The 288,358-nt window shown below is 43.0% G+C and overlaps 1 protein-coding gene and 1 non-coding gene across 2 annotated transcripts; one reads left to right on the top strand and one right to left on the bottom strand.

Moving 5' to 3' along the window:
* Positions 1-1,101: 1,101 nt before the first annotated feature.
* On the top strand, positions 1,102-128,391 carry TMEM245 (transmembrane protein 245). The gene is made up of 18 exons (XM_065399749.1): positions 1,102-1,764; positions 14,538-14,655; positions 15,941-16,042; positions 21,589-21,699; positions 26,387-26,602; positions 38,185-38,354; positions 44,110-44,133; positions 56,294-56,398; positions 57,329-57,411; positions 62,177-62,267; positions 63,154-63,252; positions 73,312-73,443; positions 85,371-85,493; positions 104,322-104,467; positions 121,227-121,327; positions 123,418-123,592; positions 127,657-127,851; positions 128,333-128,391. Exons 1-18 carry the CDS (start codon positions 1,102-1,104, stop codon positions 128,376-128,378), a joined length of 2,700 nt encoding a protein of 899 aa, XP_065255821.1. The 3' UTR covers positions 128,379-128,391.
* Positions 128,392-271,288: 142,897 nt separating this feature from the next.
* On the bottom strand, positions 271,289-271,392 carry LOC135875328 (U6 spliceosomal RNA). Its single transcript, XR_010561207.1, has one exon. It is a non-coding gene; the product is annotated as a U6 spliceosomal RNA (small nuclear RNA).
* Positions 271,393-288,358: the final 16,966 nt, after the last annotated feature.

A 288,358-nucleotide genomic window follows, 5' to 3' on the forward strand; every position in this document is an offset into this window, starting at 1 on the left:
CCATCCCCTACTGTCTCCCAGTGTTTGAGTGGCTATATGAAATTCCCCAAAAGGGACAGCTTCTGGAAACGTACCCAGGAATTGTGGGAATGCAATCAATATGTGTTAGGACTGTGCTACTAGGGTAGATGTGGAACAAAACTTAAATCACATCAGTTAGTGTGGATACACTGAACTGTTTCTGCTTCAACCAATTTAATTACAGATGATTCAGGACCTAAAAATTCTAGTTGAGTCTTCCTGAATAAACAGGACCTGTACCTTTTACAGGGCTGCCCTGGGAGGGGGGGGGTGGTGGCAAGTGGGGCAATTTGCCCCAGGCCCCGGGCCCCACAGGGGCCCCCACGAGAATATAGTATTCTATAGTATCACAACTTTTTTTATGGAAGGGGCCCCCGAAATTGCTTTGCCCCAGAACCCCTGAATCCTCTGGGCAGCTGGGATTCAGGGGGCCTGGGGCAAAGCAATTTTGGGGGCCCTTCCATAAAAAAAAGTTGCAATACTATAGAATACTATATTCTCGTGGGGGCCCCTGCGGGGCAAATTGCCCCACTTGCCCCCCCTGGGCGGCCCTGCTGAATCCTCTGGGCGGCCCTGACCTTTTATATGTGTATACAGAAATAAAAGACTCTTAACGCCTCACCCCACTTTTCCAGCCGCATTTAATAATAAAGGAGCAAAAATTTCACCCATGCCCAGTTGCTCACCTTTAAATCCATGTGAGAGAACCTATGCGCTGGGTTGTAAACGCACAAGAAACTACATGTCCCACCATCCCCTGCTTCACCAATCACCGCCGCTAGGAAAGCACTACCGTCAGGCTCCCCCCGAGCGCGTGCATTTCCCAGCTTCCTCTGCACTCCCTCGTCTAACGAACTTACGCTCCCAGCATCACAATCGCCTGGGGAAGGGGGAGAAAGAGAGACTACATTTCCCAGAATCCTCTTCGAGCCAGTCTTCTGTGGGGTGGAAAGGACAGATAGACTACATTTCCCAGCATCCCCGGCGGCTCATATAGCGTGCAGCGGCGGCTGTGCCTATGCCGCTCTCCTCTGGTGGTAGCGGCGGTTAACGGCGTGTAGGGGGCGTGAGGCGGGAGCTATGGCTGACAGCGGAGGCTCCGCGGCGAGTCCCCGCGTCCCGTCTCCTCCCGGCTCCCCGCTGCAGGGACGAAGGCGGACGGGCTCCTCCTCGGCTCCCGGTGCGGGCAGCAGCAGCCAGTCTCCGGCGCGGAGCGCTGCGGGTCCCCCCGGGGCGGCGGGGGGTGCGGCGCCGCGGCTGCTGCTGTTGCCGCCGGCGGCGGTGTCGTCTCTGCCGCGGCTGGACAAGCCCATCAAACAGGCCTTCTACAACACCGGGGCGCTGCTCTTCGCCGGGCTGTGCTGCGGCGCCGCCGTGCTGGTCTACTTCATCCTGGAGGCCTTCCTGCGGCCGCTGCTCTGGGCCGTGCTCTGCGGCACCTTCCTGCACCCCTTCAAGAGCTCGCTCACCGCGCTGGGCCGCCGCTGGCTCGGCCGCCTGCACCGCTCCCGCACCCCGGTGCTGCTGGCCGCCCTGCTGCTGCCCATCTGCTTCGCCAACTACGGCGCCGAGGCGCTGGGCGAGCAGGTGCTGCGCAGGCGGCGCCTCCTGCTGCTGCTGGGCGCTGGCGGCCCCCTGCTCTACGGACTCTATTGCCTCGGCAGCTCCCTGGGAGTCCAGGTGCTGCTGGCCCAGACCGGACTCTTCATCTGCCGGGGGCTCGACTTCTTCAGCAGCCTGTGGGTGAGTCTGGGGGCTAGGGTGGGCTCGGCCTCGCCTCTGTCACCATGGGGATCGCGGAGAGGCGCGGTCTGCGCCGAGCATCACCCAGGTGGCTCAACATCTCTCCCCTGCCCAGCCCCGGCGCTCCCATGTATGGGTTTTAGAGGGCTTGGTGCCAGTCTCCTCCTCCTCCTCAGCAACCCTGTCGCAGGGAGAGGCTGTAACACCTTTCAGTGGGCTTGATAAGCAGGGTGGGATCCACAACAGTGAAATCCGTGGGAGTTAAGCATGGAAGTCTCTTGGTAGGATTCACAGTAGGAGTCAGGTGCCTAAATAAATACTATTGATTTTTATCGGGGAGTTAGGAGTCTAAACACTTATGGATTCCCAGATGTAAAGCTCAAACCTGGAATGATTGAAAGGGGACCAGAACCAGCCTCAATATGAAATCACTGTTGGTATTGCTTGGAAAGGCATGGGGAAGGCTAGCATCACTTCCACTTCACCTGTCTCTGCACTAGAAACTTTTTCTGATCAATATACTCTAGTGGTGTGGTTTTGTTTTTGCAATATTTTTGTATTGGCAAAAGCCCTAGTCTAGATACAATAATAACAAAAATGTGCTTTTGCCAGTTTATTTTGCTCACTGAATTGATGGTATAAGCTATAGCTAGGGTCCTACTAAATTCACAGTCCATTTTGGTCAATTTCATAGTCATAGGACTTTAAAAATTGTAAATTTCATGATTTCAGCTATTTAAATCTGAAATTTCACTGTGTTGTAATTGTAGGGTTGCTGACATAAAAAGGAGTTGTGGGGAGGTGTCACAAAGTTATTGTAGGGGGGCTTGTAGTACTACGACCCTTATCTCTGTGCCGCTGCTGGCGGCGGTGCTGCCTTCAGAGCTGGACAGCTCGAGAGTGGCGGCTGCTGGCTGGGAGCCCAGCTCGGAAGGCAGAGCCGCCGCCAGTAGCAACGCAGAAGTAAAGATGGCAAGGTATGGTATTGTCACCCTTACTTCTGCGCTGCTGCTGGCAGGGTGATGCCTTCAGAGCTGGGTACCCAGCCACCAGCTGCCGCTCTCTGGCCACCCAGCTCTGAAGGCAGAGCAGAAGTAAGGGTGGCAATACTGTGACCTCCTAAAATAACTGTGACCTCCCTACATCTCCCTTTTGTGTCAGGACCCCCAATTTGAGAAACGCTTGTCTCACCCATGAAATCTGTATAGTATAGGGTAAAAACACACAAGACAAGATTTCACGGTCCATGACACATTTTTCATGGCCATGAATTTGGTATGGCCCTAGCTAAGTGGCATCTACATTAGGATGGTTTGTTGATAGAGACCTACCTTAAACATCACAGGAATACCATGTTGCGCAGCCACTGTTAACCACACTTCTAGCTACCTGGATGCTAGATGGGAATTGTGGTAGGGGGTAGTGGGATACTTAAGGGACAGCATGGTGCTTTTAATAAAAATCATATTGCCCTACAAAGAATATGCCTTATTGACAGAAATCTTTAATTTATGTGGTGGTTTCCATCTTAGAGAATCTGCAGGCCCTTCCCAAAAGCTCTTCCCAATATGTGTGCACAGCTTTTACTCTAGGATGTTGCAGAGTATGCTGCACAACACTGGCAGGAAAAGGCAATTTTAGGGACACTGAAGTAAACTTTACTGCTACACAGAATGCCATGGAATCTCTTGTGCTCATCTAGAGCGGATATGACTTTTGAAAGTCTCAGTCAGAGCAAATGCATTAAATGTCTCTAAATGTTATACTTGAGGTTCAAGAGTGTGCTATTTAACAGTTTATATAAGATTGAACCTCAGCATTTGTTGCATAGGTGCTGGAACTGGGGGTGTGGGCTTGAAGTGGTTTCCATCATATACATGGTTTACAGTTTGGTTCAATGGCTCTCAGTACCCCCACTATACAAATTGTCCAGCACCCCTGATTTGTTGCAATAGCACATGTGCTATGTCCCAGTATTTTAGCCATATACCAATTTCAATTATTACTTTCTGCTTAGTTATTCTTCCAATTCTAAACTGTTGCACAAAGATGCTCTGTAATCTTAAATAGCTGCTCTGTTCTACTCCAGTCTATTTTTACCACCGAGACAAGTTAGGTGAGGTAATATCTTTTACTGGTGAAAGAGACAAAACTTTTGCGCTACAGAGAGCTTTTTTTTTTTTTTAAGGTTTGGTATTTTTACTAGCCTTGATTGGAAGAGGTGATCCCACTGTCTCTGTTTTTTTGTAATTTATATCAAAGGTGCTTAGAATATTAATAGGCACCCTTTTTTACTATTTTAAATATAAATTTATATAGGTGTCCCAATCCTGCAAACACTTAAGCATGTATGTAACTTTACTCACATGAATGAAGTTACATGCATCTTTATGATCTGTCAGTCTGTAAAGTGCCTTGGGGTGAAAGGCACTGTAAATATAAGGTGGTATTAGTTATTACAAAATATTTTGTACTGTCAATCCAAAGAGTTAGGAAGTAGGCCATTTCTTTTGTGCATTCATGTTTTGAGGGAAATCTAGACCCTGGTCCTTAATCTGTGTGGGTGTTGTCCCCTTAGATTCAATGGAGTTCTGAGAAGGGATTATTGCAAACCAGGCCCATACAGCTGAATTTTGTTTTAGGGAGTTGAAGGTATTCATACACTCATTTTTTCCCCTTTTTGTGGGGAATGTTGTGTTTAGATATAGAAAACATATAGAGTAATGATCTCTTCTCTTGCCTTTAACTTTTTTGTTAGTAAATATAATCCATGAGTTTGTTACAAATCTATAGGCCTCTGTAATAGGAACCTAGAATTTGCCATACTAGGAAAAAAGTGATTCATCAGTCCAGTATTCTGCCTCTTTCATTGACTGAAACTGGAAGCTTCAGAGGAATGACACCCATAGTTCTCTTCTCCTCCACCTGCCTTTCTCCATTCACACCTACCCAATTATTTATTGTTTCATATAGATAGTTATTCTTCCTAACCTCAGGCTGATCAGGGCATGAACTTAAGTAGCACTTGTAACCATGTTTGCTAAACTGTTTTAACAAGTATTAGTGGGAGGGGGAAGATCAGAAATCTTAAGAAGCTTTTCCCTGAAATTTTCTAGGTTTGGCCTCTGGTTGTGGGTGAATTGCTTTGTTTGAGCAAAAATAGTTCATTATTGAATGAAAGGAGTTAAAATACTTTTTGCTGTAATTAAAGACTTGTTTTAAACAGCTGAAGCATCTTAGAAACATGAGGTAGAAAGTTGAAATTTGGGACAGTCTCTCTAAGTTCAGTATTTTACTGTCAGAGTCCTAGTGAAAATAGGTTGTGATTTGGCTAAATTACAGTTAGGGCACTCGTGTATAATTACATTATACAACCATGAAAATGACTATGCACTTCAGAAACTAATCTTTCATTTTAAAGCTGAAATTTGGATGAAAAATGCTTCACACTGTCCCCATGTTTGAATGAAATTATTTTACCTACATTTGAAACTAAATACACTTTAGGCACTTCTTTGAGCTTTCATGCACATTAACTTCTGTGTTTTAAATGTAAAATGAGCATTTGCAGTAAACCAAGGGAAAGACCCTGCTTAATTCAATGAGGAATCTGAAGGTGCATGCAAGCCCCATTTCATTTTTGATCAACTTAAGTTGCTCAAGATAAGAACATTGAGGTTGTAAATATGGTGCTGTGAAAACTCAGGAAAAAGCAAAGTTAAGTTGGTAAACTTCTCAACTTGCCAACTCCATTTCTTTTTAGCCAGTCTTCTTTTTCCCTTTTACCCCAGCTCAAGGAACTGAGATCTGTTTATAATGTCTTGATTTCCTTTCCTTCAGTCTGGCCTCCATCCTCTTCATTCCATTGAAATTTCTCTTGTACAAATCACTTATCTTTAAGTCTAAATATTAATCATGATATTAAGTCTACTTTTTCAGTCTGCTGATTTGTACAGCATATTTTCCATATCTTGAGACCGAGGTTTAAACTTCTATCACGTTTTACTTTGTACTTCCGTTTTGCAGCCCTTCTCCTATTCAGCTCTGGCTCAGTGCTGTCATGCCACTAGCTCCTGAGCCTGCAACCCAGTCTGTCTCCCCCCACTAGCCCTTCTGAACCCCAGCCTCTGACCCCCCCCCCCAGCAGCCCTGTGTGCCCCACTCTGTCTTAATCTAGCTCTGCGGGCATAGTGCTGTGATGAATGCTGCTGACTGTTCTGATGCTAGCACGGCCTCTGGTGGGTGACAAGCAGAATTGCAGCACTTCTTGGGCAAAATGTATTTTCTGCAGGGGGGAAATAATTCTGCGATGGACATGAACTCTGCGTATGCGCAGTGGTGTTAGAATTCCCCCAGGAGTAAATATAAAAACAACTGAAAGCAAGGACTTGAACTTGAAGTCACAGCTTTTTGCTGACATTGCCTTCAGTCAGCAATTTGCAGAGATAATTGGAGCACCTTGTGCTGAATACACTTCCTCCGACAGATTTAAACTCTGTTTCATTACTAGATGGTGCAACTAACAGAATTTGCACTAACATAAATGCAAAACAATTGGTGAAACAGGAGATGTGACCCCCATAATGGGTACTTAAAGTATCAGTGTAGGGCAGGTGGAAATGGATTTTTCCATTTCTTCCAAGAAAACTACAGAACGTTGTGATCAAGTTGCTGAAGGTGTTATCAAAGAACGCAGAGAGAAGTATGGCAAAAGAGGTCTTTGTCATTTGTTCAGACAATGAAGATAAATGGGGTGTTATGGGTTGGGCCCCCTTTTGGGGTGCCACCGGATGTGCTGGGGTCCCACTGAGCCGGCTGTCCTACCAGCCTGGGTTTCCCTTACTACTCCATGCTGTGACAGGCTCTCAAGCCTCTTTCCAGCGCACACACAGGCAGGGACACGCTCCGCTCCAGAATCTGAGTCTACGATTAGCTCTCTGTGGGACGGCTCAGCTAGGGGAATGCCCAGCTCTTCTGTACACACACCCTCTGGAGTGGAAACCCAAAATAATATTGTCTTACGCTGTATAGAGATCTAGATAGCGTAAGGTCATAAAAATCGCCCCTTCCCTCTATGTGGAAGGAGATATGCACAGCTCTTCTCTTCTTCCCCCCCCCCCCCCAGTTATGAATTGCACAAACTGGGTTTTGGTATAAACAAGAAATAAGTTTAACTACAAAAGGTAAATTTTAAGCGATTATAAGGTATAGCAGAGAGAACAAAGCAGATTTCTGAGCAAAACACACAAACTAAGCTTAATACACTAAAGAAACAGATTACCAATAGTAATTTCTCACCTTAAGTGTTGTTTTAGGCAGGCTGCAGAGTTTCTGAAGCTCAGAGTTCCAGTTATTTCTCTTTACCGGCTAGACCCCTGTCTCAGCCTGGACTCAGCCCTTGCTTTTCCCTAGCTTAGTTCCTTTGTCTCTTCAGGTGCTTTCAGTAGTCTTCCTTCTGGGGGAGGCCATGGAGAAGAGCCCTGATTGACTCACTTCCCAGCCTTAAATAGTATTTACATAAGGCGGGAATCCTTTGTTTCCAGTGGAAAAATACCAGCAGTGTCCAAGGTGGTACTTCATACTAGGTGACATTATCATATGACCTTGCAGTGTTAAAGCCACTATGAGACCAGGCTTATTTGTAATGTCCACAGGAAGTCTAGGAAGATGAGAGATCAGCATCTTCAAAGACTTATTCTATTGTCTATCGTAATGGCCCATTCAAGCTGATTGCCTACTCTCTGGTGAACGTTCCCTAGGTACATACACAATTGTAATTGTTACATAGTCAATATTCCTAACTTCAGATACAGAATTGACACATGCATACAAATTTGATAATCACATTCAGCAAATCATAGCCTTTCCAATGATGCCTCATATGACCCATCTCCCATAAAACTTCTTAGTTATGTCATATTCATATTACAACAATATTTTTATGAAGAATATGGGATGCAGTGTCACATGGGGAAGAAAGAAAACTCGTCTGTTGGAACCATCCTAAAATTCTGAAACACAAGCATTCAGCTCACTATTTAAACCTCACTGAGAAAGAAGTAACACATGACATCCTAAAGTAGGATGGAAGTTTAGTCTTCTGCAATTACCATCAAGTTGGTTGATAGAAAAAAAGAGGCTTGAGGATTCATCTTCCCAATGAAACTGAGTGGAAAAACTCAAGAAAATTCTGTTACATGCAACTACCACAATAATTTATAGTGAGTATGAGTAGATCAAAATATAGCATGGATTTCACACAAAGGTCTCTACATAACACACCAAACTTTTTTTTTTTTTAAATTAAATAGGATGTCAGAGGGACTGCTGTTGCAGTCTAAATGAAAACTGGTTTGATATAATTAACAAAGGAACTACCAAAGAACAAAACCAAAAAACAATTTAGAGAAGCTATTAATTTTATCCATTATTTAACCAACTTGACTGATTCCAGATATGAAGGTGATAAATGGAGCTCAGGAGTAAAATATTTAAAAGTGCTTTAGTCTAATTTTCAGAAGAGATTTAGGCACTTAAGAGCCTGAAGTCTCATTGAAGGTCAGTGGGATTTGGGCTTCAAAGTCATTTAGATACTTTTTAATCCCAGAACAGGAAATAGAGACTGAAACTTGGCTGCTAGTATGTGACTGATACTTCTCTTCCAGTATTTAAAACTGAAGATCCAGATTTCCTCTCAAAATCTGTCTGAAGCAAATTGTCACAGTGAGTTGCATCAAAATGGTAGAAAGATAATTACGGAAGACAGGGCAGTTTAAATTTAAAAAACTGACAGTTCCTAAGACTTGCCCTCCTGTCCAGTTGTCACAATCAACTGATGCCGTGTTTTTAACAAACAGACTTGCTTGTCCAAAATTTCCTTGAGTAGGTATTCAAGTTTATTAAAGGAAAAAAAGCAAGCTCAAGTGATAAGCATATTGGTGTCAATGGTGATAGAGCTTAGTAGACTTTGCTAGCTGGTAGACTGGGGATTTGATTATTGTATTTTTGTGTCTTTTTTTTTTTTTTAATTTACAGAATTAAACTTTTCATTTTGAACAATAAATATACTTGGTTATGTCTGAACAATAAATGTGTTCATGAAGTGAGGCCCCTGGCATGTATTCCATTTAATAAAACCTGTTTTTAGGCCATGTTAGGGATGAGGACTTATTCTCCTTCCTTTGCCCAGGAAATTCTTTAGCTGTTTTCCCTCAACCTGGTACAGTCTTGTTAATTAGAGTATGCATGTGTGCCCCAGGATCTGAAATGTACATGTATATAGATTGACCCAGTTATATCTACATACCTTTGTCAATCAGGCCCCGACATTAATAGACATTATAATCTAGGATAATTTGTTTAAAGTAGACTTCAGAAGTCCACTTGAGGGATGTGAATAGTGAGGAATTTGTGTCCATGCTAGGATTGGAACAATAATCTTAGTTGGAAATAGAATTTTCACAAAAGCACGTATTGATGATCTTTCTCTTCTAAGTCTGTCCCTTATCACCCTCCCACCAAACTATAATCTCCAAACTGTTTAATGGAGATGATCATACAGATTACTGGTGTATAGTAACTAATGTGCAGCAGTCACTAATGTTCTCACTGAAATCCATGGAAAGCCATTCAACAATATAGCATGTATATTTTAGAAATGATGGACATTATTTTCAAGTTATGATTTGATTCTCATCATCCAGAACCAGCCCACATTAAGTTTCAAGTAATTTGTTTAGTCAGCAGAATTTTCAGCAATATTAACAACTTCTAAAGTGGGTCACTCAAATTTTTAAAAAAAAATTTCTGCATCATATTTCAAATGTTGCAAATAATGTACTGCTCATTAGCAAACACCATTACCTAAATTAGCATACATTCAGTTAATCCATAATGTCACTTGAATTGAATCCCTCACACCTCTGGAGTCAACTGACAGCTGGTTTCCATGGCCTTGTGGAATGGTATAGCTTTATTTGGTTTCTGAAACAAGATTGCTGGCACCTGTTAAAACAGGAATTTCAATCTGATTGGATAGCACACAAATATGAAATGCATTCAGTTAATGAAAAATGTATTATAACCAATTATAATCGTTAAACTTTTGGAAATGGTGATTGAACTATGCTAAATATTTAGATAACTGTCATTTTTGTTTTGTCTGAAATTATTTGAAAACTTGAAGTGTTATGATTTGGGAGCTGTATGTACTACTTGAACAGTGGAGCATATTTTACTTTAATGTTATCTCTGATATCCAAGACTATGCCTAAGGCTACGTTTTACTCACAGTGGGTATTTTTAGTAAAAGTCATGGACAGGTCATGGGCCATAAACAAAAATTCACGGGCCGTGACCTGTTCATGACTTTTAATAAAAATACCCACTATGACTAAAACTTGGGGGGGAGGGGGTGGGCGTGGGTGCTCGGGGGCAGGGGGAGTGTACAGGGGTGCTGCAGGTGCTGGGGCAGGTGACCTGGGACCCTCGCTGGGAGAGGGAGGGTTGGCAGGGCTCCCTACCTGGCTCCGTGTCTCTGCAGCTCCTAGGTGGTGGGGGCAGAGGCCGGCACCAGTTGCTGCAGAAGTCCTGGAATCCGTGACCTCCGTGACAGACTCGCAGCCTTACTTATGCCCTGCTAACAATTTGCTGCTGACAAAACAAGGGCAAGAAATATTTTAATGAGAAGTTAGACCTGTATTTGAAACACTCTGCTCTTATTAACAGGTGGATTTTTTTTTTAAATGAATACTAAAAATCTGAAGATCTCTCATCAGTTTTACAAGCTGAAGAGCAAAATTGACTAGATATTGTACTAGTCAGCATCTGATACGTGGTTAAAGTCAAGGGCTAGATTGATACCTTTACTCATGGTGAGCAGTACCTTACTTCACAAGCCACTCCACTGAACTTCATTGGGGCTGCCTGTAGTGTTAGGTAATATTTAACATTAATAAAGATAATCAGTTTGGCCCTACAGATGTTAAACTACCTGAAAGTGTATGTCCAAATTTGAAGTGTGTGTGTGTGTGTGGTGTTCTGTTTAAATATAGGAAACTTAATGTTAACAGAAATTTCTATGATTATTTTCTAATTAAAAATGTGTCTTGGACTTAAACATTCATTAATGCATGAGAATGAAAAAGCAAAGCTGATTACAAAGAAATTGACTGGCTAATTTTTTTGTTGTCAAATCTGAGTAAACTACAAAAAAAGCAAAAATAGTGAAATGCCAAATAGTTTTTTAGTTTTAATAATCTGATATGTATTAACATTGGTAAAGAAATGTATACCTCTACCTCGATAGAACGCTGTCCTCAGGAGACAAAAAAATCTTACCGCGTTATAGGTGAAACCGTGTTATATTGAACTTGCTTTGATCCACCGGAGTGCACAGCCCCGCCCCACCCTGGAGCACTGCTTTACCGCGTTATATCCAAATTTGTGTTATATTGGGTGGCGTTATATCGAGGTAGAGGTGTATTTTTAAATCCTGGTCCCTCAGAAGTTAATGGGAGTTTTGCTATTGACTTCAGTAGAGCTAGGATTTCAACCACCGTATTTAAACAGGTTTCAGAGTAGCAGCCGTGTTAGTCTGTATCCGCAAAAAGAACAGGAGTACTTGTGGCACCTTAGAGACTAACAAATTTATTTGAGCATAAGCTTTCGTGGGCTACAGCCCACTTCATCGGATGCATAGAATGGAACATAGTCAGGACACACACACACACACACACACACACACAACATGAAAAGGTGGGTAGTTCCCCTACCAACTCTAAGAGGCTAATTCCTCCCACCTTTTCATGTTCTCTGTATATCTCCTGACTATATGTTCCATTCTATGCATCCGATGAAGTGGGCTGTAGCCCACGAAAGCTTATGCTCAAATAAATTTGTTAGTCTCTAAGGTGCCACAAGTACTCCTGTTCTTTTTGCATATTTAAACAATCACTTTGTTTCCTCAGGACCCTGCTTTGTTCAGGGTTAGATCAGTAGCTCCCAAACTTTTTAGAAGGAAGACCAGCCATGGTTTTTCTTTCTGTGCGACCCACTGACCACCTGAAGCAGCACCGTCCACCCAGCACCACAATCCTAATCCCACCCAGTGCAGGGGGGAGAGGGGAAGAGGTTGTCAGAGAATGAGCCCACCCACCCTGACCGTGTTGCCATATCTCCTGCCCTGCGAGGCTGGGTCTGGCTCCCCATTCAAGGCATTGTGATCTTGCTAAACTTGAATGGCCCTGTGATCTCGTGCACCAGGCCACAACACCCGGAGCAGGAAGCTGGCCCCGGCCCCAGCCCCATGGGTCAGGATCCAAAGCTGTGGGGAGAATGCAAGGCAGGCTTGGTCTCCATCCCCCTCAGGCCTCCGCTCCAGGCCAGGCCTGCAATCCATTTGGGAAACACTGTATTAGATAATGGTAACAAATAGACAGCTGAGCTTTTATTATATTCCCTCCTCAGTGACTTGACCCCTGCCTTGCTCACAACATGCTGTCCATCTTGTCCTTTGAGACCCTGATTAAATATGAAGCTTTTAAGCAAATGCTTAAATCCTAATGTTTTCAGTGGAATTTAACAACACAATTAAAGTTAAGCACATGTTTAAGTGCTTTCATAAATAATGATGCTTTTCCAGAATCTGGGCCTGAGATCAAATCTCCTCTTAACATATACATTTGAAGTGGTTTTTTGTATCTTTTCCTTCAGATTTCTTCCTTTTCTGATCCAGGTAGCTTTTAATCTCCCTTTCTTGCTCCTGCTCATATCTTCTTCTTTCCTCCTGTCCAGTGGTTCATTTTAGAGCTTAAAAGTTTGTTATTTTCTGTTTCAGTTATCCGAGAAGTAGAGCTGCAAGAGACCAAATTAAGCAGACAAAAAGAAGCCCATGTGATAGTTCTGGCCTACTACAACCTGTTAGTACAATAGGATTGAAAGAGCTTGCAAAAAAGGCTCATATTTGCTCAATGCATTCCTATTGCATTTTAAATGGGTAACAAAGTGGTACATTGACTCATAGACTTTAAGGTCAGAAGGGACCATTATGATCGTCTAGTCTGACCTGCACAACACAGGCCACAGAATCTCACCCACCCACGCCTGTAATAAATCCCTAACCTATGTCTGAGCTATTGAAGTCCTCAAATCATGGTTTAAAGACTTCAAGGTGCAGAGAATCCTCCAGCAAGTGACCCGTGCCCCATGCTGCAGAGGAAGGCGAAAACCCCCCAGGGCCTCTGCCAGTCTGCCCTGGAGGAAAATTCCTTCTCGACCCCAAATATGGCGATCAGCTAAACCCTGAGCATGTGGGCAAGACTCACCAGCCAGACACCCAGGAAAGAATTCTTTGTAGTAACTCAGATCCCACCCCATCTAACATCCCATCACAGGCCATTGGGCATATTTACTGCTAATAGTCAAATGCATGAACCATTCTCTATTAAAGGCTTACATTTAAGTTTGAATTTTGGTAATAAAACATAACTTTTTACTTTCCCTGTCAATTTTGACCATCTCCATTTTGGTAAGAAACTTCATTGTGTGCATAAAGCAGAAATGGATGGGGCTACTAACTCTTTAACTATGCATCAACATTAAAGATGATTTTACCAGGAAAATATGCAAATCTTAGTTAACAGAAGATCACATTTTTGTCTTGCTACCCAGGTGGTAGCTACTTCTGATTATTTTGGCAAAGGGAGTGGAGAATATTAAGAATGATGGGAATAGTTATTTAGAACTAGAGAGTTTCCCCTTCAAAATAAAACAAATTTAAACCATATAAGAGTTTAGACCTAAACTTTAGAAAAACTTGAAATAGGTATATAGTGGGCAACCTAATATTTGTTGGTATAGAAAGAAGAAATTTAATAGTTGCAAATATTCTGATTTAAAGATTGATCCACTTTTTTTCCAAGTGCGGCTTAACACTGTAAACCAGTGGTTCTCAAACTTTTTTTTCCCCGCGGACCACTTGAAAATTGCTGAGGGTTTCGGAGGACTACTTAATGATCTTTCCAAATGTGGTTTGTACCGTTAGCTAACTATTGTAAAGTGGTTTGGATAAAAGCGCTATATTAAAAAAAACAACAACTTAATAATAATAAACCTTTTTTTGTTCTACAAATAAAAGCACACAACTCGTACTTTAAGATCAGTAGTCTTACCTTTTTAATGCAATGGATGTGCCCTCTCTCCCCTGCCACAGCAGCCCCCGAGCTGGGGCTGGAAAGCGGGGAGTCTCTCCCCTGCCACAGCAGCCACAGAGTTGAGGCTGGGAAAGAGGGTCATCTCTCCCCGGCAGCTGCCGCCCTGGAGCTGGGGAAAGTCACCTCTTTCTCTGGCTGCTGCAGCCCTGCACATCCCAAATCTCTCCCCACCCCCTCTTCTCAACCCACAGTCCCTTCCCACCTACCCCCTATTTTCCCCCAAGGCCACCACCTCACCTTACATGTGCATCTTCTCCAGGGTCCAGGCACCTAATTAGTGGAGCCACGGCTGCATAGCTCCACTAATTAGGTGGATGGCCCTTCATTCTCTTGTGTGCGGCCGCCCAGGCTTGCAACTTGGAGCTATCCGCAGACCACCTGAATGGAGCTCGCGGCCCATTGGTGGTCCATGGACCACAGTTTGAGAACCTCTGGGATAGACAACTCTCGAAGGTGCAGGAGTTTATATAAAAAACCCAAACTGTTGATTAATATGGATCTGTATATATTGATGTATGTGTAGTACATATGTATGCCAATAAGTATCTTCTTATTTTAAAGATATGGACCTTGGTTGTCGGTTATCTGTTGACCATTTCATTCAAGTGGAATGCAAGCACTGAGCGTTACTTAAGAGCAATCTCCATTCCTGTCTGGATAATACTGCTCTTCCACTTAGGTGGGTAACACATCATTGTGTTTATGTATAAAATGTAATTCGGAAGCTTAACAAAGAACAACCTTGGGCTAAATTCTCAACTGAGATCCAGCCCCTTTGCCCTCCTCAGGTGGCGCAAAGGATCCAGATTCTTACTGCAAATAGCCAGCAGAGAATTTCTCTTGGTGCAGGAGAACTCATCGCTGGTGTAAAGTTTGCAGGAGGTAGCTTTTGTGCTACTATCCCCCTGGAGTAATGAACAGGGAGGGGATATGGAGGAACTCTGTAGCACTGCCTGCCTTTTTTTCACTGGTGTAAGTTAGAGCAGCTGCTCTAAATGCTGGCGGGGGCCAGGTGCTGATTGGCCCTTAGAATCAAGGATCAGAACCAGCTCCTTGACAGAGCTGGCCACAGGAGAGAATTTGGTCCCCCATCTGTAACTTTTTACACTTTTTTTTTTTTTTGGTTGTTATTGAGAGAATCTTAGTAACAAAGATTAAAGATCTAAAAGGCAGAATTAACATGAAAATAAACTCTTCCTCCTACAGCCAGTCCGAGCATATTGATAATATCAAGGATGTTTAATTTTTTTTTTACTAAGATTGTGTTCTATTTCTGCCTTTCTAATAGCATAACTGTATGGGCTCACTAGCCATTACAGTAGCTAATTAATACATTAATAATAAGCTAATATCCTTAAAAGAGCTCATAGCTCACTCCTTCATGTCTTACTGAGGCAGCATCTCTTTTGCATTGTTGCACAAATTTGCCCATACGTACACTATTTTGTGGTTTAAGATCTCATGTAGTGGCTTTGTGGGTTAGTTTTCAGCCAAACAAATATTGGTCTTCAAATTCCTTCTCTCTCCCCCCCCCCCCCCCCCCAAAAAAAAAAAGCAAGCAAGAAAACTCCTTGGTCTCATTCTATTTAGAAGTTCTACTAAAAGGAAGTTGTTTCTTGAGTTATTCTGAAATGTAAGTATTTTAAAAAATAATTTTAAAATTATATATTCAATATAATGTAATACTAATTGAATAAAAAGAACACTGACTGATAGGTATTAGAATGAGTATTGAGAAATGTAAATGTCCCATAAGAATGGAAAGAAATGCATAAAATGTCTAAATATTTTTTTAGATGTAGAAAAATTTCTCACACTTCTGTGATATTAGACACTGATATCTATCTATTATTGCTAGGTTCCACTTGTGGCTGCCCTCTTCAGAATGGCTGCATTACACTAACATTTTTGATTAAATTCTGAAAAACTTTGCTGAAAAATCTTTTTTTTTTTTCCCCCCCCAGCTTCTGTGGCTGGCTCTTGGAGGATTCCAGTATTTCTGGTTATAGTATTTCTGATGACTGTGGGCATGTTGCATGAGCAACGGGGCGGAAAGGAGTCTTCTGGTAAGAAATAAGTCACTTTTCTTCTGCTGTCAACCAAGGTAAACTTATGGAAAATGTAGGACTTGAAATCTTAAAATTGCTTGGGTTACTCATGAGTTTATTTTAATATCATATGACTTGTGTATGTGTACTCTCTATTATAGCGAAAGTAGGAGTTTTTGCTAATTAAAAATATCATGGATTATGCTTCCTAAAACTGAAGTCTGATTGGTTCTATCTAATAAAATATTTTGCAGTATACTAATGTTAGGTTTCTGTAGTGATTCTATAGAATGCAGACTGTTGTTCTAAACTGCAATTTCTGTTCCACTTCTAGCTTCTCAGTAGTGTAACCAAAATGCTTGCAGACTGGGTTGCTTATACAAAGGCCTGAGAAGAATACTTTCTCAGAACCGGGGCAATACAGGATTAAAGATGTTTGTTTCTTACTAATTCATATACTCCAGTTTAATGTTTTCCCAGCACAAATGTTCATTTTCGGAGCTCCAGTCATGGGACAAAGGCATTTTGTCACTGGGTAGATTTAAATCCTAGGAGACTTTCTAGGGAAGTGTTATTTAGGAGTCTTAGGCCTGGTCTACACTAGGTGGTGGTGGTGGTGGGGAAATCGATCTAAGTTGTGCAGCTTCAGCTACGTGAATAATGTAGCTGAAGTCAACTTCCTTAGATCTACTTACCACGGTGTTTTCACTGCAGTAGGTCGACTGCTGATGCTCCTCCGTCGACTCCGCCTATGCGTCTCGCTCCAGTGGAGTACCGGAGTCGACGGAAGAGTGCTTGGCGGTTGATTTATCGCGTCTTCACTAGATGCGATAAATTGACCCCCACTGGATCAATCGCTCCAGAGGTAAGTGTAGACATGCCCTTAATCTTATACTGGGGCCAGAGAGTGTGGGATGGGATCAGGCTGAACAAACCAGTTTCATTACACTGGGCAGTGTCATACATGTTAGTATCTGTGCTCTGATTCCAGAGGACTAAAAATCTTCCAGGATCAAAGATAAAGGTAGGACACTGAAGATGAGAACTTAAGCTTGCAGAGGAAATGTGGAAAGGAGAGAGGAATTCCCTGAGTTGTGATGGGGAAGAGAACCTGAAGGAAAGAAGAAGAATCTTGAGAAATAAAGAAAACACTTCCCTTTTCCACTCATCTTAATGCACCCTGATCCACATGGAGGGAATCCCAGAAAACAAAGAATCCTTGCCCTCAAATTGATTGTCCCTGGGAAGTATGCAGTAGGTCCCAGGGAGTAAAGAACTCGTTCTGCACTCCCATCATGTCCTGTTGCTCTTCAGCAGGGTGCTCTAGGGCAGGGGTTCTCAGCCTTTTTCTTATTGAGGCCTCCCCCAACATGCTATAAGAACTCCATGGCCCACCTGTGGCACAACTGGTTTTCTGCATAGAAAAGCCAGGGTCTATGTTGGGCAGTAGCAAGCAGGGCAATTGCCTGGGGCCCAATGCCACAGGGGCCCCTGTGAAGCTAAATTGCTCAAGTTTTGGCTTCAGCCCTGGGTGGTGGGGCTCAAGGCCTCTGGCTTCAGCTCCATGCGGTGGGGCTTCAGCTTTCTGACCTGGGCCCCAGCGAGTCTAATGCTAGCCCTGCTTGGTGGACCCCCTGAAACCTCCTTGCAGCCCCCCAGGGGCTCAAACCTCTGTTTGAGAACCACTGCCCTAGAGAATAAAGAAAATCACAGCAGAGCATTCATAGTTCAAATAATTTGAAGAACCTAAGAAAATTCCAAAACTTTGTTAAACTGAAGTTAAGGTTGAGCTACATATTGGTAAATTAAGATTAAAACATTTCAATACTTGTGTAGTTAGTCTGGGGTATGCAAGAAGCATTGGAAACCCAGGAAATTCACAATTAAGATTAAATTTAAAAGAAACACACTTAAATGTATGGAATGCACGGTTAAAGTATGTCAACAACTTTAACTGCACCTGTAATCATGTCGGAGGTGGGCAGTGGGGAGACTAGGGCTTCTCTACTGAGGGTTTGAATCTATAGCACACCAGTTTGCTGTGAAGGTATGTGCTGTCTGGATGAAGCTACAGCACAATGGAAGTCCCTGTGTGGCTTTAAGTAGTAGCATGCCAAGCTGCACTGCAGAACTTCTTGTACTGTGCAATAGCAGTGCCCACACAGGATGTTGCTGTGTGTCAAACTGGTGTACTGTAGAGTCACACGCTGTGTTAGAATCATAGAATATTAGAGTTGGAAGAGACCTCAGGAGGTCATCTAGTCCAATCCCCTGCTCAAAGTAGGACCAACACCAACTAAATCATCCCAGCCAGGATTTGTCAAGCCGGGCCTTAAAAACCTCTAAGGATGGAGATTCCACCACCTCCCTAGGTAACCCATTCCAGTGCTTCACAACCCTCCTAGTGAAGTAAGTGTTGCTGTGCAGTAACTTATTGAGACCATTTTACCAATCCTTAAGTTTCTCATTAGTAACCACAAATGCTTAGAATTCTTCCACTCAACATTTTCCATTAAGATCCAAGTGTAGATGTCAGTTGAGATTAAACTGTTTTCTCCTACTATGAATTCCACTGGATGGAAGTCATCCCTCATGCATACTAGTTGTACCAAAATAGTTCCTAGTTTCTAGGAACTGAGAGCTCCTCATGTTGGCTGCAATGATTAATCATTGAGGATACAGTACATGGTCCAATTTACATTTGGCTGGTGGTCAGTACTCAAGCACTCCTAAAAACACTTAGAATATGGATTTATTGCACCCTCTGACACAGTTTTCCCTGAAACTGTTCTTCTTGGTCACTAAACTTTATTACTAACCATAGAGGTTTCAGGTTAATCAGATTGCTTGCCACTTGAAACAGTTTTGGTGAGCTGGATTTCACAGATGATATGGCTAACAAGAAGAGAGATCTCTTCCTAGGTAGTCCTGGGGGAATACTGTGCCAAAAAATTAAATTCTGCACACAATATTATAAAATTCTGCATATTTTATTTGTTAAAATAATGCTATATAATCAAATCAGTTTCAATTATTTTGGTCATTTATTTCAGAATACCTGTCAGCAAGTATGTCTGTAAGAATACAGACTACAAAAAAGATTCATGAAATGTTTTTTAGGCAATAGATTTCTTACTGGTAACTTTGAGTAAATTAATTTAAACTATTGTACAGAAATGTATTTCCTGCACCCCTCAGAAGCAGTGCAAAGGCAGGGAGCAGGGGGTGCAGATCAGGGTAATGGAGGAGCTGAAGGAAAGGGAAGTAATTGCTGGGAAGGAGGCAGGGAGTGAACCTGGAGGGTTGTTAGATGTGGGTGGGAGAAGTATGGTACAGGTTTTTTTAGGGGCAAGGGGATGGAGGAATCGTTGGCGCTCCTCCCCCATGCACACTTCAGTTAACCCCTATCCTCTGTCAGGCACATCTGTCCCTGTCTCCATGTGACCCTGCACCCTTCTCCCCATCCACATTTAGCCCTTCACCCTCACTCAGCCACCCTTGCACCCCCACTTCCATTCAGCCCCTGCCCCAGTCTGTCCCCCACACTAGCCCTTCTGAACCCTAGTCTGTGATCTCCCCAGCAGCCCTATGTGCCCCATGCTGTCTCTCCTCCCTCCCCCCCCATGTTCTGGCCTCATTATCTGGACATATGGGCAGGGCACTGTTAGGAATGCAGTGTCTTCTGCTCCCTCTCCCCTCGCTGTGGCTGGCTGCTCCAAAGTGGGAGCAGCTGCCCTCTGTTCTGGTGCCATAGCAGCCCCTAGCGGGTGAAAGGTGTAATTGCAGCACCTTTCAAGCAGACTGTAAAAAGCAACAGAGGGTCCTGTGGCACCTTTAAGGCTAACAGAAGTATTGGGAGCATAAGCTTTCGTGGGTAAGAACCTCACTTCTTCAGATGCAAGTGAGGTTCTTACCCACGAAAGCTTATGCTCCCAATACTTCTGTTAGCCTTAAAGGTGCCACAGGACCCTCTGTTGCTTTTTACAGATTCAGACTAACACGACTACCCCTCTGATACTTCAAGCAGACTGTATTTTATGTGGAGGGAAAAAAAATTCTGCAGGGAACATGAATTTTTCAGTGGCACAGAATTCCCCCATCAGTATTCTAGACCACAGCCATGGCATAAAATGCATACATTTTCTTGAGACTAAATTTTGAAAAGTTCTCCGTGATAGATGTGTGACGGGTTGGACCCCTTAAGGTGCCACCTGATGTGCTGGGATATCACTGAGCCCGCCTGTTTCGCCAACCAGGGCACCCTTTTTACCGGTCTTGCTGAGCCAGGCTATCAAGCCTCCGCCAGCGCGCACGCGCGCACACACACACACAGAGGCAGGGCCACACCCAACTGCAGAATGACACAGATACTGAGATCAACTTTGGGAAGCCTCAGCTTAAGGGACTTGCCCCAGCACTCAGGTCTCCACCTCCCTTGGAGTGCAGACCCAAAGGTATATTATGAAATCCACCTTTTCCCTCAATGTGGAGTAAGGTATGCACAGCCTCTTACCCCCCACCCATTATGCAATGCACAAATGGGGTTGTATTATAAACAAGAAATAAGTTTATTAACTACAAAAGGTGAATTTTAAGTGGTTAAAGAGATAGTAATCTGCTTTGTTCTGTTTGCTAAGCAAATAAACCAAAACACGCATACTAAGCTTGTTTCACTAAAGAAATGAGTTACAAATAGTAATTTCTCACCCTAAATATTGTCACAGGTAGATTACAGAAAGTCTTGAAATGCAGCTTCACTGGTCTCCAGCTTGAGACCTCAGGTATCATTACTCACAAGCTAGATGCCCTTCCAGCTTGGGCTCAACCCTTCTCCCCACCCAGTTCAGTTCTTGTTTCCAGGTGTTTTTCAGTGCGTTTTTGGGTGAGGAGGCGGAGAAGAACCACAATGATGTCACTCCCCTGCCTTATATAGCTCTTGTGTGTGGCAGGAACCTTTTGTCTCCCAGTGGAAGAACACTGGCATTCCAAGGGGTGAGTCCAGTACCAGATGACTCAGACCCATGTCTCTGCAGGGCTGTGGCAGCCATTATTCGTAAGCTGTCTGGAGCATCCACAGGAAGACTAAGCTCTTTCACAGTCCATTGTCTTTGCTAATGGGCCATTAGCCCTGTCTGGCTTTTCCATTGTTGTACCTGAAGGGCTAGTTGGGGGTGACACCCAAAGTAACCCATTTGAAATACAGATACATAGTTAATACTCCTAACTTCAGATACAGAAATGATACAGGCATAGAAATTGGATAATCACATTCAGTAAATCATAACCTTTCCAATGATATCTTACATGAGCCATCTTGCATAAAGTACATCTCTGTTATGTCATATTCATATCAGAAGCATATTTTCATAAAGAATATGGAGTGAAACATCACAAGATGATCATTCTGGGTCTACATAATATATGTAACTATTAAAGTGAATATTTATCCACTTCATTGAAATTGTACTTCAGTGAAACTGGATGTTGAGCAACAGAAATAAAAATAGTATTGTGATAAGAATCAACCTCTTCCCAACTCTTTACTTGTGTATTTATTTTTATAGGGACAGAACTTCCTGGTCAAATGATTTCCATTGCTGCTTCTACAATTGCCATGGCAATATCTGTCACAGGATATGAGTCAAGTAATGAGCAACATTCACCCCAACCCTCAGGTGACTGATCACTCAGTAAGAAAATATTTGAATTTCTTCTAAAAGCATGAACCAAGAGGAAACTAGAAACAATTTTTAAAACATTCTCTGACCCACAAATTACCACACTTTTCCCTGTGGAGTTGGTGTTCCTGGTTTAAAAGTTGTTCAAAAGACAGCAGTATTAACATGTAAATGACTATTTTACATACAATTTTTATGACCTAGTCATTTAAACTGTTACCTGCAGATACAGAAGTGGTGCCAGGGAGAAGTTTTCTTTCATAATTAGTGTTCTGTGAAAAGAGCTTTTTCTTAGTGTATTTCCTGCTGTACTTATTTCTTTCCCTTGATATCTTCATGGTAGCAAGAAAAAGTTAGGCTTTGTGTGTGAGTGGAGGCAGCCTTGAACATGCTTTGTAATGCAAGACTTTGTGGACAGTATTGTGGAGGCAAAAGGCTTCCTTTTGATCTGCTCAACCATGGCACAAGACTAAACGTTTCTTCTTGCAGTTTAATTCAGCATGCAGTTTCAAAGACCGTGTATCTAGTTTCTGTTGCAGGTAATCTGTAAGCAGCAACTTGAGAAGATGAAGGTTCAATAAGTATTATTTGGGGGTGGAAAGCCTCTTTGGTCATGGGCAAAAGATCACTATAATGACTAAATAGGCCTTTGATGGAATATTTTGTTGACAAAATAATAGTCCTCCAGAACTCTCTGGAAACTAAAATATTCCATCAACATCTGAGGATGAACTATCAAAATAGGCACAGCGACCTGACGGGACTAGAGTGCCCTAAACTCAAACTTGAACTTGAATATCCTAAATAAAAATAAATTTCAAGCTACTGCAAAAATAAGTGAGTTTAAAAGACATGATCTTGGTTTCAACACACAAATAATGCTTCATGTGATGGGACATAGAGATCAGTGTAAGGTTATTTCAAGCACATGGCATTAATAAAATTTCTTCTAGCTAAACATTGGCTTCATTGAAGTTAAAAAGCTACTTCCGCCACCAGGTAGTAACTGATGTGCAGCAGTCTAACTATATCTTCATCTCTCTCAGAGTGATACACAAGTGTATTCACATATACGTTTACTAATTTAAGTGTTCCAATGCAAATAGTACTCAAAGAAGATTTAGGTTTGAAACATTTAGCAACACACTCATTTTTAAAATAAAGGCAGTCTTTCTGCTCTCATAGTATTTCATGCTGTTCCAAGTGAAACTAACTTCTTCACTCAGACTAGCATGCTAAAATTTCAAAGATAAGCACTTCTTCACATGAATAAATTGGAAAAAATGTCCAAAGAGATCTCTTGAAATTTCAGGTTGGAGCAATATGGCTATAGCTGTCTTCTTTTCTTTTGCAGCTGTTTCCCTCGAGTGTGGGGTGTGGTGTCTTTTGCTTTGCTCACCCCCTCGTGACTCTCTTCTCCTCCCCCCCCCCCGCTTAAAAAAAAAAAAATGTATGAAGCCAGGAAGTATGAGAGAAGTGAGTTAGCTAGATTTTTGGATGGCCTGCTGGTCATGTGTCAAACAGTTGCCAATAAATGCAATACATTCCTCCACTCCAATCTGATATTTCTTCTTGGAAGCTGGATTGGAAATATGTTTTCTTTAAGGCAGATTATTTTTATTCTTAAAGCTTTAGCTATGCCTCTCACTGGAGATTATATATCTGTGAATAATATACATGCACGTGCTGCAGGTATACATTCTATAAATGTGCTTTGGGTAACTTTCTTGGGAATATAACCCCATTTTTCAGTGTAGATTTTTGTAGTCAACTTTCCTTTATAGTCAGAAAGGGAGAAAAAAATGGGACTCCCTGTCTTCTTTTGATGGAAGCAATTTTCCAGACTGATCTAGCAGTCTTCTTTGGGAACATTGTTCATTATTATTGATCAACTGAGTGTTTTCAAATTTCTACTTGGTTTTGTTCCGCCATGTTCACGGTGGTTGAGGCTCAGAATTCTGGAACTGCAAATCTTAAACACTTCTTAACTTTATTTTGTTGATCCAGAGTGACTTGGTATTTTCATCCTACTTTGGAACTCTGTTTTTCATGAGAGATTTAAGATTCTACAGAAGTTTTCAGTCATTCTTCAAGCTTAACCACCAGGTATACATCAGTTTTCAGAATGAAGACTCCTGTGTGCCTACTCTGCAAATACATTACTGGTGCTAAGTGGTGTTTATTAGTTGCAGAAAAATTGATTATTTCTGAATTTTGATACTGTTGCTTTTCATTAGTTGGTCAAAGAACAATGCTTCAAGCTTTCTGCTAGTGTTTGCACTTACCCACAAAGTTAATTTAAAAAAAATTGTTACCACACTATAAGGCACTTTGGTTATACAGACCTTTATTTGTGCTTCCCTTGTTTTGTGGCTGAATATTGTGGAAATTCTATTCCATCAATGATAGTACTAGGTCCTTCCCGATGGTATGAAGTGTTTCTAAAATTTCTGGTAAGTGAAAGCAAACGCTGACGTATTTTTTGGGGGGGAAATGGATAGGCTAAGTAGCCATGTGGCAGGACTTATAGGAGCTATCATCTCAAGTCTCTTGCCTTTGTTTTCCCTTTGCTTTAGCACTTTCTTCCCACTGACGTATGTTGGGAGTTTTGCCCCCTACTATAACATTGCTTAGATTTACCATATTGTGTTTGGGAATGAAAGTAAGAGGAAAGGAGTTGTGTACATGCAGTAATCTATAAAATAATATAGTTCCTAGAACTTTTTTTGGACGCTAAACTCCTGATGGTGATAAATATGACTTAACAGAATATCCAGCAGAGGAATTGCATTCTTTGCCTGAGTGATACATTACGTAACAAAGTCGTAAACTATCTTTTACTATTCAGCATGGTACAGCTTTTCAGATGAACTAGGGCCTGGTCTTCCTGCATGATCATAAGTGTTCTTCAAGTAATGTCAGTCCCAGTTAGTGATATTCTATGCAAAATCAGGTTTGAAGATAACCAAGAACCCTGCTGGTATTTTTTCCCCCCATCAACTAAAACCAGGCACTTCATGCTAGTAAAGCTTAATAAAATCAATTCCCAACACCTCTGAGGCTAGGTTCTGTTGAACACTGAGTTGGGGGTTGAAGACAACCATGTAATGGGTAGACTAGTGTAGGATGCAGTTTTGTTGTCTGGCTCTTATGCAGATGTCTACAACCAGAAGAGCCACCTGCAAATTTCACTGACAGTAGTATCTGCCTATATAAAGGAGGGATGCAGATTTGTCACAGCATTTTAATCAAAAAATCATGGAGAATTTTTATTTCTTAGTGAAAGTCTCAGATTTGGTGTGTGGTTTTTTATTTATTTATTTAAAAAAATAAACAGTGACACGAATGAGGAGGAGGGCTGCTGGAGAGCAAGCCCACCCCACGTTCCTCCTGAGGCTCGGCCCAGCTCCGCACTCTGGCCGTTGCGACCTGGTGCAGGGGGTTGCAGTGCCGTTCTGGTTTGGCCCAGCCACCCTTTCATTGACAGCACCTGGTCTCAACAACCAGAGTTGGGAGGTGGGCCCAGCCTTGTGGGACAGAAACCGCTACTGTGGAGTGAGGTTTTTAATAAAATTATGGACACAAGAAATCAGACAAATGGGAAAATCACAGTATCCATGACCTTTTTCCAACTATGACAAACCTGCAGTCCTAATACCAAGATTCCAGAATTGTCCCTCGGAAGATTAGAATGTCTTTTGTGTCAGTATGAAGTGATGGATACTGTTATCATGGTTGAGAGCTTTTTTGTTCAGAATATTGCCAGGTTCAATCAACACTGGGATTCACGGTCTGTTACCATCTGATTTTTAAGTTCTCTGCCATTTTGGGTTTACAGATCACACCTGTGCAAAAGCTACTAGTTTATCTCTAAAAGTCAAAACAAAAATGAGCCACACAAATGCTTTTGTAGAATATTAGTACATTGCTTTACAGTAAGTCTTTTTGGGGTGGGGGAATGGAATGCATTCTAATTTTCTGTAAACTGGGATTTTGATTAGAATGAAATATTATACACTGGTTAAGTAGTCAGCACTTCTTAAATTTAATTTTTAATGTGTTCATCTTTAACTTTTAAGCTAGTGAAGATGAAACTTAATTAAACATTTAGTGTCATCTGAGTCATACAATGACATATTGGTTATCTACTAATTTTTAAGGTTGTTTGTTTAATATCCTTGGAAACAATACCATAAAGAAAACAAAGTATGACATGCAAGGTAATATCATTGAGATCACAGCATGAATATTGTATAATTGTAGTGTGATCATATCTGAAAAGATCACCACACGTTATACTTAAATGATTTGTAAGATGGAAGTGTTCACTTCAAAGTATAGTGTGTGTGCTTTGAAGTGTAGGGCTTTGATTTAAAAATAGCCTGGAGCATGCATTTGGATTTTATTGAACTCCTAGACAAAATACATTATTCATCTTCGCCATAAGGATAATACAGTAAATTCTTCTCATTTTATAGCTAACAGTATAGTATGCGTCTTAGACTTTGTTTTCCTCTGGAAAACTTAACACATTCTCTATATTTTTGTTGGGTTATTTGGTGAAGTAGGATTGCACTGCTATGCATTTAGCTGTTAAGACCCTAGGGTAAATGTTGGTGATCTACTAGGTAACCTCTTTCAGTTCAGCAGTAGAAATTAATGCAATAACTTCTTCTTTCTCTAGAAACAGCAGAAAGTGGGCAACCCTCTCAAGCCTCATCCTCTTCGTTTTCCTCCTCTTCATCCACTTCCGGTGGCAGACACAGGCCTGAGATTGGAGCTTTTCTTAGAAAGAAGAAAACCAGTGATATCTACTTTGTTACACTTGTATGGGCCATTGTCGTAGTCCAAATCTGGCTGAATCTCTGGATTGTGCAGTTATTGCCAGTGCCTGTTGCAGGTCATTGTCTAGTTCTTAATAATGCCAGTTAAAATATTACTTACAACACTGTTGGATTTTTAGAACTTCTTACTTATCTTGCACTTAAATGTGGATGCTTTATTTGCTTATCTTCAGACTATTATGAAAATACTGTGTGGTTGTAGCACAGATTCACTTAATTTATAATTATAAGCAGTTACAGAACGTCTGTTGTAGTATCTAGCTGACTGATAAATCTTAAAATGAACTTAATAATTAGAAGAGAGAACATGCTTCTTTGCTGCCTTCATCTCTTAATCAGACAATTCAATTAAGAATTCAGTCAGTTGGCAAAGTATGAGCAAAGAGGTGCCTGTTCCAACTCTTTCTAAAAATGGTAGGTTTGTGTTTCAGCATATTTTTGTGGATAGCCACTTTCAGAAACGTGGCCTACCACCAAGAATGATCTTCCTTCAGCACTAAAATGTTTCACCCTTGATTGGAGAAGAAAAGTGGTTTATAGTTTCCTGTCTGAAAAATATCCAAAATCAGATATTTTCCAGAGCATTAAGCAACTCCATAGTGATCAGTTATGGAATAACTTGCCCATGAAGGAATTTTTTTTCCTAACCCTTGTAAGTTAAGACTAGCTTTTGAAGTATGGACATTATTCCTTTTAGAAATGGGTAGATCACATCCAGTGTAATTGTAAATGTTCTTATATTTTTGACCCTATGCTATTTAACATTTTTAACAATGACATGGATGAAAACAAAGTAAAGATGGGGGAATGATAAGTAATGAAACCGACACGTCACTGATACAGAGTATTGTTTTTGTTTTGTAACATTTGTATTTCCAATCAATATAAAGTTATTCTGTTTATTTTTTAAAAACCCCTCCTTTGACAGCCCAGTGGTTCTAGTTTACCGTATACAACTTAATGATTCACTGTTCTAGGTTTGGGGCAGTTTATAATTACGCCGCCCCTTTATGACTTAGTCAATAAATCTAATAGATAAGGCTAGAAGGGACCATTGTGAAAGGAAAAAATGTTCTTGCATTATAGGAAAAGATATTTGTATAGAGAGGGCTTGATTTTTCCCAGAATAGAGAGGGCTGTGACTAAATGCTACTCCATGTTTCCGAAATGTCTTGATACTGTAAACACTTCCCATTCAGTTCACTTACACTTCAGAAGAGTGATGTTCTCTTAGATTTACTTTGTTCAGGGTGGTGGGAATTTTTTTCGTAAAACATAGAGGGGCAAGAAGAATTTTAGTTTAAAATTTTAAACAGAAGACCAGTCGTGAAACATCTGAAACTTTTATTAAGTGCAGCATGCATGTGAAAATAGGCTGACTCCTCTATTAATTTGTTCCCTTGTTCTGTTTTTTTCCCTTTTTATTCTACCCCTTTTGCAGCTCATGTTCACTTCCTTTATACTACTTTAACTTTCTTGCTATACCTTGTGGGTAGCTATTTTTCCTCTTTTCCTAATTAGGATTCTTCTGCTTTCACTGGATTTACTTCTCTTTTCTGTATTAACAAGATATGACTACTATACCACAAATATGCATGGAGCCTTCTGATATGCTTTTGTCAATTGTTTTAGGAACTAATGCTTGGGAGTTTTGGGTAAAATTTAGCATTTTGGAATGTGTGCAATATATTCTTTATTTTTGGACATTTATTGGTACTTAAGTCTAGCAAGATACTTAATTGTTAATGCAGTACACAAGTTTGCCACATGGTGGAGCCAATAGTAAGTAAAAGCAAAGCTTGGAAAAATTGTAAAATAAATTACTCTATTTGTGAGCAAGAGCATACTTACAGAAAAGGTTTACAGGTAAGTCTTTTGTTGAACTTTGATAAACTCCCTGTAGACATTAAAATTTGACCTTTAGGGCGATGACATTTTGTGTATCTAGATATTTCCAAAAGAAGGCATGTTGAGGGTTTATTTTTTTGTAGTGTTCGTCAATAGATACTGCATCTAATTTGGAGGAGTTTTTGAATGAACATTATAAGAGTTTTATTAAATATTAACATGATTTGTTAGACTATTAAAATTTCTATACTGTTGCAGTGAATAAGTTTTTAATGTTGTTGCATAGGGGCCTGTGTTGCTTTAGGATACTGATTTCAACACAACCATTTACCTCAAAGGATTTTTGGTTTGGTGCATTAAGTGAACAAATTTAAATAAATCTTTGCATTCACTTTAATTGATCCATTTTATGACATTCAGCATTGCTGCCTTGTGGCAAAACTAATCTACAATAAGAAATAGTCCACAGGTGATGGTTCTGTTCATGACTTGATTTAAAAAAAAAATTTACTTCAATGTTTTTTAAATTAATGGTTTCTGAATATCCGTCACAGCAATGAGTTGGGTTTTTAAATAGGGTGTGTTAAATGCAAAAAACTGTTTAATGCAGTGTTGAGGCTGCAAAGTAAATTAATCAGGAAATGTAAAAGTTTTAAGATTCACATATCAATGTTAACTCACATGGTATAATTTTTAAAAGTATTTAATATAAGCAGAGATGAAGTACAAATCACTTTATCTACAATGTGAATTAACATTCTGTGGGAACATGAATTTTTGCACTATTTGATTTGCATTATTTTAATTGCCAAATTAAAATTGTACTTTTGCATGAATTTTTGATTCTTCTTTGAGTCATGTCCCTATATGTGCTCCACTGTAGGTGCGGCCTCGGATTGGAGATCATCATCAGTGCCTCTCGGAGCGCACATGTGCACCTCCCTCATCTTGTGCCATGAGCTCTGTGTGTGTAGATAGATATATAAAGTATAAAAAAATATAACACTGTTGTCCCCAGTTCCTTCTCTACGTCCCTTGGTCTGGGACGGAATCCACAGCAGAGCTCGCTTCTCCTTTTGTCCAGTTAGATGTTTAGTTTAGTTTAGTAGTTATTTCCTCCCTTTTCATCCTCTTTTTTTTTTTAATCGCTTTTATGCTTCCTACCCTCCCTGTTAGTTTGTAGCTTAGCTTTTTGTTTCCCGCTTCCCGACCAGGAAGTTTTTTTCCCTCACCCTTACGCATGTATCTCCCAGGTTTAAGAGGTGCCTTTCCTCCTGCTTTGCCTTCCTGGTAATGGACCGTCATCCACAGGGCATTTGCTGCCTGAGAGATGGACATGTCCTGCAAAAGCGTGCTCACTGCCACAACCTCACTGCCAGGGTCAGAAAAGACGGGGACATTCAGTTGCGACTTCTCATGGAGAAATCTCTGCGTCCTGCATATGACGCTGACCTGGACGCTTTCCCTGCATGGCTCACACACTCCACTAGATTGTCCACCGATCCTCATTTGCCACGCCCTTCTAAAAGAAAATCTTCTCTTTTCCGCTCTGAAGAGAAATAAATGAGCTCCCTCATCACCCTCTGAGACACTGCCTGCCAGAACACCATTTCCTGCAGGGTTGGTTGCCTTGACATCGTTGGAGAGGGGACATAGCTCCAGGGCCCATCCGAGTACCTCAGGTACCAGAGCTAAGCAAAGACCCTAACTGGGCAGACCTGCAGCCCTCGGCACCATCTCTCGGTGCTGGGGAAAGTGACACAAGACCTTCAAGAACAGTGCCAACTGTCCTGACCAAACCAACTGTGGGTATTGCGGCGTCGACAGCCCTGCTGCTGTGATGTCCATTTCAGCACCGGGCAAGTCCTATTCACCAAGCAAGCCTTCCACACCATCTACTGGCTGCTCAGGAGAATGCACCTCTCCCTCACGGTGCTCCTCCCTCCTCCCTAAGAGCTCAGATATGCCAAGGACCTACCTATCTCTGATGTGCCTGAGTCACCACTGCTCAGGCACGACCTTCCTCCACTTCAGTCCCTCTCTCTGGACTCTCACCATTCTTCCCTTTCTCCTCCGAGGACGGCACCCCCCTTTCTGAGCAACGCAGAGGAGGATGAGGAGTACTCCATCCCACCCTCATACTTGAGATAGGCACAAAAGACTTCCTCTACACATCCTCACAATCCACAAGCAGACCAGGGCCCTGGTATTGTCCGTCATGGATGCAACCCCATGTGCCGCTCCCTCAATATTGGCCATACTGGGATCCTTGGGCCATGTACAGAGCATAGTTTGGGAAACCTCCCGTGGAGCAAAGCTACATTTTTGCCTTCTCTGTCGGTCTCTGGACCACCAGAGGTTGACCCTCTCTGTAGCAGCTAAGGAGAAAGTACAGGAGGAGGAAATTCCACCGCCATTCCACTTCTTCTTTCCCCTGATGAGGCTATCATGCCTCCATCTCCTACTGCTGCTGACTTCAAACATTTCCAGGAGTTTTGTAGGATTGCAGAATCCCTCCAGATTCCTTTGGAGGAAGTGAAAGATCAAAACATAAGCTGCTTGGCATCCTGCACACATCTTCCTCCTTCAAAATAGCCCTCCCTGTCACTGAGGCCCTTCTCGATCCTGCCAAAGTGCTCTGGCAGACCCCAGCGTCCATCCCACCAACCTGCAAGTGGGTGGACAAAAATATTATGTTCCCACAAAAGCCTTGGAATTTTTTCTCGACTCACCCCAAATTCCTTAGTTGTCAATGCCATACAAGAAAAAGGACGCCAATAACCTCGACTCACCTGTCATGGCAGAGACTGGAAGTGATTGGATCTATGTGGCCTTCAATTCTGAATATCCAATTCCGAGGCTCTCATGGCTAAGTACAATTACCTCAACTAATCTAAATTACAGGAACTCTGCCAAGACCTTCCTGATAACAAAAAAAAAAAAGAACTCCATGCGCTTGTATCCGAAGGACACCTCTTGGCCCATACAGCTGTACAAGCCTCTTTGTATTCTGCAGATACTGCTGCCTGTTCCATTGTAACTGCCGTAGTCATGAGGTTGGCATCATGGCTGCACCTCTCTGGCCTTCCTAAGGATGTACAAACCTCTGTTGAAGACCTAGGCTTTGAGGGCCCCAAATTATTTGTGGAGCATACAGATGAATCCCTACACTCCCTTAAGGACTCGTGGTGGGTAGGATTGCAGGGGAAGTTGATATTTCCTTGGGTGTCTCTTCGGCACTAGAGTGTAAATGCCGAGAGAGTGATGGGTTGCTCACAATACACTCCCGATTGGCACTACGATACTTGGTGCTGTCAGCAGAAGTCCCCTACCAAGCACAGACATAAGACTCCTCAAAGGACTACCTCTCACACACCTTCAACCAAACAACAATTTTGAAGGTGAGCTCGAGGCCCTGAGAAGCCTCCCCTGTTCCGGTGACATCAACCATCTCCAACATCCCACCAGTTTGGTGGCCACTTAGCCCCTTTCTTTCCATCATGGGGGCTAATTACCTCAGACAAGTAGATTCTAGAGATCAAGGAAGGATATTCCGTCCCTCTTCAGTGACCCTTCTCATGAACCCATTCTTAAAACGATTGGGGTTATTCACGAGCTCCATTCGTGTCTATTTGTCAGCCATCACGTCCTTTCACTACCAGATAGACAGACACTCAGTCTTCACCCACCTGCTCATGAAACATTTCCTAAAGGACTTGCAAAAGCTTTACCCTCACGTATAGGATCTAATCCAGGCTTGGGACCCCGGCCTTGTCCTATACTCTACTAGACCTCCATTTTGAACCAATGGCAACATGCTCCTATATTCGTTTATCTATGTAAACAGCATTTCTTGTTGCTAGCACCTTTACTCAACGGGTTGGAGAAATTGGAGCTCTTATGGCATACCCAGTGTTCAGTTTTTAATAAAGACATGATTACGATACATCCCAAATTTTTACTCAAGGTACCATCCTCTTTCCATCTAAATTTCTTTTCAAAGCTGCACAGCAACCAAGCGGAGGCAACATTGCTGCTTCATCATCATCGGTGATCTCTCGATTCAAGGATGATCTCTGCCACAAATTTACATATGGGTCCTGAGATGACTCAAGAGTCCGATCCTGGAACCACAGGTCTGCCTGCAGTACGTACAGACATTTCCTAGTGAGTCAGCTGCCTGCTGGGAGAGAGTTCTTTTTTCCCCTTCTCTCTCTCTCTCTCTCTCTCTCTCTGTCCAGCTTTGAGGGCAAGGCGCTTCTCCCTGAAGTGGACCATTGCCTGATGGAGGATGTGGCGCCATTGAGGTCGGTTGGTGGTTTGCTCGTCCCAGCTTGTGATGTCCACATCAGTTTTCTTGAGATACACTTTGTGTCTCTGTAGTGTTTCCTCTGACCATCACAGGATCTCTGACCATGGGTGAGCTGAGAGTAGAGCACTTGTTTTGAAGGTGAGAGTCTAGCATCCCCACCCAATGTCCAGCCCAGCAGAGTTGATGTATGAGGATCATTGCTTCAATGTTGGTGACATTGGTTTCAGTGAGGATGCTGGTGTTAGTGCAGTGATCTTACTACTTGATGCAAAGGATCTTCTGGAGGCATCAATGGTGGTACCTTTCCAGACTCTTGAGGTTCTGTTAAGTCAACCAGGTTTAGCATCCATAAAGGAGTGTAGGAATAACAGTTGTCTTATAGACCTGGATCTTGGTGTCCTGCTGTAGGTCACGGTTCGTGAAAACACGTCGGAGCAATTACTCAAAGGAAGCACTTGCACACTGGATCCTGTGCTGGAGCTCACTGTTTTTTTACATTTTGAGGAAGTTGGCTACCGAGGTAGAAGAAGACTCTTGTTTCCAAAGTCTGTCCCTCAATAGTGATTTGTGGTGGGTCATGTGCATGGCCTGAAGCAGGCTGATGGAAAACATCAGTCCTCTCAATATTGAGTGAGTCCTAGGCTTCAGTAAGCTTGTGCAAAAATATCCAGTTTGGACTGAAGGTCATTCTCAGTGTATGCGAGGGTGGCACAGTCATCAGCATACTGAAGGTCAGTAATGGACGCCCTGAGGGCTTTAGACTTAAAGCAGAGACGTCGAAGATTTAAAAACCCGCCAATCCATTTTGTATTGAATGTCAACTCCATTGGGGAGGAGGTCTTTAACGAGGACCAAAATGACTGCTAAATCGATGGAGAACAGGGTTGGGGCAATAACGCATCCTTGCTTAATCTCAGCTTTGATGATGAAAGGGTCTGTCTCCAGGCCATTACAGAGAACGGTGGCAGTCATCTGATCATGAAGAAGCCTTAGGACCTTAATAAATTTTGGAGGTCAGCCAAGTCTGGCCAGCACCTTCCACAAGGCTTCGAAATTGACTGAGTCAAAGGCCTTTGTCAAATCGATGAAGGCCATGTATAGGTCCTGATTTTACTCCCGAGACTTTTTCCTGGATTTGGTGGGAAACTAAGATCCTTTCAGTTGTCCCGTGGGATGGTATAAAACTGCAGAGATTCTGGCAGTATTTCCTCAGCAAAGCAGTCATTGGTTTAAGAGGATACAGGTGAGAATTTTCCCTGCTGCAGATAGCAAGGCAAGTCAGAATGTGGAAATTGACTCATTAGAAATGCCAACACTCACTATCTTTAAGAAAGATAGTGAGTGTTGGCATTTCTCAAGTCTTCTGGAATTTTCTCATTCTACCAGATATGAAGAAAAAGTTTCTGGAGCTTCCTCACCAGTTCTTCACCTCCAAACTTGTAGACTTCAGGTGTTATGCCATTTGGTGCTGCTGCCTTGTTTTTCTTGGTTTGTATAATAGCTTGTGTTACTTTTTCGAGGGCAGCGGGGTCAACAAGAGATTCTTTCATGTTGTTGAGGTATAGATTCAATAGTGGCGTCAGACAGTTGACTCACGGCTCAGGAATGACTCAAAATGCTCCTTCCACCTGGCTTTGATGGCTTCGCTGTCCTTAAAATACATCAACCCATCTTTGACTCAGAGTGGTGTGGGACCATGGGAGCCGGGACTGTAAATGGCCTTTATTGCCTGAAAAAAGATCCTCCTGTCATGTTTTTATCAGCTCAAGCTCCTTGGTCTTTTCTTACCACCACTTGTTTTTGATGCTGCAGCTTTTCCATTCGGCTTTAGCCTTCGTTGCTTGTATGACTCTTTCGTCTGCCTGTGTAATATGTCTTTTTGCCATAAGAGATGAGTTTTTCTTTTCCCGTCGAGCAAGCCCTGAATCTCAGCATCATTCTCATCAATGGTGATCGCAGGTGACATAGCTGATGGTCTCAGCACATGCTGAGAGAATGGCAGCCTTTAATCCCTTCCAGAAATTTTCATTATAGTCATCAGCTGTAGAAATAGTGGCAAACCTCTCTTTGGAGACACTGCTGAAGTTTGTCCTGACTCACTCTGTCGTGAAGGGATTTGACATTGAATTTCTTTCATACTGATTTTGCCTGCTTACGATACCTTGAAGCGATCTGGAAGTTCATGATAGATCTAACAAGGCCATGGTCTGTCCAACAGTCATTGGTTCCATGCATCTCCCTCGTGATGCGGACACCCTTCCGATCTCGAGCTCTGACAATAACCTAGTCAAGAAGGTGCCAATGCCTGGACCGAGAGTGTGTCCAGGTGGTCTTATACTTCTCACTTTTTGTCTAAAGGTGGTGTTTGTGATGACCAGGCGATGTTCTATGCATTTGCTCAGGAGGAGGATGCTGTTGGATTGGCCTTTCCTACGCTTCCTTTTCTGATAGTGCCATTCCAGAGATCTGACTCATACCCGACTCTAGCATTTAAAATCTTCGAGGAGAATGATCTTGTTCTCCTTGGGAATGTTGGTCAAGATCTGTATAGAATTGTTCCTTGATATACTTGTCAGCATTGAGTGTTGGAGCTTACGCGCTGATGACAGCAGCAGACTGGTTGTTGCTGAGCTTAAGATGAAGAGTCATAAGAGGTTCATTGAGTCCTACAGGAAGTTCTGTAAGCTGACTGACAAACTTATTCTTAATTGCAGAATTGACACCATGAGTGCCCCTGTCCTCTGCAGATTTCTCTTTCCTGAAAAAGGTGTAGCCTTCACCTCCTTCTCTCAGTTGACCTTCATCCGTGCACCTTGTCTTACTCAGGGTAGTGACGTCAGTGTTATATCTCACAAGTTCCCTGGCGACAATGGCAGTTCTTCTTCTTTCTGGTCATACATTATCTTTGTTATCTATCAGGGTGCGAACATTACATGTAGTGAAAGTCACTGTCTTTTATAGTTCCGACGGCAGGCAGAGTGATCCCATTGGATGTGGTAATCCAGCCAGGAGTGGGTCAGACAGCCTAGGTTTAGGGCACCCTTTGTAGTTCTCTCCCCATGTGGGTTTAGCAGAGGGGATCCTAAAGAGGACTGCTCGGTAGCAATAGCCACTGCCAAATTACACACGTCTCAGTCCAAGTGCCAGACGACCATCCAGCTACCACCACCTACATATAGATTAATGGTGAGGGACTGCCCAATTCACTAATGCTGTCCCCGCCACCGCTACTCTGTCGCCGCAGGGCTTGGAAGGTTGGAAAGATGTTTTTCCTGTGTTAGAAGCTTGCATGTGACTACTTTTAATGTGGGGAAGCTGGCACACCTATAGCGACCACACAATCATGACAAGCTGGAGGTCTGGGGCATAGTGGCAGGGAAAGTCCGAGTTGATTAGAGATCTCCAACTTCAGTCTTCATCTGCTTTCACAACCATTGAGATCCGAAGACCCTCTTCCACCTGATCAACTGTTGAGGACTTGGTGGATTAGAGAGTGCTTTGTCTGGGACCTCACTTCAGACCTGCTCCCCTTCGGAGACCCTACCAGGAACATGAAGCCCCCGACCAATATAGCTCTGAGGATTATTGGAACACTCAAGCCCCTTCACCACAACAAGGTGGCGGTCCCTGAACAGGCAACATTGCACACCCTGAATGTCAGATGAGCATTAGCTTTCTACGTAGACAGAACAAAATCTTTCCATAAATCGCCATGCTTATTCTTCTCAACAGCCGAAAGATAAAGGTGTGGCCATCTCTAAGCAACCCCTTTCCAAGTTGATCTCGCAGTATATACATCTGTCCTACCAACTACACAATTGACAACGTCCTCCTGGAACTAGAGCATATTGCAAAGTGGCCACATGGGCATCAGTGGATGCTTTTAGCTATCACCATGCCATTACTCAGGACATCACAGCAGATACTCTACTAGGACACACTGTCCTATCATCTGCAGTAAATGCCACTCTGAAGCTCCAGCGTTCCAGTTAGGGGCCCTGCTATCTAATCATCTACAATGGAGCCCCCTTCGGGACATCACTTGAAGAAGAGGAAGGTTACCCACCCTGTGCAGTAACTGAAGTTCTTTAAGGTATGTGTGCTCCACTACCTGTCCTCCTCCCCTCTGCTTTGGAGCTGAAACATAAGCTCTGCAGCAGAGAAGGAATTAGGCGGGTGGCCGGACACAGTTTTTTTTATTTATTTATTTATTTATATGCATATGCATATGCAGGAGGTATGCATGTGCGGTCCGACAGGCACTGCTGGTGAAGATCTCTGATCTGAGGTGCAGGGGATGTTGCTGCACTTACAGTGGAGCACCCATAGGGGAACACATCTTGAAAAACTTCAGTTACTGCTCAAGGTGAGTAACTTTCTTTTCTTTTTTTTTTTTTTTTTAATCTTCCTTTTATTTTAGAAGAGAAACACAGGGTGTTGCAGCTGATACACGATGTAATTGAGTAAAAGGAATATTGAAGAGTTATAAACTCTTTTTGGAGTTGTCGAATTGTATGTCTGGTTTTTCCTCACCACTCTTTTTTTAAAATGTATTTTGTAAAAGAAAAACATGGCACTAGCAATATGGAGTTACAGAACTCCTGTAGTACAAGTCATAATTAATTAAAATCCTAACCAAAATTTTTTTTATTGCACCTGAACTGAAGTGATCACTTTTTCGCTGAACTGTAACTTTACATTTTAATTTACCTAGCAGTCTTGAGACCTATTTGATGTTACAAATCAGCTGTGTGCACAATATGGTCTTACTGATTTAGTTTTTTTCCATAAAGGAAAAGTATTCCTTGTATTTGCCTAATTCAAGCTGTGTATGGATTTTACTGAAAGTTCCTATAATCATCTTTGAGTGGAGATGCAGTGTCAGTTCCAAAGGAGAACTTCTTTTTAGTGACTTAAGAGCAAATGAAATCAGGATCGTTCTAATGAGTTTGGTTGCAAGCTTACATATAGCAATTCCTATTGTGAACATTATATGTATAAATAGATGTACACTGTTATTTTGCCTAAGAGGAAAGAGAGATTTAACATAATAGAAGGCCTAAAGTTTTAGGAATTCTAAGGGAGAAAAGTTTGCCTCTTGTCTAAGATTTTGTTATATTTGTCAATGTTATGTGTAGCTACACAATTTAGTGCCATGCATACAATCTGTGGAATTGCACCTATTTCCATCAGGCCTTGATATGAACTGTAACCTCCATAATAATGGTGCTATATGGAGGTGCTGTCCATCTGGAATTAAAATTTCAGATGGCTGAACATGTTTTTCTGCAAGTAAATGGCCACCTGTTTTTAAAAAGTTGATGTTTAGTTTTAGTACTGTTTGTGGTGAGGAGTTTTCATTAAAACAATTTGAGTTTTCTAACAATCTCTCACAATGGAGTGAAAAACCCTGACGTGGTGCACTTCTTAAATCCCTAATCCGTTCTCCCTCTTTTTTTTTTTTTTTATTTATTACAGTTTGGGTTGTTAAAAAATTTGTGGTCCACTTTGGAGTTGTAAACTTCATGGCGAAACGTTGTAGTAGTTGGTGGCATGTTCTGGAAAACTTTGTGAAGGAGCGGCAGGAGGCTCTCGCTCCACGGCCAATCAGAGGGCTTGGAAGGGTCATGCTAAAACTTGACAGTAAGGTATTTCAATTTATTTTCTTAAGCCATAATTCTGAATAAAATTTTCTTTATTCTTTGTAAACTGTGCTCTAGGAAGCCATAATTCTAAAATAAGTGTCTGCCACTCATAAGCACATTGTTCTTTATGTAAAAGTATACCTTAGACCTTGACTATGGTCACTCTCTTAAAGGCTATAGCACGTTTTAAAACCGTGTTATAACAAGGTTTAGCTTCCTTGACACTAAGATGTCTACATACTAAAAAAAAAAAAAAAAAGTAGCTCTTTAAAGTTGTTAGCTTAACATGATTGTCTACTTGGATGTTAATGGGGATTTCCTATTTTACAATTCTTTTAACTGATGGTGAAGATGATAAACTTAGGTGTCTGGGGAGGGGAATCCTGATCATGTTAAGCTAACCGTTTTTTAAAAAGCAACTTTTTTCATTGTGTAGATAGGACCTAAGCTACTTCAGCTACATTTGTCTTTAACCATCACGCTTTTGCAGAGTCTAAACACAACTGTTTGATAGTGTAGAACAGACCAATGTATTTACTGGGAAAAAAACTAGGGTGAGGATGGGTTCTTTTGGGAAGCTACTGAATACGGCATTGCCTATTTTCTTTTGGTTTTCTAAATCAGTGGGTGCCACATTTCAGGAAAGATGTGCACAAATTGGAGAAAGTCCAGAGGTGAGCAAGAAAAATGATTAAAGGTCAAGGAAAGATTGAAAAAATTGGTTTGTTTAGTCTTGAGAAGAGAAGACTGGGGGGGGAGACATAACAGTTTTCAAGTACATAAAAGGTTGTTGCAAGGAGGAGGGAGAGAAATGTTTGTCCTTAAGCTCTGAGGATAGGACAAAAAGCAATAGGCTTAAATTGGCGGTTTAGGTTGGACATTAGGAAAAGCTTCCTAACTGTCAGGGTGGTTAAGCACTGAAATTGTTTAGAGAGGTTGTGGAATCTGTCATTTGAGGTGTGTTTTTTTTTTTTTTTTTTTTTTTTTTTTTTTTTCCTTAAGAGCAGGTTAGACAAACACCTGTCAGGTGATAATATTTACGCCTGCTATGAATGCAGGGGACTGGACTAGATGACCTCTTGACATCTGCATGCAGTCTTATGATTCTATTGAAACAGTTGATTCTATGGTGGTAGATAGGAATAAATGTTGCAAAAAATGAAAGCATGTGATGTAAGTTAAAGGTGTTAAGTCTATTTCTAACACTTTTGATAGTGTGGTACTGTAATAAGAACAAAAGAGTAGCAAATCCTCATTTTATTTAAAAGTAAAAGCAAATTGATTAACCATTTTTTAACTCTGTGTTTTAGCAGTATGTTTAATTTTAATCTTTAGAGTTTGGAGGTCATATGGGCCTGCTTTCCCTGGAAGCCATACTCACTACTTTCTGTTAGCAAGAGGAGGGGGCTGAGCTTCAGCACCAGGAAGCAGCAGAGACTCTATGTTTAAAAAAAAACAGCAGCAGCCCCCTGCTTTCTTCATTAAACAGCTGTCTAAAATGTATAGTGGTGATGCTTGCTTCTGACAGTCTGGCTCATGGTGGGGCCAAGAAGAAGTCCCAATACCAAGAGCAAGAGATGCATAGAGCAGAAAGGTGTCCCATTCCACCCAAGAGAATCTGTAAGCCTAGGCAGGGGCCTTGGAAAGTTTTATTCCCCTTCTTAAGTTAAACTAATAAACAACTGAGAGAGGGTGCAGGAGAGAGCTGCTAGTGAGCTCAGCATGTCTTCAGCACTGAGCTCCCTTTTGAAGCATTCCTTTGATCTACCAAGGGGGAGCTAAGAGAAAATAGTCTGTTCAGCTTTCCCCCTACTACAAGTCCTCTTTTCTCCTACAGGGAAGAGGGGGCATACCCCACCCTAAGAGAAGTCCTGTATGAGGAAAGGGAACACAAGCATTGCTGCTTATTCTCTCTCTTAACAGATCAAAGGGACACTCTGGGGCAGAGATTCTGTTGTTCTATACGGTGCGTAACACAAGAGGTCTTGATCCATTACTTGGGCTCCTAGGCACTATGATAATACAAATAATAAACCAGGGACAACTGGGAGGCTCCGGAGGCAGCAATGAAACCTACTTGTGCATTTCATATAGGTCCTAATTTGATTAGGAAAATGAGATGTTTTTAGCAAAGTTGGTTTTACTGTCCCGTAGTGCTACTCCTTCTGGCACTGTCCCTGCTGCTGCTAGCATCTCAAGAAGTTGGGAGCTTCCAGGGGAAAAAAAGATCCCAGGTGTTCTCCTCTCTCTGCCCCTACAATACTTATACAAATGTGTACATTTTACTCTCACATTTGTAATTAGTCCAAAATCAGTGGTTTGCTTCACCCTAACACACACTTTAAAAAAAATTCATTGGTTTCAGTTAATGTTTAAAATGGTGATTTGTATAGTTTTGTTTTATTTCTGTTGGGGTTAATAAGGATAGCTCTTTAATGGCTCCAGATGGTGTTTCCTGTCCACTGAATGATTCCACACATCATTCCAGACATCTATAAATCAGGATTGTACTGATGTTTCCCTTTCCTAGTGAGTATTTTTATTAACTGCAGCCAAGATTGTTTTTAGTGTATTCAAATACATATAGTCATTTAACTATTCTTGATAGAGTATAGGAGAACTTGATGTGAATGATACAAACTGGTTGGGCAGCCCTTTTACCATACAGAGTCAAGTGTTAGTGTACATCAGGCAACATACTAGTCTTAAAGTTCAAACACATCTTAGCAGAAATATTTACCAGATTATGGAAATACGTATAGCCATGATAAAGCTTCTTCAGAGAGATGTCAGCATGAATAAAAAGAGCTTCCTAAAAAAGTACTGAGAAAGTGAATGCAGTTTTATTAAATTTTACTTCCTCAAATATTTGGGTTAAACCAAAAAGGGCCATTTTTTTTTTTTTTTTAAACTAACTTGACTGCTTGGGTAGAAGCAACAACATTTTTGGGTACATTTGTCAGTATTACAGTGGGAAATAAGGCATGTGGTATATAATGTCTCCTACTCTGAGTTTTAGTGTAGAATATATACTTAACGCTATTGACATTTTCCTGCCTATCAGTGCTGAAAACAGATTGGAAGTCCCGTTTCCAGGCTATTCTATCATTTGTTGTATTACTTTTAGAATGGAGAAGATATAAAAGAGAGAATCTGAATGAGGGAGGTTATGCTAGTATCATGTTAATTTCCCAGACTAGAACTAGGACAATAATTTTCTTTCTGTCATATTATTATAACCATTAAGGGGGGAAAGTAGCTGATCAAACTATCCTATTTACACTGCTTGGTACTTAATGATGAAGGGGTTCTTATACTCGTATGGGAATTTTCTACCTAGTTTCCATGAAAGTAAGATAAGGCAAGATTTTTTTGTTAAATCTATAAAACCCCTTACCTTATTTTTCACTTATACAATATCCCATTTCCTGGGAAGAAAGAGTGGAAACAAATCAGAAGCTGGAGGCTGAGACTTTTGAAGCTCTTTTGCACGTTCCCATTTCCATGCCTTGTTTCCATAGGAACAGGTGTACCTAAGCCACACAAGTATATGGGATAACTGCATACCTTCTGTTGTGTATTGTTTGTTTGAAATCTTTGAATGCCTATGTTTAATTGTAAGCCTGTTGCTTGCTTAATCATGTTTTAATTTACGTTCTGAAATTTTGGTTTTATTTGAAACATTTTCTCTTAGGTCTTGTTTACATTAGGAATGTGTCCCAGTTCCATCTATGGGTGGACAGCCACTGGTGCAAACCCCAGCTGTAGACCAGGAAAAACCACAATTTGTTCTGATGGGGTGTTGGAATTATTAATATGGGAATCACTATTCTTTTATTAAATCCAAAGGCCAAATGGTACTTACACAGTTGCTCTAAACATGCCTCAAAAGCCTAACCAATAAGCAATATACTACATCCAAACAGTAACAAAACATTAATAAGCATTTGATCAGGATATTTATAAATGGATTAAACCCAGTGTTGCTTAGACTCCTATTGGTAGGCTCCAGCTTGGTCAGGCATGTATTAGCAATGGACCCTTTAAGAGCTTGTAAAAGTAAACAAGTGATGTCATTGCCAATTACTAGCTTCAGTTAAAAACCAAGTTGAGACAATTCACTCTTATTTCCAGTCTTAATCCAGATAAGAGTTACAACCACCTTTCTTCCAAAGGCATTTCCTCCCCTCCTTCTTGCTGTCCAACAGTTTTCCCATTGCACCTGGGTTCACGTGGGCTTTAACACTGGTGTGTGGGTTGGGGAAGGGCTGTGTTGGCTCATTTTAAGACCGACATCCTCCCTACTTTATTCCTTCTGGCCGTATTGCTTATTATTTTCAAGGTCTTCCTTCTTAAGAATCAGGGCCTTTCTTTACAACATGTATATATTTTCTTAACCAAATTTAAGGTAATTTTAATTCTTTTATTTTATACTTATCCTACATGGGGCTTATCCTGGTTTCAGGCTTCACTGGTGCAAGCTGCCGCTTTCATTGTCCACACTTGGGGTTTGCATTGATGTATTTGCGACTTGTCACCAATAGCTGGAATTGAAGTAAAATCTCATTGAAGAGTAGGCCTTAGAATGAGTCTCTCTGAGTAGTTTGGGTGAGAATTAGAGAGCGAGTAATATTTCTCTCAGTACGAAAGTAGATGGTTGCTTGTCAGAGAAGGGCTTAGCACCTGAACTTCTTATATGATCTGACTGCAGACAAGCATGTGTAAATAAGTGTTGGTTCCATGACCTCTTGGTCTGTACATCATGCATATAAATATATGCATGTATTTTATATTCCTTTTCATACTGATTCTCATTGGGTGTGAATGCAGTAATACTAATAGGATAATAAAATTCATGTGTATCACAATAGGTAACATAAAATACACTTTGCATATATTTGAAACTATATCTTTGGTCAAAGTTGGAACCTCATTGCAATAAACTAGTGGATGAGATGCTGATTCTGGATATCACAATAATATCACGCTTTTTAGAAAAGAACTTTCACAAGTGTTGCACTGATTTGTAAAATTTTGGCTTGCTACTGTTAATCTGTAACTATTCATTTATAGCTGGCTTATTGCTGTTAAGTTATGCTAGAAAAATGATGGTGAAGCTTATATTCATTCACTGTAAAATATTACGCATATTTAGGCTTGAAAGGATTAGATTATCGGAAAATGTCAGTAAATATTGATTTCACCATACATAAGCCAACAGAAAAATATTTCCATAGATAATAGTCAAAATTTCCTGTTAGGCAGGGTAAGAAAAATGTTGCTTGAACTTACTAGTTATTGATTTAAGGATATTTACTTTGTATATTGTGACATGTAATGTTGACAGTTTGCGTTTTAATGGTTATAAAGCTTTAGCTTTTTGAATCTCAATGTCTGCTGTCATTAAATATTTACTGTTTTACCTCCCCATAGTTTCCCACAACTATGAAATTGTAAAAATAGGAAAAAAGCTTTAAAATATTGATATCTGTTGAAATTTATATATAAAAAAAATTGAATTTTTGCCATGCCTATGCATTTTCCTGGTAAATCCTAGATTATTGTATTACAGATTTCACTATTTATTTCCTACTGTAGTTTACCTTTGGGTCTGGAATTATTTAATTTTCATTCTGTGGATGACTGTCTGCCTTCATTTCTATTCACACTATTACTGCATTCTTCAATAATTTTCCACTGTCGTCTTGTCTTTTTTTTCCCCTCTCCTCTGTCTCCCTTCCCTCTCCTCCCCCACAAGCTGTGGCACTGGCTTAATAAGAAGGTAAATAGATTGTGATTCCAACTAAAGGATTGTTTCCTTTTTGCAGCATGAACGCTTTTAATATGTCTTGCTCTTTAGTTCTCTCTCCCAATTGTCGTCTCTTCCCCCCCCCCCCCCCCCCCGTCTAAGCTACTGGAGGTCATATAACACCATCTGATCTATATATTTTTTAAATAAAATGAATGCATTTAGTTAAATGTCTTGTACAGCAGGATAGTGCATTAGCCTTTCTCCTTTGTGGACTTCGGTTCAAATAATTTTAAGATTTAAGAAAAATTTGATCTCTGACTAACAAAGCCAATACATAATTTGACTTGGTAGGAATTTTCTGTTCAGAGGAATTTAAGGGTGTTGAAGGTCAGGACTAGGGTAAGTTTACAAAGATGTGAGTGGAAACTTCCATAGCTCTTGCATTATGAGTGGCTCTAGTCAGTGCTATTAGGCTTTTGCCTTCAAAAGCACCAACTTAATCCACACTTTCTTTTTCTTAAGGGAAATATAAAACACCAAATTACTCCATATTGAATCATTACTAAAGGAGATGAGGAGCACCCAAAGCAGCAACAAGTGGAATGTCCAAAACTGCTACTGTAGTTTTAAAAGAAAATAATTTCCCCTCTATGAAGTTCATAGAAAAAAAAAAATAGTCATGTAATGCATATGACACACAATTTCATCCTTAACTCACCCTGTGTTGCTGAGGTACTTCAACTCATTTAGTTCAGTTCTAAACAGGATTAAGCTACTACACTCCTACAAATTGCAATGTTCATTGTCTATACTAGGAATTTACATTAGTGCATCCACAGTGGCTGGAATCTGGGCGAATCCCCATTTTAGACAAAGCCTTAGACTCTGGTAGAGCATACCAACTCCACAGGAGCAGTAAGAGAGCTGGAGAGGGCTGCCAGTGGAACTTGTATGAAAATCAAGGTGGGAGATCTTGCATCAAAAGTTTTAAAATACAAATCTCAAACATAAAATTCCCCAACAGAAAAGCATTAAGATAGACTAATGGTTGTAGATACATGTTGATTTAAATGATTAAATGTTCAAACACAGTGTATGAAGGGCAGTAAGTTAAAAGGTTGTACCTTTAAAAAAAACAAATAAAACCATAATAACTGGAAATCAGCTAAACTTCTAGCACGAACCTCTATCCTCATTTATCTCAGTACTGGTGAGAGTCCAACTAGCTGTCACTGCACAGAAACTCTGTTTACTGTTGCCTGTACAAAGTATAGTAGTATAGTCTCTTTGATCAGTCACATAACCTACAGCTGCCCTTGTAGACTGTAGTAGGTACCTGGAATATGATGGCTCTGGCCCATGATGGGGGGGGTGAAAGGGATAGAGTTGTATATCCAGTCCAAAGTGGAGCTGTGGATGGAGGAGGAGATATAAAGGTATTTTTTGAACAATTTGGGTAACAAACAGTAAAATTGAGATTATAGTTGGGGTCTTCTATGGAAAATATGTGGAGAATAATGCATGAGATGTTGTGGTCATTTTTAGCCTGAAACATGAGGACTGTAGAGTTTCATCTCCAGCACCCAATTAGTGAATGACTTCCCTATGCAATGGTTTCCTGGAGTGTGTGTGGGGTGAGCTGGAGGGGGGTGGGGGCAAGGAAGCTTTGTGTGGCTTGTTATTGAAAGATGGATGGGGGAGAGCAGTTAGAGTAAAAGGATAGTTTGACCATCTTCTGACCTTCTGACATTTAGACTGTGTTTTAACTTCATCCTCCATTTCCTGATGTTGAAAGGATTGTGTCTGTACTACAATGTGCAAGTGTTTTTAAATTATAAATATGTATGTGCAACCATAAGTTGTCTTGAAGAAGAATTTTTGTTTGGGAATGATGTTACATGTCTGCAATATACCCATACACTGCACTGAGCTAGTAAGGAATTTTGGTCTTCACTGTACATTTTCTTGATTCTGTGGTTTTAGACTCTTAATGTTTGAACATATGTTTTATGTGGGTAGGTTTACCCTACTTTTGCCACTAACACGGCTATTAAAATACTTTTTAAAAAAACAATAAAATATAATTAAAAAAAAAATGTAGACCCATCATGTGCAGACTATAACTTTTAAAAAGTTGAGGGTTTTTTATTTACTTGAAAAAAGTACTTGAAACTACTCACCTTTCATTTCTTGCACCTGCATAGATATTTTGAAAATGTATATCAAAATATTTTTGTTTTGTAATATGTTAAGACTCCTGTGTAATATGTTAAGACTCCTGTGCTGAGCAAATCATACATTTGTACAACTTAAATATAAAATCCAAAACCAGACTGTAAATTCTGACAGGCTCTTAACTTTATCAAATCTACAATTCATAAAATGCTAAGAAAGGGGGAAGATTGAAGCACAAAAGATTGGACTGCAGTTGTAAAGGCTGCTTTCCTTTTATAACTTTTACCTTTTTCTTCTTCCTCTCAAGGAAAGTACTTAAGAGAATACTAAAATAGGCTTCTCTCTGTGCAATGTGAAATTAAAAATATGACCCATGGAGGCAGGGCAGGGTTTGAAATGGTTATTGGTAACTCTGGTTATTAGGACAGGAGGATAAGAGCAAAGTTCTTTTACATAAGAGCTCTCTGTCAGGGACTGTTTTTAAACTGGGACTTTAGTGAGTAAGAATCACACAACTTAATATTACTTACTGAGCCCAAGGCATAGAAGAGATTCCAGTGGGTTAGCAAGACTTGCTCTGTATGGCATTGTTTACAGCGTGAATCTTAAAAAAATACCTTTCATTTTTGCTCAAACCAGTGTCTCTGCGCCAGTGATAGCAACCTTGGGAGCCTACCTAATGTAGACCACTCCCCAGCTTGTTTAACCTGGCTACTCATCTGCACTTTTTCACCGTGAACCTGACATATCTGAGTAACTGACTTCACTGGAGCTAAATGATCCCTTTTTAACAGTCCTAAAATAATTGAAGATGAAATCCTTACCAGAAAATATCAGAGTTGATTTATTACTTTATTTTAGGGGGGGGAATTAAAATAGACACTGAGACATCTGTGACTGCATAAAAGAAGTAAGACACTCATACTGTTTGTATTTTACCACAGACAAATATATATTCAGAGATTTGTCAATATATACACTTTGCATGTAGAATATATAGTTTAGTATGTAAAAATATATTGGAAAATGAGCACTCAGATACACGTAGGTATTCTTTTAAGATGAGTTGACTTGATTTAAATGTTTATTTGTGAATAATGTACAGTGCAGTATAAAATATAGAAGGCATAATCACTCTCCCAATTCCAATAAATCTAGATAGGAGTCAGTCTTTTCAAAGCTAGTTCCTAGTACAAACCGTAGATTTAAAAAGCCACATTCAATTAAAATGTTCATCCCAATTACTTCTTCCAAATAAATTTCACCCAGTGAACTCATGAATGTATGTACTTTGACCCTGCTTTAGTTTTGAGGCATAATTTCAATTGTTTGTAATTTGCTTTATTTTTGAAATGTAAAGATAAGTTTTTATACCCTTTCCTTCAAAACCCTGACATTTTAAGAGTTTTCATTGACTGCATATCAGAAATCCATATTTTTAATTTTTTTAAAATGAGTGAATGACCTTCTGTAGCTTAGGAGCCTGGTTTCTTTCTACTACTTGACTGCCTTAGATGTCATGGCAACATTTGCTTGTAGCTATTGACTAACAATTAAATTAGAAGCTAAAACTTTAAAATACCGGAATAGCTGCTGACTAATGTTCAGAAAGTGTGTGGGTTGGGTTGGGTTGGGTTTAGCGGTAGGGCATAGAAAGGAAAGTCTATAAGAATGACCGAGAGAAATATGGACCAGATTCAGTGGTAAGTTTCAACTGGTGTAATTTATACTTATTTTTCCCACTGCCTCAGCATGTAAATTGAACCAATAGTGAGACTGAGTTTTTTGTGTGTATTTTTTGTTTTTTAAATGGGAGATTAGAGTCCAGCATGTATAGGAGCTGCTGGATGCTCAGCATTTTTGAAAAACAGGCCACTTTTATTAGGTGACTAAATATGTATTTAGCAGCCATGTTTTCCACCCAGGTTTTGAAAGTCTTTGACTCTCTTAATCTCTCACTTATTTACAGTGAAGTAACCAACAGCCCCTTTTTCATTATTTGAATTTGGCCTACTGACAATAAACTAGTCTAAGCTAGTGTTGAGCAGCCAGATGAAGGGGGTACAGCAAGAGTTAAGAGGAGGCTGTAAGTGAATTAATAATATGGAGAGCATGCTTTCAATTATACCTTATTACACCCTTCTGTTCTTCCCTTTTCAGCTTTCCCTGATGGCCTAACTGCAAGTAGCATAATATTAGATGCTTAGAACTTGTCTACAGTAAGGACACTGATGGTACTATCAGTTCAAGGGCTCCAGTGGGAGACCTACCTTCTAAGACTCTAGAGGCTTCCAGATCAAACCAACAGTTTACACAGTTGTAAAACAACAAAAGCCTCTAGATTTGTCTATGCTGAGACACTTGTTGCTATCAGTGGTGCTGTTGGATCAGAGCTGGCATTGGTGGAAATCTCTCATACAGTTCCCTAATGTAGATTATGGCCATAAATTCAGTAGCCAGTGGGACAGATTCAAAGGTGATATGTAAGCTTATGTGTTAAGTGGATGTATATTTTTCACAAACTGAATCTAAGTTTAGCATACTAGTGGAGGATAATTGAAATAAGAGATAAATTAGCTTAGACTTTCTTAGATTCACTTAGACTTGTCTCTGAATTTGGACCTGTGAGTAGAAGCCACAGCTTTTTTTTTTAAACTGAGAAAGAAATAGCAAGGAAAGTTACATAAGTTAAAGTGAAGATTTAACTTATTTATAACACAGTATTTTTAAGGTACTGTATCCTTTTTATTCTTAGAGTGCTTCCTCGTGTCCATTCCATATTAGGTGTGTGTGCTTGCCACATGCACCGGTGCTGGAAGTTTTTCCCTCAGCAGTATCCGTAAGGGACCAGCTCTGGTGCCCCCTGGAGCAGCGTGCACATACCATGCTGTAAGGGGTGCCGCCAGCTCTCACCCTCAGTTCCTTCTTGCTGCCAGTGACGGTGCCTGAACATCTGCTGCTTCCGCTAGTGTTGTCTCGAACTCTGTAGAACTTGTAGTATAGTTGTTGACAGTTACCCTTAGTAGGAGTTTTTAAAGTTCTCGTAGTCCCGAACAGGACTCAGCTGGGGGATGGGGCATGCCCCGGTCCCCAGGCTTTAAGCCCTGCGATCGCTGCAAACGGCCTATGCCCATCAGCGATCCACCTACCAGCTGCCTTAGGCTCTTAGGCGAGGGGCACATAAGCGATAAGTGTCATATCTGCAAGTTCTTCAAACCTAGGACAAAGAAGGAGCATGATATCCATCTAAAAGTGCTCCTAATTGAGTCGGCACTCACTCCGGCACCAGAGCAGTGGCCTGACTCTGCACCGACTACCGTGGCCTCCGTGCGCAGTGCTCCGCCGGCGCCATCCACAAGCCAGCACCAGTCTCCCTCCACGGCTCCGGTCAAGAAGCCAAAAAACACTGAGGGGAAGATCTCCTACCTCTCGGAAGGGAAAGCAGAGGGCTGGGGGCGAGCCAAGACCTGTGCCGGGCAGCTCAATGCCCCCTTTGGGAAGTCAGGCCCCAGCTCAAGTTGAGCGGTGCAACTCATCCCATACTTGGCCTATGACCGCAGATAGCGGTGCAGGCCTTAGCCAGCTTCAGGTGCCATCTTTGAGCAGCTCAAGAGATCCTGATGCTCCCAGTGCTGCCCACACAGGCTCTCGTGGTACCCCCGACTTGGGGAAAACACACATTGGGACCTATGCATGTATCCCCACCTCAGCAGCACTGTTCCCCATCGAGAGGGGGGTCCCGCCGTCGCTTGCCCGCCTGAAGCTGTCACACCTTAGGACTAGAGAGGCAGGCTCAGCGGAGCCCTCTTCGGTCCTCACACCAGGGGCACTGATCAAGGGACTCGAGGCATACCTCGCTGGTAGATTGGCACAGCCTCTGAGGCACGCGCCACCTGGCAAGATTTCGGGGACCGGCCCTGACCGTCTGCAAGGGCCCAGTAGCGATCACGGGACCGATCGGGGATCCGAGACCACCAGGCCCTTATCGCCCATCTCCAAGAAGGAGATGGCTGTACTCAGGAAGAACTTCCCAGCAACTGGCCAGTAGTAGCTCCCGGTCCCATTTGTTGTACCAGTCGAGTAGTGTGAGGCATGGATCACCATGTGTCCAATGCAGATCCGCTGAACACCGTCGGTCCCTGAGACCCCAAACAAGATGGCCCGGCTTGCTCTGACATGTCAGCTTTGGGACGCAGCGACTGGCACCGGTCAGATAAGAGACACCGCTCTGTCCAATCCTGGTCGCCAGGTACCGACCGCTCTGCTTATAGCTCCGGCATGGAGCGAGGTTCCCTGACTGCAGGACAAGCCCCAGGACTTGCAGTGCCACCTACATCATCCGCACCAAAACCTGTCCCATGGCCCCAAGTGCAGTGACTGGCGCCATGGTACCCGTGGGAGTTCTCCCAACCTTCCCAGGCTGCTCAGTTGGTCTCGGAGAGGGCAGCGGCCTCAGAATCCCATCCCCCTCTGGTGCTCGAGGCTTCCGGGGGTCAGACCCCACAGTCCAGGAGGACCCAGGGGAGCAAGATGCTGGACCACCAATGAACATGGAGGTTCCCGCAGCACCAGCATCGTCCTCGTTGTCGCCAGACGAGGCTATCACGGGGCCCCCTCACCCAGTTCCTCAGGATAATGCCAAAGTGCACCAGGGATGTTTGAAGAGGGTCGCTTCCAGCCTGGGGTTTCAGGCAGAGGAATTGGAAGAGCCCTCGGATTCCGTTTGATGTCCTCTGCTGCTCGGCCCTTGCAAGGTGGCTCTTCCCCTTCATGAAGGGGTTTCCAAAATCACTAATGCCCTGTGACAGACCCCCTCTTCCCTGGCCCCTATCTCTGGGGGCTGAACGCAAGTACTTTGTGCCAATCAAAGGACATGAGTACTTATACTCCCACCCACCCCCCAATTCCCTTGTGGTCAAGGCGGTTAACCACAAGGAGAGGCAAGGACAACCTGGGGCCACCCCCAAAAATAAAGACTGGAGGAGGCTGTATCTCTTTGGATGTAATGTTTATTCGTCCTTCAGCTGAGAGTGGCCAACCACCAAGACCTCCTTGGCCGATATGACTTCAATATGTGGCAAGCCATGGCCAAGTTCAAAGGGTTGCTCCCTGAGGCCTCCAAGACAGAGTTCTGAGCATTCCTCGATGAGAGAATGACTGCGGCCAGGGTGGCCCTCCAGGCCACGTCAGATGCTGCTGATGTAGCTGCCCACACCATGGCTTCCGCTATCTCCATGCTTGGACAGCTATAATTTCGGACCCCTGGGTCCACACAGTGGAGCAGGGTTATATTCCCCCAGTTCCTTTCTACCCCCACTTCCCACCCTCCTTCCACGTCCCTCTTCAGGGACCCTTCTCACAAGAGTCTCCTTGCACAGGAGGTAAAGGGGTTACTACAGTTGGGTGTGGTGGAAGAAGTTCCTCAAGTACAGGAACAACGGATTCTGTTCCCGGTACTTTTTTAATCCCAAAGGCAGTCTATGGTTCATCCTGGACCTGCGACACCTCAACAAGTACATGAAGAAGCTAAAGTTCCGCATGGTCTCCCTGGCTTCTATCATCCCCTCCCTGGATCCGGGAGACTGGTATGCCGCTCTCGACTTGAAGGATGCATACTTCCACATAGCGCTCTTTCAAGGACACAGACACTTCCTCAGGTTTATGGTGGGGCCCCACCACTACCAGTTTGCAGTCCTCCCGTTTGGCCTGGCGACAGCACCGAGTGTGTTTACCAAGTGCATGTCAGTGGTAGCGGTTTACCTCAGGTGCTGGGGTATCCAGTTCTACCCATACCTCGACGACTGGCTGGTCAAGGGCAGCTTTAGGTCTCAAATCCAAAGGTGTTTTGCAGTGCTTCAAGCCACATGTCACTCCCTGGGCCTCCTGGTAAATGCCAAAGTCAACATTAGTGCCAGTGCAAAGGATAGAGTTAATCGGAGCAGTCCTTGACTCGACCTGCGCAAGAGCGATCCTGCCACTAGAAAGGTTTTGGGCCTTGACAGACCTCATCACGGAGGTGTCCCCGTTCCCTCTGACTACAGCCAGGGTCTGCCTGCGCCTGCTGGGCCACATGGCAGCCTGCACATACATTATCCGCCATGCCAGGCTCTGGGTGCGGTCCCTGCAGGAATGGCTGATGGCCTATTCCCAGTCCAGGGATCACCTGGAAAACATTGTGACTATCCCCCCAACAATACTCACCTCGTTGCGATGGTGAACCAATCGCGAGAAGGTCCTAGAGGGAGTTCCATTCGACATCACCCACCTCACTCCATCGAGTTGGTGTCGGACGCCTCGGCTGGGGTACACACCTTGGAGATCTCCAGACCCAGGATATGTGGTCCCCAGAGGAGATGATGCTCCACATAAATGTCAAAGAACTCAAAGTGGTACAATTGGTGTGCAGCGTCTTCCTACCTCACCTGTTGGGCAAAGTGGTGAGAGTCCTGACGGACGACACAGCTTCAATGTTCTACATCAACAGGCAAGGGGGAGCGCGCTTGTCGGCTCTCTGCCAAGAGGCATTCCATATCTGGAGCTTTTGCATTGACCACGATCCTCCTGGAAGCTTGTTGCCTCCCTGGCATCAAGAACACGCTAGCGGATCACCTCAGTAGGGCTTTCTCCTCTCACCACGAGTGGTTGCTCCACCGGGACATAGCCTACATGGTCTTCCAGAGGTGGGGAACTCCCCAAGTGGAACTGTTCGCCACCAAGCAAAACAGAAAATGTCATCGGTTTTGCTCTCGGCAAGGACTCCCTCTCCGATGCCTTCCTCCTGTCGTGGTCAGGGGGCCTGATGTACACGTTTCCCCCGATCCCACTCATCGCCAAGATCCTGGCAAAGATCGAGAGAGAGAGCATGGGTTATCATGATCGCTTCAGCATGGCCTTGCCAGCACTGGTTCGGTACGCTCATGAACCTGTCAGCGGCACTTCCCTGGCCCCTGCCCAACCAACCGGACCTGCTGTCACAGGATCACGGTTGGATCTTACACCCCAACCTTGCGTCCTTCTACTTTTCAGCGTGGATGCCGTGTGGCTGAACACGGAGGAGCAAACCTGTTTGGAGGAGGTCCAACAGCTTCTTCTGGGAAGTAGGAAGCCCTCAACTAGACTGACTTACCTGGCCAAGTGGACAAGGTTTTCCTGCTGGGCATCCGAGTGTGACATGTCTCCTCATAGTCTGGGACAGCCTGTATGGAAGAACATCTGCTTCATTTGAGGAACCAGGGCCTGTCACACTCTTCCATTAGAGTGCATCTCGTGGCCATCTCCACTTTTTACCTGCCGATCCAAGGACAGACGGTGTTTTTGCCATGACATGATAGTCAGATTATTGAGAAAGCTCGAGAGACTCTTCCCGCAGGTACAGACTCCAGTCCTGCAATGGGATGTTAACTTGGTCCTCTCTAGGCTTATGGGCCCCTTTTGAGCCGCTGTGTTCCTGCTCCCTTTTCCACCTGTCATGGAAGGTCGTGTTCCTGGTGGCAGTGACGTCGGTGAAACGAGTCTCTGAAATTAAAGCCTTCACCTCAGAACTGCTGTACACGGTCTTCTACCAAGACAAGCTTCAGCTACAGCCCTACCCGGCTGTCTACCTTCCATATAAGCCAGGACATCTTTCTCCCGGTGTTCTGTCCCAAACCGCACAAGACCAGTGAAGAGAGGCATCTTCACACGCTGGACATCCAAAGGGCTTTGGCTTTTTACTCCGCACATACAAAGCCTTTCCATAAATCAATTCAGCTCTTCATTGCTACAGTGGATAGGATGAAGGGCCTGCCAGTGTCCTCGCAAAGGATTTCCAATTGGATTACCTCCATGCATAAAGACCTGTTATGACCTGGCGGGGGTTCCGCAGCCGCCAGCTGTTAGAACCCACTCGACTAGGGCTCAGGTGTCTTCGGCCTTCCTGGTGCACAGCCCTATCCAGGACATCTGTAGAGCCGCAACAAGGTCCATATGTTCACTGCTCATTATGCCATCACTCAGCAGGCTAGGGACAACGCTGGGTTCAGCAGAGCTGTGTTGCAATCTACAGATCTTGAACCCCTACCCATCTCCAGGGGTACTGCTTTGGAGTCACCTAATATGGAATGGACATGAGCAAGCACTCGAAGATAAGATAGTTACCTTTTCTGTAACTGGTGTTTTTCGAGATGTGTTGCTCATGTCTGTTTCATGACCCGCCCTCCTTCCCCACAGTCGGAGTTTCCGTCAAGAAGGAACTGAGGGTGGGGGGAGCCGGCGGTGACCCTTATACCATGGTATGTGCGTGCCGCTCCAGGGGCAACAGAGCCAGTCCCCTATGGATACTGCTGAGGGAAAAACTTATGGCATTGGTGCACACCCCTAATATGGAATGGTCATGAGCAACACTTCTCAAAGAACACCAGTTGCGGAGAAGGTAACTATCTTTTTTTTTTTTTTTTCCTGTCGCTGTGTCATCAAAATCCCTAAATGTATGAGAACATTGAAAGGGCAAAATTGAAACAGGATTTTCTGTAGTTTCCTAGATAGTAAATAGTTGGACGTTCAAGCTAGTTGGAAGTTCAGATAACTGTCCTGCAGGCAGTTGACTTCACCACTATTACCGATGAGAGAACTTGAGTGATTGCTGAAGTGTTTCAGGGTATGGTGGCAAACACTGAACATTTCCATGTTCTCTCTGAGATTTTTGCTGGGTATTGCAGGTTCTTTGAGATTCTATTTGGCAGAACATAGTATAATGCAGGAACTTGCAGAACTCAACAATTACTTCTCTAAAGTGAGTGTCACACTGTATTCTGAATGGTTGCTTTGAAATGCTGACTATCTGCCTTGTGACAATGTGTGTTAAACAAGATGTTAACTGTAGCGGAGTCTGAGGGTAAAATCATTCATGTATATTAGGTGTTCAGATGCCCCAGTGATGTTCCAGATATTATTAGAGATTTAAAAACTATAACAAGTAATGGATCAATAAACCAACTTCATATGCAGGGATAGGGATCAGTAATAGAGAAAGAGCTTCTATTACTTTAACTTTTGACATTACATGACACCGAGGAAAAGAATAATATTAGTTACTATCAGCACAGCCACTAAACGTATAGCCATTTCTCATTAGGAAATATTGAACCTTCTGCATATTGCCTTTGAACTCAGTTCTGTTTTAAAGTAAAATTTTAGAGCACAGCTAGATTTCCCCTGCTAGCTTTTTTTACTCGAGGGCTTTTTCTGACTTTTGAGCTACAAAAGCTGGAAAAAATAGATTTGCCCACAATGAGGTTGTGAGATCTTTATTTAATCAGGCCCCTTTAATATTAGATTAAGTGCAGTTTACTCTTTTCTAGAGTGCTCTCCACACAGCCACGTAGTTAAGATTTTTCCCTCCTGAATGACACCAACAAAACTTCATGAACCTGAAGTGGTGTGATTACTGGTTAGTTGTGGCGTGTGTGTTCAGGCCATCTGCACTGAATTCAGGTAAGGCTTGAGGTCTGCTTAGCAGCATTAAAAATCAGGCCAGTTATGTAGATATCTCATTAGAGATTTAAGTGATTAACTTCAGCCATCCGAGTTTGCAAATTATGGTTGTATAATCCACACTGGTAACTTCCCAAGTTTTGTGCAGATGATAGTGACCATAAGACAAGAAATTAATCCAGAATGTAAGTTCAGAATTAAAATGAGTGCTAGCTTCTTTGGGTCTGATAACAAAATAATGTTAAATTACTGATTGCTTTGCTGAGAGCTTGCTATGTGATTCACATTATTGTTTAAATTTAATTTGCAAAATCACTTGCGTTGTAACATTTTCCTTAGTTGTCATGCTAAACATTGCTTGTTAATTGTTCATATCTAAGCTTAGGTGTAAATAGTACTTGCTTAGGGTCTGATCTTGCAGTCTTTGTGTAAAGAAAACTCCTGTTGAAATCCAGAATTGTCAGACTGGGCCAGTATCACTTGAATAAAAAACAGATATATTTTTTTTTTTATGTCATGATTTGTTTTTCTTTTTTCTGCACAGATGATCGTGTGGTTGGAGAAAATGCTTGATAAAATAATTAGCATTTTCATAATATTTTTGCTAGTGATAGGAACCCTTCTGCTAGCCCTTCTCCTTACGGCAAAGGTACAGTGCACCAAGAATTATAATCAAAGTTGTTCTTTTAATCCCTTCTTTAAATGAAAATGTTTCTGATGTTTGTGCTCCACTATAAAGCAGAAATGCTTTTTAAAAATATTTAGTAATCAAATGTTCTTCAATCTATCCTGTTAATACTATGCATAGATGAAGAAAAAATATTTGTATATGCAAAGTGTTACCCTAGTAAATTGTGAAGTAGAATTGTGAGACATATGATAATTTTACAGTAATAGTACTAGAATTATTTTGCAACCTATTATAGCTGCTCAGTTTCAGTGAGTAAGGGAGAACACCTCAGATTCCTTAGCATCAGTGTTATGCCGGTGTAAATTATTGCAGTAGAATATTAATATTGTGAAACTATTTACCAATTGTTTTATCGGAAGAATATTTGAATGCATTGAAGATAGTTTTCAGCATAAATCTGTGGAAGTAAGGGAGAAGCATACATTTCTATATAAGAATGTCTGCATCTCACACTTGTAAATATTTGTGAGGTGTGTAGGTACACATGCCCATATGTAACTGTCAGTTTTGATCTCATGACACCACATTCTCAAGATCAGATTTTCTCAAACTGATTTTCACTATGCAGCTACTTTTTCTTCCCAATAGAGGTCACTCATTTAATGTGAACTTTTTTTTAACTCCTGGGGAATTCGGAGCCACTGCTCATGTGCAGAATTCATGTGCCCCGCAGAATTTTTTTCAAGGGAACCCCACTTTGAAAAAGTGCTGACTAACTTTCTGCCTTGAAATATTTTAAGGGCCTGATTTTTCACAAGTTGAGCACCAGAAATCACCAATAACTCTTGAAAATTTAGATTTAAATATCTTGTTCTGTTAATTTAGGGTGGGTGCTAGTTTGTATTACATAACACTTCATATTCTTTCTTTTGTCTGTATTTAACTCAGGTACATCAGGAGAGCGTTCACTTGATTCAAGTCACAAGCAGCTTGATCAATGAGACTGTAGCCAATCACCCAGAGTGGGCAAAGTAAGAATGCTGAAATTAAGAGATTAGAGTAGATAAACAAGTTTCAAGGTGCTCTTTATCTACAGTTTTTATATTTTTAAAAAAGACTCCTGTGTGTTAAGAAATGAGGGTGACTATTTCAGGCACATGCATGAACGCTGCTGCTTCCCTTCCCACAAATCTGTGCTAAGCTGCCTTCCAGGCCATCCCTTGGAGTAGTGATCTCTCCTGGAGCTGAAAGGGCAGATGGGAGCTGAGCCTAGTGGTTTAATTGTGGACCAGTGATGGCAGAGAGCTGTGTAACTTCCTTCCTGGTAGCTGTTTTGAAGGAGCTTGTCTCCCCAGACTGTAGTGTAGGAGGGCAAAGGGGCAGTAGCCACATAGTCTGGACCAGAAAATTAACTGGAAAGCTCCTTTACAGGATTGAGGGAATGACGGTAGAGCTAGCCCCTTTAAGGATAGGGTGTTGGCTGGGAAACTCTCTTGAGGGAATAGTAAGATTGCTCTTTTGTAATGGATTAGGAAAATAATTGGTCTGGGAAACTCCTTTTTGGGGGGAATTATAAGTGAGAATAAGTGGAAGAGGGAGGAGCATGTATCTACATGTAAATGAAAAGTGTGCAAGTGTGAGAGAGGTAGTGGGAAGATTGGAGGGAATCGTATGCGTGATAAGGAGAACAAATAGGAAGGGAAATGGTGGAAGGGAAATGAAGGGAAAATCAGTGGAGAGAGAGAGATGAAAAGGGGTAGTTAAGGGGAGAGGGAGGGAATCAATCAATGTGTGAAGGGAGTGCTCACAGTGGATTGTGTGAATAGCAGAGGTAGAAAAGATCAATCTGAGGAGTGGTTTTCAGGTCATATAGTTAGGTATTTTTCACCCTTGCTTTTATGCTGATTTAAACAAGAGAATGTTGGTTAGACTTTTTTTAATCCCCAATTTGTATAGACCAGTGATATTCAAAAAAGTGGCTCTTTAAATGTGGCTCTTTGCAGCACATGATACTAAAACACTGTAATTTCAATTATTAACCAATCAGGATGCTTTTACTATGTTGTTAACCAGTTATAGTTGATAAAATAATCATTTTGCAGTCAGAATGTGTATAAAATTAAATATTTCCCCGTCAAACTGTTTAAATATGAATATATAGTACATGAAACTAATGTATTCACACTACCCAAAAGAGCCACAGTAATGTTGATCACTAATTTGGCTCCTGAACCACTGATGTCTAAGTATCACTGGTGTAGACCCTGCTGTCGTGCACTAAAGGTTCCCTAGTGCGCTTTAATGTAGTATTATTTAACATAGTATGTTAAAGTGCACCAGCAGGGTCTACATAGACCAGTTAATTTGCAACACAAAGCTGTATTTAGAAATCACACCCCCGTATAGCACATTACCCCATTTAGACAAACAAGCTCCTTGTTGGCAGCTATTGTGTGATTCAGCCCTTGCATTCTGCAAAGAAGGTAGAAATTAGGGCTCTCAACCGATTAAAAAAAATTAATTGCGATTAATCATGCGATTAAAAATAATAGAATACCATTTATTTAAATATTTTTGGATGTTTTCTACATTTTCAAATATATTGATTTCAATTACAACACAGAATACAAAGTGTACAGTGCTCACTTTATATTTATTTTTGATAAATGTTTGCACTGTAAAAACACAAAATAAATAGTATTTTTCAATTCACCTAATACAAGTACTGCAGTGCAATCTCTTTATCATGAACGTTGAACTTACAAATGTAGAATTATGTACAAAAAACCTGCATTCAAAAATAAAACAATGTAAAATTTTAGAGCCTGCAAGTCCACTCAGTCCTACTTCTTGTTCAGCCAATCGCTCAGACAGACAAAATTGTTTACATTTGCAGGAGATAATGCTATCCGCTTTTTGTTTACAATGTCACCTGAAAATGAGAACAGGGGTTCTCATGGCGCTGTTGTAGCCAGTGTCGCAAGATATTTACGTGCCAGATGCGCTAAAGATTCATATGTCCTTTCATGCTTCAACCACCATTCCAGAGGACATGCGTCCATGCTGATGACAGGTTCTGCTCGATAACCATCCAAAGCAGTGCAGACCGACACATGTTCATTTTCATCGTCTGAGTTAGATGCCACCAGCAGAAGGTTGATTTTCTTTTTTGGTGGTTCAGCTTCTGTAGTTACCACATCGGAGTGTTGCTCTTTTAAGACTTCTGAAAGCCTGCTCCACTCCTGGTCCCTCAGATTTTGGAAAGTACTTCACATTCTTAAATCTTGGGTCAAGTGCTGTAGCTATCTGTAGAAATCTCACATTGGTACCTTCTTTGTGTTTTGTCAGATCTGCAGGGAAAGTGTTCTTAAAAGGAACATGTGCTGGGTCATCATCCGAGACTGCTATAACATGAAATATATGGCCGAATGCAGGTAAAACAGAGCAGGGGACATACTATTCTCCCCCAAGGAGTTAATTAAATTTTTACTGAACACATTATTTTTTTTAACGAGCATCATCAGCATGGAAGCATTTCCTCCGGAATGGTGGCCAAAGCATGAAGGGGCATATGAACGTTTAGCATATCTGGCAAGTAAATACCTTGCAATGTCGGCTACAAAAGTGCCATGTGAATGCCTGTTCTCACTTTCTGGTGACATTGTAAATAAGAAGAGGGCAGCATTATGTCCTGTAAATGTAAACAAACTTGTTTCTCTTAGCAATTGGCTGAACAAGAAGTAAGGACTGAGTGGACTTGTAGGCTCTAAAGTTTTATATTGTTTTGTTTTTAAGTGCAGTTATGTAACAAAACAAATCTAATATTTGTAAGTTGCACTTTGACGACAAAGATTGCACTCCAGTACTTGTATGAGGTGAATTGTAAAATACTTTGCTTTTGTTTATCATTTTTACAGTGCAAATATTTATAATAAAAATAATACACACTTTGTATTGTATGCTGTATTGAAATTTATATATATGAAAATGTAGAAAAACATCCACAATATTTGCCAAATTAAATTTATTATTCTATTATTTAACAGTGCGATTAAAACTGCGTATTAATTTTTGAGTTAATCGTGTGAGTTAACTGCAATTAATCAACAGCCCTAGTAGAAATGTGACAAAAATAAGACTAATAAAAACTGGCAGTTGTTGTGACCAACTAGATTACTCAAGGAATAAAAATGTTTGAAAAATAGTAGAATCACTAGTTTCAATCGGAGTACTTGTTTATCAGGATTTTTTCTTGAGTAGAAGATTGCATTTTACGTGATTTCAAAGTTTAATACAAATAGATTGAAGCCTTGTCAAATTATCCAACAGGCTCTTACCAAAAGACTTATCATACTTGCTTTCAGAGCTTGAAGTGTACATAAGTTTCAAATTGGGCAAGAGAGAGACAGTTAAAATTTCTTGGAAGCTTCAGATATATGGGATTTTTGAGGGGTCAAACTCTGACTGACAGAAACATCAGTTAATAGCTCATTGAGATGAATGAAGGCAATTCACACCTCTTTTTGGCCCAAACACTTCTCCTCCCAGCATCTGTGGAGAACTGTGTGGTTCTGTTCTGCACTAATGGGGCAAGATTTGCGGAGCTGATGTAGGAGATACATATCCCTGGTGCACTGAGGCTTGAATACTGGCCACAGGGGGTATGTCTACACTGGAATAAAAGCCCTGCTGCATGGCCATGGCTGGCCCTGGTCAGCTGACTAGGGCTCGCAGGGCTAAAAATTGTGTGTAGATACTTTGGGCTCTGACTGGAGCCTGGGCTCCAGCCCGAGCCTCAATGTCTGCACAGCAATTTGACAGCAGACGGAGGCTAGCTGCGGGTGTTTAATTGCTGTATAGATGCCCATAGAGTGGCTCCATTCCTTCAGAGTGACCTGAGGGTGGGAAAGGGAAGATTCTTCCCCAGCACACATCTTGACTGGGAATAGGATTTGAGCATTGGGTGATTTACATCGCTCTGTATTTCTAGGCTGTCTGTAAGTTCAGGAAGACCACACTCTTTACAGTCAGTTTACAGTCCAGTTTACAGTTCAGTTTACAGTCCATTCATATTCAGAAGGTTATCTTTGCAACTATACAAACTTGAAAGATAAGGTTTCCAAATTATATTTCTAACAAAGCAGCAGCTCTAAGAACCCCACAAGTGGCTAACCAATTATAGCATACATACAGATGGACAAGATCTCTAAAGTTAAATTTAGTAAGGCCTGGTCTACACTACCCGCCTGAATCGGCGGGTAGAAATCGACCTCTCGGGGATCGATTTATCGCGTCCCGTCAGGACGCGACAATCGATCCCCGAATCGACGCTCTTACTCCACCAGCGAAGGTGGGAGTAAGAGCCGTCGACGGGAAGCCGCGGAGGTCGATTTTGCCGCCGTCCTCACAGCGGGGTAAGTCGGCTGCGATACGTCGAATTCAGCTACGCTATTCGCGTAGCTGAATTTGCGTATCTTAAATCGACCCCCCCCTGTAGTGTAGATGTAGCCTTAGTTTCAAGAACTTTTCCTAATCAGCCTTAGAGTGAAATGTAAATGTAGTAATCTGTATCCTACTTGCTGAGTTACGCTTTGTATGTTGAAAAGTCTTCATCCTGTCATTGAAAGAGGAAGTAGTCTAGTTTTAACAAAGGTGTTAGTTGGTACATATTTAAACTATAGGTGCTGTTAGTTGGTTGGAAACCTTTTGTTACTTTGAGTTTCAGGCACTGTAATGAAATGGTTCAGAAGTATTGGAGGTAATTTTATTTATACTTTCCTTCCTTAAAAATATCAGCTGGCTCCCTGAAGCTCAGGTCATTCAAAAAGCTCTCAATTCGGCTGCTAATAATGTGTATCAGTATGGCCGAGAATGGATTACACATAAGGTAAGAACACCTTCTTAATATTTTTTTATTAGTTTTAGTGTTTTGCTTTTTTTTTCTTTTCCAAAATAAGGGAATGATCTGTACTTTTTTTTTTTTTTTTTTTTTTTTTTTTTTTCTTCTTCTTGTAATGTCAAATGGTATCTCTTGGGTTGCTTTAGTTACCTTTAAATGTTGTTTTGCTGAAGATTTATTCATTCTAATCTGCTGTTTAGCAGAGTAAAGCCTATATTTGGGAATGATTTTAATAGTCTTGCTCCCCGTGGCTGCTGGAAAGTGCTTTTAAGAGCTTGAAAATAGAAGTATCTGTCCATCTCCCTTGTGACTATCCATGTGAATACTCTGTAGAAAATGTAATTTGTTTCAGAAACTGCCCTTAGTTAAGCATTTTTCAGATGGTAGAATGCATTGTCCTGAAAATGACCATTTTTAGCCAACCTATGATCTTCTGAAGTTCCACCCTCTAAAGTACAGAGTACATTGTAGATTGGGAGTTCAGTGTTCCTTGGGAGGATGGCAGGATCTTACATTGTCCTCCCATAAGCATTTTGACATCTAGCACACCTCTCAAATCTCTTTGGGTATATTTACTGTATACAAGGATCTGACAGATCTTTGTGCTTAGTGTTTCATTGGGGAGGAGTCTCATCTCTGTTTCCATTTAATGTGGCAAAATTGCTTGTTTCAGGTAAGATGTTATGTGCTGTCAGCCACAGTTTCTGAAATGCATATTGTATACCTGTAGACACTGTCGACTTTTTTTGATATTTTTTGGACCTGAGCCAAGCCTTCAGTGAAAAGCTAATGTAGATGTTCTGCCTTTGAGCTCAGCCAGAGCTGCTAGTTTCAAGTTGTTTTACATCATAAACACAATTTCTGTATATTCTAGCTCCATAAGATATTAGGGGAGAAAGTGAACAACACTGCTGTGATTGAAAAGCAAGTGCTAGAGCTCTGGGACAGACTTTATCACTCTTGGTTTGTGAAGGTGAGTAACTGATACCTATTATACGTATCCCTTTTTATTTTTTACTGATTCTAGATAAATTTTAAAAACATACTTTCTAAAAAAGAGGTTTTTAAAAGCTTGTAATGTTTAGTGAAAGACATTAATGAAGTGTTAGTTAAGACTTCAAATGCACAAGTCAGGTCACTCTAGAATTAGGTTTCCAGTTTTCATCCAGAATTCTACCCCTTTGCATATACATAGTTACATGCATCTTTATATGTGCTATTTAATGTATGCTTAGTATAGGTGTGTGTTTTAGTATGTCAGACCTTTGCACTGAATATTTATTCCTTGGAAGTAAAAGGAAAGCTATGTGTATGTAGGTCTGTGCAACTTCAGAATTAAATATTCATTTGAATTTGTGAAAATGCAATTTTAGCTTAGTGTATTTTCACTGTTTCTTAAACAATTCAGATTCAAAGTATGTGTTAGCATTCAAGTTATGGGAGGCTCTAGAGAGAGAACAAAATTAAGAGCAATTTTACTAAGTTAGGAATTTAATTTTTAAATGTGTGTAATTTAAACATACAAAAAATCATAACATTGTCTAATGGTTTTTCTTTACTTTCCTTATTTTGTTTTAAGTAAAAACAGTATTGATTGTACATGAAATTGAGTTCACTCTGTGTTCTATGAGACTCCATTGTCAAGAACCTTTTATTTATAACAAAACACCCTTAAAATGTTTGTAACTTACCAAGAAGCTCTCTGTATTTCTGGTAACATTATCATCTTAGTGTAACTGTCAAAATGAAAAAGAAAATCAAGGCTACTTTTCTTGACAAGGTGATGTAGTGAGAGGTAATATGGCTGTGTAAGTAAGGTACCAGCAAGTAAGATGCTCTAAACATGAGAGAGGGGAGACTTCAGTAAAATGAGAAGGCTTGTAAAAAATGTCCTAAAACCAAAAGTAAAGGAAGTGAGGTCCTTTAGAGGTGGAAACTGGTATGGATGCTTGTGACTGTGGTCGCTGGAGGGGCTATACTGAGAATGCTCAATTGGGGAAATTTGCAAAGAATAGGGCAGACAATCCCCCAAAACTGGTGGTTTATTCTATAATTAGATACTCTTGGGGGAATTCTACATCACTGCATGTGTGCAGAATTCATGTACCCTGCAGATTTCCTTGCTTCCATGCCAAAAAATGACTTTCTAACAGGGAAGCAAAGGGAAGCTGCAAGAGCAGTCACACACCACTCCCTAGCAGCTCAGGTACATCATTTCAGGCACCCAGAGCAGCCGGCGGAGAGGGGACACCTCAGCCAGTGGCTCCTACCCTGAGCTGGGATCAGCTGCTAGTCCTGGCTGGGCTGGAGGCAGGAGAGGATGGGACTTCCTCTTCCCCTGCTAGGAGTGGCTGTGGCTATGTCAGACCCACCCCCAGAAACCTCCCCCAGCTGCAGGAAGCTCAGCATCCTCCCCTGCTTCCTGCCCCCATCACTCCTCAGCTGTGTGGGGAGGGGTCACTGTACAGGGAGCTGCTCCCCCATCCACCCAACCACTGTGCATCTGGACCTCCCTGCCAAGCCTCACCCGGTACATCCAGAACCCCCCTAGCTCTTCATACCCTAACCCCACTGAACCTCAACCCCTGCGTCTGGAGCCCCCTGGCACCCAGATCCCATGCCTCCAGACCCCCACCCCCCACTGAACTCCCTGCACTCAAACCCCACTCTGATGCCCCACCTCCTGCACCACCCTGAGCCTCCACATCCAGACCCCCATGCCACTTGACCCCCCCCCACCTAGCTGCACCCAGACCCCCACTGCCCCAGTACCCAGATTTCCTCGCTGAGCCCCAACCACCTTCACCTGGAGCCCCTGCAGAGTCCCATTGCTCCTGCAATTGGGAACCCCCCCCCACAATGAGCCTCTGTGCATCCAGATCCCCCCCCACTGAGCTGTCAGCACCCAGACTATCCCACACAGAATCCTCTCACCCCACACTTGGATTCTCCCCCCCCCCCCCGCCCTCCCCCACTGAGACCCTCCACACTTGGATCTTGCCTGGTTGAGCCTACCTGCCCCACACCTGATACACCTGGCGCAGAGGGGCAGGGCCCCAGGGTGTTTCTGGGACAGGCCCAGGCCTTGTGCTGTGTCAGGGTCAGGTGCAGCCTGACCGCTGAGTCTGTGTCTCGGGAGTGGGGGGGGGTATAGGGTGATCTCCCACCTTCCTGCAGCCAGTGGCCTGTGCTCCCCACTGCCATGCTGCAGCCTCTGCATTTATTTATTGACAAACAAAACTTGCAGGATTTTTAATTTTTTGGCGTAGAATGCCCTCAGGAATAAATTAGATTTCACCAAGCTAGTAACCAAACCGCTTCCTTAATACCTTATTGGTTACCAAGAAGCCAAAATACAGTTCCCTTTAAGCAATCCAGCTTTTGGTTCCCATCCAGAGAGCCAAGCCTAAGAACCTTATTCATGATGTATAAAGTTCTACCAATCCCAAGAGATTGGACACATTACCCACCATGTAAGTGAATATTTCAGATCTCACCCAAATACGTACTTACAGCCAATTCTTATTAACTAAATCTAAGATTATTAATAAAAAAATAAAAGAAAGAGATAATTATACATACAGATGTGAATAAAGTTCTTAGGTCAGTTTCATGGCAGAGATGGTGAGGCTGCTGATTTGTAAAATACTTCTGGAATTAATTGAAAAGGTTACAGTCCAGGGGTGGGCCAACATTTTGGCCTGAGGGCCACATCTGGGTATGGCGGACTGTGAATGCTCACGATATTGGGGGGGTTGGAGTGCAGGAGGGGGTGAGGGCTCCGGCTGGGGGTGAGGGCTCTGGGGTGGGGCCAGAAATGAGGAGTTCAGGGTGTGGGAGGGTGCTCTGGGCTGGGACCCAGGGGTTCGGAGGGTGGGAGGGGGATTGCGGTAGGGGATTGGGGTGTGCGAGGGGGATGGGCTCTGGGCTGGGGGTATGGGTTCCAGGGTGTGGCCAGAAATGAGGAGTTCAGGTTGTGGGAGGGGGCTCCAGGCTGGGGCAGGGAGTTGGGGGGGTGAGGGCTCTGGTGTGGGGCTGGGGATGAGGGCTTTGGGGTGCAGGAGGGTGCTCTGGGCTGGGACCAAGGGGTTCAGAGGGTGGGAGGGGGATCAGGGCTGGGGCAGGGGGTTAGGGCACGGGAGGAGGTCAGGGATGCAGGCTCCGGGCGGCGTTTACCTCAAGCAGCCCCTGCTTCCAGGAGCTGCTTGAGGTAATGTTCCCCCTCCGGCTCCTACGTGGAAGTGCAGCGCCAACCACACGGCTCTGCACGCTGCCCCGTCCACAGGTGCCATCCCTGCAGCTCCCATTGGCCATGGTTCCCGGTCAATGGGAACTGCAGAGCCATCGCTTGGGGCAGGGGCAACGTACGGTGCCCCCTGGCTGCCTCTATGGGTAGGATCCGTAGGGGTGGACTTGCCACTGCTTCCGGGAGCTGCGCGGACCCAATGCACGTGCGGAGCAGGGCAAGCCTCTGTTCCTGCTCCCTGGCGGGAGCTCGAGGGCCAGATGTGGCTCGTGGGCCGTAGTTTGCCCACCCCTGTTATAGTCCAATAGGCAGTCTGTGCAGAGTTTGTTCAGACTACTATGAGAAATTGCAAGGCTAATCCAGAGTAGACCTGGAGACCTCAGTCTTACAGGCTTAGACTTTCCCTGTCAAAGTTTAAGCAGATCTGAGATAGCAAGGATCAGGCCCGAAACTTTATTTAAATTATAGCTTAAGTTCAGTGGATAAGCCTCTTGGTAGCAAGTGATCACCGCAGGCATTTCTTGGATGAAGAAAAGGTAACACACCCAACTGAGTTACATTAATGATGTCTCAGCCACTCATGAGCCAACAATAGAGAGGCTTCAGCCAGTCTCCCCCCAGCTCCAGCGCTACACTCCAGAACTGTGTCGTCTTACACTGCTCAAGGCTCCCTTGGGCAGTGCAAGTTCATTAAGTAGTTTGCTACTCCCTCAATGTGGAGTGGACACACACTAGCCTTTGTAAACTGAGATGAGATTTCTCAAGCACTTCAACCAAAACGCACTGTTTTAGGTAAAATATAAAACAGATTAACTAGAGAAATTTTAAGTGATAAGTGCTAGGCATAAAGGTCACAGATAGTTACCTTATGAAAATAAAAAGTAAACATGCATTCTAAATCCTAAACTGTAAGTCTAAGCAAGAGTTGAATCAAACCGTGTTTCTCACTCTGACAGATGGTACTAGGAGGTTACAGTTCCTCAATACACAGGCTGGCACTTCATTCCAGCCTGAGACCAAACTTCTCCAGTTCAAAATCTTTGTCTTTCACACATGCTTCCAGGTGTTGAGATGAGGGGGAAGAGAAGCTAAGTGATGATGCCAATGTCTCTTTTTTTTTTATATATATATATATACACACCTTCTTCCAGCTGCTAGAAAGATCCTTGCTGTGACATTGCGGGGGGGAGGGTCAGGCAGTCCCCATTGGTCAAGCAGTCTCTATTGTGTACATTGTCTCCTCCACCTCTGTGATAGTGGGTTGTGTGTTTGGGCTATTAACGACTGGCTATTGATGGCTACTCCTTTGTTGTAACTGAAAGGTGGGTGTTCCCAACCTCACAACATATTTCACTAACATATATATACCTCATAATTTTACATACAATCCAACAGGATATTGGTCAACAAATCAAGACTTACAAAATGATACCTCACAAGACGTACTTTGTACAAAACATATCAATTATGTGACAGTGGTGAATATGGGGGTTCCAGGGTGCTACTTTGAGGTGCAGTGTGACAATAGGTAAACACAAACAAATCTAATTAGTATCTATTCTTAATTCTCTAACAATACAGGCCTACATGTCCAGATTCTAGTACTTAACATGGCTTTGATAATTATCTACAAGGAATGGCCCTGTTTACCATTTCAATACTCTTCTAATATGTCCTTAAGGTTGCTTTCAGGTCAACCAGCTTGCTGATTGCTTAACCCTCACTGGCTCCACATCATAATGCTACTTTAAAAAAAAAAAAAAATCAGTACATGAGTTTCAGAAGATATGCATACTGCTCACGTAGAAAGGGAACCAACCAGGAAGGCAAGAAATAAACCAATTTGGATAAATAGCAAGATTCAAGAGACGATTTGAGCCAAACAGTAATCCAGTGAAGTCAATAAACAGGAGCATAAATTACAGCAAGTAATATATGAGAGGGCAGTAAGGGCCAAAGTGGATTTTGAAGAACCAAGAGCTAAAGGAGTAAAAATTAAACAAGATATTCTTTAATCAGATCAGAAATAGAAAGCCTGTGGGAGAATCAGTGGGTTGACTGGATCACCAGAGGTTAAAGGAAGCCGTTTTTAAGCAATGTCCTTCTACTCCTAAGTGATTTCTTTGCATCACTCTTCAATACAGGGGATGTTAGGGATACCTATTCTGTATCTGCTCATCTGGTAAAAAAGATAAAGCACTATTAGTAACTGAAGTGCCATAAGAAGAGATGCAGGAACAAATTATTGATTCAAAGAGCAGTAAGTCACCAGTCCCACATGGCGTACATCCAAGTATTCTGAAGGAGCTTAAGTATAAAATGGTATACAAAAATATGCAATCTTGCATTAAAAACAGCTAGTGCTTCAGAGGATTGGAGGGTAACAAATGTACATATATTTTTTAAGGGACTCTAGGGATGATCCAGATTGTTAAAGAGCAGTAAGGCTTGCATTTATGCCTGGCAGATTGGTTGGAATGAATTACAAACAGAGTACTAATATCTGGGATCACAATATTACTCGGGGGGCTACATATTTCGTAATGTATGTTGACTGAGCTTATTGCTTGCAGTAAGGCTCCTTGCATTCTTCTGTTGCACCCCACAAGCTTTCTGTGTGCCATCCTCCTCTGCTTCAGGGACTCCTTGCCAGTGCCCCAATCTCCCCATCAGGTTTCTGTGGCCCTCTGTTCTTCCCTTTTCTCTTACCAGGATCCCTCATTCTCTCCAGTGCCAAGGGCTCTGTATGCACCCTATTCCTATCCCAAATATCCCCCCACTAGTTGTTTTGTTCATCTCCATTCTCCCTCTGTGGCAGGGATACTGTGTGCTCCCCTATTTCTGTTCTCAATCTCTCTTCCCTCTCCCCCATTAATGGTACCTTGTATATCCCCATCGCAGGGGTTCTGTGTGTATCCCATTCCTCCAATCTCCCCCATGCCAGGAGTTCTGTGTGCCCTTTTACTCCCTCATTCCATGCCATAGTTTGTGTGCATGTCTCCATAACTCCCTCTTCACCTCCATTCCACACCCTTCCCCCCATTATTTCTCTTCTGTCTGGAAGATAAGTCATTCAGGGCATCAACATGTTATTTGCTACTGAGAGAATGGGCAGGGATATTGTTATGCTGGAAGGGGTTAAAGGGTGTCATCAACAGATGACAGTGGCTTCATGGAATCTGACTAAGCATGTCCATTTTAGAGGATTTAGAAAGCTTGACCTTTAAACAGATATTGTGATGCAACCTTAACTATAATGTTGCTACTGCATCGCTACACTTCGTGATTTGGAATGGTGGGTGAGCAGGGAGATAGCAAAATTTGATTAGTCAAGATCAGAGAGGACTCTCAGGAATTTCAGAGACCTAACCAAATTAGGTGAATGGGCAACAAGATGGCAAACTGATTTTTTTTTTAGTAAAAGTAAATTTTTAATGCACATTATTGAAAAAATTAAACTACTCATACATATTCCAGGGCTCTAAATTAACTGTATCAACTCAAGAAAGAGACCCGTGTGGAACTGAACAGTTCAAGGACATCTTCGTGTACATCTACAGTCAAAAAGCCAATAAGATATTCGAAAACTGAAGCTACTGGATTGAAAACATAACAGAAAATATTATACCATTATATGAATCAGTGCTGACGCTTCACTTGTAATACTTGTGGTCACTACATATCAAAAAAGGTTGGAGGGGGTTCAGAGAAGGTCAATATAAATGATTGAAAAGCTTGTATGAAAACAGATTGAGAAGATTGGGATTGTTCGCCTTAAAATGGAGATAAATAAGAGGTGACATGTTAAAAAATAAGTGGTATAGAGAAGGTAGGGGGCAGAGGCTCCCTGTCTGTCTCAAACAACAAGAAAACATTCAGTGAAAGATGGTAAATTCAAAACCAGTAAAAGGAAATACTACTTCACGCATGTAATTAGACTGAACTCATTGTCACAGAATGTCGTTGAGGCCAAGAACCTGGCAAGATTCAAAAAGGGATTGAACATTTAGATGAAGGTTTTAATGTGGCCTCTAATTGTTAGATTAAGATGACACGAAGTATAGCAGGCTGATTGTCCTATTCAGGGTGCTTGCATCTTCCTCTGAAAGTGCTGGCCACTGTCAGAGACAGGATACTAGATTAGATAGACCTCAGGTGTGACCCAGTAGGGCAATTCATAGGTTCCTAACATTACGCAGTTCCATAACTGGATTAAAATTTCTGTAAGGAGTTCATCTAGCTACTGCTTACAGAACCTGTTTCCTTTGGTCTTAATACCATAAATATTATGTATATCAAACTATATACCCTGGAATTGCTAAATTTGTGCACATAAGTATACAAATTGTATAAATAGCAGCATTTTCAAATATTTGTATTAGATTTGGGCGTGCAAAATGCAGTATGCTCTATTTGCAATGTGTACAGTTAATTTTTGTGAAGTGATGGTAATTGAAGATCCAGTTCAGTACCATCAAAAGGCTATGGGAAGCACTCAACTGATTTCAGCAGTCATTGGATCAGTCCCTACATGCCCTAGAACAGTGATTTTTCAAACTGTGGGTTGCGACCCAGTATTAGGTTGCGGAATGTAAGGGTCGTGGCGGCTCCGGTCAGCACCGCCGACCGGGGCATTAAAAGTCCCATCGGCGGTGCTGCCTGGCTAAGGCAGGCTAGTTCCGACACCGCACTGCACCCCAGAAGCAGCCAGCAGCAGGTCTGGCTCCTAGGCGGGGGAAGGGGGGCGCATGGGGCTCCATGCGTTGCCCGAGCACCGGCTCCGCACTCCCATTGGCCAGGAACTGGGCAATGGGAGCTGGGGAGGCGGTGCCTGCGGGCAAGAGCCACGCAGAGCCATTTGCATGCCTCTGCCTAGGAGATGGACCTGCTGCTGGCCACTTCCGGGGCGTGGCACGGTCTGCGGTGCCAGGACAGGTGTGAAGCCTGCCTCTGCACCCTGGCTGCGCCGCTGACCGGGACCCGCCGGAGGTAAGCCCACGCCTGAATCCTCTGAGCTCCCCTCAAACCCAGAGCCCCCTCCTACACCCCAAACTCCTCATTCCTGGCCCCACCCCGCAGCCCTCACCCCTGCACCCTAACCCTGTGCCTGAGCCCTCCCAAACCCCTCATCCCCAGCTCCATTGGGGCATGGGCATCAACAATTTTCTTCAGCTGGGTCGCCAGAAAAAGTTTGAAAACCATTGCCCTAGAATCTATTGCATAACCAAACTAAGGCATGCAAACTTATTGCATGCTCCAACTAAGGCGGGAGGAATGGTCAATTATTTAAGCTTGCACTTGCATTTTCCACCCAGGGTTATGTTGGAAAAAATAGTATGCTTCTTGCATTAAATTGTGTAGGTATTCATGTGCAACATAGCAAGCAAGAAAATAGCTAAAATGAATCCTACCTAGGCTTTAACAGATAACATCTGGTTGAGATAAGTGGGTGTAGTTCACACTTCTCAAATTATTTGAGGTTGTCCTCTGGAAAATATTACTGTTTTCAGTCAGTTACTTCACGTTTTGAATGTGGTTTCCTCATCTCAAAAAAGATATACACCTCTACCCCGATATAACGCTGTCCTCGGGAGCCAAAAAATCTTACCTCATTATAGGTGAAACCGCGTTCTGTTGAATGTGCTTTGATCTGCCGGAGTGCGCAGCCCCCCCCCCGGACCACTGCTTTACCACGTTGTATCTGAATTCATGTTATATCGGGTCGCGTTATATCGGGGTAGAGGTGTACTCGCATTAGAAAAAGTTCAGAGAAGGGCAACTAAAATGATTAGGGATTTGGAACAGGTCCCATCTGAGGAGATATTAAAGAGGCTAGGACTTTTCAGCTTGGAAAAGAGGAGACTAAGGGGGGATATGATAGAGGTGTATAAAATCATGAGTGGTGTGGAGAAAGTGAATAGGGAAGAGTTATTTACTTGTTCCCATAACATAAGAACTAGGGGCCACCAAATGGAAATTAATGGGCAGCAGGTTTAAAACGAATAAAAGGAAGTTCTTCTTCACACAGCGCACAGTCAACGCGTGGAACTCCTTGCCTGAGGAGGTTGTGAAGGCTAGGACTATAACCGGGTTTAAAAGAGAACTAGATAAATTCATGGAGGTTAAGTCCATTAATGGCTATTCGCCAGAATGGGTAAGGAATGGTGTTCCTAGCCTCTGTTTGTCAGAGAGTGGAGATGGATGGCAGGAGAGAGATCACTTGATCATTACCTGTTAGGTTCACTCTCTCTGGGACACCTGGCATTTGTCACTGTCGGTAGACAGGACACTGGGCTGGATGGACCTTTGGTCTGACCCAGTATGGCCATTCTTATGTTCTTATGAAGATTTTCTTCTCAACCACATGGGCTGGAGACTTGATACAGTTTTTAGATGAAAGCTTAGATTCTGGAGTACAAGAATTGCACTCCAGGGGAAGGGACGGTCTCGCCAAGCTGCTGAGAATCAGTCCAATTAAACCCATTTTCCACATAGGAGGAACTCTGTTCCTCCTAAACTTATGTAACAGATTATTTTAATTTTAATTATTAAAAAGCATTCTGGGTTAGATTTTCAAGGTACATGTTTAACAGCTAATAAGGGGAAACAAATATATAAAAACTTAAATATTTGTGAAAGTGCAGTTGGAAGTGTCTTGTGCAAATGAAAATAGATCTAAGCCACATAGTGGATATGCATTCTCTAAATCAAGTCCCAGTAGCTTACTTTTCTATGTAAATTGCTAAGATTTAATTTCTATCTTAAATCTGTTGCTTTATTTTTCAGAATGTAACGCATTCTGGAAGACACAAAGGACACAAGCTGCATATAAATCGTCAGAACAGCTGGCTGGGTGACATTCTGGACTGGCAGGATATTGCTTCATTTGTTCATGAGAACATTGAGACATTTCTTTCAGTATGTATCTTTTTTTATCAATTAAACTATTCATTAATACTCTTGTAAACTGATCTGAACATCTAATGTGATTTTCACCCTTCAAGATAACACAGTACTCAAGAATGCATGAAAAGTTAGAGGCAAAAGGAGCTATTTAAGTATTATCTGAGGATCTGTTGTCACACCAGTTGTGAATCTTCCACATCAGCAAAGTAGCAAACATAATGGATTATGATCAGTAAATACTCTCCTACTCTCAGTATCCATATTAATACAATCTCTTTGACCTTCAACCTGTCCCCTCCCAATAGATATCATTGTTGCAAGATTACTGTGTGGTCTGCAGGTTAGTTTTAAATGTTTTAGTTTCTGTAAACCTTAATCTTTTCACTCTTTCTTGGAGATAATTAATATGAATCTCTATTTGGCGAGAAGTGATTTTTTTTTCTGGTCAAAGGTTCATTTGTTTCACCCCCTTTCCAATAAATGTGTACTGCTCCATTTCTATGACAGTTCCTTTCTTATCTTTTTTTGATCACTACAATTTTGTTTGAAGTAAATTTTACCACTTGCCTATCACTGAGGAGAAAGCAAGGACGTTGAATTAAAATGGCCTGTATCTTTGTTTCAAGCTCCTAACAAGAAAATAAATCATGTGTATAGTTACAAAACTAAGTATTTTTCGCTTAGTTGAAAAATTCTAATGTGGCAAAAACAGAGTTAAAAGGTTTTTGATAAGACTAACAATTTAATGTTTGACCCAAAGCAAATATTTTTTTTTGTTTAAAAATTCAGTCTATTTAGGTCATAGTTGAAGGAAATATCGATCAAGAGGTTGAGAGGCAGGTTCCTTGGTCTCATTTTTCCAAATTATTATTCATTGTTTTGAAAGCAGCTTATTCTTTCTTTGTGAAAGTTCTGTGAAGAATGAAATCAATATTTTACACTGTGTGGTTCCCTGAATTAATGCACTGGTCCTCTCACCTCCTTGAAGGAAAAAAAAATATAGTATTGAAACCAGTCCATACTGAAGCAACTGACTTACACTCAAATGGTGCATTAGGTCAGGAATGGTTAACATACAGAATCGCTACTACAGTGCAGGCACTTTTTAAGTTCTTGACTTGATCACTATAAAACAAACAAAAAAATCTTTACATTATTGTTTATCTATCTCCGAAAATAACTTCTCTGCTAACCTTCAGCATTTCTTGTGGAGGTAATTTAAACTAACACTTCCCTTGAGGCACTTCTTGCCATGGACCGGTAGGTATGTATTTGTTCCTTATACCTTGTGCTTCTAAAGATGTTACAGTTTTGACTCCTGAATATGGAGCAGGATGAAGTAACTCAAGGGAAAGTTACTTCAGTGAACCTTTTTTTCACTTTACAGAAATGATTTGTTTAACCCTTTCCTTAAATTGACTTATGCATGCATGAGGCACATTTCTTTGACCTTGCCCTTCATAAATAAAAATGCATGGCACTTTTTTTTTTTTTTTTTTTTAATCCATGTGCAATTTCCCACCTAGCAAGACAAGTGGAGAAGGAAATACACTTGAAGGTATCAGAGGAGTAGCCGTGTTAGTCTGGATCTGTAAAAAGCAACAGAGTCCTGTGGCACCTTAAAGACCAACAGATGTATTGGAGCATAAGCTTTCGTGGGTGAATACCCACTTCGTCAGATGCATATTCACCCACAAAAGCTTATGCTCCAATACATCTGTTAGTCTTTAAGGTGCCACAGGAGACTCTGTTGCTTTACACTTGAAGGTGCTACTCATGTCACTTAATGCATTGCTGGAAAGTGCTTGGATACCACGGTGATGGGGGTGCTATAGTAACCTGAATAAAACAGAATGACAATGAATTTAATGAAGAAAAGGATAACTATTTTTAAGGGCTGAAACCTAAAAAAAAAAAAAAAAACCCACTTATTTTTAAGGAAACAGCCACACAGTTTCCAGCTACATCAATTTATTTTCTTTTCAGTTTTGGTTTTGCAGTAGGAAAAAGAGAGCCCCACAATTGACTTGATTTCCTGTTTGTAGCCATGGACTCACAATTTATCCTCAATTATAGGAAACACCTGTCCCTTCTCTCCACACTCATGTCCTTTATGATGTACATTAGACTGAGCATAGTGTGATGCTATAAATTCTAAATGTGTCCTTTCTGGGCAGCATTCCCTTGCTGGCTCCTGTGTACACGACCCCTTGCATAAATATTATTAAAATAGATGAAAATGTGATTGTGTGCCACTAGAGCATTGATACTTGGACATGATAAACATTTTTGTTTCTTAATGCCAGTATTGCTGAGGTAAGTATGTGGACTTAAGCTAGTATGCAGTAGTACTTCTGAGATATTAAAGTTATGAGGCAGGTAATGGAAGCCTTTTATTTAGCTGGTGATTAATTATTCAGTAGCAGAAGAGTTTTGCTAGGGAAGCTAGGAACTCACTAGCAGACTAAATGAATTGCCAAGGAGCAGCAGCCGTAGCTTAAACTTTTTCTTCTTTGAGATGGTCTCTGCATTTTCAAACTTTTAGGCTGCAGCCCAGCTTTGAAAACTTATGGTAAGCCAGCACTAACCTGGGACTCTTAAGTGTGCAGTAGGGCACTAATGCTAAAAGTAACAGTAAATTCCTAAACAACAAACCTATAATTCTTATTATAATTCAAACCATTTTAAGAAAAGGAGAAAAACAAAACAAAACTGGATTTCTATGGGTATGTCTACGCTGCAGTTAGAAGCCCACAGCTGGCCAGTTGACGCGGGCTCACAGAGCTGCGGTTGTGGGGCTGTTTAATTACAGTGTAGATGGACTCTCACAGGATACTAGAGCCCGAGCTCCAGCCCGAGCCCCAGTGTCTGCACCACAATTAATCAGCCCTGAGCCCAAGCCCCATAAGCCCAAGTCAGCTGGCATGGGCCAGCCACAGGTTTTTAATTGCAATGTAGACATACCCTAAAAGGTCCCAAAGCTCTGCAGATAAGACTGGGCACATCCGAAAGGTGTGAATGTGCAGATGCTATGTTGTCAAACTCTATTTAGTAGTAAGTAAACTTACTTTCTCACCCATTGGAGTCTAAGGGTATGTCTACACTACGGGATTAATCCGAATTTATATAATTCAAATTTAGGAAACCGATTTTATAAATTCGAATGTATTCGGCCACACTAGGCACATTAATTCGGTGGTGTGCGTCCAAGCTACCGTACTAGCATCGATTTCCAGAGCGTTGCATTGTGGGTAGCTTTCCCATAGCTATCCCATAGTTCCCGCAGTCTCCACCCCCCTTGGAATTCTGGGTTGAGACCCCAGTGCATGATGGGGCAAAAAACATTGTCGCAGGTGGTTCTGGGTACAGCCTCCCCCTCCCTCCCTGAAAGCAACGGCAGACAACCATTTCGCGCCTTTTTTCCTGAGTGAACTCTGCAGACTCCATACCGCAGCAAGCATGGATCCCGCTCAGCTCCAGAACGCAGTCATGAATATTGTAAACACCTCGCGCGTTCTCGTGGAGTTTATGCTTACCCAGGACCAGAAAAAAGAGGCGAGGAGGAGGAGGCGGCGACTGCAGCGCAGCGACAAGCGTGATGAGGACATGGACATGGACCGTGAATTCTCTCAGACCGCGGGCCCTGGTGCTTTGGAGATTATGATGTTAATGGGCCAGGTTATAGGCTTGGAACGCCGATTCTGGGCCCGGGAAACAAGCACAGACTGGTGGGACCGAATAGTGTTGCAGGTGTGGGACAATTCCCAGTGGCTGAGAAACTTTCGCATGCGTAAGGGCACTTTCATGGAACTTTGTGACTTGCTTTCCCCTGCCCTGAAGCACCAGAATACCAAGATGAGAGCAGCCCTCACAGTTGAGAAGCGAGTGGCGATAGCCCTGTGGAAGCTTGCAACGCCAGACAGCTACCGGTCAGTCGGTAATCAATTTGGAGTGGGCAAATCTACTGTGGGGGCTGCTGTGATGCAAGTAGCCAAAGCAATCACGGAGGTGCTGCTATGAAAGGTAGTGACTCTGGGAAATGTGCAGGTCATAGTGGATGGCTTTGCTGCAATGGGATTCCCTAACTGTGGTGGGGCGATAAATGGAACCCATATTCCTATCTTGGCACCGGAGCACCAGGGTACCCACTACATAAACCGCAAGGGGTACTTTTCAATGGTGCTGCAAGCACTTGTGGATCACAAGGGACGTTTCACCAACATCCATGTGGGCTGGCCGGGAAGGGTTCATGACGCTCGCGTCTTCAGGAACACCAATCTGTTTAAACGGCTGCAGCAAGGGACTTACTTTCCGGACCAGAAAATAACCGTTGGGGATGTTGAAATGCCAATTGTTGTTCTTGGGGACCCAGCCTACCCCTTAATGCCATGGCTCATGAAGCCATACACAGGCAGCCTGGACAGGAGTCAGGAGTTGTTCAACTACAGGCTGAGCAAGTGCAGAATGGTGGTAGAATGTGCATTTGGCCGTTTAAAAGGTCGCTGGTGATCCTTACTGACTCGCTCAGACCTCAGCCAAACCAATATCCCCATTGTTATTACTGCTTGCTGTGTGCTCCACAATCTCTGTGAGAGCAAGGGGGAGACCTTTATGGCAGGGTGGGAGGCTGAGACAAATCGCCTGGCTGCTGATTACGCGCAGCCAGACACCAGGGCGATTAGAAGAGCACACCAGGAAGCGCTGCGCATTAGGGAAGCTTTGAAAACCAGTTTCATGACTGGCCAGGCTACAGTGTGAAATTTCTGTTTGTTTATCCTTCATGAAAACCCGCCCCCTTTATTGACTCCTTCTCTGTAAGGAACCCACCCTCTCCCTTCCCCCAGCTTGCTTTCAAAGGAAATAAAGTCACTATTGTTTAAAATCATTTATTCTTTATTAATTGATTATAAAAAGAGGGAGAGAACCTGAGTGGGGTTTGGGAGGAGGATCAGCGGGAAGGAAAAGCCCACTAAAAAAAGGTTTAAAAAAAAATGGCAGCCTTTTGCTTGGGCTGTCCACTGGGGTGGAATGGGAGGGTGTACGGAGCCTCCCCCCCCCCCCCCCCCCCGTGTTCTTACACGTCTGGGTGAGGAGGCTATGGAACGTGGTGAGGAGGTAGGGGGGTTATACAGGGGCTGTAGCGGCACTCTGTTCTCCAGCAGCCGTTCCTGAAGCTCCACCAGACGCCGGAGCATGTCTGTTTGCTCACGCAGCAGCCCCGGCGTTGCATCCTGCCTCCTCTGATCTTCCTGACGCCACCTCTCATCTCGAGCATCTCTCCTCTCCTCACGTTGGTCCCTTCTGTCCTCATGTTGGTCCCTCCTGTCCTCACGTTCACTGGCTTCTTTCCTATACTTGCAAACCGTGTCCTTCCACTCATTCAGATGAGCTCTTTCACTCCTGGTGGATTGCATGATTTCTGCAAACATCTCGTCTCGCGTCTTCTTTTTCCGACGCCTTATCTGGGGTAGCCTTCGGGAAGGAGGAGGGAGGCTTGAAACATTTGCAGCTGCTGGAGGGAGTGAAAAAAGGAGAGAATTTTTTTAAGATACATTTTTCAGAACAATGCTTATACTCTTTCACGGTGACAAATACTATTCACATTACATAGCACATGTGATTTCTGTGCAAGGTCGCATTTTGCCTCTTAATATTGAGTGCCTGTGGCTTTGCTGCTAGAGATCACAGACGCAGGTCCGGGCAACAGAATTCAGCTTGCATGCTGCCATGATAAGCCACTGTCTTTAGGCTTCTGCGCCCTGCTTTCCCACATACCAAGCAAAGCCCGTTGTGCTGCAGTTTTCCTGTTAGCTTGTTTTCTGCTGCTGAAGGTTAACACCCCCCCACACCATCCAATTCTCTGGGATGGGTGCTTTATCCCTCCCCCCACCGCGTGGCTGGTATCAGGGAAGATCCCTGCTAGCAAAACGCAAAAAGCTCTGAGCCAATCCTCTCTTCCCCCCCCCCCCCCCCTTTGCACTTGGCTAAATGCAGGGAAGGATTTCTTTTCAGCCACAGGCAAACAGCCCAGTAGGAACGGCCACCTCTGTCCCCTTAATTAAATTCCCGTATTTCAACCAGGTTACCCTAAGCGATATCACTCTCCTGAGGATTACACAGCAAGATAAAGAACGGATGTTGCTTGAATGCCAGCAAACACCGGGACCATACGCTGCCAGGCTTTGTCATGCAATGATACCAGATTACTTGCTACTAGCATGGCGTGGTCAAGTGTCCTACCATGGAGGACGGAATAAGGCTGCACTGCCCAGAAACCTTGTGGCAAGGCTTTTGGAGTACCTCCAGGAGAGCTTCATGGAGATGTCCCTGGAGGATTTCCGCTCCATCCCCAGACATGTTAACAGACTTTTCCAGTAGCTGTACTGGCTGCGAATGCATCCCAAGTGCTCAGGGCAAATTAATCATTAAAAATGCTTGCTTTTAAACCATGTTTTATATTTTAAAAGGTAAACTCACCTGAGGTCCGTTCCATGGGGTCATGGTCTTGGGTACTGGCTTGGGAGGGTACTTCAGTCAGGGTGAGAAACAGATCCTGGCTGTTGGGGAGAACGGAGAGCTGGGTGCTCTCTGCCAGCTCGTCATCCTCCTCCTCCTCTTCCCCTTCCGCGGAATCATCAGGTGTACCTGATGAGATTATCCCTCGGAATCCACAGTCAGAGGTGGGGTAGTGGTGGCGGCCCCCCCTAGAAATGCATTTAGCTCGGCGTAGAAGCGGCATGTCCGCGGCTCTGACCCGGAGCGACCGTTTGCCTCCTTTGCTTTTTGATAGGCTTGTCTGAGCTCCTTGACTTTCACGCGGCACTGATCTGAGTCCCTATTGTGGCCTCTCTCCATCATGCCCTTGGAAATTTTTTCAAAAGTTTTGGCATTTCGTCTTTTCGAACAAAGTTCTGCTAGCACTGAATCCTCTCCCCATATAGCGATCAAATCCAGTACCTCCTGTACGGTCCATGCTGGTGCTCTTTTTCGATTATCAGCCTGCATGATTACCTGTGCTGATGAGCTCTCTGTGGTCACCTGTGCTCTCCACGCTGTGCAAACAGGAAATGAAATTCAAATGTTCCCGGGGCTTTTCCTGTCCACCTGGCCAGCGCATCCGAGTTCAGATTGCTGTCCAGAGCGGTCACAATGGTGCACTGTGGGATAGCTCCTGGAGGCCAATAACATCGAATTGCGGCCACACTAACCTTAATTCGGATTGACAATACTGATTTTGACGCTACTCCGCTCGTCGAGGAGGAGTACAGAAATCGAATTAAAGGGCTCTTTAATTCGAATTAAATGGCTTCGTTGTGTGGACGGGTCCAGTGTTAATTCGATTTAAAGCAGCTAAATCCGAATTAAAGTCGTAGTGTAGACCAGGCCTTAATGAGTATTCATCCTCTTTGGTAAGAGAAGGGACAATAGCCCTAAAAGCAGAAAAGACAGTTATAGGGTATGTAAATGTTTTAGGAGCATTAATTGTAGCTCATTCTGGTACTTGCTGAGAAAACTACCATAATAGACCCCAAAATGTACAATTCAGAGGAAGAGATATACTATAATTGGAAGTTCAGTATGCTTCTTTATTTATAATGCACGTTGGTATAACATCAACTTGTTAGCTAAATGGCAGTATAATACTAAATGTAGCTCAAAAGGACTAGTATACTTCTTGAAATTTCATATGCTTGGCTTAAAAATTTGACCTTTTATAGGCATTTATTACATTTTAATATAAAATGCTGTTAAATATTGAACAAAGAAGGTTCTTTTTTTTAAAGAGAGAACTTGCTACTTTAATCTATATTAACAAAATGTTTAAGATAAAAGATAAAATTTACAAAATGGCCAAAGTCTCATTTTTCAAAAGCAGCTTAAGTGCTTTAGAGCCTGAGTTTCCATTGTGTTTCAACCTTGAGCTGTACCCTGTATTCAGGAGTAGAAGTAGGAGCACAGACCCATTTTCCAGTGATCCGTTTGTTGTAAGGTAAGTAAAAATCGCTGTCTGTAGTCCTACCCCTTCCCACCATTGATATGGACAGGGAGAAGGGAGAGGTTCTGATTCCTGCTTCAGGATTTCTTTAAGACAGTTTGTCAGGCAAATGGTCCCTGCTTATGAAATATATAGCCAGATGGTTAAGATTCAACCTCTGAAAAAGGAAAATCCTCGCTTCTTTTTCTGAATTATTCAGAAAGAAGAGACACTCCTGGTCTGTTTCTTTTATTTTATTTTTTTAAAATTCATGCTGGGATCCTTGAGAGTAAAATGGCCCTTCCTAAACCTATGAATAAACACTTGCAGCTTTCCAGGTGATGTGTGAGACCTGGCTCATATCTCCTTAGAGTCGATCCTGTGGCTGCTTTCACAAAGTCATCCATCATTACACTAGCAGTTAGTATCTTCTTCAAAGATATTCTGGTCAGGAAGGTAGAGGGCACTCTCTATTAAAACTGTCAGTAAGCTTCACCTATTTTGGTTTCTTTAGCTATGTTTTTTGCAATTCACGGACCTGAGTGGTATATATGTTCCAACTTGAGTTGGGCTCTACAATCCAATTCTAATTGTCCAAAGGATACCTCAAGTTGTTAAATATCCTGATGTCTGTTGTGGCCCTGAAAACTGTTGCTAAGGAATTGTCCAGTTTTACAGTTCATATGAACTGTTCTTCAGTAATAATCCAAAGGGCCCTCTGGCTTTGTCCATGATAAAGTGACTTTTCTGTGAGTTAATGTTTCTCTCTTTAAGGGATGTCACCTTTTGAGGGGTAAGCTAGATACCAGCCCTTCCTCATTCTCAAACTTCAAAGTTATGCTGAAAACAATCCCTCTCCCAGCAAAGGACCTGATGCTGGAAGATTGTCTGTGCTTTTCTCAAAATTTAAACAGAGCAATTGAGATATGAAAGTAATCCAAGTCTCACTGTCAAAACCCTTGGGTTAGCAGTCCAGACCTTGCAGAATAGGGAAGTCTTAATTCTCCTGATGTCAGCTGGCTTTCCTGAAGGAAGAAGTCTTATTTAGTCCTGCAGAATTGAACTATAATCACCCAAGACACATGGTCACTATAGTAGCACAGGTTTATTTGGTAGATTTACTGTCCCCAACTTTCCCCAGGGCAGATTTATATTTTCCTTCTACATTTTTCTTTCATTTACAGCATAATATATCTATGCCCAATATTTTGCACAAAGTCCAATACCTGGTTTCTACTATAAACCTCCTTTTGCCATTATTTGTAAATTTAGCGTATGATGTAAAATAGCTTGGGGGAGAGGGTTGAATTCCTATTAAATAACTTGAATTAAATAACTAACTCTAATTTTGGGAGTTCATTAATTGAATATGAATATACACAGTGGGTTCTGACTTGGTGTACTAGTCCCTGCCTGGGGAAGAAATTATTCATGCATAGCAATTCTCTTTAAGTTAATGGCATGCATTGTTTAAGCTTCTATATAGGTTTTTATGCCATGGTCATCACTATAGTATATGATGGCCTTCCAGTAGTGCATAAAATGTGACTAATATCTACCACATTTTTGTACTCTCTCTCTTCCCAGGGAGAGAAGTGTGCAGTGGAGTAATTTTTGTTTTGGAATTTTTTATATAATATATTTAGCAACCTGTTGCAGTATGTTAGAGAAGGCAAGATCAAAGAAATGTGCTTTGCAGTTAGAGCAGAAGGTGGTGAGGTTTGTGATGGTTCATGTAGGAGTTAATGCCATGATCTTGGGCTGGCCTTAGAAAGCACTCTGTTCTTCACAGGCAAGTTTTATGCTTATTGTAGAAAGTTCCATTGTGACAGAGGAGTGAAGCTGTCAACCATGGTCATAATCTTGATACCCTGGGCCCAAGCCATTGAACACCTTGAAGATCAGAACTGAGACCTTGAACTTAATTTGATACTCTCTGGGAAATCAGTGTAGGAAGCAGAAGACAGGAGGTATTCGCAATAGCCAGTGTTGGTGAGGTGACATTCTGCAACAGTCTGTGTACCAGTTAGCTTGTTCTGAAGGCTTCATGCCCAGGTATATTAAAGTGTTGTAGACCAGTCGAGAGTTGACGAAGCTGTGAATAACTTCATGTACTGTATATAAGTATTGAGACTCAGACCAATTGCGTAGCTAAATTTTTCATTTTATGACTAATCAGTAGACTAGGTGAGTGAAAATTATTAATGCTGAAACCACTAAACACATTTTCTAGTAACTATTATGTTTTAAAATCTGTTTTTTCAACCCTATTAGTTCCTTTCCTCACCTGATTTGTAATTTCATCATGCACTGCAAAGAGTTTGATGCAATTTTGGATCAGAATGTGAATGTCTTCAGTAGTATTACAGCCACTACTCTGCACTTCTTGACCTTTTCATTTTACACCAGTGTCCTCCTTTGCTTACCTCCACTTCCTCTAATTTCCAGAATCTGACCTCATTGCAGGCATGGCAAAAGAAGCCATTGTCCAACAGCCAAAGACAACCAAAATTTTTCTATTTAATACAAGATATTTAATTTTCTGTTTTGCCAGACAAGCTGCTGGTGTCCACTTAAAAAAACAAAACAAAAAAAAAAAACACCCTGATTGCATTGATGGACTAATGCCTCTGACCTAAAAATGAAAATCGACCTCCCACCTAAATTTCCTATTACCAAATCCAGGTTAACTGGGTGCTTTTCTTGACTTAGCCTGCTACTTTGTTGAATGACTTCTGTGTCTTAACATTCTTTACCCTGACATTCTATTTACCTCTGAGTGTTGAAGTAATCCTTCAGTATAAACTCACTTGCACCTTTACAATGGTAAACTCAGTCTGCTTTCTTTAGCCTTTGTGGCATATCCTGCATCCGTCACTATCTCAGCACTGCTCATTCTTGCATTTGAAAGTTCTTACCTTGATTACTGCAATTCCTTTTTTAGGACCTCCCAAAAACTGTTATCTAAAATGTGAGTATTAGTGTTTCCACACCCTGTGCATGCGCACGCATGCACACTCTATACATCACTGTATCCTTACCAACTTCAGTGTCAACTGAAAAATTGCTGTCCTTATCTTCAAAATTCCTACCTTTGTCGTAGTTCTTACTACTACTTCAGTTTATTTCCGCTCAGTTTTACCTTCTGTACTTCCCTGCTCTGTGCTGTCCTTTTTTGGACTTCTCTGCCACTGAGCAAGTTAATTGGAACAACCTGTTTGTACTAAGTCTATCACTTTTTTTTTTTTAAACCATCTCAAAACCAATCTCTCCGATGCTACCTGCAACTAGTAAGCAGTCAGTCAGTTCTCCCAAAATAGCACTTACTGATTTTATGTTATGGACTGTAGTTTACTGTCCACACCTAATCAAACTTAGTAATGTACCTTTACACAAAATCATAACTTCTGTATTGAGTTAATTGAATGAACAAGTCAGAAAATTAAATAGCCCCAGTTAATATGGAACTTATTTTTAACTCTGTGTTGAAGAAAATTACAGTATTTGATTTGAATTTAGCTTTGTAATGTTACTGCAGCATGTTTTCTGACTTAACTGCCATACCTACTTTTGAGGAAAGGATGAAATGTTTTTCTTTCCACAAAGTTCACTGATTGTAATAAAACTAGCAGCAATAAACAGTAAATAACACTGCCTTCCTAGTAGAATTGATGTCTTCACACAGTCTTTTGTATCAAAATTATGTATTTTATTAGAATTGTCAAAAAAATCCATTACAACATTTTTGATGGAAAATAGCTTTTTGACAAAAGGGATGATTTTATGAAAAAATTGTTTTAAATGAAAAAAATCTTAGATTTTTGTCAAAACCAAAAACTGTCTTGTTTAAAACAGAATTATTCTTTGCAGGTTTGTTGCAGGGAGAAATCATTCTCTGACCACATCTATATTTTAGATAATTTTAAACAAAGTAGTGACTTTCTGTCTTTCTTTTCCTTTCCAGATTCTGGAGTCCTTGTGGATAGTGATGAGTCGTAATGTGAGCCTACTCTTCACCACAGTAACAACATTAGTGACAATCCTCTTCTATAGTGGGACAGCCCTTCTCAATTTTGTGCTCTCACTGGTAAGTAGCATGCACTGGACAGATAATACTATTCATTTTACTTCCCTCTAAGTTGATGTAAACAAGGAGCTTTCACCAAGGATTTTAGGGATATCAATTCATCTTCCACAGAATGAAGGATTTCATTAAATATTAGTGAATTCTTGTTCACAGATCAGACTGGATTTTTTAAAGTGCTTTTGTTTTGAATATGTGCATATGTGGATAGTTAATATGTGGTATGGTGTGATACAGCATAAAGGTTTTATCAACATGAGTTTTGGGGATAACCGTTTTGCCCATTCATAAATAATGCAGGTCATCCTATACTCACAATGATAAATGCCTACATCCTCCGCTGCAGCTAGAATACACTCAACCTGAGGAAGGATGGAGATAGTGGTGTACTTGCCTGATCCTGGGGCCAGTTCAGTCCTTGGCACTACTTAAAATAGCTTGGAAGCTACTGACAATTACACTGAAGGTGTTCAAAGCTCCTAGGGGCCATTATAGAAACTGGATAATGCTAGGGTGTAGTAGGGATGTCCTTGTCAAACTCTCTCATAGAAGTACCCCCTGCTAGGGAGTCAGAAGGAAAAAGTGTAATTTTACTTGTACAGGGGGTGTATCAGGGAGCTGATTAATACAGCTTTCCAGATGCTTTGTGCCAGCAGAGTGGTGCAAAGCAGTTAAAAGGATTTAAAATCTTTTATTTCAAATCATTATATATTCTGCATATGCCACATATATTTAAAATATTTTAGAGTTTTCAGAGTTTCAAAAACTTTCACTGGAATTATTTGTGTCCTGCTGCCTATAAAGCTGTGTATCTTCATTACCAAGAGTCCAACTACTGTACAGGGTTTATAGCAAAAGGAATATTAAAAGTCCTTTAAAAGCTATTTTAGATCATATTTAGCATTTTTATGAATTTTATGACTTCTAAATCTGTTACCTTGGGACCTTCTAGACCAGGGGCGGGCAAACTTTTTGGCCCGAGGGCCACATCTGGGTGGGGAAATTGCATGCAGGGCCATGAATGTAGGGCTGGGGCAGGGGGTTGGGGCACAGAAGGGGTGCAGAGTGTACGAGGGGGAATCAGGGCAGGGGGTTGGGGTGCGGAGTGCGGCAGGGGCTCAGGGCAAAGGGTTGGGCACAGGAGGAGTGTGAGGTGTACAAGGGGGCTCAGGGCAAGGGGGTTGGGATGCCGGAGGGGTGCAGTAGGGGATAGGGGTGTGGGGTGCAGCAGGGGGCTCAGGGGAGGTGGTTGGGGTGTGGAGTGCAGGAGGGGTTCGGGGTGCGGGCTCCGGCCTGGCACCACTTATCTGGAGCAGCTCTGGCGTGGCAGTGGTGCGCAGCAGGGCTAAGACAGGCTCCCTGCTTGCCCTGGCCCCGCACCACGCCGCTCCTGGAAGCAGCCGGCACCATGTCCCTGCGGCCCCTGGGGGAGGGGAGGGGCTAGAGGGCTCTGCATGCTGCCCTCCCCTGCAGGTACTTCCCCCAAAGCTCCCATTGGCCGCAGTTCCCCGTTCCTGGCCAATGGGAGCTGTGGGAGGTGGTGCCTGGAGGTGAGGGCAGCGCATGGAGCCCTCTGCCTCCCTCCTCCAGGGGCCACAGGGATGTGGTGCCGGCCGCTTCCAGCAGTGGTGCGGGGCCCGCAGTGCCACAGGGATAGCAATCCCATGGGCCAGATCCAAAGCCCTGATGGGCCGGATCTGGCCCGCGGGCTGTAGTTTGCCCACCCCTGTTCTAGGCTTAAGAACAAGAACTGTGTCTCTCTTCTCCCCTGCCCTCCCCACCCAAAGGGGAGACTGCCAATTTCCCAAATCTAATTTTATAAAGCTCCTATTTCTAGACCTGCAGAATCCTGAAAGATTAGACCTTAATCCTATCACTGGTTTATATTTTCATATTGCCTATCCTGAACTTGGAGCCAGAATAGATTGTGGGTAGTGGAGTGGGAATTCTACCATTTGGGGGGGAAAGGAAGGAACACTTATCTGACTCTTTCTTAAAAAAAAAAAAAAAAAAAAGGTGGGGGGGGGGCAATCTGTTAAAAGATGATTAGGGTGTTCGACTAAATCCCAGATTGGAATGGTGGACAGAGTATAGGTTTGGCAATTAAAAGTTAATGCTAGACATAATTTAACATTAATATCAAGACCTATGCAAAGTACTTCCTTAGAAAGAAAAAAAATCAAATGCTCAGCTGCAAAATGGGGAATAACTGGCAAGGTGGTAGTACTGCCTCACATGTAAGACACAGGAGATAGCTGTCCTGCTTTACCCAGCTCTGGTGAGGCCTACAGATTAAAAATTTTGAAAATCCAACCTATGAAGAAAGGTTAACAAAACTGGGTTCAGTCTTTTCTCAAGGGGACCTGATAAGTCTTCAGATAGGTTAAGGGCTGTTATCAAGAGCTCTGTGACCAATTGTTCTCTATGTCCACTGAAGATAGGACAAAATGTAATGAGCTTAATCTCTATAGTAAGGGAGATTTAGGTTATATATTAGGAAAAACTTTCTAACTTTAAGGGTAGTTATGTAATAGATTAGAATTCCAAGGGAGTTTGTGGAATCCCCATCACTGGAGATTAAGAAGAAATGGTTAGACAAATACCTGTCATGGATGGTCTAGATCAGTGGTCACCAACTAGTAAATGGTGATCGACTGGTCGATCGTGGAGCCTCTGACAGTTGATTGCCCTCTCAGTCTAGGGTTGCCAACCCTTCTGCAGCCATCCCTGCCTGTCCTGGCCCCACACGGCTCCCGGAAGCAGCTGGCACATTCCTGCAGCCCCTCGGGGGAGGGAGCAGGGGGTCTCTGTGTGCTTCCCTTGTCTGCAGGCACCGCCCCCGCAGCTCCCATTGGCCAGGAATGGGGAATCGCGGCCAATGGGAGCCGCAGGGGTGGTACCTGCAGATGGGGGCAGCGCACGGAGCCACCTGCCTCTCCCCTCCCGCCACCCCACCCCCAGGAGCCACTGCCGGACATGCTGGCCACTTCCAGGAGCGACGCGAAGCCAGGGCAGGCAGAGAGCCTGCCTTAGTCCTGCTTTGCCACTGCCTGGGAGCCGCTTGAGATAAGCGGTCCCTGGCTGGAGCCTGAACCCCTCCTGCACTCCAACTCCCTGCCCCAGCCCTGCACCCCCTCCTGCACCCCAGCCCGGAGCCCCCCCCGCACCCAAATCCCCTCCCAGAGCCCGCACCCCTGCCCCAGCCCCCTCCCAGAGCCTGCACTGCAACCCTCTGCCCGAGCCCTGAGTCCCTTCCCAGAGCCAGCACCCTGAACTCCCTCCTGCACCCCAACTCCCTTCCATAGCCCGCACCCTGAACCTTCTCCTGCACCCCCAACCTTCTGCCCCAGGCTCAGCCTGGAGCCCCTCCCACACTGTGAACCCCTTGGCCCTAGCCCAGAGCCCGCAAACCCTCCTGCACCCCAACCACCTGTCCAAGCCTGGGTGAGGGTTGGGGAAAGCGATAGAGTGGGCGGGGCCTCGAAGAAGGTCGGGGCAAGGGTGTTTGGGTTTGTGAGATTATTGTTATTTCTACATTTTCTTTGAGGTAGATCCTGGGTTGTACTTAAATTCAAAAAGTGATCTTGTGCTTAAAAAGGTTGGAGACCACTGGTTTAGATAAACTTGGTCCTGCCTCAGATTCCAGGGGCTAGACATGGTGACATCTGGAGATCCCTTCCAGCCATACAGTCTGATTCTATTATATTACCTCCACGTATGTGGATAGTGTGATGTGAAAAGGTTTTATTGGTATGAGTTTAGGAAGGCCAATTTACTTACTTACCCATTTAAAAATTACCTACATAAAACATGCTTATCTCTAACAACTTTTATATGCATAGATTGTAATCTTTTAGAATCCTTTTAACCTTGTTGAAAAACTTGGTCTGACTATGTGTCCACTTATTTTGCTTACAGTTCTTTCTAAAATCTAGTATTGTCAGTTTTTCCAAAGTACATCTCCAAACAAAGGCATTGTTCTAAGTAGGGTAAAGTTATTGTAGGGAATTGTAAGCAAAACTGCTGAATACACAATTCTGTTTTATATTTCATTCATTAAGGAAGTATTTTCAATAAATTAGTTTTATTTACCAAAATGTTTTCTTCATTACAATATGCTTTTTAGACTTGTGTATTTATTAATACTAGTGCATATATTAAAATAGTGGTCTGATACATACTTTAAAAAAAGCGCTCGTTTTTAGTGAAAGGTATTGTGTTGTTGTTGTTTTGGGGGGGGGGAGGCTTAGCTTTTTAAAGATTCTTTTGATTCTAAATCTGATAGCCACAGCTGTATGGAGTTACTAATGTTAGAGGTGATTTCTTTCTTTCCATTGCAGCTGTGTGTTGACAGCTGCTACTTTTAAATAACTTAATGGCTGGAACAGAGCCCGAGGCTTGTGATCACCTAGATCTCAGACACCGAGTGAGCTTGTGTCAAGGACTCTGGCCTGAGTGGGTTTTTTAATCTAAACAAATACTGACCTTGGAAGTGTGATTGAAATCCTGGTGGTGTTTTTGTTGTGTATTTTTCAAAATATCTGTTTTGAATAATTGGAAGAAAATAAAGGCCTACTGCCAGATTAATTTCAGCAGTTAATGGAGACAGTGAGAAGAGGAGAACAAGATCTTTTTCCATTTGTTTGGATAACTAAAATTGCATAACTTAAATCAAATGCTAATTCAGGGCAATTGTGTGGGTTCTCAATCACACTTGGGTAAAAAATAAGAGTGGGCTATAAGGATTTCTTAGCTGAATTACTACCTTAAGTTCCAGAGAAATGACTTTTATATCTATTTGTAGTTATGCTGTTTTGTAGTTGTCCCGTACTTCAACTGGGGGAGAAAAGCATAGAAAATAGATTTTGTGTATATAATTATTTATATTTCTTCCTGGGTCTAATATTTCACCCATGATGAAACAACTGAAATCAGTTTCTGTAGGCTAGTGAGATTATATTAGAAATAAAAATATTTAAAGATGAAAAGAGCCTGATGAATAGGTCTTCACAGTTCTTAAAGACCACATCTCCACCCTATCGCTGCATTGCCCCTCTCCACCCCCCCATCCCTCAGGGAGAGGGAGTTATTTCTGATAGTCCTCTACTATCTTCTTTGCTTTCATTTGTGTAAATCATTCACAAACATTCTTGCCCAAAAGGGGGAACATAATCATTTTGGTATAGTGGATCAAATGTTTAATTTAAACTCAAACTTTAAGTTCTACTAATGGTAAAGTACACAGTAAAAATCATCATCTTATAACCATAAATAATTTTAAAAAAGGAAAAAGGGCATCCTTAGCATAAGCAGTAAATCTGTCCACTGAGCCTGGTATACAGGGATCCAAACAGTCTGTTCACTGGGACAGTTATTAAAATGAACATGTTAGTTGTCATTCTGAGAACTCTGGAGAGCTGGTTTTGTTGGATTTAAATTCTTTCCTAGCAAAACATCAGCTGAACTACCATCCAGAGGATGATTTTTCTTTCAAAATAACATGGAATTTTGCTGGGAATAAGGTAACTTTCTACTTGTCTCTTCATATGCTCGTTTTCCAATGTAATATGTCTCAGATAACTCTTACAGCTTTTGCAGCTTTCAAGTTTCATTCCCTATCATGTATATCAGACAGGATATCAGTAGTCCTGCCTCAGTTCCTCTTCTTTGGGCTTGCATGAGGAGTCCTTACAACTTCTTTCCATGTATACTAGGTCATATGAATATCCTGTTTGTGAATATTAGGTGTGAGGTTTTTCTGTAACTTCTGAGGCTCAGAATCTATATTCTGAATTCTATGGATATGTTGAACCTTGACTTGGGTCTCTAAAGTTTCCAGTTTTCTCTTCAATAAAATTGTTTTTAGTAAGTAATTTTACAAGTTTGAATGTCTTTTTTGCAGTTTCCTTTATTTCATTAAGCTCAAATTCAGTATGCCCTATTCTCTACTCCTTTTTGTGGAAACACTTAAAATTCAAAGGTTGACAGCTTCACAGAAACTCACTATCCTAGAAAGGAAACAGATTTTTGTAGAGATTCCATTTTATGTGCAGCGACAAGATAATTTCTTTCTAAAATATTCAGAATACCTTTTCACTTCAGCCAGTGGTTCAGAGATGAAAATTTTTTCAAATGCACTGTGCTACTACCCCTGGTTTGAGATGTCTGAGCCATCTGTTTTCCACTTATTTCCTCCTATTTTCTGCTTACTCCTACTGTTAGCCATCGGAGGCAGATATTCCCCTCAGCGATGGTGTCAAGGCTGATTCCCCACTCTGGCACTTCAAATGCGGAAGGTGGGGGCCCACAAGGATTCTAAAACTTAATACTGGCCACTCCAGGCATGTATTAAACTCCCAAGGTTGCAGCTTTTCTCTGACCTCGGATGGGTAGATGCTGCCACCACCCAAGTGCAAACACTCCTTTGAAAACCCAGGAAGGCGCACTTGGGAATTCCTTCCTGTGGGGTACCCTCAAGCCCTTTCACACTTCAGTGCAGCATGGTCAGGCTGCAGGTGGAAACGCCGTCCCCAAATGTATGGGCGTAGTTTCTCCAGAGCATACACAATGGCGTAACATTCTTTTTCTGAGACTGACCAGTGGCTTTCCCTCTCAGTTTTTTTTTTGCTGAGAAACACAACAGGATGGAATTGTTGATCTGGTCGTTCCTGCATTAAAGCTGCTCCTACACCACGCTCGGAAGCATCTGTGGTTACGACGAACAGTTGGTTGAAGTCCGGGGCCCTTAGTACAGAGTCAGACGTAAGGGCTGCCTTAAGCTGGTTAAAGGCTTTTTGACACTTTTCAATCCACTGAACTGCATTTGGCTGTTTGTTTTTTTTGTTTTGTTTTCTGGTTAGGTCTGTTAGTGGGGTGGCAATTTGGCTCTAGTGTGGTACGAATCGTCAGTAATACCCGGCCAAGCCCAAGAAGGATTGGACCTGCTTCTTTGACTTAGGGACAGGCCAATTTTGGATAGCATTTACTTTCCTGGGTCCCGGTGCCAGGATGGAGGGATGCCCTTAACCCAGGCTGAGTTCTAACTGCAGAAGAAAGGAATTTCTTACTAGAGATGAAGCACTTGGAGGTGGAAGCACATGAGGAGAGAGGCGAAGCATTTGGAGATGAAGCGCTTGGAGGCGGAAGTGGAGCAGAGGAGAGAAGCGAAGCACTTGGAAGTGGAGCTGAAGCGCTTAGACCTGGAAAAGGCTAAGCTGGATCAATCAGGTAGTTCTAACAGTCCTTCTCCAGGTACTGCTCCCCATTCCAAGAAATTCCCCACATACAAGGTAGGTAATGATAGAGTCCTTCTTAGAAAATTTTGAAAGTGCCTACCTTGGGTACAACCTTCCTCCAGACCAGTATATGGTGGAGCTGAGGCCACAACTCGGTGGACCCTTAGCAAAGGTGGCAGCTGAAATGCCTAAACAACACATGAACAAGTACGAACTTTTTAAACAAAAGGCCAGAATTAGGATGGGGCTAACACCTGAGCATGCCCGTCGGCAGTTCAGAGCCCTAAGGTGGAAACCAGATGTGGCATTTTCCCGACACGCCTACCACATCGTAAAAAATTGGGATGCCTGGATATCAAGAGCAAATGTTAAGTCTCTGGAAGATGTGTTTCTCCTCATACAGATGGAGCAGCTCTTAGAGGGTATTTCTGAGGAAATAGAAAGGTACATCCTAGATGGGAAGCCCAAAACTGTGATCGAGGCGGGGTAGATGGGAGCCAAATGGGTGGAGGTGGCGGAGAAGAAGAAAGCCAGTAGCAGTTAGTGTGGATACCAGAAGGAGCAACCTGAGACGACACCCCACCGTTGGAGTCAGCCCCAGGCTCCAACTCTCAAGGAGGAGCCCTCCACACAGACAGGGAAACCCCAGATGCCCTCTCGTCCCAGCACTCTACTCTCCAACCAGCCACCTCGCCCCAGCCCACAATCAGTTGGGCGATTCTTCATATGTAATGAGCTGGGGCATGTGAAGGCCAACTGCCCCAAGAGCACCAGCCGACTGCAGCTCATCAGCCTGGGGTCCCAACAAGAGCCTTCAGGCCCAGATGCCTCGCAAATACCCCCAGAGCGAAGGGAAACTGTGAGTGTGGGCAGAAGGAAGATTACTGCGTGGAGAGACACTGGAGCACAGGTGTCAGCTATCCACCAATCCCTGGTGGACCCCAAATTCATCGATCCAGAGGCCCAAGTGACGGTGCAACCCTTTAAGGCCAACTCTTTTAACTTGCCTGCAGCCAAGTTGCCTGTCCAGTACAAGGGCTGGTCAGGTATATGGATTTTTGCAGTCTATGATGATTATCCCATTCGCATGCTGCTGGGAGAAGACTTAGCCAACCATGTAAGGCTAACAAAAAGGGTGGGGATGGTCACCCGCAGCCAGGCTAAACAGGCCTCCACACCTAACTGCATTCCTGAGTCTCCTACAGGAACCCAGCCAGAGGTGGTGAAACCAGATCCAAGACCAAAGTCTATGGCAGCTGTTGTAGATCCAGTTCTTGGGACCCAGCCAGAACCAGCCCAAGGATTGGGACTGGTGGAGCAGTCAGCACCAGAGCCCGTGCTTGCAACCCCACCAGAGTCAGGGGAGCCAGCATCAAAGGGCGCCACAGAGCCTGCATGTGCAGCAGCAGCTAAACCAGCACAAGAAGCTCAACCAGAGCCTGAAATACAACCTAGTGTAGCAGCGAAGAGCAGTTCACAGTCGATGAAACAAGCATCACCTGCATCGCTTCCGGTGGACCAAGCCCAAGTCCAAAACCCAGCAAGGAACTAATGTCTCCAGCATCAAGGGAGCAGTTCCAGGCAGAGCAGAAAGCGGATTAAAGCCTCAAAGGTGCTTGGACAGTGGCATGGAGTGACCCACCACCTCTCAGCTCTTCCAATAGGTCCAGGTTTGTTGTAGGAGGACTTTTATACCATGTCCCTCCCAGACCCTGGTGCCCTTGGCTTGGGTGCTGCCCCCCTGGCAGTACCCCACTCTCTCTCTGGGTCTCCCCACCCAGGGGAACCCCCACCTCCTATCCCCACGTCGCCTCAGTCGTGGCTACTGCCAGTCACCATCTAGCCCCCGCGCCGTGGGGCGGACTGCAGTCTATCAGCCAATCATCACAGGCAACAAGGGGTTTGGACTGGCTGCCTTTACCCACCCTCAGGCTGCCACTCTACAACCCCAATACCTATGTGGGCCTAGGACCAGGCCCTGCAGCCCAGGGAGTTGCTGGCCTAGGGCTTCTCAGCCCCCAAGGCCTTTCCCTAGCCCTGCCTCACTCTAGGTTCCCGGTGAGTTCCCCAGCAGCCAGGCCTGTCTCTCTCTCCAGTCAGAGTGAGACTCCTCAGCTTCTGGCTGCCCTGGCCTTCTTATAAGGCCTAGTTGCTCAGTTTGGGGCGTGGCCCCAGCTGCAGCCACTTCCGCCAATCAGCCAGGGTTTTGCTCCCTTCTCCAGCCCTCTGCAGGGCTTTTCCAACCCCTTCCGGGTTGGAGCGGGTGTTCACCCCGCTACAGGGACACAAAAATCCAATCCTGTTCTTAAAAAAGGTAAATTTAATTAAAAACTAAAAGAAAGACAATACATCTGGAATTTAGGCTTTTTGCTAGGTTTTAAAAAAAAATAATTGCAAGGATTAAGCATCAAGATAGCTTCTTGAGGTCCACTTTAAAGGTTACAAGCAAAACAAAAGCACTGGGGTTAGCACAGAGGAGTTCACAAGCCATAAAGAAATAAAAAGAAATAAACCTCACCATGTCTTTCTAGACGTTTTCTGATCTACTTGCGTATCTGGGGTTTTTAATTAGTAGTTTCGAGGTATGATCTGATGATTTTTCCATACCTGGCCCAAAGCTTCTTACAGCATTGCTGCTCTGTCCCCCTCTTCCAGGGAGAACAATAACAGACAGACAAAGGGGAAGTTTTTTCCCAATTTTAAAAGTTCTAGCCTGCCCATTGGCTCCTTTGGTCAGGTGCCCACTCCCTTCCTTTTACCTATGGACTTTTTAACCCTTTACAGGTAAAACAAGTAGAGAACAGCTATTAAGAGGGGTTTTATAGCTAGCTGGCTGGCTGGGTGTCCATAAAAGGGAGCTCTCCCCCCCCCCCCCCTTCATTTATGACAGATGGACACTGCGAGTTTATTTCCTGTCTGCGAGGGGCACATCACCCAGAAATTTATTTTGTTTTCAAAACAGATGTTAAAAGCAAGAGTTGTTCGGTTAAAGCTCTTTCTCCGAGATAAGTCTAAGGCCTGCCTAAGACCCTTTAAAGCAGGCTCCTTCTGGGTCCAAGCAGTCCTTTGCAAAAAGTGCCTCCACAGTAACTACTTGTGTCTCAGCTTCTAGGGCTCCTGCTTAATCAAAGCCTTCTACTGATCATTTTGTCATTCCCTCTTCCTATCCACAAAGGGGGAGATTTCAGCACCTCTCATCCAAGAAGCATAGACGCAGGTCTCCATCTAAATTGAAAGAGACATCTCCACTTTCAGCTTGAAAAGAGGACAGCTGAAGGCCTCAACAAGGGTCCCTCTGGTGTCCGCAAAGACACCGAAGTTGGACCTCTGATGTTGGCGAAGTCATTCTGTCTCTGTCTTGGATATAGAGTCTGAAGTATCACCTCATGGGTTTGCTCTCGTGCTGATAGGGCTGTTGGTTCTGGTACCGATCGCTTCGGCACCACTTTTTTTGGACCAACTTCTGTTGGTGAGACAGATGAGCCTTCACAGAGCTCTTCTTCACATCTGGGAAACTAACCCAAGTAAATTAGTTCCCAGGAAGTCAGCTTGGTGCTCCATTTTGAACTTAAGAGCTCTGAACACATTTGTCTGTCAGTGCATATTCAGAATGGTGACCCTGGCTATAATCTATACCTTGGACCTTTGAGAGCTGCAAACCAGTCTAGATCTGCAGGATGTATATTTCCATCCCCCCAGCACACAGGACATAATTGCAATTTGTAGTTGGGAAGGCACATTATCAGTCTGCAGACCCAAAAGTCTGGCTGACTTTGCGTTTGTTCATAAGAATGGTTGAAGTCCACTTACCGATCCGAACAGATATCATATAGACATGGAAATACAGATTCCACAAGAAATCCTTTTATCCTTAAACTGGTGGAAAAACCCATGTCAAGTATACAAGGGCATTCCCTTTTCTCTACCTCCCTCCAACAAAGATCCTAGTGACAGATGCTTCCGTTTTGTCTAGGTGTAGTCCCCCCCCATCCCAATTACAAGTTTAGGATTTATGGTCCCAAAAGGAGACTCGCTTTGCATATCAATATTCTAGAACTCAGAGTAGTTTCTTCCTTACATCCACCTCAAGAATCCAAGTAATAACAGACGATACCACAGTAATCTTTTACAGTAGAACCTCAGTTACGAACACCAGAGTTACGAACTGACCAGTCAACCACGCACCTCATTTGGAACTGGAACTACACAATCAGGCACCAGCAGACACACCAAAAAAGCAACTACAGTACAGTACTGTGTTAAACATAAACTACTAAAAAGAAAAAAAAAACTTTTTTTTTTTTTTTTTAAAGGAACCAGGTAACGAAATTGTTTCTGTGCTTGTTTCATTTAAATTAAGATGGTTAAAAGCATCAGTTTTCTTCTGCATAGTAAAGTTTCAAAGCTGTATTAAGCCAATGTTCAGTTGTAAACTTTTGAAAGAACAACTTTTTCAAGGTGGTGGTAACTCTGAAGTTCTACTGTATATAAACAAACTGGGAGGAGCCAAATCTACTCCCACTTTTCAAAGAAATTATTATCCGGTGGAACTGGAGCATACAACATCAAATTGACAATTTCAGTCCTTCATCTACCAGGGCTACAGAATATGCTAGCAGACCACTTGAGCAAACAGTTTTCACAGAACCACAAATGATCAATAAAAGACCCTGTCATCCAATCAGTATTCAACCAGTAGAGATTTCCAGATATTGGCTTATTTGCTACCCAAGAGAATGTGAAATGTAAAAACTTCCGTTCCACAGGGGGTTGGAGTCTGAGATCTTGAGTGGATGCATTCCACAAGCGTCGGTGTCTATGTACCTGCCAATTCCTCTTGTTCCAAGAGCACTGAAGAAAATCAAGCAAGAATCAGCACTGATAATCCTCTTAGGTCCAGCCTGGCCTAGGCAATACTGGTTTCTGGAACTGATAAAGCTTTCCATATGTTCTCCAATAACAATAACACTATCACTGCCTCTCGGGATAAAAGGAAGACTTTGCATCCAGATGCAGCATCCCTGCATCACACTGTCTGGATGCTGTCAGGTTGACTGTCATGAAAAGGACTTGTTCTAGAGTTGTGCAGAATATCTTAATACAAAGTTGAAAAGGTTCAACAAGATCTATTTATGTTAAGTGGAAAAGTTTCAGTCTGGTCATCTCAGGGCATTTTGTCTCCAACTCATACTGTTTCTTCATATGCTCCCATACAAATTATATTTAAGGATTCAGATCTCTCGATCAGTTCACTCCAGATTCACGTAGCAGCAATATCTGCATGTCATCCACATATTCAAGACCGTAACATTTTTTTTTTCTCATCCATCAGTGGTCAAGTGTCTCAAGGTTCTGACTCATGTATTTTCACCAGTGGGGGAACCACCCCCCTTCTCCCTGAAATATTGTCCTCAAGGGGTTAATGCAGTGGTGCCATTTTTCCTGTTGCGTCCTCTCTTACAAGTAATGGAATGTGTCCATGCCTCCTCCTTCCCCCCCACCCCCCATTACTGCACAATTGGCTTAGCAGAGGGGCTGGGACTGGAGCGGGGCTGCAGCTGGGGCTCCTTCCCCACACCCTGTGGGAGCTGGCCCAGGCCCTGTTGCCCCCTCCCTCCCCCCCCCCGTGTTCCTCTGTGCCCTCCGGGGCGGGGGCACCCCAGAGTTTGAGGGCCACTGGGTTAATGGGTCCTCCATTTGAACCCTTAGCTACCTGTTCTGTGTTGCATCTTTCTATGAAGATGCCTCTCTCAGTAACAATCACTTCAGAAATGAGTTGACCAGAACACTATATCAAAGGCAATTTATTAATAAATATTTACTCTTACAGATTTAGATGATGAAAATGATGTGAATCTTGTAACTCGCATGTAGCACACCACTTTCAGAAATCCAACAAAGCAGCTCTGCATTAAGGTCTCAAGACTGTAGTTCTTTGTGTCTCAAACACTTAAACTTTTTTGTTTTTGCAAGAGAACTCTCTGGAAGTCAGATAACACCTTCATTTTAAATAAAAGTCTCCAGTGTTTGTCCAAATAGACCAGTTGTCTTCATTTAACTTGATATTCCTCTGGGTGTCTCAGCAATTCAACCTAGCACACAGAGGAACAGCTCTTCTTTAGTTGTATTCTCTTAAACCTAGGGTTAATCTGGCCCTGTAATCAGTGACACAGGCTAGCTCTGTTCTGTTAGTGTTTTAAGTAGGATTGAATTTACCCATTTTCTACAGATGAACAGTGAATAAAGTTGGTTCAGCTCACATTTTTACTGCAGAACAGGAAGATAAAAGTGCCATTTGGCCGAAGGAGACCTGCAGTTCTGTTGGGGGAATATGGAAATTTTCAACACATTTTTTTTAATATGTCAGCAGTAAAGCCTCTGGACAGAAAATAACTAAGTGAACAGCAGGGGTAGACACGTTTCCCAATGTACAGACTTGTCTCGCACACAATTAAACTACATTAATATATAGTGCTAGGGTATATATTTTAGCACAGAATTTTCTCACCAGTCACTTTCCGTTTAGATGCAGTCCTTTGGTGCCTCCGTTATGACTTAGAAGTTTAATTTTTGCATATAGTTTAATTTTTAAATTAAGAAATCACTAAGTGCCTTGTAAAATGCAAAGAATGGCTTAACAGGTTACCTTCAGTGGCCTCCCTCTTCTTTTGTTGACCCACAATTGAACTTAATAGAGCCTTACATTGCTCCCTCACTAGTGACTAAGGTGATTCTGAAATTTTCCAAAACAAATACTCAAGCTTACTTAAGATCTACTCATGGACAAAGGGGAACGCATGTCTTGATGTTGCATGTAATGTTGGAACTATTCTGTTTGTGGGAGGAGGGGGCAAGTCAGTTATATTGAATATGGTATTTATCTTGTGATTCCTGGCATTACGTTGCACAATACATGTTCTTTTTTTCAAAATTTAATTGCACTTTCATATAAATGGAATTGTTGGAGTGTGATGTTCTAATTACATGCATTTGCACTTAATATTAATTAAATGATCAGCTCAAATAAATGAGCTGTATGTCTGTGTATCATTTAGTTCAACTAACTCCCTTCTGTCACTCCTGCTTCTCCAAGGTAGGATAGGGTCCTCAAATTCTGCTGCATTGTTGCTCCTTAGGAAAGGGAAGCCCCTGCTGCCATTCCAAATAGGGGAAGAGGCCATGGTGTGAGTTTGGTGCCATGCAGACTGGGCTAAAATTGTCCTGTGTGACAGTGCACCTAGGGCTTCAGACTGTAATCCAGTCCTGCACACTTGCATTCCAGGTGCGAAGGAATTCTGCCGGCAGCTCATCAGTTCAGCTCTGTGCTGCCTTATTATATCCCCATGGCTCGCTTTCAGAAATAAGCAAGGGCAGTCCTAATCATCCAGGAGAGCTCTTGTCCAGCTTTCTGACTCCCCCTTTTGTGAGTAGCAGTGTGGCTTATGTGGTGAAAGCAGCACAGAAAGAGGTGCCCTCCAGTATGATGCTCTGGCAAAACAAGGCTAATGCGATCCTTGGATGTATAAATGAAGGAGTAGTAAAGAGAAGTGGGGAGTTGATTTTATCTCTGAGTACAGTATTGGTGATATCAATGCTGGAATACTGCACCCAGTTCTGGTGTCCACATTTGAAAAAGGATGTTGAAAAACTGGAGAGGGTGTAAAAAAGAGCCACTCAAATTATTTGAGATCTGGAAAAAATGCCTTATAGTTATCGTAAAATCCCCAAATTTATCCATTCCTTCCACATGTGGTGCTGCCCTCATCTTCTCCATAACCAACTCCATAAGCCCTCGCCCTTAACTTGTAGTTTTTGCCACCTAATCTTTGGTGTTGCCCTCTTTCGTTTTCTCTTTGTTCTAAGACGCATATCTAAGGTGCGTGTTCTAGGTTGACTAGGAAGACTCTTTTTCCTGCGATCACCTTGCAGTCCTTTATATCTGTGGTTTTTTTCTAGGAAACGTGAAAAATAGTGAGTCTGGCTCCCACTCTTGTTGGTAATAAGCTGTTTATCTCTTTTTGTAAAGAATGTGTTGGATACTACTAAGTCATGAGCTTATATCAGGTGCAATATGCTTTCTCTTTTGTCATGTAAAGTTCTGTAGCCCTGGCCACTGTGTTGTCTGCTATATCCATGCCTGTCTCTTCCAGCATGTCCATTTAAATTGGTGCCAATAATTATTTCCTCATTTTCTGGAATTTGCTGAAGAGCATTGTCTAACATCTTCCAGAGAGTTGTCTTCTCATCCTCAGCACAGCCAGATTAGGAACCATTTAGCAATCCACCTTCAAAAGCCAGCTTGACCATCGTTAACCTGTCACGGATTCTATTTATTGTCACGACTCTTTCCTTTATTTTACTATTGAGATATGGCTACTCTGTTAATTGAGTTGGAGTCCCCACAGTAAATTATTTTGTATTCTTCCCCAATCTTTTTTTTTGCCTTTTCCATTTTCCATTTTGTTTCCCGGATACATGCTATCTGTACCTTCTACCTGATTGCCTTCTATGATGAGATAACAGGCTCTGTGGATATGGGGAAAGCGGTGGATGTGATATATCTTGACTTTAGCAAAGCTTTTGATACGGTCTCCCACAGTATTCTTGCCAGCAAGTTAAAAAAATATGGATTGGATGAATGGACTATAAGGTGGATAGAAAGCTGGCTAGATTGTCGGGCTCAACGGGTAGCAATCAACGTCTCAATGTCTAGTTGGTAGCCGGTATCAAGCAGAGTTCCCCAGGGGTCGGTCCTGAGGCCGGTTTTGTTCAACATCTTTATCAGTGATCTGGATGATGGGATTAATTGCATCCTCAGCAAGTTCGCAGATGACACTAAGCTCGGTGGAGAGGTAGATACGCTGGAGGGTAGGGATAGGGTCCAGAGTGTCCTAGACAAATTAGAGGATTGGGCCAAAAGAAATCTAATGAGGTTCAACAAGGACAAGTGCAGAGTCCTGCACTTAGGAAGGAAGAATCCCATGCACCGCTACAGACTGGGGACTGACTAAGCAGCAGTTCTGCAGAAAAGGCCCTGGGGATTACAGTGGACAAGAAGCTGGATATGAGTCAGCAGTGTGCCCTTGTTGCCAAGAAGGCCAACGACATACTGGGCTGTATTAGTAGGAGCATTGCCAGCAGTTCGAGGGAAGTGATTATTCCCCTCTATTCGGCATTGGTGAGGCCACACCTGGAGTATTTTATGTCCAGTTTTGGTCCCCCCACTACAGAAGGGATGTGGACAAGTTGGAGAGAGTCCAGCGGAGGGCAACGAAAATGATTAGGGTGCTGGTGCACATGACAACTTACGAGGAGAGGCTAAGGGAACTGGTGTTCTTTAGTATGCAGAAGAGAAGAGTGAGGTGGGATTTGATAGCAGCCTTCAATTACCTGAATGGGGGTTCCAAAGAGGATGGAGCTCGGCTGTTCTCAGTAGTGGCAGATGACAGAACAAGAAGCAACGGTCTCAAGTTGCAGTGGGGGAGGTCTAGGTTGGATATTAGGAAACACTATTTCACTAGGAGGGTGGTGAAGCACTGGAATGGGTTACCTAGGGAGGTGGTGGAATCTCCTTCCTTAGAGGTTTTTAAAGCCAAGCTTGACAAAGCCCTGGCTGGGATGATTTAGTTGGTGTTGGTCCAGCTTTGAGCAGGGGATTGGACTAGATGACCTCCTGAGGTCTCTTCCAACCCTAATCTTCTATGATTCTACCTTCTTTCTCCTCAGTGTGTCCTAGCTCCATGCTACAGCCAGTTACTGGACCAGCATTCCAATATGCCAGTCTGATCTTCGATTTCTGGGCTAGCTTCATTAACTGCATGCTTCTGTAGTTACACTGTAGCCCTCACCTACAACACTCAGCCGGGGCACCGTGCATCATTTCTAGAGAATACTCTCCCATTTTTGTCTTGATTTATTTGAGGACTCATAGTGTCAGTTTATGGCAAATTTTTACGTCCGGCTGCCAACCTGGCGCAAGCCCGCCTCCTTTTTCTTTCAGGCTTGGTACTTGCAATGATGACAGATATATTGGAGAGTGCTAAACTAGTTGTGGGTGAATCAAAAGAGAAAGCCTTTATTCAAAAAGCAACTTGGTGTTGGAGTAAAGTAGACATGAAGTGATAAAAGATGAGAGAAAAAAATTAAACTCTGGCAAAGTAGTAAGAGCAAACAAGGTGGAGGAATAGTAGTATGTAAAGAAATTGCCCAGGAATATAGTTACAAAAGCCAAAGCAAAGGTTTTGGACAAATTTTACATAGGACTTAGAACAAAGGCGGGGGGAAGGGGAATGTATAGACTGGTGAAAGGACAAGACAGAAGTACCAAAGATATAAAGGAAGTGAGGTTCATCAAAGATGAAGCTGGTATGGTGTTGATTGATGGAAAAGGCATTTTGAACAGCTTTTAAAAGAATAAAATCCAAGAGAGTAATACTATTTTATGCTCTACTACACCAAAGTTCTTCATTCTATCAGACCAGATGAAGTGGCAAATGCTCTAAAAGAAATGGAAAATAAGGCTGAGGCCCAAACGGAATCGCTATTCAGGCATGGGAAAAGCTTGGAATAGAAGATATCCCTCTTGTTCAGCTCCATCATGTGATGGGAAAAGATACTAAACATGTGGAGGAAAAGGACCTTGGTGCCAAGGTACAAGGAAAAAGGTGGTTGCTATTGATCTGGAAAAGACCTTTGACAGAGTTCCAAGACAAGTCATCTGGTGGTGTTCGAGGGAGAAGATGGTACCAGAACTTTGTGTGGATTGTTCAAGCCACATATGTCGGTGCTGTGTCAATATTCAGAACTTCTGGTGGTGAAACAGATAAACTCTTGGTAAAGGTAGGAGTGTGTCAGGGTTCAACACTGAGTTCTTCCTTGTTTATCCTTGTCCTGGATACCCTCTCAAGGAATATACAGAAGGAGGCATCTTGATGCATGCTGTTGCAGATATCATTCTGTGCAGTTAGGAGAAAGATAGGTAGTCTAGAAGAGGATTTCGATAACTGGAGAGAGATGTTGGAGAGACATGAGCTCAAAATAAGTAGAGGAAAAACAGATTACATGGTATGCAACTTCAATGATGTGAACACTGAAGACTTATTCTTAAAACTAGATGGGCAGACTGTTACAGAAAACACACAGTTCAAGTATCTGGGTTCCAGAATCCTGGAAAATGGGGAAACAGAGGACAAAATTAGAACTAAGATAATAAATGTCTCACTTAAATGGACAGAAATAAGTGGTGTAATATGTGACAGAAAGATGCCAGTAAGATTAAAAGGGAAAGTCTGACTGATTCTCTAGGAGCTCTTCCAAGCTTCAATGCAGTAAAGGACTGGTGCCTCTGTACTGGGGGGAAAAAATTAAAAATGATTGCTTGGAACTCTTTCAGGTAACCGTCAAATCCCTTTTTCAAAGGCAAGATTTACTTTCAGATCTGCCATCTGTATGACCTGAAGTGCATTTCTCTAAGTCTGTGTCCAATAGCATTTTGTGCGTTTCCCAGTTATGTTAAATTATCTGAAACATATTTGCATCCTATTATCTGCATAGTGTTTAATGCATTTTTTCTTTCAAATTGTGATTTGTTTTACAGGTGATTTTCCTGACCACGCTGTTTTATCTGTTAAGTTCCAGTGATGAGTACTACAAACCAGTAAAGTGGGTGATTAGCTTGACACCTTTGTCGCAACCAGGCCCATCCTCAAATATAGTTGGCCAGTCTGTGGAAGAGGCCATAAGGTATGTTGTTGTTGTTTTCTCACTAGCTGTGAAAAACAATTTTTTTGTGAGACTGGCATATTTTTGTGGTATGAATATTGAATAATTTTAGTTTAGTTTAATTTTAGCTGTTCACGTTAAGGATATGCAGTTGTGGCTGCTCATATTTCAAGGACTTAGAGTATGTTAATAACAGACCAGAGTCATTTTTTACTGAGACATTTTATAATACAACTGTTTTAAATTATACAGTTACTTATTTTGTGATAACTAAAGATGTTTCTAGGTATCCTCTTACAGTAGCAGCTTACCAACATTAGTATGGTTGACTATATCTGCTTTTCATCCCATGGCATGAGGGAACAGAGCAGCCACAATGGCAGAGACATCTTCTTTGCTTTTTTGATTTGGACTGTGTGCATGTCATTAGGTTACTCAGTAGAGCCGCACTAAGTAAACTCATCCTGTTTGCAATCCTGCTTCTATGCGTTAGTGCCTGGCCAGTTTCTCCCAAGTTGTCTTTCCATGACCCCATACATTTATATAGCATCTTTGATCGCACAGTGGCACAGACTAGCTTCTTTGCTTTGTTGATTAGGGCTGTGTGCATACTCCTAGCTGCAAAGTGCCATTCACCAAAGAATTTGTTTCACTTTGTAGGCCCATATCACAGATAATGCAATGGATTGGATCAGTATATAAGAAAACAACAAACTGGAGGGGATGGAAACTAAGGGAGGAGAGAAGTAAAGCCAGAGAAGCAAGGTGTAGGGAAGGAAAAAGACAACAGGGCATCAGCCGTAGATAAAGCAGAACGATTGGGAAGTATAAGGGGATGCTGGCCTGCCTTGCTGACAGAGACTTTATTTTGAAGATGCAAGAAGTCAAATTTGACTTTAAAAGAATGCAGATGTAAAGATATGCAGAAGTGTGTGCTATCGGGTCTCTTTAGTCTACCCTTGTTTCCCTAATCCCTGTATGCTTTTCTTTTACTACCCTCACTCTGTTAATCTAAATTCTACCCTGAATGTTAAGTTGCACACACATCTACAGAATTTGCCACAGCACTGAGTGTATATCGACACTACAATGGTCCAGTGATGGCATGCAGCTGTGCCAGTGTAGTGCTGTAGTGTAGCTGCTGCTTACATTGATGGAAGGGGTTTTTCTATCGATATTGTTAATCCACCTGTCCAAAAGGCAGTAGCTAGGTTGGCAGAAGAAGTCTTCCATTGACTTAGCTGCCTCTACACAAGGGGTTAGGTTGACCTAACTACGGTGCTCAGGGCATGACATTTTCCACGACCCTGAGCAACATAGCTATGTCAATCTAATTTTTCAGTATAGACTTGGCCTGATAGGGGATCTTCATGCCAAAGCATGTGCTTTAGGAACTTTGGGGCAGTTCTATGGACTGTTATACAGATCAGACTTGATGATCACAATGGTCCCTTTTGGCCTTGGAATCAATAGATGTGATACATTAGCTGCAGCCTTGAGGGTGGAATAAATACAGTGGGTTATGTAGAGCGGCAGAAAGGAGAATGAAAGGACTTACTATTTTTGTGATGATAATCCGGTTTCCATAAGGCAGTTTTTGCTGAACTTAATGACCGATTTCTTGAGGACTAATGGTCAGAATAGACTAATGGTGAGGACTTATCTTGAATTATTACTCCTAGTGTGGTTTGATGCTTATTGTTATATGTATATCTGATTGTTCACTGTTTGTCAGATCTCATGCCATTTGGAAAATAATTATGATTCTCTCAGTTAATCAGGCTGTCTGCAGGAAAATTGCTTGTTTGTCAGAGTGTAGCAAGTATCTTTTCTTTTTTAAAAGAAATCCATTCTTCCCAGATTCTGACCTTGAAGGAGAGTAATAAGCTAAAACTGCATGTGCATCTGGTATGGCTTATATATTAAATCTACAGATACGATTTTTGTCATGGTAAAACAGTTCGTAATTCACAGCAGTCTTGGTAAGAAATAGATAATTTCACACTATAATAATGGGAACCTTGTGGACCCTGCTGCTGCTGCATGTTAACAGTTTGTTAGTTTGCTTTGATCTAGTCCTCTTTGAAATGTGATTAGATCAGAGCAAACTAGCGAATTGTTAATGCGTGGCAGCTGATCAAAGTAGACTAACAAACTGTTAAAGCAGGGCAGCACATAAATGGCAAAATTTCACAGGTTCCATGACACTGGTGACCTCCGTGACCTAATTGTAGCCTTAGTTAAATCACATGCTGATGAATAATAGTCTGGGATGTACAGTTATAGGATCAAGATACTCTGCTGGTATGAATTATAACATAATAATGGCACTCCTCTAGTTCCTTTCATCTTAGACTCTCATAGCATTTTACAACCATTAATTCAGCCTCAAAACATCTCTGTGCACCCACCTCTGCCAAATGACTTAGAGATATTAGTGTAATGGGAGCTACCAGAGATGAAGTTTATAATCTTCTCTAAAGGTATGAGTGCATAATTCTCACTCTTGGTGCTCATGCCTCTAAACCAGTGATTCTCAACCTATTTACCATTGTGGGCTGCATATGCAGCTCTCTGTGTAGTATGTGGGCTGCAGCCACATCATATATATACTAACTATGGCCCTGAGCATGTTACATGGGGCCACAGCTGTGTGTTGATTGGGCCTCGGGTTGAGAACCGCTGCTCTAAACACTACCCGATGGGGCATGTTCCAGGCACCTGAGTTGAGGCCCCAGAACATTTCAGTCAGTCCTTTTCTGATAGTGTTCAGTGAAGAAGCTGCCTCATAAATGTTACCCAGTGATTCTCAACTTCAGCTATGGCTCCTATTGCTCATAGTTCTTTAAACAAGATTCAGAGTATCCTTTGTCTGATTTCCAATCAATAGCAACAATTTTAGTTGGTACATTGGTGGTTTTTCAACAGGGCATAACTATGCAGCTGGTTTACTTACTATTTATTATTTAAAATGAGTTGGTGCCCAGAAGTGTGAAATACTTCCAAATGCTAGGTAAGATGCACTCATAGGAACAGGGAAAGTACAATCAAAAAAGATTCATGCTTCAAGGGTTCTGCCTCAATTCTTTGGGTCAGTGAGAGACTTCAGTAGTCCAGTCTGTGTGTTGGCTTTCAGCAGTCATTCAGCAAAGGTTCCAGTGGTGGAAGAGGGGCAATAGGGGCTGTTTATCTCCCATGAAATAGCATGTTTGACAGACTTACCAAGTGCAGTTTGGTCTCCCATGGACAATCTGTAGTGGTTTTTATTCTTCTATGTTCCATTGATGCCAGGTCCGCAGAGTTGATAACACCTTCTCCCTGAACCGATTGAGCTATGAGCCTTTGTGTGGACAAGCCCATCTCAGGTTGGCCCTCTGCTGTGCGCCATGTGTTCCACTCCTGATTGTTCATTTCTCATTAATTCAGATTGTGGAGGTGCACTTGAGAATGGGAGCGGGGAGCTAGACCCACAATTGGGCAGTGCAACGACCCACAGAATAGTCTCCAAAGTACTTGGAGCATACATTCACGTGGATCCTGCTTTGAATCATGCCTCTGAGGGTATGCCTTCACTGCAATGTAAACCTAGGGTTAGTAGAATTTGAGTTAGCAAACCCTGCCATTACTTGTTGAACCATGGGTCCCAACCTGGGGCTCCAGCATCTATACTTCATTATGCACATTTGAGTCCAACCACCCGTCTCCCAGACTTCCTAGCACCCTCCGCAAAATTTGGTTGCTCTAGCCCTTCGTTTGTGGTGCACTGTGGGAAAACTTGAATGTCCACCAAACTTGACTCCAGAGGACAGAGAGAGTCCGCCTATGGGACTGTGGAATACTGTTGGCAAACTCCCAGAGCCCGAGTCCACTGGGACAGCATCTATACTACAAAGCAATAAGGCTTGAACCCTGGGTCCAAGTTGGGTCAGGCTCGGGCCCTCCAACCCCGCAAGGTCCTGGGATCCTGGATCTGAGCCCTGGGTTAACGCAGTTTTTGTGTAGATGGAAGGGGGGTTAGAGTTGAGCCTTAGTTTGAACCCTGGGCTTACGTTGTAGTGTAAACTGCCCTAAGTCCTAGGGTTGAACTTGGAATGAACTTAAGACATTAGAAAATTCATCCAGTGTTTTCTTTGTTTTTGTTAATACCAGTTCCCTAGGTAATACCGTAACTTAAAGAATTGTGTTGAAATGACTGATTTTATTTCTCACAGCTATGATCTGGCAGTCCTGCGGTTAGTCAGGTGAAGATTTATTGTATCCAACACTGAACAGCTTCCTTTGTCAGTCACAGGAATGTTCAAATCATTGCTCTATGCAAAGCAACCTATTAGTTTTGCTCAATACTTTTACACAGTTTGCACAAATTCAGTCTCTAAGGACGAATACTGCTTATATGGTCCCCTTATCTTATAGTACCTGTTTCTGAAATACATCTATATAAGACCAGCTCCTCCCACCTGTTTGAGTTATTGAGTTTCAGAATGTTCTTTAATGGAAACCAGTGACATTGATGCAAAGTTTTGGTTTTTGTTGACGTGTTCTGAAATTTTTTTTATTGTTTCATGCCTTGTGAGGTATCTTACCACCTTTTATTTAAAATAAATAAATAAATCATACCTGTGGATAGTAACCCTTATTTCATTTGTAATTATACTCTTTAATTAGCGACATCCCTCAAGATTCTCTCTAAGTTTGAGAATCTGGCACAAAGATGGTATATTTACTTACCTTATGATTTTCATTCTTTACCAAGATCACTTGCAAGATTCCTTCAGAGTTGGAAGGCAGCTCTTTTATCTGTTGTCCTTTCGTATCTGGTATTATTCCTTCCTTTAATTCTTTTTTAAATGTAATTAGAAATTAGGGAAGATCTTACTTTCTGCTCTTCAATAGAGATGACTGGGCATGTTCGGGGGCCTATGATGTGCTTGAGATTGGTGTATGGTAAGCAGGATAGAGCTCTTAAACCAAGTTTCGGGTGTTTTAGAAGGTTAAAAATGTTAAATAATTACTCACTGTAGGCATGAGACCCAAGTGTAAAACCCTGAAAAATAACAAGATAAATAATTATTCCTTATAGGGATTTCCCACCCCCACCCCCAAACTTCCTTCATCCCCCCTAGTGGTCAACTAGTTACTGTGTTGCGAGTACAGTTGTTTTCCACACACCCCGTAAATTCCAGCACTCTCTCTTACCCCTCAGGTTTGGTTTATACTTGACAGCTTACGTTGACCTAACTCTGTAAGTATCTACACAACAACGTTGTTCGTGCCGATGTAAGTCACCCACTACACCGACCTAATAACTCCACTGCCACAAGAGGCGTAGTGCTTAGGTTGACGTAGTTAGAACTAAAAAAAAAAATCCATCCTAAATTTAGCTTGAATTATTAGGAAAGAACATACATCAGTCAACTGGATTACTTGGCAATCCAAGGGTGTAATGAATAATACTTCAGTAGTGAAGTGTGTTTCTTAAAATTCAGCCAGATCCAATGGTGGAAGAGGGGCAATAGGGGCTGTTAATCTCCCATGAAATATCATGTTTGGCAGACTTACACAGTTCTTCAGGATTCAGTTGCATGCTAGAACAACCATTGTTCCTGAAATAACCCATTCAGTGATCTGTATCATTTATTACCAATTACGGTGACTGAAATTTCCATTTATTAGATAAGACCAAGGGAACCAATCTTTAATTGTTTGATGAAATAAACCAAGATTTGTCATGTGTCTTGATACTGAAGCTGCATGTGCTTACATTTTACAATTAATCGAAGTAATGAGAATATAATCGGATCAATTCTACATCTGTAGACTAGTTGTTTATTTCCTTAATTCATTCATATGAGGTCCAAGTAAATTAGAATTATTGGGAGTTAGTGTTGGTTTTCAGAGTACCCCCAAGAGAGTTATAAGTATTATGTATTTAAATTAATAGTATTGTTAAAAATATGTTGGTGAATTTTGGTTCATATAAGAAGCTTGTCCTGCCTAGTTCAAAGTGATCATCTGTACTGAATTCTGTGCATATGGGATATGATTCAAAATTATAAATAAAATACTGTTTTGGGCTGACCCAGTCATTCATTAGATAGTGCTTTGCACTACCACTTGAGACTTCTCATTCCCTAGGCCAGGAGGTCTTGGGTATGTTGCAGAGGCAAATGCTCCGCAGCTAGGAGAGAACATACCTTCCATTGTTCCATAAAGAACTTTATATTTCCTAGATAGCAGCAGTGTTGGTGACTTTTGGAAAAAGAAACATGCAGCGTTAGTTGGCCAGAGAAGGTGTTGATGACGCACTACCTTGAGTTGATGGAAATATTTGAGGCTTTCGCTCAGGGCTAATAAGAAAACTTGTTTCAGATATGAACTAGCATTATTAGATTTTACAGGACTTTTGTATCTATTAGTCATTAATACTTCCGTAAGTGAAAATATTCAGAATGTAATTGTTTTAAAATAAAGCAGTACCTTGAGGGCTGGGGTGTAAATTACCAGATAACTGCTTTCCGAGGGCACTAGAGGCTGTCAAAGTCCTTTCTATGAAGTTAGTTCATAATAATCCAACTACTTCACTGTGTCTTTGATTGACTATTACCACCTTGATTCATGTATCCCTAAAAGTAGAGAGATGATGATTTTGTCTCCTCATTTCTGATTGGATGAAGTGGTAATTCTCAAGTTTGGGATCTGTTTAGTAGCAGCATGCACACCTTTGCCTGAACCATTTTCCTTTCCCTTAGCAGCATGTCGTTCTCTTCCTGAATGCACCATACCCTTCTTCCCTGAAGTTCCCATTCTGCTTGCTCTGGTGGAGATATTGCACATTACTAAGTTGCATGTTGTCACGGCCTCAGTGCAATTTAGTGTGTGCGATATTTTCACATGAGTGCATGCACACGGGTATGGCTGTGGCTTAAAGTTACTGCAGCTTTCAGTTTTTGGTGGGGGCTGACCAGTGTTATAGAAGTCATACGACCAGTTCAGTGTTTTGACTGGATTCTTGAAACATTCTTATGAGCAAAAGCTCAAATTTTGTAACATCAGTAAGATGAGCAGTGTTTTTCCATTTGAGAAGTGTTATCATTATTTTCTTCATCCATTTTTAATACATTTCAAAATCTTGAGATTCTTGGTTGGTTATAGAAAATTCTCGCAAATGATCAGAGTTTTTCCTAAAAAGCAAATGGAAAAGTGACCTCCAGATTTTAAAGAAAAGGTTCTCCTGACAAAGAAAGGGGCTGAACCAAAGTTGCCTAAAAGTGAAAAGGCAATGTTTGATGCAGAGAGCTACAGTGCCTTGATTGTTCAATCAGGTTTCTGTTAACGCTTGAGAACTTTTATTTCTAGTAAAAGCTGTTTTATTCGGAAGCTGAGGGAATGGGGGATGCCGGTAAGTGAAAAATGCCGGTTAACTAAGAGGGAGGAAGTTTGGGTGAAGGAGGGAGTGCAGGGTTGGGGCACGGGCTTTGGGAGGGAGTTTGGGTGTGGGAGGGCACTCGCAGCAGTGGGAGGGGGTGCCGGATCTGGGGGGCGCTCACTTTGGGCGGCTCCCACAAGCAGCGACCTGTCGCGGCTGCTCCTAGGCGAAGGCATGGCTCTGTGCACTGCCTCCGCCCGCAGGCACGGCCCTTGCCAATGGGAGCTGCTACGATTCCCAGCCAATGGGAGCTGCGGAGGCAGCACGCGGGGCGGAGGCAGCACGCAGAGCCGCCTGTCGCACCTTCACCTAGGAGTAGCAGGGACAGGTCACCACTTGTGGGAAGCCGCCTGAGGTATGCGGCTCCCGGATCTGGCACCCCACATCCCCTCCCGTGCCCAAACTCCCTCCCAGAGCCCGCGCTCCACACCCCATCCCACGCCAAAACCCCCTGCCGGCCGAGCACCAACCGGAATTTCAATGAAGATCAGAAATGCCGGTTTATAGAGGTTTCGGGTTAGTGACGTGCCGGATAAAACAGCTTTTATTGTAGTAACTTAGAAGATGTAGAGAGCTGTGTTATGCAAAAGCTGCATCAATCACCTAAATGTATCCAGGCTATTGCTTTCACAGAATAGTCAAATAGTGGAGAAAATGAGATGGTGATACAGTTCCCAGAGAAAACAATTGTCTTCCAGCATTTTAAGGGTAAAAGTGTATAATATGCTCAGGAAATCTAGAATGTGTGAATTTTTGACTGCAGTGTTAATAGTATACCTTTTTAATTGAGTGAGTTTTTGTTAACATTTGTTTAAGTCTTGAAAAAGTCTGCATGAACTGTATGTCCTTTCAGTAGCAGAAGTATCTTTTACAGAGACTTATGGCTCATAAGAATGCAGAAAAGTGTATTACATTTTCACAATTTATAGTTCTTGTCTGTGTGTATATAGTGTTCATTTGCTTTCAGTGAGTATGTCTGAATAGGGTGGGGGTAGAAGGTTAAAAATGGCATTTCCAAAATTTTCCTTCTTCCCCTTTTGCCTTTCTGAAATCCGGATAGAATCCACTTTTTGAATCAGATTTGTGTACCAGAATCTATGCTTTGGCCTTGGTGGTGAAAACCTTTCAGATTCACATTCCAAATTAATTTAGTGATGTTTCAGGTTATGTGCAGAATGAGGCAGACCCTAGCTCTAAGGAAAGGGTGAACTACCTGATGATCACAATGGAGTGTTAATTTTGAAAGCTAATGATAATTTAAATGTCATAATTAACTGTTGGTTAATTACTGCTGGTAATTTTAACAGAAATAACGAGCTAACTTGCTTATTTCACAACTTAAAATAGCCTCCCATACCTTCCTATGTTCCAAAATCCTAAACTATCCCTTGCTTTATTTATTTCAAATCTCCAGTTTTCCCTGAATGGCTGGCTGTAATGGCTGGACTAATACCATCCTCTGAGTGTGGCCTAGAGGATAGAGCATGGGACTGAGACCCAGTAGACCTGGGTTTTATTCCCAGCTGTGCCACTGACCTGGTGGTTGACCTTAGGCAAGTCACTTTCCCTCCCCCTCTCTGTGCTTCAGTTTCTCCATCTGTAAAATGGAGTAATGATATTGATCTCCTTTCTAAAGCGCTTTGAGATCTACTGATGAAAAGCATTGGATAAGAACCAGTTATTGTTGAAAATTAATGTTCAGGGTGAATATAAACTTAATTTTAATATAAAATTAAATAATAAAAGGCATATTTCAGTTTGTTCATTCATTTTACTCTGCAAACCCTCCTCCCATTTATTTTTTAACTTATCCAGAGCTACTTCAGAATTTCTAGTCTTCTGCAACACTCCAGTGCAGCATTTAGGTCAAGCTGCAAAAAACATATGGGACCTTCATAATATACGGTACTACTCTCAGTGCACAAAATCACTTGTCTGAGGAAAATATTATCCTCTTCTAAGCTCTCTAAACTAGGGAAATCAGGTATATTTAGCTAACATTAGCTGGTTGTGTAAGAGCTTCCATATTGTTTTCTAACAAACACGGTCAGTATTGTAACCGACATAGGTTGTTCACTCTGTTTTTGTGGTTACCATCTGCCTCATGTGCCTGACCTTTTAGTTATCGCTCAACCAGATATATCGACTAGCATTATATGGGGGTCAGTAATTTAAAAAGCTAAAATTTCTTTCCCCAACCAGACAGCAGGTTTCCAGAAAGTGTTGTTTGTGTATTTTCATTCTCATCCAGTTCTCCTCTGGATTGTATATAAATAAACATATATAATATTTATATATATGTATGGTATATGTGTTTATAAGTGTATATAAACAGAATTACATACAATTAAGGTATGAAATTGTATGAGGACTATTATATAATTGTGTACAGGGTAAAAGATACATATTAAAATTACATGAATAAATACAAGTATATTTAAATACCATGTAATCTAAAGATGCTTAATTATACCTTATATAAAACTATACACAGGGGTGTGTGTGTGTATGTATATGTGTATATATATATATATATATATATATATATATATATATATATATATATATATATATATATATATAATGAATGAATGTGCAACTTTAACTAAGGCATTTTGAGAGATTAACTATGTAACTTTAACTTTCTCCTCATTATATCGCCTCTGCAGATCCACATGTTAGGAGTAACAAGCACTGTCTTACAAATTGCCACCCCTCTCAATGCAGTAAACTATCAGGGTCATGCATGTGCATGCTCCTTGGATGCAAAATAAAATCTCTACCTGATCACAATCCCTCATTTCCTCTCTTCTCCAGCCTGACCAGTCACAATCCTAACCACCTCCCTGCACGGGATTAGTATAACTCTTTTTTTAATTGTTTAGTAATATTGTGGCAGACCATTACTTGAATAGGCAGGGAGGATCTTGGTCTGGCTATGACAAGATGCAGTAAATCTCATGAATGGAGCACCATGAACAAGGTCAATGCTTTCTCATCTGCTTGTGGAGGAGTGAAAACCACCTTAAGTTGCTACTATGAACAGGCCTGAGTGGTCTTCAGAGGAATCAGTGGTTGGATTTTTTTTGTTTTGTTTTTTGTTTTTTTGTTAAGTGGACTAATCCATATGTAAATTTGCTTGTCACAAACTGGAACACACAATGTTCAGTGTTCTGTGCCAGAGAATGTAGACACATTGAAATGGCAGGACAGGACCTGAGTGATCTTGTTCACTTCAACAGATGTAGTTCTTGGATATATTATCCCTCTTCAGGAACCTACATTTTGTTGTTCTTCAAGCCCAAGTCTCTCCTAATAGTGTGGTTGCTGGGCTGTTGAAGCTGGGGTCACTGTGGGTATGTCTACACTGCCATTAAAAACCTGCAGCTGGCCCGTGCCAGCTGACTCGTGCTCAGAGGCTGTTTAATTGCAGTGTAGATGCACAGGGTGGAGCCCCGGGCTCTGGAACCCTCCCCCTCACCACTCTAGAACGCGGTGAGGTGGGAGGGTTCCAGAGCTTGGGCTGCAGCCTGAGCCCAAATGTCTACACCTCAATTAAAAAGCCTCTTAACCTGAGACCTGCAGCTAGCCAGTGCCAGCTGACTGGAGGTCTAATTGCAGTGTAAATGTACCCTGCGTTTCTTTAGTCAATCACATCTTTGCTATTGAAATTATGGGAAACATCTTCTAAGGAGTCATGTTGGAGGAAGTCTTTTCAAGCTGATAGTCTAAACTTAAGGCTGGCCCAATTCTTTTCCATTGACTGATTTATTTTGGAACATTTTATGGCTCATAAAGACAATCCTTTGTTGATTTACAGCTAAAGTGTACATAACTATCTCTGCTTACCTTTTTACTGTGCAGGGGATGGGGCCAAGTCTCTCCCCTCCCTTCCCCCCTCCCCCCCCCGCCCCCCCCACACCTAGTACCTAGTAAAATGGCTTCTTAAGGATATGGTAGAAGTGTATTTCCAGATTTGTAAATGGATGAGTTTGTTGTATTTAAACTTAATTTTCACAAGTCTCCTACAATTTGAAAACTCATCTACCTATTCCTTCACATTGCACGTTCACCGTTTTTCTTTGTGGCTGTAACATTAGCCAAGCTCTGATGGCACACACGCTTGATCCTGTTTACACTTTCTCCTAAGGACCAAAGTAGTGTTGAGCTCCTATCATTTTGTTTAGTAGAGTGGTCTCTGAATTTTACTGAATCAGTCAATTACTTTGCCATAATTTTTCCTTTCACATCTTCATGGTGGAATTGGATATATGAAGAAATATTATTAGTTTTTTTTTCTTGATAGGGCAAACTTTTTAAGAGGGCTAAAAGATTGTGGCTTTTCACAAAAAATCTTAACGAACAAGCTGTTTCAGTTCTGCTACTTGCAGCTCATTTCTTATTTGTACAAAACATTATTCTCTCAATACTCAGTCTAGATCGGATGTTCCATTTTGAAGAGTAGTGCTTCAGTCTTTTAAATTAACAGCTTTCCTTCAGGATTTTCACTGCTAGCTAGTCATTTCCTACAGCAGGCTTCATGCTCAGGCAGTGCGATAAAGGAGAGAAGTTGCCTACCAGTAACTTTTTTTCTGAATGTATTGCCTCTCCAGATCTATCCTGACCCCTCTTGTTTGGAGAATTAAGAGATGTATCCAGAGCTGGAAATTGACAGGTATCTAGGGTGTGAGAGCATCAGTTTAAATTACTCAGTTCCTGTGTCCATGCTTCCCATTACAATTGCAAGTGTGGCTATCTTTGTGTATTACATAAAGTTTTAAGTAATACATGATATTTAAACCGTTGCTATCACTTTTTAGTATTAAGATGCACAAAGTATAAACACCCCCCAGTAGTTCCATTATTTAAACAAGTTTACGGGGTTTTAATTGTAGTAAGGTTCTCCTCAGTGACCTAACAAAAATGTGTAAAGCTTGTTCTTGTTAGCGTGTCTCTCCTGGGTTTGTATGAGGTGGAATATTGGAGTTCCCCTGTTTCAAATAATGTCTCTATTCATTCTCTACAGGATAGCTGATAGTAACAAAATTTATTTTATTTTTTACTCCCCAGATGTCTTTTTCTCTTCCTTTCCCTAACTTCATACTTATAATTTATGGTTACTACCAGTTCTCCCAGTGTACTGACTCTCTTCCGCAAGTTACCTGCCTGTGATGGGTCCTGTTGTTGCCAAATGGCACTCTGATAAAAGCGGCATTTTCAGCTTCGTCATTAGTTTGCAGTCTTGTAGCCAACTTAATAACTAAGGCAGAGGATTTTTGCTAAAGCAGGTGGCTGGGGGATGACTGAAAAGTTGACTTCTCTTCCTTTTGTGTATCTCCTGAATCTCTCTGAGAGACGAAAAGTAAACCAAGTATTCTAGGTTGCCTGAGCTCCCTTATCCCTATTACAGAGAAGATACCTGGCCGCTGCGCTGTGGCAGGCCACCAGCTGGCTTCTGACATGCTATTCACTGTACTATATTTTACAAGTTGTTGGAACAGCATATTTTTTCCAATTTTTAATTATATTCGCATCCAGTGCACAGAGTGCATGTACCCTTAGTATAAAAACATGTTGGTAGTTTAGGATAGTGTCCAATAAATTGATCCCTCATAGGTCCACTCTACTGCCTCACATGAAAACTCTCCCTCGGGCCCAGTCCACTTGCTCCTCTTTCCCCAGTGCTCAGGAAAAACTTTAGAAAACAAATAGGCCTTGTAGAGAGCTCTAGAAGTAAAATAATACTTTCAGCTGAAGCAGATTCCACAGTCCAGAAGCCCTCACTTGTAAATGTCGTCCTTCCGTCTTTTCTCTGTGTGACTAGCGGCTGTTTGCCTCATGTGATCTCAGAGGTATCTCATGGGGGAAAGGTAGTGTGAGGTAACCAGGAGCCAACTCATTTAAGGCCTAATTAGAGAAAATAACCGTAAATTTCACTAAGAAATTAACAGGAAGCTCTAGCCTCACTGCATTAATTCTAATCCAGTACTAACTGGAAAAAGTCAGCAATCACATAGTAGAATCTACAACTTTATGGCTAAGTAGAAATGAGGAAAATGTATTTTTGGCCACTGCTGCTATGTAACTATCCAGAAGTACGTGGGGATCCAGCATGATCCCCACCCCTCCACCCCCATATTTTGAGCTTGAATAGCACAAGGTGAGCACTCCTACTATTCTTTTGTTTTCTCATGTGTGTGCCTTTTGCAGTTAAGTAAAACCAAGAATATCAAGATATGCCATACACTGTTCTTGAATTTCTGTAATCCCATTTACAGACCACAGCTCATCCACATGGTGTTCCTAAGTGATACATTTTGCATTTGGCTTTCTGACTTGTTTGAAACATGTAAAGACTGAGGAACATTCACAGCTCCCTATTGGATTACACATCTGAGGAGCTTCAAAAGCTCAAATTAATCTTTTCCGTGTGAGTGAAAATGTTAGCTTGCTAAATTGGCTCAAAAAGGTCTGCCACTTTTTATGGTAATATAGAACTTTGTGATTTTTGCACAAAACCACTCTGAGGGTCTGTCATCACAAAGATGGAGGAGATAATGCATAATGTTGATATCCGTTACTAAAATGACTAACTGGGCTCACATTCAGAGATGTGCTTCATGATTATGATAGCAGAAATTGGATCCAAATGTTGAGAAGTTTTGAGTGTAACAAATTTAAGCTTGTCCAGTCAATTTCCTGGGTTTTATTATTCTAATGGCATATACATAATGAATAACTGGCTTATCAGTGTAAACACTATCAGACTTACTTAAAAGCTCTGCCTACTGCATTATCAATAAGTAATTAACAAAAATAACGTATCTAAGTAAATACGCAGCTCTAAAGATATGTAGTGATTTTTTTATGGTCTCACTGAGATTAGTTCTTCGTGATCTTTGCAGATTACATACTCATTGAAACGCTGGCATACTAAGAAAATATTAGCTATTGCTAATTATAAAAGACATGTCTGAAATGCCTTTATTTTAAGCTCCAAGTGCAGGGCATAAGTGGATGCAGTTCTTACAGATTTCACTTTATTAAAATGAATTTGATCCTCTATTTCCAGTGCTTTCCTGTGTGCCGAAAGCAGATTTGCAATTGTTTTCTAATACACAGTTATATTTAGAAATCCAAAGGGTTTTTTTGGCTCATGGAGTTGTTTCTGTTTACTATTGCATTTATCACAGTAGGACAGTCCTCTCTTCTTTCATAGGCTATGGGGAAATTTTCAGTGACTTGAGTACCCAAAAATCTCTCAAGTAGCTATAGATGGAACAGTTTAATTTCAAGTGAGGTTGGTACCTCAGACACCTGCCTCAAGCCAGAGCTCATAAACTGAAAACTAATATCCATCCACTCTCAAAAATCTCTTTGGAGACATGTATCATACTAATTTTGGCAAAGTATACAAGCATCTTCTAAGAGAGAGTAAGCAGAGAGACACTGTGGGGATACTTTTCAGTGATTTTTTTTTTTTTTTTTTTGGCTAGACATATTAACCTCAATTTTATTTGTGTAGCAGCTCATACTCCATTTCAAAGGACAGTATAAACCTGAGGATTTAAAAGTTTTATATTAACCCATACTGGAACTTGGGCTCCCACAACCAATGTTTAAGTATTAAAGCGTAACGTAATCCTCCTAATTATGATTTTTCTTATTTTGAAGGCTCCTGACAAGTTATATAGCAATTTAAAAAAAAAATTCACTTCCCCAATTAGGGGCCTCACTTAATGGTTGCAGACCCCGATCCTTGTTATAGAGAAGAGGGGTTTGCTTCATCATTAGAAGGGAACGCCTTGGGATGGGTTCAGGAGCTAGAAGGGCCTGACAGAGGAGGAAACTACTTTGGCAAGAGCTTAGGGATTAGGCGAAGATGGGAGGGAAGAGACTAATTCTTAGTGTTTATCGGGAGGAGAGCCCTCAGTAGGTATAGCTGAAATGGTATTTTATTACTTCCTTCCGGGCTTGGTGGTACATATGTAGCACTACCTCTTTGTGAGCAACTGTGAAGGCTTTCCTCACCAAAACCTAAAAGTCACTGATCTAAAGATCTTGGACATGGAAACCAACTACAGACAAAATTGTATACAGGGTTTAAACTAACACTTCTCACACTAGTTTTGAGAAGCTAGTGGGTAAAAAAAACAGGAATTTCAGTTAATCAGAACAGAACTTATATTTTTTTCTGACACTTCAGATATGATTTATTTTGATAGTGTAAGTAATTAAAAACAGAACTAGTTCTGTAAACACTTTCATTACAAGAAAATTATATTCTTTAAACTTTTGTAGCGAAAACTGGCATATTGCGTTCAATGTAATAGAGAAGGAGAGTGCAGAAATAATGCTGATTGTTTTATCTGATAGTTGAAATATGATAGTATCTTAATATTTTGAAGTTTTTACACAAGCTCTGATGTTTAGCTTGCTTAATGTAATTGTTTTTCTTTTGTAAAGATTTGAGCTGTTTCCTTCTAGCATAATTTAAAATATATTGTATATTTTGCATTAACCAGGACACGAAATATTTTATTTCAGACTATGCTTTCCCCATGTGGTACTATGGCAAATGAGATCAGCTATAGTGCTCAGGGTGTTTTCAGTGAAGCATCAACAACGTTGTAAACCACTCCCTCCCCACCCTGCCACCCATATTGATCTGAATTTGTTAACTTTCAGGTCACTGGGCAAAACTTTTTTTTTTTTTTTTTCTCCGCCATGTCTTTTCTGGGCAAGTGGCTGAATGTTTTGTGTTGGATGATGAGCTTCTAGTTTAGGTCTGTTTGAGGATTTCATATTTGAGACATTAGTCCTAATTTTTAAGTTGTGTATATATACCCACAGCTTCACATAGGTGCATTTTAAATTACTAGATATACATAAATTCCTACAAAAACATTTGATACATTATACAGCTCCTAAAATGTGGGAGTAAGGTGGCAGCAGGGAGAGGATAGCAGGAGGAAGTTGAAATCATTGGGGTCTTCAGCCCCAGCAGAGAGATGATGTAGATGATGATTAGCAAGGGAAGGCACATAAAGCTAATAAGTAGAACTGTGTGAATAACTGAATTTTCAGCTCACAGGCAGTTTAGAAAAAATGGGGGGGGGGGGTCATTTTGGGTTTAACAGAATCTGACAATTGTGAAAATTTTGGCAAATCAAAAAAATCCACTTTGAGTTGAACGCATCCTTTGGCATAGGGAATAAATGGATAATTTATTCATCATTAGAATTGAACCAAGTAACTTACTTCACTAGTAGTATGATGCACTTGGACATGTGTTTTAATATTTCCCCCACTTTTGTAATCAGTAGTTTAATTGGGTTCCTTTGATCATTCTAGAGGTGTGTTTGATGCTTCTCTCAAAATGGCTGGGTTCTATGGACTGTACACCTGGCTCACTCACACCATATTTGGAATTAATATTGTCTTCATACCATCAGGTAAGAACCAAAACAAATGTTATTTATTTTACAGATGGTAGCTATGTATCCTTTTATTGTGCAGTGGCAGTAGTGATTAAATATTGCCCGTATAAAGACCTTTGTTTGAAATATTAATAATTACACATGCAAACTATGCTAAAGGAACTTTAAGATTTCAAATTCAAGCACTCAGAAGTAAGGAAATGCCAGAACTAAGGTTGGTTTGTGCGGTCCTAGGCTCACCAGACATCTTGTCCTAATCTACTCCTTTCCCTCCAACAGTCCAGTTTTTGACCCTTCTGCAATAAGACTGCTTCCTTTGCCACGCTTTGAGAGTGCCATTTGGGGGTTGTCATTAAGAGCACAGGAGAAGGGAGGCTTTTTGGTGTCGGCGCCATTGCCTGGCTCCACTCCAGCCTGGAGCAGCCGCAATGGGGGAAATCTGTCTTTGCTCCTGTAGCCCTGGGCTAGAGAGAGCATGTGGTCTGTGGGGATGGCATATGCAAAAGCCTGTCTCTCACTAACACGCACACAAGCTGTGAGGGAATGAAGCATGCTCGCTCACTCTGTTGCGTTGGCGCATGCCCCATCTGACATTAGCAGCTGTAAGAGTCTGGAGCATGCTCAGTGAGGACAGAATCTTTTTTTTAGCACCTACATTCTCTGAAATCTCTACTTTTCAAAGACTTATAGGTCAGTCAAATTTGGGCATACGTCCTGGGGACAGCGAAAGCCATATCCCTGACAGATTTCCAGTCCCTGCTCTAAAGCATGGGATGGTAGAGCTGTTCAAAGAACTTTTTTCCTAGCCTCATTCTTGGAAATGCTGAAGCTTTTATTAAAGGGGGGGGGGGCGACACGGAGGCCCACCTGAGACAGGCAGATGGCATGACATGTAAAATTTCAGTGGAAATGGTTAAAGTTTAGCAAAGTTGTAAGCAACTGAAAACAGGGCCTTTAAAAAAAGGAAGTGTTGGGCAACTGTAATAACAGGTAGCTTTACGAGCCCTGTCTATAATAAAAATATAAATAATTTTTTTAAATTTCCATATTTCTGATCACAACTGTATTGGTGTATAAATAGTACTCCTGGGGGCATTCTGTGCCAAAAAGTAAAATTCTGTGCACAATATTTTAAAATTCTGCACAATTCTACCATGTTTATTTGTCAAAATAACACTACATAATCATGCCAATTTCAATTATTTTTGTGATTTATTTCAAAATACCTGTCAGTAAGAATGTCTGTAACAATAGACACACACAAAGATTCCCCCAGAAGTAGAGAGTTAAAGAAATGTCTGACAACACAGTTCCTGTTTCTCTGCTCCCTTCCCCCGCCCAGAGCCCAGCTGCGTGCCTCCCCACCCCCCCAAGCCAATACATCTGAACCCTCTCCCTCCCCCCAGAGCCCAGCCACGGGGGGCCCCCCTTTGCCCAGATACCCTTCCCCCCCAAGTTCAGGTATCCAGAGGGAGAAACAGTCTGATGCTCAGTCCTAGGCTTGCATGGAGTTTCCTAAGCACTACCCTTTCCGTCCCTCAGAGTGTGCTGGGAACTGCAGCTGTCAGGAACCCTTTAGCTCCATCCTCCTCCCCCCAGCAGTGTCTTCTATGTGTGAGCTGGGCTCTGCTGGGTCTAGTGGCCCCTAGTGGTAGCCAGCAGCGCTGCAGCCCATTTCTGTGGGGGAAAGGAAATTCTCCGCGCACAACGTTAATTTCTGCAAAATTCTGCACCACTGCACAATTCAGAATTCCCCCAGGAGTAAAATAGAAGTTTCTACCTTGGGTTGAAAAGACTGCTTCTCCTGCTTGTTTTTTATTCACATCCATTTTTATGTCACAATCAAACATTTTTGATATGGAAAGAATTTAGGTATCAGAATTTTGGAGAAGGAGTAATAACCAAAAAAAGGAAGAGTTGTATACTCCAAAGGCCTGATTCTCAACTTTTTTTTGTGCCTTATTCCAAGTGGTCCCATTGATTTAAATGGGGCTATTTGCACAGTAAAAGTGGCAGAATCTGACCCAAAGTATTTTTTGTAAAATATTATGTTTTCTGATCTCTCCTTCCTAACTTCTGACTTACCGTGTACTCTATTATGTTAGCATTGGCAGCAATCCTTGGAGCTGTTCCATTTCTGGGAACATACTGGGCAGCTATACCTGCAATTCTAGATCTGTGGCTCACCCAGGGAGAAGGATGCAAAGCCATTTTGCTCTTGGTTTTTCACCTGTTGCCAACGTACTTTGTAGACACAGCAATCTACTCAGATATATCGGGGTAAGTGTCTCACTGAAGACCTCTCAAAGCATGCTATTTTTTATGTTGGATCACATTCTTGCCTTAATTAACTTTTGTCCAAACGATAGTGGTGTTTTCAGTGTTTTAAGCACATGAACAGGTTTATTGAAACCATATAATAATTAATAACTAATAAATCTTACTTTTCAGAATGTCAGTAGTACCACAACACTCTCCTCTCTACCCAACCAGTCAGCAGTAGTCTGCATGTTTAAGTCTTACATCATACCCTGAAAGTCAGCCATCTCTGGCTTTGCTTGAGCAAGAATGGAAACAAATACAGGAACATAGGAATTGCCATATATACTGTATCAGACCAATGGTCCATCTAGTCCAGTACCTTCATTCTAGAATGACCAGTACGAGATGCTTCAGAGGAAGGCACAAGAAACCCAGTAGTAGGCAACTATGGATTAATCAGTCCATAGTGAACGTTTCTTTCAAACTCCCTTCATGTGGAGGTTGAATTATGATCTGTACTGCATACAGGTGTGGTTGCCTCATCTCAAAAAAGATATACCGGCATTAGAAAAGCTTCAGAGAAGGGCAACTAAAATGATTAGGGGTTTGGAATGGGTCCCATCTGAGGAGAGATTAAAGAGGCTAGGACTTTTCAGCTTGGAAAAGAGGAGACTAAGGGGGGATATGATAGAGGTATATAAAATCATGAGTGGTGTGGAGAAAGTGAATAAGGAAAAGTTATTTACTTGTTCCCATAATATAATTTTATTTGGTGGCCCCTAGTTCTTAATGGGCAGCAGGTTTAAAACAAATAAAAGGAAGTTCTTCACACAGCGCACCGTCAACCTGTGGAACTCCTTGCCTGAGGAGTTTGTGAACCCTAAGACTATAACAGGGTTTAAAAGAGAACTAGATAAATTCATGGAGATTAAGTCCATTAATGGCTGTTAACCAGGCTGGGTAAGGAATGGTGTCCCTAGCCTCTGTTTGTCAGAGGGTGGAGATGGATGGCAGCAGAGAGATCACTTGATCATTGCCTGTTGGGTTCACTCTCCCTGGGGCACCTGGCATTGGTCGCTGTCGGTGGACAGGCTGCTGGGCTGGATGGGCCTTTGGTCTGACACAGTATGGCCATTCTTATGTTCTTAAGTAGGAGTACCAGAGTTTGGGGCTCTCCTTAAGAATGTTCTGGCACTAACCAACAGATGTAAAAATCTAGGGACTACAAGTCAGATTTTTAAAGGTATTTAGATTCCTAAAGATACAGTTAGGCACCTAGCCCCCATTGTAGGAGTTCAGAACCTACATGCTGTTAGAAGTCCCACTACGCACCTATCTGCAACTTGAGGCACCTAAATACCTTTTAAAACGTGGCCCTAACAGCTTGATCTTCCCTCTGATTTCAACTGTTGAGAGAGAAGAGAAACTCCAAACCTATGTAGGGTCAAATCCAAACCCTTCAGTTGCATCCAGAATAATAAGCAGGCAGCTGAAACTTTCAACTTTCCAATTAAAGCTCGTTGCAGTGATCTAGTCTGGAGGTGACAAAAATAACTCTGGTTGAGGTCCACATCTGCAAGGAATAGTCACAACCTTGTAGTGATGTACAGATATAAAAATATGTTCTTAGGCACTGCTGCTGTCTCTGCCTTTAGGAGTAATTGTACATCTAGTATAACTCTAAAATTATTTTAGCCAGATGCTGGAACAGCTTAATTTTTATTATAATGCACCTAGGGATGTTCATCAAATCAAAGCATTAGGTAGACTGTTTATTTCTATTCTGTGGGAAGACCAGATTTGCCATAGTCTTAAAATCTTTTGGTCTCATCCAACTGGGCCAGGTAATAATACTGTGCAGAGAGAACTGGTCCTTAAAAATATACGTAGTCTTAAGTTTCTTCAGACTATTGCACTGGTTGCTTTTCTCATGAATTTGTTCCAGTAAGTGAAGTATAAATTACTACTGTTCTCCAATGATAGATTATTTATGCTTGTAGGGACAGTGGTCATTAAAAAGCCAATCACCTCATTCTTCCATTTAGTCATTAGAATTTTTTCAGCTGCGATGAGATGGCTCTGTTTACTGCCTATAAAATGCCTCTGATAGAGATGAATTTACTAAGGGTTAGAGAAGAAACCCTACTGTTCCCATTAAATAAAACAAAAACACTCTGCTGCATTGTAGATTCGATTAAGTGCATTAGAAATAGCTATAATTGGGTTATGCAGGGTTTTCTAAATGTATAAACGGATATTAGTTGTATCTCATCAGGCAACTTGTTGCAGCAGCTGCCTATGTAATTGAACAACCTGGACCAAAAAAATTAAAGTTGACACAACCGTTGAAAAAATTTACAAAGAGTTAAAGAATTCAGCAATTAGTCACAAGTCCACTTTTTTTTAATGAGGGTAACAAAAGGTCTGTCTAAATCCCACCCTCTCATAATCAAATTATCTACTCCTGCCCCTGCTGCGTATTAGATCTGATTTATGTCACAAGTGAAGCTGAGTTGTGTTATGTTTTGAGCTCCCACTCTGTGCAGTAGTGACAAAGATCAGAACAGCAATAGTGCAGGTGGCATAAGTCGGGACTGTGGTGAGTCTTTGGTGCTTTGTGTAGAAGTTTGACAGCAACCGCCAGAACTCTGCCTGACTAGCCAATATTTTCATTCCCTTGTATTCAGTTCCAAAACCACCCCTCAAAATGTGTACTACTTATTTTACTGCAAGCTTCTCCACACAATTCCTTATTTATTGTCAGTATGCTAGCTTATGTGCTGTAAGTATGCGGAGCAGGCTAGGTTTTGTTTTTTGCATAATACTGTTGGTTGGGTTTTAGTTTTGTGCTTTGGAACTGTTCCATTTAATTTGAACTGCTAACGTATGGCAGTGGGGGGAGGTACAGATAAAATATTCTCATTTTGACCCATTTTTAATCATCTCTTTAGGACACATCACTTAGGAGTGGTTTCCAGATGCTAGATTAATTACTTGCCGGGGGGGGGGGGTTTGTTGTGTGTTTTTGTTTTTGTTTGTTTACTAGGAGTGGTAAAAAGTTTTGAAATTTTGAATAATTTTTTCCCTGATGTTTTTAGATATGTTTGAAATTTTCCCTCTTCTTTTTAAACAACTATGGAGCAAGTTTTAATTTCAAGTTTCAGCTTAATTTTGAATTTAAAAGGAAACTTTTTGAAAATAATCAGATATTCCTCCTTTTTCCCTAACCCAGCTGTACTCATGGATGCTTTTCCATTGTGCATTTGTGTGTGGGATCGTGCCAAGTCTTTAATTATGTGGTTACCTCCCTGCAAGTGGCTCATTTGCCATCTTTTATTTGTAGTGTTGGCTTCTTCTGTTGTAGGATTTCCTTAGCGAAGCAGGGCTTTAGTATTGGCAGTATTTCGAATGGCAGCTTTAGTATTGCTGTATAGAACAGTGATAGGGGTGAGAGCCAGGCCTCAACACATGAGGGCATCATCTTTGAGATACTTGCTACAGTCTTTGAGAGCAGTTATTAGGCTGCTCCCAAGCCTGTGTTTCCTAAATGGCTTTATGATATTTTCATTCGTTTATCCATTACCATTCTGCAAATAAAAACGAATTCCAATGAGAGAATATGAAATGTTGTGAATCTACAAACTACTCTTGTTAGCATGTGTACAGTTTAGGGCACACATGACATGTCATCGTTTAGTAATTAGAGGTTACATGAAGACACATGTTGCCAGCCATCTTATAAATTGTCATCAAAAATCTTTACAAAGATTGTGTTTTATGATTAGCCTTGAGCATTTCATTTTGAAATCTGAAGCCTACCTAGAGTCAACTACTTGTAACAGAGACTGTTCCTTCTTCAATATGTGGAAAGTTTCTACTGCATTGTGGACATTACCAAGATCAAATACTAATTAATAATACTGGAATGTTTCTACTCGCAACATTTATAGCAATCTGTAGTTCCATCAGCTTGATATGCTAAATAACATTTGCTAATCAATCCACATTTCCATAAATGATATTATTTGCTGTTATAAAATATTGCTCTATAGTAACTTATTCTCCTTATGCTGTAATTCCAGAGGTGGCCATCCCTACCTGACAGGCCTCGCAGTAGCTGGTGGAGCATATTACCTAGGATTGGAAGGAGCCATCATAGGACCCATACTGCTTTGTATACTGGTGGTTGCCTCTAACATATACAGTGCCATGTTAGTGAGTCCAACAAATTCAGTTCCCACCCCATCACAAACACCATGGCCTCTGCAGATATATCAGTAAGTAATAGATTAGTGTGATGTGAAGTGAATCACAGACCGTGTAAAAACAAACAAACTTATTATGAATAGGAAACTATTCATTGTGGGTTTGCGAAAGGGTTTTAGGAAGAACTTGTTATTCTATAATACTCTAGAAGTAAAAACTAGGGGGTGGATTGTGGTTTCAAAGCAGTGTAAAGAATGTGACTGCAACCATTGATATAAATAACATAAGGGGGCAAGATTAGCGATTGTGGGCTTGATCCTGCATTTTACTCATATGTATAATACCAATATCTCCAATGGGGGCTACTCACATGAACAAAAAAATAAAGAATAGGTCCCATGGCAAACTTCTGTCTAGTTTTGCAATTTACATTCTAAAGCTTTCCATGTTTATGCAGTCTCACAATATACGGTAATCTTGCAACTATGCATTTTATCATCCTCTTCCCTTTGTTTGTTTGCTCTCCCTTAGTAAGTGAATATTTTCTTTCAGGCCATCTAGAGAGAGTCCTGAAGAGATGAAAATGGCCACAGAGTGAGATTTACACTATCTTGCACCTGATCAACATGAAGTTATCACACTCTTCTACCTGGATAGAGTTCAGAACAGTTGTGGCCTTCTGTCCCTCTTCCAGCTGTGCCTAGTGACAGCTCATAGTGAAGCACAGTTTAAAACAAACCCTCACATCTGCTGGCCTTACATTATTAAGCACTTTGCCTTTGCAAGAGCGACTGTCTGCTTCCCATCACTTTGCATATTAACACATAGACTTAAAGTTCAGATGCCTTGTATGTAGATTTTTTTTTTCTTCATACAAAGATCTTAAGAAGGACAAGTAATATCCACTGAATCAAGGATGCCATCTGCTGAAATGACTAACTTGGCTTTTATTTCTTTGGATGTTTGCATTATTAGACTTTTAGTAATTTTAAACAAGTTAAACCCCCAAGTCTTTTGTTGCTGAAATCTTTAGTTGATCTAAGGGTGTATTTACTTGTAGAGATGCTAAAACTTTTAAAGGTGTGAAGCACCTGCTATTAAAAGAAAATATAGTATAATTATCTGCTGCTTCTCAAAGCATTTCTTTTGAGGTGTGACAGTCACCATTCAATTAATAACACTTGAAGCTTATTTATGCATACACTAATAGTGTTTATACTGTCAGGGAGTGATGCTTCCACTTGCAGATTGTGTTAAGTGTAGGTTATCCTCACGTGGAATAGGAGTATTTGTAAAAACCGTTTAATCCTTGAGTTCACTTTTGCAGTTCAACTTGGTTCTGTTTTGGTTTATTGATAAAGCTTAATTTAATGCATCAGGGTCTCAGTAAGATGATGTACACGAAGTCCCAATGGATTCTTGCCAAATTTAACCAAAGGACTTAAATATTTCCAGGCAGAAGTAATATTGGATTACCATATCTAATTACAGTATTTGGAAGATGCTGAATGATTGTTTTCGCACAATTTTTTATTATTCTCATTTATTGAGAAGTAATAATCAAGAAGGTGAGAGATGATGGGGGAAGGGGAAAAGCACAAGACAAGCAGAGATCTCAAATTCCTAAAATGTCTTCTTGTGCTGGGCACCAAATTGAAGTACACTAGAGCTTTTTTTTTCTTTTTTCTTTTTCTTTTCCCTTCCCCCAAACTGTAGTTGGCTTTAAATTGCAGTTTTAGTGGCACTGAAGGCTTTTCATACCTTGGTTATTGATGCAGGTTTGAAATAGTGGTTTATTGGCACCAAAAAAGTAATTAAATTATTTTTGTGTAAGTTCTTAAACTCAAAAGACAGATACAGCGAGCAAAAATTTTTACCCCAAATACTTGGTCAAAGAATACACTCAGATCATCAGGCACCAGGTACAATACAAATAAGCTGCTATGTAGGTGATATGGTTTTCTTTTCTTTTTTTAATACCAGAGCAAAACCATTCCATTCCTGATTGACTCTACCTTGAATTTATGACAGGGTTTCTTCTTTTCTGATTTATACAAAATACAGGCCATGTCATGCACTTCATCTCTCCTTGCATTATAAAACAGCTATAGTACAAATCTGTCCATATCATAGACCCAAGTGAGGGAGGTTGTTATAGATCGCTACTAGTTTTTTGATGTGACCGTACATGTATTTATAGATAATATTTCTAAGACTGGATCCTTTGTGCCCTATGTATTGCAGCGTTTTGAGATCAGTTCAGTGTGCTGCAATGCATGGGCACAATATGTGTAGTTCTGGATGGAGTAACTGCCATAACTTTGAATTTCCTTGCTTCTGTGGAACAAAGTTAGACCCTTTAAATTATTCAACATCATTTTGTTTCATAAATGACAATTATAGAAAAAGTCAGGATCTCACTAAGAGTATCAATATTCCTGTAGTATACAGACCAGTATATGAATGATAGACTATAATTGCTCTTGGAAATTGCTACTTTCTGTTATGTTAGTGTGTGCTACTATGCTGAGCAGCATTACGTATCTGTTTTGGTTAATCAGGTCATTGTGTACCCAGGCAACTTTTGAAAAGGGTTGTCACTTGAGAGAAAAACGCTTAAAATGTATACAATTAACAAGAATCCAGAAGCTTTAATATTTTTACACTTTTCTCTTGCTGCTTTTTGCTCACTATTAAAGATTAAGTGTTTTCTACATTAGATAGCATGTTCACATCTAACCTGATCTTTCATAACCCTGTATTACTGAATTTGTGATGTCCGTCATTTCCATGCTACCAGATAGTGATGTCCTAAACAAAGGCTGATTTCTTTACTATAATCACAGAGAAGAATCGCTGATATGAGAGGAGAGTTCTTTTTCAAACACAAGTATCTTCAATAATAGCAAAAAAAATTAATAAACTGAGAAGACATGTTGTTGCTATTTTGAAATGTTCCTTTCCCAATGTGAAAAAAATCCATCAGTGTGTATAGCATTGATACGATACGCATTGTCTATTTGTTTTTATGTATGCGTTTTTTTTTAAAACAAATACTTGAGGCTTCCAGTCTCCAACTTCAACTAATATTTGCCATTAATAACACAATAAAGCTGTAAATCCATAGTAAACCTAGATTTAAGATCCCAGACTTTGTGCCATGTCTGTATCTGAGGAACAAAGACTGTGTCCCATGTCCCTTTGAGGCATCAGGCTCAATGACAATATAGTAATGAGTCAACTCTGCTTTTAAAATTACCATGTCAAAATACTCAATCACCCACATGCTTACTTAACAAATGTAAAAAATCAGAAACTTTACATATAGATGCCTTATGGAAAAGTATGTTTTTAACGTAATGTCTGTTAGTGTTCAAAAAATAAATTGTCACTAGGATCTAATGACCTGCACATTTTCATTTTTAACATCCATTTTCATTTGTGGAAACATACATCTGAAATGTTTTTTTTGAATCAACTTTCCAGCAACTTAAAAATTACCAAACTAATTTTATCCATGTTGTTCTTTTAAAAAAGGGGGAGCAAAGGGGATGGGAAGAAAAAACAATTCTGAATATGATACTTTGTATGAAAAGAAACCTCTTTGAGTAATTTTTAACACAGTTATAGATCCCAGAAAAAATGATTTAGACCCTTCTTTGTGCAGTGGCATTCTGAATAGGGCCCTCCCTCTACTCCATATTTATAGCCTCTATCACAATGAGGCTTGATTTCGAATAATAGTCAAAGTAAACACTGTGTGTGCAAGTACAAAATCAGTCATGTTAATGAGTTGTTAAAGGAATGCTTATATTTTTATTGGTTGTCATGAGATGGTACTCAGCAGTGAAATAATGATGACAACATAAGGTGTGTCAGCCATGATGCTGTCATGTTTTTCTAGCATATTAGGTTTATCCTAAGTACAAAGTTATCAATAGCTCTATGGTACTAATGGTTTTTAGCATACATTTCAGTAGATTTATTTCCTCCTTTTTTATTAAATTGGAGTGTTTAGGCACATTAATTTTAGTTACTGGTTTCCTAATCCAATAATCATTAATATCTTACAAAACTGCAGACTGCAATAAAAAAAATTTTAGAAAATTTAATTGCTGTCTCCAGTGTTAGCATTTAGTATGTTTATCTTAATTTCCAAAAAGAAAAGTGAATACGGCAAAAATGTTAAATCCTCTATTAAAAAGACGGAGCCTAAATTCAACAGTAACACCTTTGTAAAAAATGGTAAAAAATCCTCATCTCCTTTTTAAAAAAAAAAAAAAAAAAAAAAAAAAAAAAAATTGCTGCAGTGCTAATCCCTAGCACTAGGGTCATTAGACTACTTTATAAGGCTGTCTCCCCAGTAGACTTAATACAGTGAGGCTGGAAGGACACCATGATGCAAGTGTCCAAGATGGCACTTCACGTCCCTGAGTGGCAGAATGCCTTCATACATATATAGACTGTTTGTATTGTGTGTGATATGTCTGCTTAGGCGCAGACACTCTCACTCCAGAGCACAATGCTGGACTTATGGTAACTACTGTGAAAATAGACTATACTTTTTTTAATACATTTGCATTAAAGATGTGTATTTTTTTAAATTAAAGTTAGAAGACTTTATGGCTAATATCGACAACAACCTTTAATTTTCTGTAGACAGTTTCAGGAAAGCCTGTAGTCTTAAAAGAAAGAATAATGGTTTCCACTCTTCTAGTTACAGTTGACATGCCTTAAACCTACAGATGGATCTTCTCCAGAACTCACTTCTTATTTGGTTTATTATATGAGAGTAAAAACAGTATTTTCTCTTCCTCTTTGGGCACTCCAGTGAATTACAGAATGTAACAATGCAATTCCCCTTTCTTTCCCAAGTTTTCTGTGAAATAAAATGGCCTATAGTTTTTAAAGTCATGTGGATTTAATCTTTAATCGGGCATTGTTTCTTACTGTCAGTTTTAGTCAGGTTCCTTCATGCTTTATGATGAACGTGTACAAGTATTTTATGAAGGTAAAGCAGGTATCTTATGAAGCGTGAAAAATGAGCTCAGTGTTTTTAAAAATCAGAAGTAATGAGGATATTCAAGGATTCCACATTAGTTTTTTTTAAGTGTATACATATGAACATAGTCTGTTTTTCTTCAAATTATTTTTAACTGACAAACTTTCTTTTGTGATTCCTAGGAATAAAATGTTGTGTTGCCTGTGTATATAGTAGAGAAAAACATTTTCTGGAACTGTTTATATATGGCATACAATAAATAGGTAAAGAGCCTGGGGAGAAACTAGCAAATATCTGATCAGGTGACTAAATAAAGTGTTGTGATGTAATAGCGGTACAAAACTAGTCAACACCAGTCTTTCTAGTAACAGCTCAAGAACCAGAATTTAGAGCCTATTGGTCCTGAAAGTAGTTGCACTGGTCCACCAGAGCACTTCTAGCCTTAATAGGTCATGAAATATCAGGCTTTCAAATCCCCAAATGTTGTTACTCTTTTTTCCTCCCTCACTTATAGAATGACATTTTAGTATCTGGTATTTATGAATTACTAGAATTGGAGATTATTGCTTTATGCCTTTTGTAAAATAGGTTCCAAGATTCAGAGGGTATGCTGCTACAGCAGTCGGTCTGACTCAGGAAAGCATTTCTCTCTAGGATAACATTTAAGCAAATCCCATTGAAGTCTGTATTAAAGCCAGGTGTGTGTTTCAGTGCTGCCCTAAATAGTGATGGACTTAAGCACATGCTTAAGTGCTTATATTCTAGTACTGAAGATGGCAGCATTTAGAATCATGTTGGAATTAAAGCAGGTGGAAGAGGAAAATAGTCAGATCTGACACCTTTCCAGTGGAATACAGCATTCATTTTATGGTTCAGATGGGTTTTCAGTGTGTTGAATTTAAAACCGTTGTTTTACTGAGTCCAGTCGTGTGTGTGTGTGTGTGTGGTTTGTTTTTGGTGTTTTGTTTTGTTTTCGTCACTGGATGAGGGTGAACTATAACGTCTTTGACGTCTAGTAAAAGTAATTTTCATTCCCTGCACAAGGCTTTGACATAGTCACAATGTAACAGCATGATACAGAGTTACATCAGAACAAAAGTCTGTTCAATGAAAAAACAAATTGATATCCAGGCCTTAGTGCTGGAATAATAAATAAAACCACCACAGTTGGCCTCTTTGCTGCTAGTCTCAGCCCAGAGCACCTCTCTTCTAGAAGTACCTTGTCAAAGCAGTGTCAGTGAAGATTATTGCTTTCTTATTGCCCATGACTGACTTGCTCTGGGGATGGATGTCTTCAGTCTTCAGTGTCGTCAGTCTGATGTATTTCACATGCATTAAATTCAGTCAAATGTTCACCTTTTTAAAAATGTAATAAAATGTTACTCTGCAGCATTCAGTGAAAGTTAAGACTTTTTTTGTTTTTGTTTTTGAACTGAGTAAGAGCTAAGCAATTAGCATATATGTACTCACCAATATTTGGTGTTTTGGTAGGAGGGCAGCATAACTTCTTTTCTGTATATGTTAGTTTGGCTAAAACTAAATCCAAAGAAACTGTATAATATTGGATTCTAAGACTAGTTTGGTTAATGTCACCACAGATGTGTTGAATTACAAAGCATCGGTTATTGTGCCTGACTTGAGGTGTGCATTCCAATTTCAAGTTATTTGTGGGGATTTGGAGAAGTAACTTCTACTGCCCATTGTCATGACAAATTTGTGTGTAAATTAACTTGATACATCGTCAGAATAAGAATTACATTCCAAAGTAATAATACCTGAACTGGTAATTTATAATAATTGTTACTGCGTGTATAATAGTTTGAAAAGATAACCCCTGTGCCTGTCTATGGTGGAACAACAGAAATATCAGTTGCTATTGGTAAGAACTCTTGAGCTGACTGAATAATTATTTAAAAACTTAATTTATTTTTGACTACTCAGAACTTTTTGTTTCCTAGCAAATAGGTTTCCTGTAGCAGCTATTAAACGCTTTTAACACAGTATTGTATGCACGTCGTAGTCCTTTGTAAACATAATGTTTAATATGTTTTGAAATAAAAATCTGTGCTGAATGTTTAAAAAAAAGTGTGGATCTTTTGTTAATGGTTGAATAAAAGCATAAGCATTATGGTAAATTTGAGTGGATTCCTGGATGTAATTGTCCAAATAGGTATAGTACAGTAACTACTGGATGCCCTGGAGACTAATAGTTGATGCTTAGCAGCAGTTCATGCTCTCTCTAATGGTGTTTTCAGTATGATTTCTATAGGGAACAGAAATTATAGTAATCTGGTATCACAAAGCACAATTTTAGAGCATTTCAAATTACCATAAAACAGAAATGGTCAAATACAGCCTTTTGCGGTTGCTCTCATCTTTAAAACAGATGTGAAGGCTGAAGTTTAAGCTTGCAATATTCCAACTTGGTAAGGCCAGTAGTGTATGGTTATATGTATTTGATACAAACCTTTTTAGCAAATGTAACATCTTCCAATTAAGCTGTCTTCAAAAGGTTCTCAAATTACAGTATGCAGTGAACAGAGTAGTGTGCTCAGTTACTGAGAAGACCTTAGACTGGTTTTAGTCATCTGAAAAAATCATTTTATTATTTTCTCCTATATGTCCATGCGAGGGAAGTGTCCATGATCAGTGCTAACCCATCTCCTTTTATTTAGGAACCAGTACAAATAAATGTTTGTATTCAATAATCAAAAATATACTATGCTATTGTGAGACCTCTTCATTTATATTACATTTTGGAACCAGGTTCTATAGGAAGTGGATCACAACCTGTGAACCCAAGGTGGTGTTTGCTGGTTGGAGGGCAATTTGCTAATAAAACCAGAGGGATTTACTGACTCAGTAGTTCACACTATAGTAAATTGGGCCAAATTAATCTGTGGTATAGTTGACAACCAGCCTTTTGGTGCCAAAGGAGTATGATCAACTCTGGATACGTGTGACCAAAATATTCAAGAGGAAGACCCACTTCTGAGGAATTTGTCAAATGCTGAAAATATTTGGTGCATCAGAAGATCTCCTTGAACCATATCTCTTTTCAATGGCCTATCTTTTGTATTTGCCCTGCATGCTGTAATTTCTAACTTAAAATAAAAATTGTTCTCAAGGAAAATCTCACCCAAAAGCTATTTGAGCTGACAGCATTGAGCTAAATTATGTAATGAAAATGGGAAAAGTGTGCCAAATGTAGCTTATTGTTGAATTACATCATCTTTTTAAAAGATACAAGTAGTTAAGTTGGTACATTCTTATTGGGCACCAGTCCTTTTTACTGTTACCGTATAAGGACCTAACACTTGAGAATCTTAAAAAGTCTTCTGACAGTGGCTGTCCACACAGCCAGCATTGCATTCATTCAATATGCATTTGAAATTATCTACGACTGGGGTGTACTAAAGTTGAACATTCAGTGTAAATGTCAGAGTAAATTTTTTTTAAAGCGGAGCAACTCCTAAGTCTAATGGCTTTAGCGGCAGGTTCTACAAGAACAAAAATTACAGCTTTCAAAACACGTTTCTCCCTGCTTTTGGTGAAAGTGGACACTAAAGAAGGTTGTAGGGCAGTTTTTGCCCCAAGTTGCACCATTCTCAACCCCTTTGAAGTGATTGTTGCATCGGGGGTAAATCAGAACAAAATTCCATGAGAACGATCTCCTCATCTGTCACCTTCTCTAAGGATGTCCTCATCTCAGAGATCTGCAGAGTGGCGACAGGGGCATCAGTCCACGCCTTTGCAGAACATTATGTGATCACCGGGGACTCTGCCTCTGATGCCATCTTTGGTTCCACAATACTATCATCTGTGACCAACCCAACTCCTAAGTCCCAACCTCTAAGGGGGTTACTGCTCGGGAGTCACCTACAGTGGAACACCCATAGGAACACTACTCAAAGGGCTGGTCTACACTGGGGGTTGGGGGGATAGGTCTAAGATACGCAACTTCAGCTATGTGAATAGCGTAGCTGAAGTCGAAGTATCTTAGATCAATTTACCTTGGGTCCTCACTGCGCAGGATCGACAGCCGCAGCTCCCCTGTTGACTCCGCTACTGCCTCTCACTCTGGTGGAGTTCCGGAGTCGACGGGGACCTAGATGAGACGCGATAAATCGTTCCCCGATCGATTACTACCTGCCAATACGGTGGGTAGTGAAGACATACCCAAAGAAGAAGTTAGCTTGTGCAGTAACAATGGTTTTTTGAGATGTGTCCCTATGTGTGCTCCACTGCCTGCCCTCCTCCCCTCTACTTCAGAGTTCTTGCTATGACTCTGTGGTAGAGCAGAAACTAAGGGGAGTTAGCCCATGTGCGCTGGCTAGCCTCATAGTGCGGCACAAGGGGAGAGAGAGCGTGCGCTGGGTAGCCTCATGGTGCGGCACAAGGGGAGAGAGAGCATGTGCAGACCCAACAGACACTGCTACTAAAGATCTCCGATCAGCAGCTCAGGGATGCAGACACACATGCAGAGGAGCACCCACAGGGGGACACATCTCTCAAAGAACCATCGTTGCACAAGGCGAGTAACTTCTTTCCTTTGGACTGCAGATGACACTAAGCTGGGAGGAGTGGTAGATACGCTGGAGGGTAGGGATAGCATACAGAGGGACCTAGAAAAATTAGAGGATTGGGCCAAAAGAAATCTGATGAGGTTCAACAAGGACAAGTGCAGAGTCCTGCACTTAAGACGGAAGAATCCCATGCACTGCTACAGACTAGGGACCGAATGGCTAGGCAGCAGTTCTGCAGTAAAGGACCTAGGGGTTACAGTGGACGAGAAGCTGGATATGAGTCAACAGTGTGCCCTTTTTGCCAAGAAGGCTAACGGCGTTTTGGGCTGTATAAGTAGGAGCATTGCCAGCAGATCGAGGGACGTGATCATTCCCCTCTATTCAGCACTGGTGAGGCCTCAGCTGGAGTACTGTGTCCAGTTTTGGGCCCCACACTACAAGAAGGATGTGGAAAAATTGGAAAGAGTCCAGCAGAGGGCAACAAAAATGATTAGGGGGCTGCAGCACATGATTTATGAGGAGAGGCTGAGGGAACTGGGATTATTTAGTCTGCAGAAGAGAAGAATGTGGGGGAGGGGATTTGATAGCTGCTTTCAGCTACCTGAAAGGAGGTTCCCAAGAAGATGGATCTAGACTGTTCTCAGTGGTAGCAGATGACAGAACAAGGAGTAATGGTCTCAAGTTGCAGTGGGGGAGGTTTAGGTTGGATATTAGGAAAAACTTGTTCACTAGGAGGGTGGTGAAGCACTGGAATGGATTACCTAGGGAGGTGGTGGAATCTCCTTCCTTAGAGGTTTTTAAATTCAGGCTTGATGAAACCCTGGCTGGGATGATTTAGTTGGGGATTGGTCCTGCTTTGAGCTGGGGGTTGGACTAGATGACCTCCTGAGGTCCTTTCCAACCCTGATATTCTATCATTCTGTGTGTGTGTAGTTTAAGAAGCCTGAAGAAGGGGAAAAAAGAGGCAGGGCACTGCAGAGGCAGCCCTAACTACTAGGGGGTGCTCGGAAAGCAGTTGACCCTATTACACCATAATATGCATTTTAGAAATAGTGTAATCATGTAATTATATTACTAAGGAGGAAGAAATAAGTTTGCCCATTGAACCTTAATTTTGTTGTTCCTGACTTCCAGGTTGACTTTATTAACGTAGTCATTTGGAGTTCTCGGTTCTATACAAAATTGCTATTTTGAAGAGTTCAGTTTTCACATTAGTAATAATAAATCTGTCCTTTTTATTGTGATGTGACTACCGTTTAATGAACACATTAAAATGTAATTTTAATTATTTTGTAGTAGTGCCCAGATGCCCCTGTGAGGCTGAGGGCTCGTTGTACTAGAAACTGTACAAACACATAGGTGAACATGGTCCCTGCACCGAAGAAAGTTGTTTCCTGGCTTGAGTCACCTGGCTATGGTCAGAGTTGCAAAGATTATAGCCTCTCACATGTTGGGTGGCCACAATTACACTACTGAGCGGCAGCTCTGCTATAGTTAACATTTAGAGTTGCTTATTTTTAAAACATTGACTTTTTAAGGTGCTCTAAAATCCACCTGCTTATTCAGATTGTCTTGCAATTTGCTGTGCCTCGTGGTGGTGGTGCAGGGGGGTTGTTTCTAGAGGAAAGGGGAGGTTAGATGAGTGTAGGGGAATGTGGGGAGGCAAGGAAGGGGTCAGAGTTGTTCAGTGGAGGATATAGGGAAGATTCAGCTCTGCCCCCAAAACTTCCTACAATCCTATTCCCCCCATTATTGTCCCACATTCAAAACCTGTTCCCACAGCACTGAGACCAGGATGGGGAGATGGGAACTGGCCTGTTCCATGCATGCCATAGCCTCACAGACACTGAAATCACAGGAGGGGAAAGAAAACACCCACTGAAATGAATGGAGCAGTTCACACCTCTGAGAGCTATTGTTGTAGACTATACTCTTTTGCCTGGGGTGATCTTATTCAGCACAGAACATTGCATTCCACTTCTCTGAACCTTAAATGCCGCAGATGGTCGTATAGAGCCCCTTCCCCATACGCTAGGCCAAATCTGGCATAAGGACTCTGTATCTCCATGCACCTACCCCTTCCTACCTCGAACTGGTGTACACACTCCTCAGAGTCCCATGACTTTCCCACTTCTACATGGCCTTTCCTAGTTTATCATGGGCATGAACTGGCAAAGATGAGGGTGGATCTGGTGTGTGTACTGCATTACTATAACTCTTCGTTCCCTGGTTTTCAGATGTTTGAGTGTAGCCGAACGTAACATTCGGGAAGGACAATCAGGGAAGGGCAGGATCTTGACAAAGGGCAGTCAGGGCCGATGATCAGTGTGACACTGCACCCCATACTCTTTACAGTGATATGGTATGATTCTGACATAATTATGTACTTTATGCAAGAGGGGTCATGTGAGATGTCATTGACAAGGTTATTTGCTGAATATGGTTATCCTAGTCGTATGCATGTATCATTTTTGTATCTGAAGTTGTGAATATTGACTATATATCTGCATTTCAAAATGTAGTTACACCTGGGGAATGCCATTATACAAGATGCTTTCATTCTCAATAGCTGGGTGGGGAAGGGCCTATTATAGGGAATGGGCCATTAGGAAAATAGGCCTTAGAAGAAGCTTATCTCCCACCTGGGGAACCTTCCTGAGAATGCTACAGACAGCCTCCAAGTAATGGCTGCTATGACTCTACAAAGACATGTCTCTAGATTCCACCTTGGGATGTCAGTGTTTTTTCCACAGACTGGTCTGGTAACCAAGCTTTGAAAAAAAGGGTTCCCACCATATGCAAAAGCTATATAAGGCAGGGAGTGACATCAGTGGTTCTTCACTCCCCACACAAGAAGACTCCTGGAAATACCTGAGGAACACAGACTGAAGTGGGGGAAGTGCTGGACCCAGGCTAAAGGGGTTTTTAGCCTGTGAATGGAACACCTGAGGATTCCAAGCTGTAAGCAAGTGCAGCTTGCCCCTTAAGAACCTGCAGCCTACTTGTATCCTCTCTTAGGGAGTGAAAATTTGCTACTTCCATCCAATCTATTTAGTATATTAAGTTTAATTTGCGTTTTTGGTTGATTTGCTAGATAATCTGCTTTGATCTGTTTGCCATCACTTATAATCTATCTTTTGTGGTTAATACATTTGTTTTTGCTTTATCTAAACCAGTGTGTGGGGATCATAACTCTGGCAGAAAGCTGTTGCATATTCCTCTCCACATTGAGGGAGGGGGCACATTTTATGAGCTTATGCTGTACAGTTCCCTGTGCAGCGCAAGACGGTGTAATTTTGGGTTTATACTCCAGAGGGAGTGTGTGCCTGGGGAGTTGCCTTTGCTGTTGCCTTCCTATGCAGGGGCTGGTCAAAGCTCCTGCGTATAACTGCAGCTGGGTGTGTCCCTTCCTGTATGTAGGCTGGTGAAAGTGCAAGCCTGGAGGGCTTTGGAGCTTGTCACAGCAGTACAGTGTAAGCGGCAGCCCAGGCTGCTGGGTCGGGGGGCTCAGTGGTACCCCAGTTCCAAGGGGGAACCCGTCACAGTCAGAATAGTGTCAAACCTGAAGCCGAAAGCAGCAATGGAGTTTATAGTCCAGTTCCAGATGGCTTGATGCCAAGGATCAGAGTCTCAATTGGGTTTCAGGTCTGGGTCAGGAAGCACGGTCCAAAGCAAGATGAGGTCGAAGCCAGGAGTTCAAGTGCAAGAATGGTCATGGCAAGAGAAACATAACCAATTCCATGTCAAGGACTGTATCCCCAAGGCTTTGAATGGGGATGTTTGCATTGCAGTGAGAGCAGAGTGTAAATTGATGAGAAGAGTGTTAGAGGCAGAGTTTTGAGAAAGTAGGACGCGGGTTTGGAAGAAAATCTCCTGCTATAAAAATTGTTTAAACACTAGAGCGAAGTTTGGATCCCACGTTTATTAAGGAAAACTTTTTGGATGCATTCCTGACAAAGAAAAGTGCTGAAACAATAACTGAGTTTTCTTAAAAGGGGCTTGAGTATTTAACCTAGTTAAATTTAGAGAGCTTCAATTCCTGTTGAAATGTTTGGGTAAAGGAATTGAACCATGATACAGCTCTGACATCAGATTTACCCTCTTGAGTTACAACTTTACATAGCTCTGGTTTATTGTTTTAGAGACAAACTCTGACTCTGCTCCATAACTTGGCATGGGTCATTGGCATGAATCAAGTGTTGTTCTGGCCAGAGATTTTCAGGAACTGGGACAACTGTAGGAAGCGTCTGAATAGTCCAGAGATTAGTAGATTGCCAACATCAAATAACTCCCTGTGTGTCGTTCCACATAGCCGAGGACTGGAATTTAATCAATTATTTTTTTTTCCTTATTAAAAAAAATCACTTAAAGAGGATAACTGATGCTAGACTGTAGTTGCTATTCTCTTGTAATAACTACAGTTGTGTTCAGTTGCTACTCATGTAAGATATATTTGCCCACTGACTATAAACAACAAGAAAAATACAACTTTACATAGAAACTCATTTTAAATTAGGTTTATTTTCTTTGATAAAATGTCCATAATTTTCACTTTGGTTGACAATTGTCATTAATTGATGTCATAATGGTCCTAATTCATGGGAAGTTACATTTTTCCTTTGAAATGGTAATAGTTAATATCAGTTCTTCTTCGAGTGATTGTTCATGTGTATTCCACAATAGGTGTGCGTGCTTGCCACGTACACTGGTGCTGGAAGTTTTTCCCCTAGCAGTACCTGTAGGGGAGTGCCCCGAGCGACCCCTGGAGTGGCACCTCCATGGCACGGTATAAGGGGCGCTGTGCGCTCCCCCCACCCTCAGTTCCTTCTTGCCGCCAGTTAAGGTGCTTCGGAACTGCTCTGCTCCAGCTTGTCTGCAGCTTTCCTCTAGAACTCTTGTTCGTTCATCATAGCAGTACCTGTAGTTGAAGTAGTTAGATTAGAAATTATTTTAGTTTAGTGCACCCGGGTTGGGGCATGCCCTGTGCCCCAGACTTTAAGTCGTGCAACACTTGTAGGCGGCCGATGCCAGTGAGTGAGCTGCACGTGGACTGTTTACACTGTTTGGGGGAAACCCATCTCAGCGATTGTGGCAAGATTTGCAGGTCTTTCAAGCCTCAGGCCAAGAGAGAAGGGGACATTCGGCTCCGGGCTATCCTGATGGAGTCAGCATTGACCCCAACTCTGGTGCATCGCTCCGAGTCAGCACCGGGTACCGTGCTGTCGGTGCGTGTTGACCCCTGGGTGCCATCTACCAGTCGGCACCACTCCCCATCCGCGGGGCACGCCAAGAAGGCTAAGAAGAGGCCTTCGCCGCTGCAGCACCGGAGCAAGACCAGGGGAGAGGCTAGATCCATGTTAGGCAGTCCTCGGTCCCCATCGGCCTCCGACTCGGGTCAAGCGGAGTAGCCCAGTCCATTTGGAGCAGGCTTCCCCAGATGTCCAAATGCCCTCCATGCCAGAGGCCCTGCAAACGGCCGGGGACGTTATGTCCTGCCGGTACCAGGGGCACCACCAATGCTGGCTCCCCGGTCCAGAGGCAAGTCACCGCTGGGATCTCTGCAGTCACACACACACACAACCCCGCTCGGTACCGTTCGCGGTTGAGGGAATGTTCCTGACACCATTTGCCGCTCAGTGACCGCCCCGTGCATAGTCCACGCTGGTCACCGTTGACCCCTACCAGGTTGTCTAGCTGGGTTCCGACTGATGGGCTCCAGGCACTGCTCCGCCTCGAGGAGTGGGCCACATCGAGACTGAGACAGACAACACAGAAGGCCCTCGTCTCCGAGGGGCTACTGTAGCCAATCGCGACACGGACGTTGACGCCATTCCCGTTCGTCGTCTCGCTCCAGGACCCTGCCACAACAGATGCAGTGGCACCGGGCTCCTTGGCCAGCACCGTGTACCAATGGGCCACGTGGCCACTGATGCAGCCCCCAGTGGGAGCTCGCTCGGTGGCCGGAGCCTCGGAACGGCCATCGGCCTCTCTTTCTCAGCCTCCTAGGAAGGAGTCGGTGGGACGTGCATCTTTGGTTCCATGCCCGGAGGGCGACCAAGTGGTGGGACCCCCAGTACAGGTGGGTACGCAGAGTACCGCACCCACCTCCTCACCCTCCCTTGATGAGGCGATTATGGCCCCTCCTCCCATGTCCCGGAGGAGGACTCTAAAGCCCACCAGGATCTATTGAAAAGGATGGCTTCCTTGCCCCCCCATCTCCAAGAAGGCTGAACAGAAGTACTTTGTGCCCACCAAGGGGCATGAATACCTGTACACTCACCCGGCCCCCAACTCCCTGGTGGTTGAGTCAGTCAACCACAGGGAGCGGCAGGGCCAACCAGCCCCTACTCCAAAAAATAAAGACTCAAGGTGGCTGGACTTATTTGGGAGAGAGGTTTATTCGTCCTCGAGTTTCCAGTTACAGGTGGCGAACCATCAGGCTCTCCTGGGTCAGTATGAGTTCAATTTGTGGGGCTCTCTACCCAAATTCGAGGACTCCCTGCAGGAGCGTGACAGGAAGGAGTTCAAAGCTCTGGTGGAGGAGGGTACAGCGGCTACCAGGGCAACCCTGCAGGCAGCGTTGGATGCAGCGGATACAGCTGCACGGTCCATGGCCTCCGCTGTGTCCATGAGGAGGGCATTGTGGCTCCTGCTATCTGGGTTGTCCAGTGAGGTGCAGAACTCCTTGAAGGACCTTCCATTTGATGGCAAGGCCCTGTTTGCGAAACAGACGGACGTGAAGCTGCATGGCCTGAAAGATTCCCGCACTACTCTTAAGACACTTGGCCTCTATATTCTGGCTCTGGCTAGACCTAAGTTTAAGCTGCAGAAGGCTCCCACCCAGACCACACACTCTAAGTATGAGCCCCTTTATAAAAAGTCGTGGGACTATAAGAAACGCCCACAGAGGCAGTCCTGGTCTGCCCCCCCAAGGGTAAACAGGTGAGGAAACGTCAGTTTTGACAGAATCCCTGGGGGTGACCTACCAGTTCACACCAGGGATCCACCTGCAATAAAGCTTCCCTTCTCCAACTGGTTGTGTGCTTTTTCTCCCAGAGTGGTCGCAGCTGACCTTGGACCGATGGGTCCTCAACACCATCTCCCGGGGCTACACCCTCCAATTTACCTCTACCTCGCCCATCCACCCTCCGTCCTCGTCCCTCCTGGGGGACCCCTCTCACGAGGCCCTGCTTGAGCAGGAGGTGGGGTGGCTCCTTGGCTGAGGAGCAGTGGAAGTGGTGCCAGTGGAGTTCAAACGCAAGGGGTACTACTCCCACTATTTCCTTATCCCAAAGGCCAAACGGGGGCTCAGGCCCATCCTGGACCTGCGAGGCCTGAACCAGTACATGGTAAAGCTCAAGTTTCGCATGGTCTTTCTGGCCTCCATCATCCCCTCCCTGGATCCTGGGGACTGGTACGCCGCCCTCGATCTGCAGGACGCGTACTTCCACATTCATATATTTGAGGGGCACAGGCACTTCCTCCGTTTCACGGTTGGACAGGAGTACTACCAATTTACGGTCCTCCCATTTGGCCTGTCCACTGCTCCCAGGGTATTCACAAAGTGCATGTCTGTGGTTGCGGCCTACCTCAGACGTCATGGGGTCCAGATCTTCCCCTATCTGGATGACTGGCTGACAAGGGCAGCTCCCGGTCGCAGGTGCGGGATCACGTGGCACTCCTCCTGTCCACGTGCGCCACCCTGGGCCTGTTGGTGAAAACACCAAGTCCACATTAGTCCCAGTACAGCACATAGAGTTTATCGGGGCAGTCCTGGATGTGACGTCAGCCAGGGCCTCCCTCCCACCAGACAGATCTGAGACCCTGAAAGGGCTCATCGACACAGTCACAAAGTTTCCTGTGACAACAGCCAGAGCGTGTCTCCAGCTCCTGGGTCACGTTTTGGCTTGCACATATGTGGTTCGCCACGCCAGACTCAGGATGAGGCCCCTCCATCTCTGGTTGGCCTCGGTGTTCTCCCAGGCCAGAGACAGGAGATTGCCTCCCTACAATGGTGGTCTTCCCTGGGGGAACATGCTCCGAGGGTCCCATTTAGGGGCAGGCCCCCATTGGTGGAGCTGGACTCTAACGCTTCAGACCTGGGGTGGGGAGCCCATGTGAGGGACGTTCAGACCCAAGGTCTGTGGTCTGAGCAGGACCTTGCCCTGCATATAAATGTCAAGGAGCTCAGGGTGGTCTGGCTGGCACGCGTGGCCTTCCGCTCGTACCTGGAGGGCAGAGTTCTCACGGACAACACGGCCTCAATATTTTACATCAACAGGCAAGGCGAGGCCCGCTCTTCTGCCCTCTGCCAGGAAGCCCTCAGGCTGTTGGACTTCTGTATAGCCCACGACATTTGCCTACAGGCCTAGCACCTACCGGGCGCCCTGAACTCGTGGGCGGATCGCCTGAATGGAGACTTCTCCTCTCAGCACGAGTAGTCTCTACACCCAGAGGTGGTGCACAGACTTTTCCAAGAGTGGGTAACTCCCCAGGTGGACCTGTTCATGACTCGGCAGAACCGCTGGTGTCCCTGGTTCTGCTCCAGGGGGCTGTGAATGGGCACTATATCTGATGCTTTCCTCCTATCCTGGTCAGGCCAGCTTCTCTATGCCTTCCCCCTGATCCCGCTGATCAGCAAGGTCCTGGAAAAGATAAAGATGGACAGGGCTCGGGTCCTCCTGATTGCCCCGGCATGGCCCAGGCAACATTGGTATGGGAACTTCACTAGCCTGGCGGTCACCCCACCATGGCCATTGCCGTCCCGCCCGGCCCTGCTCTCCCAGGACCAGGGCCACCTCCTCCACCCCAGCCTAGCGGTACTCCACCACACGGTGTGGCTGCTCGATGGTTAGGCCGGGAGGAAAGGACGTGCTCGGAAGGGTTCAGCGCGTCTTCTTGGAAAGCAGGTGACCCTCCACGCGTCGAGCCTATTTGGCAAAGTGGTCTCAGTTTTCCAGATGGGCGACTGAGTGGGGAGTTTCCCCTGTGGCTGCCCCGATCAAACTTATTTTAGACTATCTCCTTCACCTTAGAGCCCAAGGACTGGCGTCCTCGTCCGTCAAGGTGCACTTGGCGGCCATATCGGCCTTCCACCCGCCGGTGCAGGGGCACACAGTATTCTCCCATGCTATGACTGGCCAATTCCTTAAGGGTTTGGATCGTCTCTTCCCATACATTAGGCCCCCCAGTCCCGCAGTGGGACCTGAACTTGGTGCTGAGCCGGTTAACGGGTCCCCCCTTTGAGCATTAGCTACATGCTCCTGGTCGCACCTCTCGTGGAAGGTAGCCTTCCTGGTGGCGATGACGTCTGCTAGATGGGTCTCGGAACTCAGGGCCCTGACCTCCGAGCCCCCATACACAGTGTTCCATAAGGATAAGGTTCAGCTCCGCCCACATCCTTCATTCCTCCCGAAGGTGGTCTCCGCCTACCACGTGGGTCAGGACATTTTCCTGCCGGTCCTCTGCCCCAAGCCCCATGCGTCCAGTGAGGAGCACCGTCTCCACACGCTGGATGTGAGACGGGCTCTGGCCTTTTACCTGGAGCGGACTAAGCCATTCAGGAAGTCTTCGCAGCTGTTCATCACCTCGGCCGAACACATGAGGGGTCGGCTGATCTCCACTCAGCAGCTCTCCAAATGGATCACCACCTGCATCCGTACCTGTTATGACCTGGCAGGAATCCCTCCGCCGTCAATTGTGAGGGCACACTCGACTAGGGTGCAAGCCTCGTCGGCTGCCTTTTTAGCCCATGTCCCCGTTCAGGACATTTGCAGGGCTTCCACATGGTCTTCAGTTCACATGTTCACCTCGCATTATGCGATCATCTCCCAGACCAGGGAAGACGCTGGGTTCGGCAGGGCTGTGCGCCATCCCAAGAGTTTGTGAACTCCTACCCACCTCCAACAGATATAGCTTGGAATCACCTATTGTGGAATACACATGAGCAATCACTCGAAGAAGAAAAGACAGTTTCCTTTTCCGTAACTGGTGTTCTTTGAGATGTGTTGCTCATGTCTATTCCACATCCTGCCCTTCTTCCTCTGTTGGAGTTGTCTGGCAAGAAGGAACTGAGGGTGGGGGGAGCGTGCAGCACCCCTTATACTGCACCATAGAGGCGGCACTCCAGGGGTCTGTAGGGGTGCTCCCCTATGGGTACTGCTAGGGGGGAAACTTCCAGCACCGGTGCACGTGGTGAGTACGCACACCTATTGTGGAATAGACATGAGCAACACATCTCAAAGACCACCAGTTACAGAAAAGGTAACTGTCTCTTACTCCACCTTTGCTCATTCAATAAATATAGGTTGATTTAGCCATGCAAATCCCACTAATTTGAAGTGGAGGTGAAGGATAAATCCCTTAGCTGACCATGAAAATCTCAAGCATAGGGATGCCGCTGCCTACAGCAAGACTATTGAGATGGCAGAAAATTCCTCCTAGACACTCAGCATCAGCTTCTTGCTTGTCATCCCAAAAAGTCAGTGGTCTTAAGTGCTTAGAATATTTTGCCTTTGGATCATATCAAATCTTTTATGCATAAACATATATAATATTGTCATGACATATGTGGCTGTTGAGATGAATGCAACTGGGAGACTAAGGAAGCTTGCCTACGGTGGAAGGCAAAGAGGTAGGATTGTGTAGTGGTGGTGGGTTTTTGTTTTTTCCTCTCCTTAACTTGCAGGTGCTCTACAAGGAAGAATCCACAATGGGAGGAAAATGGCATATTACCAATGCCACTGCTAGCTCTTCCTCTGCCTGCACCTGTTTGCTCCCCCTTCTTCCCTCCGACAGGCACCCTGACCTTGGAGACTTGCACCCAGGCCCTGGTCTTGACTTTCTGGGATTGTGGCCAGCATGTCCCTGCCAACATAAACCAGGCACGGGGAGCCACCTGACGTGAGATGTATCTGTTGGAGGAGTCCCTGACGAAGCTGGCTAGAGAACTGCAGGAGGAGGTGATTCATCTGCATAGCATCTGGGAGCCCAAGGATTTGACTGACAGGATGCCTGTGGAAACCTCTTAGATGCAGAATGCTAGCTGACTACAGCAGCACCAGAGGAGGAAGGAGAACTGTCTGCTCTACAGGGAGGAGACTGGCTGCTGGCAACCTTGGGCAGTAGACAGTGCTTCTCTTTCCCCTCACCCCGCCTCTCCCGATTCCTCCCTTCATTGAGGTGAAGAACTAATATGCCGTACTGGTAACAGGAGGTGAGGAGCATATGAAGAAAAACTTTCAAACAATAAAGACAGTTAAGTACTGAAATAAGCTTCCAAGGAAGGTTGTGGAATCCCTATCAATGGAGGTTTTTAAGAACAGAACAGGTTGGAGGGGAACCCTTTCTAGCTGTAGCTGCTCTTGATATATCAATAGATCTGTCTCGAATTCCAGTTGCAGTTTGACTGGATGAATCATAGAAGACTAGGGTTGGAAGAGACCTCAGGAGGTCAACTAGTCCAACCCCCTGCTCAAAGCACAGTTGCTGCCTCTGCCAGCCTCTTCCCTGCTTCCCTCCAGGGAGCTGTCTCCAAGATTTCCTCTGCCTGCTGGACCTGCTGGAAGTGAGCTGGAAGTTCCCTGCAGACCTGGATCATTCTATACATTTTTTTTTTTTTTGGTGATGATCTGTAGTGTGAATCTCATCTACACAGGATCTCTTGGGCCTGAATCCAGCCTGTTCTACTCTAATCTTTGCATCCACTGCTTCTTTTGTCCTGTGTAGTAATATGTTGCAGAGACCACAATCTTTGCATTGCTAAACTGAAATTAAAACTGAGAAAGATCAGCTTTAGCGAGAAAGCACCAAAGAAAATCACTAGCTCAAAACTAAAAACGAGTACTGTGAGAAATTCCAACTTGAATTAAGGAACAGGTCTGAAGCACTGCCAAAGGACTGACGCACAGACTGGATCTGAGGAAAAGTGGGCATTGCTTAGAAACCATGTGATTCAAGCTGCAGCAATCAGTTGGATGTCAACATAGATGGAGCAAGTAAACTGGATAAGCAGAGAGATGTGGCGTCTCACTGAGGGAGGAAAAATACTGAAACGAAAACTCCTGAATGATAAGACCAATGAAGTATGGAAAAAACCAAAGGAGGATTACATGAAAGCAGACAAAGTAGCATGTAGTGAAAAGCAACTCAAGGTAAGATAAATGGAGATACGTTGAAGATCTAGTAACTGAAGCTGTTGCTATGATAGGAAACCATATAGCTATTCACCGAGTGACTAAAATCCTATGGGGAAATTTCAAAACAGGAAATGGGCCCAATACAAATCAAAGATGGAAAAATGCTTACAACTGGGGCAGAACAGAAAAATAGATGGGCAAAGAAGTCCTCAACAGACCCAGCCCTACCTCAGCCCCAGACTTTGATGAAACATACAAATCCGATCAAATATGCATCAGAATGAAATAAAACATAGTGTGACTTCATGTCCTTTAAATCAAAGTTTCTTTGATACTTTGTCTACTGTTTACTAACACATAGCAAGTTTACATATTTTCTGTTTTGGTTGATAGAGAATTGTGTTGACATAACGTATTTAGAAGTCTGTAAGATTTTGAATTGGTATCGCGTAACATTTGGATTAAAAAAATAGCACCGTGCAAAATCAATGCAACACAGTAAATGGATTAAAAATGGGCTAACTGATTGCTCTGAGTACATAATTGTAAATGGAGAAACCTTATCCCAAGGGAATATTTCTAGTGGGGATCCACAAAAATCTGTTCTTGGCCCAATGCTATTCAATATCTTTATCAGTGATCTGGAAGAAAATATAAATTCATTACTGGTAAAGTTTGCAGATAGAGCACTTTGGTGGAGATAAATAATTATAAGGACAGGTTAGTTCTACTGAGCCCTCTGGATTGCTTGGTGAGCTGGTCTTATTTGAACAACATGCATTTTAGTACAGCCAAATGAAATATTATATATCTATGAACAAAGAACATAGGTTGCACTCAGATGATGAGGAACTGTATTTTGGAATGCAGTGAAAGAAAGAGATTTAGGGGTCATGGTGCGTAACCATCTGAACATGAATTTGCAGTGTATAGTGGTTAAGAAAGCAAACGTGATTGTTGCGTATATAAAGAAAGTAATATCGAGTAGGAGTAGAGAGGTGGAATTACCTTTGCATATGGCATTAGTGAGACCACTACAAGAATAATGTGTCCAATTCTGGTGTCCTCACATTAAAAAGCATGTTGACATAGTGTAAAAGATTCAGAAATGAAGTACAAGAATAATTCAAGGTTTAGCAAATTTTACGTACAACGGGAGACTAGAATCATAGACTTTAAGGTCAGAAGGGACCATTATGATTGTCTAGTCTGACCTCCTGCACAATGCAGGCCACAGAATCTCACCCACCCACTCCAGTATCAACCTCCTAACCTATGTCTGAGCTATTGAAGTCCTCAAATCGTGGTTTAAAGACTTCAAGGTGCAGAGTCTCCTCCAGCAAGTGACCTGTGCACCACGCTGCAGAGGAAGGTGAAACCCTGCCCCCGGCCTCTGCCAATCTGCCCTGGAGGAAGATTCCTTCCCGACCCCCAATATGGCGATCAGCTAAATCCTGAGCGTGTGGGCAAGACTCACCAGCCAGACACCGAGGAAAGATTTCTCTGTAGTAACTCAGATCCCACCCCATCTAACATCCCATCACAGGCCATTGGGCATATTTACCGCTAATAGTCAAAGATCAATTAATTGCCAAAATTAGGCTATCCCATCACACCATCCCCTCCATAAACTTATCAATCTTAGTCTTGAAGCCAGATATGTCTTTTGCCCCCACTGCTCCCCTTGGAAGGCTGTTCCAGAACTTCACTCCTCTGATGGTTAGAAACCTTCATCTAATTTCAAGTCTAAACTTCCTGATGGCCAGTTTATATCCATTTGTTCTTGTGTCCACATTGGTACTGAGTTTAAATAATTCCTCTCCTTCCCTGGTATTTATTCCTCTGATATATTTAGAGAGAGCAATCATATCTCCCCTCAGCCTTCTTTTGGTTAGGCTAAACAAGCGAAGCTCTTTGAGTCTCCTTTCATAAGACAGGTTTTCAATTCCTCGGATCATCCTAGTAGCCCTTCTCTGTACCTGTTCCAGTTTGAATTCATCCTTCTTAAACGTGGGAGACCAGAACTGCACACAGTATTCCAGATGAGGTCTCACCAGTGCCTTGTATAACGGTACTAACACCTCCTTATCTCTACTGGAAATACCTCACCTGATGCATCCCAAGACCGCATTAGCTTTTTTCATGGCCGTATCGCATTGGCGGGTCATAGTCATCCTGTGATCAACCAATACTCCAAGGTCCTTCTCCTCCTCTGTTACTTCCAACTGATGCGTGCCCAGCTTATAACAAAAATTCTTGTTATTAATCCCTAAATGCATGACCTTGCACTTCTCACTATTAAATTTCATCCTATTACTATTACTCCAGTTTACAAGGTCATCCAGATCTTCCTGTATGATATCCCGGTCCTTCTCTGTATTGACCATACCTCCCAGCTTTGTCTCATCCGCAAACTTTATTAGCACATTCCCACTTTTTGTGCCAAGGTCAGTAATAAAAAGATTAAATAAGATTGGTCCCAAAACCGATCCCTGAGGAACTCCACTAGTAACCTCCCTCCAGCCTGACAGGTCACCTTTCAGTATGACCCATTGTAGTCTCCACTTTAACGAGTTCTTTATCCACCTTTCAATTTTCATATTGATCCCCATCTTTTCCAATTTAGCTAATAATTCCCCATGTGGAACCGTATCAAATGCCTTACTGAAATCGAGGTTAAAAAAAGAAGTTCAATCTATTTAGTTTATCCAAGAAAAAGTTAAGGTGACTTGATCATGGTGTCTCTACCTACGTGAAGAAGAGCTTTCTGGTGGTAGAGGGCCCTTTAACATAGCAGGGGGGAAAAAGGCCTAAGAAGATCCAAAAGATGGAAGCTAAAACTAGACAAATTAAATTAGAACTGGGGTGCAATTTTGAACCGTAAGGGTAATTAACCATTGGAACAATTTATCAAGGGATCTGATAGATTCTGTTACTTGAAGTCTTTAAATCAAGACTGGATATCTTTCCAAAAGGTATACTACATTTCAAACTAGGTAAACACAGTAATGCACAAAGTAGGCAACTATATCTTGACACTCAAGAGGTGAAGCAAGTAAATAGTTTCAAATAATGAGATGGAAGATGCAATGAAAAAGTCAAGAGAAGGATACAGCTTATTAAAAAAAAAAAAAAAAAAAGCATTTAACAACTTCCAAAGATTTCTGTGTTGCTGGAAGTTATAACAACACATCCGCACTAGATTGCTGAAGTGCTACATATTGTCAGCTCCTCCTGTATGGATGTGAGAGCTGGACATTTAGGAAAGACATTGAGAGACAACTCAGAAAGTTCAACTTTCAGTATTACAGAAGAATGTTAAACATTAGCTGGGTAACCAAAACTATGAAGTATCAGGGGGTAGCCGTGTTAGTCTGTATCTACAAAAACAACAAGGAGTCTGATGGCACTTTAAAGACTAACAGATTTATTTGGGCATAAGCTTTCGTGGGTAAAAACCTCACTTGTTGCATCCGAAGAAGTGAGGTTTTTATCCACGAAAGCTTATGCCCAAATAAATCTGTTAGTCTTTAAGGTGCCACCAGACTCCTTGTTGTTTTCAAAACTATGAACAATGAGATGATGAAAAGGATGAATTTTAAAAGAGCATAATCTCTTGAGACCCTTGGTAAGAATAACCTCTTCCTGTGGACACATGACTGACTGCAGAGTGACTCAGTTCTTGCACTCATACTATCTGGGCATGATAACAGGCAAACTGGGAAGAGGAAGAAAGAGCCAGCTATATCGGAAATTGACTGGTATCCAAATGAGGATGAAAGTTTTACAACTCTGTCATGACTGAAAAAGATGGAAGTGGTGGTCAACAACCTCCATATCAAAGATGTCACTGGAAGAATAGAAGTATATCTCAAACAGAAGTTAGGGGCTTGACGCAAGCATTATTGGGTGAAATTCTATGGCCTGTATTATGCAGGAGGTCAGAATAGATCATAATGGTTCCTTTGGCTTTAAAATCTATGATTCTATAATGTATGCCATTGTTTTATGTAGATCTTGATTGTGTAAATGTCTTCATGAGGGTGGACCTCTGCACCTGCCAGCTCGGATCCAGTTGCAGCCAGTTTACATTACAACTTCTAACATGCCAGCTCGGGGATCTATCACGTTTAAAGTATCCTTTTAGTGTATCTTTATATTGCAACTGAAATGGGGTGGTTGAATAAGGAGCATTTGGCTAGAGATTTTAGGCATAATAGGCCCACAAGTCTTGGTGTAACTAGCAGAAACTTCCAACTAAAAATGGTTTTGCTTTTACTTACTGGCTGTTGACTTTTTCCTTCCCCAAAGCAGTAGAAGTGATGTTGATTTAAATAGAGTATTTTTACAAAAGTAATTTAAGCTTGTTTTCAAGAAAATATTATTCTGTCCATCTCTCTCTCTCTCTCTCTCAGCTGGTTGTGGATAATGATTCTAATCTTGCTGGTTGGTTTAAGCACGTGCCATTGTGTATTTTCTTCTCTTGGTCAGTGTCGTCTTCCCTAGAATGATAAAGTGAAAATTAATGAGGTCCATTTGGAGTGTCCACCTATTCCCCATGGTATTAATTGCTCTTTAGTGGAGGAAACAGCAAATCTATGATGCACCAGAATGACATTGTAACTTCACAAGTGGATAAAAGCATAGGCGAGTTCCACTGGTACCAATATTTTTAGAATGAAGCTCAGTTTAATAAAAAATAAATAAAAAAAAACACACACACTCTGCTGCAACATCTTCATTACAGATGTTACTTTTGTTAAATAAATGAGTCTCAAAAAGTAACTTGTCTCTTATACAGTCAGTTTATAACCCAAATCTTTTATTAGGTTAACAGCAAGCTTTTTGCTACAGGTGCCCATATGGCCTTGCCTGGAAAAAGCTTACAAATTATCACTTATGCCAGCTGTGTTCTGGACAATATAGTTGCCAAAAATAATTCTCCTTTGTCATCTTCATCTTTCATATAAAGATCTCTGTGTAACTTGCAAACATTTATTAATGAAGCCTCAATGTATCCATGTGAGACAACTAAGTCTTATACTCATTTTGTGTGTGTGTGTACACCCCCCCCCAATATTTCCATATATATATATACACCTCTACCCTGATATAACGTGACCCGATATAACACGAATTCGGATATAATGCGGTAAAGCAGTGCTCCGAGGGGGGCGGGGCTGCGCACTCCGGAGAATCAAAGCAAGTTCGATATAACGCGGTTTCACCTATAATGTGGTAAGATTTTTTGGCTCCCGAGGACAGCATTATATCGGGGTAGAGGTGTATATGGAAAAATTTAGTGAGTGAGTGTGTGTGTGTGTGTGTGTGTGTATATATATATATATATATATATATATATATATATAAAAATTAGGCACAGAGAAGTTATGGATGGGATTATTAAAAGCACTCAGTATTGACCCGCTTTCACTGTGGTCAATGGGTGTTTTACCATCAGTGTCAATGGGAACAGAGTTAGGCCAATCCTAAGGGCTTTTGAAAATCCCACCCTACATGACTTGTACCAAGATATTGATGGAACTGGGGATGGACTAGGAGCTGTACTATGATGTCTACTGAGCTCCCATTAAACAATTTGGACAGATTTTAAAAACAAAAAAATCTTGTTTCAATGGGTAAGGCTCTTTCAAACTCTCTTACGCCCTTGAAACTCAATTCAAGTTAGAACTATGTTAGTGCTACTAAACGAGGGTGTTGCCTGATCCTCTCATTTCCACATTTAATGTTAACTGTGCTGGCAACATGCCCCTATACTTCCTAGATCTTAAATGAAGATTATCCAGTTTTACGCTTATGGAAGCATGGTGACTTTTTCTGTCTCTGGTGATTTTCTTGAATCAACAACTGTCTGTTGTTCATAGAGCAGACTGAGTGCTTTTCTTCTGTTCTTGGTGCCATAAAGTACTATGTACTACATGGCCTATGAGGTAGAGTGAGCACTTTACAATAAGGGGCAATATATTAGAGGACAACTTCATGGGTACTAAATCAAAATATTTTTTGTTCTTTCCTATCACATTTGTCTATGGTTATGAAAACCTAGCCCCAATCAAAGATGCTCCATTGTCTCTAAAGTGCTTTCTGCTCCCACAAACACACATTCTGTCTGGGAGCAGCTGCTTTTCAAGAGTGAACTTGAAGTGACATCACAAACAGGAGGTTCATAGATATTTTTTTTTAAGGCCAGAAGGGACCATTGTGATCAATTACTCTGACCTCCTGTATAACACAGGTCATAAGACTTCCTGAAATAATTCCTATTTGAACTAGAGCATTTCTTTTAGAAAAATGTCTAATCTTGATTTAAAAATTTTCAGTGATGAAGAATTCACCATACCCTCGGTAAATTGATCCAATGGTAAATTACCTACACTATTAAAAATCTGCACCTTCTTTCTAGTGTGAATTTGTCTAGCATCAAATTCCAGCCATTGGATCTTTGTTATACCTTTGTCTGCTGGATTGAAGAGCCGTCTAGTCTAAAATTTCCATTCACTATGACACCTACATGGGACCTGGTTGGCTGCCTCTGCAGAAACCCCTTTTCCAGTCCCCACAGTGCACCATCTCAGGTGCAGGCCTTTGCCTACACTTTTTTTTGGCATGGGGCCATGTGGTCCAACCACTCCCCAGCTGGGTCTTCAGGTTGCACCAACCGGTTGCCAATATCGAACCTTAGCAAGCCCAATAGGCTTGACATCTGCGCAAGTTTCCCTCCTGTCAATACCAGTATGCAGTGACCCAGAAGCAGCTTCTCCAAGACAAAGTATGATGTATTTTGCCAAAAGGTGCACAGCACTTAGAGAAATAGATTTAAAATAAGAGACCTCCACATATATGGTTTTACACGTGCTTAGTATTCCCCTTGAGTTCCTAGGTAGGACATGACATTTTATCTTGGGAACCAAGTTGTAGCCTGCTTGCCGCAGACCTGGGTTTTCAGTCATTGTGTGTCAGCCTACATCATGCTCTCTGTATGTGTGTCAGCCATAGGACAGGTGACCTCTTCCCCTGCTCCCTGTCTGCCAGAGGCACCTTTTAGCAGAGGAATGTCTTGATCTTTCTTCCTAGCCTTGGCCAAACAGCTGTGTCACCTGACTACTAACTGAGGAGTCTCTCTTCACAGCTATAACCTGGCTCTTTTGTTTGAAGGGAGGCTCCTTCTCTGGGGCATTGTTTTACCTATCCTGCATAGTTTATTTAACACCTTTTTGAGATAACTATCCCTTCAGGCAGGGTAATATCACACACACAGATATACTGAGGGGCATGTGTTGTTTATGAAAAAAATACAAATATTTCCCAGTTCTCCACAGTAGGTACTTTGAGACTGTAATTGTCACCCCTCAACCTTCTTGTTGTTAAGCTAAATAAATTGAGCTCCTTGAGTCTATCACTATAAGCCTGTTTTCCAATCCTGTAATCCTTCTTGTCGTGGCTCTTCTCTGAACTCTCCAGTTTATCAACATCCTCGAATTGTTGGCACCAGAACACAGTATTCCAGCAGCTGTTGCACCATGTCAAATACAGAGGTAAAGTAACATCTCCGCTCCTACTCAAGATTCTCGGGTTTATTCATCCAAGAATCCCATTAGTCTTTTTGGTCACCGAGTCACACTAGGGAGCTCTGATTATCCACCACAACCCCCAAATCCTTTTCAGTCACTGCTTTCCAGCATAGAGCCCCCGTTCCTCCTAGGGAAGGCCAGAATTCTTTGTTCTTAGATGTATGACTTTGCATTTGGCTGTGTTGAAACATCTATTGTTTGTAATAGATTGTAATTTGTAATCTCATTAAAAAAAAGATAACAAGTTAGTTTGACAAGATCTATTTTCCATAAACCCATGTTGATTGGAATTAATTGTATTACCTTCCTTTAATTCTTTATTAAGTGTCTCATATCAGCTGCTCCATTATTTTGCCTGGGATCTATGTCAGACTGACAGGCCTATAATTGCCATGGTTATGGTGTTTACTCTTTTAAAATATTTGCACAATATTAGCTTTCTTCCTGTCCTCTGCATGGCTTATTTAAAATCAACATTAATGGTCCAGAGAGTTGCTTGGCAAGCTCATTTTAAAACTCTTGGATGCCAGTTATCTGGACTTGCTGATTTAAAAACGTCTGGCTTTAGTAGCTGCTGTTTAACATCCTCCTTATTTACTGTTGGAATGGAAAGTATTTCATCATCATACGATATGACTGTCATCTGTTTTTTTTCCCCAAGTACAGAACAGAAATAATTACAGAAGACTTCTGCCTTTTCTGAATTATTGATGGTTCTATTGTTTCCATCTAGTAATGGACCAATACAGTTGTTTGGGTTCCTTTTGTTCCTGGCATGCTTAAAAAGCTTCTTATTGTTCTTAATCCTGCTGGCCATAGATTTCTCCTTACCCTATTGCTACCCTTGTCAATTTTCTACAGTTCCTAGATTCTGTTTTATATTAATTACTATCATTTCCCCCTTCCTTCCATTTGTTCTCTGTGGTGGCACGGTTTCTTGTTTTGTTTTGTTAGTAGCTGCTTTCATTTCCCCTCAAAGATAGGTTGGTTTTGTAACCAATGTGCCCTTTTTCTCCTCAATTGTGGGATTGTGCCTTTCTGGGTATCTAGTAAAATATTCTTAAACAGTTCCCAATTATCATTCACATTTTGCTGTTTAAATTCTTTCTCCCAACTGATTTGGCTCATAATTGTTTTCAGCTTTGTGAAATTGCCCTTTCTAATGCACCAAGATGGCTTAGTTCTCAGTCATTTGAAAATACAAATACCATTGTAATACATGTGATCCTGTTGTCTAAAGTTTCATTTGTGGAGAATATAATTTTTTTTCTCCTGCAGAGAGTTTGTTTGCTTAATGATTTCATTTGCATTTGCTGCCTTCTTTTCCCCATCAAAAGACTGAAAAATAATCAAGGATCTGTTGAAGACTCTACCAGTGCGGCTGCATCTGAGACTGTACTAAGAATATCTATCTAATGCACCAGCCTTCATGCTGTGCTGCTTCTCTTCCTGTTTGTCAAATAATTCAAACTTAATCCCTAGTTTATAGTAGTTTCCAGTTTCTTTAGGTCATCTTATAATAGTCAAAATAATATTTACTTTCTGCCATTATCAAATGGTTCTCTCAATCTCTTATTCTCTGTAGCTGATACAACTGTTTGCCTTATTTCTTCGGGGGTGTATATATCATTGTATTCACTCTTTAAATTGCAGTGTCAGACCTCTCTTCCATTCAGACTAAATAGTTGAGAAAGAACTCTACAAAAAATAATTGTCAGTGTTTGCATGAAATGCATCTAGCCAGAAAATTCAGAGGTGAGTTTTCTTCAGCCTTGTCTCGTGTTGTTGTGCCTACTTACGTATCTACTTATAGTACTGTATATGAAGCAAATGCACTGTCAAACCATAACAGGACATGGTGGTTTGAATTCAGGGTAATTCTTGAAGCTCTGACATTGAATTTCTTAGCACTTTTTTCTTTTTACTTCAGATTAATTTCAAAAGAATCTTGTGCTTCATTTCCCTTTCCCCCCTCCTCCCCCTTATCTGGTTACATATGAGATGTGGGTGAAATTATTCCTGATCACTTGCTACAAAATCATATTTCCAAATTCATTACTGCTGAATCCGCAGATAATTGATCTGAGAGACACAAGCCCTTGAATATTTCCCAGTCTTTGGGTTCAATTCAGTCCTGTTGAAAGCATGTTCAATATCTATCTAAGATTCCTATATAACCTCCATTAGCACAGTGTCTGAGCACCTCCCATTCAGATGTATTCTCACAACACCCCTGTACTATCATCCCCATTGTACAGATGGAGAAGTGAATTTGAGGCACAGAGAGGCTAAGTAACTTGCCCAAGGTCACACAGGAAGTCTGTGGCACAGAAGGTTATTGAACTCTGGTTTCCAAGTCCTAGGCTAATGCCCCAACACTGGACCATCCTTTTCCATTATCTTTAATGAACTTACAATAGCTTATGCCAGGGCTGAATTTAGCTCTGCTCTGTGCTTTCAGGCTCTTTCTTCTTCGGGTTCTTTCTTTAACTTTAATGCAGGCAGACATGCAGGAGATTTGCTGCTGAGATAAAACTGATGAAAACTCAAAGCAAGTTAAAAGCAGAGTGAATCAAAATATTTTGCTGTGAAAAATAAAAGGGAGGAAATGCCATTGCAAACAAGTACTCTATGAACGGAGTCACTCTGCTGCCAAGAATCAGTGGTCTGTTGTGTCCTGAGTGAGAAGAGAATCCCATTTCTTAGATGTAGGGGAAAGCAGAGACTGGTGGCTTGTCTAAATTTAAAACATTAGAGGCATAGCTGTAGCACTTCAGTGTAGGCGCTACCTACACCAATAGGAAGGGTTCTCCCATCAGTGTAGGTAATCCACCTCCCCGAGAGGCGGTAGCGAGGTCAATGGAAGAATTCTTCTGTCAATTTAGCACTGTCTACATGGGGAGTTAGCATAGTTAAGCCAACCTGCTCAGAGATGTGCATTTTTCATGCCCCATACTTGGATTTTTTGGCAAATCCAAGTCTAAGATGCATGAGGTAGGCTCAGGGTATTGCCAGTTAGGCAGTGTTGGGAATCATGCTCTTGCTAGGAAGTAGAGCTATTTGGAAAAATAGAATTTTCAACCCAAAGGAAACTTTGCCATTTCAAAATTCGTTTGTTTTGAATCAGAAGGTTGGAATCTTGAAAAATTTCACAGAATGAATATTGTAAAAAGTTTCCCATCAGAAATGTCAAAATGATTTTAAAAAAAAAATTAAATAAAAATGAAATTAAAATTCTTTTCAAATAACATTAACATCAAATGTCCTTTTGGTGTTTCAGGCTGGGAAGCCAAAATGAAACAATTTTATTTTTCATTTTGACATTCCCTTGACATAAATTTTTGTTGTTGTTGTTGGAATCAACATTTTCATATGAAAAATTTCAGTTTCAGCAAAACTGTAGTTTTTGGCAGGAAAACTTTCTATGCAAAAATGTTTTGACCAACTCTACTAGAAACAAAGGGTTGATGAAATCTCAGTTCAGCAAATAATCCATCATAACCTAGTTATTTTGGCAAACAAAAATATTTTTTCCCAGTGCTAGACCTTTGTAAAGCACTCAAGACAAAATTTTGAGTCAGACTTGATCTACGCTAGGAAATTAGACCAGTATAACTGTTGCTCAGGGGTGTGGAAAATCCATGCCTTGGAGTGAGTCAGTTAAACTGTCCTAACCCCTGATGTAGACAGCAGTAGGTCAATGGGAGAATTCTCCTGTCGACCTAGCTAATGCATCTCGGGGAGGTTGAGTACCTAGCAGGGCCGGCTCTAGGCACCAGCAAAACAAGCTGGTGCTTGGGGCGGCACATTTTTAGGGGCGGCATGGCCGGCACCAGAATGCCGCCCCTAAAAATGTACCGCGGCCGCCCTAGCTCACCTCCGCTGCTGCTGCCTGGGAGGGAGGGGGAGATCCCGAGCGGCCGCGGCACGCGAAACAGCCGTTTCGCACGCCCGCTGCTCCCCCTCCCTCCCAGACTTGAGAGCCTGGGAGGGAGGGGGAGAAGCGGCGCCCGCGCCGCGGCCACTCGGAGTCTCCCCCTCCCTCCCAGGCTCTCAAACCTGGGAGGGAGGGGGAGATCCCGAGCGGCCGTTTCGCGCTCTGCTGCTCCCTCTCCCTCCCAGACTTGAGAGCCTGGGAGGGACGGGGAGAAGCGGCGCCCGCGCCACGGCCACTCAGAGTCTCCCCCTTCCTCCCAGGCTCTCAAACCTGGGAGCAGGGCCGGCTCCAGGCACCAGCCCACCAAGCTTGTGCTTGGGGCGGCACCTGGAGGGGGGCGGCGGGGTGCTCCGGCTCCGGCCGCCGGGGAGAGCGGGGCCACGTCCGGGCTCGCCGCGCTCCCCCTGGCGCTCTGGCCTCCGGGGAGAGCGCAGCCACGGCCGGGCACTCCGCCCTCCTCCCAGGGCTCCGGCCGCCCTCCCCCCGGCCGCCGGGGAGAGCGGAGCCCCGGCCGGGGCTCACCGCCCTCCCCACGGGGCTCCGGTCGCCCTCCCCCCCCGCACCCTCCCCTGCCGCGCTGGGGGGGAGGGGCGGCCGGAGGCTTTTTTGCCTGGGGCGGCAAAAAAGCCAGAGCCAGCCCTGCCTGGGAGGGAGGGGGAGATCCCGAGCGGCCGTTTCGCGCGCCGCTGCTCCCCCGCCCTCCCAGGCTTGAGAGCCTGGGGGGAGGAGGCAGGGCTGGGGATTTGGGGAAGGGGCGGAGTTGAGGCGGGGCCAGGGGTGGGGTAATTAAAAAACGGGGGGGGGGCAAAATTGTGTTTGCTTTTGGCGGCAAAAATCCTAGAGCCGGCCCTGGTACCTAGCTACCGCCTCTCAGTAGCGTTTTAAGTATAGACAGGCCCTAGGTACCAATAAGCCTGTGCTTATTGGGAAACAGGATTCTTTTCTCACTTTTGTCCAAAAATGTGTATATTAGAAGACTTGTCACTTTCTGAAGCAAGGTAATCAAAAACTTAAAGCATGGTCCTACTCTGAAAAGTTATTCTCTAATAAGGAAGAGTTTACTAGACCTGGTAAACAGATGCTGTTTCTGTAGGTCTTGCACATGCTTATCTGCATGTCCCTATATCAGCTCAGTACCAGCAATTTTGTCATAAGCTCCATGGAATGACATCATTATTAGCCTCAGGGATTTGGTAGCAGCTGCTGCCCACCTCAGAAAGTAGAGTGTCTCTGTTTCAAATTTAGATGACTGTCCAATGAAAGTAACATGAGAAGCAGAAAGGGAATTTCAAAAGTGTTTGTCTACATTTGCTATACTGTTTTTGCCAATAGTTCATCATAGGCCTCACATTGGAGGCAGGTCTGAATACAGAAAAAGGTAAAGCTTTTCCTTCAAAAGAAAGGGCACAGAAGTTTTGGCTGATATAAGCTGATCTTAATTTATACCATACCTGCTAAGTAATAAATAGCTTGTGAACAATCCATAGGTTGAAATATGTTCATATAAAGTGTTAGTAGAACATTGCTACAAATCAGCCTTTTTATAGATAACTTGCCAACAGAAAAAAGGGCTAGGTTTGGATAAAATGTGCGCTCCTAATAGATGAACTATCTATAAATGGGACTCTCCAGCCAAGCTATGCTTTCACTCTAGTCCCCTGATCCAAAAGCTATTATAAAAGGTGGATATAGAAAGGGCCTCACAAATGATTATTCTGTTTTTTGACCCAGGATAGCTCCTGAAAAAGTGCACTGACTTGAGATTAGACTTTTATATGGTCAGGCAATGCATTATGTGACGATTGTCTAATTTAGGGCTTGTCTAAATTTAAAACACTGCCGCTGCACTGTAGTGCTTCAGTGAAGATGCTGACAGGAGCGGTCTGTAGGCATAGGAAATCCACCTGCCCGAGGCAGTAGCTAGGTGAATGGGAGAATTTTCCTATTGACCGAATGCTGTCTACACTGGGAGATAGGTCAGTTTAGCTGCATTGGTCAGGGACCAGGGGTGTGGCTTTTTCACACCACTGAGTGACATAGTTATACTGACCTAATTTCCTAGTGTTAGACCAGGCTTTATACCCCTGGGGTAGAGGTCTTGTGTTTTGCATATTTTACAGCAATTACACCATTGATGTTCAATATATAACCATAATAATATTATCTCCAATGTCAGCAGATATAGTCCTTCAGGGACCATTTGCATGCCCAGACACACATCCAGTGGAATTATTGGCTTAGTTCTTAAGCAGACAGTACTGAAGAAAGGATGTTTGTTTCAAAGGGGGTAGGTCTAGTATTCATTGCACAATATGGGCAACAGTCTTACACTGACATAAAGACAAGCTATCATCACTGAAAAATATCTTGTGGCTCAGCAGTGAGTCTTCAAAGTTTCGTGAACTGGACTGTCTAAAGGGTGAAATGCAGAATTAAAACCTAAAATTTAAATCTCACTGGTATCAATGGCTTTTAATAGGCAATGCTATCATCCATTTGAATCCCATTCTTTTCTGAATTTTTATCTTGAAAGATGGTATTATTTTAGGATCAACTATCACTCGTGTGTAATTATTGGCGGTAGCAGCTCTTCAGTCTACTCTTCATGTTTTTAATAAGAACAAAACTATTCTCTTGATATCTGTACATTCCAATTGCTGAGTGGTTCACTGGGTTTTCAATTGTTATCTTAACAGATGATGATTTTGCTTTGTTTAAAGGGAGAGAATAGGCAAGTACTAATCTAACAAAATGGATCACCTTTTGCATCAGAAAAAACATACACAACAGTTGGAGGGAATAGTCCATGGAACATCATAGTCCGCTCATAACTCTGTCTGTATTGCAAGGAGAGAGAACTCAGACTACTTCCGCAGCAGCCAAAAAATATCAAGCTACAACTGTATCCAAGCATTTTATCAAGAGTTTTAAATAAAATGTTTCAGCCTTAAGAGATGCTGCCTTTAGCCACTGGATGCTGTAGTAGGAAGAGAGCCTCAGACATAAGCCCTTGTATTAGAGGCCTGGTATGAGGCAGAACCTGCTCACAGAATCTGGCAAGAACTGGGCTGATATTGCAAAAATACACATTCCTAGGAAGTGCTAAGCAGAGTACTTACGCAAACATATTTCAATATCAAGTGGTACCAGAACATCCCAATATTAAGCATGGTACAAAAACATTGACCAAGGATAATAGGAATACACTGATCCCCTCCTAAGAGAGCAGGTCAGGATAACCGTACGTACTAAAAATGTTTTGACTGAACCAACACAGTGGTTCCCAAACTTAAACAACCTGTGAACCACTTTCACTAAAATGTTGTCTGTGAACCCCCTCCTAAAAATGAATATTTCCAGGGATTTTCTCCTTTCCCTGAGTATAAATTATAAAAGCAGTGATCTTGGAAATATAAAATTTGTTTTTATGACATGCTGTCACACCCCAATGGCCCCCTCTCTCAGGGAGCTCAGCATTGTATGTAGCTAACGCTGTTGAAAGCATCACAAAGCATTTTGGGGAGGGTCAAAAGTGTGTGAGTGGAGAGTGGACATTTCCTTTGCAGAGTCCGAGAGGCCGAGGGAGGGAGAAAGAAGAGCAGAGAACGGGTTAGCTCAACACTGCAGCTAGCAAGCTCAGTCCGAAGATAAGATGCTGGCCCCAGTCCAAGGTCACGGTGCGAGACGAGAAATCTGCAGCTGCGTTTAACTCTCACAGTTTTCAGCCAGCCATGAGAAAAGAAAAAATACACTGAGACGCAGAGCTGCAAAGATAGCAGTGAAAACAAAGTGAATGAGGCGGCGACGGTGAAGGCCACCAGAAGTGAAAACAAATTCTCCAGAGCTGGTGTGCTTTGGGCAGCCGAAAAGGCCACAGCAAGCTGATTGGAACTGGTACAAAGAGCACCAGGCACAGAGGGCCCTGGACGACGACACCCCCAAAGGAACCCAGGACTTAAAACCCTCCCGAGAGCTGGAGCAATTCGGAGATTACAGCAGATTCCCTGGATGACCTGGGCCCAGGGCAAGAACTCCTGTTCACCCCTTCCCCTCTTCTTCTTATGTTACACCCAGGCCTGGCCAGCTTTGGGTAGTGCGCATGTGAGTATGAAAGTGGGTTAGGGCTTGGGGCTCTAATGCTTTCTTTCTTCCCCTGAGTGACATGGGAGCGTTCCCAGCACTCTGCTGTATTTTATTATTTTATTAATAAAGCTTTAAAATTTAAACACTTGGTGTGTTATGTCATCTCCTCCCCAAACAATCCTGCGGTGTCAACCTAATCACCTGATGCTCCAGGCAGATTGGTAACGAAAATCTGTCACAATGCTTATTACACACTATTTATTACTAATTATTATTTATCATTACAGTATTTTTATTACAACACTCTTCCAAGATCTCACTTTTGTAGCTTGTATCACTTTGAATAAGCCTGTTATAAGCCAAGGCTCCTATGTTTCATCAAGGAGTATCAGATGTGAAACAGCATGAAGGTATTTAAGAATACCAAGCCCAGGGCCGGCGCAACCCATTAGGCGACCTAGGCGGTCGCCTAGGGCACTGCGATTTGGGGGGCGGCGACCGCGGCGGTATTTCCGTGGCGGGACCTTCCACCGCCTCTGTGGGGGGGCGGCATTTTGGGGCGGGACCTTCCGCCGCCCTAGGGCGGCGGAAAAGCTGGCAGCGCTCTTGACCAAGCCAACTCAAATCGTTCCTCCTACACAAGCATTCAGGTCTTGAGCAGTCCAGGCAAACAATGCACGTTACAACAAAGCTTAAACTTGTTCTTCATAATAATTTTAAAAACAATACTAGCTGCCTATTTAATTTTAAAAACAGCAAAAAATATCCATCTCCCTTTCCATTTCTTAGAGTCTTGAAGTTTAAATCTCCTCAGTGTGATAGATATGCTTGCTTTGATCTGCTTAGCTTTCAGAAGTCCAGGGGCACAGAGCTCCTGGCCCCATGCTGTCTGGGATCCCTAGGGACAGCTCTGTTCCCCATTAGGGAATTTTTTTCCCAAGAACCCCCTGTAACATTTTGCGAACCCCCAGGGCTTCACGAACCCCAGTTTGGGAACAACTGAACCAACATGTACAAGATAATAACTAGCCTCGTCAGGGGGCAGTAACTAGCTATGTCAGAGGCAGTATGTAACTTGTTTGTATCAGGGTATAAAGATGTATCTCAGAGGGAGTATCTTTGTTTAGCCAAGGGGGGAATGGAAAGTCCCGCCATTCACTGAGCTGCAGCCATTGTCATGGGCACACGTCTTAGTATCCGTGTAGTGTCTGCCAGGTGGTATACTGTGCTATGTTGACAATAAACCTGGCCCTGCACCTTCGTACCTTAATGGATCTTGTGGTCATTGGGAGGTTCGCTTGAGGTCTGCTATGCTGTCTGTCTGTACAAAGCTGGGGCAGCATACAGGAAAAATACACGCGCGCACACACACACACACAGCCAAACATCTAACCACAGATGCTTGCAGTCTTCTCTGTCAATATGAAGATCCTTGGAATCCCAGAACTGTCCACTACAGTGGCCTTCAGATTTGACCCTGCTGTACAGTAGGTTATACTGGTGCACAAAAAGTGTCTGAATTTCCCAGCAAAATTTTATGGCTGAGTTATAAACCTCTGAGAAATGTGTTTTGTAATGGAACTGGTTAGAGAAAAATAGTAAGAATTATAGGGGTGTTTCTATTATCGCTGTAGTTCATGATCTCTCTTGTGCGGCTTATTGTAATTTTTATATTGTGCCACAAATTGTAGTCATTTCTATTACATGCAGGCACATACTCACCTACCTCTCTTAGATTTCTTTCCTCCTACCCAGGTTTACTATGGAATCTTACTTCCAAAGCTGCATGTTACTTACACACTAAATATTAGCTACTTTCACTATAATTTGCTAATATTGCATTAAAAAAAATCCCCTACTCAGCAACTTTCCTTCCACGATGAGGTTCAGTTGTCTTAATGTTTTTCTGGTCATGACTGCAGTTCGTGGGCTCTTAGCCAATTGCGATAATCGTTTTCAGTCAGTTCTAGTAAAACTAGTTACAATAGAAGATTCTGCACTGGTTAGGTTGTGTGAAAGCTTGTTTTCATTATGCTCTAACCACAGTGTTGCAGAGCATCACAGATGAAGCAGATATGAATTTAAGATAGTGTCCAGTCATAGGGAAAATAAAACTAGCAAATGTGTGCTTCCGAGTCCAGGAAGCATGATAACGCAGCAGATTAACAAATAATGTTACAAGACAGACTTTGGCTTGCATTCCCCTCTGTTTCTGTTACTGCCAAAATAAGTGTACTAAACCAGTTATATAGCAATATACAGACCCTGAGTTCCATCATCAAACTACATATTGCAACTTACTTTATGAATTTATGTAGCTTGGTTATAGGTAAGTGGTTCATCTTTGCTGCTGTGAAGTTTGGGGTTACATCGTAGACACTGATATTTAAAGGGCATTCTGAACCTTTTAGAGTCTATAGTTCGGTACTGCATTCTAAAACACAGCACGGAGAAGTTCTAAAGGATTTTAAAATTACAGTCAAGGACAAGAACCATTTGAAATCTTGAAAAGAGAATGGTTTTGTGTAGGCTGCCGTGGAAAAGAGTGCAATTTGTCTTTCACTAAAAGTTAAATTTCTGAGATGAATAGCGTGCATTCATTTTCTACAAGCTCAGGATAGAGTAAATCAAGATAGTTTAAACACTTTAAACTTATTACCTTAAATGATGACATTTGTATTGAGAAAATATCCTGTGAAGCAATTGCTAATTGTTTCTTTTCAGCTATTTTATAATTAAAGATAAGACTGCATAAAAATAGCCAGACATAAAGAGGTGAGTCATATTAAAAAAAAAAAGGGGGTGGGGGGAGGGCGCGGGGGTGGAAAATCATCCAATTTTTAGACAGTTAGGAACTCTGTCATGGGATATAAGCAGCACATTCCACAACAACAATATTCAATATGTGAAAATTTGGAATACAAGAATTTTTGTGAAGATCAAACTCATTAAGCACATCATCTCTCATTAAGAATAACTTAAGTTTTAAAAGTTTAAAAACAAGCAATCTTCCACCTTAATCAAACTTCAAAATGCACATTATTTGGTCGCAAAGAACGCACAGGTTAGTTGGTAAAATACTGCTCTTAGTACACCAAATGCCCAGGACAAACCTGCAGAAAGACACCTCACACAATATATTCTATAATACAAAGCTAGTGATGCCAACACTTTCAATTTAATCAGGAGTCTCATGATAGTTGGGGTTTCTCTTAGAGCCTGAGCTTCTGGAGTCATGGGATTCCATGAGAATGTCAGCTTTCCTTTTAAAAAACAATTGCTAGCCCTTGTGGCTGCAGAGAAAAGCTTGACAATGTGACCTCTAAAGACTTAAAAACAGAAGGCAAATAAAAAGGCCCCCAAATGTATTATTTTTTAAAATCTCTCAATTTCTAAGTTAATCTCTTGATTCTGGGGGCTGGACACATGATTTTTGAACACTTCACATTAACAGTACTGCAAAGGCCACAATTTATAAATATTACGAACCAATTACGTGGAAAAGGAATGGGAGAAAAGCATAGCCCTCACGCCTACAGGATAATTGCTGTGCCCAGGCAGAGCCCCTCTAAAGGCTTCAGTGGGGTTATGTACCAGTTCAGCAGTCTTCCCCCCGCCCCCCATTGTTGAATTTCAGGGTTCAGTCTCTGCCTCAAGGAGTGGCTGAAGTTTCTCTCTCTGGTCATGAATCACTCAGAACCAATTCAACAGACCACTAGGTCCATGTATGGCCACCCAGCCAATATTAAACTATACATTTCCCCCCTGCATATTTCTTGTTGTACAACAGCATGAAAAGGGAAGTTAAACATAAAGTCCTTGGCATGTTCTGTGAAAAATCAATTTTTTCACCAAGAAATTCTTCAAACAAGCCCAATAACCTTTTGGTTTTTAGCACATTCTGTGACTAATTTTAAACCTAAGTCAAGGAGGCAAGAAGCTATGGCTTTACCCTCTTTGCCTTGAATAAGCTACTATTCATTTAAAGGGTATATCAAACTAGCATTCTAAAGAAATCCTCATAAAAATTTCATCATTTCCAAATCATAATTTTAATCTAGTAATTAAACAATTCTAACCTCTAAAACTCACTCTGAAACAAATGACTCAAGCTACAAGTTTTTGTGGACAAGAAGGGAGCAAGATTTAGTTTTGATTAGTTTTTTTCCATTGATGTTTTTCTTTGAGTAGATTAAACAGATCTGATGGCTATCAAAAATGTATACATTAAGGCCTTGATCCTACCATGTGTGTAAATGTATTCACATGAATAATCCCATTCACCTCAATGGGCCTACTCCCATAAGTTAGACACATGTGTTCTCAGGATGAAGGCCCGACTAGTGCTTCTAAGGAACAGCCAACTCATGGAACTCTTTGCTAGAGGATGTTGTGAAGACCAAGAGTATAACAGGGTTCAAAAAAGAACTAGAAAGTTCATGGAGGATAGGTCCATCAATGGCTATTAGCTAGGATGGGCAGGAATGGTGTCACTAGCCTCTGTTTGCCAGAAGCGGGGAATGGGCGACAGGGGATGGATCACTTAATGATTGCCTGTTCTGTTCATTCCCTCTGGGGCACCTGGCATTGGCCACTGTTGGAAGACAGGATACTGGGCTAGATGAACCTTTGGTCTGACCCAGTATGGCCCTTCTAATGTTCTTATATTCTTAATTACACATTCTTAGTACAGTGGTAACTTTTTCCTCATGCTATTTAAAAAACCTTTTTGAGAAAATGCTGACAAATGCCCAGACAACAGCCAGGAGCCATGAAGCACATCCATACAGAAAAGCGTTCCTGTAACATCATCTCCAAAAGGTGGCTCAGTGGGTAAAGAGGACTGGGAAGAACCATATAATAATCTCCCTTTTAACCATTGTCTTCCTCATCCCCTCTCCATCACCATGCTCTCTTATAGACTTTTCCCTCATACTCAGCTATCTTGGTAAAATCTCACTATTTTTATCTTCCGCCTTGATGCCCACCTGTTCTGTGATGCATGTCAACTACAGTGCCATGCCATTTCTGTATTGTACTGTGCTCACTTGGGCCTCTCACACAAGAAAGCCATCTGGAGCAGGAAACCTGCTATTTGGTATAACATTATGCATGGCTATGTACAAATACAAATGATGAGCTCTGTGCAAATTAGTCAATACCCTTTTTCTGCCATGGAACTAACCTTGCTTTGCCCTTGTAACAAAACAGGAATTGTTCAAGAAGCTTTACAATGATTCTCCATCTCTTCTGTCCCTCTGGAACTGTGAATGTGTGCCTCAGGGCTACAGCAGTAAATACATTATTTATTATTATTTAAAGAGGGTTCTTACTCAGAGAGGTAGAATAGCCTGAAATTGTGTGTTTGTGAATATCCTGTCTTTGATTCCTCACTGTACACTGGGTCACTTTATTATATAACTGTCAAAAATACCCACTCTCCCAGAAGGCTTTATACAATCCTGCTAGGTCCTGTGCATCCCATTGACAGCAGTGAGAGCTAATAGTTCTCAGCATCTTGAAAGCTCATTTGCTTTATTCAGATATTTACTGTTGTGTAATATAATATGGATGTATCTAAGAGCTAGGTATTTTATTTTATTATTGGTTCTTGCTTTAACAAATTATTTCTCTGATAAATTATTAGTATTAGCAACAGATGCGCTAAAACCACTTATAGCTTTCCATCCATTCATATGTTCCATTCACTGCATTTTGCTTAGAACATATGAATGAGACTAGCCAAATTTAATAACTATGAACAGGAGCCTTTCATAAAAACCTGGAAGCAGATATACAGTTTCATAAGTCTGTGATAAGTTTTTTTTTTCTTTATCTGAGATGCGGGGGAAGTGACATTTTAATAAAACCTAAGTCCCATTGAGATTTTCCCCTTAATTTGTTTCTCAAATTCGAATAAGTCCAGGTTGATGTAATGAGCAGTTGTGATTTACGTCTATTTGTGCCAAACTCTCAGAAGCCGAGATAAGCTTCAGGCTAAGGATAGAGGTTGGAAGGAGACACTTAATGCTAAAAAAGAAAACAGACTATAATTACTAACTAAATAAAGCAATTTTCTGTCCCACAGGCCTGCAGTCCAGTGAAGCTTGCTAGGTAGCTGATGGTATTATGGAATAAACCTGCCAGAAAAATAAATCCATCTAGGTACAGTAAAAGCTTTGTTATCCGGCATGTTGGGGAAATGCAGGGTGCCGGTTAGTTAAAAATTCCAGTTAACTAAGAGTTATACTTACCAATGAAGGGAGGGAGTTGAAGTGCAGGAGGGGACTCAGGGCAGGGGGTTGGGTTTTTCATTGGAGTCTGTTTTTGAAGGGTTTTTTTGTTGAAGAATTGCGACTTTTAGGTCTGTAATTGAGTGTCCAGGGAGGTTGAAGTGTTCTCCGACTGGTTTTTGAATGTTATAATTCTTGATGTCTGATTTGTGTCCATTTATTCTTTTGCGTAGAGACTGTCCTGTCCTAAAAGTTGCAATTCTTCAACTTCAAAAACAGACTCCAACGAGAAACTGCAGAATTGGAATTAATTTGCAAACTGGACACCATTAAATTAGGCTTGAATAAAGACTGGGAGTGGATGGGTCATTACACAAACTAAAAACTATTTCCCCATGCTAATTTTTTCCCTACGGTTACTCACACCTTCTTGTCAACTGTTTGAAATGGGCCATCCTGATTATCACTACAAGTTTTTTTTCTCCTGCTGATAATAGCCCACCTTAATTGATTAGTCTCGTTAGAGTTGGTATGGCTTTTACTGTATCAATCTAAGCCGTGAGCACAAACCTTTGCAAACAAATAACCAATGAAAACATGTCTAACAGAATAGCTATCTTATCTAATATTAATAGTAGACATCCAGGCCTGTTACATTGTTAAGTCCATTTCAATGAATATTGATTTAGGTAATAAAGAAATCTTTCCTTAGGGGAATACTTGATAAAAGAGCTAAAGTGGGGAAGAGAAGGGAGGAAGGGGGAGAAGTTCACACTGGAGCTAACTTGAATAAAGAGAATATTTAAACAAAAAGCTATTGACATGATCAGTCATTTTCTTCATTCCCTTTGCTACAGTTTATGTATTTGAGTTAAGAGCTAGTACCCTCACAGCCCAGCTTCTTCTTCTGTGTTTAACAGGCTGGTGTTTACTGGGCATGGTCCCAAATTCGCCATCCTGATTTCTTCACAAGCACAAGTTGAGGAAAGGAGCTGGAGATGAGTTAACCCTAGTACAAACCCACAGCTTTTCTAAAGAGCTCAGCTCCCATTTAGACACCTGAGTAAGTGACCAGAGTTCCAAAAAGAATAAAAAGGACAGCTGGCAGCTAATCTCTTTTGAAAATACTGTCCTTAATGTCGAGACAAGAAAATGGAGCTGAATCTACAGTCTGGCAAAAAGTAGGCCTCCTTGTGGCGGATTAGTAAGAATTAAAGGAGGGTAATATAATTAATGCCAATCAACATGGGCTTATGGAAAATATATCCTGTCAAACTAACTTGATATCTTTTTATTTTAATGAGATTACAGGTTTGGTTGATAAAGGTAATAGTATTGAGGTAGTATACTTAGACTCCTGTAAGGCATTTGACTTGGTATTGCACAACATTTTGATTAAAAAACTAGAATGATATAAAATTAACATGACACACATTAAATAGATTAAAAGTGGCTAACTATTGGTCTCAAAATGTAATTGTAAACAATGAATCATCATTGAGAGGGTGTGTGCCTTTTGGGGTCCCACAGGAATTGGTTCTTGGCCTATTTTTAGCAATGACCTGGAAGGTAACATAAAATCACTACTGATCAGTCAAGATTAGACTTTTTTTTAAAGGTATGCTCTAATTCAAATAGGAATTAATTCAGGGAAGTCCTATAGTCTGTGTTATAAAGAAAATCAGACTAGATGATGACAATGGTCCCTCTTGGCCTTGGAATCTGTGAATCTGAAACCTGCTGTGAACCTTAAGGTAGGATTTTCAGATGCAGTCAGTGTTAGCCTAACTTTGTTTCCATTAAAGCCAATGGAGTTTTCCCATTGACTTTGATGGGAGCAGACTTTAATCAATGCTGAGCACTTTTGAAAATAGCATTCCTTGTGCTGAGTTCCTGCCAAGATATTAAGATGATGGGCATGGTTGAAATTCCTGATTAAGGGATGGAGAGCGGGGGGAGGGGGAGATTAGCAAATGGGGAAAAAACAAATGATCAATAAAAGTTTGTTTAAATGTAACATATTTTAAATTTAACCCCCTTATTAAAGTCTTTATTTGGACTTCTGTAGCAGATTTCCTTGCAAAATTGAAATTATGAATGAAAAAACCTACATATTTTTGAAGGCAATATTGTAATTAATTTACACAGTGCCACAGGTGTTCATGGAACTTTTCCTATCTAAGAAAGGATCTTCCCCTAAGGTCCTTACAGTCTAACTTATGCAGCTAATGCAAGTGAAAACAATGACCTATTGGGGCAGAGCAGGGAGGATAAAGGATAGACGAGGTAAGGTCTTGAGGGAGCATTCTTTTAATACATGATGTCTTTGTATTGCTCAATTGCACTGCTGTGTTAACTTCCTGGTCTCTTGCTTTTGTTTTATTTTATAAACCTTATCATGAGCATGATAGATGTGGTAAAAGGAAAGGCTCAAACAGAAATTACTGGTGAAAGTCAGTGCACGTACGGATCTGAAGGAAGGAGGCACAAGGCATGGCAAGAGACAAGGCATAAGTGTGAGGAGGAAATAGAGGATGAATACAGGTGGGGTGTAGGAGGAGTTCTAGAAGATGAATTTTGATGCAGCCAGAGCATCACTGTGGAGAGTCTTGAAGATGATGATGAAAGGTTTGAATGTGGTGTGGAAGAAGAAAGAGCCACTGAAGTGTTTCAAGGGGCAGAGTGACATAGCCATTGGGCAGGAGAGTACAATAATTTTCAAATCAACATTTCAGACAGATTGGACAGGGGGAGGAGACGTGGGGAGGAGAGGTGAGGAGAAGAATGATGATGCGGCAGTCAACATAGTAGTCACGAGCACCTTTATGCTTTCTCCCATGCTCCCCCTCACACTTAGGAGGAATGCCCCAGAAACATCCCACAAACTACCTCATTATCCATGTTCAAACCCTCCTCAAAACTCTCCTTTGCTGTGATGCCGTACAAAAAACGTGACAATGGTTGGGCTGCTGGTGTGCTGAGGCTACTGCCTGTCATGCTGACACCTTGTACTTGGCCATTGGTCTGCACCCACCTGTTGCCTCTTGTCTTGTACTTAGATTGTAAACTCCTTGGGGCAGGGACCATCTTTTTATTCTGTTTGTTTGTACAGCACCTAGCACAATGGGGTCCTGGTCCATGGCTGGGGCTCCTAGATGCTATGATAATAGAAATGGTAAAAAGGTGAGAGGCAAGTAAGTCATGGACAACAGTTTAGAGATGGGAATGGAGAGGAAAGGGAAAGGATGAATTTTGCAATGCCAAACATGTATAGACTGTTACACCAATGATTTGAGAAACATGGAAGATGAGATGTGATGTTTGTTGGGGCATATATTAACTCCTTCAGAATAAAATGTTTAATTTCTTTAAGGTATTTTGTTTATATTCCATGTATACATATTTTGAGGAGGTCACAGTCTAGGCTCAATAAATGATCAGATATTACTGGTGTCTTCCTGAACTTTGTGATTCCTGCTGTTTATGTGAGGGGGCTTATTAGGAGATGGGGTTGGAATAGGCCAACTTGTTTTGCCTACTTTCAAAATTGCTTATGCATTTTAGGTTCAAAAGTTTTGTTTGCTCTTTCACATGACAAGGATCATGTTCTGGATAGGAGAAATGATTTTTTAAAAATGACTACAGGGCAAAATCCAATAAATATAAAGTGAAAACTGAAACTGAGCATGAAAACCAAATGAAGGCTGAAAAAAGGAATACAGAGAGATTCTACTAAATTACAGTTTGTACATTTATGCACCATGTATAGGGTACCCACTGTGCGAGCCTATTTTGGGGAGTATGTGTCTTGAATCTCTAATAAATAACTTAGGCTCCCATTAAAATATATATCTTTAAATGATGAGGGAACATAAGTTGGCCCCATTATACATTGGAAAAGATGGGCTTTCCACAAGTGCTCAGGATTAGCCAAACTCTGCTCCGTTGAAGTCCATGGGAATTTCACCCTTGACTTCAACAGGAATTGAGCTAGGTCAGTTCTGAGCACTGATGATAAATCCCACTCAGCATTAATGCTAATAATAATAATACCTAGCTCTTAGATATTGCTTTTCATCAGTAGATGCAGGTCAATATGATTAGCCTTTTACAGATGGAGAAACTGAGGTGCAAAATGTTGGTGTGATGGAGGGGCCATGGGGCCACACCTGAATGGTTCTGTGATTGTCATGCGCCATGTTTCTCAGCTACTCACTTAATTTTGGCTTCCCCTTTTCCCCCCTCCCCCATCATGATGGAGTGACTGGGGGGGTCAAACGTGAGTGTCAGCCAGTGCTGTTGCTCCTCAATGCTGCTGTGGGGCTGGATCCTGCAACAGGACTCCCCTCCACCCACCCCTACCCAGGCACCTGCCCAGTATCACCCCACTTCCTGCAGCCTATGTCCCCTCTCAGGGATGGGGAGTGACATTGTGCCCGGGCTGGAAGGCAGGAGCTGAGCTTGGCACAGACCTGGCGGTGCCCCTAGAGCCTAGGTCTCCTGAGTCCCAGTCCAGTGCTTGCCTCCTTGCCCTTGAGCCATCAAAAATTATGTGACTGGCTGGCTTAAAAATCATGAGTTTAGGTTTTTTTAGTAATAAATTTTGGGTTGTTTTCCCTTGGCTGGTTTCTGAGCCGTTAGGATGCCCTGAGATAGCATTTTCAGGCTTTTTTCCATATCCCGGAGGTAGGGTTACCAAATAGCAAGTGTGAAAACTCAGGATGGGCGTGGGGGGCAATAGGCATCTATATAAGAAAAAGCCCCAAATATTGGGACTGTCTCTATAAAATTTGGACATGTGGTCACCCTACCCTGATGGCTAGAAACCTTTTTTTAATGAAAGCTAAGATTTAAGAAAAACACCAAATACAGCAAATGTACAGTCAAATTACAAGAGTTGGCAACACAGCCCCCGTTAGTATTAGAATGTGATTGTTTTGGCAGTCTTGAAATGGCTGGATCTTTCCTTATAGAATAGAGGACTTTTACTTTGCAAAAGTTGCCTTTTTGCTGTTCCATCCTTTACATTTGTATTTCAGTAAATTGTATTCTAGAGCTTTTGGATGTACCTGTGTGTGTGGGGGGGGGGGAAGGGGGTTGGATGTATGTTTTATTATTAAAAGGTTACAAACGCAATCTTATTCTGTGAACCCAAAATAGGTTCTAAAACCCTCAAAGCCCATTAGGTTCAAGCTTTTGTTGCCTTTGAATAGATCTATCAAATTTCATTCTGTAATATTCCTTGATTCGCCCTTATTCTCCTGCTATGTGAAAGCATAACAGTGAGCTACACATTACTTTTGACTTTAGCCATCATCACATTGGTTTCTGTCCCACCTTAAATTAACGTAAGCATCTTATTTGCCACCACATGCTTGGAAGAAATCTTCATTTAGGACCTAATCCTGCATGTGCCTCAGCATCTGTAACTCCATTTGAACAGGCAACTCAATATCAGGCATGTTAAGTATTACACTAACTCCAAGTCTCTTGTTTCAGGTGATTCTGAAAATCCGAAGCTCATCAGCATGTATGGGAAGTTTGACTGTTTCTGCTCATGTGCATTACTGTAATTGTATCCAAGCTGAATTTCATCTGCCATCCTGCTGCCCAATCCCTTAACATATCTTGCTGGATTTTGTCACAGTTCCACATACTTTTTACTAAGTGAAAAAACTTGGTATCATCAGAAAGTTTCATTAATTCGCTGACTACTCCTCCAATTCATTAATAAATATATGAAATAGCCCTTGTCTGAACACTAACCCCTCGGGCACCTAGTTATTAACCTCTCTGTCCTCTGAACAGTTAGGTATTCACCTGCTACTCTGTTTCCTGTCACTTTATAATTTTTAATCCATGACCATGAGGTAAATGGAAGTGTCCTGACTTGTTTATTTTCCCTGATGGTCTTTTATAAGAGACCTTATCAAAAGCTTTCTGAAGATCCAAATAAATGAGGTCACCTTCACAAAGTTTCTTTTGTTTGGAGTTGTTGGTTTTGTTCTTTTTTGTTTGTCTTTTTGCTACATGATGAAAACCCAGAGATGTAGTATACTGCTTCAATGGTTCCTTTGTACTGTATGTAGTTCACTGGAACAGGGAAGCATCATTCTTTCAGTTTGCACAATTATTTTTGCTATGCTCAAAGACTCTCTCCCCCGCCCCCCCTGTTAAAGCTCTTTGTACATGGTCTATTATTTTTGCTGGATTTTTTTAACTGCTCACCAAAGAAATAAACATTTTTTTGGTGAAGCTAAATCGCCTTGTAAGTAATGCTCTGTGACATTTCTGTCCTCTTCTCAAGGTCAGAAGGAGACAACACGGATTCTAGTCCTACATATTTAAAGAGATGTGCAAAAGCATTTGTTTCTGAGACTCAGCAAATTTGACAGTCCTAGGCATAAGTTTTCCTAAATGCTTTTTATAGATATTTTGTACAATTTCTGAAGGTATTTTTATGGTACAGTTTTATGTAAAAGACTGACTTTGAAGAGATCAAGGTTATATGTGTTTAAATACACATGCAGAGGTGATGAGGTCCATAATGAAGGAAATATATATTTTTATATTGCATGACCATTATAAAAGTGCCTTTCACTAAAATATGTCTAGGCTTTACAGCCTTGCATTCCCAACCTACCATGCTATCTATGCCTAAAGAAATGTGTTTCAAGGCTAATTACATGAAATTGATTCAATCAAAAAGATTCAAGACTTGTTTCTCTCTGTCCTTGATGGAAAGAAGTTGTTGAATTAAAATCAATATTGTTTACTTTCTCAATTATCCTGTGTAAATTTGAGTTAATTCTGAGTTTTTGCAATTTAACTACCTCAAACTTTAGTAAACCAAATGCCCCACACCATAAAATAGAGATTTTCTATTTTTTATTACATTTATTTTTAATTTTTAAGAGTCAAACTGGGAGGGTGAACTTCATGCTATTTCTAAATTTTGACTATTTGAAAGCATGTTTATTATATCTTTTGTGTATCTAGATCCTTCAGCAATGTGTACCTCCGAGGAATGTACATGCCAATGTAACTTCTACTCTGCTTTCACAGAGGTTTACCAGCTTAAAATGATGGATTAAAAAATAAACACAAAACAACCACCATAGATCCCAGGAGGCTTTGTATTTCAACCTGAATTAAGATCACAGGTGGGGTGGCAAGTAGCCTAACTTATAATTAGGGACCATAGAAATCAGAAAGAAACTTGGCAGATGCTTAAAATGTTCTTCACAATTGTACAGTTTAAATTTTTTTCCCTAATTGCCACTGCTTTTTGAGACAGATGGATGAAGGGGAGTGGTTTGGGCAAGCGTGCAGTGCTGCCACCTATGCCTTCTCTGTCCTACGGAAATAGAGGGCTTTAGTCTCTAAGGCCTGGTCTACACTAGGAGGTTATGTCGAATTTAGCAGCGTTAACTCGAATTAACCCTGCACCCGTCCACACAACAAAGCTATTTATTTCGACATAGAGGTCTCTTTAAATCGATTTCTCTACTCCTCCCCGACGAGGGGAGTAGCGCTAAATTCGACATGGCCATGTTGAATTAGGGTAGGTGTGGATGGAATTCGACGCTAATAGCTCCGGGAGCTATCCCACAGTGCACCACTCTGTTGACGCTCTGGACAGCAGTCCAAGCTCGGATGCTCTGACCAGCCACCAGCCACACAGGAAAAGCCCCGGGAAAATTTGAATTCCTTTTCCTGTCTGGCCAGTTTGAATCTCATTTCCTGTTTGGACATTGTGGCGAGCTCAGCAGCACTGGCAACGATGCAGAGCTCTCCAGCAGAGGTGACCATGCAATTGCAGAATAGAAAGAGGGCCCCAGCATGGACTGATCGGGAAGTCTTGGATCTGATCGCTGTGTGGGGCGATGAGTCCGTGCTTTCGGAGCTGTGATCGAAAAAACGGAATGTGAAGATCTACGAGAAGATCTCAAAAGCCATGACGGAGAGAGGATACAGCCAGGATGCAATGCAGTGCCGCGTGAAAATCAAGGAGCTGAGACAAGGCTACCAGAAGACCAAAGAGTCAAACGGACGCTCCGGATCCCAGCCCCAGACATGCCGTTTCTACAAGGCACTGCATTCCATTCTAGGTGCGGCCGCCACCACTACCCCACCACTGTCCATGGACTCTGACGATGGGGTATTGTCCACGGCCGCTTCCTCGGAGATGTTCGCGGAGGAAGGAGATGAGGAGGACGAGGCAGTCGACAACGCTTTCAATGCTGATTTCCCCGACAGCCAGGATCTCTTCATCACCCTCACGGAGATCCCCTACCAACCCTCCCAAGGCGGTAACCCGGACTGTGAATCAGGGGAAGGATCAGTAGGTAAGTGTTTTAAACATTTATTTTGAACAGAATAGGAATGGTATCTTAACAATGGGTTTTTCATGATTAGTTTGCCCTAGGCGCTTTAGTTTTTAGTCCTTGCCAGTGCAGCTACTGGAAAATTCTGTCAATATGTCCGGGGATAGAGCAGAAATCCTCCTGGGACATCTCCACGAAGCTCTCCTGGAGGTATTGTGAAAGTCTTTGCATCAGGTTCCTGGGGAGAGCGGCCTTATTGCGTCCTCCATGGTAGGAAACTTTTCCGCGCCAGGCTAGCAGCAAGTACTCCGGGATCATTGCCTCGCAAAGCATGGCGGCATACGGCCCTGGTGTTTGCTGGCATTCACGTAGCATGCGGTCTTTCTCTGTCTCCGAAATCCTCATCAGAGTGATATCACTCATGGTGACCTGCTTTGAATTAGGGGAATGTTAGTATTGGGACTGATTGCCTGTTCCTTTACAGAACTGTAACTGGTGGTTTACAGCCACGCGGTGGAGGCGGGACAGGGGCAGCATGCAGGGATCTTTCCCGGGGACAGCCGCGAGGGGGGTGGGACAGGGGCAGAGTTCATGCTGGCTGGATTGCCGGCAGCAGGAACTGGCCAACGCTAGGAGCATTGCTTGGAACGTGAAAGGAGGGCACTGCTATAAATTAAGCTTTAAGCAGCCAAAAGTCTACGGCTTACCATGTCTGCCTGCTAGCTGAATTCCGTTGTCCGGCCCCGCTTGTGTGATCTGTACAGCAAGACACCAGGCACTCAATGGGAAGGCCGAAAATTCGACCTTGTACTGAGTGTGCATGTGATAGGTACTGTGCAATATCTTGTTCACAGAGAAAGACTATATTCATTGTTCGCAAAACTGTATCTTTGTGAGGAATTCACTCCCTTTTTCCCATCCCACAGCTGCGAGTGTCTCCCGAGCTACCCCAGCATCCCCCTCCCAGAGGCTGGCGCAGATCAGGCGACGAAAGCAAAGGACACGGGACGAGATGTTCTCAGAACTTATGGGCTGCTCCCGAGCCGAGGCGGCACAGCAGACCCAGTGGAGGGAGAACATGTCGCAATACCAGCGATCACACAGCGAACGGGAGGACAGGTGGTGGCAGGAAGACCAGCAGGCGACTCAAACGCTGCTTGGACTAATGAGGGAGCAAATGGACACGCTCCGGCGCCTTGTAGATGTTCTGCAGGACCGGAGGCAGGAGGACAGAGCCCCGCTGCATTCTATCTCTAACCGCCCTCCCCCGCCACAAAGTCCCATCCCCCCCTCACCCAAAGTCCCAAGAAGGAGGGGCGGCAGGGGCCGTGAAAACAGTTACTCCACCCCTGCAGACTGCTCAAGTAGCAGAAGGCTCTCATTCCCAAAGATTTGATAAGTCCTTTCCTTCACTCCAAAAGCACCTCACCCAAGCCCCCATCCCAGTTTCATCCCCTAACTGTGTAGTTGTTAATAAAAAATATGTTTCTGTTAATTACTGTTTCCATCATGTTCTTTTAGAGGAGAGTGTGTTTGAAGGGGGGGAAGGGGGTTGGTAATTGGAGAGGACAGTCACCTTTACCAGGGTACAGACACAGGGGCAGGTTCAGCAGAAGGTCACACACACATTGCAGTCACTAGGCACCCTGGTCAGTCTGGGAGGTGGTTTTCATGTTCTGTATGGGGGGGGCTATGTGAGTTTGTGGCGGGGGAGGGCGAAAAACAGATCTTATGCAGCGGTCCTTAGCCTGGATGACAGAGCCACGCAGCAGGGGATCTGTAACTGCCCTCCCCCGCTACAAAGTTACATAGCCCCCACACACAGAGTCCCGAAAAGGAGGGGTGGCAGGCTCCGTTGAAACAACCAGTCCACCACTGCGGACCGCTCTAGGAGCAGGAGCCTGTCATTCCTCAAGTTTAGAAGCGTCCTTTCCATCACTACACCCGCTCCCCACCACAGTCTGCATCCCAGTTTCAACACTTTACCATGAAATCCTTAATAAAGAAAACGGTGTTAATGAACAAAGTTTCATTTATTTTATTTTTAAAGGTGTGTTGGAAGGGGGGCAAGGGGGTTGGTAACTGGAGAGGATAGTCAACATTAAGTGGGTAAAGAAATGGCGGCAGGTTCAGCTTCTGTTTAAACAAACTTAATAGTCACAGGTTACCCTGCTCACTCTGGAACCTAGCTTTCAAAGCTTCCCGGATGCACAGCGCATCCCGCTGGGCTCTTCTAATCGCCCGGCTGTCTGGCTGGGCGTAATCAGCAGCCAGGCGATTTGCCTCAACCTCCCACCCCGCCATAAACGTCTCCCCCTTGCTCTCACAGAGATTGTGGAGCACACAGCAAGCTGCAATAACAATGGGGATATTGGTTTCGCTGAGATCAGAGCGAGTCAGTAAGCTTCTCCATCTCCCCTTCAGACGTCCAAAAGCACACTCCACCACCATTCTGCACTTGCTCAGCCGGTAGTTGAAGAGTTCTTTTTCACTGTCCAGGGCGCCTGTATAGGGCTTCATGAGCCAGGGCATTAGCGGGTAGGCTGGGTCCCCGAGGATCACTATAGGCATCTCCACATCCCCAACAGTTATTTTGTGGTCCGGGAAGTAAATACCTTCCTGCAGCCGTCTAAACAGACCAGAGTTCCTGACAACGCGAGCATCATGAACCTTGCCCGGCCATCCGACGTTGATGTTGGTAAAACGTCCCCTATGGTCCACCAGTGCTTGCAGCACCATTGAAAAGTAGCCCTTTCGGTTAATGTACTGGCTGGCCTGGTGGTCCGGTCCCAGGATAGGGATGTGAGTTCCATCTATAGCCCCACTGCAGTTTGGGAATCCCATCGCAGAGAAGCCATCTACGATCACCTGCACGTTTCCCAGGGTCACTACCTTTGAGAGCAGTAGCTCAACGATTGCGTTGGCTACTTGCATCACAGCAACCCCCGCGGTAGATTTGCCCACTCCAAATTGGTTCGCGACTGACTGGTAGCTGTCTGGCGTTGCAAGCTTCCAGAGGGCTATGGCCACTCGCTTCTGGACAGTCAGGGCTGCTCGCATCCGGGTGTACTTGCGCTTCAGGGCAGGGGACAGCAACTCACAAAGTTCCAGGAAAGTTCCCTTACGCATCCGAAAGTTTCGCAGCCACTGTGATTCATCCCAGACCTGCAGCGCTATGCGGTCCCACCAGTCCGTGCTTGTTTCCCGGGCCCAGAATCGCCGTTCCACAGCATCAACATGACCCATTGCCACCATGATGTTCACGGCGCGGGGTCCCGTGCTTTGTGAGAGGTCTGTGCCCCTCTCAGACTTAATGTCCTCACCGCGCTGCCGTAGCCTCCTCGCCCAATTTCTCAGCATCTGCTTCTGAAAAAGGTGGATAAGGCGCGAGGTGTTGACAATGGCCATAACTGCAGCGATGATCGCAGCGGGCTCCATGCTCGCAGTGCTGTGGCGTCCGCGCTGTCAATCACCAGAAAAGTGCGCAAACTGATTGCCCGCCGGTGCTTTCACGGAGGGAGGGCGGGAGTGAGGTTGAATGACGACAGTTACCCAAAACCACCCTCGACACATTTTTTGCCCCAGCAGGCATTGGGGGCTCGACCCAGAATTCCAATGGGCAGCGGGGACTGCGGGAACTGTAGGATAGCTGCCCACAGTGCACCGCTTCCAATGTCAACGCTAGCCCCATTAGTGTGGACTCACAAAGTCGAATTACTGTCCTTAGTGTGGATACACACGTTTGACTTTGTAATATCGGTTCCACAAATTCGCTTTAAGTAAAATCGAACTACTCTCGTAGTGTAGACATACCCTAAGGCTGTTAGTCAAGCCCATGTTATCAGTACTTTATTCATTTAAAGAATCCAGTTGCATTGGTTTTGCAGGTAAGATGTGGGAAGCTGCACCAACCAAGCTCACCTTTATTGTACATTGTATCTTTGGTTCACTTGGTTCCCTCCTGATCTCGTTGTTTTGGTTGTAGTTTTCTGGCTAATCTGTCAGCCATAGACCTCTTGAAATCCTCTACATTGTTGCCTGTTGACCTCAGGGTTAGTCTGCGCTACACAGGCCCTGCTGATATAGTTACAGTGGTACAGCTATACCAGCAGAGCCCCTTGGTGTCGACACAGTATATGCCGACAAAAGGAGTTTTTCTGCTGGTGTAGTAACGTCACCTCCCCGAACGACTTTATCTATGTCGACGGACACCCTCTTCTGTCCACGCAGTTGCATCTACGCTGAGGGTTTTACCAGCATAGCTATGTTTGGCACTGGGTGTGTGTTTGTGTGTTTCTCACCCTGGACAGACATAACTAGGCTGACAAAGCTTTGAGTGTAGACCTGGTGTCAGAGAGGCCTCTAGAATTCTTAAGGAAAATTGCTGATCAACCTTGGGCCTCCGAAATAATGCTAAGAGCCTGAGTTTCATGAAGCTCCAAGTGTGACATTATATACAAATATTTAATTAGCTAATTTGCATATAATCATAAACATCAGCTTTAAAAATGTTGATTTAATACTGGTGAAAGGCAGCAAGAAAGACAGCTCCAGGGGAAGAAGTTTTGTTTATGACAGGGCAAGCTTCCCGCCTACACTGACCTGCAGGCACACCTCAACCCTGACCTGGTGAGAAGTGGGGGGGAACTTCCTCTAAAAGTAACAAATAGTTAGTCTCCATGGCCCAATCAGTTCTTGGCCTCTCTGTTCAGTCTGCCTATTATTGCAAAGTGTGATGATGAGTGTGTGATGTTGGAGCCAGAACTTCAAACTGGTGAGCTATAGATGACTGGCTCTGAGGCTCATTAGGAATGCCCTATGGCCAGTAAGTGCTTAATTAAGAGGAGGGGGTATCTATATTTGTATAAAAAGCTATGTTAAAAAACATTAAGACTCTAAAGTCTACCACTTGAAATCTAGAAAATGCTGCAATAAAGTTTTCCTCTGAGACCCCAAGTTAGCCCCCTTGTATATAGATGCATCATAACAGCCTGTAATTATATGATCGCATACTATTCCCACCCGCCCACAGCAGACTTTCAGATCCACAGCACAGAGCTCTACCTCTTGAGTTAAAGCAATAACTAGCAGCTGCAGTAGGTTGTACTCTATGGAGAGTAGCCTGTAGAAGAGGACATGAGGGGGGAGGGATAGCTCAGTGGGTTGTGCATTGGCCTGCTAAACCCAGGGTTGTGAGTTCAATCCTTGAGGGGGCCATTTAGGGAACTGGGGTTAAAATCTGTCTGGGGATTGGTCCTGCCTTGAGCAAGGGGTTGGACTAGATGACTTCCTGAGGTCCCTTCCAACCCTGATATTCTATGACACATACTTTGCTTCAAGAGCCAGGAATGCTGACAACCAACATTCCATTGTGGTGTCCTAAACATTTGTTTAAGTCACTGGCAAAGTGTGGTCTCGTGGCTAGAAAAATTGATAACAGACAGTGTCTGCGAGCACATTGATTCTGAAAAGGAGTATAGCAAAATGGATGACATTTGGGTCTGTCATATTAAAGGTTTGGTTTCAATTCCGAACTCTGTTTAAGTGACTGTGCACAACTCTTCAGCTAACTGATTTGTAAGTGGGTGAATGATACTTCTAGGGTTGGGGGTAAGAAGTCTTGGTCAGTGTAAGTGTCGTGAACTGCACAGAAATGTTTACACAAGTCAGTAGAATAGCTGAGAAGAATCCATGGCCTTCAGCCAAGTGACTCTTCACCTAGATCGAAAATGGAGGGTCTTAAGCATACTTTGCAGATTTGCTGTTTTGCTTGTTTTTGTAAGGGAGCTTTTTAATCAAGTACTGTACCTTTCAAATGAATTAAGGGCAAAAAGAGCCAAGTGTTTTAATGAAAATCTAACTACACGTGTAGCATCCTAGTATTGGCTTGTGGATATGAACAAGGTCAAGCATTATGGAAATGTTAGTGATTTCTGAATCAATCTTCTGTTGATAGGTAAAGGCTAAATTCTCTGGTGCAGTTACTAGAGACAAGGTGGGTGAGGTAATATCTTTTTATTGGACCAACTTCTGTTGATGGAAGGTACAAGCTTTTGAGCTTACACTGGAGCTCTTCTTCAGTCCTGGGGAAAGAATCAGAGTATCTGAGCTAAATACAAATTGGGTCAGATTGTTAAGCAGAAGGGTAATACACGTTGGAGGTGGTCACTTGAAATGAAATGAGCATTTGTGGGGGATTAGACTGTTGTGCATAAAGTGTTTGAAGTGGGTAATTAAGAGTAGCAGGCAATGTACTGCCTTAGAAATTGCTGTAATGAGCCATAAAAACACTGTCCCTGTTAAGTCCATGGCTTTTTGTGTCTAGCAGAGGTTAGGAGTTTAGGGGATTGTCTACGCTTACAGCGCTGCAGCGGAACTGCTGTAGTGCTTACTGAAGACGCTTCCTATGGCAATGGGACAGCTTCTCCCCTGTCAGTGTAGGTACTCCACCTCCTCCAGAGGCAGTAGCTGTGTTGATAGGCGAAGCCCTCCCATTGACATAGTGCTGTCTACACCACTATTTGTATAATGACACCGCTCAGGGGTGTGGATTTCCACACATAGTTACACCAACATACGTTGGCAGTGTAAATCAAGCCCAAGTTCCCAGGGATACCATTTGAAAGTGTTATGGAGATTTCCCTTGAGGACAAGTATTGAAAGATCAGATATGGAGTGATTGCTTTATGAACAGTATTCACCCACAGTCGATATAATGTTTGTCTTTTATCATTTTTCTGTGTGAGTTCATTCAAGAGAGAAGTGATTGTCTGGCTTCACCCAGGTAGTTGTTGTGGGGGTATTTGGATGATATACACCACATAAATATCCATGTTGTGATAAGCATGTGTAGGACACATGAATCTTGAAAGGTGTGTTGCGGCAGTGTTGATCATTGTAGCAGTGGAGATATGTCTGCAGGTTTTGTTGTGGCAGGGACTGGTGCCACTTTGAGTAGGTGTGTCCTGGTCTGTGAGGAGCTTGCCTCGGTTGTGAGCTTGGCAAGGTTGGGAGGTTGTTTGAGGGCTAAAGGAGGGGCTTTGGGAAAGATTTCTTTCAGGATGTGGTCCCCATCAAATATAGGTTGTAATTGTTTGATACTTTGTATGGGTTCCAGTGTGAGGTGGTAGGTGACAACTATGAGTGTGAAGTCAGTGGGGCTTTTCTAGTTCGGATAGGCATTCTTTGTGCATTATTTTGTTCTCTAAACTCAAATAAAAGAATGTATTCATGTGTACTTCTGGGTTGAAGCTTGAATTCCCTTTGTCTTTTGTGTCATGCACAGGCTTGTCATCAGCCCTGGAGCACTGTACCTGCCCCTGGGTTTTAGCACCTTTCTCCCAAGATTTCTAGTAGTGACCTTATGACTTCTACAGCGTGGGGCAGATGATAACTTTCTGAATGTTTCTCTTAAAACATTGTGCCCTTCTGCAAAAGGCCATTTTATGTTCTTTTCTTTCTAAATGGAGGGATTCAACCATGCTTTGATTCTGTGAGGAGGAAGGGGAGCATGCGTTTAGGAAAACAACGACCTACTGTAGAATTTGCACAGCAATTACCATAAAAGTGAACAAGGAATCTGACAGAGTGAACTGAAAGAAAACTAAATATAAAACATCCATAGAGTTGGATGGTTGTCAAGCAGAAGGAGCAATTGCTGGAACACAGCCACAATCACCAATATAAACTCTGAATGCCCACAGCTGAAAAGCAATAAGTAACTAGAGGTTATATAAATCCTTATTCCTGCAGTCATGGAATGAAAAGTTGGCCAAGGTTAAAACATTTAGAATTGGAGCTATTCAGCTTGAAGAATAAATACATTATAATTGGTATGCAAGGACCTGAATGCAAACCTTCTCAAGTTCAGTGTGAGCATTTTTTTAGGAAAATGGGAATTTGAAGGGGAACAGTAATACAGTGTATGTTATCAAAGGTAGCATGCACTAGAAGGTGCTACTACGTACAATCACTAGATGAACATGAGGGAAAGACATAGAGAAGAGTGTGGCTCTTTCTTTCAGAACAATGTCACAATGCCCTGCATTCCCCTGGAAGTTGGAAGTACAATGAGAGTAGTAGTTGCATATGTGTCGAGAGAGTCAGAACAATGGCAGGCTATATTCTCTCAGTATGTGTAGTGTACAGGGATTGAGTAGTATCCCTTTAAATAGTTGTGGGCTTCCTTCTGTTCTATAGTAGAAGCCCCTGAAATCTAACAGAGTAGCAGTATATTGATGTTACATAGCTAAGCCTTGTATGTTTGTATATAGTTAATAAACATGGTTATTTGGAACCTAACTCTATCGGTATAGTTTCCTCATATCCTTAACATTGTGAAGACAGCAAAGACGTAACTCTGTTATCCCACTGGCACTACTGCTGTGGCTGCTTACCCCTGCCTATGATGGAAAAAGTAGAAAGGCTGAGATTTTTATCTTGGCTGGTTTCCCCCTCCTTCTGGATTTTTCTCTATCTGAATTTTTAAATCAAATTTAGTTTTTAAATTAGGGAAAAACCTATCATCTACTGTGTGTAAATCCAGATAACAGTGGGACTTGGACCATCACCATTAGACAATCTGTTCTCGTGATATTTCAAGATGCCTCCAGACCGAATGTAGATCAGGTCCATCAAGTCACCTTGGAGACATCTGAAGGAGGATGATAAGCCACTGGCCTCCCTGCCACTATCCAAGAGGCCATCAGCAGGTAGGAGGTATTCAGGGCCTGTTTGGGGCAGGAGGTTGTGAGGAGAATGAGAAAGGGATAAAGGAACTTCTGTCAAGCTTATCTGAATTGAACCCAAACACCAACCCCTAAGAGGTTTGCCCAGCACTGATGATGGGTATTTTACTGCCAGACAGCTCAGTGGTAATTGGGGGATGGGGGGGGGGGAAGGACATGGGTTACCCAACTCCAAAATTCCTTTGCTTCTCACCATAAGGTGGATCTAATAAGTACTGTATTAATTACCACAGAGAAAATTGCTCTACCAGTCAGTAGATTGCTTATATACCCTGTCTGGTCATAGAATCTCATCTAAAGTAAAGCTGCATGAGGAATGAGGCATGGGCTACTGGTCTGTACACCGGGGCTGGGAGCTAGGGATTCTTAAAATTGAATCTTTATTCTAATACTTCCTCAGTAGCCTTGAGCAAGTCACTTAAACTCTGTGCCTCCATTTTTCCACCTGTAAAATGGGCCTATGGCTTACTGACATCACAGATCTGTTATGGAGGATTAGTTAATATCTTTAGAAGATTAATACTATTTAGCTGTTATATATCACATTTATTACTGAGTTCAGTTCTGGTGTCCACCCTTTAAAAAGGATATTGAAAAAATGGAGAGTGCGCAGACAAGAGCCACAAAAATGATTAAAGGGCTGGCAACTGTGTCTTACAGTGACAGTCTTAAGAAGCTCAATCTGATTAATTTATCAAAAAGATGATGGAAAAGTGGCTTGACTACAGTGTAGAAGTACATTCAACAGGAGAAAAAATATTGAATACTCAATGGCTCTTTAATCTTGCAGAGAAAGGCATAACAAGAACCAATGGCTACATGCTGAAGTCAGATGCATTCAAATTAGAAATAAGGCACAATTTTTTAGCCGTGAGAGTGATAAACAATTAGAACAAACTACCAAGGGAAGAGGTAGAGTTTCCACTTCTTGAAGTTTTCAGATTCAGACTCAGTGCCCAGTGGTGCCCAAACTTTTCCTCACGCCTCCTCCATACCATTAATGGAATGTGTCCATGCCCCCCCTCCATCACTGCACAGTTGGCTCAGCAGAGGAGCTTTGGTTGAAGGGTAGAACTAGGGAAGGAGGAGGAGTTGGGGTTAGAGGCGGAGCTGGCCGGGGGTGAAGAGGGAATGAGGGCAGAACTGGGCTGAGGGCAAGAGCAGGGGGAAGAGCAGAGTGGTGCACCCCACAGTTTTGGGACCACTGCTTTAGCCAGTCACAAGTTATTGACTCAATGCTGGAGCAACTGGATGAAATTCTTTAGCGTTTATTACACAGGCGGTCAGGCTAGATGATATAATGGTCCCTCTTGCCTTAAACTCCATGGGTTGGTTTATATATAATTTTTTTTTTGGGGGGGGGGGAATTGTGACTACTAACTAAACCATGACAGTAAATGACACTGCTACCCCAATTTATATTTTTTCAAGTTACCCAAAGGCCTGATTCCGAAGGAGGGCTAGTATATGAAACTCCATTGACTTCATTTATACTGGCAGTAGAAGCAATTTTTATTGGGTATATACTTCCCAGACTGGGAACCTCAACAGATGTTGTAGACTCTTAATACCTCCCAAAACCAGCTAGTAGGTTTTCACCATATTTAGGAGCTTGCAATTATATTTTCCCCTGAGCTTTGTGTTTTGAGGCATTTTTGTGTCTTATACAGCCTCAAGAACACTATCCGCACTGACCAAGTAATGTTTTTTGTAAAGCTTGGACAGTAGATATCCTTTCCAAAAAACCGTAGGAAATTGATTTTTAAAAATAGTGAGGTGGCCACATGAAATGCCATGTTTTTGGCATTGTATTAATGTACAAATGTACTAGTTTTTGGTAAGCATAGTTTGGATTCAATGTCAAATTTGAGTTTAGAGTGTAACAAACAGAACATGACAGGCTATGAAGCCCCTTACTTGTTTACTTTCTATTTGAGAAGCTCTGTCTAAGGCTTTACTTCCATTCCCAATTGAAGTAGCAGTGGCTGATGGTATGTTGGGGGTGGGGGAGGGTTCTGTTTATTTAAAAAAAAAAGGATTCTGGAGAGAGCAGGTAATGCTCATTTACAGTTTCTTGGTTAAAGGATGAGGAAGGATGGAGGTTATAGTGACCCCTATTATTTGTATATTATTCAAAGTAGAAAGAATGATGATATACTTGTTGTCCAAAGTTTTCTACAAATTACCAACTCTGCAAAAACTAAATTGCACCACATCCCTGATAACAGACATTTGCTCAGTTACCTGGATAATAAATGCAGTATACATACATGGAATGATTAGAGAGAACACTCCATGGCTATTGTGCACTTTTCTGTCATCAATTGTTTACTCAGCTGAGACACCCTTAACCTTGATATTAATGGGACTTCCCAGAAGGATGCAGATAGCATGTATAGAATAGAACTTTCTTTTTCTCAGTATTTGTAACTGTATGTGAGGAGCATGTTCTGTAATGGTATTTGCTGTGTATAAGTGGGGGGTAACTTATGCAAATATTTGCAAGACTATGCACTGCCAGTCTTGGGCAAATGCTTCTGCATGATGTATCCTGCAACCTCAAAAAGAGGCTGCCTCTAATTTTGCATATGTTCTGTATGTATTTTAATAAAATATTGAAGTCTCTCTCACTGGCACCATTCAGTTGTAAATGGTTAAAAATAAAAACACTGATATAAAAGAAAGACCAAGACTACATAAATCTCTGAGAAACAATATTTTTACCACACATAGTTATTATACAATGTACTTGACCCTATCCAAAAAGTTCCTGCAAAGGACATATAACTGGAAAAAGTAGAGAACAAACAGGATGCATGGAGAAAAGCACAGGCTGGAGTAATATTTTTTTCTATTAACTCACAACTCCGTGGAAGAGATGAGATATTAAGAGGGGTATTAATGTGGAGGTGGTGCTGGCATATGGAGATCACTCCGTTCATAGTGGACATGATTTTGACTTGCCTTTCTCCTCACTCTCCATTCCCTTGGTTTCCATTTTCCTTTATATCAAAGCTTTTTATTTTAATTTAAACATAATTCCTGTAAATGACTGGAACCTCTCCAGCACTTCTGCACTAATGCTGAAGAGGGCTGGAACCCCAGAGCAAGGACACAGGATGAGTCACACACAGTCAGGGATGAGAGAGCTGGTGGGTTCAAATAAGAAACTGTCACACTGTAAAGCTTGGCCCCTTCCAATTTGTTCTCAGATCTGGGAAACTTTCAGTGCATCCCTTTCAGTGTAGAAAGGGTCAAGGAGACAGGAACCAGCCTCAAAGGTTCAGCTAACATGTTAGGGACAAGGATGTGAATACTCTTATTTTTGGAAAGCTAAATCAAAATACAACACTTAATCCAAAGAAACAGCATCCATGCTGTGACTGAAATTACAAAAGATGTGAATTCAACCTGCTTTCAGTATATGTTTGAGTGTAGCCCAGCCCAAAGGGAGCCAATACCTGTGCTGTTTAGGACTGTGTAACCAAAGGCAACAACTTAATGTTTACCTGGCAATTTTACCAGGCTGCACTGGAGAGGCAGTATCCTGCCAATTTCCATGTAGTTGGATGGAAACGAAGCTAATCCTGCTTTTAACCTATTCAACCTCCCCCGTCATTCTCCCCTCGAGCCTTGCTGTATAGCATAGTGGATTGGGCACTGGCCTAGGACTTCAGGAGAACTAGGTACTATTCCTGGTTCTGGCGTGATCTCAGACAAATCACTTCACCTCTGAGCCTCAGCCTCAGTCTCCCCATCTGTAAAACACTGATTATAACAATAGTGATCTCCTTTGTGATACTGATGATGAGCACTAGATGATGTTATTAATACTGATGGCAATATATGTAAAGATATTTATCCCAAGGAGTTCATCCTGTGTGCAGTAATCAAATACTGACAGATTTTGAGCAACAAGGACTGTATCCAGCAGCTCTTTCTACCTAGTCGAACATTTCCCCCTAGCTCTAATATACTTGTATTGCTTTCTCTCACTAGATATATGATTCCTGGTGTCATTATGCAGTTTAGAAAATGTATTATTAGTATTACAGCACTCATTTTGACTGGGGGGGAAAGGGACTATTCAAAGTAATGTTATCTGGAAACACAATAACTCCTGATTACAGCAGAGAAATACCATTCAGAATGTGCTCCAGTCACTAGTATGGCATCTACTTTATACCTTAGTGTATCAACTTTGTGACAGAACTTACTGTCCTTTTCTCAGGGGCTCCTGAGTTAAACTAACACTGTTGTGAGAAAGGAGACATTTGCACATTTATAGGTATGTTTAAGTTTATTAGAGTGTGGAATTAACCACCCTTAAATAAAAGAGACACTGTCAACTTAAATCTAGGCCAACATTAACATCTTGTATAAACAAGCTGTAAAAAGCTAAACCTGATAGAAAAAATTCAGTGTAAACAGTTATTTTTAAACACATAAATATTCCCCTGCACTCTTTAATATCCAAATACTGAAGTATTGAGAATCTGACAGTGAAAGTGAACGGAAACCAAAGTGGAAGTGGATTGATTGATTGTTTTTTATTGTCCAAAATGACGAAGACACAATAAATAAAAACTTTTCCTTTTAATAATCCCAGGTGGTATTGGGGGAAGGGGAAACCTGGCTACCACTGCTGCTGTTCAGGCAGGGGGAAGGAAGGGCATTCTTCATGCAGCCAGACGGGGCAGGAGGTATTTCCTTTGCTGCTGTTTGGGCATCTGAGGTGGTGTGGACATGACTATCACTACCTCCTGTAGCTGGGAACCTCCTGTGGGGTCTTCTGTAATCCCTGCTCAGGTGGTAGGGCACAGAATACTCTCACAATCCATACGATCACACACACAGAGGTCCCATTCCCCACAGATAGTAATCAACAGCTAGGCATTACCCAAACAGTGGGTATGAAAATGTGTTAATTACTTATTAGCCTTCTGATCCACAGCGATTCTACCCAACCAAGGAGCTGATCTAGAGGAGCTTGCCTGCATACATCATGGCAAGCTCCAGGGAGCCTGATGAAACCAGCTAACGTGTGACACTTGGCATTGTGCGTCACATGCAAAGGCAGGGATCAGAGGGCTTTCTTGCTGGGAGATGCACTTGTTCCATGTTCATGCTCCTATGTGTCTACAGTTGATAGCTCCAGCATTTATGGCAATTGGGCCATTTAATAGATACTGTGAATTGGTTTAAAGTGGTGCTGCTTTTCCGTGAAAAATCAATCACATGGAACATCCTCAGAACAGCATCGGTGAAGTGTATCATTGCAAGCATTAACCAGGCAATAAGTGTCTCCTGAAGAGATGTGTCTGGAGTAATGCCCCTCTGTATCTAGGAAGCCTAAGGCTGCTGTTACCTTGACAACTGTAGACAGGACATGATTCATCCTGGTCTGAATCTAAATCCTATTGTAATTCTTGGCACAGATCACAAACTGTCAGTTTATCAAGTCTGTATCAGTGGAACACCTATTCTTCAACAATTGTGAGAAATTAGTGTTTTGGGTGGACTTCTTTCCAGGCTTAAGGTACAATGAAGAATGATAGCCTTGTGCTTAGGACACAAGCCTGGGCCTTAAGAGCTCAAAGTTCAATTCTTAGCTCTGCCACAGGCTTCCAGTGTGATTTTTGGCAAGCCATGTTATCTATCAGTGCCTCAGTTCCCAATCTATAAAATAGGGACAATAATACTTCCCCATATCACAAGGGAAGGTGAGGCTAAATCAATGTTTGTGCCACTCTGAAGCTACGTCCTCACTACGGGGGAGGGGTTCGGGTCAATTAAAAATACGCAAATTCAGCTACGCGAATAGCGTAGCTGAATTCGACGTATCGGAGCCGACTTAGCCCGCTGTGAGGACGGCGGCAAATCGACCTCCGCGGCTCCCCCGTCGACGGCACTTACTCCTACCTGCCCTGGTGGAATACAAGCGCCAATTCGGGGATCGAATGTCGCGTCCCGACGAGATGCGATAATTCGATCCCCGAGAGATCGATTTCTACCTGCCGATTCAGGCGGGTAGTGTTGACGTAGCCTGACATACTATGGTAATGGTGCCTTGCAAGTACCTAGACAGATGGAAGTAAGAAAGTTATTGATTTCCTTTTTAGAGCTTTTTCTCCATCCATCCCTTCCACCACACCCAGAAGAATATTCTGCTTTTCCCAGGGATCAGCATATGGGAGGGTGACTGCCTGGAAGGAAGTGTAGGCCTTACTGTTTAGTCATGATTTTCACTTAAGGAAGGCTGCCCTCACAACCACTTGATTAATTATTTTTTTATATTCTACCCCTTTTAAAATGATTGAGGATCCATTATAACCAGACTCCTGTTGATAGTGGCTGGCCCTTGTGCAGTGACTGGCAAGCTTAGGGTTAAAATGCTATCTCATGCCTGCAGAAATCCCACAGCTGCCAGCTATTAGCCTTCTCCTCAGGAAACTCGTGCTGGCTCATCAAAGTTAATTGTCAGCAGCACCTGAGTTCCCTAGAGGCTGGAGCTACAAACCCAGCAAGGAGAGACTTAAATGCCAGATATGTTGGTTTCTTAGTGGATCCCAAGGAAGCATGATTTCCTAACCTTCCCCCCAAAGGAAACATTCATGTCATGCTGAAGACTAAACAGATTGGGCACATTCCTTTCTTCTTTAAAAACAGTTTGTTGTTTTTTCAACAACTGACCTCTCATCCTTCCTTTTAAGAGACACCTTAAAAAACACAGGACTACCAGATGTCCAGAGTTCACCAAAAAAATGTAATTTCTGATGATACAGGGTAACTATCTTTTTCATTATAAATAAGTTCTCATTAGATGGCAACTATAAATAATGCATGTGGAATATTGCTTCCTGATGTTGTCAGTCTTGGATTCCCAGTGAGTGGAGCTATTTTCCCAGGTTTCCCTTAGATGTGGTTTAAATTAAATGTGAAGGTTGATGCTGGATTTTTCTTCCTGTTACTTTGGGGTGCCTGGCATGTTAATGTTATGATAATCTCTGCTGTATGTGTTTATTTGCTCTGAAAGGCATTTTTGTAACTGCAGATGCTTTAAATGTAGAACTTTTGTTTTCCTTAGGACAAATATACGTATGTGAGAGAGGTATACTGGTGCTTTCCCTATAGTGATATTTTATAATGGTCTCTCATGTTCACCTCACTCCCACCTCTTCAGATTTGCTGTTGTATAATTATATCCCTATCTTGGTGTCTTGCTGCTAATGAAGGAGGGGAGAAGCCACCTAGCTGTTTTGGAGAGAAAGAATATGAATTTTAATTTAGCTCCAACATAGCTTCTTTCCGGGGTGTCAGCCCATTTCCATCATTACAGAGTGTGACCTATACCCTGTGACTAGGAGGATTAGCAGAAACAGAGGTGTTTCACCACTCAAGCTGTCTGAGAGCTTCCCATGCTCTGCAGCAGTGTGAAAAAAGATGCCAAGAACAGAATTGCAGTTGCAGAAGCCAAATGTACATTTCAAATCATGTAAATTAACAAATAGCACCAGCCTGGGTCTCTGAAATATATGAAAGGCCTGTTCACTGAAAATCCATGAAGTACTAGATTGTCAGTAACATAAAAAGCACAATATTTTACTTAAAGAAAAGCCAAAACACAAAACCTTGAACACCTTTTAAGCAGGTTTTTGCATATCCCAGAGCAGAATTTGCTACAGACTCTACCCCTCTTATTACAGAACGGAGTTCAGAAGGGAAGGTCTTGCTTTCCCAATATAGAACCTCTCTAGCATTTATGGCTGCTAAAATCACCTTGAAAATATGAATGCAGGGCAAAGTGGTACACTGTCTACTGCCAGCCGGAACCAATAGGTGGGTACTGCCCCAGTCAGTGCTTGGTGGTTGAATTTGAAATTGAAAATGGTATCGAGGTCAGCATTGCTAACTCTTGCACCGTGGGTCACTTTAGCAGAGGCATCGAGTTTTGACCGCCAAACTGTCTCCTATGTATCCCTCCCCAGGTGCCAAAGCCTCCAGCTTCTCTCTGACTTGTAGTCGTGCATTGTCCCACGGCCCCATTTTTGGCAGGTAGAGAACTGCAGAGGAGAGCAGTGGAAACCAGCGCGAGGGGTGGGGGTGTACGTGCGTAGTGTGGTACTGAGGGTAGGACGGATTGTCCCGTTCACTAACAGCCTCTTTTCTCGCTGGCAATTCTGCATTGAAACGTGCTGTGGGCAGAGCTGGGCAGAGGGCTGGCTGCTGCCGGCCGGGGGTTGTGCTTGCCGTGGAGCACTGGGGGGTGCTGCCTGGCTCTGGGCGGGGAGTGCACTGAACAGCAGCCGAGCCCATTCCCTCTGCCCGGCTTCAGCCAAGCGGAGCGCCCGCTGATTGCCTGGCCCGAGGGAAGGTTCGCCCCAGGCGATTTCTGACAGGGCTATTCTACATCTTCCTCTTCTGGTTCTGACAGCACTGAGGTGCTGGCCTGGGGGGAGCTTCTTGTTTGACTTCCCGTGGAAGTGCCTAGTGCCCTGGACACTTCGCGCACATCCTGTTGCTGGGGCATGGCATCCCACTGCAGCGTTCAGTGTTTGTTATATTTGGCGGGAAGCCCCCACGGCGCATTAGTCCAGCTAGGATTTTCCCCCACCTCATTCATCGGCGCTCTGGCGGGCATAGCGCGCCTTGCTTGCGGGCTTGTGTCAAAAGACACTCCGGGAAAGCTCCACCATGTATGTTCTCTACTGGCGGGGTCTGCTGCTCTCTTAGTCTGTTAGACTGAGCAGAAGTTTTGCTAGTCTCCATTGAAAATCTGTCTCTTATTCAGTCATTGCAACTATTGCTTCTCCCAGGTCTGCATCCCCGTGAGGGGATGGCGCTGGGGGGTCGCTAGTCATGCGAGGAAACATCCTCTCGGATTTATTTTGTGTGTCTAGTTTCCTGATGATCCTGATGCCAACTCTGGGATTTAATCTCCTGTCTCAAGAACTCGTGTGGATGTATTACACTGCACTTCTGTACATGCTAGGCTCTGATCTGACCGATATCTCACCTCTCCTCCTTCCTCCCCCTACCCCCATGCAAGTTGAGTCTATTACTCAGGACAATGACTTGTGCACCAGATGCTGATAAGTGAAAAGAAAATGATCCAGATGTGATGGAGAAATTATCCTCTTTCACATCTGTGCGCACCCTTCCAACCCCCTGCGTTGTAGGCACAGATGTAGTCTTGGGATCCACCCTGCAACTGACGTCACTTGCTATGAATTTCTGAATTGCTTAGTCTGCCAGCTTGAAAAGTAGCTGGTTTTGGGAGGAGGGAAGGATTAACACGCCTTGTGGCTCATAAACACTAATCAAAACTCAGTCCCTTCTGTTTATGCCCTTCTTTTGCTCCTATCATTAACATCCACTTCTTACGGCTCAGCTCTTACATAGGACAGCCTCTTATGGATCAGCAAGCAGACATCCTTCTTCTTTTACTGGGTGGTGTGGCGGCAGCTGAGAACACCCAAATTATCAAATGCCGTTGAGCTAATGAAAACAGAACTCAAGACGACTCGGCCGAGTTAGCTGCAGGTTACAGCAAGATCATCATAAACGTTTTAAAATAAAAAAATCAAAGTCGTTTGTTGCACAGGCTGCTTGAAGTGGTTTGAACTGAGGATGGAGATATGGGAAGGCATAGGTTCAGGGCAATGTGCTTGGAAGGTTGAAAGGAAAGTGACAAAGACAGAAAACACTATGTAAAGACTCGAGTTAAACAACTCCAATGCTGCTACTTAAAAGATGGGGACGGGGAGAACTATGCGTAACAACGGCCAACAATATTTTGTACAAGCTTCAGGAAGGACAAGACCAGCTCAAGAAGTGGGTGGTTTAGTTAAGAACCAAAGGGTGATTTTCAACAAATGATTGGGGGGAAGAGCCAACTGTTCCAGGTGGCGTAGCAGGATAAGAAATCTCGTGCTGAGAGGTGTTATATGGCTGGGCAATTCATCATGACAACGGATAACTTTATTACAGGAAATTCGCAAAGACTTCCTGGTGCAAGCATGAGCCCAAACTAGGAAATGAGGGTGAAGGATCTCTTTCTAATAAAGAAAAAATATTAACTAGCTGCTGAAAGTTGTGGCTATTTACCTTTATTAGGGAAATGTAGGAAGACAATTTAGGGAAGTCCAGTTTACCATCATGAGGAACGTACTTTATCAAGTTAGCTAAAGACAGATTTCTGCAAAGTTTGTCCAGCTGGTGAGTAAACTATTATAAAAGAGGAAGCCCAAAAGGTGGTGTCTGTGTGTGTGTGTTATTAAGTTGCCTGGAAGACTTACCATCTAATATTATAGTTAATGAATTATTGCACAGATTAACAAATTGGTTAATTTAATGACATGGCCCACTAACATCAGATAAATGCATAAACTCAGGTTCAATGTAATCTTCACTAACCTTAAAATAATAGCAGACCACAACTATCTGAAGTAAAACAAAATGAATTTAAAACGTCCAACTATCATCAGAAAATTGAAGCTTATTTAACAAGAGCCTCAATTTAACAATGTTGCTCAATTAGGAGATGGACCCTCTGAGTGGCCCAAGTGAGTAGCTTGTGTAAATCATTGCTCCAGGTGAAAAATCAAATACGGAAGAGAGGGTGGAGAAGTCAAGGGTAGAAGAGTGATTATATGTGCTTAAAATGAATTGTGAATATATAACCACAGCGAAGCTTGAGAGACATTTGTAAAATTCTTCTAAAAATATAGATGGTAGACCAGAAAGTGATAACAGCTATGCTCAGACAATGCTGAGAACAGTTAACTGATAACATAGTCAATTGAAGTTAAGCTACATTATTCATCTTGTAATACTGATCTGGAACCATGTCTGAATGGCTTAGTTCAGTACTTTGGAAGCATATGTCGCTAGGTGCAGTCTTCAGCCCATGTAAATATGCATCAGACAAAATCTTAGGATCTTTAATCTCAAAATATTCCAATACTGGTGCCTTTGACATTTTTTTTCTCAAATGCCAAAATACTTTCCTCTTTCTAAGCAGTCTTCTGAGTGGAAAATTTAATTGTGATAAAGGTACATTTATTTAGATATGTGGGTGGGCGAGATTCTGTGACCTGCAATGTGCAGGAGGTCTGACTAACATCAGAAGGAACCATCGTGATAATCTAAAGTCTATGACTGAGTCTATGAATCTCTCTGTAAGGCCTTCTTGTTTTGTGATTGTTCCATTTATACAATTGCTTCCACATTTCTCAGACCCATTGGAACTCCTTTGTCACTGAGCCACGACTTTCTTTGGCAGGCTGCACAACATTATGCAGTCTCTCATTGTGGTGTCAATCACTGTCCTCTCCGCTTACAAGTAAACGTTACTTCCACTCCATTCAGATCTTCAAAAGCTTTGCAATATGATGCTCAGTATATCTTGGTTACTGAGGCAGTCCTGAAAACAAATCACTTAAATGTGTATTTACCAAAAGGGGAGATGAAGGAACTGAGTTTCTACGTTGAGCCTGACCTGCCAAAACATTTGGCTTGCATCCAAAACTGAAAATACTATTGTATTTTGAAAGTTAGACATAAGATACAATTTCTAAAAGCATCTAAATGACTTAGGAACCCAAGCCCCAGTCAGGCACTTAAATTTTTCAAAATTACTTGAGTGACTTATCCATTACCTCCTAACTGTTCTTATGGGTAGCACTTGTGTTTAGTCTATACAAATCTTTAACTTGTTGGGTTTTATTATGGTGGTTATTCTATTAATCCAATCTGTTGCTATCTGACCTTGCTCAATAATCTCCCTCTTACTATCCAGACAAGTTCAGGTTTTATTTCTCAGTGCTAATAGAACTTTATGTGGCACATATTTGTAATGTATTTTTATCCTTAATGCGTCTCTCAATCTGTTTAAACACCGTATGTCTTTTTGCATCCTGTTCCATACATACATACATTTTCATTTGCAGGTTGCCTTTCTATGGCTGCTTAGATTGGACTTCTGTGGTGCTTCCTAGGAGTCCAGGTTGTTCACTACCACCTGCCCTTAGCATGAGGAAGCCTTGTCTGTGCCTGCCAGGTGTCAGCTACCCATCTTCACCAGCCATAGTAGGCAGCACATATTCCCCGCCCCCCCCCCCCAGATATATGCAAGCCCCGCTTTCTCTCTATACAGGTTGTAGGATGACCAGACAGCAAGTGTGAAAAATTGGGACAGGGGGTGGGGGGTAATAGGGGCATATACAAGAAAAAGACCCAAAAATCGGGACATCTGGTCACCCTAACAGGTTGGCCATTGGCACACTCCAACCCTTGAGCACTCTGAGCATCTCCCTGGTGTGTCCAGCCCCTGATCCACTGGACACTCACTGTATTCACAGATTCACTTCTCTCAAAGGAACAGTACACCCAGCTTCTGAGTTCCAGTTCAGATCACTGGTCTGCTTAACACACAGCACTAAGATACATTTATAGTGACAACAAGTATACGTTTACTTAAAGAATAGGGATCAGAGAAGAAGCAAGTAAAAGCATTGGAAACAAATGGTTACTTATAAAATAAAATCACAACATGCATTTTAGAACCTAGACATCATTAACAAGATATTCTTCTGTCTTATAGTATTGCTCACCAGCACTTACAGCCAGGCCAGGCTGTGATCCCTCGTTCAGGACAATAACATATTGTCAGCATGTCACATTGGTGAAGGGATACTTGGTGTCTTATTGCAATCCTAGATATATCAAAATAGTTCTTTGATCTTTATTCATAAATTGAGCAGCCTCCTGCTGTGTGGTTCATCCTGTAGACTTCATGATCTCTTGTTGATTTTGCAAGCTTAGTTAGCTGGTGGCTCCATATCCAAATAGATTTACATTGTGAGATACACAATATGCAATGACCAGACAGAGATAATCGCCTGACCACAACCTCCTGGTGACCTGCCTTTAACTTCAAGGTTTTAAGAACATAATTTCCAGTATAGATACATAACTTAAATATTATCCATACAAATGTTTCACAATGATTATGGTGACCACTGGGCTGTTTGGTGACTCTACCGCATCATGGTGGAGGGGTATAACATTTGAAGTAGGGGATCACTGGTTGGAGCTATGCCATCAATGATGAAGGGTGGTCCGAAATATTGTCTTGGGCATTATGTGAAGTGGACAGGTCCAATGAGAACCCTGAAAATAATGGCTAACATGGGTGGTGAAGACAAAGGGCAGCAGCTGCACCTAGCTACCAGAGGTAAAAGAAGTTGCCGAGAGACCCAACAGCTCGGGTCGCAGAGCATGATGCCATTACTGGTCGACCAGGAAATGGTTCGTGTTACTGTGCCTCTGTCTCATCCTCATGGGAGACGGTATTCTTTGAGATAATCATTTGCTCTTGCTTTTGATCAACATGAATAACTTAGTGCTCAGCATGAGGGTTAAAGCCCACGCCCTACACTCAGCTGCAGATACCCTGCCGGCATTGTCTTCCCCCAGCGCAAATGTGACATGCTTGCACCAAAGCATCTCTTAGGACGCTTGTCCTCTGATGTCAGCAGGCACATGTGCAGTATACCGTGACAATGCACTTAATCGCTGCTGAGATCTCCGCCAATTCATCAAAAAAAATTTAACCTGGAATGTTGCAACTCTTTACAGACATGGGGTCATCAGGTTGTTGTCACTTTGCATGAGACTGTCTTAGCATATCAATCACTGGCCTAATGGAAGTAAGGCTGGTAGATCATGGACACCATGAGATTGAAGATTCATTGCTTCTGTGTCTGGTGGTCCCAACCACTTACGTGGGGTAGCATTACTACTAGGAGGCAAGGCCAAGTCATCTTTGGTAACTTGGATGCCCATGTTGTCTTGACCACTTATTGCACATTTTAAACATCGGCATGGTCACCTCAGTGTCATAGTAGTCTATGCACTGACAGAAATGATCTTTGACTAAATCATTCCTCTATGATCAATTGGAATCTCTAGTATGCACCATCCCTTCACATGATAAGCTCATGATCCTGGGTGAGATCCCTGCAAATTGGGCTTGAACAGGTCATTGGCCATTATGGTTCAGGTATACTCAATGATAACTCCTGCCATTTGCTCACATTATGTGCCTCACAGAATCTCTCCATTCTCGGGTTGTGGTTCAAGCGATGATGCATACACCAGATGTCCTGGATCTCTCACGATGGCATCACTCATGAGGAGTTGGACCACATCATCTCCCATGACAGATGTCTCTTCACCTCCTGCAGAGTATATCATGGGGCAGAATGTGCCTCAAACATGGATCACCACTGAGTGGTTGCCCACATGGTGCTGACATTTTGAAAAGCAAGTAAGTCCTCTGTGATGATGAAGTTTGACATCAATGCACTTCTCCGCGTGTCAGGTTAGGCCAATAGGTTTTGTTTCAACATCAGTAATAGATTCTTTGCCCTTACCGACCTACCCGATGACATTGAGGTTGCCTGGTCTCTGTTCACCTCCGCCAATCTGCCAAGCAGACAATCTGCCATGATAGAAATTCTAGTCACCTATAGCCATCAGAGGAGGCCTTCCAGGCAATTAAATTGAAGGCCACAGTCCGCCAGCATGGTGATAAGTGCACTCGTAATCAGCTGAAGTGAAAGTTCAACGCCCTGGCACTTTGCGATCATGAGGCATGTTCTAACCAAGTGGTGGATGAAGTTGAACTTGGCTTAGCCAGGGTAGGCTTAAAGCCAGAATTCCATGCAATCTTCAGCCTCAACAGTCAAGAGGTAGTTGCTACAAATGGCATCCTGAATGACAGCTAAGGCCATCCATGTAAATCTGATGATGACATTCTCTCATGCTGGGTGAAACTTTATCACAGCACCCTGAACAACCCTCCAGCCACTGCTTGCTCAGAACTGGATTATTTGGCAGCCACTGTGGTTTCGGACCCAGACACTTGTACTGATGCACCAGTGTTGAAGTGAAGAGTGCCATTTGCAAACTGAAAAACTGATGCACAGCCAGTGCTGATGGTATCCCCTCAGAGCTGCTAAAATGTGCTATTGATCCCATAGTGGAATCACTTCTGGCCATCTTTCACCTGGTGTGGAGAACTGGAACATTGCCAACTGCCTGGAAGGACGGTATTGTGATCCACTTTGAGGGCAAGGGACTGCACAGTGAATGTAAGAGCTACAGGCTGATCACCTTGTCGTCCATGCCAAGGAAGATGTTTGTGCATGTTCTGCTGGCATGTTTGGAGCCCCTGCTACATTGGAAGTGTCACCCCCAACAGTCAGGCTCTACGAGGAACAGGTCCACATTCAATGCCATTATGGCTCACCGCTTGTTGTCAGAGATACAACACAAGTTCAAGAAACCCCTGTATGTAGCATGTCTATCTTAAGGTTGCATTTGATTCAGTTGACCGAATTGTGCTATGGAAGGCCTTAAAGGGCATCAGTATCCCAACCACTCTGCTGGACTTGATTAGTGAGCTGCATAATGGAACTACTTCCCATGTAAGTCTTGGGAACTGGATGTCGTCACCTTTTAAATCAGTATTTGGTGTCGGGCATGGCTGTGTCTTGCACTCTTTTGTTGAGCAATGGATTTCATAATGCGGCATTCCGCCAGGTCCATAAGCATTAAGATCGGTGATCTCTTGCTCTCAGACCTTGACTATGCTGATGATGTCCTTCAAGTACAGAGCCCCAACAGGTTTCGTGAGGCACTCCAGAAAATGGAGAAGGAGTTGGCCAAGGTTGGCCTCCATGTTTCATGGCCAAAGAAACAGCTGCAAAACCTAGAATCAGGTACACCCACGACTCCAATGTCTTTGAATAATGAAACTGTTGAAGCAGTCTCCAGCTTTTGCTATTTGGGTTTTATACTCACCAGTTCCTCCAACTCTCATATGGAGGTTCTTCACTGAATGGGTATCGCAGCATCTGCCATGGGTCACTTTTATGATGAACATGGAATCAACATCATCTTGGCACAACAACCAAGTTCAGGATCTATTCAAACTGTATCCTCTCCGTACTGTTGTATGGTTGCAAAACCTGGACACTCTGCTGCTCAGACTGAGCTTTGCATACACAATATCTACATCATATATTCAATATAAAGTGAAATGACTTCATTTGTAACACAGATGTTTGATTGTTCCAGTCTACAGACTACTGGGGCCATTGTCCAATTTTTGGACATGTTGCCAGAATGCCGCAAGATGTTCCGTTGAACACCGGTCTCTAGGTGGTTGTAACATCCTGGATACAATTCTACCTGCTGAGGGATGGAGGTGGCCCAAAAGCAGACCCCCAATTACATGGGTGCATCAAGTCTGTTCTAACATTGGACTCTTGGCCCATCAAGCCCTTGCGGCCGCACAGGAATGGACTAAATGGTAAACAATCACTACAGCTGACCGTTCGGTTAAGCATTGATGAAGTGGGCTATTTGCTCATGGTAGAGACCCTTCATGCTGCCCTTTGGTGAGTTATTGTGCATATACTTCACCCAGGGGATCCCTGTAAAACTCAATGCCCCTTGTGTCTTCTGTCACTTGGAACAAAGAGGGTCCTTGGCGCAACTTCCTTTTCCATTATTTCTCTGAATGGTATTTATATTTATAAAGTCATATTGGTGTAAGTTTGTCACTTAGGCTCGTGAGTCTAGGACACCTTTACACTACATTGTGATAACCTTCATTTGTTGCAAGCTAATCAAGTATCTCTTTGAAGAGGATTTTACCCTCTTAAATCTCTCTTCAATGCCACTTGCATCTAGAAAAATGTAGAAGTGCTCTAACCACTTTTCATTCCTATTAGATTCTCTTTCAGAATGAGGGGTTTGGGTAGCTTTATTTGCTCTTGTTTTTCCAATTACTTATTTTATTCCTGAAACCATTTAATAAAGACATGACAAGCAGGAGTGCTGGTAAAATACTGAACTTTATTCCCTGGTCCCCAGCCACATAGTATTAATACTATCACCTTTTCTTCTGTAGATCTGCAATTGCTTTACAAAGGAGGTCAGCATCATTTATCTCTATTTTACAGATGGAGAAACCGAGGCATAGAGATATGACTTGTCTGAGGTCACCAAGCAGACCAATCCCTGAACTAGGACTAGAATCCACAAGTCTAGTGCTCTATTCACGAGGCAACGTTGCTTCTCTGACATGACATGTCAGGGTTCCAAAAGGTTAATATTGAGATCGCTTGTTAAGGGTCAGTAGCCACTGATTCCAGGGGCTACTCTTACAGAGGAAACTTACTTTCTTAGCAACAGTTTGCTAATTTGTTATAATTGCCATATTAAACTTAAAGCTGTTACAGGTTTGTTTTAGGTTATAAGACTTGTAGCATCACACAGTGTTTGAGGCACTTCTCAGTGACAAAAATACATATGTGGTATCATTTAAAGGTGTATTCTGAGGGCAAAGCAGAGAGGAAAGGGTGCTATCCAGAAAGCTATAACATTCAGCAACCTAGCTTTAAAAAGCACAAACCCTAAATGTATTTTAATGAACCAAAGATTAATATTTGAAACAGGAATTGGTCATGGTTCCTGTTTTGTGACACCAAAACATAATGGAGCATTCTGTCTGGCTGTCAGTGAAATCCTACCACAACCAGTAGCAATAATATGCATTGAAGGCACAGGTCTACCTTCCTGTATATAATGCCATTTTTAAATGGCGGAAGCGGCTCTGTTCAGTGCCATTCTACAGGAACACTGAACTGAGAGTGGTTGAAGTCTCTTACTTTGGCCTCCTGCTTTGTAATGCACACAGTCAGTCCTTACCTCCTAGAGATGCACTCCAAGAAGACCAGCTATGCTATAGGAAGAAAATGGATTCTAAGATCAAATGAAGACATGAGGAAAGATCATTTTCTCTGGCCCTATTTTTCCTTCAAGGGCCACTGGGGATATTTGTGGAGTTATGGTTATAAAGTGCTACTGAAGTGCACAGGTAATCAATGGCAACTTCAGTTCCAGAAACTTATGGAATTTTAAAAGTCTCCAATTAAGCAAGCTTGGATTGTCTGCAGCTGGGAAAACCTCTTGCACAAAAGTTTATTTTTATCTCTTAACACACAGGACTAGTCTGATGTGCAGGCTTTGGTCCCTCTTTCTCCCACCTTCCTGATTCCCTGGACTTTTGCTCTCTTTCAGACTGCACTGGAAACAAATGTCATTCTGTAGGCGCTGCACCAGTGGGTCAATGTTACAGTAGTACTGAAATTAAGACCTTAAGATGCAAAGTTGCATTTTAATCCTTCACAATCAGTTATAAAATATAGCATTGTAGAACTAGAGAGCTATTGCATTGCTGTGGACGAACTCAGCAAATACATAGTTACTGAAAAGTGATTTTTATTTCATGTGACAGCCAAAGAGCAAAATAAAAAGGGGAGGAAGCTTTTGATAGAAATTTTTTCCTGAGGGAGCAGAACCCGATGATTCCAGTATCTGGAGGCTGATGCTTGTAGTTTGCTTCAACATTTTATTTATTTTACATCTTGCATATACACAACTGTAAGAGAGCCATGAGGCTGTTCTATATACTGTTTAAGGTAGTGACTGTAATTACAGAAGCACAATTCCCAGTTCTTGGTTCCTGTATACAGTGATGTTGTGCATGTTCCTCACTGTGGTGTGATGCTAACTCTGAACATAGTATAACAACTTGGAAGACAGAGTTATAAAGAGTTGTAGTATTTTGGGATGGACCTGTCCTACAATAGCAAGATGCTTCTGTCAAAACTTAGCCAATTTAGAGTCTCTCTCTTCTCTTCTCTTTTCTCTCTAATGGCCCAGTAGTCAGGATTTGGAGCTCCCATCACCATGATTCAGGTTAAATTTTCAGTCAGGTGAGGCTTTCTCTTTATGGTTCAAAGGATGGCCTACCAGATAGTGCACTGGATTGAAACGTGAGAGACTTGGGTTAACTTCCTGTGTGACCTTGTGCAAGTCACTTAATCAGCATTGCCAACCCCCAAGCATTCAAAAACCATGAGTTGTGTTGTGTCCTCCCAAATCATGAGATTTTTTTTTTTAAAGTGTGTAGGGGGGGGGGGGGGAATTGATGTCTTCTGGTTTTTCAGACCTTGGGATTCACTGTTTTTTAGCTTTCCTCTGCAACTATGAAGGCTAGAAACTTTTTTTTCTTTTTTTAAAGAAAAGTTGAGAGTCTCATAAAATTGCATGACTCTAGGAACTAGGGCTTCATGAACTCCCAAATATCAGAAAAGACAAAACTGCTTAATCTACCCTGTGCTTTAGTTCCCCATCTGTAAAATGGTGCTAATGGTAGCTGGAAGGTAGGTAACATCTTACTGATATTGGGGAAACTGAAGCATGTATCAATTGACTTGCTCAAGGTTCTATAGTAAGACTGTGGCAGGACTGGGAATAAAACCCTAATCTCAGGATTCTGAGTCCACAGTGCTTTTAATCATTAAACCTTTCTTCCTTGCTCTGGAATGTAGTTTGTTTGGGGTAGGGTGTTTTTTGCATTAACCTATTACTCCAGTCCTGGGGGGGGGGGGGGGTGCAGAGATGATTCAGTTGTGAGTAGGTCTTGTAATAGGGTGACCAGATGTCCCAATTTTATAGGGACAGTCCCGATTTTGGGGGCTTTTTCTTATATAGGCACCTATTACCCCCCAACCCCCTGTCCCGATTTTTCACACTTGCTGTCTGGTCATCCTATCTTGTAACGAGTACTTTGTGAACTTGTTACACTATTGACATATCGGTAGTGCAATCTTTGTATCTATTACATTATTTCAAAAACATCTTTCAATCTATTAAAGGGTGTTTGGGATCTAATAAACAGAGGTAATTTTAAAGCTCTTAAGAAAGCTGAAGCAAACATACTAATTAAGGGAAAAAATGGCTTTGTCTACCGGCTGTCCTTTTTTGAGACTAATTACAAGCTTGGGCATTCATGCATCTGGGTAGCCCATATTGATAATAGTGAGGAGCAAGTTCCCTGTGTATTCAGATTCACACCAGATGCCCCAATTATCACTTAAGTGTTTTCAGACTTTAGGGTGTTTTCCCCTCCCCTCTATGAGGGTGAGGAATGCTTGTGGGTTTTTTTCCACTTGAAAAATATTTGAAAGACACAGCACTATGACAACATCTTACAGCAGGATATATAATCTTTTATGTAGCACGTTCTCATCAGTAGATCTCAAACCACTTCACAATCTATAATGTATTTATCATCACAACACCCCTGCGAGGTAGGGAAGTACTGCTATCTCCCCCCCCCCTCCCCCTTTAAAACATGTGGGAACAGAGGCTAAGTGATTTGTCCAAGGTCCCACAGGAAATCGGTGGTAGTATTGAACCCGGGTCTCCCATGTCCTAGGCTAGTTCCCCAACCATAGCACTATCTTTCTTCTCATAGAACCTGCTTTGGGCAACTACTTACGTGACTGGCAAATATCAGATTCCTAGCAGTGATGGCCTTGAACTGAGGTTACAATTAAATAGTACTGGAAACCTTCAAGATACTTTAAAGCAGATCTTAATTTGTGCTGGGGCGTGCTGGGGCTCAGCACTGGCATGTGTTTTTTTGTTTGTTTGTTTGTTTGTTTTTTTTATGCCAGGGCACAGCTGAGCATCCCTTCTGTTAGTGGTGTGTGGGGCAAGACCTTGCTCATATGGTGTGTGAGAGGTCATGTTTTGTGGCGAACACTGTTGTTGTTGCTTGAGCCCTGGCACCTCTTACTATCACAGTGCTTAATTTGTAAAGAAACTTGCTTTTTGAAGGCCTAGTCTCTCTCTCCCCCTCCCCCCCACCCCCCTTGATTTTACCAAAAACCCTATTTCTTGAAAGTAACTTGATTCACTGGCTACTGCTAAGGAGGGCCATTTATTCAGTACCTTTGCACTTAGATACATTGTGACACAGTATGTATTATGTACAAATCTTAGATTCTGAATTAACTCTATCAAAAAACAATTAGGTACTTAAAGGCCATGTTTGGCACTAATCTACAGGGAATGACAAGCTGGTCAGTCACCTAATCTTCTCATTACCTTCCAATTCTCTCCACCCCCCAGCTGCTGTCTGAGCCCACATCCCAGTGCTCAAAAGGAGCTTGCAAGGAGACACCCAGGCTGGTGGGAGCTAGGGTAAGGCCTTTGTGCTGTGAGCAGGCTGCTGGTGCCTGGGCTCTGAGCCAAAGCCCCACAGCACAGAAGCATACAGGATTATGGGGTAGGTGGTGGTACAGCCCCTTACTGGTCTGGGTGAACCCCCAAAGCACCACAACTACAACATGGTCTGGTCCAGTCCCCACAAACAAGATGACACACCTGATCCTGATAACTGAAGCTGTAAATACTGATGTGTACACAGGTCATAAAATGACCAGCTTCTTGGTGATATTCTGTGTGCAGCAAGGGCTGTCTCAGATCCATTAATTTTTCTCCTGAGTGCAGGCCAACATATCTTCAAAATCTTGCATGCTCTCAGGTCAGAGCCCCAAAATGAATTCTCCCCCTCCCCCTCCCCTCCATGTGGCATGCCCAGAACTCCCAAGATTTGGACATCTGTCTTGGATTAGAGATGGAGAAATTTGAGGTTCCCAGATGGATTTCAGCAACAGTGAGTGCAGCCTGCTGGATGACAAGTACTTATTCAGAAAGTGTTAGAACAGATTCATTGTTGGTTAAAGAATAGGGCTGAGGTGCAGGGCCTGATCCAATACCCATTGAAGACAAAGGGAATCTTTAAATTGGCTTCAAAGGGAGCTGAAACTCGCCCCAGGTGCATTGATTATTTTTTTCTGAGCAGGTTTGGGAATAGTCACACACCATTCTGTGTCAATGGGGCCACGACTGCCCTACCTGAAACCATAGCAGCATGTTTGCAATGTGTGTAAACCAGAGCCGATCTAGATTCCCTACAAACAATGCTTTATCAGACACCTCTATCCTTCCAGCCCTACGCTGGGAAACACTGTTCTAATCAAGGCTCATAAGGATTTATGGTCTGTTTCTATCTCGGTTTACCATAAACCTGTTGGTATTACTTTCGGGTGTGAAAGGGTTTAGAGATCATCTTTCTAGTGAGGCATGGTTTCAACTGTCGGCTGGTTATTGATCTTGATTTGTTACCACATCCTCCCCAGCCTTGGCCTTGGTTTTGCTTGTGCCTCGCTGGTTTTGCTAATCTTTAATGGAATGCACTCTTTCAAGGAGCTGGCTTTTTTAATGACTTCCACACCATCTGCTGCTTTATTTTCTTCCTGGTTAATCATGGTTTTTATTTGTAATTTAATAACTTCTTCAGATATCTGCTGCTTTAATTAACATTGTGTGGATCTCCTTAGCAATTATGTCTTCACACTAGGGTTATTTAGTACTACAAACCACCCTATTATTTATCTTGTTATGCAGGAAGTTAGACTAAATGATGATAAAGGTCCCTTCTCACTTTAAAATCTAGGAATCTGTGAGTTTTCTATTTTGTAATTTAATCTCTCTCTTCATGGTGTTACTTCTTATAAGACATATACGAAGTAGCAGTGACTTTCTTTTTTGCTTGACATACAGAGTAGCATGTTAACATATGTTCACAGCATTGGGCAAATTAGTTGAAATAAAAAAATGCTCCAATCCGTAAATTGTGGAACTAGGGTATAATCCACAATCTACTAGAATGGCTTGTGCTGATGCTCTCTTTAATACAGAGGGCCTTATGCAGTGCTCAGCCCTGATGCAAAGGACCAATTTGTTTCAGACGGAGCTCTGTCCCATGAAGAACTGTGATGTCTTCTACATATATTGCTTCCATAGCACTAATCAAACTTCTGTAAAGTCACATCTAAGTTTTCTTTAATACTCATTCTTAAAGGTGAATGTGTGTTAAATCTCCAGTACTCTTTCTCCCACCACGTACTGGAGCAAACAAGTCTTATACTACACTGGTTTTTCCTCTGCCTCTATAGACATTTAAGTACAGCAGAAATATATTTGTCATAAACACGTCCTGTGAGGGCTAGCTTTGAAAGGGCTTTCAATTTTTCCCTAGTTTGTTTGTTTGATTTCCCAAAATCATAATGCTGTATTCAAGGAGTGGCCATTTTAGATCCTTTTGATTATAGAATAATGGAATTAGAGTAATGTAGGGCTGGAAGTGACCACAAGAGGTCATCTAGTCCATGCCCCCGCAATGAGGCATCCCTGACATGATTGTCTGCCCTGTTCTTAAAAAACTTCCAAGGACAGGGATTCCACAATTTCCCTAGGATAACCTGTTCCACTGCTTACCTATGGCTTAACTATTGTGTAATGCTCTCATGGACAGAGAGGGCACATGAATTGTCTAGCTGTTTGTCATTGCTACCTCGTGAGGTTATTGTGTTACTAAATTCAGAAATGTTTGGTAAAAACTTTGAGGCTCTCAAATGGAAGGTATTGTAGAAGTGAAAAGTATTTATTATTATTATTATTACCTTCTGTCATAACTATAAAGGGAAGGGTAACAGCTCTCCTGTATACAGTACTAAAATCCCTCCTAGCCAGAGACTCCAAATCCTTTTACCTGTAAAGGGTTAAAAAGTTCGGGTAACCTGGCTGACACCTGACCCCAAGGACCAATAAGGGGACAAGATACTTTCAAATCTTGGGGGGGGAAAGGCTTTTGTGTGTGTCCTTTGTTTAAGGGGTTGTTCGCTCTTGGGACTGAGAGGGACCAGACATCAATCCAGGTTCTCCCCATCTTTCTAAACAAGTCTCTCTTATTTCAAAATTGTAAGTAAAAGCCAGGCAAGGCGTCTTAGATTTACTTTGTTTTCTCAACTTGTAAATGTACCTTTTACCAGAGTGTTTATTTTTGTTTGCTGTACTTTGAACCTAAGACAGAAGAGGGGGGTCCTCTGAGCTCTTTAAGTTTGATTACCCTGTAAAGTTATTTTCCATACTGATTTTACAGAGATGATTTTTACCTTTTTCTTTAATTAAAAGCCTTCTTTTTAAGAACCTGATTGATCTCTCCTTGTTTTAAGATCCAAAGGGGGTTTGGATCTGTATTCACCAGGAGTTGGTGAAAGGAAAGAGGGGGGAAGGGTCAATTTCTCCCTGTTTTAAGATCCAAAAGGGGTTTGGATCTGTATTCACCAGGAGTTGGTGAAAGGAAGGAGGGGGGAAGGGTCAATTTCTCCTTATTTAAGATCCAAGGAGTTTGGATCTGTATTCACCAGGGAATTGGTGAAGGTCTCTCAAGGCTTCCCAGGGAGGGAATTCTTAAGATGGTGGCAGCGGACCAGAGCTAAGCTGGTAGATAAGCTTAGAAGTTTTCATGCAGGCCCCTACATTTGTACCCTAAAGTTCAAAGTGGGGATACAGCCTTAACACCTTCATTCCCTACTTTATTTTTAAGGGTTACTGACACAAAGTCTTGCAAAAGAAGCATGTGATCTTGTCTTGATCAGTTCTCCTTTTGAACACTTCGTTGTGCTGAAACCCAGGTCTTGAATGGATAATTGCCTCAAACAATAAATGCCTTCTTTTAAATAAAACTTGATCCTTCTGAGTCAAGATGCCTAATTTATTGTTTTCCCACAGAGGCAAATTGAACCACTTCAGTGTCTCTGTGTCAGTGATACAGTGAAGGACTTGAGATTTTTTTTGTAACTGATTGCAGCAGTCAAGTACTCATTGGTTCTAGTCAATATTATAGTGATCATTAGCATTTATTATGTTTTGTTGAGCAGAAGGTAGCCAAAATGCAATTCACAGGCCAAATGTGGACCACGGACACCAGTCAAACTTGGACAGAGCATTGCATGCTGGGAACTGTAGTTTTCACACATGGTACCTCAGTGTGTGTGTGTGTCAAGTATCAGAGGGGTAGCCATGTTAGTCTGAATCTGTAAAAAGCAACAGAGGGTCCTGTGGCACCTTTAAGACTAACAGAAGTATTGGAGCATAAGCTTTCGTGGGTGAATGCCCACTTCATCAGACGCAAGTAAACGCAGTGTGTGTGTGTTTAGCATAAACTTCGTGGGTTGTCAGTAGGGTAGCCTTCTTAGAAAAAACTGATTCAATCTTACATCCATTTCCACCATAATTCTATATAATAAAACTGCTTTCCTTATGAAGATTATTCATAGGGTAGAAATTAGAATTAATTCAGGAGCAACGTGTTGACCTTAAAGCATCACCATTTTTTTTTCCAACTAAGAAACATTAGTTATAATGAATTTTTCAGTCCATTTTAGTATTTCAATAACAATTTTGATAGTATTTTTATATCGGCATGTTCTATTGAAATTAGGAGATCTACTGAAGAAGACTAGAACAGTCTCATTCTACAGTATGCAAATGATATATCAAGTGGCAAAACTGGGATCAAAACATGTGAATGTTTCCTTTCATTTGCATCTACCCTTATTTCTTTCATTTTCTTCATTTCATTCATGAGAATCAGGGTTTTCTAGACATTAGTCCTAAGTAGCTACAATGAATCACTTTCATTTTACACAAAAGATAAGTTGCAGGTGGCTGTTCTTGTGCAACTAAATATGTTTAAGTGCTATCCCAGATCTTTTTTTATCAAATCAAAGATGACATCAGAATTGGCCTCTACTCTTGAAAGCTTGTTTGTAAAGAGAACTCAAACTCTAGACAAAAAAAAAATCAAGAGGTGCTTATGTAGATTTCCACAAAACTCTTTTGTATTTGCCTTTCTTACACAGTTATTGAAATCCTCTTCTCATAAGTGTTTCTCATTTGAAAAACTTCCCTGTAATAAGAAATAAAATACTTTGAAAAATTATGGACCATGGTTCAACATCAAATACAATTTGTGACTTAAGACCACATTCTGTCTTCACTTCTGCTCTATTCAATACACTTTTTTTTTTAAATTGGTGTTCACTGATAGAGTAACACAACGTGGGGGAAATGATCATCAAGTAGTTTACCCACCCACTGATATACTTGATTTCCGCCCCCCCCCATCCCTGCCATGGAATCAGGTGGGACCACAGCAGAGGTAAATGCATGATACATTACACACCAACTCCTGCTCCCAACTGAGAACAGCTCAGACTAGAAAAACCCAGATTCAAACCTGGATCCAGAAACCTGAACTTTGCTGAAAGGGCAGATGAGGTTTTAATCTTGACCATTCATGCCAGTTTTAGTTGGAACAAATTGCCTCCCTAACTGCAATGTGCTGCTTGGCTCACCTGCGGAAGATCTTTCCTGAATTTTGTCCTAAAAGGGCCTTTTAAAGCACATTTTTTTTATTTTAATAGCAGCTCCGTAGTGTTCTAACCAGTGGGACCTGCTGAAGAATGCTGTTTCTGTGCAAGTTCTGTAAGCTCCCTCTCTGCAGGAAGCAACGTCCTACAGGACAGATTTCCTGGCATTCCTGCGGAATCTCCCAAATTCCTCCCTGCAGAGATTTCACTCATCAGCCATTTCTACTGAAAACAGACAAAAGCCAGGAAGTTGAGTTAAAGCTGACCCTGTGTCCTTTACTCAGAGTTTTACGTAGGTGTTTTAGCCTATTTGCTATAATGCAAGTTCACCCACTGCTCTTTCATTAGTTTCCACTGGAGAATCTTAACCGTTTGATCACCAGGAGTTAGATGCTCTTGACTAGCATGAATCATGTTAATGGCAACATATAGTGTCTGTGTCAAGGAGTGCACAATGGATTTAGGATCCACAATGATGCACCTTCATTTTAAATTTCTTCCTGACCTTTTGTCAGTTTGTCATTTAAAAAAAATTAAACACACTCTTAAAATATTATGTTTTATATTGACACTACTAGCTTACTTAGAATAGTATACAATTGTGTTATTTGTCCTGAAGAATCCTACAGTAAAGTATTTGATATGCTACTGACCAAATCCTGCAGTGTTTTTATTCAGGCAAAATGCCTATGACAGTTAATAGGCACTCTCTGTGCATAAGGAATGGGTAAGAATGACAGTATTTGACCATATAGTGAAGTCACTTCGTGTACCACGTTGAAATGTAGCCACTTCCAGGGTGAAACACAGCAGCTTTTAACAGTGAACAGTCACTAAGGACAGAAAGTGAAGAAGAGTACTGAAGCCATTTGAAACCACAGGTGAAACTGGTATTTAATTGGAGTTTGTATTGGACGTCACTATGGCTAGCACTCTGATGCTTGTGAAAAGTGCCACAGGATCTCTAATAACTACAATTCCTCATTGAGTCTCTTCTTGCATTATAAAAAATAGTCTTGAATGACAATTTTCTCAGCAAGCCCTCAATTTTAATGCTCCCTTCTGCCCCATATCCTAATAATCAAATATGACAACTCTATTGAGCACCGTTGCACTAGCCAGAGTGACCACAGTTGATGGCATCGCATCAAGCATTGTGTAGTGAAGTTACCCTGGGCAGCACCAGATAAGGTCCAGGCATGCACCCTTTTGTGCATTGATAGAGAGTTTGAGAGCACCGTGTGCTGAGGTGCTTTTGTCCGCCCTGGTGACGTGGCTAAAGAGCATGCAACACAGCTTTTGGATATAATGTGTGATTGAAGGAAGGCCAGATCTCTGTGCGATTGACATTTTGCACAAAGTCAAACCACTTTATGCTTAAAATACATAAGCAATGTCTCCATTCACTCCAAGTCTGCCTATAAGAGGGGTCAGGTTTCTGACCCATATAGCAGTACAGGTAGAACAGAGGTTTGATAGATCCTGAAATTTGTCTCCACCAAAGATGTTTTTGCATCCATATGCCAGACATGTATTTCATGCAGGAGGTGGCAAGACCTATTCATCAAAGAATGTTGTTTTACTGTGACCATTTGAACTCTGCTTTCAGCCTACATAGATGAACTCGTCAGTGCTCTCCACAGTGCTCAACCCTACCTGCATAAGGGGTTATGATGGCCCAGCTGTGAGATTCTGGACCTTTGGTCTTTTGCCCTGAGACATTCAATCCAATAGTGCAGGTAATGTCTTGTAGACCTTGGAGCACAGAGGTGAAATTCTGACTTCTCCACAAGCCAGGCCATCATTATTTAAATAAATCAAATTCAGAGATACTTAAATGAATTGGCAAAACCTACAGTACAGAGTTGTAAATGCAAAGTTCCTAAATCCTGGTGTGCTGCTTTGATTGCCCCTTAGGAATGAGCACGGTGCCATAGTAAAGGTCCAAGTAGACATGTGCGCACCATGGCCTACAATTTTTAATTTCTTTTTGTTTCTGTTTCATATTGTGTTTGGCAAAATTCTTGTTCTCCATTTGGGTCTCTTATAAAGCACTGCTAGAACTTGGGGTTCTCCAACTCTATCATAATGTGGACAGTGACTTAATAGTCTCTTGTGGACACCTCTCTTTCCTTTTGCAATCACATAACATCCTCATGGCAACTTCAGCAAATGCTTGCATGAAAAAAATAGACATCTCAAGTGTCCATCAGGTCAAGAGAGATTTCTCATTTTATTCCCAAAGTTACCTGTGTTGCCTACAAATCTGAAATCCCCCTCACTTCTGTTGTTGAAAATTTACATTAGAAAAGTAGATTTATGAAACTGAGATTATAGAATGTGGCAATTGCACTAAAATTTTAATCCCAGTTCATTTAAAGTTTCTTGCATGAATCATATGTTTCTGTCCCCTTTTTTGGGCCTTTGTCACACATGGTGTCCAAATTTGGCAGGTTGAAAGGTATGGAAGTAATAGGAAATTCTGATTGTGTCCTTTTGCTGTCTCTAAATGTGATTTTTTACAGATAGAAACAAGGAGAATTGGCTCATGGCTGTCACTGGTCCATGAACACAGTTTGAGAAGTGTCTGATTTCTCTTCCAACAAGAAGTTGACTTGCAGGGGCCTAATATTTGCCACTTCTTAGCTAAGGAAAAACACTGATCAAGTTGTAGGTAAAAACATGTCTTCAGTTCTTTGGAATGTTATAGACTATTTGGAAGTGGTGATGGCAGTGTAAAACCAACCCAAACTTCCCCTATAAGTAATATTGAACAAATATATAGGAAGTAACTTGAGGGTGTTAGGTGTTAACACTCTACTTGTCATATCTCTATTTTTCCACTTCTCTATATTTCCTGCTGAGCAATTTTAGAGCGAACCCATTAATCCAAAACAGCACAAGTCTAAAAGGCTTTTGGGCACAGAATGCTTTATAAATATTTATCCCTTAAAAATAATTCAAAAACATTGTAGCTTGAAATGAAACAAATACAGTAACAGGGCACTTGTCGTTATTTCCTCCCATCATGTCTTTCCATGCAGTTCCATATCCCCTACCAAGGGGGTGCTGGTGGTATAAATAGTTGCAAATTTTGCTGCAATAGGAATCCATTGGAAAAAATCCCAGTCACAAGTCTATTTTCCGTGGTGCTGTACAACTTAAAAGTTTACAAAAATATCTTATGTTGTTTTTACATAACTTGGATAATTTTTCCGATACTTAGATCTGTAGACCAGTGGCTTTCAACCTTTCCAGATTACTGTACCTCTTTTAGGAGTCTCTTTTGTGTGTGTGTGTGTGTGTGTGTGTGTGTGTGTGTGTGTGTGTGTGTGTGTACACCCAAGTTTCACCTCACTTAAAAACTACTTACAAAATCAGACATACACATACAAAGGTGTCACAGCACACTATTACTGAAAAATTGCATACTTATTTTTAACATATGATTATAAAATAAATCAATTGGAATATAAATATTGTACTTACCTTCCAATGTATAGCATATAGAGCAGTATAAACAAGTCATTGTGTCATAACTATAAAGGGAAGGGTAACAGCTCTCCTGTGTACAGTACTAAAATCCCTCCTGGTCAGAGACTCCAAAATCCTTTTACCTGTAAAGGGTTAAGAAGCTCGGGTAACCTGGCTGACACCTGACCCAGAGGACCAATAAGGGGACAAGATACTTTCAGATCTTGGGGGGGGGAAAGGCTTTTGTGTGTGCTCTTTGTTTTAAGGGGTTGTTCGCTCTTGGGACTGAGAGGGACCAGACATCAATCCAGGTTCTCCCCATCTTTCTAAACAAGTCTCTCTTATTTTCAAAATTGTAAGTAAAAGCCAGGCAAGGCGTCTTAGATTTACTTTGTTTTCTCAACTTGTAAATGTACCTTTTACTAGAGTGCTTATCTTTGTTTGCTATACTTTGAACCTAAGACAGAGGGGGTTCCTCTAAGCTCTTTAAGTTTAATTACCCTGTAAAGTTATTTTCCATACTGATTTTACAGAGATGATTTTTACCTTTTTCTTTAATTAAAAGCCTTCTTTTTAAGAACCTGATTGATTTCTCCTTGTTTTTAAGATCCAAAGGGGGTTTGGATCTGTATTCACCAGGAGTTGGTGAAAGGAAGGAGGGGGGAAGGGTCAATTTCTCCTTGTTTAAGATCCAAGGAGTTTGGATCTGTATTCACCAGGGAATTGGTGAAGGTCTCTCAAGGCTACCCAGGAAAGGGAATTAGCTTTGGGATGGTGGCAGCGGACCAGAACTAAGCTGGTAGTTAAGCTTAAAAGTCTTCATGCAGGCCCCTACATTTGTACCCTAAAGTTCAAAGTAGGGATACAGCCTTGACACATTGTATGAAATTTTAGTTTGTACTGACTTCGCTAGTGCTTTTTATATAGCTTGTTGTAAAACTAGGCAAATATCTAGATGAGTTGATGTACCCCCTGGAAGACCTCTGGGTACCCCCAGGGGTATGCAGACCCCTGGTTGAGAACAACTAATTTAAATCAATCCACTCTTTATGAGATAGAAAGGCTTTACTGACCAGCAGTAACTCATCTTCAAATATATTTCTTCTATAGCACCACCCATTAAGAGTGCCTACCCATGTAACCTCAGAAGCAATTTTTGAGTAGTAGTCTCTGGTTACAAGCATCAGCAATTCCTTGTAGCCCTACATTCCAGGGGCATAAATACTCTGCCTCCTCTAACTGCCCTTCAGTTACTCTCTACCTCAAGAAGTCTTACTTGGAGCTGGGCCCTGAAGTTCTGTTAACAGAGGGTGATTGTGGCTCTGAGATGGCAATACTGTCAAAGTATAAGAATTACCTCTTATAAGCTAACAAACCTTTTGTAGTTTCATGACATTGCCTCCAGAGAGCCCTACTGTAGGAGACTAGCTAACAGTGATATCCCTTAAAAGGCAAGCTTGTTCAATATCAGAGGGGTAGCCATGTTAGTCTGAATCTGTAAAAAGCAACAGAGGGTCCTGTGGCACCTTTAAGACTAACAGAAGTATTGGGAGCATAAGCTTTCGTGGGTAAGAACCTCACTTCTTCAGATGCATCTGATGAACACGGCTACCCCTCTGATACTTGAGAGCTAGTGTTAGATCTCAGGAGTTTCTGGCACCCAGACATTTGCTCAAACAAACATTTTGTCAACAGCAGACTCTGGTTTGAGAAGGACAATGCTTCAGTTGCTATTGAACAAGCTTGCCTTTTAAGGGATATCACTGTTAGCTAGTCTCCTACAGTAGGGCTCTCTGGAGGCAATGTCATGAAACTACAAAAGGTTTGTTAGCTTATAAGAGGTAATTCTTATACTTTGACAGTATTGCCATCTCAGAGCCACAATCACCCTCTGTTAACAGAACTTCAGGGCCCAGCTCCAAGTAAGACTTCTTGAGGTAGAGAGTAACTGAAGGGCAGCTAGAGGAGGCAGAGTATTTATGCCCCTGGAATGTAGGGCTACAAGGAATTGCTGATGCTTGTAACCAGAGACTACTAGATGCATCTGAAGAAGTGAGGTTCTTACCCACGAAAGCTTATGCTCCCAATACTTCTGTTAGTCTTAAAGGTGCCACAGGACCCTCTGTTGCTCTTAACACTAGCTCTGGCACTAACTCAGTGTTTCCTACTCTTGTGATTTTTACCATCAGTCTTGTGATAGAATGTGATGGTCTTGTGTCATTGGAGTTATGTGAGTACACGAGAATTGTGGCTTTCACTTAAAAGGAGTAAGTTTTTCACCCTAATGTTCATGGGGGTTGGGGGTGGGGGTAAGCTGGAAAATCTAAACACTAAAAGTTAGCGTGGGGTCATGAATCTTCTGACTAGACGCTTTTTGTCAGAAAATGCAGGATCGTAGAAACTGAAATTGTGTAGGAAAGGGTTGGTTTTGACAAATCTCCCAATTTTGGGGGGGGGGGGGGAAATGAAATTGTTGAAACATCCTGTTTCAACACTCTAAAAATGAAACATTGTTTTATTTTGAAATGACTGTTTTTTGGTTTATTTTGAATTTGTTTAACGTGTATTTTAAATGGTTACAAAATAAAGGTTGAAAATGTTTGTTTCATTTTGAAGTTATTGAAATAAAGTGCTTCAATTGACCCAATCTGACTTATTATTTATTATTGATTGGTTGGTGAAAACTTTCAAGAGTTTGACTTTATATGCCAATGCAGGATGGAAAAAACTTTAAGAAATCTGAAGCTCTCATAGGATAAGAAAAACATTTCCTGCCCAGATCTACTAAAGGCTCAAAAAAATCAAAAGAATCCTAAATGTATTCTGTTTTTACAATCTCATGACTTTCTGTGAGCTGACTCATGATTTTGGAGTCCTTGGGATTAGCAATAATGCTAAGAACTTCTGTGGCCTTTGCCAATTCCCTAATCATGCTCTCCTATTTTTGTCCATTCCTAAAGTAGGATGAATACTACTTTTACTGGCCTTGAAGATTAGTTAATGTTTGTAAAGTGGTTTGAAGGTGAAAAGTATCACCTATAGTCTCATGAATAATATTTAACACACTCTCTCTTTGATCCATCGGTTTTATTCTTCATAGTTGCAGATAAAGCTAGCATGAATAAAGCTAATTTGTCATCTAATTAAAGATTAATTGTTGTGCACCTACGAACTCTTTCTTCGTGCCCATTTCACATATTAAGACCTTGCAATTTCCTTTCAAAATAACTCTTTAAAAGTAATTTAAGTTTGGAAATGCATTTTGGATCTAAAATTTACAAGGCAAGCTACACAGTACACTTCTGGGTGTGCAACTGAATTGAAATGGAGTCAGGAAATGAAATCAGCAGTACCCTGAAGACTGGTACGGCTTATTTAGTTTCAGCAAGGGATTCTGATAGGATCCTACGCTGTATCAAAAGAGTATTGTTGCCAGGATATGGAAAATAATTATAAGGAAATACAATGCATGGTGAGGCCTCACATTGGACCATAGAGCCTGATGCTGACCTCACACTGGTTCAACTCCACTAACGTCAAAAAAGTTCCGCTCGACTTTCACTGGTATGAGTGTAATCAGAATCAGGCCCATATTGTGTGTTTTGTACTATAGTGTGTTCACAGACATACGGTTAGATTCTCCAGCTGTATCCATTGTTTGGGAGCACCCAAAGAAGCAGGTTGTAGCCCCCTGATTGAGTCATGTCTCTGCCTACTTTGGTGAAAGGTAGAGCAGACTTGAATCTACTTTAAATTACATTGCCCCTGTGTGACAATGGTGAATCATTGCACAGTAGTGCACTGGTCCTGCCCCCTTCTGCACCCAAGATACACTCTGTGCTGGGGCAGTAGGGGTGGGAAATATAGATCTGGCAGTACCAGCTCCTACACCAGTTGGGGATTGCCTCCATACTGGGGGAATATGCACCCGGGGAGATCCAACAGCTTTTTAGCCCACTGGTTCAAGAGAGAGGCAAAGAGAGAATCTGGCCCTTAATCATTATGGAAATTTTGTCTTTAAAACTGACTATTCAGATGTACCAGTAAATCATAGAATATCAGGGTTGGAAGGGACCTCAGGAGGTCATCTAGTCCAACCCCCTGCTCAAAGCAGGACCAATCCCCAACTAAATCATCCCAGCCAGGGCTTTGTCAAGCCTGACCTTAAAAACCTCTAAGAAAGGAGATTCCACCACCTCTCTATGTAATCCATTCCAGTGCTTCACCACCCTCCTAGTGAAAAAGTTTTTCCTAATATCCAACCTAAACCTCCCCAACTGCAACTTGAGACCATTACTCTTTGTTCTGTCATCTGCTACCACTGAGAACAGTCTAGATCCATCCTCTTTGGAACCCCCTTTCAGATAGTTGAAAGCAGCTATCAAATCCCCCCTCATTCTTCTTTTCTGCAGACTAAACAATCCCAGTTCCCTCAGCCTCTCCCATAAGTCATGTGCTCCAGCCCCCTAATCATTTTTTGTTGCCTCCGCTGGACTCTTTCCAATTTTTCCACATCCTTCTTGTAGTGTGGGGCCCAAAACTCGACACAATACTCCAGATGAGGCCTCACCAATGTCGAATAGAGAGGAATGATCACGTCCCTCAATCTGCTGGCAATGCCACTACTTATACAGCCCAAAATGCCATTAGCCTTCTTGGCAAAAAGGGCACACTGTTGACTCATATCCAGCTTCTCGTCCACTGTAACCCCTAGGTCCTTTTCTGCAGAACGCTGCCTAGCCATTCGGTCCCTAGTCTGTAGCAGTGCATGGGATTCTTCCATCCTAAGTGCAGGACTCTGCACTTGTCCTTGTTGAACCTCATCAGATTTCTTTTGGCCCAATCCTCTAATTTGTCTAGGTCCCTCTGTATCCTATCCCTACCCTCCAGTGTATCTACCACTCCTCCCAGTTTAGTGTCATCTGCAGTCCACGCCATCCTCCAGATCATTAATGAAGATATTGAACAAAACCAGCCCCAGGACCAACCCTTGGGGCACTCCGCTTGATACCAGCTCCCAACTAGACATGGAGCCATTGATCACTACCTCTTGAGCCCGATGATCTAGCCAGCTTTCTATCCACCTTATAGTACATTAATCCAGCCCATACTTCTTTAACTTGCTGGCAAGAATAGTGTGGGAGACTGTATCAAAAGCTTGCTAAAGTCAAGGAATAACACGTCCACTGCTTCCCCCTCATCCACAGAGCCAGTTATCTCCTCATAGAAGGCAATTAGGTTAGTCAGGCATGACTTGCCCTTGGTGAATCCATGTTGACTGTTCCTGATCACTTTCCTCTCCTCTAAGTGCTTCAGAATTGATTCCTTGAGGACCTGCTCCATGATTTTTTCCCAGGGACTAAGGTGAGGCTGACTGGCCTGTAGTTCCCCGGATCCTCCTCCTTCCCTTTTTTAAAGATGGGCACTAGATTAGCCTTTTTCCAGTCATCTGGGACCTTCCCCGATCGCCATGAGTTTTCAAAGATAATGGCCAATGGCTCTGCAATCACATTTGCCAACTCCTTTAGCACCCTCAGATGTAGTGCATTCGGCCCCATGGACTTGTGCTTGTCCAGCTTTTCTAAATAGTCCTGAACCACTTCTTTCTCCACAGAGGGATGGTCACCTCTTCCCCATGCTGTGCTGCCCAGTGCAGTAATCTGGGAGCTGACCTTGTTCGTGAAGACAGAGGCAAAAAAAAGCATTGAGTACATTAGCTTTTTCCACATCCTCTGTCACTAGGTTGCCTCTCTCATTCAGTAAGGGGCCCACACTTTCTTTGGCTTTCTTCTTGTTGCTAACATACCTGAAGAAACCCTTCTTGTTACTCTTAACATCCCTTGCTAGCTGCAACTCCAAGTGTGATTTGGCCTTCCTGATTTCACTCCTGCATGCCTGAGCAATATTTTTATACTCCTCCCTGGTAATTTGTCCAATCTTCCACTTCTTGTAAGCTTATTTTTCGTGTTTAAGATCAGGGCTTTGGTGCGGAGCCTGGAGCTGGAGTGCAGAACAGTGGAGCTGCAGGTTTTTGCCTGGAGCTGGAGCGGAGCCGGAGCACAGCTCCAAAGCCCTGTTTAAGATTAGCAAGGATTTCACTGTTAAGCCAAGCTGGTCATCTGCCATATTTACTATTCTTTCTACACATTGGGATGGTTTGTTCCTGCAACCTCAATAAGGATTCTTAAAAATACAGCCAGCTCTCCTGGACTCCTTTCCCCCTCATGTTATTCTCCCAGGGGATCCTACCCATCAGTTCCCCGAGGGAGTCAAAGTCTGCTTTTCTGAAGTACAGTGTCCGTATTCTGCTGCTCTCCTTACTTCCTTGTGTCAGGATCCTGAACTCGATCATCTCATGGTCACTGCCTCCCAGGTTCCCATCCACTTTTGCTTCCCCTACTAATTCTTCCTGGTTTGTAAGCAGCAGGTCAAGAAGAGCCTGCCCCTAATTGGTTCCTCCAGCACTTGCATCAGGAAATTGTCCCCTATAATTTCCAAAAACTTCCTGGATTGTCTGTGCACCGCTGTATTGCTCTCCCAGCAGATATCAGGGTGATTGAAGTCTCCCATGAGAACCAGGGCTTGAGATCTAGTAACTTCTGTTAGTTGCTGGAAGAAAGCCTCGTCTACCCCTCTCCCCCCGGTCTGGTGGTCTATAGCAGACTCCCACCACGACACCACCCTTCTTACTCACACTTCTAAACTTAATCCAGAGACTCTCAGGTTTTTCTGCAGTTTCATACCAGAGCTCTGAGCAGTCATACTGCTCTCTTACATACAATGCAATTCCCCCACTTTTTCTGCCCTGCCTGTCCTTCCTGAACATTTTATATCCATCCATGTCAGTACTCCAGTCATGTGAGTTATCCCACCAAGTCTCTGTTATTCCAATGACATCATAATTCTTTGACTGTGCCAGGACTTCCAGTTCTCCCTGCTTGTTTCCCAGGCTTCTTGCATTTGTGTATAGGCACTTAAGATAACTCGCTGATCATCCCGCTTTCTCTGTATGAGACAGGAGTCCTCCCTTCTTGCGCTCTCCTGCTCGTGCTTCCTCCTGGTATCCCATTTCCCCACTTACCTCAGGGCTTTGGTCTCCTTCACCCAGTGAACCTAATTTAAAGCCCTCCTCACTAGGTTAGCCAGCCTGCTTGCGAAGATGCTCTTCCCTCTTTTCGTTAGGTGGAGCCCGTCTCTGCCTAGCACTCCTCCTTCTTGGAACACCATCCCATGGTCAAAGAAGCCAAAGCCTTCTCTCCGACACCACCTGCGTAGCCATTCGTTGACTTCAACGATTCGATGGTCTCTACCTGGGCCTTTTCCTTCCACAGGGAGGATGGATGAGAACACTACTTGCGCCTCAAACTCCTTTATCCTTCTTCCCAGAGCCACGTAGTCTGCAGTGATCCGCTCAAGGTCATTCTTGGCAGTATCATTGGTGCCCACGTGGAGAAGCAGGAAGAGGTAGCGATCCGAGGGCTTAATGAGTCTCGGCAGTCTCTCTGTCACATTGTGAATCCTAGCTCCTGGCAAGCAGCAGACATCTTTGTTTTCTCGGTCGGGGTGGCAGATAGATGACTCAGTCCCCTTGAGGAGGGAGTCCCTGACCACCACCACCCACCTCCTACTCTTGGGAGTGGTGGTTGTGGAACCAGGGCCGACGAGACGGTGGGGGGAAGCCGGTACAAATTACCGGGGCCTGGCGGTCCAGACGGGGGGCCTGGCTTCCCCCCCCATCGCCTTGCTGGGGCCCTGCTTCCCCCCCGCCCCCTCTTGTCCTGTTTAGCCGGTCCGCCCTTGCTGGGGGACCCGAAATTTTTTTTTCACCGGGGCCCAAACCCGCTCTCGGCGGCCCTGCATGGAACCCCCATCCTTAGGACAGTGCATTTCATGCCTTCTAATTGGTGGGGTCTCCTTCTGCTCCCTTGCCCTTTTTACAAAGTTCTTGGCCTTTTTTTAAATTAGCTGATGTACTGGCCTAGACCAGATTGTGGTACAAACCTGCTATAATTGTTTTTTAGAAATTCAATGGTTAGACATTTGTCTATGGTTAAATTCAAACTCTGAAATCAGTAGACTTCCCCCAGTGGGTATTGATATGAAAATGGCCATCCTATTAAAATGGATTATTATTTTTAATGTATTCCTGGACTGATATCTTTTATTCCAAGTCTCAAACAAAATTTATGGATTCCTGAAGGGGTTTTGTTTTACAGCAAAGGGGCTGATATAATCCTAAGTTTGGAGGTGCAAGTGGCAATGTTGCATGTCAGCAAGACGTGGATTATTGCATTTTCTATCAATTCAAGTTTCTCCCAGCTTAGCTGACCATTTCAGGATACTGTGTCCATAGATAAGTGACATATGATGTCCAAAACATCTCAAAGGAGCACTTGTGATTTTTAGAGAATTTTAATTTATTAATAACAAGGCTCTGAGACCATTAATTACAGCTCTCAGGAGAATTTGCCTTAAAATCATATAATTTCCCTAGATAGGTCTCATTCTGGATCAGTTTTAGTTGCTTAATGGTAATATTCTTATCTGAGCCATGAGCTATGCATGTACCACCTTCTAGTCCCCAAGCAGGACATTCCAGAATGCTAGGCAATTTCAGGAAAAGGGGGGTGGAGAAGATGAGCATTATCTGGACAAGCAATTGTTATGCCTCCTTTGGCATAGACCATCTTCATAGATTTTTGGAGTTAGCATGTTTAAAAAGTAATTTCTGAAGGCAACAAGTAACAAAGAGCAGGGCCGCCTGGGGGGGGGGCAAGTGGGGCAATTTGCCCCAGGCCCCGGGCCCCACAGGGGCCCCCATGAGAATATAGTATTCTATAGTATTGCAACTTTTTTTTTTATGGAAGGGGCCCCTGAAATTGCTTTGCCCAGGCCCCCTGGATCCTCTGGGCGGCCCTGACAAAGAGACCCAGTGAGACCAGGGATCATGCACAGTGCAGATGACGTGTTCAGAAAATTAAGGAACAAAATTCTAGACCTGGTTGAAAACTTTCTCTTGAAAAATGCCGATTAATGAAATTGAAACATTTTTTGCAGTTGTATCAATTTTTGTCAAAACTTTCACAGGAAATTGAGACACTTTGTTTTGATAATGTCTAAATTATTTGATCTATCAGTTCAACTTTATATAATTTTTATATTGTATATAAAATATAACAATCAAAACAGTTGAAACAAAATGTTTTTGTAATACTTCATGAAAAGTTGAAAATTCATTTCATGAAAAATTCTGAAGATTTGGGATGGAACCAAATTTCAGCATCTCAGAATTTCCTGCTGGAAGGAAATTACAAATTCCAAACAGCTCTAACTCTTAATTTTTGACAGTGCCAGAAGTGGTGAGAAAATTTTGGCTTATACAGTGTTGCCAACACCAGACATTTAAAAAAAAAAAAAAAAATCATGAGAGCCTTGAAAAGTCATGAGACCAGCTTTAAACAGTTGTGTAAAAAAGAGTAAAAATTGGGTTCTTTTTATTTATCTTCTGTTTTTGAGTATTTAGGTTGAATTCAGGTCACATTTTCAAGTCTTTGTGGTTTCGTTTTTTTGTTTTTTTTCCCCTGCAACCGCACGAGCTTGAAACTTATGTTTCTCTCTCTCTCTCTCTTTTTTTAAACAGAAGCTTAGATTCTCACATAATCATTTGTCTCCAGAAGCTGGAGCTTCAAGTATAACATCAAATATCATATAAGTCTCAATAGAATCCTATGAGTTGGCAACATTGCTTAGAATATAGTCAAATCTGGCTAGACTTTCATGGGGACTGCAACAGGCACCAGTTTGACCTCAGCGTGAATCCCTTGCCAGTTTTCAAATTCCTGCTCCAACCCTCGGAGGCATTAAACTATTGAACAAATTGGTACTTAGTTTTGTCAGTTAAAAATACATGTATATTTCCATAACTTCATTCTCAAAAATGGCTGAACTATTTTTGCTGGAACATTCAAAACATTAATGGAAAATCAGCCCCTGAATACTTAAAGTTTGCCAAGGTGATAAGGCACTGAAAATAGAGGCTTATAAGAAAAATGGTGGATAATCTTAATAGAGGGGTTGTTACTGGGTACCCATATAATTTATTCTTTGGTTTAAAAAAAAATCAAATGTTTTTATATATACTCTTGGTGCCCTGACAGCAGTTAAGATAAGTAGTAAAAATATCACCCAGCAGACAATACTAAAAGTTCACATCCCATCCAGTAAACACACAACAAAATATTAGACTCTGTGCAGCCCTATCACCTTCAGACTACACCTTTGTTGACATCCATGCAATGCTGTTTACCTCAGCAAATAATTCTATTGGTAGTGCCTCAGAAATAATAGAAAGCAGAACACTCTCTCTCACCTTTGTTAGCTATTCTGGGGCAAGAGGAGTAAAACGCAATGAACACTTCTACCCCTAAAAAAAACAGGAGTACTTGTGGCACCTTAGAGACTAACAAATTTATTTGAGCATAAGCTTTCGTGGGCTACAGCCCACTTCTTCGGATGCATAGAATGGAACATATATTGAGGAGATATATGTAACCCTTTTGCCCATCTAAGTTGGCAGCAACAAGGGCCGGGTTCTGTATCTAGGGGTTCCGTTTCAATAACGCAATGCAAAACCGGCTCGAGCCCCCACCCAGTGACCTGGGACAATTACATACCACCCCCCTGGGTGCCTCTAAGAGGCAGTACTTCCCCTCTCGCAAGCACGGAGTCTGAGTGTAGCAGAAAATGTTTAATAACATGAGGTAAACGACATCAGCATTAAATTGGAAAAACACCACAAACAGGATTCATAACACAAACCATGAGCAAAAAACCCACCCCAGCAAATTGGGCTGTGTCCTTTCCCTTTGGTTCTTGAATCCAGCAACCCAAAAATCACCCAAAGCCCAACAACCCCCAAAGTCTCTGTCCCTGGTCAGTGCAGCCCCAGAGTAAAGGGTGTTAAGGGGCACCTTACGTGATCCGAGGCCGACTGGCGGTCTCTCCATGGGGTTCCGCTGCAGCCTTTACCACGAGCCAGTCCACTTCCTGCCGTCCCACGAACCGCTCCGCTCTACGAGCTGCTCCGCTCCGCGACCTGTGAGCCGCTGCAGCCGTCCCAGCAAACAGCTCCGCTCGCCGTTCCTTGGGCCGCTCCAACCGTCCCCGCAAGGCTCCGCGTCACTCGCTGCTCCTCCAGTCGTCCCCACAAATTGTTCCTCCAGCTGCTTAGCAATATAGCTTCAGGCTCCCCCACTAGTTAACACAGCACTTAATAACTTTAACTCTTTTGTGATTTCAGCTCAGAGTAGGGGAGCCCCAGTGCTGGTGCACCATTGGCCCAAAGTGAATTCAGCTCAGCAGCCTGTAACTAGACTTCTAATAGAATCAAAGTTAGCGCTGACATTCAACAGTAGAGAGAGAACGTGATGCAATTGGTGTTTCAAGCCCTCAGAGGGGGGCCCATACCATCAGGTGCAAACACCTGTCCCCATCCTCTCTCAATTCACTGGGTTTTGTAACCCATGCCCCTTGTCAAGCAAGTGCTACTTAGGTAATGGTGAAGGACTCACTCAGTCCTTCTGTCATACAACAGTTCCACTGGCCTTGATTCACAGAATCAGGGTAACAAAACTTTATTCTTCCTGCCCCAATAACAGAGAAACTGGGGATCCCACACCAGCCAAAGTAACCACTTTCAGTTGCTGTTGTTTCATGCCAGGCGAGTGGGTGTGCCTATGCAAACAAGATCAGCCCTTGGAGTTCTTTTCCACACTCACCATAATTCACCACCAGATGTCAGGATAGAGCTCATCCTGACTCTGCTTACATCCTCCCCCCAGCCGAGAATTTGTCGTCCCGACAAATCACACTCCCTATTATACCAACTCACTGGTTCCCTCCAAAGGGCCTCAGATAGCCCACTTTAGCTTCCACAAGCCTGTGTGCTAAACATATTGGTTCCTCACTAGTCACCCCAGGTGCATCATAAGTCAACCGTTTTACTGGCCTTATTACCCTGTCTTGTCTATTGAGAATCTCTATTGCTGTGGTAGGGGGGACAGCCTCTTGAACGACAGATGGAGAGGTTTCCTTTGAGGGCCCCTCGGCTACTGGCATAGGCCCCTGCATTTCTAGTTCTAACAGTGGAGGGTCCAAGGTGCCCAGGACATCCTCCACCTGTATGTCTCCACTGTCCAATAACCTGTGTGTGTCATCACATGGGGGTCCCCCCAGTGGCTCAGGGGTGTCAGGAATGGGCCTAAATACTTCTGCCATGGGGTTTAGGGCGGAAGAGGAGGAGCTCTCTTTTGATTCAGCTGATCGAGACTGAAATCTTGTCTCCATCCCAGGATACACCATGGTAGTGTCTTCCTCCTCAGACTCACTCTCGGATGTGCTGCATAGGGGTAGGTTAGCTGCAGGGGGCTGGCTGTCCACGTTGGAGGGCAGCTTTGGTCCAGCACCTTCATTCTGCCCGGTTGCCCTGTTGTGGCCCATCTCATAAGGGGTGCCTACCAATTCCCCCACAGGGAGCAAAAGGTTTCTATGCACTGTCTTTATCTGCCCTGGACCCTCTTCAGGTTTGATCTTGTAGACCGGCAGGTCTCCTAGCTTTTCCATCATCAAGTAAGGTATTGCCTTCCATCTGTCAGCTATCTTGTGTTTGCTAGCAATACCCAAATTTCGCAGCAGGACTCTGTCCCCCAGCTGGAGCTCTTGCAGACGTACCCTAGCATCATATTGCTGTTTGTTATGGTCTGCGTTCTTCCGAGCCGCAGATGTAGCTAAGTGATAAGCATCCCGCAGCTTTTCTCTTAGTCGGGATACATATTGCTGATGAGTTTCATAGCTATCTCCATCCTCTGATACACCAAAGCACAGGTCTATGGGTAATCTTGGTTCTCGCCCAAACATTAAGAGATATGGGGTGACTCCTGTAGCATCATTCTTTGTGGCATTGTAGGCGTGCACCAGAAATGCGACATGTTGGCTCCAGGTTGCCTTTTGCTCTGGCCGCAAAGTCCCCAACATATCTAATAGGGTTTGGTTGAACCTCTCTGGCTGAGGATCACCTTGCGGGTGATAAGGCGTTGTCCTAGACTTTTTAATTCCCGCTATCCTCAGCACCTCCTTCAGAAGGTGACTCTCAAAGTCCCGCCCCTGATCCGAGTGTATCCGGGCTGGAAATCCATAAACTGAGAAATATTTCTCCCACAGTACTCGAGCAACAGTGGTGGCCCTCTGATCACGCGTGGGATATGCCTGCGCATATCGCGTATAATGGTCAGTCACTACTAGAATGTTCCCAATATTCCTCTTGTCTACTTCTAAAGACAAGAAATCAATGCATACCAGCTCCAGAGGTTTGTTGCTGGTGATGTTCTTCAGATATGCAGCCCTCGTGGGCAGAGTTTTCCTTTGAACACATCGAGCGCAGGTCTCACATTTCCTGCGAACATCTTCAGCCATCCGAGGCCAATAGAACCTACTACGAATAAGTTCCAGGGTCCTCTCCATCCCTAAATGTCCAAAGTCATCATGCAGGGCCCTCATGGCCAGGGCTCTGTACTCTTTTGGCAGCACTAGCTGTGCTCGTTGCTTTTGTAAAGGATCTGTGGTCACTCGGTGTAGCACTCCCAGAATCAGTTTTAATTTGGTCCATTCTCTCAATAGTAGTTTACCCTCCGGGTTAGGTGGGACAACTGCAGCTGGGCTTCGCCCCTCCCTTTTGGCAAGTAGTGTATCACGAATGTCAATATCTTGCAGCTGGGCTTCCTGCCAGTCAGCCGCATTGAGCATTGGCAAAGGAGATTGGTCCAATGCAATATAGTTCACTGAAGCAGAAGGCACGCATTCAGGGGGCAGGCCCAAAGCTTCTGCAGCACATCCATGAAGACTCTCATGGGACTCTGGCTCTCGGCGACTCACACTGCAAATAGCCCTCACTCTATCTGTGGGTATCACAGCAACTCCTGGTGCCTGTGGACGCCTGGACAATGCATCTGCATCTACATTGCTTCTCCCTGATCAGTATTGAATGCTGAAGTCATAGCTAGCCAAAGCGGCCACCCATCTTTGCCCTGTAGCATCCAGCTTAGCACTTAACACATAGGTCAGTGGGTTGTTGTCTGTCCACACCTGGAACTGAGCACCATACAAGTAGTCTCGAAATTTCTCAGTGATGGCCCATTTCAAGGCCAAGAACTCCAGCTTGTGGGTGGGATAGCGAGTTTCACTATCAGACAGTCCTCGGCTGGCAAAGGCTACAGGTTTACATTTTCCTTCCACTTCCTGGTACAGTACTGCTCCCAGACCCTCCAAACTGGCATCAGTATGCAGGATAAATGGCTTGCTTGGGTCAGCAAAGACTAGGACTGGAGCATGAGTTAGGCAAGTAATGATTTCTCGAAAAGCCCTTTCACATCTCTCATCCCACCGTGGCCTAAATGGTTCGAAGGGGCCATAGTGTCTCTGCACAGGAGGCTTTGGGGACCTCCCCTTATTGTTGGTCTTAGATTTGTTCTTGCTGGACTGGTATCCCCTGGTAAGATCATTCAGAGGTTTTACCATCGTAGCATAGTTTTTCACAAATCTGCGGTAGTAGCCACTAAACCCAAGAAAGGTCTTGCGTTCTCTGTAGTTACTTGGACATGGCCATGTAGTGAGTGCTTCTATTTTATCGGGATCAGTACTCACACTCTCTTGGGATACGATGTGACCCACATACTTCACTGAGGTCCTGCAGAACTGGCATTTGTCAATTGAAAGCTTCAAACCATAATCCTCTAACCTATCAAGCACTTTAAGAAGTCTTTCTTCATGCTCCTCCAAGGTTCTTCCAAACACAATCAGGTCATCCAAATAAACTAACACTTGCAGTAAATTCATGTCTCCCACAACTTTCTCCATAAGATGTTGAAATGTGGCAGGTGCTCCAGAAATCCCTTGGGGCATGCGTTCAAACTGATAAAACCCTAATGGGCAGATGAAGGCTGTCTTCTCCTTATCTTCTTCACCCAGAGGGATCTGGTAGTATCCACTCCGAAGATCCAACACAGAGAACCACTGGCTTCCCAGCAAGCAGTCTAAGGCATCTTGGACTCGGGGCACTGTGTACTGGTCAACCACAGTACGGCGGTTTAGGGTGCGGTAGTCAATACACATCCGGATTTTCCCATTCTTTTTTCGGACCACCACAATGGGTGAGGCGTATGGGCTGCGGGACTCTGTAATGATGCCATTCGCAGCCAGCTCCTGAAGATGTTGTCGCACATCTTCCATCTCGGAGAGGGCAATCCTCCTAGATCTCTCCCTGAAAGGTCGAGAGTCATGTAGTCTGATGTTGTGCTCTACTCCTTTTGCACATCCCACATCCCACTCATGCAATGAGAACACCTTGGATCTTTCACAAAGTTTCCTCCTCAGGCGATCTTTCCACTCCTCGGACAACGGTGAATCTCCAAAGTCAAACTTTGCTAGGTCTATTGTCGGAACTTGAGTCTCACACTGGGGTTTTACAATTGATTCAGGCTCGAAGAGGTCTGCTATCTTTTGTCCTTGCTTCACAACAACATCTCGACTTGTTTCATTAGCAATCAGTATAGTCACCTTTTCCTGGGCTTCAGCAGGTAGGGTTATGACTCCACTGGGGACCAGCACTCCTTCCGGGAGCTCTCCTTCAACTGGCTGCTCTACCATTGCTAATGCCCCTTTACTACCTTTCAGCCGGGTACTCATGACAAGCACTTCTTGCTCCGTCCTTGCAGGCACCACTAAGGGGGTTGTGCCCATGTACTTCAGTGCCCCAATCGGTAGCTCAGATGTCTCCTTTTTAGCACCCTCAATCTTCCTATAGGCTTCAGCACAAAGCGTATGGATCATCAGGGTATTCAGGTACTGGTCCCCAGCCCGTCGTCTGCAGTAATCCGCGAGCACCTTGAAGAGACTGGAGTTGGTCCCTATCAGCACAGACACATCAGAGGTCCCTTTAGGGTCAGGGCATATTAATGCAGCTGTGTCCACCTCTTCTCTTACCCCAGCAACCTCCTCTGGGAATTCCAGGTGCACTCTGACATACCCTTGGTAAGGGTATTCATCCATGCTGAGGCCACACAGACCAATGCCAGTCAGTGGCTGTATAGGCAGGTGCCTAAGCATCTGTTGGTAGAACGACTGAAATATAATAGTCACTTGAGATCCAGTGTCAAGCACGGCTTTTCACTCCGCCCCTTCAATCCTCACCATGACCTCTGCTCGAGGCCCTATCAGTCCTGCGGGGATCTTAGCTGGACGGTCTTTTCTGGGGGAATCTTCAAATCCTGCAGGCCTGGGTGGTCCCCGTCCCCGGACTCTCTGGCAGCTACCGGATCTCTCCCAACCGATCCTCAGCTTTCCATACACTAAGGAGGGGTTTTCTTCATTATGGCACTTGGCAGCACTGTGTCCATCCTGACCACATCGGTAGCAGAAGAATTGTCCTTTCCCCCTTCGCCCAGGTGGGATGGTGGCTCTAAATGCTGACTTCTCCATCGCCACAGTCAGAGGCTCCTTATTCCTGGAAGTCTTAGCTCGGTCAATGGTGCTTTGCAGTTCAGCTATCCGTTCTGTCAGGACCTGCATTTGTTGGGCAAGTTCCTCTGTGGTGCTCACCATCAGTACACTGGCCGTTTGCAGTGGTGTTGTGCCGGCTGGCTCCAATGTTTGGGCTTCCCAGAACTCACTGGTAGCCTGCCTTTCTTCCTCTTCTCTGACCTCCTTTATCAGCTGGGAATAACTTGGGGGATGTTCCCGTCGTTCTCTTAGCCGGAGATGGAGTAGAATCAGGTTCTGATACTGAGCTCCTCTTACAATTTGAGCCAGTCTGGTCTGATCCATCTGTTCAGCAGTCACTGCTCCCCTCATGACAGCTCTCTGAAGCAGTCTCTCCAGCCTCTGTATATAGGCTGAAATCTTCTCGCCATTTTGCTGTCGGGAATTAAGGAACTTACAGTAACTGTCTTCAGGGCCCTCTACGCTCCCAAAGGTATGATCAAGGGCCTCTAGACAGTCCTTCACACTGACCCCAGGGTCAATGAGCTTCAGGGTGTGAATCACATCTAATGCTGGGCCACTAAGGCTCTCTATTAGACATCTTCGCTTTACTGCATCAGGTACGGCCCACTCCTGCAGCATTTCAGTGGTATGCTCCAACCAGGGTTCTAACTCCTCTGCCCCAGCAAATAATCTTAACTCACGACAAGAGTTTGACATAGCATGGGACAGCACAACCTTTTCCAATGTTTGCCCCAGTGCTTTTGCCCAATCATTGGCTGAGGCTGCGGCCCCTGAGCTAGAGGCTGCAGGGCCGGGGCCCAACAAGCCTGACATATTAGCCATTATACGAACAGTAATTTCCTCAAAATATAAACACAATTGTTTCCCAATGCAGTGGAACACTCAACAGGTGCTTGCGAGGGGTACTGACCCAGGGAATCCCGGACGAGCCCCCAAAAATGTAACCCTTCTGCCCATCTAAGTTGGCAGCAACAAGGGCCGGGTTCTGTATCTAGGGGTTCCGTTTCAATAACGCAATGCAAAACCGGCTCGAGCCCCCACCCAGTGACCTGGGACAATTACATACCACCCCCCTGGGTGCCTCTAAGAGGCAATACTTCCCCTCTCGCAAGCACGGAGTCTGAGTGTAGCAGAAAATGTTTAATAACATGAGGTAAACGACATCAGCATTAAATTGGAAAAACACCACAAACAGGATTCATAACACAAACCATGAGCAAAAAACCCACGCCAGCAAACTGGGCTGTGTCCTTTCCCTTTGGTTCTTGAATCCAGCAACCCAAAAATCACCCAAAGTCCCAAAAGCCCAACAACCCCCAAAGTCTCTGTCCCTGGTCAGTGCAGCCCCAGAGTAAAAGGGAGGCACGCAGGGTGTTAAGGGGCACCCTACGTGATCCGAGGCCCACTGGCGGTCTCTCTGTGGGGTTCCGCCGCAGCCTTTACCACGAGCCAATCCACTTCCTGCCGTCCCACGAACCGCTCTGCTCTACGAGCCGCTCCAGCCGTCCCCGCAAACAGCTCCACTCGCCATTCCTTGGGCCGCTCCAACCGTCCCCGCAAGGCTCTGCGCCACTCGCTGCTCCTCCAGTCGTCCCCACAAATTGCTCCGCCAGCTGCTTAGCAATATAGCTTCAGGCTCCCCCACTCGTTAACACAGCACTTAATAACTTTAACTCTTTTGTGATTTCAGCTCAGAGTAGGTGAGCCCCAGTGCTGGTGCACCATTGGCCCAAAGTGAATTCAGCTCAGCAGCCTGTAACTAGACTTCTAATAGAATCAAAGTTAGCGCTGACATTCAACAGTAGAGAGAGGACGTGGTGCAATTGGTGTTTCAAGCCCTCAGAGGGGACCCATACCATCAGGTGCAAACACCTGTCCCCATCCTCTCTCAATTCACTGGGTTTTGTAACCCATGCCCCTTGTCAAGCAAGTGCTACTTAGGTAATGGTGAAGGACTCACTCAGTCCTTCTGTCATACAACAGTTCCACTGGCCTTGATTCACAGAATCAGGGTAACAAAACTTTATTCTTCCTGCCCCAATAACAGAGAAACTGGGGATCCCACACCAGCCAAAGTAACCACTTTCAGTTGCTGTTGTTTCATGCCAGGCAAGTGGGTGTGCCTATGCAAACAAGATCAGCCCCTGGAGTTCTTTTCCACACTCGCCATAATTCACCACCAGATGTCAGGGTAGAGCTCATCCTGACTCTGCTTACATATATATACACATTCAAAGAGCATGAAAAGGTGGGAGTTGTCTTACCAACTCTGAGAGGCCAATTAAGTAAGAGGGGGGGAAAAAAAACTTTTGAAGTGATAATCAAGATAGCCCAGTACAGACAGTTTGATAAGAAGTGTGAGAATACTTACATGGGGAGATAGATTCAATGTTTGTAATGGCTCTGCCATTCCCAGTCTCTATTCAAGCCTAAGTTGATTGTATCTAGTTTGCATATCAATTCCAGCTCAGCCGTTTCTCATTGGAGTCTGTTTTTGAAGCTTTTCTGTTGCAAAATTGCCACCCGCAGGTCTGTCATTGAATGACCAAACAGGTTAAAGTGTTCTCCTACTGGTTTTGGAATGTTTCTCACAAAACTAAGTGATTGGGCAACAAAATGGCAAATGAAATTTAATGTGGATAAATGTAAAGTAATGCACATTGGAAAAAATAACCCCAACTATACATACAATATGATGGGGGCTAATTTAGCTACAACAAGTCAGGAAAAAGATCTTGGAGTCATCGTGGATAGTTCTCTGAAGATGTCCATGCAGTGTGCAGAGGCGGTCAAAAAAGCAAACAGGATGTTAGGGATCATTAAAAAGGGGATAGAGAATAAGACTGAGAATATATTATTGCCCTTATATAAATCGATGGTACGCCCACATCTCAAATACTGCGTACAGATGTGGTCTCCTCATCTCAAAAAAGATATACTGGCACTAGAAAAGGTTCAGAAAAGGGCAACTAAAATGATTAGGGGTTTGGAACGGGTCCCATATGAGGAGAGATTAAAGAGGCTAGGACTCTTCAGCTTGGAAAAGAGGAGACTAAGGGGGGATATGATAGAGGTATATAAAATCATGAGTGATGTGGAGAAAGTGGATAAGGAAAAGTATTATGGGAATAAGTAAATAACAAGAACTAGGGGTCACCAAATGAAATTAATAAGCAGCAGCTTTAAAACAAATACAAGGAAGTTCTTCTTCATGCAGCGCACAGTCAACTTGTGGAACTCCTTACCTGAGGAGGTTGTGAAAGCTAGGACTATAACAGCGTTTAAAAGAGAACTGGATAAATTCATGGTGGTTAAGTCCATTAATGGCTATTAGCCAGGATGGGTAAGGAATGGTGTCCCTAGCCTCCGTTTGTCAGAGGATGGAGATGGATGGCAGGAGAGAGATCACTTGATTATTGCCTGTTGGTCCACTCCCTCTGGGGCACCTGGCATTGGCCACTGTCGGTAGACAGGATACTGGGCTAGATGGACCTTTGGTCTGACCCGGTACGGCCGTTCTTATGTTTTTATGTTATGTATGATTCCTGATGTCAGATTTGTGTCCATTAATTCTTTTGCGTAGAGACTGTCCAGTTTGGTCAATGTACATGGCAGAGGGGCATTGCTGGCACATGATGGCATATATCACATTGGTAGATGTGCAGGTGAACGAGCCCCTGATGGCTGAGCCATTACAAACATTGAATCCATCTCCCCATGTAAGTATTCTCACACTTCTTATCAAACTGTCTGTACTGGGCTATCTTGATTATCACTTCAAACGTTTTTTTTTTCTCTTACTTAATTGGCCTCTCAGAGTTGGTAAGACAACTCCCACCTTTTCATGATCTCTGAATGTGTATATATATCTCCTCAATATATGTTCCATTCTATGCATCCGAAGAAGTGGGCTGTAGCCCGCGAAAGCTTATGCTCAAATAAATTTGTTAGTCTCTAAGGTGCCACAAGTACTCCTGTTCTTTTTGCGGATACAGACTAACACGGCTGCTACTCTGAAATCTATCCCTAAAGTTAACCATCATGTGATGCTGAATACACACAGGGAGCAGACACTGAGTAAGAAGGTGCTATTTGATATAGTCACTTTTCAGAGAAGAATCACTCTTGAAGGCTTCTTTTAGTTTAGCGGTAGTGTCTGTTTTACACAAATAAGATCTATTTAACTATTTTAACGAGTACCAAAAAAAGCACAAAAATGTATCCACCAATGCAATAAATGACTACGCTGAAATGTTAAGGTAGATTGCTGAACATATTGTCTAAATTACTCTCTTTAGAAGAACAAAAGAGGACTGTGCAAGTGGTGGGGAGCCATCCTGAGTTTACTTAAATCAAAATAAAACGTTTCTTTTTATAAATACAGAGCTAGCTATTCTCCTCTGAAGTGCTAACTTTTGACATACTGCACATAGCCTGTTCTTAAAATGTTTGACTTTTGTAAGTCTTCCCATGGGGCTTATACAAATTGTTTATAAACACACAGTTTCTCCCACCCACCTGCCCACCCACATTAATGTTAAACAACCTCTGTATTTTTCTAATGTCTACTGGAAGCAGAGACTCACATCCAAACACTTTGGCTGGCAGACCTGCAGAGGGGAAGTAGATTAGAGGATTGATGCATTTGTAGCCTGCGGGAGAGATGGGAGTAGGGAGCTCTGATATCACTGCTGTAGAACATTGTCTCCACATCCTTTGTTAATCTGCTTCATACAACCATACTGATATTGCATCTGGGGCAGTCACTCACCAGCACTCTGAGAGAGAGAAAAGGCAATAAAAGAAGCTAAGAATCTATCATTCATCCTCCACTGCTTTCTTCGCATTTGCAGATGCATACCACCAGTAATCAAATGCGTGCAAAATTTGATGTGTAAAGCATCCCCAACTTGTAGTATCAACATAGATTTCTTTTAGGAGGAGAGTGCACTTTGAAGAGTGAAAACCTGGTGGTTCTGTTTTTATTAGTGAAATCATCATGTATTTTTTCAACTGATTTGCTCAGAATTCATCCATTAAGAAAGGGGCAGTCTTTTAATTTAGAACAAAAACTTCAAAATGCATGTAATTTTCCCCCACTAAAGCACTTTCACAATACCAAACCCATCTGAACAATTTCTGCAAAATTCTCACTACGTTCATGGTCCTCTTAGAAATGGAAAGGGAAAGGAAGACAGGGTAACGAAGTACAGAAATAGTTTATTTTTGGAAGCAGACTTGCTGGCTGAAGTGGGCATCAGAACTGCTTAATGGATAAAGTATATTAATGCTGAGCAGGTGGTGAGTGCAGTACTGGGTCTTTTCAACTTTGGTGATAAAACTGGATTGGGTATTGCGAGGCACAGGGGTGTTGACATAGCTGGTTGGGTAGTATTTATTCAGGATTAGGTATGTGTTGCAGTTGTGTGAATAAATCCATGGTATGCCTACATCTTGAATACTGTGTGCAGATGTGGTCGCCCCATCTCAAAAAAGATATATTGGAATTGGAAAAGGTTCAGAAAAGGGGCAACAAAAATTATTAGGGGTATGGAACAGCTGCCATATGAGGAGAGATTAATAAGACTGGGACTTTTCAGCTTGGAAAATCATGACTGGTGTGGAGAAAGTAAATGTGTTATTTACTTTTCTCAAACACAAGAACTAGGGGTCACCAAATGAAATTAATAGGCAGCAGGTTTAAAAAAAACAAAAGGAAGTATTTTTTTGACACAATGCACAGTCAACCTGTGGAACTCCTTGCCAGAGGATGTTGTGAAGGCCAAGACTATAACAGGGTTTGAAAAAGAACTAGATAAGTTCATGGAGGATACGTCCATCAATGGCTATTCTCATGTTGTCACCAGGCCAATGCTCGGGAACTACTCCATTCGAAGCCAGCCAGGACTCTGGTGTAGCATGCCACCTCCTCTCTCTGAGCCTACTGTCACCAGGACAAGAAGCTTACGCAGCTTTGACCTTCCTGGGTCTGACCTCAGAGCATTCAGCATCCCCTTCCTTACCGTGTGCTTCCGCCCAGGTGGGGCTCCTGGGGAAGTCAGAGGGCCCTCCACCCCAACTCCCTAGTTAGCAGTGACTCTCAGCCAGCATGTAGAACAGAAGGGTTTATTAGTTGATGGGAACACAGCATAGAACAGAGCTTGCTAGCACAGAAATCAGTGACATTCAGCCAAGTCCGTCTTGGGGAGTCCTGGGCCAGATGCCCTGGACTCCCCCTCTTCCAGTCTCCCCAAGCAAACTGCCAGTTTCCAGCAACCTGACCTCAGACACCCCTGTTGTTCCTCCTCCTTGTCTTTGTCTCGCTTCCTTGGCAAAGAGTCACCTGGTCGTCACCTAGTTGCATCCCTCTCCTAGGTCTCCGGTTACGAAGGGCACCGGTCATAGCATACGTGCAGGCAGCTGGAGCAGCCTCACTTGCACCAGAGGTCTCAGCCAAAATCACACACCCTTGTTCCCACCGCCGATGTATTGGTGAAGCATACAGGGAAACTGAGGCACACACAGTATTCATGCAAAACCAGTAAAACGCACATAGGCTCACATACAACATAACGATGGAAAATCCCCACTTCGTCACAGCTATTAGCCAAGATGGACAGGGATGGTGTCCCTAGCCTTTGTTTGCCAGAAACTGGGAATGGGCGACGGGATGGATCACTTGATGATTACCTGTTCTGTTCATTCCCTCTGGGGCACCTGGCATTGGCCACTGTCGGAAGACAAGATACTGGGCTAGATGGACCTTTGGTCTGACCCAGTATGGCCTTTCTTATGTGAATAAGAACCTGGATTGGGAGGCGGTGGTAGATGGGACAGGAAACAGAAGTTACTGCTGGTGTGGGTACAGGGTTATGTCAATGAACAGATATGGGTGGTTAATTTTAGTTTTGCTGTCCAGCAGAGCTGGGAGCCAATCCTCAGCTGGTGTAAATTGTCATAGGTCTATTGACTTCAATAGAACTGTGAACACTCACAACTCCAAGGGGCCTGCCCTTGATTCCTTTGTGCTAATGTAATCCTGAGGAGTATATTGCAGAGAGAGGGGTCTTATGCTTTTATCTATGTTTGGGTGTCAATGTTACTTTAAGAAATTATCTTTGGAAACACTAAATAGTTGAGGCCAATTATACTGGATATCCCAAAGTATTTGATTGTGAAAGGCAGTATTGCCAACCATAACACTCAAAGATCATGAGTCAAACCCAAAATAATCATGGTACTGGCTTAAAAATTAGTTTTTAAAAAATAATATATGTTGGGTTCTTATTAATTGCCTTATTGCTTTTGAGCAGTTAAGGTTCACTGGGAATGCGGGGAAGGGGAGTCGTGTTTTCAAGCTTTTCTCCACAAGCAGGAAGGCAAGGAATTTTTTTTAAAATAAAGGATTTTCACTTATTCACCACAATCCAGGCACTTTAGGAAAGTTGTTGAGTTTCATGACACTTTGCAACACTGAAAAGGTAACATTGTAGTGATGTAGAGCTTGGGGCGGGGAGGGGGGGGGGGAGGGGAGTGTGCGCATGCGTGCTTGCACCTGAACTCTGGTGCCTGCCCTGGATGTCTTGCAGTGGGATTACCCTGCCATGGTGGTGTGTCCTGGTTGGGAAGCAATGTGCATTCTGACTCTACCCCCTGCTCAGTTTTAATGTAGTTGAGGAGTCAGTTGGCCATTTTGTTCCAGGTGTCTGTACTTAGTTAAGGAATGACACTTTAAAACTGTGTACTCAAATAGGATAATGAGTTACCAGTTTGCTTCAGAAGTGGGGGGGAGAGGATTATTATAAAAGAAGCTTTATTACTCTTAGCTGAGGGCTGATGGACAGACTCCTCCAGTACAAATAAACTAAGATGAATAGCAGGAAGGCACACTGAGGAGCTTCTCCCTGTAGTTACTAGGTGCTGCTGGCATGCACTTGGGAGTTACCAAAAGCCTGGTTCCAGATTAGAGTGGGGGTTATAAGTTTTTGTGTTGGAAGACCTGTGAACTGTGTTATGACTGGTCCCCACCCTTTGACCTGTCCAGCTAGGGTGGTCCTACCAGGAATTAAAATTCACACTGACCTAGCTCTCAGGGTCATTGGAACACACACACTCCTTTCCACCCTGTCAAGGTGTAGTCCCCAGGGAAGCTTATATTGTATAGTAAACAATAAATATGAGAATTCCTAAATTGTGTTTGAAGTAGCTTGTGATTTATATATTGCTGAACTATTCCTTATAACTATTTTTTTTAAAGTAAAGATAATTTTTATAGATTATAAAATCTGGTTCCTACTGAGATTTCCACCACCTCCTCTCAGAGAAATCTCACATCTCGTACCCAGTGCTCTCTGCCTTTTTTGGCACCAATTTTGAGTGAAAAATGGACTTCCAGGTACTAGGAGGCCTCTTTCCTCCATTTGCTTAGAGCAACAGGAGATCCCATCACCTGCTTGTTGTATGGTATGCACCCAGGATTTCCTTGTAATCGCTCCTGACTCATCTCTTCCCAGTCTCTGAAGATTTAGAAAGAACAATACCATCAAAGCCATAATAAGTTGCATGTTTTTCCCCAGGCAGATGTGACATTAGTGTGACTATAACATCTTTGCTTCAGAATTAATTATTTAGGTAATAGAAGTATATATTTTTATGTTAGCATTTGGAAATGTAAAGCAACTTTTCTGCATTTCTTTTCTGAACAGATGTGAAACATAAACCACAATTTTAATAGTGATGAGGCATTTGGGTTGAGTGAAGATTAGCAGCAGCACTGATGAGTTTTTCTTGAATCTTTCAGCTAATTTTGAGCTGACTTTAAGCTGGTCAGAAAATCTTAACATCTCAGCAAAAAATTAAAAACTGAAATAGTTCGGCCAAAAACGTTTATAGTTTGATTTGGAAATGCCATCATGGTGCTTCCTGGGAATTGTAGTTTGGGAACATGAAAAACCTTTCTCCTCTATATGCCAGGCTTACTGGTTAGACTAAATCTCCCATGATGCACCATGATCTTCCCTTCTATTCTTTTTATAGATTTTGTGGAGCTCAAAGGTATAAAGAATAGTTCATCTCCTTTATTTCAACAGGTTAGTGTCTCGTATAATATGTTTATATAATATCTGATGCACACTGATATATAGAGGGGAGTCTAGTTTGCATTATACTGTGAATGACTTTTCTTCATCATCATCATCAAAAAGATTTGCTATCCCCATTTTAAAGTAAAGTGAAGTGACTTGCCTAAGAACAGGGAGAAACTGTCAAAACCAGAATTAGAGCTTGTGAGTTTCTGGCTCCCAGTCCAGTGCTCACAGTGTTAGGCAATACTTCTGTGTTTCAAAAATGTAAAGACTGTTGTTGTTAATTCGTACTGCTGAATTTCAGTTGACAGCAATTTGAAGAGAGCTGCAAGGTTACACATGCATTAGGATTTTTGACACTTGGGCTGCTGAGTTTATTTCCAAGGTGATATATTCAGACTTTAGAAGTGAGAGGATACAGAAAGTTCAGAAGAGCATTACAGCTGCTGAATGGGGACTCAAGTACCTTTCCAGCTAGACACTTATCTAACAGACAGCTCGAAGGGAATGAAATGCAAGAGGGGTAATGCAATGAGATGGATACATAAATATGTGATCAGGACTCAAGATGCTCTTTCATAAGCTATGAACACGCGTAAAGTTTTTTTTAATCTTGATTTTTACCTAAATCCAGTGCTATAAGAAGACACTCTGTACTTTGTTTGGAAAATAGAACTTTGTGTGCAGCATATGGCATCAAACCACATATGCCTTAATAAAGCTCAAGAAATGGTTGAGCTCTTTTCTGCTGACCTATTAAACACCGCCACCTGCCACTGCTGCATGGGAAGAATACAGAATGAGGAACCAAGGTAATTTTCCATAATTATATTGCTGTGGTTTTTTTTTTTTTTTTAAGTAAATTTTTAAAATCTCTTCTCTGCAGCATATAATTCATCTGGGAGAAAAAATCAAGCTTTTATTTAAAGTAAGTGTTAGCAAATAATTGACAAGTGAGTGAGATACATTTTGGATATAGCATATTTTTCACAGGCTGTGGCCCTTAAACAGACCTAGAAAACCAGATTCTGAATCTTGATCACTACTGCTCTAGGCAAACATTCAAATATAATTTCGTTCACCCTATTTTATTTATCAGATGAAACTTCCAGCTACCAATAAAACAATGAAAGCTCTTCATCAATAATAAATTCTAGCATTTTTTAATACATGAATTGTATCAAGTCTGTAGAGGCCAGTCCGGGGTATCACTGACTTGTAGAAGTATAGGATGAAGGATTAGTGTGATTCAAAAATGTGCACAATTGTAATTTATACACTGGGGAAGAAAACCACAGGCTCACAGACCCCCTTGCTAAAAAATGTGCAACCATTATAAATAAGGCTTATCTTCTTTCAGCAGCTGATCTTCTTTCTCCCTCCTATTGTCATGACATTTAACCACATGAAGGAGCTCTGTCAATCTAAGTATTTATATGGCCATCATCACTATAGTCGTTCAGCTTCTCCCAAGTACTGAAACCTAGAAATAACAATGTGTCACTTCTTAAGTCTGCCAGAGAAATACCTTGATTTTTTTTTGTCTCTGTGAAAAGACAGCGGGAAACCTAAAATAAAGAAATTAGATTAGTTCCAGGGTCATTCTCTTCTCCTGTGTCAGTGAGTTCCTTAGTCAAAGGCCAGCTCATGAGAGATTCAGGCCTCCCTTGCTCATGAGCCTTGCCCTATTGGTTGACCATTGCATTGCACAGAGCTTTTATGGAGAGGGTCATGATTGTGGAGGCAAAGGTGAGCACACTCTACTAACTAGGGGCAAGGCCCATGGAGGGCTTTGATGCTCTGTACAGAGAGCTACAGTGGCTCCCATTGAATAGAGAGGGTGGAGCACCAGGATGAGGCATTCATGGCTGCCTGTACTACTAAGCAAGAGTGTGGTTGCATTTTGCACCAGATTTTGTTCTCAGGATGTGTGGCTTCATTCCTTGCTGTGGTTGCAAGAATCAAGCTCAGAAATAAATGGATCTCTATGGCCAGCGCTGGTGGGTACGATCTTCTGACTAGTCACAGGTGGAAGTGGGTGACTTTTGCTCCCATGGCCATTTAGGCATCCATTAGCACTGAGAAATCCAAAAGGATCCCAAGGTTTCAGACAAGCTTAATAGTCTAAGAGCAGGTGCCCAGAGTATGAGGGTTTGTTACAGATGAGGAAAGTTGCTGGAAACACTTCATTTCACTATTAGTGTCAACTGTTTGTTGCCTAGGTTCCGTTTTAGCCAGGTGCTGATTTTTGAAAGACTGAGAGATGGCATGACTTTTTTTTAATCTAAAAGAGAGGTAGAGCTGAGTGTCACTTGCGTTCTGCTGGCATATCAGCCAGTGCTGTCTCTCCGCTCTCCCACCAGCTGTTTGGGGGGGGAAAAAGGGGAAAGGACTAAGCTTGTGGAACTCTGCAGGAGTTGTTCTTTCTCCCCTCCGCATACCTCACGGGCTCTACTTTTCTTGACAATTTGAAAGGACAGATGCAGAACTGGCTTTGGAAGAATGCTTCATATTCAATTGTCTCCACCATATGCCACTGTTCTGAGGAACGGTCTGCGATGGAAGACTTCAGTCTGACTCTTGAAGATTTTGATTGTCTTCTCTCCTGAACATACTGCCAGACACCTCATTTGTTTCTCTCCAGCATGTTTTGGTGGCTTCCTTCCCGCTGGTGGCTCTGGTTTATGAAGTAGGTTTCCTCTCATCCTCTTATTAAGCACAGGTAACTATGCTGGCAGGTTATTTGCAGTGAAGAGGCTGGACACCTGTAGAAACAGCTGCAGACAAGGAAAGCCAGCTCTTTGTGACTACTCAGCTTTTGCTGTTGGTCCATAAATAGCTATGTGGATCATATGTTAAGAACTTCTCATCCAATGGGTTATCCAAATACTTCCTTAATGGCCTGATCTTAGCTGAAGTACTCTGTCCTCTCGATTCCCATTGACTTCAGTGTAATTGTGTGCTCTTATGGTGTCTTCAAGGGGGCTTCAGGAAGTGTCCAGAACTTGCAGAATTAGGGTCCTTGATTTACTTAACTCTGATCAGGCTGACTTTGCTGTATGTGCTGGGTTCCTGTTACCTTTAGTGTTTCTAGACAAACATTTGTGTTCCTTGCATTTGTAGTTGCGTCTTTTTAAATATTTATTATTATGCTTAAAGCCAGTAACACTCCATTTAATCTGGGGTAGACAAAACCAGGGAATCTTAATACTTGCTATTCTTCCCCACTTCTGTAAAACTCTTCATCCATAGAAATTAACTTGCCAATTGGTATTCTATCAATGGAGAAACTGAAAGGCAGTATCAGTCAAGTGATTTTCCAAGGGCACACACTTGAGCAATCGAGAGCCAATGATAAGACAGGTTTCCTGACTCATATGGTAACCTTCATTGGGGCAACATAATTGGTGTCTTCCTATATAAACCAATTAAGACAGAATATGATGTCCTTTTGGGACACAAATGTTTTGCTAACCTATTTAGCTTTAAGTGACAATTCCTCTTTTTGCATCAGGAACTGAACCACAAAATCAGCATGCCTATTTGTTTCATGCTGGCCATCTAGAGTACTAAAGTTGGTTTTTCTGAAAACTAATGGAAGAGAGTTTTTGAGGGAAGAAAAGCAAAATGCATTAGCAACATTTGTTTGTACTTTAAATATTTATAAATATATATTTGTAAGGTATTACTTTTTCCTCTCCTGTCATGTCGGGATGGGTTATATCTTAGCCAAAATGGAACTCCTGGCACAAAAAACTGGCAAGGATTATGGGGGTTATTCAAATGAGAAGTGGAGGAAAGCTGACAGGGGTTGAGGAGCACTCAGGTCGTACAAAGACATCAATAACACAAGGACATCCAGTAAAGGAGAAGACAGAAATTACAGCTGAATTGAAGGATGAACAGATTGAGATCAGAGGTGATGTATCAGAGCACATAGGTAAAGTGTCAGACAAAGTAGCTAAATAAATATAGTCTGTCAGCCAAAATAAGAACTATTAATGTCTGGGTACCAATGTGAAAGTCTTGAACAAAAATAGGTGAACTGGATGCCTGGTGATTGTATAGGTTGTTAACATAACAGGCATTACTGAAACATGATGGGATACTGCAATACCTGACTCTAAACTGTGACAATCTCTTCCGCCTATATAGAGGCGGGGGAATAGTGCTATGTATAAGATTCCATAGTATTTAAGGAGAATGCATATGAAGTGGCATGCCAAGTCTGGTTTCAACCTTAATGTTCAATAGTATATATATTTTTTCCGTGGATTTGGTGTGATTGGATTCTGCAGAAGGCTATACAGGAAGTCTGAGCTAGTGAATACAAGATTTTCTAGTGTATATAGGGATAAACAGTTTGGTTCCATATCAACCAAGTGGTGTTGTGTATATAAGACTCCTGAGTATTGTGTGTCTCTCAGTTGAGCAGTTAGATCCTTATTTTATTGTCATGGGGAGCCCCTCTGCTTTTATCACTGAGTTCATAAGGATGTTTTTATGCAAGACCTTTTACCCTGCCAAAGGAACTATAATGTGCAATTAAAGTCGGAGCTGGAAAAAGGAGTCATGGCTAAACATATCTTTGGACAGGACTTGGTTACCTAGCAATTAGAGAGAATGGCTGTCCCATACAAATTAACCTTTTACGTAGATCCTGCATACACCACAGGTCCTCCATGTTATATAATAATACTGGAGTGGCAGTAATTCTCCATTCTACCTAGTGAACCTTGATAACAAAGAGGTGTTCCAGCAAGGGGAAACCCTTTGTTTGCCACACAAAGACAATGAATAAGGAGACTGAGTGGTACTTAACAATTCTTTATCAGTCATTGGATGAGGAAAATGCAGATCTCATCTAGCCCCTGCTTTGCATCAGAAATGGACAAGATTTTAAATTCTCATCTTTTTCTTTCTCCTACTATAAGGAGGTTTGGAGGTCTCTCCCCTTCTGACAGGGCGGGAGGCCGCACCCTCTCGCTGCTTCTCAAGCAAGGCATAGCTCCCAGCTAGTGAGTCCACCTGGTGATTATTCCAATTAGCAGTTAGTCCTTCTGACAAATCCCTCAGTCGGGGCAGTGAACACTTAGCAGGCCTGGCCGACACTCAGCCCAGGCCTTAATTAGTCTTTCTGCCCCAGTCCCTCAGATAGGGCAGTTCACAGTTTATATCTCAGGCTGAGTCCGTGTGATGCACCCCAGCAGTTCAGGGTGGGGAAATTAGCTCCCAACTGGGAGCGACAGCAAATGCGCCTGGCATCCTAGCTCTGGTGGGCGCCAGACCAATTCAGGCCTCCTGGCCTATTAGTTGGGAGGTGGCCACCCTTCACAGGTGGGGTACCCAGGGTAGGGGGATGCAGACCCTCCCACTCCACTGCATCCCAGCCCAGGGCCCTATTAGTGGCGGGGTATTGCGCCACTAGGTCAGCGGGGATCTGCCCGCAACACGCTGGCCAGTTCACAATAACTCCACAGCCAAACCCTGCTTGGCGTCCCTGGGCTCCTTCCTACCCTCCCCAGTTTGGGGTATTTGGGTTCTGGGGTCATGCTCGGTCTCCCCAGGGTAAACAGCCAATGGCAGTCCCGGCAGTTCATCAGCATTGCTGGTCTCCAGCTCTTCAGGTAACTCCTCTGGTTGGGTAGCTGTCTCCTTCAGCTCTGGGCCCCGGCAGCAAGGAAGAGATGTCCTGCTCCTCTGGCAGGCCTCTCCCCCTAGTGAGCTAGAAGGCTGGCCTTTTATAGTCCAGCTTCCAGTCCCGCCCCTCTGCTTCTGGCAGGGCAGCCGCAGATGACCTGGTTCTGCCCACCAGGGGGCGATCTCGGGTCTCTCCCCTTTTGACAGGGTGGGAGGCCGCTTCTCCTCGCTACACCTACATTCGGCTAGTGGCTTCTTAATATACATTTTCCATAGTTTTTTATAGCTCTAAAATCTTCTTGTGACCAAAAATGTTTGGCTAAATTGTAGATAAGCAATTAATCCTTGCTGTTGATGGCTGGGAATATAAGGAACTGGGACATTCTCTTAAAAAAATGACTATCATCAAAAAATAATTGGCATTGCAAATCGATGTAAGATCTCCTGCTATGTAAAATTATCCCTTATTTAAGCACTATCTACGCTAAGGTTTAAAATTGTGCTAGCAACAAAATACCATTTGAGATGCAGGCTTGCCAAAAGCATTCCTAGTGCATTTCTACCATAATGTGGGCAGAACCACTGCACAACAGAATCCAGAACCCTCCTATGGGATAACTGTTTTCTGCTGCTACATGAACATTGAATTAAAGGTGAGTCATGTGACTATATTGCTATGAACGGCATTGAAAATTGCTCCAAATAGCAGGAGTATATTGCACAATTAATCTGTGCCAATTAGACAGCCCAGTTTCCTTATACAGACTGTAAAAGAAGGAAAGGGCAAGAGTAATTCTTGATATAGGCCATCTAATGTAGTGCAGCTGACACTGTGGGGTATTTAGAGGTTGTGAGACAGACTGTGACCTAGTTATTAGAAAAATAAAGATGTTGATTCAGTAGAATGTAGAAGTATGTAAAAGTGCTGGGTGAAATCCAGGGGGGTGGGGGGAAGCAGGGAAGCAAATGACACGAGGGGAATCAGAACAGAAGGATAAACTACTGCATGCTCACAGGTTATTCATGCCGTCTAGCAATAACTACTTTGGGAATTAAAAGGGCAGTATGAATTAACAAAGAACTGCAATGAGTAATTAATGATGAGAATGAAACATGTAAGCAATAAACCATGATCTGCAGAAGCAGACATAGATTACAGAAAAGGTAAGAGGTCAGGAAAGGGTAACAAAAGGAAAGGCAGAGAGTACAAGGACAATTACACTAGTGGTTAAAATAAATATTCAAGTATATATAAAGAATAAAATTTTAATGCAGGAGTCTGTAGGGTGATGGAAAAGGCAATGGTATCTTCTTGCCGTCAAAAAAAAAAACTGCTAGACTCTCTCCTAAATATAAATTTTGTCTTCCTGTTCACATAAAAGGGTAGGGTGTCAAGTATCAGGGGGTAGCCATGTTAGTCTGTATCCACAAAAACAACAAGGAGTCTGGTGGCATCTTAAAGATTAACAGATTTATTTGGGCATAAGCTTTCGTGGGTAAAAAACCCACTTCTTCAGATGCATGGAGTGAAAATTACAGATGCAGGCATTATTATACTGACACATGAAGAGAAGGGAGTTACCTCACAAGTGGAGAACCAGTGTTGACAGGGCCAATTCGATCAGGGTGGATGTAGTCCACTCCCAATAACTGATGAGGAGATGTCAATTCCAGGAGAGGGAGAGTTGCTTTTGTAGTGAGCCAGCCACTCCCAGTCCCTATTCAAGCCCAAATTAATGGTGTTAAATTTGCAAATGAATTTTAGTTCTGCAATTTCTCTTTGAAGTCTGTTTCTGAAGTTTTTTTTGTTCAAGTATGTCTACTTTTAAATCTGTTATAGAATGTCCAGGGAGATTGAAGTGTTCTCCTACTGGCTTTTGTATGTTACCATTCCTGATGTCCGATTTGTGTCCATTTATTCTTTTCGTAGAGATTGCCCGGTTTATCATATATCACATATATGCCATCATGTGCCAGCAATACCCCTCTGCCATGTACATTCGCCAAACCGGACAGTGTATGATCTGCTGGTTCCCTAGTACTAGAGCTAAAATGGTTAATCTGTGTTGGAGTGGGTGGGGTGGAAGGAGTTATAGGGTATGGGTGGGAGTCAGGAATCTGTTTTGAAGGGGGATTTATTCAAACCTAAAGAGAGACATGGAGACTGGGTGAAAGTTTGAACTGCTGCTTGTCTTGCCCAATCAGCTCAGTCCATAGGCAGTTATGAATGGATGGATTCTGAAGGAAATAAAGGAAACAGAGGATATTAAAGCATAACTGAATGTCACGGTTAGAGAGTAAAATGGGCCTTAGGCCCCTTTGTTCCCTCTTGAGTGCACTCCTTAGGGGACAGGCCTGGCTTCCTGCACCTCACCCTGGGTGGAACCATGCGGGTCCAACCACTCTTAGGGCCAGCCTTAGGGAAAATTATGCCCTGGGAGAACTTGTATTTGCCCCCCCCCCCATTGCCCCTGGCACCTGCAAACGCTTCTCCTCACTGGGCTTAGTAAAGGGAGGGGGAGGGCAGTAAAGCAGCAGCTCCTGATGCTCGCCTCACAGCACAGCACAGCCGAGGTGGGGGAAGTGATCTGGATGCAGAAAGTCCTTGGTGTTGCTCCTTGCTCCCCCTCTCACAGCTCCCTAAGGGGTCGCAAAGGAACCCTGGGGAGGGGGGCAAGCAGTATCTGTGCGTCACCGCTCCCTCCGCCCCCCGTTCCTCTGCCGGGAGAAATCAGCCAGCAGCACGCACCGCTGCACAGCACCACCCTGACCACAGCGCCCTGGGTGGTCGCTTGGGTGGCCCACCCATAAGGTCAACTCTGACTCTTAGACTGGATCTCTGGGCTGCAGTCGCCCTGGTGCCCAATCATGCCAACGGGACAGGCCCAGCTGTGTTTGACACCTATATAAGCCCTTTCACTCCGGGGACCTTTGACAAGCGAGGTGGTTAAAGCAACTCGAAAACAGCTTCTTTAACACAAATCATTTATTTATTCATTCACCCAAAGGTGCTAAGCATGTAGAGAGTGAAGGGTAAAAACAATAAAGGACTATATGCATGTTTTAGCTAGCCCACTCACCTCTGGCTCTGGGTTGGGAGAAGCTGACTGTCTCTGCTGCAGTTTCTGACTCTCCTGCTCCTTGCTAGCCTGTCAGCTCTCACTCTATGTATTTTGCCGCACCAATCACAGCAGTAAGGTGGCTTTCAGCTGCGCACCTGCGGGCGGTCCTCTGGTCACTCGGATTCGGCTGCGCACCTGCGGGAGGTCCGCCGGTCCCGCGCCTTCGGTCCCACCACTGAATTGCCGCCGAAACCGCGGGACCGGCGGACCTCCCACAGGCATGCCGCCGAAGGCAGCCTGACTGCCGCCCTCATGGCAACCGGCAGGCCGCCCCCCGGAGCTGGCCGCCCCAGGCATGTGCTTGCTGTGCTGGTGCCTGGAGCCGCCCCTGCTCACTGACACTTCTTGGGCAGTCTCTGACCACTTACTCATCCCCCACTCCCTTTCTAAGCTGCGGGGTCCCCTAATGCTTAGTACCCCCGTTTCTCCCTAGACTTTGCCTGCAGATGAGTAAACCATTCTAGCCTGGCTGGAGCCAGGTAGGGGGTATTCTCCAATTATCCTCATTTTTCTCTCCAGGACTTTTCTCTGTCATTGTTTTGCCTTTCCTGCTTGGTTCCTTTTAATAATCCCTTTGATCCAACTCCATAGCAAGTAACCCATTTGTGAGCAAACACAGCAGCATATTAATAAAAAAATAATGCAGATATTTCCTGGTCTGCCACATCAAGCAAAGGTCAGATACTAGAAAATGGGGCATAGGACTTAAGGAAAAAACAGATCAAATGCTAAACTGATTTAATTGGAATTTATACAGGAAGTAGTTAACATGTGGAACAGACTGCCAAGGACCATAATAGGAACGGGTCTGGTATTATAAACAGTGTCAAAATTGAGTTGCAGGCTCTGTGCAAGGAGATGGAATGAAGTAGCAAGATGGACAGAGGAAACATGAGCAAATCTTGTATCAGCAAAACTGTCTTTTGTGGGGGAAAGGGATGTAGAGAGTGCAAACGTACTGGAGAGAAGCTGATGTACTGGGACCAGTTGTATTTCACAAAACATACAGGAAAGGGACCACTTTCCCAGCTCTGATGCCATTTTCCCTTCAGGGGAAGATCATCACTCAAAGACAATCTATGTACAGTGCAATCTTGATTAACTGAGACACAGTTAACCTACGCTGTGTTAAACAGGAGTTTTGGTTATGTCCTTTGGGGTTGCACTTTCAATCCAGCTGTCTGGTATCCCCTTCTTTGGGCATTGATTCCTGTGACTTTAGAACATGGTTTCCCTAGTAGAGGCAGAGAGTGTCTGGGAAATCTGCTGGCAATGGGATCCTCTTGACTGGGTTTAAACTGCTCCCTTACTGGATCTCCATATATCTGCTCCCCTCTTGATATCTTTTGGGCCTGAGCTGCGGTAAATTGTACTTGGAATAGATAAATAAATAGTTCCTGAGATAGCTGTGCCATTTTCAACCCCTATCCAGATATGGAGAATAGTCAGCCTGAATGGCAGCTGTGGTTTTTATGGCTGTGAAGTTCTTCCCCACCTCTGAGGAATTAGGAATTCTCTGGGTGTGTTAGGGGCCTCCCTGACATCCTTCCCAAATCCCTACTCCCTCTGTATTGACAAAAGGCAGGGACAGAATCAGGCTACCATCTGGCAACCCCTGGGGTTGTATGGGAGTCCCTCTTTGAGGGTTCCACTTGCTCAAATTACCTTTGTGGTGCAGAATTCAATGGTGCAAGAACTGTCTGTAAGTAGTAACACTTGAGATAAGTGAATGGGCCAAATTCTTCTGTTATACTCATGTAATGGGAGAATTTAGCCCAGGGATCGGCAACCTTTGGCACGCAGTCCACCAGGGTAAGCCCCCTGGCGGGCCAGGCCGGTTTGTTTACCTGCCGCGTCCGCGGGTTCGGCCGATCGCGGCTCCCGCTGGCCGCGGTTCGCCGCTCCAGGCCAATGGGGGCTGCGGGAAGCGGCGTGGGCCAAGGAACGTGCTGGCCGCCACTTCCCGCAGCCCCCATTGGCCTGGAGCGGTGAACCGCGGCCAGCGGGAGCCGCGATCGGCCGAACCCGCAGATGCGGCAGGTAAACAAACAGGCCCGACCCGCCAGGGGGCTTACCCTGGCGGGCCACGTGCCAAAGGTTGCTGATCCCTGATTTACCCCATTATATTTAAGTGTGGAAGTATGTAGACTACACCACACACATTTGCCTCTAAGAGCTAGGGGAACCATACAGATATACTCAGTGGAAAATAAAATAGGGATAGAATGGTGGTGGCAAAAATGAACATACCAAAAGAACATCTTATTCTTGCAATAGTCATATCCCCTTTAAGCCACCAAGAATAATTTGCTGTACACATTCTCTCCTTTATGGATAAATGCATGAGTAATGCAAAAGCCACAGGCAAGTAGCTTGATACCTCTAGCTAGCTATTCAAACACACAATATTATCTTCAATGTCGTTTTTTATTTAATTTTTAATTGAAGAATTTTTGTAAAGAATTGTTCACTTGAATGTCAGCAAGAAGGATTAAAATGAGAAGGATCTACTTGAATATTGTGCATTACTTGTGCGCTCATTAATGAACAAAAATTACACAGCAGACAAGTCATAATTCATTTACCGCCTCAATCTCCATCATTTTAATGTGTCCACAAAAATGCAGGAGCAATATTTTAAAGATGTGCTCCACGTTTTTGTTTGTTTGTTTTTTAACTTCACTTACTATTCAAATGGCTGCAAAATCCATTTCTCTTTAGGAGTTACTTTCTAGTAAGTTTTCCCCAGCCTCAGATCCTGGTGAAGTTCTTGCATTGGTGGTTGAAAATAGGAGTATCCTTCAATTGCCCACTTAATACCACTTGCCTGACTTGAAGATGCATTTCAATGAGATGCTTGAGCGCAATATTGGTGTGAGTCTGAATGTGTATGAGGTGACAGGCATAACAATGCTTAGATCATGAAAGGAGGCAGAGGAAGGATCTCCGGACTGTGCTGCTCCCTTCTGCTGGACTTCACTGCGGTCATGGAGGACTTTACCTGTCACAGGACAGGTGGTCATACTTCCCTGGCCAGCAGAGGAAACTCTTGTATGAAGAAAATTATCTCATTCATACCTGCAAGGAAGTGGGTATCTCTTTTTGTAGAATAGGTGAGGGGTGGTGCCGCTTCTGCTTCAGTTCTGGGGCATGAAGTGGGATGTTAAGGGTTCTGTCTAAAAGATGAGCAAGGAGCTGTATAGACCATACATAAAGGAAAGTATAGTAGCTGCACGTTGCAGGGTGGAGCTGGTGGCTTGCTCTGACCATGCCATGCTGAAAATCTGTCTCCAAGTCCCTCATGCATGGGAATGGCAATTGGAAGCTCAGTGGTCGGTGCCTGCAGGATGAGGTGGTGCTACAAAGAAGAGAGGCCTTTGGAAAATTGCAAGTGAATCAAGGAGAATGGGAACTAGTTTTAAAACAGGTGATAGGGATTTTTCCAGCAGGTATCCAGGCGTACTCAGAGCCAGGATTCTGAGTAGTGTCCAGTGCTGCAGTGACACCTGTGGGTTTTTCACATTGGCAAACAGGCAGAGGAACTAATGAGTAGACAAGGAGTATAAGCAGGTGAAGTAGGAAGTGGCTCACTTCTGGTGAAACAAGTCTCAAGAGGACCAGTTTCAGATGGAGCATCAAGTCACAGGAGAAGCAGCTCCTCTAGATATTTGTATAGCCTGCAGAGAAAGGAGGCAGAAGAGGCATATTCCATCATATTCCGGGCCTTCAGAATGAATCGAGAAGTCATGGAGCCGAAGAGAGTGGAGAGATGCAAGTAATCATTCAGAGACCTGAGATGTTCCATGGTCAGGACATTCTTTGTCAGGGCCAGAAGCAGTTTCTTGTATTGGGCTGGGAATATCCTCAGCTGCTGCCTAAAGACAACCAGGAGGTTTTGACTGCCCCAACAGAAAAGTGAGACTGGTGCTTCTTCTAGACTAGGCAGCTTGACCCCAGCCTGTTAATTGTTTTTACAGAGCTTGTGGCCCTGACATTTTCATCAACATACCATGCAAGGAGGAATGTGAGGCAATTTCCATATGAGATGTTTTGGGGTTGCTGGCCGAGAGAGGGGATTTAACAGATGTCTGAAATTGGAAGGCCATAATCCAGCTGAACAATGAGTGTCCTGGCTCAAATGCGTGGAAGGAGGCTGGGATACATAGCAGACCTACTTCTGCATTTTAGTTGCCTAATTCAGTGCTAGGCCAGACAGTTCCACTTATTGGCCCTTTTGTAGAATGCAAAACCTCTGGGGCAGGGGGCACAGTGGGAAGGGGTACACTGGCTCAAGAACAATCCAAAGCATTTGATCAGGTCTATTTTCAGTATTTGTGAATAGTGTGGAGGAAATATGGGGTCCTTGAGGAATTCATCAGGTGACTGCAGGTGCTCTATAAATGTGCCTCACCTTCCTCTTTGACAAATACTGGGCAGGATGAAGATTAGTCTACTCAAGAGTACAGCAGTGTTGTCCCATAAGCACCCTATTGAATGTGTTCCCCCTGAACTCTCTCCAGGGAGTGTTTTGCAGCTTCAGGGAAATTAGGGACAAAGATCAATCAGAATGGAACCCAGTAATAAAAGGGGCAGGAGCTGAGCCTTTGGGAGCAGTTGCCCAAGTAGGCATCACCAGGAGACTGCCAGGCCTTGGAGCAGCATTTGGCACAAGGTGCTTTGGGTGTATCCAGACCTGAGTTGATGGTTTCCCTTTTCCGCATCAGGAAATGTCCCCGGGGGTGTGTGGATATTTTGGGCGGGCTTGTCAGTGATGAGCAATGACATCAAGTTGTTGAACTGGGGAAAGCAAGTGGCTGTTTGTAATGGAAACTGAAGGTGAGCCTGAACCTGACCAATTTACTCTGTCAGTAATTTCCTCAGTCGTGTCTTCCTTTCCCAAGTTCTCACAAAACATGATACCTTTGCTTTCCACTTTCTGTGGGGCAGTGCAGCCTGTTTGAGGAGCAGCATTGCTTTTCTTCATATGAATTGGCATGGTGGGTTTTGATGATTTGGTTCCACCCAGGAGCGGCGCCAAGGTTTTTGCTGCCCTAGGTGGCAGCGCTCCTCCTCTGAGTATTCAGGGGGCCGGGGGTCTTCGGCGGCGGGGGTCCTTCCGCTCCGCGTCTTTGGGGCACTTCGGCGGTGGGTCTCGGAGCGAGTGAAGGACCCACTGCTGAATTTCCGCCAAAGATCCGGAGCGGAAGGACCCCCTGCCACCGAATTTCCACCGAGGGTGGCAAAATGCCGCCCCCCAAATTCTGCCGCCCTAGGCGACCGCCTAGGGTCGCCTAGTGGAAGCGCCGGCCCTGGTTCCACCTTCATGTTCTTTAGTATTTAGCGAGTGATAAAGAAGTGACAGAAAAGGCAGGGTTACATCAGAAAACCGGGTTAATTGCCTTAACTCTCACTAAGATTTTGTCTTCACTGCCAAAAAATGTGTTACCGCAGGATAACTAACGAATGTTCGCTCTCTGTCTTAGGTACTTATATGACCCCCGAGCACCACAGCATCTGAGCCCATCATGATCTCAATTTATTTATCCTTACAATACTCCTGTGAGGTAGGGAAGTGCTATTATGCCCATTTTACCAATGCTGAACTGAGTCACAGAGTGGCTAAGTGACTTGCCCAGGGTAAATAAAAGGTCTGTGGTAGAGCAGGGAACCAAACCTGGGTCTCCCAAATCCTAGGCTAACGTGCCCACCACTGAATCATTTCTCCTACCCTGCTGTAAATACCTAGCAGAGACTAAGCACTAGTTTTACTATGAGGTAAACTAGGTGAGGTCAACCATTGGCAGGGGTGGGGACTAGTATTGACCACACCTAGCTACCTCCTGGAGAAAACTACAGGTGTCTTGTGTCTGCTAGAATTTTAAAGTGTCGTTATCTCGCAGCTAAAAAACAACAACCCACCTTGTTTGCAGTGAAGACCTAGCCAATCAGAACATCAGTTACGCCTCTGTGAGCTGCAGTTCAGATGACCTGACCATGCTCCACTGATCTGTATACATTCACCCAAACAAGAAAATTCCCACATTGAAAGAATGGGAATAAGCTGACCCGTCATATGTTACACAGTGGTAAAATGAAAAGGGGGGGGGGGGAAGAAAAGCAAAACTGATTGTGCAAAACAAAGAGGCTAACATTTTCCAGGTTTGGTTGAAAGCTTAAAAAACAAAAAAATTTTTTTTTGAGAAATCTGCAATTTTTTTCACAAAATTTGATTATTTTTTCTTTTTTTTTAAAAAAAAGGCCAGTTAAAAACTTCTGATCTGCTGTATTGCTGAGCAAGAAGCATACTGTTGTTCTGACAACTGATAGGTCTAATTAGGAAATTTATTATTAGTTTTAATATTCCTCCCCAGAAAGAAGATAGTGCAGGATCTGGATTTATTTGAATCTTAAAGGCTTCTAATAGTAGGTCTCACAAATACATAGAGAAGGAGTAGTAATTCTAAGGTACATTAAAGGCATGTTGGATCAACCCCGTCAAATGACAAATGTAGTAGCATCTCCATGCAAGAGTAGAAGTTAGCCCCAGGTTGGCTGGTTAGTTTTTGGGGGAAGGAGGATGTCTAAGATGATGTAAAAGTCCATTAATTTCTATTTAATATTGAGTATAGAATAAGTATAAGATTATGTGGATGGACTGGCAGCAGAAGCGGAGCAGGCAGCATACAACGGTAATATGAAACAGCTGTATGACATCACCAAGCGACTGTCTGGAAAGTTCAGCAAGCCAGAACGTCCCATCAAAGACAAGCAGGGAAAGTCTATAACAGAAATAGAACAACAGATGAATAGATGGGCGGAGCATTTTGAGGAACTCCTGAATAGACCAGCACCACTAAATCCACCAGACATTGACCCAGCCAACGAAGACCTTCCAATCAATTGTGACAGACCAACCAGAGATGAGATCAGAAAAGCCATCACTATGATGAAGAACAGGAAGGCGGCTGGACCCGACGATATCCCAGCAGAGGCCCTGAAAGTAGATCTGGATGCTTCAGTGGAAATGCTGTACCCCCTCTTTGAGAAGATATGGGAAGAAGAAGTGATTCCGGCAGACTGGAAAGAGGGATACCTTATTAAAATCCCCAAGAAAGGAGACCTCAGCAATTGTGCCAACTACAGAGGAATCACACTTCTGTTGGTGCCAGGGAAGGTCTTCAACCGAGTCCTCTTAGAGAGAATGAAGGATGCCGTCGATCCACAGCTATGAGATGATCAGGCAGGTTTCCGGCAAAATAGATCATGCACAGACCAGATAGCAACGCTCCGCATCATAGTCGAGCAGTCTATGGAGTGGAACTCCTCGTTATACATCAACTTTGTTGACTATGAGAAAGCATTCGATAGCGTGGATCGAGAGACTCTCTGGAAGCTCCTTCGGCACTATGGCATCCCAGCAAAGGTGGTTAACCTGATTAAGAACTTATATGACAGCATACACTGTAGAGTGATCCATGGAGGGCAGCTTACAAATAGCTTCCAGGTGCGAACCAGAGTCAGACAAGGATGCTTGTTGTCACCATTTCTTTTTCTCCTTGTCATTGATTGGATTATGAAGACATCCACTTATGAGTGCAGGAACGGAATCCAGTGAACGTTGTGGACCCAGCTTGATGACCTGGACTTTGCCGACAACCTTGCACTCCTTTCGCATAGCAAACAGCAGATGCAAGAGAAGACCAACGTAGTGGCAGCCACGTCATCACAGGTTAGCCTCAACATCCACAAGGACAAGACCAAGATCCTCAAGATTAACTCCATCAGTAATGACCCAGTCACAGTGAACGGAAGCCCTCTGGAAGAAGTGCAGTCCTTCACCTATTTAGGTAGCATCATCGACCAACAGGGTGGCACAGACGCAGACATCAAAGCAAGGATCGGTAAGGCAAGAGCAGCTTTCTTACAGCTCAAGAACATCTGGAGCTCCAGAGAGCTGTCTTTGGCAACAAAGATTCGACTGTTCAACTCCAATGTGAAATCAGTCTTATTGTATGGAGCTGAAACCTGGAGGACAACTAAAACAACCACCAGGAAGATCCAGACCTTCATAAATAGTTGCCTTAGAAGGATTCTCCAGATCCGCTGGCCAGACACCATCAGCAACATCTACCTCTTGGAGAGGACCCATCAACTTCCAGCAGAGGAAGAAATTAGAAGGAGAAGGTGGGGCTGGATAGGACACACACTATGCAAGCAGCCAACCAACATCACTAGACAGGCATTGCGGTGGAACCCCCAAGGCAAGCAGAAAAGAGGCCGTCCAAGAAACACCTGGCGACGCGACCTTCAGGCTGATAGCATAAAAATGGGCTATACCTGGAACCAGCTAGAGCAAATGGCCCAGGATAGAGGACTCTGGAGATCTGTGGTTGGCGGCCCATACCCCGATTGGGGTGACGGGCATGAGTGAGTGAGTGAGTGATAGAATAAGTATGCCAACAGATTGCTGCTCACTCTTCCCTACAAAGATCTTGATTTGTCTCATTTCTTCAGTTAGAGATCCTATGGGGGAAAGATTTTTAAATATGCTCTCATTCATAATCCATCTTTGTATGCATTAACATCCAGCTCATTGAGGTTTTTGGTACTTATAAGGCAGTACCCAGCATGTTAGAGGCACACTATCTCCCCAGGAGACTTTGGGTATGTCTACACCCAGCCGCTAGTTCGGCGGCTGGGAATCGAAGTTCTGGGTTCGACTTATCGCGTCTTGTCTGGACGCGATAAGTCGAACCAGGAAGTGCTCGCCGTCGACTGCGGTACTCCAGCTAGACGAGAGGAGTACCGCGGAGTCGACGGGGGAGCCTGCCTGCCGCGTGTGGACCGAGGTAAGTTCGAACTAAGGTACTTTGAACTTCAGCTACGTTATTCACGTAGCTGAAGTTGCGTACCTTAGTTTGATTTGGGGGTTTAGTGTAGACCAAGCCTTTGAGAAATAAATAAAACCTGTGAGTCATCTTTTTTTTCTTACATTTGCTTTTTTTTGTTTGTTTGTTACTCGTGCTTCATACCCACCAAAGTAACTTCCAACCATAATGCAAAAGGCTATAATTTTAGTTCACTAAGCTACTTTAAGATGTGTTCCAAAAATGCCTGAATGATGAGTCTTTTTAAATGTAGGTCCTCTAAGCAGAACACTTCTTTGGTTCACATCTATATCTCTTCCTGACTATTGGTTCTGAATGTGCTACACATGAAATGGGCCCTTGTAGTGATAGTGAGAGGAGAAATGAAGGTGGCTGTCTGCCACGCTTATATGCTCCGTTCTGGGACTACTATAAGTCAGAGCAACCTCAGGGCACCTTGATGCCAGCAACCTTCAGACATGTCAGGTACAACTCCTCACCCCATGGCAGGCTGGAATGAAAGTAGTAAATCTCCTATTTCTACACACTCTATTATTGTTAACTTGTATTAGTGTCCAGGGCACCCATTTGGGATTGAGGCCTCACTGTCCTAGGTGCTGTACAAAAACATAGTAAAACGTGGTTCCTACCCCGAAGAGTTTATAATCGAACTTTGGAACAAGATGAAGGAGAAAGCGAAGGGAGGGTATAGGTAACACAGATAGCAGCATGTGATTACATAGGCTCTTAATGCACAACTTGAGTTTGATTAATTTACTGCTGTCCCTGTTTACTGCAGCTGTGAGAAATCTCAATGAGGCATGTTCACGTGTTCTCCTCACACTGTTTTCATTAACCTGTTGTGTCTGACGCCTAACAACTAGGATGCTTTAATAAGACAATTGCCTGAACATATATGGAGAAAGAGCAGTGTGAATAATGTACAGCAAGGATGGAATGTGTTCAGAAGGAAAGTTTTAGTAGAAAGTGCAATGTTTTTTCACACCACATCATATTTTTGTTTGCTTATGTGGATATCATGGAGGCAGGCTCTTTGTGTCTCTGAATTTCTTAGGTATAGATAAGGGAAACATTTATCAGTGTACATAGTAGTACACTAAAATAACTGACAAAAATCATTTCTCCAAGATATAATTGCCTATAGTTCTGCAATAATGTCATCTAGACACTCTCAGTAATATTACAAGAAATACTGAAGAAATTTTCTGCTAACAGGGAAAGAAACAATTCTGAGAAAAAAAGCTGACAGAGTTTGGGTGCTGCAAGTCACTAGCCCTGGCAATCACCACTGAGAGAAGCATGCCTTTATTAATGTTATAAAAATCAACCCATGATGCTGACTGGAATAGCCAGATGCCTACTCTCTAGCGCTTGAAGCTGTACAATTGAAAAATAACCAATTTCGATAATGGAAAAATGATGAGCAATTGGAATCTTCTAGTAGATGGGATGGGGAAGACCCCCTGATTTGCTCTCAGACTAAATATCCCAACAAATAGAATTGGAAAGTGATTAAACAGTACAGCCTTTCTTCTCCCCAATGTTTAGCAAACCCCTTATTTTTGCCTAAATCCATCTCAGGATTTCAACAGATCTGACTTCAGCAAATTGGGCTAGGTATTGTCTTAGCAAAGGAATGGAGTGTAGGGAGGAAAGCAAAGTATCTTAAATCCCCCAATTTGGGAAGCCTGGGAATATAAACAAAATTGAATAAAATAGCTGATCAGAGCCCAGAAGAGCATCTGAAACCACATCATTGCCAAAAGTTGGTGACTTTAAGAATCAGACAAATCTGGTGATTATAGAGAGGAGAGTCAGATCAGGTTAGGCTAAGATCTGGAGGGGAAGATGATGTGGGAGGAAGGAAAGACGCCCAACGTGCGCAGAAAAGAATAGAATATGGTTTTGATAAGCAGTTGAGCCCTTCAATGCCCATCTCTCTGTTAGACATCTGCCTATCTATAACTGTCCTCTGATTACTGAAAATTTCTTCTGTTTCCCCAGGGAACAAAACAGTATATTCTCTGTTTGGTTGTGTGTTTTTTACAGATGAAATTCTACCCTGTGCAAAACTACACTCTACTGCCTAGAACTCACTGATATTTTTCATATAACTATGGCTATTTCTTTGACTTCAGTAGTCATTTCAGTAGTGTTTCTTTAAACAGGATTAGTTTCCACCCTGTGCTGAGGGGCTCTGACAGCATGTTGCCTTCAGTGGAATCCACTCTTGGTTCTGCTTAGAGAAAAAGAGTAAGACCCTGAACCACAATACAGCCATCTCTCTGAGTCTCTTGCTGTTGATAACAAAACTAAAGAATGAATTGTGCCAGTGTGAGACTGTTGCTGTGTGCTCTACCAAGAGTGTGGCAAACATGTTTTCAGGAAAACAGGACATTTGAAATATCTCTTATTGCCCTGAGAGAAGGCAGCCCAGAAGCCCACTGCAGGTCTAAGAGACTTTCTCTCATAGTCATACTGCTGTAAATTAACTATACTCTTACTGAACTGAAGAAAATCCTAGATGTGGAGAGACTGCTTTTAATCAACACAATATAGTAGTTTTCCCTTTATTTTTTTGGGGGGGGGGGGGGAAACGGGACACAAGGGGGTATGTACCTTTGCCCAAACTCCTGTAATAATGCCCAGTTAAAGACCAGTTTGGGAGTAGGTATCACCACTGACATTCCTATAGAACTGAAGTTTAGCTCTCTCCCTGGAATCCATCCATTGCTAATTTTGAATGGTCCATCATTGCCTTAATATCTGCATCAGCCTCTCGGCTGGGGAGGTTGGATTGGGCACACGTTATGCGAAGGCTGGATTGTCCCCAGGCTCACATAGCGGGAGATTTGGCAAAGAGCCGAATCCATTTTGTTGTGAGTTAACTTTGTTCGTTCCCCAAGTTGGATTTAATGGATTCATTTTTAATTTTTAGAGTGTGCGTGTGTCCCCCCCACGGTAGTGAATCTTTCAGATGTTACTTACCTAAGGGGGAGGAGAGGCTTTTGCAGACTTGCTCTTTAAAGGCGAGAGAATTACAGTACTTTCTCCAATGTAAATCAGACACCATCAATTACAGTGAAAGGTGACCTGCAAGTGTGTTTGGGGGGAGGGGGGGAGTCAGAGGCCTTTAGAAATATGTTCTGAGTGCCCTTAGTATCCAGGGAGAACGAGGGGCATTCAACACATTTGTCATGTACCTTACCTTTAGTTTTCTTTTTCAGGTATGAGTCATCCAGACCTGCCACAGATCACTGACTCCAGCTCCATGTGATGTATTAGTACTAGTTATTTTGGGGCCATTCAGCACATAATGCTAAGGCACTTTTAATTTATATATTTTGTAGACAGGTGGCTTTTGCAATAGGTTATGGATGGCTCCTTTCACCTCTCAGGTTCTGGCTTTTAATTCAGCCTAATTGTGTGAGTAACTAGAAGTTTGTTACCCTCTGATGGCTGTGTGGCAGCCATTGTGAAATGAGTTGTTGGTCTTGGTCCAATTCTTGGTGGATGTGTCTCCATATTATGAAACACTACCATTAACTGACAACATTGTTGGCAGCATCAGCACAGAAGTCAAGATGTAGGATTGAACTATCTGCAAACTCATAGAGGTGATTCTCTCTCCCTCTACCACTCCCCTCTTCTGTTAGGGTACTTATTCTGTGGATGGACTTCATTCTCCAGAGTTGCTAATCTGCCATGCCTTTCTGAGCACTAAATTAACACACTCACAAAACTTGCAAATCACCTCTTCTTCTTTGACCCCAGCGAGTGGTCAGTTTATGCCTTGGAGCTTTGGGACTGGTAACATTTCCAGTTTTATTAACATCCGGTAAATGCAGGCGCTATTTTTATAAGTGTCAAGGGTGGGATTTTTGAAAGAGCTCAACACCGGCCTATCTCTGCTCTCATCAAAGCCAATGTCCATTGACTTCAAAAGGAGTAGAGTTAGACCAACACTGACCATGCCCCTCTCTCTTCCTTTTTGATAGCTCATTTAGCTATTTGTCGTGTTACTGTTCTGCACCCATAAGTTCCACAGTTAATTATATAGTGAATGAACAATGAATTTCCCTCCTTAGTTTTCGGTGTTGCTTTTTAAGTCTGAGGTTCATGTGCTGCCCACAATCTGTTCATGCATCTTCCCCAGGCAAGCAAATCAAGGTCATTGTACAGGACCTGACCTTCCTCCCGCAATGGGAGCAAGATTGAGTCCATGATCCTGATATCCCATGGTTTTTATAGTCTGTGACAAAATAAACTGGAGCAGGTGACTGGGCTTGACTGTGCATTGTTCCATATCACTCTCTTGTTCCCTCTTACTTCACTTTTGTATCCTTAAATTGCCTCATTGAAGTTAGACGTGGTAGCGGATAATGTCAGTCTCCTGTATTTTTAGAAGTGTGAAAACTGCCGTGGGCATAATAAGGGGGCCTTCTTCACTCTTTGTCCTTGCTTTCTTCCAGCAGTAGACTCCTGGCGCTCACCCTATCCCTCCACCCCCCATGCTTCTCTCCAAACCCATGAGGCTGCCACTGCTCTTGCACATTCCATCTAATGCCCGGTTTTAAAAAATAAGCTTCCAGTCTCAGAACACTAGCTACGGAGAGAGGCCTGTACAATCTTAATTCACACTGCCCACCCCACACCTTGTGTGTATGTGCTTGCACATTGTAATAGTCTTGAATTACATGGTCACATCCTATTTTTTTCCACAGGACCCCTGTGATGATTTGGGGGCTCTCTGTGCACTGCATGAATGTTGTATCATGAAACGGCTGCATCATGGAAAGCCTCTGTAGGTGTATGTACCATGAACTGGCAGGGTTCCATCATGTCTTCCCCAAACCACCAGGGACAACAGGGAATACTTACAGTGCTTTGAATGGACAATAGAGATGCTAAAGGAGTTTGCTCAAGATGGGAAAAGTTACTTCATTCTCTGCCTGAAGAGAGGGGGGATTGGGGGAGCAGCAGAACTTTACCAGACACAGAACAAAAGAGTCAAGGCATTGCGGGAGTGGGGGGTATATAGGCAGGCTCAGTCAGACAGGAGAACTTGGGGCATGACACGGGAAGTCTTGGCAAGATGGAGACAACCAGCCATGACGAGGGAGAAGCACTCCAGCATGCTGATGCCTGATGAGGCAGAGTCCCTTGCCTCTCTATCTGAGCCCAGATAGTCCCAGGCCTCCCAAGGAAAGGGTGGGCTTGTGCGGGGCCCTGCATTTAGAATTTGTTTGCATTTGTTGTATTTGTTGTTTTTCTCTAAATGATCTGTATTGTCTGCTTTTTCTGTTAAGTAAATGAGCAATAATGTGTTGGAGTTCTGTTCAAAGTGTCCGTGTTACATGCTTTACAAGTACCATCTGATTCAGAAGGCTCACATCTTTGATGGGATTCTGGGAGAGATTGTGTTGTGAGCTACAGCCCTGAGCCCAGGGTCTAGGTCTACTCCCTGAGAGTGATCCTAGAGACCCCAAGACAGAGGCAGTGCATAGACTCAACTCAGGCTCTGGGAGGCTTAAAACACCTAGGGATCCAGAAGCTGGACTTCTCTTACAGGAATCTGGTGGGCAGGTGGTTGGGGAGCCCAACTGGAGCTCTGACACCTCTGCCTCTTGCAGCACACAGGGGTCCTGCTCTGGGGATGAATCCAGGTTGCAGGGCCGGCTCCAGGCACCAGCGGAGGAAGCACGTGCCTGGGGCGGCACATGCTAAGGGGCGGCATTCCGTCCATTCTTGGGGCAGCACAGTCCGGGAGGCATATTTTTTTTTTTTGCTTGGGGCAGCAAAAATGGTAGAGCTGGCCCTGCCAGGTTGTGTAGTGCAGAAGGCAGTTGTATATAGGACCCCTGCCTCATTTGTTGACTGAGTCCCTGTCGAGACTGATTCCCCACTCTGGCACTTCGAGTGCAGAAGGTGGTGGCCCGCAAGAACTCTAAAAATTGATACTGGTCACTCCAGGCTTGTATTAAACTCCCAAGGTTACAGCTTTTCTCTGACCTTGGATTGGTAGGTGCTGCCACAACCCAAGTGCAGAACCCCTTTGAGAGCCCAGGAAGGCGCACTTGGGAATTCCTTCCTGTGGGGTACCCTCAAGCCCTTTCACCCCTCCCCCCCCTTCGGGGAAGAGCTGAGAAAGGAAAAAAAAGAAAGAAATCAGTTGTTGCCATCAGCTAACTAAAAAAAACATGTGCACAACCTCTTAAGACACAGAACTCCAATCCTGTTTATAAAAAAAAAAAAAAGGAAAATACATCTGGAAACTCAGGCTATTGCTAGATTTTAAAAGAGTAACTACAAGGATTAAGCACCAAGAATAGCTTTCTTGAGGTCCCGGTTAAAGGTTACAAGCAAAACAAAAGCACCTGGGGTTAGCACAGAGGAGTCCACAAGCCATAAAGAAATAAAAAGAGATAAACCTAATCATGTCTTCCTAGACATTTCCTGATCTATTTACATATCTGGGGTTTCAAATGAGTAGTTTCTAGGTATGATACTGAGGATTTTTCATACCTGGCCTCAAGCATCTTACAGCATAGGTCTGCCCTGTCCACCTCTCTAGCCAGTAGAACCCCCCACAGATGGACAAAGGGGGGGAGTTTTTTCTCAATTTTAAAAAGTTCTAGCCTTCCCATTGGCTCTTTTGGTCAGGTGCCCACTCACTTCCTTTTATCTATGCATAGCAGTAAAACTTTTTAACCCTTTACAGGTAAAGCAAGTAGAGAACAGCTACTAAGAGATTTTATAGCTACTGGGCAGCTGGGTGTCCATAAAAGAGAGCTACCCCCCCTTGATTTATCACAGTCCCCTTTCTGATGTCTCCCTTCCCTCCATTTACCCCTTTATCTGATCTGTGCCTGCACCTCCATCCCCCTGCTTCCAATCACACCCCCGTTCACTTTCCGTATCCCCATCCCCACTGGCTCCAATCTCCTTCTCTGGGATCCTTGTCCATATCAGTGCTCCCCTCCACTTCCTTGTCCCAATCATAGACCAGACAGTCCCAGTTTATCTCACGCACCATCTTCCCATCAGAGCTGTCTCCCTTCTTCTCTGTTCCACTGGTTCTCAACCCTAGTTTCTTTGCCTAGCCAGTCCATCTCCTCCTCCCAGCCCCAGCTTCCCTCATCTCCCCACCCCTCAGCAGTCCAGCTCTTGTCTTCTCTGCATTCAATTCAGGTAGCTTCCTCCTCACTGCCTGGCATTCACCAGGAGCACAGGAGAGAAAGGTGCCCTGCTCTTAGTTCTGGTGCTTGGACCTGGGGTAGCTCCTAGAGCAGCTAGCTGGGTGTTGCAATTGCAGGGAAAGTCCTGCTCAGCCCCCTGCAGTCCCAGACTACAGCATGCTCATTGCAGATGAAATCTTCAGGGGATTAAGCTGTGAAGTTCTAGCAGTCGGTACTGAGCATGTGCAAACTGCAATTCTTCAGATGCTTAAAACTTGGACGAGTTTTCACTGGGATGGTAAAAAGCACCTCCCGCCAGATTTCAAGTCTTTTCTGCACAGCAGTGTGGCACTAGAGCTTCTCAAAGAAAAGGTCATCAGAATGTAATATGGCCAAAACCAATGTATTTTTCCCTACCCCTGTTTTCAGGAATAGCTGAATATTTTTGGCTGAAATTTTCCAGAGAAGTTCAGCCTAAGGCGGACACTTGGCATAGAAAACTTCAGCCTGAATAGTTAATGTATGGTGAAGTTATAAAGCAACTGAAAACAGGGGTGTTATTATAGGACGTGTTAGGCACCCTTAATAATAGGCTGTGCTACCAGCCTGGGTATAATCACACTATATTTTCAAGTGGTACCTGATTTATAATCTGCCATTTGGATCATGATCGGTTAGGATTATGATCTATTAAAATATACTTTTTAATAAATCATATGCTGGTAACTGACACAGATGACCAAAACCATGAAATTTTTGAACACTTCTGAACCACAGATTTACAGTGAAACAGGGTTGGCGATCATGTGAGTAATAGAACAGAGAGTACATATTGATGGATTGTGTTCAGAACCACATTTCAGAGCATACCCTTGGGCTCAGTTTTCCAGCATATTTTATTTGCCTTGACCTTTGCTCAGACTTTAGAATGTTGACTAACCACCTCATGCTGACAACGTCATTAAGCATTTTGGAGAGAAATCTATGCAAAGGCTGAGATCATCTGCGGACTTTTTAAAATGTCTTAAATGCTGCAAACTTTTATGGAATATTAACACCATGACCTTTGCTTCACAGCACCGATAGCGAAGGAAATCTCATTATAGCCACTGCAGTGTAACTTCAGTTTGACTCTATTTTGTTTTTTCTTTCTAAAAACCTGCTGAAAATGTAATTCAGCCCTTAAGGCAAAGGTATTTTATCCTATGGTTTTATGAGGGTTTTTTTTTATTGCAATATGAGTCGTATTTCACAGAATGGTAGACAGCTCTGTAACAGCTTTTGGAGAGAGCCTGGAGTAGAAATACTTGGACCTCTATAGAAACTCACTTCTTTCTAAATGCTGTGGGTAATATGATAACCCAACCCACACAACAAAGTGTAATTACTCACCTGTGCTATCCACAAAACTCCCTCAAACAGAAATTGATGGGATACCTTATTTTACTGACAAAAGGCGATATTCTGGCCCTTGGTTACAATCATGCAACCCATTTAAATCAATGAGCTTTTATGGCTGTAAGAGCAGTGTTTGGCTCTAGTGTACTATATCAAGGCATCAAGTTTGGATACTAACAAGGAGCCAGACCTTTAAATGCCCACCTCACAAATCTGGGGTTCTTAGAATTAGGTTTTTGTTCACCCCGTTATAAAGAAACAACCTAGTTGTTATTTTGGCTCTGCATTCAGATTCTGTTAGTGAGGTATTCCTGTTTTACTGGCCTTCAGGTAAATGCATTGGTTGTCAGTGCAACTAAATCCCATGAAATAAGAAAATATTTAAATCAGTTACTTAGAAGCCATTTAAGGCGCTGTCTTCAAACAGGCCAGTTAATTAATATTAAAAATCTTAAATCCTGCTACTTGTCTGTTTACCAGTGTTTAGCCCCTGTATCTTTTCCAGGAATACATGGTATAGCCATTTGGTGATTAACAAGATAAACTGTTAATAGTTTGTTACAATGGCATTACCATAGCCCAGTAAAATTATTACAAGTTATTAATTCTAATCCCTTGCCAGTGTGTCAATTAATTTGCTCTCACCAATCCATGAGGACATCTTAGAGGTTTTCCTTGAGTTGGTTTCTTCTTGAGTCATCTTTGTTTTTCTTAGCTGTCTGTGATAGTTGGCTTGCAGAGATGGACAGGATGAGCTGAGGAGTGCATGCTGTTTGAATACAGTAGCTGAGTGGCATGGGTGATCACTTCAGAATTTTTTATACTCTTCTTCTTATTTTCATGAAATTATAGGAAAACACTCCCTTTTTCAGGCTTGTTTAGATTCAGGCTGGCTACTGTCATTCTTTCATCAGTTCCACGTCTTCAGGGGTTGATTTTGTTGACACTTTCAGCTTTTGATATGCAGTCTGCTTAATGAATGTGCAGCACAGTTCTAATTGGCTGTGTCCTGTTGGGGAACATTTCAGATAACTTTTAGTTTTTGAATTTCCTTTTGATTCTGTCCATTTTGGGAAATGTTCCTTCAGTTTTATTAGCATTCAACAGGAAATTTTAAAAAGTCAAAACACTCATTCTTTATAAAATAATTTTAGCTTTAAAAACAGTCTTTTAAAAAAATCAATAATTCTTAGAGTCTTTAACTATTTAAGCTAAAGAAGTTGTTGATACTTCATAACAATTTTTGGAGAGATCATTCTTCTTGTCTTCCTGAGCTGGGTGAGGGAGCTGCTGGAGCACTGACAGTAATTAATTAATTCCCCATTAATATAAATATTTTATACTTAAACGGCTTTTTACATTAGTAATCAGCTGTACTAGATGGAATGCTTCACGAATGTGGGTGTCATCCTTGTGCAGGGGCCATGCTAATCTTCTCAGTATCGTTCCAATTTTAGTATATGTGCTGCAGATTACATTTTGGAGTGGTACATAAAGCATTTTATCACTTACATAGCAGTGATATTAAGAAACTCTTTGCATTTAGTTAAAATACTTTCAAATATGCCTTTCAAAATGGTTTGCCATTTCAACATTTAAAAAATAATCAATGTTTTTTAACAAAACATTTCCTTACTACACATATTTTTCTCTAAAGTTTTAAGGGCACAGAATTTTCTTGAAAAGGGGGGCTGGTAGAGGCCATTGGCACTGAGTTTCTAATCTGCTGGGGGGTGCTCCACCCAGGCCCTGCCCCCAGCCTGCTTCTTCGTGCCCCCGCCCTGCCTCTTCCCTCCCCGCCCCTTCCCTGCCGAGTTCTGCCCCCTCCCCATAGCACGGTGTGCCCTCTCTCCTGACCTCTTCCCCTTAGCACCTCCAGATGCTGCAAAACAGTTGATTTGTGGCATGCAGTAGACACTGGGAGGGAGGGGGAGGTGTTGATCGGCAGGGCCCGACAGCGGGCAGGAGGCGTTGGGAGTAGGGGGAGGTTCTGGTAGGGGGGCTGCCGGTGGGTGCTCAGCACCCACCATTTTTTCCCCGTGGGTGCTCCAGCCCCAGAGCACCCATGGAGTCAGCGCCTATGGTAGATACCCTCTTTACAACCTAGATTTATTGTTTTGATAACAAATCCCCACATTCCTTTCTGGGGTATTTGCGTAAAGAACATCCTCACATTCTTTTTCAGACCAGGTCTTTCCTAAACATTTTTCTTTACAAATTTTCTGTTCTTGATGTAAGGGGACTGTTGCCCCCTTACTAACATTCAGTGGGGGTGTTTTGGTTGGCTAGCTCCCAGCACTAAAAGGGGAAGGGTCGATGGCAAATCAGGAGCCTGAGACTGACAGCCAATGCTCCAGATCAGCCTGATTGACAGACTAATCAGAGGGTCAGGAGGCCAGGGAGGTCCCGTCCTCCGTGTGAGCTGGAATTGCCTGGGTCAGACTGAGTGGGGCCGAGCTAAGGAGAAAGCAGGGGCCCAAGCTGAGCTGGAGAGCAGAACCGTGCCAGATCCAGAGGGGCCAGAGCTGCAGCCACAGAGCCAGAGACGCAGCCCAGGGAGAGCAGATCCTGTGCTGGGAGCAGAGCTGCAGCCACAGAGCCAGGTGTGGTGAGCAAGTGGGGCCAGCCAAGGGGGGACCTTGGGCAAAGGGCCCAGCACAGAAAGACACCCCCAGACAAGGGCCCTTGCAGGCCAGACCGGGAGGGGGACCTTAACCTGACGGGGGGCTGACGCTGGGAAGAAGGGTCCCACCACTCAAAGCCCGGAGGTGTGTGGCCACCACCATTGCAAGTGTCCAACCCGCAGCATACCTGCAGCACAGCCAGGGCCTGAGACGGAAATCTGGGACCTACAAGGAACAGACTGTGAAGTGCCCTGATGTCCAGAGACACTGTTTGTGATGTTCCCTGCTACAAAGCAGGGTGATGTGTTTTCCTTTAACCTTTCCCATTTTTCCTTGTTCTTTTCTTTAGATTAATTGTTAATTAAACAACTTGTATTTGTTTTAAATTGTATGGAATAATCAGTGGGTCAGGGAGGTGCCCAGTGCAGAGAGAGTACCCCGGAGTGGGGACACCCTAGCCCCTGTCCTAGGTGACCACAGCAGGGTTGGGGGTTGAGCCCCCCAGGAATCCTGGGCCCAGCCTTGTTGGGGTTACGAGGACTCTGCCAGACAGGAGAGTGGAAGGGGAGCCCTCAAGGGCAGGGAGGCCTCTGGGTAAAGGGAGTGGGAGCGAGGACTCAGATCCTTTCGCTAGCCCACTTCACCGGGGTAGTGCAGAAGCCAGGAAAGTTCCCCACAATAGCGGGACCATTCCCCCGCTTACATTGAGATAAGGAATTATATGTATTCCAAACTTATCATTTTTACAAGAGGGAAGTGTCCTGGTCTAGATATCAGGGGGTAGCCGTGTTAGTCTGTATCTAAGGTGCCACCAGACTCCTTGTTGTTCTGGTCTAGATAGGCAGGGCCATCCTTAGGCATAGGCAGCATATGTGGCTGCGTAGGGCACCAGAAAATTTGGGGCACCCCTGGGTCTTAGTGTTCAACCTCCCGCCTCTTCCTATCCCTGTTCTGACCCTTCCTGCAGGCTCGCACAGCTAGCTGCTGCAGCCTGGTGACTCTTACTCCAGAGGGGCTCTAGTACTTAAAAGTGAAAAAGCCTGCCAGCCCTATTAGCACAACACTGAAACTGTTAAAGAGCCATTCAAGTGGTAATGAAGCCATTTAACAGGCATTTGCCAACCCCCAGGTATATAAGGTCAGTTTCTGACTTTACTGACAAAAGCAGTTGTGCATTACTGTAATATTTACTTAGAACATGTTAGTCTACAGGACCTTAGTTTAAAATTTGCTTTAAAAATATTTCATTAGTGTGTTGCTGAAGATTATAAAATCATATCTCTAAAAAATCCTTGCATAGATTTTTAGATGCACAATCTGAGTATTCATCTTTAGCCTTAAATGCTTGGATCTTCAGACATATAGTTTTTTTAAACAAATCCTTCAAAAGACCACCCTTATCTAAAATACACATTTTAATTTTAATTACTATAGTACAAAAAACTTGCTTCCAAAGTCTTCCTGTCCTTTCTGTCCATCCCTTTCTCCCTTCACGTCCCTGTTGAAGAGAACCCTTAAAGGGACAACACCCCTTTCCTTCCAGATAGCTGGACAAATGAGTTTCCCTTTCTTTACTTCTGACTATTTGATTAACTAGTTTTAAGAGAACCCTCCAGCAAAATCAGTACCTTAGTAAGATATAAAATCCTTTGTTATGCGTAAAATCTTTGGAAACATATTTTTAAAGTTGGTGAAATTTCATTAACAAGTCTATTGTTATGGAGATCACACAAAGTAAATTAGTGTTCCCTTTTCCTAAAAGCAGTGAACATTGTTATGAACACTCTAAACCTCTGTGACTGAATAATTTAAAATAATGTCTTTGTTTCAGTGAGTTAAATATGTAGTAATCTGGAATGATTATTTTACGATGGCTTAAGAGTACATTTAAAAGATAAAATCAGCTTAGAAATACTGATTAAAAAAAATGTAAAACAGAGAAGAGCTGCATCATGTATTCCATAATATTTAATGTTGTATTCAGCAGGACAGCTTACTTATCTTTACTACAAAGTTTTTGAAAATAAATCTCTGACAAACTTCAGAGTATATAAAAAAAACAGTGACTGACATTTTTTATTCCCAAGTGCTTTTTAATTAGGTACCTTCTGTATGTCCAGTCTTCACCATCTGGCATGCAGTGGAAAACATGTTCCATTTTCTTTAGAAAGAAATTGCAGAAGAGTGGTTTTTTTTTCCAAATGTCATTTGCTTCATTTGGGATCAGGGATTTGGCTGGAAGGGGGTGAGCAGGGTGGGGGAGGAAGAGAGGAGGGAGACAGTGGGGAGAAGGTGGGGCCTGGGCAGAGTGGGGGTGGGGCCTGGAGCAGAGCGGGGGTGGAGTATGGGTGGAGCCATAGACAGAAGAGGTGGTCTGGGGAGTTAGCCTCCCCAAGCAATAGCTTCACCCACAGCCCATGACAGTAGGTAAGAGCGGGTCGGCTCCCACACACCCAGTGCATGCTGCAGTCTCCTTAGGCAGGGGCCATATTCACAGAGCCAAATGCGCTGGCGCCACGCATTCTGCGTGAGGGAGAGGGTACGGGGCTCTCTGCAGGAAACTGTGACTCTCCGCCCCCATGAGGGGGGCCGGGCGGCTCGGTATCCTTTGCTGCCTCGTGCCTTCCCTCCCGGGCTGCGAGCCTGGGCTGCCATCGGGCATAGAGGCACCAGTTTAATAATCCTAAGGACGGCCCTGTAGATAGGACATTCTTTTGGTTTGTTTGTTTCTTGACCCAAGCTTCTTAGAGTTCCAATCTGTGGTAGCAATTAAATGTCTATTAAGTATTTTGTACAAAGCACAAATTCCAATAAGCAGTACGTCTTTTAAACATAGTATAAAAGTTAAGGCAAAGTAAAGTTAGGAAAGCTGCTTTTTAAAAGTCTGTGTAAACACTCGTGGGAGTCATAAACCCTTTTATGGTCAAGGAGGTGTTATCTTTCTGGCCCTTAGCCAGTTTCTGGATGACAGAAAGCAGAAGCCTTCTGTAATTTCTTTAATTCCCTTGAACATATTATAATATAACTAACCCATACACAGGTATTGTTTTCAAGCATCCTGGCTATAGCATACTTTGTAGGTATATTTTAATATTCTGTAAAGGGACAAACAAGTTTGTATTAACCAACATTAGAAAAAGATTACAACTTTTATTAATTTTTGCATCAATATTGAGGTCTGTCCCCCACAAGAGTGCAAGAGGAGACATAGCTTGAAATGTGCTCCTCTTGCTAAGGAGGAATTTAGCTAAACATTCCCATTGCTCATTAATGCAATATTGGTTCCTTTCCCTCTTTTTACCTTTCTATTAAACACACAGCACTTTACACCTATGCTGTGCAAGGTCAAGCCAAGAGGCAGCACTGCAGAGTAAACAGGTGAGAGGGAGTTTATAAATAATTGAGGATAAATATGATCTTTAATACTGGAAATAACCTTTGATCCTGGCAGTAATAGGGACTAATGGGGTCATCTTTTTTTAAAAAGAGGTATTTTACTGAGTTAAAAACTTGTCTTCACAAATAAAGTGGAGGGGCCAGGCTGAAAAGGTAAGAGTGACAACTGAACAAGTTTTCATTTTCACCAAAGTGTCAAGCAATTTTTCATAGAAAAGAGAAATCAATGGGAAGGAGTTGGAGACAAATCGTATACTCTCCTTTAAAAAACGTTCTGACATTGGTATAGAGAAGGGAGTGTGTTCAAGAGAGACACGGTATGTCTACACAGCAGCTGGGAGCGGTAATTCCCAGCATGAGGAGACATAAACTCACGAGCTCTGCTCAAGCTAGCATGCTAAAATAGCAGTGTGGCCATGGTGACATGGGTGACAGCTTGAGCTAGCCACCTGAGGACGTACCCAGAGGGTCGGGCGGCACTGTACTTGGGCAGCTAGCCTCTGCCATTACAGCCACAAAGTGACTCTTATGTGCTATCTTGAGCAGAGATAGCACATGTATGGGAATTACACCTCCCAGCTGCTGTGTAGACATACCTGTAGTCAACGGGACTATTCGTGATCATAAATTTCAGCGTGTGCCCTATGAGATTGCAGTATCAGGACCTTAGTAGCTGTAACTTCTAAAACCAAAGTTTTTGAAAAAAGAATTGGACATGACAGCTAGTGTAAGGGAAGGGAACAGAATAATCATATTTTAATTCTTTTCTGAGCTAACTGAATATTTTTCATGTATAGTAGATGCCTGTTTATCTGTATCAAATGGTTTTCTTCAGATAAATGGGAGTTTGTTAAGGTCTCTCATGTAGTAGTAAGTCAGTCAATCATATTGAATACTACAGCTGCTTGGCAACTTTTCAATGAAATGGTTTTTCATCAAAAATGCCCTTTTGTCAAAACTGAAACGTTTTGTGAGAACACAACACTCTCAGGAACATTTTCGAAAGGTTTCTCAGGTCTAGGAGGGAATTACTGGTCAAAACTAGAGAGATTCAGAGCAGGGACTTGACTCCTCCAGGTATCCCATCTAACAGGTGAATGCCCTAACCACCAGGCAGGTTGCGTGTGGGTGTGAATTTGAAAGGTCTGTTTTATCCAGACACGTTACAGGAAAATCTTTGATATCTCAAATTTTCACTGGACAGGAAAAAAACATTTCCCATTGTGACACACTGTACCTCAAAGTAGCACCCTGGAACCCCCATATTCACCATGATGATATATGTTTTGTACAAAGTATACCTTATGAGGTATCATTTTAAAAGTCTTGATCTGTTGACCATTAATATCCTGTTGGATTGTATGTGGTATCATTGTATGTGAAGTTACGAAGTATTGCTACTGAAATATGTTGTGAGGTTGGGAACATCCACAACCAGCCTTTGTTACAACAAAGGAGTCGCCATCAATAGCCAGACAGTGTTAATGGCTCATCAACACCCATCAAGAAAAGAATCCACTATCCCAGAGACTCCTTAGAGAAGGCAGGTATGCAGTGGAGACTGCTTGATCAATGGGGACTATCTGATCCCCAAATCACAGCAAGGATTTTTCCAGTAAACTGGAAGAAAGTATAAAAAAGGGGAAGTGACATCATCACTTGGCCTCTCCCCCCACCCACCCCCAACTCAACACCTGGAAGAATGTCTGGTGGGCAAAGACTTGGAAGGGAGTTTGGTCCCAGGCCAGAAGGGAATCTGTGTATTGAGGAACTGTAACTAACCAAAAGCTGTTTGATTCAACTCTTGCTTAGACTAAAAGTTTAAGATTTAGAAAGCGTGTTTATTTTTTATTTGTTTAAGGTAGGCATAAATGTCAGAGATAGTTATCACTTATAATCACAATCTATTTTTCTGTAGTTAATAAAACTGTTTTACCTAAAACAGTGTGTTTTGGTCAGAGGCGAAAGTAAGCCAGTACGGTCTGGTACGGCGTACCGGCAAGAGCCAGTACGCCGTGCCAGACCACAGCGGCTTCCGCGGCGGGGATTTAAAGGGCTCTGGGCTCCCCGCCACTTTAAAGGGCCTGGAGCTCCCACCGCAGCGGGGAGCCCAGAGCCCTTTGAGTCCCACCCGCAGCTCCGGCAGCCGGGCTGGGGCCGGGATTTAAAGGGCCCGGAGCTCCACGGCGGCTGGAGCCCTGGGCCCCGGGGGCCCCCAGCCACCTCTGCAGCTGGGAGCCCCGGGTTGATTTAAAGGCCCTGGGGCTCCCAGCCACAGCCGGTGCCCCAGGGCCTTTAAATCTTGATAGTCCCCACCTCTTTTGGTTGAGGCCACGCCTCTTCCAGATGAGGCCACGCCCCCCTCAGGACTCCGGCAGTACCGGTAAATCCTGTAAGTTACTTTCACCCCTGGTTTTGGTTGAAGTGTTTGGGAAATCTCAGCTCAGGTTACCAAGGGATGTTTCATATCCACTACCCTTTTGTCAAAGTGGTGAACTGGGTAATGAGTTTACACTGGCCAGGCTTCTGACCACTGCAAGACAGGATAGTTCTGGGTGTGCAAGGCGGGGGAGATGCAGGGAATAGACTAGAGCATCTTTATTGATGGTTCATGAGTGGCTGGGATATCACTCATGTAACAGAGCTGGGTGTGTCCCTGCCTGTGGATGTGTGGGTAAGTACAGTACCTATCAGAGGTTTGTAGCTTGACATCAGCATCAGCATCACCATGTGAGAGGCAGCCCAGGTTGGGGGGGACAGAGGGCCAGCAGTCCCACAGTCAGATTGCACCCCAGGGACCCCATGACACCCATCCAGCTCTACTGGAGAGCAAATAGAAATGTTGATAATACAGTACTCGATTTTTAAAAAGTATTAGATAGTTTTTCAAAGACCTTCTCACCCCCACCACCAAAACCCTGCCAGGCACTGTGAAAAATTAAAGATTATGACCCTCCTTTCATGGATGGAAAGTTATCAGTAAAGAGGATTTGAAACAACTCCCACTGTCATTATTCATCAGTATAAATAGGAATGTGCGGTTCAAAGCCAATAAGAAATGTTTACACAGTGTTCTTGTTTTCCGTGCCTAACATCTAAGCAGAAGTCAGCTTAGCTGAGAAATGAATTGATGCAAATCCATCATACCATTTGTGTGCATTATGTAGTGTGGTCTGGTAGACAAGTTCAATTGACTTGTCACCTTTTTCAGAGGGGTTAAACACAGTTATAAAAATTCACTCACTTCAGATCCAACAAATCTGGAAATTCCATTTATCCCCTTGAAACAAATACATTTTTAAAATATAACTTTTTTTTTTTTCCTTAAGTTACGGACTAACATCCAGGGAGCTGGAGCTTTTGAATCTAATCTTTGGGTAGCTAATCTTAGCAGCAGCTGATAAGGTTGGACACAACACAAGTCCTATAAACGAGAGAACAAGAAAAGGCTTTTGAGTGGGGAAGAACTGTTTTCTGGCTAAAGCACTGATTTGGCATCTGAGGTCTGGATTATATTCCCAGCTCTGTCACATTCTCCATGTGATTTGCCCAAGGTCACACACCCAATACTTTCAAAACCTCCCACTAAATTTGAGTGCTTTGATTTTTGGTTGCCCAGCTAGAGGCACAAAGGATCTGACATCTGAGACCAGAGATGCTCATCACTTTATGATCTAACCCAAAATTTCTCATCTTCGATAACCAAAAATGGAGACATTAAAAATGAGTGGATACATTTAAAAAAAACAACCTAAACCTCTCTGTTCCTTAGTTTACCCATTGCAAAATGTAGACTAGGGCTGGTTGGGAATGGGAATTCCCATTCCATGGGAAATTCCGACATTTCAAATAGAAAATATTTGTTTGATTCAGAACAAAAAGTGGAAATTTGGAAATTTCCCACAAAAGGAAAATTCTGAAAAATTTTGATTTGGGACCATTGAAATGTTTTGTTTAGACTTCATATTTAAGATATATAAACATAATATTTATATAATGTAAATGAATATAACATTAATATTAATATATATAAAATTCATAAAGAAATGAACTGAAACAAAGTCTTTCAACTTTTCTCATTGGAAAATTTTGTTGAAATTGACACGTTCTCATACAACATTTTGATTTAGAAGAAATTGAATTCTTCAGCAAAAAACGGTTCAGTTGAAAACTTTTCAGTCGGCCCTAATGTGAATGTTTACCTTCCTAGCTCCAAACCTGTTGTGAGTCTTAGTATTCATAAAGTGCCTTGAGAACCTCATATGGAAGGCTGTTATGCAAATTATTATTTTATGATGGCCATGGATGGATGAACAAAAATAACAAGCTTATATGAAAACCCTACAGTAATACCAAGACAAGTACTGGAAGAGGTACTGATCTTGCATATCTAATTTGGGCCCATCTTAAGTGTCCTGACACTTCTCCCTGTTTCTGACAGTTTTGGGGACTTTTGTTTAGCCTGCTGTGTGGATCGGTGAACACTAGAGTTATTTCTCCACAGAGTCCCCCACTCTTGGAAGGACCGAGAGTTATGAGAGCAGGAACGGCTCAAATCTACTGCTTCTTGATTGTGGGAGATGTGTGAATGTAAGCAGCTCTTTCAAAGGGACAACTATAATTGAAGTATTAAAGGAGCCTGATATTATTAATGACCTCTGCTGAAAAGCGCTGTTGAATTACCATCTGTTAGCTCATCACTGCCAAATCTCTGCAAGACTGGGCTGGCTGAATATAAGCAGGCAGAACTGCTAGCATTGAAGGCTTGTGTACCTGGGGAAGCTATTGTGAAATAAGTGAGGGTGTGAATTTTAAAACACTATCTTTCCATGTGGACACTTATTTTACACTAAGAACCTTTTTGCAGTTTATCTTAATCCACAAAAAGGCAGATGGTGTGTCCATACAGGGAGCTAGTATTGAATAGCTATTCCAGGCCATTTCCTTGTGTAGACAAGCCCTTGGGTTCTGTTTTGTTAAGGCTGGTAGTGGTAACATTGATGGTGTACAATATGCATTGGTGTTTAAGAACCTACTCCTGTTTAAAATCAATGGGAGCTCTGCTTCAATAAGGGCTAATAATGATTACAGGATTTGGTCCAGTATTTCCAGAACTGGGCACATTTCTTGATCTGAATGATGAGCCTGATACTTAGAGAAGTAAAACAATTAGCTAAGTTAGCTGCATCACCATTGGAAACATAGCAGCGAAAAACTTGCAATGTGGAAAATGACAACATTAATAGGAATTGTTCGTTTGTATGTCTCAAATAGAATTCCATATTATGCATTCCAAAGATGGCTATTTTTTCTCTCTTTCTTTCCTGTATTGATCAGAGACTTTTTTTAAAGACATGCAGATAAGAGAATTTCATGGCCAGGAGTTCCAATGATAGGAGCCTGCCGCTGGGAAAGCTGTTTTCTGCAATTATGTGACCTACCCTAGAAGTTGACAGTCACAATGTTCCACTGGAACATAACTGTTATGGGAGATCGTGGTCTTGGGGGGCAGGGGGACAGACAGAGAGAGAGAGAGAGTCCCTCAGGTGCCAAGGGCTGATGCTGTGGATGGCTTTGAAAATCATAAAAGATTTTACTTGACTTTACAGTGGGGAAGCCAGTGGAGTGAACAGTGCACTGGGGTAGGTGATGTTTGTGGCAAGCATTGCTGAGTATGCAGGCAGCTACATCAGGGGTGGCCAACCTGTGGCTCCAGAGCCACATGCGATTCTTTAGAAGTTAATATGCTGCTCCTTGTATAGGCACCGACTCCAGGGCTGGAGCTACAGGCACCAACTTTCCAATGTGCTGGGGGGTGCTCACTGCTCAACCCCTGGCTCTACCACAGGCCCTGCCCCCACTTCACCCTAATCTGCCCCCTCCCCAAGCCTGCCGTGCCCTCGCTCCTCCCCCCCAGAGCCTCCTGCACGCCACAAAACAGCTGATCAGGAGGTGAGAGAGGGAGGCGCTGATCGGTGGGGCTGCTATTGGGTGGAGGCGCTGGGAGCGGGGGGGAAACTGATGGGGGGCTGCTGACGTATTACTGTGGCTCTTTGGCAATGTACCTTGGTAAATTCTGGCTCCTTCTCAGGCTCAGGTTGGCCACCCCTGGGCTACATTCTCAGCTAGCTAGAGACTTTTCCATAGGCTCTGGCTTCGCTCCCTAGGAACAGAGAACTTCAAAATAATCAAGCCTGCAGGTCACGTATGTGGATCACCATGGCCAATTCAGAGTGATTTGAACAGGGCATAGTCTTCTGGACAGCCAAAGGTGGAAGAGGGCATTTCTAGCAGCTGTCTGGGTTTCCAGTAGTTGTGAAGGACCTAGAAAGTAACAGTCTTGATAGTTGAGAGGCAAACTCCCTTTCTGGAGAGCAAAATGGAGGAAGCAAATTCCTCAAAGCATCAGTAGCACTCCATTTTGTTCAGCTTCAAGAAACAATTCTTCATCCAGATGTTGATGTCTCCCAGCCACTGGAATTGGTGTTGTCTGTTTGATGTAAAGGAAATGTTGAGGTGGGTATTCTCCCTTCATGCTGACATTTCAGCCCATGCTGTTGAGTATCACAGTCTATTAAGTTACTTGGCACTTCCCATTATGAGACCCTGTTTTCAGTGGCTTATACCTTTGCCAAACTTTAACTGTTTAGGCTGAAATTTTCCACGCCAAGGGTCTGCATCAAGCTGAATTGTTGGGGAAAATTCAATGGGTCAACCGTTTCTGAGAACCAGGCTAGGGAAAAACATGTTTTGGCATTCAAAAACAATTTTGGTGGTCTTCTCTTTGAGAAGTTCTAGAGCCCCCATGCTTTGGAGCAGGAACTTGAAATATGGCAGGAGACTGCCTTTGTATCAAGGATGTGCCTTTTCCTCTTCCTATGAAAATCTGCCCAAATTTATCCAAGCTATAAATCTTTGAAAAATCTCATTCACCCACATGCTCAGTTGAGACTTCTTAGAGTTTAGCAGCTTAATTGCCTGAAGATTCTGTCTGCACTGGGCATGCTCCAGACCCTCCCAACTTCTACATGTAAACAGACTGTGCATGCATCTGTCTCTAGTGTGCTGTCAATGACCTCCCTGCTGGCACCCAGCAGCCTGGAGGAGGAAGCTACCTGGCTGAAATACAGAGGGAGCAAGAGTGAGACTGGGGGCAAGGAAGAGGAGTAGACTTGGAGGAGGATCCTGTTGAGATTGGCACCAGGAGGGGGGAGGTGTGGGAGGGGAAAAGAGAGGAACTGGGAAGAAAGACTGGGGGTAGGTCAGGCTGGGACTAGCTGGGCAAGGAGGCGGGGACTGGAAGACACAGGAGATTGGGACTGGGGTGAATGGAGGAGATGGAGTCAGCTTATGCTGGGTGGGAAGGACATTGAGAATTGATCTCTGTACATATACACTGAGACAAGAGTCCTTTGGAAATTGTATGTGATCATGTAATTGAAGGCTGTATCATAATGCATATGCATAAAAGGGACTAGATGGGGAGGGCTCTGAGTTACTAGAGAGAATTCTTTCCCAGGTGTCTGGTTGGTGGGTCTTGCCTACATGCTCAGGGTCTGACTGATCACCATATCTGGGGTTGTGTAGTGGTGCAGACTCACCCCTGCGGCACCTCCTGCTGGTCGTCTCTGGGAAGTAGCTCTGCCAGCCTTAGTGCGCCCTCTGCAGGCCGGTGATCTGCCTTGCTGCTGGCCCTGTGTCCCTCCCAGACCCCGGTGCCCTTTTATCTGGGGGGCTGCCCCCTGACAGTACCCCCACAGTTCTGGGTCTCCCCCTCCCAGGGAAACCCCCACCCACTAGTCCCCACCTTGCCTCAGTATAAGGCTACTGCCAGTTATCAACTAGCCCCTGCACCCTGGGGTAGACTGCAGTATCAGCCACTCATCACAGGCAAGGTTGGGTTTGGACCTGCTGCCTCCCTCTCTAACTGGGCTGCCCTTAGGCCCTCAGCTAGGCCTGCAGCCTGGGGGTTTTCTAGGCTAGAGCTCCCCAGCTCCTCTAGCCTTCCCCCAGCCCTGTTCCACTCCCAGTACCCGACTCAGCTCCCTAGCAGCCAGGCCCCTCTCTCTCTGAACACAGAGAGAGTGTGCTCCTGGGCCTCTGGCTCACAGCCTTTTTATACAGGCCAGCTGAGGCCTGATTGGGGCGTGGCCCAGCTGCAGCCGCTTCCCCAATCAGTCCAGCTTTTCCCCTGCCACAGCTCTCTCCTAGGGCTGTTTTAAGCACTTCCAGGCAGGAACGGGGGACTACCCCACTACAGGTTAGGAATGATTTTTCACCCAGGTGAGATTGGCAGCGGACTTGGGGGGCATAGGTGCTAACTCCATGGGTGCTTCTGGCTCAAACATCCATGGAAAAAGTAGTGGGCGCTCAGCACCCACCAGCCACAGCTGTTCGGCGCTGCCACCGATCAGTTCTTTGGCAGCTGGAAGAGGGGCTTGGGGAGGGTAGAGAGCAGTGAGGAGCGGGCGGGTGGGGCTTTGGGAGAGGGGGCAGAGCAGGGGCAGGAAGAGATGGCGCAAGGGCAGGGCTTCGGGGGAAGGTGCAGAGTGGGGGCAAGGTCTCGGGGTGGAGCACCCCTGGGGAAACATAAAAGTCAGGGCCTATGCTGGGGGTTTTTCACCTTCCTCTGCAGCATGGGTCACTTGCCAGTTTAAACTAGAGTAAATGGTGGATTCTCTGTAATTTGAATTCTTTAAATCATTGAAGACTTCAGTAACTCAGCCGGAGGATAGGAGTCGATTACAGGAGTGGGTGGGTGAGGTTCTGTGGCCTGCAAGGTGCAGGTGGTCAGACTAGATGATCATGATGTTCCCTTCTGACCTTAGAGTCTGAGTCGGACTCTATAAATGGTTACTTACACCAAAAATCACACAATTTTCAGATTGCTTCCAAGTCCTAAGAGACCAGTCACTTACCCCAGATCAACTGGTATCCTAGGTCTTACACAGCGACAATGCCTGTAGCCAATCCTATAATTAATTAACTAAAGGTTTATTAGCTAAGAAAAAGAAATGAGTTATTGAAAGGTTAAAGCAGATAAAATATATGTGCGGGTGAGTGACAGTCTATAATTCCAAATGGTAGCAGAGATGTAATAATCTGCCAGTGTCCCAAAAGTCTCTCAGGGCTCCCCAGAATAATTCTGGAGATCTCCATCTTCCTGTTAGTTATTCCGCTTTGTAAGAATCCAAACAGTGCATAGATGCAAGATCTTTCCCTGAATCCATACTTATCACTGCTTCTTCTCCTCACAGAAATCAAGCTGACAGGGTCAGCACCCACATGTGCTCTTTCTTTGATTGGCAGAGCGAGATGAGCACATTTGGAGTCTTTGATCTCTGATCATCACACACAATGACCACTTGCCTTCAAATGTAAAAGAATTAGCACTTTCCTGTTAAAGTTCTTCATTTGATTACACGAGGCTCCTTCTCCTTTGATGGGTTATTTAGTTACAGGGGTATATACAATGTAAATGTTTGCTGTTGCATTATAACAAAATACAAATAAATGAAAACAGTGCATGCAGCATCCCATTAGTTTTCATGAAGTTTAAACACTGAATACATTCTTATACATTTAACAATCAGTTTGATCTGTACTAATACATAATTTAATTGGCCTGGCTTCCAGCTGTGAGTTTGTCAGTTTTCAGCTGAACCTACAGTTTTGATCAGAGCTGGTATCAGCATCACAAACCCATCCTGATTTCTTGGAAAATATTCATTATTCAGTGAACACTTAGGGTGAATGTTTTCAGCCTGCTGATTCTTAGCAAACTGTTAACTCTATTTGCTTTTCAGCATTTGTAGTGCATGTTTGGTCACCAAAGTCACTTGGTATCATGTCTGCTCCCTGGTGGGATGAGTGAAATTTTTGAAACTAGGGAATAGCAAATGCAGCATTTTCCAGTATAAGTTTTGAACAAATAAACATTATGCTAAAATCCTGGAAATGTTTGAGGTGTGCAAACATCTTCATGAATGAGATCCCACAGTTACTCAGCTTAGTCATGTGCACATCCTGATGATTCTGTTTTTATATTCAACCAGCTGTAACCTTGATATCCTTCTATAACTGAGGATGTGTCTTCACTGCACATTTAACATGGGCTTTTACTTGCATTTTAGCCCAACCTCCTCCTACCATCCACACAGAAAATCTCTGACCTGGGTTTGGAGGTGCTTTAAGCCCAGGTTAGCTGAACCAGCTGGGGATGTGGGTTAGAGCCCAGGTTTCACTTTTACCCAGGCTTGGGCCTGACCAGTTTACAGTAAGGACATGGGCAAATTCAATTGTATGCTGCAGTGCCCTTCCCACAATTCCCTCTGAAGAACAGACAAGTTCTACTGAAATTGACACAGTTGACAGGAAGAGAATCCTGGAGCAGCTCAGTGCAAAGTGCCCTGTGATATGCCCCCAGACAAGTGCTGGTGAGAGCAGTAACAGAGAAGGCGCAGTAATGTGGAGGGAGCTTTCCTGTGGGGATGCTCACACCTAGGCTAGGCTAACTTGAGTGTTCAGACCCAGGTGCCCATCACCTAGGTTAACTGCAGCAAAGACATAGCTGCCAAAGTATCTGTATGGTTCACAACGTTTTTCCTTCTAGCTCCTTAAACAAAAAAGATTCTACACTGAGAGTTCTAAAGACCACAAAACCTGGATACTTTGCAACCGGATTCCTTATTAGAAAATAATTGCTGGGCTTGATTGTGCCCTGGAGAGAGCAGGTGAAATTCAGTTGATTTCAACTAACACCCACGCAGAGCAGTGCTGCTTGGCCCACTGTGCATATTAATAAATGTTATACAATAACCACCTGAAACTATCTCACAGGAACTTCCCCTAGCCCTTTCTTGCTGTGAGAATGGATTCTTTAGTTATTTTAGCCAAAGAGACTGAATTCCAAAGGCAGATGGTAATCACATGTTCAGATTTAAGCAGACTGAAGACATGAGAGGGAGAGAACAAATTGGTGGAGCTTAAAAATGCCTTTTTGGAGTCCAAAATCCCCAGTTTTATATCCTGTGAAGCTGTGTGCATGCACAATAAGACCTACATCTTCTTGGACATGGAATCAGTGAAACAGCTCTTATCAGACCTTACATCTGCTGGTGCCCCAGGATATTCAAACAGTAACTAATGCCAGAAAGCCAGATATGTGTCTAAATACGGGCAGATTGTGTTTTATTTGGTTGGGTTGTTTTGCTGAAATTCTCTGAAGTGTATAAATAAACAGTTTGATTATACTCTAGCTAAATGAAGGAAAAATTACTGTAAACAAACGTATGAGACTCTTTGCTCCCCGGACTTTGTCTGCCCTGCAGCAAGGTGCCATGTATGTGTGGAGCATAGCATTTTGGATCATTATAATTGCTCTTCCTGGCATAAGTGAGACATCTGTTCCTCCCCAAATACTGGATGGACAAAAATACCCCAGGCGGTAAATGTATAACCATTAGATATTATGTAGCTTCTGGTTGTGTTTTCAGTTCTTAGTTGTTTCTCCCTGGCTCAAGTGAAACAGACTTGGACTTGTCGATTTAGGACTAAGGCAAGCTAAAAAATGAAATCACTTGTTTCAAATACATCTTCCACAAAAGGGCTCATCATTTTCCATTATGCCCTGAAAGATCGATAGGCATATGCTCCCTCTCAGTGGTATGGTGCAGCAAAGAGACAGCATGTGGAGGTTGCAAAGAAGGAAAAGGCATCTACTCAGTAGCAGCCCTCACAGTGTAGCTGCATTTCTTTTTTTGTGTGCCAGGCAGGAAGGAATTCAGCACCATGTATTCGGGAGCCTGAGCTGGGAGTCTGGAGAACAGACCTTCAAAGTGGCAAGACAAGTACTGTGGGCAGCAACTCTATAAGGGCCCTATCAAGGTTTCAAGCCCATCTCCCTTCCTGAGTAGATTTGTTTCCTCTCATACCTGTATTAGACTTTTGTCTAAAGAGGAGAAAATATATTTAGTAGGTGTGATGAATGTGGGGGTGCTCAGTGGAGAATATGGATTTCTACCCCATAATGTGGTTTATGTATAGGATTTCTGAGGTGGTGGGTGGGAATGTCAGGGAAGCAGACAGTTTCAGCATACTCCCCCCATAGTCACAAGGCCTGTGATTGCAAGCTATTAAGGCTGACTGGGTCTAATTGCCAAACAATGGAACATGTCTTAGAGCAGGGGTTCTCAACCTTTTTCTTTCTGAGGCCCGCCCCCCAACATGATATAAAAACTCCATGGCCCACCTGTGCCACAACAACTCTTTTTCTGCATATAAAAGCCAGGGCCAGCATTAGGGGGCAGCAAGCAGGGCAACTGCCTGCGGCTCCACAACACAGGGGGCCCCGCAAAGCTAAATTGCTCAGGCTTTGGCTTCAGCTTTGCCTTCAGCCCTGGGCTCCAGTGATTGTAATGCCATC

This window comes from Emys orbicularis, chromosome 2 (assembly GCF_028017835.1).
Source record: "Emys orbicularis isolate rEmyOrb1 chromosome 2, rEmyOrb1.hap1, whole genome shotgun sequence".
NCBI classification, from domain to species: Eukaryota; Metazoa; Chordata; order Testudines; family Emydidae; genus Emys; species Emys orbicularis.

Coding starts and splice junctions, on each gene's coding strand:
- TMEM245 (XM_065399749.1), top strand. CDS start 1,102: ATGGCTGACAGCGGAGGCTCCGCGGCGAGTCCCCGCGTCCCGTCTCCT. Junction 21,700..26,386: donor ACATTCACCCCAACCCTCAG/GTGACTGATCAC, acceptor TTCTTTCTCTAG/AAACAGCAGAAAGTGGGCAA. Junction 121,328..123,417: donor TATTGTCTTCATACCATCAG/GTAAGAACCAAA, acceptor CTATTATGTTAG/CATTGGCAGCAATCCTTGGA.